Here is a 288,358-nt window from a genome sequence, read left to right as displayed (position 1 = left end):
CTTTTCTAAACTTGGTTATGACTAACTTCCCTGCAAATGTCTGCTGTTCTTCCTCTGCTCCAATCGGTTCATCTGATCATGTGCTTGTTAAAGTGGACATCTCTCTGACCATTCTCAGAGAGCCTCCTCAGCGTCGACGAGTCTGGAATTTCACTGAGGCCAACTGGCACGGTCTTCAAGCAGCCATCAATCATCTGGACTGGTCTTCCATCTCTACTGCCTCTGACATCAACTCATCCTGGGAATTCTTCCAAAGTAAATTGCTCTCTCTCATGCACAGATTTATCCCACCTCGTCTAAAGTTGTCATACCCTTCCTCCCGTCCATGGTACACGGAATCTTGTGGTGAGGCAGTTGCCCTGAAACAACTTGCCTTCGCCTCCTGGAAGGCAAATCCAATGGACTTTGGATTTGCAAAATCAAAAGGCAAATTCAAAATCTAATTTCCTTTCCCAAAGCCCAAAACAAGTGTGTGTCCACCCTCACGAGAGCCAGGGCACAATATCTCTCCACTCTCAAGACTGAACTATCAAACCTGTCTCCCTCTTCCAAATCCTGGTGGCGTCTGGTCAAATCTGTTTCTGGTGTTTGTTCCCCTTCCATACCCTCCCTTACCTCAAACGACTAATCATCTGACTCCACATGTGAAAAAGCTGAATGCCTCAACTCTGTGTTTGCCTCAAAATATTGTGTCCCAAACCCATCCCTCTCTGTACCCACCATACCCAGTCGTACCCTGCTGCTCCTGGACTCCGTGTCCATCTCTCCTGACAAGGTGGAAAAGTTTCTGTCAACCCTCGACTCTGATTCTGCAACTGGACCCGACGGCATCAGCCCACGGGTCCTAAAATCCTGCTCTGCTGCTCTATCTCACCCTCTCTGTTCTCTTCACCCTCTATTTTGCTCAAGGTCATCTGCCATCAGCTTGAAAATCAGCCAACATCACCGCTTTGCACAAAAAAGGTGCAAAAACAGATCCTTGCAACTACCGACCAATCAGCCTTCTCCCAATTATCAGCAAAGTCATGGAATCCATCATTGCTTCGGATATCAAATCTTTCCTCTTCTCCAATGGCTTGATCTCTGATCATCAATTTGGTTTCAGACCAGGTCACTCTACTCTGGACATGCTGCTTCTGCTGTCTCAACAATGGATGGAGGTCCTCAATGCCAAACAGGAAATTAGAGCTGTCTCCCTTGACAAATCACGTGCCTTCGATACGGTCTGGCACCCCGCTCTGCTCACCAAACTCTCCTCCTTTGGTATCCATGGAAATCTCCATGCATGGCTGGCGGACTTCCTCTCTAGTCGTCGTCAACGTGTGGCCCTGAATGGGTTTCTCTCATCTCCTCTTCCTGTTCAGGCTGGAGTTCCCCAAGGCAGTGTTCTGGGCCCCGCGCTTTTTCTGGTCTTCATCAATGATCTCTCTGACTCTCTCGAAAATCCTCTCTATCTCTTTGCTGATGACTCCACTCTCTGCCGCTCCATTCCTCTTCCCTCAGATCGGCAGTCTGCTGCCTCCTCACTCTCTGAAGACCTGGACAAAATCACAGACTGGTCAAACAAGTGGAACATGTCTTTCAATCCTGACAAATCTCACACTCTTACTATGTCTCTCCGAAAAGATCGACTGGACAACCCTCCCATCTACTTTCTCAACAATCCTCTCCAAGAAGTTCTGTCGCTCAAGATTTTGGGTCTCACTATCTGCCATGATCTTTCTTGGGAAAACCACATTTCCAAGCTGGCCTCCAAAGCCAGTCGCCGACTGGGCATCCTCCGTCGTGCGAAGTCCTTCCTCGGCACACCTGAGCTCCTCACCACATACAAGGCTTTCATCCGCAGCTCAATGGAATACTGTTCTCCCCTATGGGCCGGTGCTCCTGCCTCACACCTAGCTCGGCTTCACGCTGTTGAAACCAAAGCTTTCAGAATTATTGGAATCTCACGCGATGAAGCTATCTCTGAGGGCCTTTCACTCACGCACCGCAGGCAGGTAGGTGGTCTTTCTGTCTTCTACCGACTCCTCTCCGGCCTTGCACCCCCAGCTCTCTCTGTGCTCTGTCCCCCAAATATTCCTACAGGTCGCACAAGATCTGCCAGCAACCCTCTGATGGTTAAACTGCCGAAATCTCGGCTCTCTGCTCACCTTCACTCTTTCATTCCTCTTTTCTCCCGCCTCTGGAACAAACTCCCTCACTCCCTTCAATCCCACTCCTCCCTCCAGGTCTTTAAAACAGCTGTTCACCACCATCTCTTATCTTCCCCCATCCAAAACCTTGATCTTTTCTACCCCCGCTAATTCACCCCAGATCCACCTTGTTTGAAATTCCAACTTCTTTCCTGGAAGTCCTGGCAGTGTCCATATGTTTTATACCTCTCCCACCGCCCCCTTCCCATGCCCCCCCCCCCCCAAAGCCCTCGCCCTCTCTCAGATCTCTCGATGTCTCCATGTCTCTCGGTCCCTGCTCTCAAATGTTGTGTTTGTGTCGTTCCCCCTCTCTCCCCATCTTGTCTACCGCTCCCGATGTTATATGTTTTATGTGTCGGTTTGTCTTTCTGTGTGATTAATGTTCGCTCTTTCACGAGCCTCGATCTTGTATACAAAAAAAAAAAAAAAAAAAAAAAAAAAAGTGGAACATGTCTTTCAATCCTGACAAATCTCACACTCTTACTATGTCTCTCCGAAAAGACCGACTGGACAACCCTCCCATCCACTTTCTGAACAATCCTCTCCAAGAAGTTCTGTCACTCAAGCTTTTGGGTCTTACTATCTGCCATGATCTTTCCTGGGAAAACCACATTTCAAATCTGGCCTCCAAAGCCAGTCGCCGACTGGGCATCCTCCGTCGTGCGAAGTCCTTTCTTGGCACACCTGAGCTCCTCACCACATACAAGGCTTTCATCCGCAGCTCAATGGAATACTGTTCTCCCCTCTGGGCCGGTGCTCCTGCGTCACACCTAGCTCGGCTTCACGCTGTTGAAACCAAAGCTTTCAGAATCATTGGAATCTCCCGGGATGAAGCTAACTCCGAGGGCCTCTCACTTACTCACCGCAGGCAGGTTGGTGGTCTTTCTGTCTTCTTCTGACTCCTCTCCGGCCTTGTTCCCCCAGCTCCCTCTGGGCTCTGCCCCCAAATATTCCTGCAAGTCGCACAAGATCCGCCTGCAACCCTCTTATGGTTAAACTGCCAAAACCAAGACTCTCTGCTCACCTTCACTCCTCTTTTCTCCCACCTCTGGAACAAACTCCCTCACTCTCTTCAATCCCACTCCTCCCTCCAGGTGTTCAAGACAGCTATTCACCACCATCTCTTATCTTCCCCCATCCAAAACCTTGATCTTTTCCAGCCCCGCTAATTTCACCCCAGATCCACTTTTTTGAAATACCAACTTTTTTCCTGGAAGTCCTTGTGGTATCCTTGTGTTTTATACTTCTCACACCCCACCCCCTTCCAATGCCTCCTCCCCCAAGCCCTCTCCCTCCCACAGATCTCCCGATGTCCCTGCCCTCAAATGTTGCGTTTGTGTGCTTACCCTTCTCTTCCCCATATTGCCTCTCGCTCCCCTTATTATATCGCTCCCCTATAATATACTTTGTGTGTCTGTTTTGATTTTTTTATGTGATGAATTTTCGCTCTTTCACGAGCCTCGATCCTGCATATTAAAAAAAGAAGTAAAAAAAGGACATTCCACAGCGATATTTCCTCTTACTTACACGTCACGTGCAATGTCACCACAACACTTGTTCTTCTTGTCGTGTGTGGTAAACTTTGGCCTAGGTTGAAAAATATTTTAAAGTCAGTTTATTGTACATTTGTCACGGTAGATATATCCAAAAACAAGTTTAAAAAGTCAAGAGGAGGAAAAGAAAATTATTTACTTCAGACGCTTCAAACAACTGATTTTCTTTGTCTTCGTTGATAAAGACTTCTCCATCTTTGGTTCCCTGCAAAAGAACAGAACTCTTAATCCACAACTGAGGACAAATGTGCTAAAGCGGATATCATATCCATTCTCCATTTCAACAAATGACAGAATAATGTCCCCTCCAGTAAACATCACATAAAATAAAACAATATCGGGCAAAGGTGCAAAAAAGAATAACAAAGAAAACCCATTATTTTGGTCGAGATTTTGGTCGATGTCCACCATTATTTTGGTGGACAAATGAATGTGCTCTCGATGTTTGTTCATCCGTCAGCTGACACATCATTCCCTGATGATGCTCCTGTACGTACTCCGCACTCTCGCACCACTCCTTCCTCCCTCTGGCAAGTGATCATAAGTAAACGAGAGAGTTCAAAGAAAACCTTCTTCCCCGCAGTCTTGAGAAAAACAACATACGAAACGTCTTTTCAAATCTTTGCCTTTCCGAGCACGATCTGTATTTCCTTCAAGCCGGGATTTTGTCCAAATCTCAATTTCCTCAAAGCTAAGAACATGAGCTCATAAAATTTGATTGGTCGAGATGGGGTAATATTTTGTCCAAGTCCTGCTCATGCTAAACTGGAGCGTTTTTGAAACTGAAGGTGAAAAAGGCGATTTGTGTTCTGCAGTGTTCAAATATTTAATTTAATTAAAATAAAAGTTTTAAAGGCTCGAGAAACTAATTTTTTTTCAGAAGTTTACCGCCATTGATATTTTTACACCACCTTATTTAACACGTTTAATTCGTTATTTGTGCCTGGTGTTTGTGTTTTTTATGACGTCACTAAAACAAGAAGTTTCATGTTTGGAATGATTTTCAATTTCATTCTCCCGTCAGGCAGACGGACAAACAATTACCTTACTCCTGTGAGCGCTCGGGACGACATTCCGTACCAATTTCAGAGTCAAACTACTGTTAGTTCTCATGAGTCAAACCCGTAGTTCTCATCCGTTTTAAATGCTGAATGACAAGTGAGGAAGCAGCACGTTCCATTTATTAAAATCTGCGGTGCGACTCGGCCGGGGTTTGATCCACCGACGTCTCCACACACGCAGCGGACGCTCTCACCAAAACACCACCGAGTTCGCTTTTCCCCCATTGAGATTACGGGGGTTCTGATGAGGGATTAAAAAATCGGATTCTTCGATGGATTGCAGGGTTTGGAAACAGTTTTGTGGTTTGTGGTCCATTCGCTTAAAGCACGTTTCGTGCCGAAAATACAACACAACTCCCAATGACTCTTTACGTCGTCATTCTAAACCATTAATAAATAATTAACGACACGAACGAGGTGAGGACGTGCTTTTCCTGAGGTGATTTCGTACATTGACGATTAACATACAATACTCGACATGAAAAGATAAAATTCACTAAATGTTGCGAATACCCGTGTTTGATACCTTCGTTGCGATTTCTTCTTGAAAAGCCGCTTCTTGGGAAATAAAAATCGCTTTTGAAGAAAATTCCAATTGAAAAATCCGTGAGGTCACGAAGACACATCCACACCTCGCAAGAATCTTCATATAAATGATAGACGGGTCAATATACAACCAGAACAGCCGTACCCCAAAAAAATTGCAAATTTTAGTTTTATTGCATTTCCTTATATTTTAAGACTTACTTAGGAACATATCAAAAGTTGGACAGAAATGGACCATGGGAAAGTAAAATTTTCAAATGACCCTGGGTTTCAAGAACAAGTGGCAGAACTGGAGCGACTGTACATTTCCCTGGAGACTGTCGAAAGTGACACTATAGAGTCTGTGTTGCAATCAGAGTGCATTCATTTCATTGACAATAGATTGAATCAGGAAAGGAATAAACTTGCAAAGGACTCGAAAACCAGTGCACTTTGGATCAACTACCAGCGTATGTTGGGAATTGCAAGGGCACTTGTGGCAGCTGATCGGACGGGGTCCTGGGAGATGCATCTCCAAGCCATATCAGCTTGCTTGCCGATATTTGCAGCTGCTGGCCATCCCAATTACCTGAAGTCAGCTCGACTCTATCTCGAGAAGATGCTTGCGTTAGAGGATGACAACCCTGAGGTTCATCAGAAGTTCCAATCTGGTTATCATGTAATCCGGCACAGTGACCAATACTGGGCTGGCCTAGGCTCTGATCTTGTGATAGAACAGACATTAATGCGCTCACTGAAAAGCCAAGGGGGGCTGACTCGAGGAAGTGGGATGTCAGAGCACCAGAGAGCAGTTTGGACTCTGTCTTCAACCATATCGTCCTCCTACAACCTTGCTATGCAAGAACTGACCTCGAGTAGCTACTCAACAAGTGAACAACATAAGGAGTTGACAACATCCAGGGTGAGTCGAGATGAAGCTGATCGTGGCAAAGTTGCCGAAAAACTGGACAGCTTCACACCATTTTCTGATGACAAGTCATTGCGCAATATCATCACAGGGGTTACTGCAAATGAGGATGTCAATGTTCATGACCTATTCAAAGTAGGTAGTGACATTGTCAAGAAGATGGATGATCACCCAGCTTACTCCTATTCACACAAAAGGAGTTCTAAAGCCAAGACACTTGCATTCAGCAGGGCAGTCAAAGTTGCTGAGGACCGCACAATAGATCCAGCGTTACTATTCCAGAGGTTCTTAGTGGTGTCACAGACGGGAGAACTCCAGATAGGTGAAGTGATGAAATATGAACTCTGCCCATACCCAATGTCTCTTTTTGAGGCAAAAAACATCCTGCGCCAGCCAGATAAACCACAGTTGGCGGAGGCAATAAGGAATTATGCTACAACCAAATCTGACAATGCTGTCAACCAGACAGTTCCAGGAACAGCTCACTATGTTCTTGACGGGGGATCACTTATTCACCGCTTAAAGTGGACAGAGGGATTCACCTACAGTTCCATTGCAGATGAATATGCCTCATTTACAGTACGACACTATGGCAAAGCTACTGTTGTGTTTGATGGTTATGAGGCTGGGCCAAGCACAAAGGACTGTTCTCATCAACGTCGGAATAGAAACAAGAATGCCACCAAGGTTAACATTACGGAGTCAACAAAATTTGTTGGGAAAAAGGAGGACTTTCTGTCGAATGAGTCAAACAAGCAGGCAATGATACTGTTGATTATAGAGGTGTTGCACAAGGAAGGCTGTGAGGTGATCCAAGCAGAGGGAGATGCTGATGTTGAGATTGCAAAAGCGGCCGTCGCAAATGCGGCTTCCAGATCTACAACCCTCATTGGAGAAGATACAGATCTCCTTCTCCTCCTGCTCTTCTATATGGTGGAGACAAACTGCATTGAACTCTATTTCCGTTCTGACAAGGCAAAATCAAATGTCTACAATATCAAAGTCCTTCAGCAGATACTTGGAAATGCAGCCTGCAGAGATATATTGTTCCTTCATGCATTAACTGGCTGTGACGCAACGTCTCGTGTCTTTGGGATTGGAAAGAAGTCAGGGTTTCAAAGAATCATCAAGAAAGAAAAGGAACTGATAGACAGCTCAAAGGTGTTCTGTAAACCACAGCAGAGTCAGGATGTTATTGAAACTGCAGGCTGCAGAGCAATGGTGGCATTGTTTAAAGCAAATCAGAACGACTCATTGGCATCGATCAGATACAACATTCTCTGCAAAAAGGTTGCAAGGGCTAAGGCATTTGTCACTCCTGAAAGACTGCCACCCACATCCGCTGCCTGCAAGTTTCATTCTCTGCGGACCTATTACCAGGTAATGGAATGGATGGGCCTTTGTTGTGGAATGGAGCCAACGGAGTGGGGATGGAAGGTAGAAGGAGGAAAACTTGTTCCAGTGATGACAGACAAAAGCCCTGCTCCAGACATTCTACTTCAGATGATTCACTGCAACTGTTCAGGGGGGTGCAAAACACTAAGGTGTTCATGTAGGAAGCATGGATTAGAGTGCACCAGTGCATGTGGACATTGCCAGGACAGCAACTGTGACAATATGAGTGTTGAACCAGACATAGAGGAGGAGGAGGAGGACGATGAAACTGGAATCTAAGACTAGAAGGCATATGGTACTTCCACATGTGTCAAAATTGTCCAATTTTTTATATGTTGCTTTCCATGTCATAGACTGGCAGAAACAATCAAAGAACATATATTTGTGCAAATATTTACTTTAAATTGCGAATGGTCTCAGGATTAGCACTGCATAAACTACCAGCAACGATCATAATACAAATATTGGTGCAAAATTAACTTTAAATTGTTAGTGGTCTGATGATTATCAGTCAATTTTTTTACGTTTTATCTGCCGGCAGCCATCTTGTTTTCTGACGTCACTGAGGGACTTTCCCATGCGTCAAAATTGTCCAACTTTTAATATGTTGTCTTCCACTTCATAAACTACTAGAAATAAGCATAAAACAAAAATTTGCAATTTTTTTGGGGTCAGGCAGTATATTGACCCGTCTTTGTCCACCGTTACCGTTAGTCCGTTACCACGTGATACATTTGTGACGTCATCCACGTTCCTCCTTAAATAATGAGGAGTTTAACGTTAACCGCGATCAGATTGGTGGATTCTAAGTCTTCATCGTTATTTATTAATTTTGAAACAAATTAATCGTTACGGTATATATTTATTTTGGGGAACAGTTGCTTTCGGGTGGTTTGGGACACCGGAAGTGTGTTGAACCTATTTCTATTTTATTTTTAAACATTATAATCGTAATGTCAATTTTAAAATCCTTTCTTGAATTAATACATTGTAACTGTTTTAATATGAGATGTTATTTTCATTTGACCTCGTCAACCTCGTCAAACTCGCACGAACACCCCCGATAATCTGCATGTGACGTCACTGTTTTGATTGGTATTACGTACTGCGTAGTGACGTCTGGGGGCGAGGCTTCCGTGGTTGCTGGCGGCTCGTCATGGTGGCGGTGTGGTATGTGAGAGCTTGGTATCGTCATTAATAAACAGCTTGATTGAAGTGTTTTTTCAACATGGCGAAGTTCCCGACAATGGACTGGTCCAGCTCGGAGCTGGCGGAAGCGGTGGAAGAGGAAGAGGCCGACCCGCCAGGGGTGGAAGAGGCCGTCACGTCAGCAGAAGCAAGCAAGCAACTGAAGGCGATGATAGTTACGAAAGTGACGCCGACACATATGAACACACCAAGCCGTTTCACGTGATCAGGATATCCGCATTGTGTATGAAGGAGACGAGGGATGAAGTGCACACATTGTTGTGCCCCGTCGCACCGCGGAGCGAAAGGGGGACTATGGTTTTCCCCTCCGTGCGGACGTGCGTGCGTGCGTGCGTAAGCGAAGGACAGAATTCTAATTTGGTGTGTGGGTGCAACTAGGCATAAGGCAGAACGCTATTGAAAATTGGGTCGCCACGTCAAAATCCAAGATGGCCGCCACCATACGTATGTCTGAACCTTGTGAGCGAAATATCTTGAAAAATAAACGAACTACTAACTTCTAATCTGGTGTGTGGGTGTACCTACGCATAAGGGAGAACGCTATTGAAAATTGGGTCGCCACGGTAAAATCTAAGATGGCCGCCTTGCGTCTTCCATTTGGCAACTCACATCACTTCAACGACGGGGGACCGAGGCGTAACGCTTGTTGAACATTGTATGCCCTGACATGAAAAATGTAATTACTGCTCAGTATGATTAGCTAAAACACAGAATCATTCCAATGTCTGCCATTTCAATCAACGGATTGTCTCTGCACCAACATTACAAGGGCTGATTTCTGATGGTCGTTATTCACCATCACAATACCACCCACCCGGGTTTGAGCTCAGAGTTGTCCTCCTCGGCAGCCAAGGCTAACGCGTTGCACCAACCCAGAGAAAGCCTGGTTTTAAGGCTCCAGGCATCCGCCTTTCACACCTCCACATTTACTATTTATACACAAAGAATTAAGTTAAGCACCCCTACACAAAGAATTAAGTTAAGCACCCCCTAATATATATTCTTTGTGTATATGTATACATTGGCATATATTCTAAGGTATGTGAGATCAAATAATGATTGGTATGACATTAGCAATTATCCATTGATGAAATGCAGATGAGTGCACGCATCTGTGACGCCCATCGCTCGTGCAGCACGTGTTATCATCCACGTGGTCGTGATTTTCTGTAAATGCACTATCATCACGGGTTATTGCAAGTCACGCCTGAGCTCGTGTGGGGGTTACATGGTCATTTTCTCGTAATGGTGGCTCGTAGACGGTTGTCGGACGGAGAAAGATGGCGGATAATAGGCATGATCGAGTCCGGAATGTCCAGAAAAGCTGTAGCTCGAACGTTTGGTTACCACCATTCGGTGATCAGTCGGTTGGTGCAGAAACACCAGGAAACGGATGCAGTGAAGGACCGCTCAAGGTCTGGAAGACCTCGCGTGACAACAGTCCGCCAAGATAGAGCGCTTTTGAGACTGGTGCGACGATATCCCTTCGCCTCGAGCCATTTCCTGAAGGACAACTGGCTGCCCAACAGAAGGCTATGTCACCGTACCGTGAGGAACCGCCTGAAATCGGCCGGTTTAAGGTCAAGACGAGTGATCAAGCGTCCAAGGCTACTCGAACGACATCAGAGGGAGCGTTTGGCATGGTGCCTAGCGCGACGTGGATGGAACATCCGGTCTTGGAGGCGAGTTCATTGGTCGGATGAAAGCCGGTTCTTGCTGTACGTGACAGATGGGCGTGTTCGGGTGTGGCGCCACAAAAACACCGCATATGCACCTAAAAACATTCAACCAACGGTACCCTTTGGTGGTGGCTCGATTATGGTCTGGGGATGCTTCTCCCATGACTGTAAATTGGACCTGATAACTGTGCGAGGTAACCTCAACAGAGAGCGATATGCCGAGGAAATCCTGAATACCACCGTAATCCCGCACTTCGATGACCACACCCTCGCCAGCAGACCCATCTTCATGGATGACAACGCCAGGCCTCACCGTGCGAGACGCGTCCGAGCCTTGCTGGAGCAAGGTGCTGTGACAACCATCCCCTGGCCTGCGTACAGTCCTGACCTGAACCCCCTCGAGCACGTTTGGGACATGTTGGGACGACAAATTGCGAAGATGGTCCCTCCAATAGCCAATCTGGATGAATTGGAACGTGCATTACATCGGGAATGGAACAACCTGCCACAGCAACGCATACGACGGCTTACAGGGTCTATGAGACGTAGGGTTGAGTCAGTGATCCGATCACGTGGGTCCTACACACGTTATTGACGCAAAGATCGCTAGAGGTCTTCTCAGAACAATGACTGTACGTTAGAAAACATAAACGTCATCCACACTGTCCATGATGGACCTATAGCTCCATACTTAAATTGAGGTGAAAATATGCCTAAAATTCCCAAAAAATTTCACCTTAAATTATTCAGAATAAAATATTGAAAACGGCATGATTGTTATGTTTTTATGTGACCATAATATCACTTCTCCAGAAAATATAGCAATATCATGGGTATATTACACTGTTTTGACGACAACAAACTTGTAATGTGCGAGGTTGTAAAAAAACGGGGGGGGGTGCTTAACTTAATTCTTTGTGTATAGTTAAAAGTAGGGGTTGGCACGAGATGCCATGCGGTAGGAGTTTGATTAGGAGAATCAGAGACGCAGACCATTGGGGATATTTCATGGATGATGAGTTACTCAGTTCTCCACCACCATCCCGGCCATTCATAACCCTTTGACCTCCTAATATCCTTGTCCACGACTATTTTTGTCCCCTGTCACACCGCAGAGCGAAAGGGGGACTGTGGTTTTCCCCTCCGTCCGTGTGTGCGTCCGTGCGTGCGTACGTTCACTGCAATATCTTTATAAAAGTAAGTGAAGGACCGAATTCTAATTTGGTGTGTGGGTGCAGCTAGGCATATGGAAGAACCCTATTGAAAATTAAGTCGCCACGTCAAAATCCAAGATGGCCGCCACCATATATATGTCTGAACCTTGTGAGCGAAATATCTTGAAAAAGTCTGTCCGTGCGTGCGTGCGTGCGTAAGCAAAGGACCGAATTCTAATTTGGTGTGTGGGTGCAACTAGGCATATGGAAGAACCCTTTTGAAAATGAGGTCGCCATGTCAAAATACAAGATGGCTGCCGCCATGTATGTCTGAACCTTGTGAGTAGAATATCTTTAAAAATAAATGAACTACTACCTTCTAATCTGGTGTGTGGGTGTATCAAGGCATAAGGAAGAACGCTATTGAAAATTGGGTCGCCACCAAAATCCAAGATGGCCGCCACCATATATATGTCTGAACCTTGTGAGTGGAATATCTTGAAAAACTAGAATCCGGGCACTCGGTAGAGCGCATACCTTCGCCGCAGCTACTGTTCTGTACTTGGCATGGGAGTGTATGCGATGTGAAACTTTATGTGAAATGCGATCGATTTTTAAAAATCAGAATTTGAGCAAATCTGTTTCATTCGTCTGTTAATATGCCTCCCCGATTGACAAATCTGCAATTTGAATTTCATTTGAGGTTGAAATGATTGCGGGAGATCGCGTTATAGTGATGACGTCTTGGATGGACATCCTCTTCTTCAGTCGCTCATAACTTTGAGTGAAATACGATCGAGTTAAAAATAGTCAGAATTTGAGCAAATCTGTTTCATTCGTTTGTTAATATGCCTCATCTCTTGACAAATCTGCAATTATAATTTTTTTTGAGGTTTAAATGATCGCGGGAGATCGCGTTATAGTGATGACGTCCTGGATGGACATCTTCTTCTTCAGTCGCTCATAACTTTGAGTGAAATACGATCGAGTTAAAAATAGTCAGAATTTGAGCAAATCTGTTTCCCAAAATCTAATCAAATGTGTCCCGTATAATAACCAATCATCCCACCAAATTTCATGCAATTCGGTTGAATACTTTTTGAGTTATGCGATTAACATACACACACACAGACATACAAATAAATACACAGCGATCAAAACATAACCTTCCGCTTTTGCGAAGGTAATAAGCGAAGTACAAACTTCTAATGTGGTGTGTGGGTGTATCTAGGCATAAGGAAGAACGCTATTGCAAATTGGGTTGCCACGTCAAAATCCCAGATGGCCGCCTTGCGTCTTTCACTTTGTCAACTCACATCACTTCACCGACGGGGGACCGAGGCGTAACGCTTGGTATTTTTAAAATACTACTATTTACGCATATATTGTTATGTACATATATTTTAATGCCAAAAACTTTTTTCACTAAACTATGACAATATGTATACCAAAGGGCTAACCTCTGCAGATCACTTTGCTTCTAATTCAATCCTCAATGATCATGTAAATCCTCTTCCTGATTATCCATATTGTACAGACTGATATTCCAGTTCCCTTTATCATTAATAAGAAGGTTGCCATAATTATTCATACCCTAGATGCCTCAAAAGCGACTGGTCCTGATGGAATCCCTGTTATTGTATTGAAGATGTGCTGTCCTGAACTGTCATCAATTCTTGCCAAGCTCTTCAACCTGTGCTTGTCTGTGTCGGTGCTTCCTTTATCCTGGAAAGTGGCTTCTGTTGTCCCTGTTTTCATGGGTGCCGGTGAGCATTCTGAGCCAAGTAACTATCGCCCATCAGCTTGCTTCCTTTTAGAAGTAAGGTATTTGAATGACTCATCAATCAACACTTCTCAGCCACTTGGAGGACGATGAACTTCTCGTTGACAGTATATAGATTTTGCCATTTTCGCTCTAATGGTTGGTGTCCTTCATTACTTGTCATTTCAAGAGGGCATTGGATCTCAACAAGGGTGAAGCTCCATTCGTTGTTTTTGATATCTTGAAGGCCTTTTACATGGTGTGGCACAAGGGTCTGCGACACAAACGTCAGTCATATGGTGTATGCATTCAATCATTTCGGCTCTCCTCACAAATCGCGAGATGAAAGTGGTACTTGAGGATCAAATATCTCAATCGTCTCCTATGGCAAGCACAGGTATTTTCTGCCTGATGCTGTCTTGTACAAGACAGCTATACATCCCCTCATGGAATACTGTTGCCACCACCCCAGCCTGCCACGTACCCTTACTTGATAGTCTACAGAAACACTTAGTTAACTTGGTTGGTGTGAAGGGTTCAAATCTTAAAGCACTCTCTCACGGTAGGTCAGCCACTCTTGAGTTGTTCAACAGATATTTCATATAAAATGCCCCGTCGGCCTTTCTAACTTGGTTCCTTCTGTACGAGTGTTTGAACGCAGGACTCTGCTTGCCATCTCTGCGCATCCATACACTGTATCTGATCCAAAGTATCGAATGAAGTGTGATGCAAAGTTGTTTTTTTTCCCCCTCATGCTCTCATATTTTGGAATTCACTTCCTGTAACGTGATTCCCATCATCCGATGGTGTACTCAGCTTTAAGAGAAATATAAATTCCTGCTCTCTTCACCTTTCAAGTTTCATCCTATTTCACCACACTTTTGAAGTTGAACTGACTTTATTGTCCCCCGTCGCACCGCGGAGCGAAAGGGGGACTATGGTTTTCCGGTCCGTCTGTCCGTGCATGCGGGCGGGCAGGCGTCCGTGCTTGTGTACGTGCGTGCGTGCATGCATAAGCGAAGGACCGAATTCTAATTTGGTGTGTGGGTGCAACCCACGTCAAAATCCAAGATGGCCGCCGCCATATATGTCTGACGCCATGTATGTCTGAACCTTGTGAGCGAAATATCTTGAAAAATAAACGAACTACTAACTTCTAATCTGGTGTGTGGGTGTATCTATGCAAAAGGAATAACGCTATTGAAAATTGGGTCGCCACGTCAAAATCCAAGATGGCCGCCGCCATGTATGTCTGAACCTTGTGAGCAGAATATCTTGAAAAATAAGCGAAGTACCAACTTCTAATCTGGTGTGTGGGTGTATCTTGGCATATGGAACAACGCTATTGAAAATTGGGTCGCCGCATCAAAATCCAAGATGGCTGCCTTGCGTCTTCCACTTTGTCAACTCACATCACTTCACCGACGGGGGACCTTGGCGTAATTTAATTTTATTATTTGTCTTGGATTTCAAGATGGCCACCCACATTAGTGAGATTTGGCATTGCTATCATGTCTTTTGTGAATGTGTTTTGGTACTTATATGGTTGTGTCTTGGACATGTTTTATTCCTCTGCTTTTCCTCGTTTTACTTTATTACTTCTCTCCTCTTTTATTTTATTAATTTATTTTTATTAATCTTTTATTTTATTTATCTATTCTCCCACCTTTGGTGGTGGGGGGTTATGTTGTCATCCCTGTCTGTCTGTTTCTCTGTGAACAGGATATCTCAAAAAGTTGTGGATGAGTTAGGTGACAAGAACAAGCCGATTCAATTTTGGTTCATGTCCGGATCCAGATCTGACCAATCAGTGGGATACAAAACGTAAACTATTCAGTCTGGCGGCGGTATATGCTCTCTACCGAGTGCCATTCTAGTTCTACTTGTTTTGCTTTAACTTTATCTAACTTTCCTGCAGCCCCTTCCCTCGAGTGGCTTCCTGCCATGTTTGGGGCAATTTGCATAAATAAATAAAAAATAAATCCCTGAACCCGCATAATCCATTAGTTGATGTTGCAACCACTTTTATATTAAAGATGACAAATGCAGATTTTAAATATATTTTCTCAATGCAAAATCCATTTTACATGGATTGATATGATATTCCATCTTACAATTACCAAATGTCTGTCCGTTCGCAGGTACTGCAAAAACGGCTGAACCGATCGCAACTAAATTTTGGGTGGGTTATCCTGGGACCCCTGGGAGTAAAATAGGCTATGTTGTTTTTCCAATATTTCCAAGTTTTCCAATTTTTCCAAACACGATGGAATAACATTGTTGCGGATTCGGGGGTCGGTGCTCCCCTTATCAAGGGGGGGTTAATCCCCTTGTCTTTAAAGCTGGCCGTCCCCCCAATCCTGGAAATTATGACGTTCCTCCCGGTCAGAATTAGCTAGGGTGATTGGTCAATGACGTCCCAAATACCTACGTACTAACCCCGACCGCGAGCAGGGAAATAACCCCCGCCCGAACCACGGATAAGATGGAAATTGCCGAGCGGTTTAGCAACCCGCGATTCGAGCTATTAACAAGGACTAACCCGATTATAGCGATTATGATCGTGCCACAGGTACTCAATTGAGAGAAAGGACGGATGCGATCGGATGGAGGGGAAACCAGAGTAAAGAAAGAACAAGTGAATTTATTAATTATGTACAACCAAACCCGAAGAGGAAACGAAACGGAAGAATGTACAGGGAGAAGAAGAAGAAGCAGGACACAGGGCAGGCTTAACTACACAGTCTTACTTATCACGACCCCAGGACAAACAGACAGACTCACACGGAATGGTAGTGGTAGGAGGAGAAGGTCCAAGCAGATGGTTCCAGGTTCCGGGTCTGCGGCGAAGAATGTCAGGCAGCTAGCGCGTATCGTTGGCGCGCAACCGGACCTTATATATGGCGGGGGGGGGAGTCCTTCGCAAGTCCGTATGCGCAGTTCCTATGAATTCATATGAATTAGGAGTTCCCCAGCGCGACTCGTTCCAACGCAGCTCTGTCAGTGCCCTCTCTCTTGGCACGGCTCTCCCACTCAATCTGCTCGTGAACTCCTTACTCAGCTTCTCTCCCTCCTCTCTTCTTGGTGTTCTCTCAACAGCAACGGTCCCCTGCGCAGTCGTTAAAGCAGTCCTCGCGCTTGCGCCTATATAACGCGCTCCAATATCACTCCGCACTCCGCCAGACCACGCCCGTCGGTCAGATTACATCAGCCCTGGTTGGCTGGTGGGGGCTTACCGGCCATACCCTGATGGTGAGTTGACGTGGCCACACCTCGTTCTTGGCGCTCCGCCCCCTTCTTCTCCAAGCTTGACCGCGTGCGTAATGGTGTTTGGAGCGAACGCTGAGGCGGCTGCGGCTGGCAGAGGCGCGTAATACTATTTAGAGAGAGAGGCTGGCAAAATGAACGGAATTGGGCCTATCTTATTTAATTAATGCAACGCAGATAGAACTATTGGGAACACAGCCTTATCTGAAACACATATTAAGGAAATAACTGAAAGTCCTATGGTGTCCTATGTGTTGCCTATGGACTAGCTATGGGTGCGACCTTATTAAATGATGGTGTGGCGGACACAAAAGCCCACTGGCGTGGTGACATCATTCCGCGCACCAAGTGGGCGAGGGCCACGCCCGAGGGGTAGGCGTGGCCTGAGGATATACATGGGGCGCGCAGCCCAGAGCGGGCTAGTGTTACAGTGAGCTCCTGAAATAAAGACGCTTATAAGTTACCGCTTGTCCGCTTCCTCCTTGCTCGCAAGCAGCGCGCGTAACGCCGCGCTTTAATGGGATATTTACAAGAGTTATTATTTACAAGTATTTACAAGTGAGGGGTTCTAAAACCGCAACAATATTTACCGATATGAACAGTGACGTGGCTTTTATTGAAATTCTACAAATACTGTTTAGATTTTGATGAGAATTATGAACCTGCCGCGAATGCGGAAGTGGACAGATGACAGCAATGCGTGGGATTGATAATATCCCAATACAACCGTCATTCAATCGTGATATTAAATCGTTAAACGTTAATCGTGTCAATCGTTTTGTTAAAGTATCAATTGATGATTGGAATTGAGTGAATACAATTACGATTTTGAATTCGTAATTGTGTAAACCCAACCATACGGAACTTCACATCAGGATTTAAATATTTGTTTATGTCACGAATGTTTTTAAAAGTTTATTTTTTTATATTAATGTGATTTAATTTGTGATTGGAGTTGTGCTGTTTGGAATGAAAAAAGAGATATCGAGTTCAAGTGAATGACGGAATGCCATGACGTGTTCTACTTTCTAAACGTGAAATTCGCGGATCGCCAAATGCAGATTCGCCATTGACTGGGTGTGGAACACACGTTCCCGTATGTTTGCGAATGGGTACGTTTTTCATGGAAGTCCTTCACGAACTTGCTGGCCATGTCTGACGTGCGACTGAAGGTGCTACAGGAATGTGGAATTTATTTGTTTCATGCTTTAGCATTCGCCGTTTCTGCGTTGTCTGTTTGCTTCTGGCCTCCCAGCCGTGCTTAGCACGGGTACCTCACGAGTTAGGATAATTTGATGTGTGACGACATGATGTTTATTGATGTTTATTAATAAGCACAATCATTTTTCCCCTACCTCACTTGAATATTGATACCATATATATGAAATAAAGTATATCAAAGCAAAAGAGATGATCCAGGCAAATGGACAATATATTTCTTGCCAGTGATCGATCTGACGTGCCTACATTAAAGAGCTGTGCGTAACCTGGCTGGCAAATATGGTTTCACACCTATCATCACATTTGATCAGCCTTGGTGGTGGAAGGCAATTGTGGTTAGCGAACCAGAAATCCGTGATCTAAAGTTGATTGTGCTTTGTTTTGGTTGGCTGTGCAGCCAAATGGGGTTCTTGGGTTGCATTGGCCACTTTATTGGCAGCATCTGTTTTAGTGCTGCAGAATGGTGGAAGAATTGTGCACTTTTGGTGAAAAGCATGAAACTTTGCACAGTTATAGAGTTTTACATACTGAACAATATTGGATATGGGACCAACTGATTTTTTTTTTTCAAGATGGCCACAATTTTCAAAATGGCCTCCTCCATGGATGAAAATTACCGATACAACCATATAAATGAATATATATCCTACTAGTACCCTACTGCAAAGCCGCAATGAGCCGGCGAAGCCAAAGCCTCTTGCCACTATTTTACCCATCACTATGGCATCAGTAGGTTAGGTAGTTGGTAGTAGGTCTGTGTAGTAGGTACCATACCGAGTTCAAAATGACACCATTTGCATTCTGGATGAGATTAAAATTTATAAAATTTCCTTCTTGATTAATTCGGTGAATTCCGTCTCAACTTCGGATATTTCCGGCCGTGAAAAACCATCCCCAACGGCCGCGAGATTTCTAAAAAATAATTCTTCATCAATTTTAGAATATTTGACGCCGTTTTCAGCCTCCAAAACGCGGTAATAAGCATTTTTAAAATAATTTTTCAAATGCTCGAATCTCATTGGTTCCGGTGTTTGGTGACGATTTTCGTTGAAGATAACCAGGGCCCGGGGAACGAGGTTGGTCTTAAAGTATTTTAATTACAAATTAGAGGTGCATAAGATTGTGAATCAAAAAAAGACGGGTGAAACAAACTCCTATTGAACTTTTTCTCAATTTTTTATGCATACTTCTGCATCCGCAAGATGGCGGCCTCCATGGAGTGATTTGGTTTTTGAAATATTTTTTCAAATGCTCGAATCTCTTTGGTTCCGGTGTTTGGTGACGATTTTCGTTGAAGATAACCAGAGCCCATGCGGGCCCGGCGAACGAGGTTGGTCTTAAAGTATTTTAATTACAAATTAGAGGTGCATAAGATTGTGAATCAAAAAAAGACGGGTGAAACAAACTCCTATTGAACTTTTTCTCAATTTTTTATGCATACTTCCGCATACGCAAGATGGCGGCCTCCATGGAGCGATTTGGTGCGACAAAGCTTCGAAATTCTCAAAGGATTCAAGAAAATCTGGCTTTTCAACATAATGATTGGTTTGAAAATTGACTAGAAATGTAAAATGTCACCAACTTTTACCTTCCGGTTCACATGTTCTTCATTTCTTAGCCAAGATGGCTTCCAAATTCAAAATGGCTGCCACATGATGAAATTGTGACAAACATATGAAACTGTATTATGGTAATTGTATCATGCATCACAGTTAAAGTTCTTAAAGTTATTATGTGTATTATCTCATGCATTCATCCATTCATTCATCCTTCATTTTCTTCTTTCAGATCAATATCTCCATACCACAGTGCATGGCACCCTTCGTAGTATTAGACTGTAGCTAATAGTTGTAAAAGCAGTGGTGGTGGTGTAGTAATCAAAATACTAACAATGGCTGAATCTTCCAGGTGGTTCGACCCCAGACAACGTCCAGAAACTCCGACATCTGAATCATCGGCGCCGATAGATTGGACAAAATGCATTTTGTGTCAAGAGACAGCAAAAGAGCCACTGTGATGCCCAGCCGATTCCAACAGGACTGATATTGACATTGATACACTTCATACGCAAGATGACTTGCAAGTAATTTTTGAATCTTGCAAGTAATTTGCTAATATTTGAATATCTTGCAAGGATAATCTTGCAAGTAATTTGCGAAGTAGTGTCGACAGTTCGCAACATACAAAAGCTTGGAAAGGAGCAGTATACCAGCTTTGTTAAGGATCGCCTGGGCGAAAGATCTATGTCTCTGTGCAGCCCATGAATAGAAAGAAACTGCCATTGTTCAGCTGCCCTCGGTCTACATTGAAGTCCAATGATCAGCAGTAGATTACATCGCTGAAGAAAACTTGTGCCCTCTTCTCACAGTTGTATGTGTCATGTCAAGTCCGTGATGGAGACATTGAGGAGTTCTTTCGGCAGGAAAATCAATGTTATCCACCATCGTTGTCCAAATTTGGACAGTTGCGTTCAGGGACAAAGGCTGACCTAGTCAAGTGCTTTGAATAAACTTACCCTACTCCACCGGAACAGGTTCCTGAGGTTGATGTCATTCTCCTAGATGGCGCCGCTATCATTAACATGTTGAAACCAGGACCTGCCAAAACCTTCGATGAACACTCCAAGTGCATTTTCCTTCCCTATATTCAGTCCCAGCTTATGAAAGCCAGCAGAGTTGACATTGTCTGGGATCAATATATTCCAAATAGTCTCAAAGCAATGACGAGGAAGAAGCGTGGAAAAGGTACACGAAGACGTGTGCAACCAAATGTCAAGATCCCAGGAAACTGGGAAAGCTTCCTCAAAGTCAGTGAAAACAAGAAAGAACTCTTTGCATTCTTAGCGCAACAATCGGTGGCAATCCAAACTGAAAAGAAGGTCATCTCTACGTTTGGCAAATCGATATTGCTGAATTCACCAAGAGAAGACATCAGTCGCCTTTCTCCATGTACACACGAAGAAGCAGACACAAGACTACTACCCCATGCAGCAGATGCTGCTGGCAATGGATACCAGAAAGTCATGTTGCGTACTGTGGACACTGACGTTCTTGTCTTGGCTATAGCATTGTTCAACCAAACGAACCTGAGTGAAATATGGGTAATGTTTGGCACAGGAATGAATTGCAAACTTATACCAGCACACACCATTGCTCATACCCTAGGTCCAGAGAAATCTTTGTCTCTGCTTATGTTCTATACCTTCACCGGTTGTGATCAGATGTCATTCTTTCTGAACCGAGGAAAGAAAACAGCATGGAACACAATGAAGGTTTTCACAGATGTCACAGAAGCCTTTGCGACTCTTGGTATAGTACCTCCTTCAGAAAGGACATTGAAAGAACAAATGCATACAATTGAACGGTTTGTTGTCATCATGTATGACCGGACAAGATGCTGTAACAGTGTTGACGATGCCTGTAGAGAGTTATTCACTCAAAAGGGGAGATCCATCGAGTTCATTCCACCTACTTCAGCTGCACTGTGTCAACACGCAAAGCGGGCAGCATACCAGGCAGGGCATTGCTGGGGGCAGGCATTACTGCGAGATCCAGAGTTACCAGATCCCACTGAGTGGGGATGGTTCAAAGGGGCCTCACAGTTGTGGGAACCTCTGGACAACCCTGCCTGAAGCATCCAAATCTTGCAAAGAACTTCTTAAGTGTGGCTGCAAGGTGGAAAGAGGATGCCTGCGCCGGTGCAAGTGTGTTAATGCAGGGATGGCATGTACAACATACTGCAAGTGTCACGGAGACTGTGAGCGTCATTAACGTGATTAAGCAATATTAAGCCTCAAAGAGTGCCTAGATGTAGATTGCTGTTTCTATATATAACTAACAATATACTGCTAAAAATCATTGCTGAATCCTGTTGCTACGTGATGACTTAGATCTGTAATAACAAGGCAAATGCGTGTCCACCATATTGATAGATGAGTTTCTCATGAAAAGCAAATCGTAGTAAAGCCCATACCTACATGTGTTAGTAATAAAAGAATGAAAATTTGAAGAAAACCTGATTTCATTAAGGATACATCAGCTTTTACAGGTATCAACTCAAGCTTTAGGCTTTTAGGTACTAACATGGCGGCCATTTTGGATTTCTGCGCCATTTTGAATATTGTTGCATTGTTGAAATATGCAAACATCAGTATATAAACTAACTATGCAATTTCACGGTTTAAAAGCATGAAAAGTATGAAATTGGCACATTTTAATATTATAAACAAGTAAGAAAGTAGTATTTTTTACTCAGTGGCGGCCATTTTGAATTTGGTGGCCATCTTGGAAAGAAACTGAATTGGCCCCATATCCAGAAATGTTCAGCACATCAAAAGCTACATCTGTGCCAATTTTCATACTTTTCACCCAGAATGCACAATTGGTCTGGTATATTGCACCATTCTGCAGCACTATTTTGGAGGAAGTGCTTCAGGTAAAACATGCTGAAAATACAGTGCAAATCATGCTCAATGGCGAGGTGATTTCCAGATGAATCTGTGGTCACTTTCTTGTTGATGCATCCCTCAACAAATTGACAATATATCTGGCTGGGGAGCAGTTAATACTGATGAGGAACAGACTGTATCTGACAGTCTTGAAAAATTATGCCTGCTGAAATTTGGTGGAAACTAATGTGTCGTTGTAGCATCCGATGTTGATGCATTGATAGATGAGTCATCATGTGTTGAGCTGTCACCTGTTCTTGGATATACAGTGCATTCAGAAAGTATTCAGACCCCTTCACTTTTTTCACATTTTGTGACGTTGCAGCCTTATGCTGAAATGGTTTAAATTCATTTTTTCCGTCATCAACCTACACTCAATACCCCATAATGACAAAGAGAAAACAGGATTTTAGAAAGTTTTGCAAATTCATTAAAAAGAAAAAACTGAAATATCACATTGACATAAGGATTCAGACCCTCAACTTAGTACTTAGTTGAAGCACCTTTGGCAGCGGTTACAGCCTCGAGTCTTCTTGGGTATGACGCGACAAGCTTTGCACACCTGGATTTGGGGATTTTCTGCCATTCTTCTCTGCAGATCCTCTCAAGCCCTGTCAGGTTGGATGGGGACTGTTGGTGGACAGCCATTTTCAGGTCTCTCCAGAGATGTTCGATTGGGTTCAAGTCAGTGCTCTGGCTGGGCCACTCAAGGACTTTCACAGAGTTGTCCCTAAGCCACTCCTGCGTTGTCTTGGCTGTGTGCTTAGGGTCATTGTCCTGTTGGAAGGTGAACCTTCGGCCCAGTCTGAGGTCCTGGGCGCTCTGTTTCAGGTTTTCATTAAGGATATCTCTATTTTGCTCCTTTGTTGGGCAGGTGATGAGCAGTGCCTGGTTTCCTCCAGACATGACGCTTAGAATTGAGGCCAAACAGTTCAATCTTGGTTTCATCAGACCACAGAATCTTGTTTCTCACAGTCTGAGAGTCCTTCAGGTACTTTTTTGCAAACTCCAAGCAGGCTTTCATGTGTCTTTCAACGAGGAGAGGCTTCCATCTGGCCACTCTGCCATAAAGCCCAGATCGGTGGAGTGTTGCAGTGATGGTTGTCCTTCTGGAAGTTTCTCCCATCTCCACACAGGATCTCTGGAGCTCAGCCAGAGTGACCATGCGGTTCTAGATCACCTCTCTTACCAAGGCCCTTCTCCCCTGATTGCTCAGTTTGGCCGGGCGGCCAGCTCGAGGAAGAGTCCTGGTTGTTCCAAACTTCTTCCATTTAAAAATTATGGAGGCCGCTGTGCTCTTGGGAACCTTCAATGCAGTAGATTTTTTTTTGTAGGCTTCCCCAGATCTGTGCCTCCACACAATCCTGTCTCTGAGCTCTGCAGGCAGTTCCTTCGACCTCATGACTTGGTTTTTGCTCTGATATACATTGTCAGCTGTGATACCTTACACACAAACATGTAACATGGTAACAAACATGATACACACAAACAGGTGTGTGTCTTTCCAAATCATGTCCAATCAATTGAATTTACCACAGGTGAACTCCAATCAACGTGTAGAAACATCTCAAAGATGATCAAGAGAAATGGGAGGCACCTGAACTAAATTTCAAGTATCATAGCAAAGGGTATGAATACTTAGGTCAATGTGATATTTCAGTTTTTTCTTTTTAATAAATTCGCAAAACTTTCTAAAATCCTGTTTTCTCTTTGTCATTATGGGGTATTGAGTGGAGATTGATGAGGGAAAAAGTGAATTTAAACGATTTCAGCATAAGGCTGCAACATAACAAAATGTGAAAAAAGTGAAGGGGTCTGAATACTTTCTGAATGCACGGTAAATGCTTCACATGAGACCACGATAAATGGAGGAAGAATTAATGCATAATTCTTCCACAAGGCGAAGGACATTCGGAGATAAAAGTGTATATTACATTAATTAATTATATGGACATTATTACACAACATAACCAAAAGTATGCGGACACCCCTTCTAATTAGTGGATTCAGCTGTTTCAGCCACAACCATTGCCAACAGCTATATCATGCAACAATCAAGCACACAACCATGCAATCTCCATCGACTAACATTGTCAGTGGAATTGGCTGAACTGAGGAGCTCAGTGACTTTCAACATGGCACCGTCATGGGATGCCACCTTTTCAACCAGTCAGTTTGTCAAATTTCTGCCCTGCCAGAGCTGCCCTGGTTAACTGTATGTGCTGTTATTGTGAATTGGAAATGTCCAGAAGCAACAACAGCTCTGCCGCGAAGTGGTCGGCCACACAAGCTCACAGAACGGGACCGCCGAGTGCTGAAGAACGTAGCACGTAAAAATCGTCTGTCCTCAGTTGCAACACCCACTACCGAGTTCCAAACTACCTCTGGAAGCAACGTCAGCACAACAACTGTTCATCGGGAGCTTCATGGAATGGGTTTCCATGGCCGAGCAAGCAGCACACAAGTCTAAGATAACCATACGCAATGCCAAGCATCGGCTGGAGTGGAGTAAAGCTCGCCACCATTGGACTCTGGAACAGTGGAAACGCGTTCTCTGGAGTGATGAATCGCGCTTCACCATCTGGCAGTCCAACAGACTAATCTGGGTTTTGCGGATCCAGGAGAACCCTACCTGCCTGAATGCATAGTGCCAACTTTATAAAAAACACCCTTCCTCACTCTCCCTGCACTGCCCTCTCACCACCTCACCCCCAGGAGTACCTCTGGCTACGGCTTCCCCTCCGCTCCCACCTTTTGTTCATATTTATTCTGCACCGTCCACCAAACAGTGATGACTCCATTTACATCTCGCTGTCTGACAACATGGACCAACTTCTATCCACTCATCCCAACTCTCTCTTCCTCATATGTGGCGACTTCAACTGTCATCATGCCAGCTGGCTGGGTGTGGAGACCTCTCTCATCAGCCATGGCACCTCAGCAAAGGACTGCTGTGACTCATTGGGACTGACATAATCTGTCAATTACCTGACCCGGATCTCAGTCAACGGTACATCATCTTTTCTAAACTTGGTTATGACTAACTTCCCTGCAAATGTCTGCTGTTCTTCCTCTGCTCCAATCGGTTCATCTGATCATGTGCTTGTTAAAGTGGACATCTCTCTGACCATTCTCAGAGAGCCTCCTCAGCGTCGACGAGTCTGGAATTTCACTGAGGCCAACTGGCACGGTCTTCAAGCAGCCATCAATCATCTGGACTGGTCTTCCATCTCTACTGCCTCTGACATCAACTCATCCTGGGAATTCTTCCAAAGTAAATTGCTCTCTCTCATGCACAGATTTATCCCACCTCGTCTAAAGTTGTCATACCCTTCCTCCCGTCCATGGTACACGGAATCTTGTGGTGAGGCAGTTGCCCTGAAACAACTTGCCTTCGCCTCCTGGAAGGCAAATCCAATGGACTTTGGATTTGCAAAATCAAAAGGCAAATTCAAAATCTAATTTCCTTTCCCAAAGCCCAAAACAAGTGTGTGTCCACCCTCACGAGAGCCAGGGCACAATATCTCTCCACTCTCAAGACTGAACTATCAAACCTGTCTCCCTCTTCCAAATCCTGGTGGCGTCTGGTCAAATCTGTTTCTGGTGTTTGTTCCCCTTCCATACCCTCCCTTACCTCAAACGACTAATCATCTGACTCCACATGTGAAAAAGCTGAATGCCTCAACTCTGTGTTTGCCTCAAAATCTTGTGTCCCAAACCCATCCCTCTCTGTACCCACCATACCCAGTCGTACCCTGCTGCTCCTGGACTCCGTGTCCATCTCTCCTGACAAGGTGGAAAAGTTTCTGTCAACCCTCGACTCTGATTCTGCAACTGGACCCGACGGCATCAGCCCACGGGTCCTAAAATCCTGCTCTGCTGCTCTATCTCACCCTCTCTGTTCTCTTCACCCTCTATTTTGCTCAAGGTCATCTGCCATCAGCTTGAAAATCAGCCAACATCACCGCTTTGCACAAAAAAGGTGCAAAAACAGATCCTTGCAACTACCGACCAATCAGCCTTCTCCCAATTATCAGCAAAGTCATGGAATCCATCATTGCTTCGGACATCAAATCTTTCCTCTTCTCCAATGGCTTGATCTCTGATCATCAATTTGGTTTCAGACCAGGTCACTCTACTCTGGACATGCTGCTTCTGCTGTCTCAACAATGGATGGAGGTCCTCAATGCCAAACAGGAAATTAGAGCTGTCTCCCTTGACAAATCACGTGCCTTCGATACGGTCTGGCACCCCGCTCTGCTCACCAAACTCTCCTCCTTTGGTATCCATGGAAATCTCCACGCATGGCTGGCGGACTTCCTCTCTAGTCGTCGTCAACGTGTGGCCCTGAATGGGTTTCTCTCATCTCCTCTTCCTGTTCAGGCTGGAGTTCCCCAAGGCAGTGTTCTGGGCCCCGTGCTTTTTCTGGTCTTCATCAATGATCTCTCTGACTCTCTCGAAAATCCTCTCTATCTCTTTGCTGATGACTCCACTCTCTGCCGCTCCATTCCTCTTCCCTCAGATCGGCAGTCTGCTGCCTCCTCACTCTCTGAAGACCTGGACAAAATCACAGACTGGTCAAACAAGTGGAACATGTCTTTCAATCCTGACAAATCTCACACTCTTACTATGTCTCTCCGAAAAGATCGACTGGACAACCCTCCCATCTACTTTCTCAACAATCCTCTCCAAGAAGTTCTGTCGCTCAAGATTTTGGGTCTCACTATCTGCCATGATCTTTCTTGGGAAAACCACATTTCCAAGCTGGCCTCCAAAGCCAGTCGCCGACTGGGCATCCTCCGTCGTGCGAAGTCCTTCCTCGGCACACCTGAGCTCCTCACCACATACAAGGCTTTCATCCGCAGCTCAATGGAATACTGTTCTCCCCTATGGGCCGGTGCTCCTGCCTCACACCTAGCTCGGCTTCACGCTGTTGAAACCAAAGCTTTCAGAATTATTGGAATCTCACGCGATGAAGCTATCTCTGAGGGCCTTTCACTCATGCACCGCAGGCAGGTAGGTGGTCTTTCTGTCTTCTACCGACTCCTCTCCGGCCTTGCACCCCCAGCTCTCTCTGTGCTCTGTCCCCCAAATATTCCTACAGGTCGCACAAGATCTGCCAGCAACCCTCTGATGGTTAAACTGCCGAAATCTCGGCTCTCTGCTCACCTTCACTCTTTCATTCCTCTTTTCTCCCGCCTCTGGAACAAACTCCCTCACTCCCTTCAATCCCACTCCTCCCTCCAGGTCTTTAAAACAGCTGTTCACCACCATCTCTTATCTTCCCCCATCCAAAACCTTGATCTTTTCTACCCCCGCTAATTCACCCCAGATCCACCTTGTTTGAAATTCCAACTTCTTTCCTGGAAGTCCTGGCAGTGTCCATATGTTTTATACCTCTCCCACCGCCCCCTTCCCATGCCCCCCCCCCCCCCAAAGCCCTCGCCCTCTCTCAGATCTCTCGATGTCTCCATGTCTCTCGGTCCCTGCTCTCAAATGTTGTGTTTGTGTCCTTCCCCCTCTCTCCCCATCTTGTCTACCGCTCCCGATGTTATATGTTTTATGTGTCGGTTTGTCTTTCTGTGTGATTAATGTTCGCTCTTTCACGAGCCTCGATCTTGTATACAAAAAAAAAAAAAAAAAAAAAAAAAAAAGTGGAACATGTCTTTCAATCCTGACAAATCTCACACTCTTACTATGTCTCTCCGAAAAGACCGACTGGACAACCCTCCCATCCACTTTCTGAACAATCCTCTCCAAGAAGTTCTGTCACTCAAGCTTTTGGGTCTTACTATCTGCCATGATCTTTCCTGGGAAAACCACATTTCAAATCTGGCCTCCAAAGCCAGTCGCCGACTGGGCATCCTCCGTCGTGCGAAGTCATTTCTTGGCACACCTGAGCTCCTCACCACATACAAGGCTTTCATCCGCAGCTCAATGGAATACTGTTCTCCCCTCTGGGCCGGTGCTCCTGCGTCACACCTAGCTCGGCTTCACGCTGTTGAAACCAAAGCTTTCAGAATCATTGGAATCTCCCGGGATGAAGCTAACTCCGAGGGCCTCTCACTTACTCACCGCAGGCAGGTTGGTGGTCTTTCTGTCTTCTTCTGACTCCTCTCCGGCCTTGTTCCCCCAGCTCTCTCTGGGCTCTGCCCCCAAATATTCCTGCAAGCCACACAAGATCCGCCTGCAACCCTCTTATGGTTAAACTGCCAAAACCAAGACTCTCTGCTCACCTTCACTCCTCTTTTCTCCCACCTCTGGAACAAACTCCCTCACTCTCTTCAATCCCACTCCTCCCTCAAGGTGTTCAAGACAGCTATTCACCACCATCTCTTATCTTCCCCCATCCAAAACCTTGATCTTTTCCAGCCCCGCTAATTTCACCCCAGATCCACTTTTTTGAAATACCAACTTTTTTCCTGGAAGTCCTTGTGGTATCCTTGTGTTTTATACTTCTCACACCCCACCCCCTTCCAATGCCTCCTCCCCCAAGCCCTCTCCCTCCCACAGATCTCCCGATGTCCCTGCCCTCAAATGTTGCGTTTGTGTGCTTACCCTTCTCTTCCCCATATTGTCTCCTGCTCCCCTTATTATATCGCTCCCCTATAATATACTTTGTGTGTCTGTTTCGATTTTTTTATGTGATGAATTTTCGCTCTTTCACGAGCCTCGATCCTGCATATTAAAAAAAGAAGTAAAAAAAGGACATTCCACAGCGATATTTCCTCTTACTTACACGTCACGTGCAATGTCACCACAACACTTGTTCTTCTTGTCGTGTGTGGTAAACTTTGGCCTAGGTTGAAAAATATTTTAAAGTCAGTTTATTGTACATTTGTCACGGTAGATATATCCAAAAACAAGTTTAAAAAGTCAAGAGGAGGAAAAGAAAATTATTTACTTCAGACGCTTCCAACAACTGATTTTCTTTGTCTTCGTTGATAAAGACTTCTCCATCTTTGGTTCCCTGCAAAAGAACAGAACTCTTAATCCACAACTGAGGACAAATGTGCTAAAGCGGATATCATATCCATTCTCCATTTCAACAAATGACAGAATAATGTCCCCTCCAGTAAACATCACATAAAATAAAACAATATCGGGCAAAGGTGCAAAAAAGAATAACAAAGAAAACCCATTATTTTGGTCGAGATTTTGGTCGATGTCCACCATTATTTTGGTGGACAAATGAATGTGCTCTCGATGTTTGTTCATCCGTCAGCTGACACATCATTCCCTGATGATGCTCCTGTACGTACTCCGCACTCTCGCAGCACTCCTTCCTCCCTCTGGCAAGTGATCATAAGTAAACGAGAGAGTTCAAAGAAAACCTTCTTCCCCGCAGTCTTGAGAAAAACAACATACGAAACGTCTTTTCAAATCTTTGCCTTTCCGAGCACGATCTGTATTTCCTTCAAGCCGGGATTTTGTCCAAATCTCAATTTCCTCAAAGTTGAGAACATGAGCTCATCAAATTTGATTGGTCGAGATGGGGTAATATTTTGTCCAAGTCCTGCTCATGCTAAACTGGAGCGTTTTTGAAACTGAAGGTGAAAAAGGCGATTTGTGTTCTGCAGTGTTCAAATATTTAATTTAATTAAAATAAAAGTTTTAAAGGCTCGAGAAACTAATTTTTTTTCAGAAGTTTACCGCCATTGATATTTTTACACCACCTTATTTAACACGTTTAATTCGTTATTTGTGCCTGGTGTTTGTGTTTTTTATGACGTCACTAAAACAAGAAGTTTCATGTTTGGAATGATTTTCAATTTCATTCTCCCGTCAGGCAGACGGACAAACAATTACCTTACTCCTGTGAGCGCTCGGGACGACATTCCGTACCAATTTCAGAGTCAAACTACTGTTAGTTCTCATGAGTCAAACCCGTAGTTCTCATCCGTTTTAAATGCTGAATGACAAGTGAGGAAGCAGCACGTTCCATTTATTAAAATCTGCGGTGCGACTCGGCCGGGGTTTGATCCACCGACGTCTCCACACACGCAGCGGACGCTCTCACCAAAACACCACCGAGTTCGCTTTTCCCCCATTGAGATTACGGGGGTTCTGATGAGGGATTAAAAAATCGGATTCTTCGATGGATTGCAGGGTTTGGAAACAGTTTTGTGGTTTGTGGTCCATTCGCTTAAAGCACGTTTCGTGCCGAAAATACAACACAACTCCCAATGACTCTTTACGTCGTCATTCTAAACCATTAATAAATAATTAACGACACGAACGAGGTGAGGACGTGCTTTTCCTGAGGTGATTTCGTACATTGACCATTAACATACAATACTCGACATGAAAAGATAAAATTCACTAAATGTTGCGAATACCCGTGTTTGATACCTTCGTTGCGATTTCTTCTTGAAAAGCCGCTTCTTGGGAAATAAAAATCGCTTTTGAAGAAAATTTCAATTGAAAAATCCATGAGGTGACGAAGACACATCCACACCTCGCAAGAATCTTCATATAAATGAGTCCACCGTTACCACGTGATACATTTGTGACGTCATCCACGTTCCTCCTTAAATAATGAGGAGTTTAACCGCGATCAGATTGGTGGATTCTAAGTCTTCATCGTTATTTATTAATTTTGAAACAAATTAATCGTTACGGTATATATTTATTTTGGGGAACAGTTGCTTTCGGGTGGTTTGGGACACCGGAAGTGTGTTGAACCTATTTCTATTTTATTTTTAAACATTATAATAGTAATGTCAATTTTAAAATCCTTTCTTGAATTAATACATTAAAGCGCGGCGTTACGCGCGCTGCTTGTGAGCAAGGAGGAAGCGGACAAGCGGTAACATATAAACGTCTTTATTGTAAGAGCACACTGTAACACTGAACTGCTCCGGGCTGGTCGCCCGGTGTATATCATGAGGCCACGCCTACCCCTCGGGCGTGGCCACCGCCCACTTGGTGCGTGGAATGATGTCACCACGCCAGTGGGCTTTTGTGTCCGCCACACGCGCCCCCCCAGAATTCCCGCGCACCTGGAGGGCCAGTTTGCGGGGCAGACGAATGACCCGGCCGAAGCGCCCCCTGGCGATCGGCGGCGTCCGGGGTGCAGGGATGCCAGGTGGGATGCCCCTGGCTGCCCCTGGGATGGGTGCAGGACCGGGGGGCGGCGTGGCGGCGGGGCTGGGCGGTGCCGGGGGTCCGCCCGCAGGAGGGCGGCCCCGACGTGGGGGGTCGGGCCACTGGCGGTGGATGGTCCACATCGAGGTGGGCCGGCTTGAGGCGGTCTACCGAAACGCGGTCAGGAGTACCGCCGATGTCCAGGGTGAAGTGCTTCGCCCCGGTCTCCAGCACGCGGAAAGGCCCGTCGTACGGGGGCCGCAGTGGTGTCCGATGGGCATCGTGGCGGACGAAGACGTACTCCGCCGTGCGAAGCTCCGGGGCGACGTGCGTCGGTGGGTGCCCGTGGCATGCCGTTGGCACCGGGGCGAACCTCTGGGCGGTCTCTTGCAGAGCGGAGCGCTGCTGTGCCGGACCATGGTGCCGTGGAGTCAGGGAGGAACTCGCCCGGCACCCGCAGCGGTTGCCCGAAGACCAACTCCGCCGCGGATGCGCGCAGGTCCTCCTTGGGCGCCGTCCGGAGGCCCAGCAGGACCCAGGGGAGCCTGTCGACCCAGCCGCCGTCGCGGAGGGTGGCCCGGAGCGCGGCCTTCAATGAGCGGTGAAATCGCTCACACAGGCCGTTAGCCTGGGGGTGGTAGGCCGTGGTTCGGTGCAGCCGGACCCCAAGCCCCTGCGCAACCGCCCGCCAGAGCTCCGAGGTGAACTGGGGGCCGCGGTCGGATGAGATGTCTGAGGGGGCACCGAACCGGGCGACCCAGGTGGCGATGAAAGCCTGCGCGACATCGGCCGCCGTTGTCGACGCCAAGGGCACGGCCTCCGGCCACCGGGTGGTGCGGTCCACCATGGTGAGGACGTAGGTGAAACCCCGCGAGGGGGGCAGAGGTCCCACCAGGTCCACGTGGACGTGGTCAAACCGGCGTTCCGGCACCGTGAACGGGGCCAACGGGGCCTGGGTGTGCCGGTGCACCTTGGCGCGCTGGCACGCGAGGCACGTCCTGGCCCAGCCGCGGACGGCCTTCCGGAGGCCATGCCAGACGAACTTGTCGGCGATCAGCCTTTGGGAAGCCCTCGCGCCCGGGTGGGACAGGCCGTGGATGGCGTCAAACACCTGGCGCTGCCAGCCCGCGGGCACGATGGGGCGAGGACGCCCGAGGGAGACGTCGCACAAGAGGGCCGCGCCCGCGCCGTCGAACGGCACCTCGGTGACGCGGATGCCCGTGACGGCGGTCCGCAAGGCCTGGACGTCGGGGTCAGCGGCCTGGTCCGCTGCCATCCGGGCATAGTCGATGCCGAGGTGGACTGCGTGGGCGACGGCCCGGGAAAGGCAATCCGCCACCGGGTTGTCCTTCCCCGCGATGTGCTGGATGTCCGTCGTGTACTCGGACACGGCCGAGAGGTGACGCTGCTGCCGGGCCGACCATGGCTCGGTGACCTTGCCCATCGCGAAGATCAGCGGCTTGTGGTCGACGAAGGCAGTGAACGCATGGCCCTCGAGCAGATGGCGGAAGTGCCTGACCGCCAAGTGAAGTCCGAGCAACTCGCGGTCGAAGGTACTGTAACGGCGTTCGGGCGGGCGAAGCTGCGGGCTAAAGAACGCCAGCGGTTGCCAAGCTCCACGCACCCATTGCTCGTGCACCGCGCCCACCGCGTAGTCCGAGGCATCGGTGGTGAGGGCGATCGGTGCATCGGGCGCCGGGTGCGCGAGCATGGTGGCGTTAGCCAAGGCGAGCTTCGCGCCCGTGAACGCCGTGTCCATCTGCTCGGTCCAGGTAACGTCGCCTTTGCCCGGCTTACCTCGGAGAGCTTCGTGCAGGGGGCGCAGGAGCTGGGCGATACGGGGCAGGAACCGATGGTAAAAGTTCACCATGCCCAGGAACTCCTGCAGCCCTCTGATCGTGCGGGGGCGCGGAAACCCCTTCACCGCCTCCACCTTGGCCGGCAGGGGGACGGCTCTGTGCCTGGTGACACGGTGCCCCAGAAAATCGATTGTGGCGGCGCCGAACCGGCACTTTGCGGGGTTCACAATGAGGCCATGCTGGCCCAGGCGTTCGAAGAGCGTGCGGAGGTGGCGTAGGTGCTCTTCGCGGGACGCGCTGGCGACGAGGATATCGTCCAGGTAGACGTAGACAAAATCCAAGTCGCGCAGGACGCTGTCCATCAGTCGCTGGAACGCCTGAGCCGCATTCTTCAGACCGAAGGGCATGCGCAGGAACTCGAAGAGTCCGAATGGCGTGATGACCGCCGTCTTCGGGACGTCCTCCGGCCTGACGGGGACCTGATGGTAGCCGCGTATGAGGTCCACCTTCGAGAAGAAGGACCTGCCCGCCAAACGGGCGGAAAAGTCCTGAATGTGGGGGACGGGGTAGCGGTCGGGAGTCGTGGCGTCATTGAGACGGCGATAGTCCCCGCACGGTCGCCATCCCCCGCCGGGCTTCGGCACGATGTGCAGCGGTGACGCCCAAGCGCTCTCTGAGCGCCGAACGATGCCGAGTCGCTCCAGGGTAGCGAACCCCGCTTTTGCCACCGCCAGCTTCGTCGGCTTGAGGCGGCGTGCCCGGGCGTAGACCGGTGGCCCGACGGTGGGGATGTGATGGGCCACCCCATGCTTGACGGCCCCTGCCGAGAAGGTGGGCCGCGTGAGGGCCGGGAAGCCGGCGAGGAGGCGGGTGAATGCGTCCGCTGCCGGAAGCGTACAGACCAACGTGGCCGGAACCGAATCGTTCGGCAAGCCGCTTGGCAAGCCGCTCGTTGAGCTGGGCAACGCACAAGCGAGCGAGCTGAACGTCTCGGCCTGGACAAGCCGTCTGCGCTTGACGTCGACCAGGAGCCCATTAGCGCACAGGAAGTCCGCGCCAAGCAGTGCCATGGGCACGTCGGCGGTGACGAACGTCCATCGGAAAACCTGCCCTCCAAACCGCAGAGAGAGGCAGCGTTTTCCGTACGTACGGATGGGCGTCCCGTTCGCGGCAAGCAGCGCGGGGCCCCCACCCGCGGCGTGCTTGTCTGACGTGCCGGCGGGAATGACACTCACCTGCGCTCCCGTGTCGCACAGGTAACGGCGCCCGGAGAAGGTGTCCGTTATGAACAGCAGGCTGCTCGAACGGCCGGCGCTCATCGCCACTATTGAGCGCCGGCCCGGGCGTTTCCCGACCCGTTGAAGGAGCACGGCGGATGACACCGCCGAGCTTCGTGGCCGAACTTGGCGTGGAACCAGCACGAGGTGGTGGAGCTGGAGGAGCGCGGCTGGCTCCGCCAGGCCGGTGGAGTTGGCGGGTTTCCCCGCGGTGGCGGTTTTCGCCACGGCGGTGGGCGGGGCGTGGCGGCGTTCACGAGGTGCGTATCAGCATGCTGCTGAACATCAGCATGCTGTAGAAGCTGATGCTGTGGAACATGCTGCTGAACATCAGCGTCGAGGGCCGTGACGGCCACGCCGACGCTCGCCCGCGTGTCCGAAGCGGCGAAGTACCTGTCCGCCTCGGCTGCCAATGCTCGGGGTTCCGTTAGCTCGGTCCCGGCCAACGCGAGGCGAACCTGCGCTGGAAGTTGGCGCCGGAAAAGCGCCCGGAATAGCGAACCGGGGGCTTCGTCGCCCAACAGTGACAGCATATGGTCCATTCGGACCGACGGGCGCGTCTCACCGAGCTCGGGGAGATCCAGGAGGCGGTCGGCCCATGCGTCGTCCGTGAGGCCGAACGTGGCTAGGAGTCACCGCTTGAGTGCCTCGTACTTGTGGCCGTCCGGTGGGTGGCGAAGGACGGACACAACTCGAGCGGCCGTGCCGGGCCCGAGGGAGGCGACGACATGGCAGTAGCGCAGGTCGTCGTTGGTGAGGCGCCGAAGCTGAAATTGGGCTTCGGCTTGAACGAACCAGACTTCGGCCTGGGCCTCCCAAAATTCGGGAAGTTTAATCGCCATTGCCTTGTCGTTGGCCATTGCAATGGCGTCGTGTTCGGAAGGATCGCTACGACAGATCCAACGTCGAGGGTCACCAGTAAAGCGCGGCGTTACGCGCGCTGCTTGTGAGCAAGGAGGAAGCGGACAAGCGGTAACATATAAACGTCTTTATTGTAAGAGCACACTGTAACACTGAACTGCTCCGGGCTGGTCGCCCGGTGTATATCATGAGGCCACGCCTACCCCTCGGGCGTGGCCACCGCCCACTTGGTGCGTGGAATGATGTCACCACGCCAGTGGGCTTTTGTGTCCGCCACAACATTGTAATTGTTTTAATATGAGATGTTATTTTCATTTGACCTCGTCAACCTCGTCAAACTCGCACGAACACCCCCGATAATCTGCATGTGACGTCACTGTTTTGATTGGTATTACGTACTGCGTAGTGACGTCTGGGGGCGTGACTTCCGTGGTTGCTGGCGGCTCGTCATGGTGGCGGTGTGGTCTGTGAGAGCTTGGTATCGTCATTAATAAACACCTTGATTGAAGTGTTTTTTCAACATGGCGAAGTTCCCGACAATGGACTGGTCCAGCTCGGAGCTGGCGGAAGAGGTGGAAGAGGAAGAGGCCGACCAGCCAGTGGTGGAAGAGGCCGTCACGTCAGCAGAAGCAAGCAAGCAACTGAAGGCGATGATGATAGTGACGAAAGTGACGCCGACACATATGAACACACCAAGCCGTTTCAAGTGATCAGGATATCCGCATTGTGTATGAAGGAGACGAGGGATGAAGTGCACACATTGTTGTGCCCCGTCGCACCGCGGAGCGAAAGGGGGACTGCAGCGGTTCCCACTGAATGTACACAATCGCCTTGCACCTGCCAGGACGCGGCCAGGGCGCGATCGCCATGCCGGGCTCGTCCGGACGGGCCCAGACGCGCCTCTCCTGGGCATGCCCGGACTCGCTGTTCCCGGGCACGCCCGAACCTCCCGGGCACGCCCGGTCTCGTCTTTCCCGGGCATGCCCGCTCTCGCCTTTCCAGGGCTCGCCCAGAGCGCCCGGGCACGCCCAGCCTCGACTTGCCAGGCCGCGTCCAGGACGCCCGGGCGGGCATGTCCAGACTCGCCTTTCCAGGACTCGCCCTTGACACCCGGGCATGCCCGGTCTCGGTTTTCCCGGGCAAACGCCCCGGCATAAATGTGTATATATATTGCTGCCCGATAAACGGGCTTGTCAGAATACCTGAGCTGTTTTGTTTCAATGAAGCAACTCGGACGAATTCCGTCTTTGGTCGCGTCAATTCTTTTGACTCGCGTTGGAGCGCAGCTCCTTCAGGACTATGGTTTTCCCCTCCGTGCGAACGTGCGTGCGTGCGTAAGCGAAGGACCGAATTCTAATTTGGTGTGTGGGTGCAACTAGGCAAATGGAAGAACCCTATTGAAAATTTGGTCGCCACGTCAAAATCCAAGATGGCCGCCGCCATGTATGTTTGAACCTTTTGAGCGGCATATCTTGAAAAATAAGCGATGTACCAACTACTTCTAATCTGGTGTGTGGGTGTATCCAGGCATAAGGAAGAACGCTATTGAAAATTGGGTCGCCACGTCAAAATCCAAGATGGCCGCCACCATATATATGTCTGAACCTTGTGAGCGAAATATCTTGAAAAATAAACGAACTACTAACTTCTAATCTGGTGTGTGGGTGTATCTACGCATAAGGAAGAACGCTATTAAAAATTGGGTCGGCACGTCAAAATCCAAGATGGCCGCCGCCATGTATGTCTGAACCTTGTGAGCGGAATATCATGAAAAATAAGCAAAGTACCACCTTCTTATCTGGTGTGTGGGTGTATCCACGCATAAGGAAGAACGCTATTGAAAATTGGGTCGCCACGGTAAAATCTAAGATGGCCGCCTTGTGTCTTCCACTTGGCAACTCACATCACTTCAACGACGGGGGACCGAGGCGTAACGCTTGTTGAACATTGTATGCCCTGACATGAAAAATGTAATTACTGCTCAGTATGATTAGCTAAAACACAGAATCATTCCAATGTCTGCCATTTCAATCAACGGATTGTCTCTGCACCAACATTACAAGGGCTGATTTCTGATGGTCGTTATTCACCATCACAATACCACCCACCCGGGTTTGAGCTCAGAGTTGTCCTCCTAGGCAGCCAAGGCTAACGCGTTGCACCAACCCAGAGAAAGCCTGGTTTTAAGGCTCCAGGCATCCGCCTTTCACACCTCCACATTTACTATTTAGTTAAAAGTAGGGGTTGGCACGAGGTGCCATGCGGTTGGAGTTTGATTAGGAGAATCAGAGACGCAGACCATAGGGGATATTTCATGGATGAGGAGTTACTCAGTTCTCCACCACCATCCCGGCCATTCATAACCCTTTGACCTCCTAATATCCTTGTCCACGACAATTTTTGTCCCCCGTCACACCGCGGAGCGAAAGGGGGACTGTGGTTTTCCCCTCCGTCCGTGTGTGCGTCCGTGCGTGCGTGCGTACGTTCACTGCAATATCTTTCTAAAAGTAAGCGAAGGACCGAATTCTAATTTGGTGTGTGGGTGCAGCTAGGCATATGGAAGAACCCTATTGAAAATTAAGTCGCCACGTCAAAATCCAAGATGGCCGCCCCCATGTATGTCTGAACCTCGTGAGCGGAATATCTTGAAAAATAGATGAACTACTAACTTCTAATCTGGTGTGTGGGTTTATCTAGGCATAAGGAAGAACGCTATTGAAAATTGGGTCTCCACGTCAAAATCCAAGATGGCCGCCACCATATATATGTCTGAACCTTGTGAGCGAAATATCTTGAAAAAGTCTGTCCGTGCGTGCGTGCGTGCGTAAGCAAAGGACCGAATTCTAATTTGGTGTGTGGGTGCAACTAGGCATATGGAAGAACCCTATTGAAAATGAGGTCGCCACGTCAAAATACAAGATGGCTGCCGCCATGTATGTCTGAACCTTGTGAGTAGAATATCTTAAAAAATAAATGAACTACTAACTTCTAATCTGGTGTGTGGGTGTATCAAGGCATAAGGAAGAACGCTATTGAAAATTGGGTTGCCACCAAAATCCAAGATGGCCGCCACCATATATATGTCTGAACCTTGTGAGCAGAATATCTTGAAAAATAAGCGAAGTACCAACTTCTAATGTGGTGTGTGGGTGTATCTAGGCATAAGGAAGAACGCTATTGCAAATTGGGTTGCCACGTCAAAATCCCAGATGGCCGCCTTGCGTCTTCCACTTTGTCAACTCACATCACTTCACCGACGGGGGACCGAGGCGTAACGCTTGGTATTTTTCAAATACTACTATTTACGCATATATTTATGTACATATATTTTATGTACATATACATATATGTACGCATATTATGTACATATATTTTAATGCCAAAAACTTTTTTCACTAAACGATGACAATATGTATACCAAAGGGCTAACCTCTGCAGATCACTTTGCTTCTAATTCAATCCTCAATACAACAACATGCATTTTAAGGCCATTCTCCCTGCTAGAGCGGGGGTTAGCCTTGCGGTCCCCATGACAATCTTCTCCATTTTGCCCTATTTTCTGCATCTCTCCTTGTTAACCCCCTTGCCCGCATTTCTTCTTCCACCATCTTTAGCCAAGTCTTTCTCGGTCTTCCCCGTCCTCTACTTCCTTCTACATCAATTTCCATCACTCTTCTCAACCAGTCACTTTCATCCTTCCTCAACACATGACCAAACCATCTCAGCCTGTTCCTCTTCACAGCATCAATCACAGGCAATATTCCCATCATCTTTCGCAATTCATCATTTGTCTTCCTCTCTCTCAACGATACTCCGCACATCCATCGAACCATTCGCATTTCCACCCTTTCCAGCCTTCGTTGCTGCTCTACGTTCATTACCCATGTCTCGCTCCCATAAATCATAACACTTCTCACACATGCAGCATACACCTTTCCCTTCAGCTTCAGCGACACTCTCCTCCTCATCAGCACGCCACTCAGTTCCCGAAACTTCTTCCATGCACATCTCACTCGAGCAACCGTTGCCGAGTCTGATCCACCTTCTCCATTCAGCATGTCTCCGAGGTAGCAAAATGTTTTCACACCTTCCAGCTTCACGCCGTCTCCAAGATCCAACTCAACATTTCCTCCATCTGCAGCTCCCTCTGTGCACACCTTACATTTGAATGTAGCTGCCACATTGGTAAATGACCCTCTCAGACCACTACATTTTTGATGAACCCACTCAGCGCACATTGTACATTGAATGGAGTTCACTCCGACACCCTTCCTGCACAAGGCACACGGCCACTTCCCAGTTCTTTCCACCTCACCACATGCTTTACCACTTGCCATCACCTTCGTCTTTCCGATATTCACCTTCAGACCTTTTGTCTCCATATATTCCTTCCACTTGTTCATCTTTTCCTTCAGTCCATCCATACTTTCCGCAATCAACACCAGATCATCTGCATACAACAACTCCCACGGTAAACCCTCCTTTACGTTCTGAGCCAGCACCTCCATCACAGCTACAAATAGTAGTGGACTTAGTACCGACCCCTGATGCACTCCCACCTTCACCTCAAACTCACCACTGTTCCCGTCCTTCGTCCTTACAGCTGTGCGCGCTCTTTTGTACATTGCCATCACTACTCTGATCAACCATTCCTCCACTCCTAACTTCCTCAATGCCCATGTCAATACTTTGCGTGGAACCCTATCGAATGCTTTCTCCAGATCAACAAACCCAAAAAACAACTTCTTCCTCTTCTCCATGTACTTCTCCTGCAACTGCCTCACAATGAAAAGCGCATCTGTCGTTCCTCTTCCTGGCATAAATCCAAACTGCATTTCGTCGATCTTCACTTTCTTCCTTATCCTCCTCTCCAACACCCTTTCCAATACCTTCATTCCATGCTCCAATAACTTTATCGCTCGGTACGAGCCACACTCCAGAGGGTCACCTTTCCCCTTGTATAGAGTGTTACGTGGTCCCCTCGGTGAATACCTGGTCTCGGTGACCCCCGGACCGTGAGAGGAACTTCGCCAGAAAGCTGTATTAAATATGCGCTTTCGCCACGCAATCCATATGAATTTCACCCCAGGAGACAACTGACGTTCAAGGATATATTTCAATGGGAATGACCATACAATTGCAATGACACAACCACGGAGATTTTCCCCGAGCAATCAACCATATACAACCATCAACAATTCCCAATTCACCAGCACTTTCCTATGAGTAAGATGGCCATCTTATATACGTGTGTCCCGGTGAGTACTCACGACACCCTTTTGGTCTCGGTCCCGCACAATGTCTCTGGGCCCCTCCTGACCAAGATGATGGTCGCCGTCACCGCCCTCGGGCGGTAGAACGAATCCCGGGTGGACGTGTTTCCACCGGGCAGGTATCGTACCAGGCACCGTGGCTGCAGCCCCTCGTGGCCACGCGAAGCGGATACGGTAAAGCCAGCCAAACCCCACGCCGCTTGCAAGGCGCGTTAGGCCCCAACGTGCGACCCGCACGCGTCTGTTTGGACGGTGCCGCGAACGAGGCCAGACGCGGGGTCGATGCACGGCCCCACGTCAACTTGCCGTCTCCACCGGGCAGGTACACGTCCCGGTGATTCCTCTCGCCAGACAGGCTTCGGATCGGAACGCCGCTTTTCCACGCAGCGCAAGGTCGATCCCACCTTTTGTCGGAGCGGGGCGAGCAAGAAGAAGAATCATCCTTTTTTCCTCGTGTCTTTTTCTCTTCCGTTTCCGGTCACTTCCGTTTCCGGCCACTCCCTCAGAAGGGCTCCTGACCCTCCAACCACAACAACTACACAACAACTTAATATACTACACACGGATAAGCAAAGACCTGAATGGTAATTCACATACATTCACATAAATATGTAACACTCCCCCCCTTCAAGAAAGAAAGTTTGAACCCAGCGAAAACTTTCTTTGCCGGCCAATTTGGGGAAACAAACCAGATAACTCAACCCCCCCCCCCCCCCCCCCCAGATTAACTCAATCTGGACAAAGCGTCCGCCACGACATTGTCCCGGCCCCGTACATGTTCAATTTCCAAGTTGAACCCCTGCAAAGCCAAACTCCATCTCATCAACCTCTGATTTTTATTTTTCATTCTTTGAATGAAGGTTAAGGGGTTGTGATCCGTAAAGACCTTTATGGGAAAGGACGTGATTCCTAAATACACCTCATAATGTTGAAGCCCTAGCAGGAGAGCCAGGGTCTCTTTCTCCACGGTGGCATAATTTGCCTGATGTTTATTGAACTTTTTGGAGTAGTAGCACACGGGGTGGTCCACCCCATCCTCATCTTCCTGTAACAAGACCGCTCCAGCCCCCACATCGCTTGCATCTACGGCCAACTTGAAAGGTGCCTGAAAGTCCGGAGCGGTTAGGACCGGAGAGCTCATTAGTATCGCTTTGACATGGGCAAAGGCCGCCTGACATTTGCCATCCCAAACGAATGGGGTCTCCTTTCTCAACAAACTCGTTAAAGGGGCTACCACATCCGAAAAATTCTTACAGAACCGCCGGTACCACCCCGCCATACCTAAGAATCTCATCAGCTCTTTCTTCCCCTTTGGGACTTGGAAGCGATCGATAGCTTCTACCTTGGCGGTCACTGGTTGTACTTGACCCTGCCCTACTACATGGCCGAGGAACACTACCTGTGCTCTTACAAATTCACTCTTGGCTAAGTTGATGGTCAGACCTGCCTCGGACATCGTCTGAAAAAATGCATGGATTTGCTTAATATGGTCTTCCATGGTCATGGTGTGGATGATTACATCATCCAGATATGCCTCCACCCCCTCCAGGTCTGCAATGAGCCTATTAATCAGTCGTTGAAATGTCGCCGGCCCGTTCTTAAACCCAAAAGGGAGGACCTTGTACTGATATAACCCATTCGGAGTGACCAAAGCTGAGATTTCTTTGGCTCTATCGGTAAGAGGGATCTGCCAATACCCTTTCAGCAAGTCAAATTTGGTAACAAATTTAGCTGGGCCTATTCGATCAATACAGTCGTCAATCCTCGGGAGCGGATAGGAGTCGGTCTTGGTCACTGCATTCACCCGTTTTAAATCCGTACAACACCGGAAGCTGCCATCGGGTTTCGGAACCAACACACATGGGGAGCTCCATTCACTGTTGCTTGGTTCGATGATGTCATTGTCCAACATATATTGCATCTCCTTCCGAAGGTACTCCATCTTCACCGGGTTCATCCAATAGGGGTGTTGTTTCACTGGAGTGGCCTCCCCCACCTCGATATCATGATATACTAAATCCATACGACCAGGTACATCTGTGAACAAATGTTTAAATTCGAACATTAGGCTGGACAGTTGTCCTTGCTGTTCCCTTGTTAAATGACCTAACTTCTCATCCAAATGATTCAACACTTCGGTGTTCGTCAATTTGGGACAGGCCTGGTCATCCAAGTTATCAAACTTCACACCGGCGTTTCCGTCCATTGTCACCGGTACGACCGGTGAGACAGGAACTACGTCTTCCACCGGTTCCCTCTCATGATATTTCTTCAGTCGGTTGACATGACACAACTGTCGCTTTTTTCGTCGGTCGGGAGTGGTCACCACGTAGTCTGTCTCATTCACCCTCTCCTCCACTGCATAAGGACCGAAATATCTAGCCTGGAGGGGCTGACCTGGAACGGGCAGCAATACTAACACCCGGTCCTGAGGACTGAAATTCCTTATCTGCGAGGTCTTGTCATGTCTCTCCTTCATTTTCCCCTGGGCCCTTCTCAAGTTCCGTCGTGCCACCTCACACGCCTTTGCCAATCGGTTTTTTACTGTGGCCACATACTCCCTCATCGGTGTCCGGGACTCCTGTAGTAACCACTGTTCTTTCACCAATTTCAACGGTCCCCGCACTGCGTGTCCAAACACCAGTTCAAACGGGCTGAATCCCAAGGAATCCTGCACGGACTCCCTCGCCGCAAACAACAATAGGGGTATCCCTTCATCCCAATCCTTGGCACATTCAAAACAATACGTTCGGATCATATTCTTTAAAGTCTGGTGAAACCTTTCCAGGGCCCCTTGGCTCTCAGGATGGTAGGCGCTGGATCTTACTTGTTCCACCCCCAACAGGTGTACCACTTGCTGGAACAGTGTGGACATGAAATTGGTCCCCTGATCCGATTGAATGATCCTAGGTAGGCCAACCCAAGTGAAAAATTTAATCAAGGCCTTTGCAATAACTGCCGCCGTTATTTTCCTCAGAGGCACTGCCTCGGGGAACCTGGTGGACGCACACATGATGGTCAGTAAGTATTGATGTCCAGCTTTGGTTTTGGGTAAAGGGCCCACACAGTCCACAATGACTCGGCTGAATGGCTCTTCAAAAGCTGGAATTGGCTTTAACGGGGCGGGGGGGATTTTTTGATTCGGCTTTCCCACCAGCTGACAAGAATGGCAGGACTTGCAGAACTCCGCCACATCCCGTCGCAGTCCCGGCCAGAAAAAATGTACCAATATCCTGTCACAGGTCTTGTTCACTCCCAGGTGCCCGGCCCAAGGGGTCTCATGTGCCAAACTCAAGATCTCCTTCCGGTACAGCGGTGGCACCACAATCTGATAGTGAACTTTCCACTCATCGTCTGCGGGTACCTCCGGGGGCCTCCATTTCCTCATTAGGGTTTCCCCCTTCATGAAATACCCCACAGGTATCTTCGTAGCCTCTTCTTCCGTAACGGCTTTCTCAATTAACCTCTGGATCTCCGAGTCTTCGTGTTGTTCTTCCACTAGTCTCCTTCGGACCAGCGCGGTTTGCTCCACTTCGTTCTCCGCGGTCTCCGACGGACACTCCACGTCCCCTTGCGTTCCAGACGCTACCCTTTCTCGAAATTCCTGGGAATCCCTCCCCTGGTTATTTCCCTTTTTCGAGTTGTCTTCCCGTACCTCTAAGGGTTCCAACTCCCCCTCTCTTTCTTCCTCCTTCTCTTCCGCGTGCTTTCTACCCATAGCCCGAGTCACTGCACAGGATGGAAAGATACCCGGAATCTCCATCTCTAACCGAGTGGTGTTATTTTCCTTACTGGGCTTGTCCACCATTATTGGATTACCCGAAACTCGCCCCCCGGCCAAATCATTCCCGATAATAAAAGAGATTCCCTCCACAGGAAGGGTGGCTTGTAAGCCTACGGTGACCGGCCCGGATACCAACTCAGAACTCAACTGGATGACATGAAGCGGAGCTTTAACATAGCCCCCGACCCCCTGTAAAAGCACACTAACCCCAGTTGCCGTCTTCTCCGACAATGGCAAAATGCCCTCCAGCATCAACGATTGGTGTGCTCCTGTGTCCCTCAATACCCTAACTGGCTTCTGGTTACTCGGGTCGCCATCCAGCGACACGAACCCCTCTGAAATGAAATGTTTGTAGCCCTCCTGAACAAGGTTCTCCCGGGACGCCGTACCTTTGACAGGGGAATCTTCCCCCAGCTCTGCTCTCCAAGAATGATTTCTCACACTTGCCAGTGCATTCGGAGTCGCACTAGACTGATTCCGTTCCGGGTTCTCCCTTTTTCGGAGGTAACATTGGGACATCAAGTGTCCAGTTTTATGGCAAAAAGCACAAGTAGGCCCGGGGGAGAACCTCGGGGTCGGCCTTGAGCCCCCCGAAAAATAAGTTTGTCTTGGGCCCGTAGCCCTCGGATTTCTAACCGTTGGGGTATCATAGTTGTCCCCATAATCATCTCGAGGCCGCCGCCATGTAAGGTCGTTCTCCGCACCGGGTGTTCCATAACTCCCCTGCTGAAGTCTAGGCGAGGAGTTAGGTTTGTGGACCCCTATTCGGTGGGTTAAGGCATAATCATCTGCCATGGTGGCTGCGTCCCACAACTTCGGTACTTTCTTTTCCTGCAGGTACACTTTGATGTCCTCGTGGACACACTGCTGGAATTCCTCCACCAGGATCAAGTCCCGCAATGTTTCGAAGTCTTTCCCGACTCCTTTTGACTCACACCACCGATCAAACATGTTTTCTTTCACTCTGGCAAACTCCACATGGGTCTCACTCTCCCTCTTCCTGGCATTCCTGAATTTTTGCCTGTAAGCTTCCGGAACCAACTCATAGGCTTTGAGGATGTGCTTCTTCAGTACCTCATAATCTGCACATTGGTCCATTGGTAGCGCCGAATAAATTTCCTGAGCTTTCCCCACCAGCACACTTTGCACGAGTATGGTCCATGCCTCCTCCGGCCAGTTTAATTGTCGAGCCACTTTCTCAAAGTGTGGAAAAAATTTCGCGACTTCTTTTTCACTGAACGGTGGAACCAGCCTCACATGTCTGCCCACATCCCAGGTTTTCTGGTTAGGTGTCGACCCCGTCAGCAAGGGTGGTGCCTCTCCCCGTTCTCTCATTAACTCCAGCTCCTTGAATTTGATTTCTTGCTGAAGCTCCATGTCACGTTCCTTTAATTCCCTTTCCGCTTTTCTCTCCTCTGCTTCGAGGTCCCTTGCAGCTCTCCTTTCCTCTGCTTGTTCCTTTTCTCTTCTTTCCTGGAGTTCTCTTTCCACTCTCCTTTCCTCGGTTCTTTCTTGTGCTGTTTTCTCTTCCAACCTTTCCTGGAGTTCTCGTTCCACTCTCCTTTCCTCTGCTTTTTTGTCCTCTAACCTTTCCTGGAGTTCTCGTTCCACTCTCCTTTCCTCTGCTTGTTTCTCTTCTCTCCTCGCTTCTGCTTTCCTTTCCTCTTCTTTTAACCTTTCCTGGAGTTCTCGTTCCACTCTCCTTTCCTCCGCTTGTTTCTCTTCCCTCCTCTCTTCTGCTTTCCTTTCTTCTTCTGCTCTTTCCTTTTCTGCTTTCCTTTCTTCTTCTGCTCTTTCCTTTTCTGCTTTCCTTTCTTCTTCTTTAATCCGTTCCTGGCTCCGTAATTGCAACTCCAGTTTCCGGAGCTCAACGTCTTCTGGTTCTTCGGGTAGCCACTCCCAGGCTAACTCGTCCCATGTTCCTAATCCCACCATAGATTGTATCACTGTGACCTGCAACTCTGCCTTCCTCAAATTAGTTCGGACCTCCAAGTTAAAATGTTTGGCCAATTTCAAGAGGTCCGCCTTTAGCAACGCTCGGAACTGTGCCTCACTCAGGGTTACCCCAAAGTTCTGTGCCACAAACGCCATGGTGCCTATCGTTAACACCTGTTAACCTTCACCCAAGACTTTACCCCAATTTCTCAAAAAAAAAATTACCAATTAATAATTAATTAATAATTTTTAAGTAATAAAAAATTATTATTTTATTATTTTATACAATTTTAAATCCCGGACGAGCCCCCAATTCTGTTACGTGGTCCCCTCGGTGAATACCTGGTCTCGGTGACCCCCGGACCGTGAGAGGAACTTCGCCAGAAAGCTGTATTAAATATGCGCTTTCGCCACGCAATCCATATGAATTTCACCCCAGGAGACAACTGACGTTCAAGGATATATTTCAATGGGAATGACCATACAATTGCAATGACACAACCACGGAGATTTTCCCCGAGCAATCAACCATATACAACCATCAACAATTCCCAATTCACCAGCACTTTCCTATGAGTAAGATGGCCATCTTATATACGTGTGTCCCGGTGAGTACTCACGACACCCTTTTGGTCTCGGTCCCGCACAATGTCTCTGGGCCCCTCCTGACCAAGATGATGGTCGCCGTCACCGCCCTCGGGCGGTAGAACGAATCCCGGGTGGACGTGTTTCCACCGGGCAGGTATCGTACCAGGCACCGTGGCTGCAGCCCCTCGTGGCCACGCGAAGCGGATACGGTAAAGCCAGCCAAACCCCACGCCGCTTGCAAGGCGCGTTAGGCCCCAACGTGCGACCCGCACGCGTCTGTTTGGACGGTGCCGCGAACGAGGCCAGACGCGGGGTCGATGCACGGCCCCACGTCAACTTGCCGTCTCCACCGGGCAGGTACACGTCCCGGTGATTCCTCTCGCCAGACAGGCTTCGGATCGGAACGCCGCTTTTCCACGCAGCGCAAGGTCGATCCCACCTTTTGTCGGAGCGGGGCGAGCAAGAAGAAGAATCGTCCTTTTTTCCTCGTGTCTTTTTCTCTTCCGTTTCCGGTCACTTCCGTTTCCGGCCACTCCCTCAGAAGGGCTCCTGACCCTCCAACCACAACAACTACACAACAACTTAATATACTACACACGGATAAGCAAAGACCTGAATGGTAATTCACATACATTCACATAAATATGTAACAAGAGGGACGAGGGTACTCAGTTCCGAATCCACTGGAATGCGGCCTTCTTTCACCACCAGATTACAGATCTCTGTCATTCTCTTCACACCCCAACTTCCTGCTGCCTTCAACATATCTCCCACAACTCCCGTCGGCCCTCCCGCTTTTCCACTCTTCATTGCTGTTATCGCTTCCTCAACTTCCTTCTCAGTTATCTTCTCTGCCGGTCCTAAAACTGGGTTACTCTCTATGTTGCCATCCCATTCATTCTCTGTATTCAACAGCATTTCCATATATCTTTTCCATCTTCCTTTAATTCCATCTGGGTCGACAACGATTTGTCCCACTTCATCCTTCAAGCAACTCACCCCCATCACATCACACCTCTCTTTCGCTATGTGCTTTGCAATCCTGAATACTGCTTTCTTACCCTCTTCTGAATCCAAGCGTTCTCTGAACATTTTCCTACATGCCTCCTGCGCCTTTGCTACCTCTTTCTTTGCAGCCTTCCTGGCTGCCTTATAACTTTCATGCTCTGCTGTTTCTGCTCCCGTACCCTTCGCCTTCTGCCACTCCTTGAACTTCTTCCTCTTCTCGTCAATCCTCTTTCCAACTTCATCATCCCACCACCATGTTTCCGAGTGCCTCGGTGGTCCTTTTGTCCATCCACATACCTCACCAACGGCTCCCAACAGACTAGCTTTCATTGACATCCAACCACATTCAAGCTCAACCACATCATCCTCTACCCTACTCAGCCTCTCTTTTAATGCCTCCCTTACTGTCACCTCTTTCAACCTCCACACCTTCATTCTTGGTTGGTACTTCACCCGCCGAGCTCTCCTCGCACCTTTCATTTTTATGTCGCAGACAACCAAGTGGTGCTGTGAAACAGCCTCCTCCCCCGGGATCACCTTTGTGTCCCGGAGGTGCCCCCTACCTCGCCTACGCACCATCAGGTAGTCAACGGTTGTCGTCGACCCACCTGACGTGTATGTAACAAGCTTATTATCCTCTTTCTGGAACTGAGTATTACAAATCAACAAATCAGCTCCATCAGCAAACTCCAAAATCCTTTCACCTTCTCCATTTCTCACACCATATCCGTAACCCCCATGAACTCCCTCAAAACCATCCATACTCCTTCCCACATGTCCATTCAGGTCTCCTCCCACCACAACAACTTCTTCATCTTTCACGTTTTCCATCAGCTTCTCTATCGCACACCAGAACTTGTCCTTCTCTTCATCGCTTCGACCAACCTGCGGAGCATATCCCGAGATGACGTTCACCAAGAGCTTTCCAATCATCATTTTCACCATCATCAACCTATCACTCACTCTAGTCACACTCACCACACTGTCTACAAACTCCTCAGAAAACAGGACACCAACACCATTCACGCCCTCCGGGCACCCTTGCCACACAAACTTGTATTTCTGTCCCTGCCTACCCTTCACCATTCTCATACCACTTCCCTTCCATCTCGTCTCTTGCACACAACATATGTCCACTCTTCTTCTGACCAATACTTCCATCACTTCTCCTGATCTCCCTGTCATTGTCCCTACATTCCATCTCCCAAACCTCAGAAACCGATCTCCACTTCGGGCTGCACCCTGCCAATATGTAGTTGTAATTGTCATGGTTCTCTTTTTGAGGCAATGTTTTTTATGGCCGGATGCCCTTCCTGACGCCAACCCTCTTAGTCGTCTCTTATGACACGCAGGGATACGGTGTACCTATTTTGACCAGGGTACACACTGGGAAACGTTTAAAACATGGAAATTCTGGGGGGGGGGGGGGGGGGTGGCGTCGTCAGCATCACGGCTGCAGTTTAAACATATTCCAACAATATCCAAACAGAACCATGAAAACCATGAAAAACAATCTGGGAAAAGTCTCCAAGTGAGAACGTGGATTTGAGAAGGAAGGAGCAGAGGTGGGAGAGAAACGAGATACAGGGGGCGGGGCACAAGCCGAGACGAGGAGGAGAGCGAACAAACGTGTCCGGGAGGGGAGAAAGAATCAATATAGAATTCTTTGTCTAGGGAGGTGAGGTGAGGGGGAGAAAATAAAATAAAAGAAACAAGCAATGCAGCGGAGGAAATAACCCAAACCGACAAAACACCGACGGGGGAGGGAAGCCCCAAATTACCAGGCCGCGCACAAGGTACGACTCAGAAAACGATTAACTACACACAAGTTTGTACGAATTACAAACCAATACCAACCAGAAACACACAATAACACGTACACAGCAAAATAACCAGTGGAAATTTGACAAAGACAAGAATGGGAAAACACTTAAACTTCGATGCCGTGGAGAGCTCGAAGTACGCTTCACTCGCCTGAGGAACCGGAAATCAAAAAAAATCCTCAATGATCATGGAAATCCTCTTCCTGATTATCCATATTGTACAGACTGATATTCCAGTTCCCTTTATCATTAATAAGAAGGTTGCCATAATTATTCATACCCTAGATGCCTCAAAAGCGACTGGTCCTGATGGAATCCCTGTTATTGTATTGAAGATGTGCTGTCCTGAACTGTCATCGATTCTTGCCAAGCTCTTCAACCTGTGCTTGTCTGTGTCGGTGCTTCCTTTATCCTGGAAAGTGGCTTCTGTTGTCCCTGTTTTCATGGGTGCCGGTGAGCATTCTGAGCCAAGTAACTATCGCCCATCAGCTTGCTTCCTTTAAGAAGTAAGGTATTTGAATGACTCATCAATCAACACTTCTCAGCCACTTGGAGGACGATGAACTTCTCGTTGACGGTATATAGATTTTGCCATTTTCGCTCTAATGGTTGGTGTCCTTCATTACTTGTCATTTCAAGAGGGCATTGGATCTCAACAAGGGTGAAGCTCCATTCGTTGTTTTTGATATCTTAAAGTCCTTTTACAAGGTGTGGCACAAGGCTCTGCGACACAAACGTCAGTCATATGGTGTACGCATTCAATCATTTCGGCTCTCCTCACAAATCGCGAGATGAAAGTGGTACTTGAGGATCAAATATCTCAATCGTCTCCTATGGCAAGCACAGGTATTTTCTGCCTGATGCTGTCTTGCACTCGTGCAAGACAGCTATACATCCCCTCATGGAATACTGTTGCCACCGCCCCAGCCTGCTACGTACCCTTACTTGATAGTCTACAGAAACACTTAGTTGACTTGGTTGGTGTGAAGGGTTCAAATCTTAAAGCACTCTCTCACGGTAGGTCAGCCACTCTTGAGTTGTTCAACAGATATTTCATATAAAATGCCCCGTCGGCCTTTCTAACTTGGTTCCTTCTGTACGAGTGTTTGAAAGCAAGACTCTGCTTGCCATCTCTGCGCATCCATACACTGTATCTGATCCAAAGTATCGAATGAAGTGTGATGCAAAGTTGTTTTTTTTCCCCCTCATGCTCTCATATTTTGGAATTCACTTCCTGTAACGTGATTCCCATCATCCGATGGTGTACTCAGCTTTAAGAGAAATATAAATTCCTGCTCTCTTCACCTTTCAAGTTTCATCCTATTTCACCACACTTTTGAAGTTGAACTGACTTTATTGTCCCCCGTCGCACCGCGGAGCGAAAGGGGGACTATGGTTTTCCGGTCCGTCTGTCCGTGCATGCGGGCGGGCAGGCGTCCGTGCTTGTGTACGTGCGTGCGTGCATGCATAAGCGAAGGGCCGAATTCTAATTTGGTGTGTGGGTGCAACCCACGTCAAAATCCAAGATGGCCGCCGCCATATATGTCTGACGCCATGTATGTCTGAACCTTGTGAGCGAAATATCTTGAAAAATAAACGAACTACTAACTTCTAATCTGGTGTGTGGGTGTATCTACGCATAAGGAATAACGCTATTGAAAATTGGGTCGCCACGTCAAAATCCAAGATGGCCGCCGCCATGTATGTCTGAACCTTGTGAGCAGAATATCTTGAAAAATAAGCGAAGTACCAACTTCTAATCTGGTGTGTGGGTGTACCTTGGCATAAGGAAGAAAGCTATTGCAAATTGGGTCGCCGCGTCAAAATCCAAGATGGCCGCCTTGCGTCTTCCACTTTGTCAACTCACATCACTTCACCGACGGGAGACCAAGGCGTAATTTAATTTTATTATTTGTCTTGGATTTCAAGATGGCCACCCACCTTAGTGAGATTAGGCATTGCTATCATCTCTTTTGTGAATGTGTTTTGGTACTTATATGGTTGTGTCTTGGACATGTTTTATTCCTCTGCTTTTCCTCTTTTTACTTTATTACTTCTCTCCTCTTTTATTTTATTAATTTATTTTTATTAATCTTTTATTTTATTTATCTCTTCTCCCACCTTTGGTGGTGGGGGGTTATGTTGTCATCCCTGTCTGTCTGTTTCTCTGTGAACAGGATATCTCAAAAAGTTGTGGATGAGTTAGGTGACAAGAACAAGCCGATTCAATTTTGGTTCATGTCCGGATCCAGATCTGACCAATCAGTGGGATACAAAACGTAAACTCTTCAGTCTGGCGGAGGTATATGCTCTCTACCGAGTGCAATTCTAGTTCTACTTGTTTTGCTTTAACTTTATCTAACTTTCCTGTAGCCCCTTCCCTCGAGTGGCTTCCTGCCATGTTTGGGGCAATTTGCATAAATAAATAAAAATTAAATCCCTGAACCCGCATAATCCATTAGTTGATGTTGCAACCACTTTTATATTAAAGACGACAAATGCAGATTTTTAATATATTTTCTCAATGCAAAATCCATTTTACATGGATTGATATGATATTCCATCTTACAATTACCAAATGTCTGTCCGTTCGCAGGTACCGCAAAAACGGCTGAACCGATCGCAACTAAATTTTGGGTGGGTTATCCTGGGACCCCTGGGAGTAAAATAGGCTATATTGTTTTTCCAATATTTCCAAGTTTTCCAATTTTTCCAAACACGATGGAATAATATTGTTGCGGATTCGGGGGTCGGTGCTCCCCTTATCAAGGGGGGGTTAATCCCCTTGTCTTTAAAGCTGGCCGTCCCCCAATCCTGTAAATTATGACGCTCCTCCCGGTCGGAATTAGCTCGGGTGATTGGTCAATGACGTCCCAAATACCTACGTACTAACCCCGACCGCGAGCAGGGAAATAACTCCCGCCCGAACCACGGACAAGATGGAAATTGCCGAGCAGTTTAGCAACCCGCGATTCGAGCTATTAACAAGGACTAACCCGATTATAGCGATTCTGATCGTGCCACAGGTACTCAATTGAGAGAAAGGACGGATGCAATCGGATGGAGAGGAAACCAGAGTAAAGAAAGAACAAGTGAATTTATTAATTATGTACAACCAAACCCGAAGAGGAAACGAAACGGAAGAATGTACAGGGAGAAGAAGAAGAAGCAGGACACAGGGCAGGCTTAACTACACAGTCTTACTTATCACGACCCCAGGACAAACAGACAGACTCACACGGAATGGTAGTGGTAGGAGGAGAAGGTCCAAGCAGATGGTTCCAGGTTCCGGGTCCGCGGCGAAGAATGGCAGGCAGCTATCGCGTATCGTTGGCACGCGACCGGACCTTATATATGGCGGGGGGGGGGGGGGGAGTCCTTCGCAAGTCCGTATGCGCAGTTCCTATGAATTCATATGAATTAGGAGTTCCCCAGCGCGACTCGTTCCAACGCAGCTCTGTCCGTGCCCTCTCTCTTGACGCGGCTCTCCCACTCAATCTGCTCGTGAACTCCTTACTCAGCTTCTCTCCCTCCTCTCTTCTTGGTGTTCTCTCAACAGCAACGGTCCCCTGCGCAGTCGTTAAAGCAGTCCTCGCGCTTGCACTTATATAACGCGCTCCAATATCACTCCGCGCTCCGCCAGGCCACGCCCGTCGGTCAGATTACATCAGCCCTGGTTGGCTGGTGGGGGCTTACCGGCCATACCCTGATGGTGAGTTGACGTGGCCACACCTCGTTCTTGGTGCTCCGCCCCCTTCTTCTCCAAGCTTGACCGCATGCGTAATGGCGTTTGGAGCGAACGCTGAGGCGGCTGCGGCTGGCAGAGGCGCGTAATACTATTTAGAGAGAGAGGCTGGCAAAATGAACGGATTGGGGCCTATCTTATTTAATTAATGCAACGCAGATGCAACTATTGGGAACACAGCCTTATCTGAAACACATATTAAGGAAATAACTGAAAATCCTATGGTGTCCTACGTGTTGCCTATGGACTAGCTATGGGTGCGACCTTATTAAATGATGGGATATTTACAAGAGTTATTATTTACAAGTATTTACAAGTGAGGGGTTCTAAAATCGCAACAATATTTACCGATATGAACAGTGACGTGGCTTTTATTGAAATTCTACAAATACTGTTTAGATTTTGATGAGAATTATGAACCTGCCGCGAATGCGGAAGTGGACAGATGACAGCAATGCGTGGGATTGATAATATCCCAATACAACCGTCATTCAATCGTGATGTTAAATCGTTAAACGTTAATCGTGTCAATCGTTTTGTTAAAGTATCAATTGATGATTGGAATTGAGTGAATACAATTACGATTTTGAATTCGTAATTGTGTAAGCCCAACCGTACGGAACTTCACATCAGGATTTAAATATTTGTTTATGTCACGAATGTTTTTAAAAGTTTATTTTTTTATATTAATGTGATTTACAATCTTGGCGTCATCTTTGACCAAACCCTCTCCTTCGACAAATACACTAAACAGATCACAAGAACAGCCTTCTTTCACCTGAAAAATATCGCCCGTCTCCGCTCATCCCTCTCCTCCACGGCTGCAGAAACCCTCATCCACGCCTCCATCACCTCCCGTCTGGACTACTGCAATAGCCTCCTCTATGGTTCACCCTCAACAATCACCAATAAACTCCAATACATTCAGAACTCCGCTGCCCGTCTACTCACCCATTCCCGGACCCGTGACCACATCACCCCCGTCCTTTACAAGCTTCACTGGTTCCCCATCTCCCAGAGAATCCAGTACAAAATCCTCCTCTTGACCTACAAAGCCCTCCATAACCTGGCCCCATCCTACCTGGCTGACCTCCTCTCCAGACACACTCCCACCCGCAACCTCCGCTCTGCTGGTACCAACCTCCTGACCCCCCCCCCCCCCAATCCGGACCAAATTCAGATCCTGGGGGGACAGGGCCTTCTCCATCGCTGCTCCCACCCTCTGGAACTCACTACCTCACACCATCAGAGACTCCTCCTCACTCACCACATTCAAAACATCACTCAAGACCCACCTGTTCAGCGCTGCATTCAACATTCAACCCACAGCATTTAACCCCTGACTATCACTTCTCCTTCTCCCTCCTTTTGCTTTAAATATTTCCCTATTGATTCTTGTCTTTTTGCAATTGTTGTTTTCATGTTTTGTTATGCATTATGTTTTGCACTCTGTCAAAGCGCCTTTGGGCTTCATGAAAAGCGCTATACAAAATAAATGAATTATTATTATTATTATTTAATTTGTGATTGGAGTTGTGCTGTTTGGAATGAAAAAAGAGATATCGAGTTCAAGTGAATGACGGAATGCCATGACGGGTTCTACTTTCTAAACGTGAAATTCGCGGATCGCCAAATGCAGATTCGCCATTGACTGGGTGTGGAACAAACGTTCCCGTATGTTTGCGAATGGGTACGTTTTTCATGGAAGTCCTTCACGAACTTGCTGTCCATGTCTGACGTGCGACTGAAGGTGCTACAGGAATGTGGAATTTATTTGTTTCATATAGCATTCGCCGTTTCTGCGTTGTCTGTTTGCTTCTGGCCTCCCAGCCGTGCTTAGCACGGGTACCTCACGAGTTAGGATAATTTGATGTGTGACGACATGATGTTTATTGATGTTTATTAATAAGCACAATCATTTTTCCCCTACCTCACTTGAATATTGATACCATATATATGAAATAAAGTATATCAAAGCAAAAGAGATGATCCAGGCAAATGGACAATATATTTCTTGCCAGTGATCGATCTGACGTGCCTACATTAAAGAGCTGTGCGTAACCTGGCTGGCAAATATGGTTTCACACCTATCATGACATTTGATCAGCCTTGGTGGTGGAAGGCAATTGTGGTTAGCGAACCAGAAATCCGTGATCTAAAGTTGATTGTGCTTCGTTTTGGTTGGCTGTGTAGCCAAATGGGGTTCTTGGGTTGCATTGGCCACTTGATTGGCAGCATCTGTTTTAGTGCTGCAGAATGGTGGAAGAATTGTGCACTTTTGGTGAAAAGCATGAAACTTTGCACAGTTATAGAGTTTTACATACTGAACAATATTGGATATGGGGCCAACTGATTTTTTTTTTTTCAAGATGGCCACAATTTTCAAAATGGCCTCCATGGATGAAAATTACCGATACAACCATATAAATGAATATATATCCTACTAGTACCCTACTGCAAAGCCGCAATGAGCCGGCGAAGCCAAAGCCTCTTGCCACTATTTTACCCATCACTATGGCATCAGTAGGTTAGGTAGTTGGTAGTAGGTAGGTGTAGTAGGTACCATACCGAGTTCAAAATGACACCATTTGCATTCTGGATGAGATTAAAATTTATAAAATTTCCTTCTTGATTAATTCGGTGAATTCCGTCTCAACTTCAGATATTTCCGGCCGTGAAAAACTATCCCCAACGGCCGCGAGATTTCTAAAAAATAATTCTTCATCAATTTTAGAATATTTGACGCCGTTTTCAGCCTCCAAAACGCGGTAATAAGCTTTTTGAAAATATTTTTTCAAATGCTCGAATCTCATTGGTTCCGGTGTTTGGTGACGATTTTCGTTGAAGATAACCAGGGCCCGGGGAACGAGGTTGGTCTTAAAGTATTTTAATTACAAATTAGAGGTGCATAAGATTGTGAATCAAAAAAAGAGGGGTGAAACAAACTCCTATTGAACTTTTTCTCAATTTTTTATGCATACTTCTGCATCCGCAAGATGGCGGCCTCCATGGAGCGATTTGGTTTTTGAAATATTTTTTCAAATGCTCGAATCTCTTTGGTTCCGGTGTTTGGTGACGATTTTCGTTGAAGATAACCAGAGCCCATGCGGGCCCGGCGAACGAGGTTGGTCTTAAAGTATTTTAATTACAAATTAGAGGTGCATAAGATTGTGAATCAAAAAAAGACGGGTGAAACAAACTCCTATTGAACTTTTTCTCAATTTTTTATGCATACTTCCGCATACGCAAGATGGCGGCCTCCATGGAGCGATTTGGTGCGACAAAGCTTCGAAATTCTCAAAGGATTCAAGAAAATCTGGCTTTTCAACATAATGATTGGTTTGAAAATTGACTAGAAATGTAAAATGTCCCCAACTTTTACCTTCCGGTTCACATGTTCTTCATTTCTGAGCCAAGATGGCTTCCAAATTCAAAATGGCTGCCGCATGATGAAATTGTGACAAACATATTGTTGCGAATATGGAATTTGGCCTCCATATCCGCTTGTAAATATTCCCCTATTTTCTCCAATACTCCCCAACTTTCCCCAATCCCCCATTCCCTAGTCCCATTGCATGTAAATAACAATCAGTAGAGCCGACCTTCCCCTTATTCCCCCATTAAATGTCGTGCCCAGGTCCACCGCACCACACGTAGCCAACTTTCGGACATCTTCCTAGTTATTCTTAATCTATGTCAGTTAAGGCCTCGTTTCCATTAATTATGACTCTTCGTTGCACCAGAATGTGATTATATGGCATCAGTAGTGAGTTTAGGACCTTTCCCATACCTCCTCCCATCTTCTTCCCCAAACAACAACAATAACAACACCTACAACAACAATTACAACTACAACTACGACTACAACAACAGAGGGGCGGGGAGTGTGCGTCCTCACACCGGCTCGGTTACCCGCCATGACCATACGCTCCACGGCGTTACCCCGAAGGGGCTGGCTGTCAGCTCCTCGTCAGGGGCGGAGCCAGTAACCCCCCCGCACGCACCCAATGAGAAGCAACGTGCCGATTCCACGAGGCGGGGCTAACGAGCCGAGGGCGTGTCACTCCCCGCCGGATATACGCGGCCCCGCGCCGGATGTGACGTGAGATGCGCCCCCAGCCTGGAGAGAGAAGTCGCCACCCCTCGAGCGCTGCAATACCTCCACCGCATCTCTTAAACTGGACCGTACGTGATCCTGCCCTGAGCCCAGGTGCACCTGGAGCGATCGCTACCCGCTTTCGTTGCAATCAAACCCCCGTGTGAGTGAGCCTTGTCCCGTTTATTTGTCGTCTGTTGGGGTTAATATAAGTGTGTTTAAGTGCCCACCTTCCTATGTTTCCCTCTTGTCCCTGTAATCTAAACCTTCCGCATTATTGTAATAACAACCTTTGAGAACCGTATCCCTGGTGTCGTGTCGTATTAATTCCAGCCGTGTGTCTTCTTTTTCCTTCATTGGTCTAGCATAGCGCGATTCGTCAACGTTCGGGCACAATCGGGTAACTTGTGCAGACGTGGTCATACCATAAAACCGCTCGGTAAATAACATCCAAGCCACGTCTGTAACAATTGGTGTCGAGGAGTGGAATTCGAACCCGGGACTAAATTAGTTAGGCCCAAATTTTGGGAGGGAAAATCGAGCCGGAGCGCGTACGGCGCTCGACCGAATCGATTCGGAGCGCGTTTCCCGCGCGAAATTATAACGGCGAAATTTGAATTTGTCTTACGAAAATAAAAAATAAAAACCGAATTTTGAAAGTCGCGCTATGGCGGATCAAGACAGCTGGGGTCCGGTAAAGGAGAGTGAGGTAGGGTCGATCCAGGACCAAAATGAGGGACAGGAGGAGAGCGAAGCAGTGAGGGCGGCAGGTTCGCAAAATAGCGCCGTCACGCACGAAGAAGCGGGCGCGCAAAATGGCGCCTCGCTGATCACCGCGCCCGCGACCGTGGCAGCGCCCCTGGTGGATCCGAACCTTTTTATGTTGCAAATGAGGGCCCTTATGGAACGAATGGGAGACCAAATTGTGGGAATGAGGGCTCAGGGTGAGCGATTAGAGGGCCAAATGGGGGTAATGGGGAACCGGATGGATGCTCAGGGTGAGCGATTGGAGGGCCAAATGAGGGGTACCGGTGAGGGATTAGAAAAGAAATTTGAGGGGTTAGACAACGGGATAAAAGAAGTAAAGAATGGGTTAACGGGGGTAGAAAACAGAATGGCCGCTCAAGAGAATCAGATAGAGGGAGTGAAACATGGGTTAACGGGGGTAGAAAACAGAATGGCCGCTCAAGAGAATCAGATAGAGGGAGTGAAACATGGGTTAACGGGGGTAGAAAACAGAATGGCCGCTCAAGAGAATCAAATAGAGGGAGTGAAAAATGGGTTAGAGGGGTTAGAAAACAGTATGGAAGGCAAATTGAGGGACATGAGGGACCAAGCGGAAAGGGAAGTTAAACAAATGGAGCAGCAGATAGAGGGGGTCAGAATAGGGGTAGAAACCAAACTGGATGCTCACAGGGAGGAAATGGAGCAGATGAGGGTGGCATCTGGGCAGGAGATGCAAGTGATGGGAGAGGAGATCAGAAGAGGAGTGAGTGAGGAGGTCGGAGGAGTGCGCGAGGAGGTGAGGCACTGTAAGGAGCGCATGGAGAAAGAGGTGAGAAAGGGGACTGTAAAATTGCAAGGTGGTATAGAGGAGTTGACGCTGGGAGTAGAACAACTGACAGTGGGACAAAAGGAGTTGGGGGACCAGGTAAAGAAGAACACAGCGGTAATAGAGGGTTTAAAATCGACACAGAAGGAGATGAAAAAGGACGTAGGGGTAATTAAAAAAGAGTGCCAGACGGTACATGAGGACCTGACGAGGAAAATGGACAAGGTGGTAGAGGTAATGGAGGTTAAAGAGCGGGAGGTGCGGGAGCACATAGAAAAAAATAAAGTGGAGTTAGAGGAAGAACTTAAAGGGGCGCACGAAGAGATGAAGGAGATGAAGCAAAAATTAGAAGAAGTGGAAGAAGGGGTGAGCGAAATTAAGAAGCGACGGAGAGAGGATAAGAAAGAGATAAAGGAGGAAGTAAAAGAATTGGTCCAAAGTCTGTGTTCGGATCGTGATGATGTGCTCATTAACCGGATGAGGGATTCGCAGGTGATGGAGGAGAAGCGAAGAGAAAGAGGACCCGGTGTAAGTGGTGACCAATATGGTCGTGCGTATGATGCGCCAGGTGATTTAATAAGCTTGGGGGTCGAGATAGACCCGGATGTTCGTGAGAGGCCAAGAGTGAGGTGTATGGCTGGTCCGGAGGGTATGGAACGAGAGGTGCGAGGTGTGGGTGAGCAAGGTTGTGGTGGTATGGAATGGGTAGCGGGTTGCGGAGGTGTGACCCATGCATCGACACCAACAGGGGTAGTTGTTGGAGGGACCGGGGAGGCACGAGAGCCCCTTGGGGGTAATGTACTGTGGGGGCCCGGCCGGTTCGGCCCCGCGCTGACCCCGCAAGGGGCGACGCACGGGGTCCGGCCGGCGGGCAACGACTCGCATACGAGGTGGTCCCACAAGGTCCCACTCGCGCCGTATGACGGCAAGAGTGATCTACGCGCGTACCTGGCGCAGTTCGACTGTGTGTGTAAGGGTAACGGTTGGGGTGAGGACGAAGGTGGAGTACACCTGGTGGCCGCATTGCGCGGCGCGGCGGCGGAGGTGCTGACGGCATTACCAGCGGGTGCTCTCACCCTGCCAGCCCTCCGCGACGCCCTAATTAATCGATTTGGAATAGAACAGCAGAGCGAGCTTGTTAAAGCTCAGCTCGCGCTGCGAAAGCGCAAGCCCCAGGAAGCCATCGGGGAACTTGCCCACGACATTCGCCGCGCAGTGGGGATCGCACATGCTAGCATGGCAGCGGATTCCCGGGAAAGCCTGGCGCTGGACCATTTTATCCAGGCCCTCCCGGATATTGAGCTCCGGCAACAGCTCGCCATGTGGCGCCCGCAGACTCTGAGCCAGGCGGCTGACGCTGCGGCCCGTTGGGAAGCAGCGAGGCCCCTGGCCCGGGGGGGCGAGCGTCTCGCAATGGCGGTCCGCCAGATGGGACCCCCGATGGAGGGCGGACCCCTTAGGGGGCCCGCCCCCGACGTGGGTCCTGACCTGGCGGGCATGGTCCGGAGGCTGGTGGACCAGCGCCTGGCAGGACCTGGACCATGGCAGGCGGCCCCGGAGGTGGCCCGCGGTGGACCACGAGCGGGTAATCCAATTCGGACCTACAGGGGGGGGAATTTGGAATTCCGGAGGCAAGCACCTTACCAGGTGAGGTGCTATACCTGCAACCGCCTGGGTCACCTGGCGCGGCACTGTCGAAACGCGCGCCGGGATGATCCCCGGCAGTTGAGGTCCTCAACTCCGCCCAGGGGGGAGCGGGTTAGCCGACCCCAGACACCCCCCCGCCAGACCCCGGGAAACTAGAAGGTGTCGGGCACGTAGGGCGGTGTTCGGCAGCAGAGGATGGAGGAGAGCCCTCATTGACGCGACAGGTCATTTATTGTGGCCAAATTGGAACCGGTAGCCTGACAATTAGATGCAAAATTGCCGGCGTGGGGGTAGACGCCGTAGTGGACACAGGAGCTAGCGCCACGATCATCAGCCCTGTGGTCCTTGATTCGAGTGCAGGTGGCTGGGATAAGATCCAGCGCCTGCAAAATTATAGTTTGCAGCTTGCTACCGGGGTAACGGCCCCGATCATAGGGCGTGGTTCTGTGACCCTCAAGTTAGGGTCGGTAAGGAGGGAGATAGATGTTTGGGTGGCGGAGGTGTGCGACCCATGTTTAATAGGGTTGGACCTGTTGACTGCCAGCGGTTGTAAAATCGACTTGTGCCGGGGGATCCTGCAAGTGGGAGTAGAAGAGCTGCCGTTAGGGGGAGTGAGCACGGCCGAGAGAGCGGAGCTGGAGGCTTCCGAGGCCGTGACCATCCCCCCAAGGGCCGAGGCGATAGTGCCGGCCCAATGGGCAGCTCGCCCAACATGGCAGGAGTCCTGCGGCCTGGTCGAACCGGTGGCAGCGCAGTCCATACCGGGTTTAATCGTGGGCCGCACCCTTGTAAAAACGAACGGACCGGTAGTGGCCGTCCGAGTAATAAATATGAGTACAGAACCACGCACTATAGTAAGGGGCACGAGGGTAGCTGGCTGCACCCCCGTTGAGGAAGTCGCGACAGTGAGGGGCGAGAACGTCCAGCCGAGCCGACCCCGGGGGGAGCCTTCAATGACAAGTAGGAATTGGCCCGATCCCATTTGCGAGATGGTAAATCGTAGCAGCGTAGAGTTGGGAGGTACCCAGAGGGAGGCCTTACACAAACTGGTTGGGTCCCATTTGGACCTCTTCTCCTTGTCCACCGAGGATATTGGACGTACGGGCCTGGTGAAACATCAGATCCACACCGGTGAGGCCCGGCCTATTCGTCAGGCCGCCCGACGGCTCCCTTGGAGCAAGAGGGCGGAAGCTGACGAGCAGGTTGCAAAAATGCTCGACGCAGGTGTGATCGAGCCCTCGGGAAGTCCTTGGATGTCACCTGTTGTGCTGGTCAAAAAGAAGGATGGGACCACGCGGTTCTGCGTGGACTATCGCCAGCTAAACAACGTGACACTCAAGGACTCATATCCCCTGCCAAGGATTGATGACACCCTCGATGCCGTTGCGGGCTCAAATTGGTTCACAACTTTGGACCTCAAGAGTGGGTATTGGCAGGTGGAGATGGATAGGGCAGGGAAGGAGAAAACGGCATTTTCCACAGGTAAGGGACTGTATCAGTTTACTGTGATGCCGTTTGGTTTGTGTAACGCCCCCGCCACCTTTGAGAGATTGATGGAGCATGTACTAGGCGGCATGCCATGGCAATCATGCCTGGTGTACCTGGATGACGTCCTGGTACATGCCCAAACGTTCCCCCAGGCACTAGCTAATTTGGACCAGGTGTTCGGGTGCCTCAGACAGGCAGGGTTGAAGCTGAACCCGAGTAAGTGCACTTTGTTTGCAAGAGAGGTGGCCTATCTAGGTCACGTGATTGGCCGCGAGGGGGTAAAAACAGACCCAGACAAAATTAAAGCGGTAGAGGAGTGGCCCGCACCACGTACCATCAAAGAGGTGCGGGGATTTTTGGGACTCTGCTCCTACTACCGGCGCTTTGTGGCGAAATTTGCGGAGTTGGCCCGTCCCCTCCACCGGCTTACGGAGAAGGGGACGCGATTTAATTGGACACGGGAGTGCCACGAGGCCTTCCAAAAATTGAAGGGGTGTCTAACATCCGCACCCCTTCTAGCTTACCCCACTAGTGACGGGACATTTACCCTGGACACGGATGCGAGCCAGGAAGGATTGGGCGCAGTTTTGTCTCAGACACAGGAGGGCGTGGAGAGAGTGATTGGTTATTATAGTCGGGCCTTAAGTAGGCCCGAGAGAAATTATTGCGTCACTCGCAAAGAGTTATTGGCTATGCTGGCTGCCATGAACCATTTCCACCCGTACTTGTACGGGCGGAAATTTTTGGTTAGAACTGACCATTCCTCCCTGCAATGGCTCCTTCGGTTCAAGGAACCGGAGGGCCAAATTGCAAGGTGGTTGGAAAAGTTGCAGCAGTACGATTTTGATGTGGCCCATAGGGCCGGGAAGGCCCATGGTAATGCGGACGCACTCTCTCGGCGTCCTTGTCTGGGGGAAAACTGTAAATTTTGTGCGAGACACGAGGAGAGGGAGCAATTGGGCGATTCCGCCCCGATTCTCGTCGTCCGGGCAACCCGGGTGAGAGGGCCAATTTTGCCACTAACCGCGGACGAGGAATTTGGAGAGTTGGCTTGGAGCACGGCCCAGCAGGAGGATCCTGTTCTGGGGCCGGTGTTCCAATGGGTCAAATTGGGGCAAAGACCAAAGGGGGAAGAGGTCACCCCCCTCGGGGCACAAACAAAGGCATATTGGGCTCAGTGGCAGACCCTGGAATTGAAAGGCAACATCTTGTATCGCAAGTGGGTGGAGGTTCCCTCTGATCGAACTTCCTGGCTGGTGATAGTCCCTGACAAATTCAAGAACGTCATATTGCAACAGGTGCATGGTACCCGCTCCGGCGGCCATTTGGGCAGGACAAAGACAATATCTCGGGTCCGCCGGAGGTTCTATTGGGTGAATATGGGGCGCGACATACAGGACTGGTGTCGGAGATGCGACGCCTGTTCTGCCAAAAAGGGACCAGCACGGAGGATGAGGGCCCCCCTTCAATTACATCAGGTGGGGGCCCCCCTTGAGCGGGTGGCTATGGATATTCTAGGACCGCTGCCCCGCACCCGCCAAGGTAATAAGTATATCCTCGTTGTAATGGACTATTTCACCAAGTGGCCGGAGGCCTACGCCCTCCCCAACCAAGAAGCAGGGGTGGTAGCGCAGGCCTTCGTGGAAGGATTTGTGTGCCGGCATGGGATTCCACAGGAGTTGCACACCGACCAGGGACGAAATTTTGAGAGCAAATTGCTAAAAGATGTGTGCAGTCTCCTGTCAATTCGGAAAACCAGAACAACGCCTTTAAGACCTCAATCTGACGGGATGGTGGAAAGATTCAATCGAACTCTAATCCAACAACTGGCACTGTTCACCACCACCCGTCAGGATGACTGGGACGAACATCTCCCTTATTTGCTCATGGCCTACCGAACCAGCCAGCACGGGGCCACCGCATGCAGTCCAGCGTTGCTTATGTATGGGCGGGAGTTACGGGCTCCCGCCGACTTGCTATGCGGTCCCGTGCCAGACACAGTGGTTAACCCGCCGAGGGAGGGGTACGCACGTCACCTAGAGGAAGGCATGGAGCTAGTCCATGCCTTCGCCCGCCGCCAACTCCATCTGGCGGGGGAAAAGATGAAGCGCAGGTACGACGACCGGAGCCAGGGGAGTCAATACGCTCCGGGGATGAAGATTTGGTTCTTTAATCCCCGGAGGCGGAAGGGAAGGTGCCCAAAACTCACCTCCCCCTGGCAAGGCCCAGGAGTCGTCCTGTCGCAAATCTGTGACGTGGTCTTTAAGATCAAAATGGGGCCACGAGCCCTCCCTCGGATCGTCCACGCCGACCGGATAAGACCTTACACCGGCGAGCAGGCGCCCCCGTGGATTGCCTCGGCTTTAGATGCCGAGGCGGGACCCAGTACCTCTGAATAAGGGGGGGCTTATTAGTGCCAGAGGACTGGGGGATTGAGGAGCGATAGGCCCGGTGGGAGAGGGTGGCATCCCTGCCACCCTTCCCATGGTGGGGGGCAAAGGAGCAATAGCTTATGGGGTGTATGGCAGTGAAAACTAGCCCGGGTGGGTTAGGATATTGTGTGTAGGGATCTAGAAGATGACATTAGGTAACGTTAAGTTTAGTTAGTGACTGATACCTGTAGTGGGGACGCAGGTAGATTAGTATGGATGCTAATGACGTGGGAGCGCAATAGTTTAAAGGGACGACTGGGAAGCGCAAGTTTCAGAAGGGAGTAGTTAGCTGAGATGATGCTGTGTGTGTGAGAATTGAACAGGTGTGATTGCACAGGTGTGCAACTGGACAGGTGTGTGGAGCAGTGTATGAGTAGTGAGTGTGTGGATCAGCGCAAATGCGCTTGGGGAGAGAAGGGTGCAGGTGGCACCAGGTGTGAGAACACAGGTGTGCAGGTACAGGTGTGTGGAGAGAGTTGGAGTGAGTGGTACGGAGTGGTGTGCATGGTGCGAAGGTGTGGATGGGGGAAGAGTGGACCCCTTTCACGAGTACCCGGGGCGGGTAGTGTAAGTGTTAGGTAGAGGGTACAGGTAAATTGTGGTTGGATATTGGCACTTGTGGTGCGGTTGCAGAATGGTGTTGTGAATGGGTGCATTAGTGTTGTGGAAATGGCTGGACGTGTAGCCTGTTAGTGTGTGTAGTTGGTTGGGCACTCCACCACTGTGAGGATGTCGGCCAGGTGAGGCCGCAGGTGGGCTCTGGGAGCCGGTAGTTGTGAGTGGGTGCCTGAGGATCCCGGGTGTGGATCGGGCAGCCCAGTGCCAGAGAGGGCACGGAGTGGGGAGAGAGCCAGAGGGCCTTCCCCAGGTAGTTAGGTTAGGGTAAGGAGCAGGTAAGCTCGGAGGCAACTGCAGTGGTGGAGGTGTGCAGGTGGGTAGACCCACTGGGAGAGGTACACGCCGCAGCCCAGAAATTGTGCGAGGGCACCGGGAGATGAATCGGGGGAGTGAGACCCCAAATTGAAGAGCACCACAGTTTGGCCAATGGGAATTGGTTTTTAGAACCCATAGTGTAAGAGGGCCAATGGTTTGGCCGGAGAAAGACCCCGGGTAGTGTAAAGTTGTTAAAGTCATTTAGGAGATAGTTAGGATTGATGAACCTGTCGCACCATACGCAGCCACTTACCTGTGGTGATGATGATGACTCCACACCTGTGTTTTCTTTGTTTTGTGCAGGAAATGAGATTGCTGTGAGGATTTGTGAGACGCATCACGACGTGGATGAGACATTGGGGTGATTCCATCTCTCCCTCCTTAGGAGGGACTGATGATGAATTGGTGATGGCAAATTTTGATGTGCAGTTGGAGATGGCAAATTTTGATGAGAGTTGAAAATGGCAAATTTGATTGGTTAGGAGGGAGAGAAGACGAATTTGGTTTATGGGAGGAACGGGGAAGACAGTAGGGATGTTTGTCGATTTGTAAAGTAGATGTTTATGGGTAGTGTTGTGTTTTGTGGATGCAGTAAGGGGTAAGGGAGGGGCCATGTAGGTTACCTGGTGGGGGGGGGCGTACGATAGGAACGTACCTGTCTCACCTGGTTCCCATGTGCCCCCAGTGTGCATCACCTTACATTGCGTGCACTTTTGCGCCCTTACCACCTTACTCACTTGTTTCTTCTTTTGTCTCCCACCTCCGAGGATCTGGCTTTGGGGTAGAGAGAGAGGAAAGAGAGGTGCTGGCTGCGCAGTTGTGGGCCTGCACTTTCGCTGTTGCTGCCGGGATCGATACACCATATGGACCGCAATGTTTGTGGCCACCCACAATGGACCGCAGTTCGTTTGCGGCCAAGCACCACCCGGGGATGGACCTATGGGTCAACGTGGCACCTATGCCATACAGGTGAACCACTTTTAGTTGCCACCAAGTGCGCCACACGAAGAGCAAGAGACACCTGCAGGGTTAGGGGTTGTCGCATTTATTTTTAATCATTGAACAATGGTGACTGCACCGATTGGTGGTGGGGTGGTGCTTTTGATGCCGGGAAGGGTGCTCTGCACGTTATTAAAGGCCGTCGGCCACAGAGCACTCGTGGGTTGGTGTATCGATGTTGGCAAGCGCGCTCTCTCTCTATGCATAACATCTGCATGTGTCCCTCCAAAAACAGGTCCTGGATCGTAGTGTAAATAGCAGCGTAGTCTTGTAAATAATGCTCCCTACCGGCTGTATGTTTAGTTTGAGAATTATTTCCGGATTCGGTTATCCTGTGGGTGTGTTTCTGTGAGGAGAAGGGTGCAACGTCGCAGGGGGACATATTTACTCATTTGTGAATATCTGTAAAACTGTCGCACTCAGGGTAGAGTTAATAGTAGAGGGAACTACATTGCGTGCCACACTAAAGTAGGTAAAAATTTATCGGGTCGGGACGCCCCGAGGGTAGAGAAGGGTGCAATGTTGCGAATATGGAATTTGGCCTCCATATCCGCTTGTAAATATTCCCCTATTTTCTCCAATACTCCCCAACTTTCCCCAATCCCCCATTCCCTAGTCCCATTGCATGTAAATAACAATCAGTAGAGCCGACCTTCCCCTTATTCCCCCATTAAATGTCGTGCCCAGGTCCACCGCACCACACGTAGCCAACTTTCGGACATCTTCCTAGTTATTCTTAATCTATGTCAGTTAAGGCCTCGTTTCCATTAATTATGACTCTTCGTTGCACCAGAATGTGATTATATGGCATCAGTAGTGAGTTTAGGACCTTTCCCATACCTCCTCCCATCTTCTTCCCCAAACAACAACAATAACAACACCTACAACAACAATTACAACTACAACTACGACTACAACAACAGAGGGGCGGGGAGTGTGCGTCCTCACACCGGCTCGGTTACCCGCCATGACCATACGCTCCACGGCGTTACCCCGAAGGGGCTGGCTGTCAGCTCCTCGTCAGGGGCGGAGCCAGTAACCCCCCCGCACGCACCCAATGAGAAGCAACGTGCCGATTCCACGAGGCGGGGCTAACGAGCCGAGGGCGTGTCACTCCCCGCCGGATATACGCGGCCCCGCGCCGGATGTGACGTGAGATGCGCCCCCAGCCTGGAGAGAGAAGTCGCCACCCCTCGAGCGCTGCAATACCTCCACCGCATCTCTTAAACTGGACCGTACGTGATCCTGCCCTGAGCCCAGGTGCACCTGGAGCGATCGCTACCCGCTTTCGTTGCAATCAAACCCCCGTGTGAGTGAGCCTTGTCCCGTTTATTTGTCGTCTGTTGGGGTTAATATAAGTGTGTTTAAGTGCCCACCTTCCTATGTTTCCCTCTTGTCCCTGTAATCTAAACCTTCCGCATTATTGTAATAACAACCTTTGAGAACCGTATCCCTGGTGTCGTGTCGTATTAATTCCAGCCGTGTGTCTTCTTTTTCCTTCATTGGTCTAGCATAGCGCGATTCGTCAACGTTCGGGCACAATCGGGTAACTTGTGCAGACGTGGTCATACCATAAAACCGCTCGGTAAATAACATCCAAGCCACGTCTGTAACAATATGAAACTGTATTATGGTAATTGTATCATGCATCACAGTTAAAGTTCTTAAAGTTATTCTGTGTATTATCTCATGCATTCATCCATTCATTCATCCTTCATTTTCTTCTTTCAGATCAATATCTCCATACCACAGTGCATGGCACCCTTCGTAGTATTAGACTGTAGCTAATAGTTGTAAAAGCAGTGGTGGTGGTGTAGTAATCAAAATACTAACAATGGCTGAATCTTCCAAGTGGTTCGACCCCAGACAACGTCCAGAAACTCCGACAACATCTGAATCATCGGCGCCGATAGATTGGACAAAATGCATTTTGTGTCAAGAGACAGCAAAAGAGCCACTGTGATGCCCAGCCGATTCTAACAGGACTGATATTGACATTGATACACTTCATGATAATCTTCCAAGTAATTTGCTAATATTTGAATATCTTGCAAGGATAATCTTGCAAGTAATTTGCGAAGTAGTGTCGACAGTTCGCAACATACAAAAGCTTGGAAAGGAGCAGTATACCAGCTTTGTTAAGGATCGCCTGGGCGAAAGATCTATGTCTCTGTGCAGCCCATGAATAGAAAGAAACTGCCATTGTTCAGCTGCCCTCGGTCTACATTGAAGTCCAATGATCAGCAGTAGATTACATCGCTGAAGAAAACTTGTGCCCTCTTCTCACAGTTGTATGTGTCATGTCAAGTCCGTGATGGAGACATTGAGGAGTTCTTTCGGCAGGAAAATCAATGTTATCCACCATCGTTGTCCAAATTTGGACAGTTGCGTTCAGGGACAAAGGCTGACCGAGTCAAGTGCTTTGAATAAACTTACCCTACTCCACCGGAACAGGTTCCTGAGGTTGATGTCATTCTCCTAGATGGCGCCGCTATCATTAACATGTTGAAACCAGGACCTGCCAAAACCTTCGATGAACACTCCAAGTGCATTTTCCTTCCCTATATTCAGTCCCAGCTTATGAAAGCCAGCAGAGTTGACATTGTCTGGGATCAATATATTCCAAATAGTCTCAAAGCAATGACGAGGAAGAAGCGTGGAAAAGGTACACGAAGACGTGTGCAACCAAATGTCAAGATCCCAGGAAACTGGGAAAGCTTCCTCAAAGTCAGTGAAAACAAGAAAGAACTCTTTGCATTCTTCGCGCAACAATCGGTGGCAATCCAAACTGAAAAGAAGGTCATCTCTACGTTTGGCAAATCGATATTGCTGAATTCACCAAGAGAAGACATCAGTCGCCTTTCTCCATGTACACACGAAGAAGCAGACACAAGACTACTACCCCATGCAGCAGATGCTGCTGGCAATGGATACCAGAAAGTCATGTTGCGTACTGTGGACACTGACGTTCTTGTCTTGGCTATAGCATTGTTCAACCAAACGAACCTGAGTGAAATATGGGTAATGTTTGGCACAGGAATGAATTGCAAACTTATACCAGCACACACCATTGCTCATACCCTAGGTCCAGAGAAATCTTTGTCTCTGCTAATGTTCTATACCTTCACCGGTTGTGATCAGATGTCATTCTTTCTGAACCGAGGAAAGAAAACAGCATGGAACACAATGAAGGTTTTCACAGATGTCACAGAAGCCTTTGCAACTCTTGGTATAGTACCTCCTTCAGAAAGGACATTGAAAGAACAAATGCATACAATTGAACGGTTTGTTGTCATCATGTATGACCGGACAAGCTGCTGTAACAGTGTTGACGATTCCTGTAGAGAGTTATTCACTCAAAAGGGGAGATCCATCGAGTTCATTCCACCTACTTCAGCTGCACTGTGTCAACACGCAAAGCGGGCAGCATACCAGGCAGGGCATTGCTGGGGGCAGGCATTACTGCGAGATCCAGATTTACCAGATCCCACTGAGTGGGGATGGTTCAAAGGGGCCTCACAGCTGTGGGAACCTCTGGACAACCCTGCCTGAAGCATCCAAATCTTGCAGAAGAACTTCTTAAGTGTGGCTGCAAGGTGGAAAGAGGATGCCTGCGCCAGTGCAAGTGTGTTAATGCAGGGATGGCATGTACAACATACTGCAAGTGTCACGGAGACTGTGAGCGTCAGTAACGTGATTAAGCAATATTAAGCCTCATATAGTGCCTAGATGTAGATTGCTGTTTCTATATATAACTAACAATATACTGCTAAAAATCATTGCTGAATCCTGTTGCTACGCGATGACTTAGATCTGTAATAACAAGGCAAATGCGTGTCCACCATATTGATAGATGAGTTTCTCATGAAAAGCAAATTGTAGTAAAGCCCATACCTACATGTGTTAGTAATAAAAGAATGAAAATTTGAAGAAAACCTGATTTCATTAAGGATACATCAGCTTTTACAGGTATCAACTCAAGCTTTAGGCTTTTAGGTACTAACATGGCGTCCATTTTGGATTTCTGCGCCATTTTGAATATTGTTGCATTGTTGAAATATGCAAACATCAGTATATAAACTAACTATGTAATTTCACGGTTAAAAAGCATGAAAAATATGAAATTGGCACATTTTAATATTATAAACAAGTAAGAAAGTAGTATTTTTTACTCAGTGGCGGCCATTTTGAATTTGGTGGCCATCTTGGAAAGAAACTGAATTGGCCCCATATCCAGAAATGTTCAGCACATCAAAAGCTACATCTGTGCCAATTTTCATACTTTTCACCCAGAATGCACAATTGGTCTGGTATATTGCACCATTCTGCAGCACTATTTTGGAGAAAGTGCTTCAGGAAAAACATGCTGAAAATACAGTGCAAATCATGCTCAATGGCGAGGTGATTTCCAGATGAATCTGTGGTCACTTTCTTGTTGATGCATCCCTCAACGAATTGACAATATATCTGGCTGGGGAGCAGTTAATACTGATGAGGAACAGACTGTATCTGACAGTCTTGAAAAATTATTCCTGCTGAAATTTGGTGGAAACGAATGTGTCGTTGTAGCATCCGATGTTGATGCATTGATAGATGAGTCATCATGTGTTGAGCTGTCACCTGTTCTTGGATATACAGTGCATTCAGAAAGTATTCAGACCCCTTCACTTTTTTCACATTTTGTGACGTTGCAGCCTTATGCTGAAATGGTTTAAATTCATTTTTTCCGTCATCAACCTACACTCAATACCCCATAATGACAAAGAGAAAACAGGATTTTAGAAAGTGTTGCAAATTCATTAAAAAGAAAAAACTGAAATATCACATTGACATAAGGATTCAGACCCTCAACTTAGTACTTATTTGAAGCACCTTTGGCAGCGATTACAGCCTCGAGTCTTCTTGGGTATGACGCGACAAGCTTTGCACACCTGGATTTGGGGATTTTCTGCCATTCTTCTCTGCAGATCCTCTCAAGCTCTGTCAGGTTGGATGGGGACTGTTGGTGGACAGCCATTTTCAGGTCTCTCCAGAGATGTTCGATTGGGTTCAAGTCAGTGCTCTGGCTGGGCCACTCAAGGACCTTCACAGAGTTGTCCCTAAGCCACTCCTGCGTTGTCTTGGCTGTGTGCTTAGGGTCATTGTCCTGTTGGAAGGTGAACCTTCGGCCCAGTCTGAGGTCCTGGGCGCTCTGTTTCAGGTTTTCATTAAGGATATCTCTATTTTGCTCCTTTGTTGGGCAGGTGATGAGCAGTGCCTGGTTTCCTCCAGACATGACGCTTAGAATTGAGGCCAAACAGTTCAATCTTGGTTTCATCAGACCACAGAATCTTGTTTCTCACAGTCTGAGAGTCCTTCAGGTACTTTTTTGCAAACTCCAAGCAGGCTTTTATGTGTCTTTCAATGAGGAGAGGCTTCCATCTGGCCACTCTGCCATATAGCCCAGACCGGTGGAGTGTTGCAGTGATGGTTGTCCTTCTGGAAGTTTCTCCCATCTCCACACAGGATCTCTGGAGCTCAGCCAGAGTGACCATCGGGTTCTAGATCACCTCTCTTACCAAGGCCCTTCTCCCCCGATTGCTCAGTTTGGCCGGGCGGCCAGCTCGAGGAAGAGTCCTGGTTGTTCCAAACTTCTTCCATTTAAAAATTATGGAGGCCGCTGTGCTCTTGGGAACCTTCAATGCAGTAGATTTTTTTTTGTAGGCTTCCCCAGATCTGTGCCTCCACACAATCCTGTCTCTGAGCTCTGCAGGCAGTTCCTTCGACCTCATGACTTGGTTTTTGCTCTGATATACATTGTCAGCTGTGATACCTTACACACAAACATGTAACATGGTAACAAACATGATACACACAAACAGGTGTGTGTCTTTCCAAATCATGTCCAATCAATTGAATTTACCACAGGTGAACTCCAATCAACGTGTAGAAACATCTCAAAGATGATCAAGAGAAATGGGAGGCACCTGAGCTAAATTTCAAGTATCATAGCAAAGGGTATGAATACTTAGGTCAATGTGATATTTCAGTTTTTTCTTTTTAATAAATTCGCAAAACTTTCTAAAATCCTGTTTTCTCTTTGTCATTATGGGGTATTGAGTGGAGATTGATGAGGGAAAAAGTGAATTTAAACGATTTCAGCATAAGGCTGCAACATAACAAAATGTGAAAAAAGTGAAGGGGTCTGAATACTTTCTGAATGCACGGTAAATGCTTCACATGAGACCACGATAAATGGAGGAAGAATTAATGCATAATTCTTCCACAAGGCCAAGGACATTCGGAGATAAAAGTGTATATTACATTAATTAATTATATGGACATTATTACACAACATAACCAAAAGTATGCGGACACCCCTTCTAATTAGTGGATTCAGCTGTTTCAGCCACAACCATTGCCGACAGCTATATATAATCAAGCACACAACCATGCAATCTCCATCGACTAACATTGTCAGTGGAATTGGCTGAACTGAGGAGCTCAGTGACTTTCAACATGGCACCGTCATGGGATGCCACCTTTTCAACCAGTCAGTTTGTCAAATTTCTGCCCTGCCAGAGCTGCCCTGGTTAACTGTATGTGCTGTTATTGTGAATTGGAAATGTCCAGAAGCAACAACAGCTCTGCCGCGAAGTGGTCGGCCACACAAGCTCACAGAACGGGACCGCCGAGTGCTGAAGAACGTAGCACGTAAAAATCGTCTGTCCTCAGTTGCAACACCCACTACCGAGTTCCAAACTACCTCTGGAAGCAACGTCAGCACAACAACTGTTCATCGGGAGCTTCATGAAATGGGTTTCCATGGCCGAGCAAGCAGCACACAAGTCTAAGATAACCATACGCAATGCCAAGCATCGGCTGGAGTGGAGTAAAGCTCGCCACCATTGAACTCTGGAACAGTGGAAACGCGTTCTCTGGAGTGATGAATCGCGCTTCACCATCTGGCAGTCCAACAGACTAATCTGGGTTTTGCGGATCCAGGAGAACCCTACCTGCCTGAATGCATAGTGCCAACTTTATCAAAAACACCCTTCCTCACTCTCCCTGCACTGCCCTCTCACCACCTCACCCCCAGGAGTACCTCTGGCTACGGCTTCCCCTCCGCTCCCACCTTTTGTTCATATTTGTTCTGCACCGTCCACCAAACAGTGATGACTCCATTTACATCTCGCTGTCTGACAACATGGACCAACTTCTATCCACTCATCCCAACTCTCTCTTCCTCACATGTGGCGACTTCAACTGTCATCATGCCAGCTGGCTGGGTGTGGAGACCTCTCTCATCAGCCATGGCACCTCAGCAAAGGACTGCTGTGACTCATTGGGACTGACATAATCTGTCAATTACCTGACCCGGATCTCAGTCAACGGTACATCATCTTTTCTAGACTGGGTTATGACTAACTTCCCTGCAAATGTCTGCTGTTCTTCCTCTGCTCCAATCGGTTCATCTGATCATGTGCTTGTTAAAGTGGACATCTCTCTGACCATTCTCAGAGAGCCTCCTCAGCGTCGACGAGTCTGGAATTTCACTGAGGCCAACTGGCACGGTCTTCAAGCAGCCATCAATCATCTGGACTGGTCTTCCATCTCTACTGCCTCTGACATCAACTCATCCTGGGAATTCTTCCAAAGTAAATTGCTCTCTCTCATGCACAGATTTATCCCACCTTGTCTAAAGTTGTCATACCCTTCCTCCCGTCCATGGTACACGGAATCTTGTGGTGAGGCAGTTGCCCTGAAACAACTTGCCTTCGCCTCCTGGAAGGCAAATCCAATGGACTTTGGATTTGCAAAATCAAAAGGCAAATTCAAAATCTAATTTCCTTTCCCAAAGCCCAAAACAAGTGTGTGTCCACCCTCACGAGAGCCAGGGCACAATATCTCTCCACTCTCAAGACTGAACTATCAAACCTGTCTCCCTCTTCCAAATCCTGGTGGTGTCTGGTCAAATCTGTTTCTGGTGTTTGTTCCCCTTCCATACCCTCCCTTACCTCAAACGACTAATCATCTGACTCCACATGTGAAAAAGCTGAATGCCTCAACTCTGTGTTTGCCTCAAAATCTTGTGTCCCAAACCCATCCCTCTCTGTACCCACCGTACCCAGTCGTACCCAGCTGCTCCTGGACTCTGCGTCCATCTCTCCTGACAAGGTGGAGAGGTTTCTGTCAATCCTCGACTGTGATTCTGCAACTGGATCAGACGGCATCAGCCCATGAGTCCTAAAATCCTGCTCTGCCACTCTTTCACTCCCCCTCTCTGTTCTCTTCACCCTCTATTTTGCTCAAGGTCATCTGCCATCAGCTTGAAAATCAGCCAACATCACCGCTTTGCACAAAAAAGGTGCAAAAACAGATCCTTGCAACTACCGACCAATCAGCCTTCTCCCAATTATCAGCAAAGTCATGGAATCCATCATTGCTTTGGATATCAAATCTTTCCTCTTCTCCAATGGCTTGATCTCTGATCATCAATTTGTTTTCAGACCAGGTCACTCTACTCTGGACATGCTGCTTCTGCTGTCTCAACAATGGATGGAGGTCCTCAATGCCAAACAGGAAATTAGAGCTGTCTCCCTTGACAAATCACGTGCCTTCAATACGGTCTGGCACCCCGCTCTGCTCACCAAACTCTCCTCCTATGGTATCTATGGAAATCTCCACGCATGGCTTGCGGACATCCTCTCTCTAATCGCAGTCAACGTGTGGCCCTGAATGGGTTTCTCTCATCTCCTCTTCCTGTTCAGGCTGGAGTTCCCCAAGGCAGTGTTCTGGGCCCCGTGCTTTTTCTGGTCTTCATCAATGATCTCTCTGACTCTCTCGAAAATCCTCTCTATCTCTTTGCTGATGACTCCACTCTCTGCCGCTCCATTCCTCTTCCCTCAGATCGGCAGTCTGCTGCCTCCTCACTCTCTGAAGACCTGGACAAAATCACAGACTGGTCAAACAAGTGGAACATGTCTTTCAATCCTGACAAATCTCACACTCTTACTATGTCTCTCCGAAAAGATCGACTGGACAACCCTCCCATCTACTTTCTCAACAATCCTCTCCAAGAAGTTCTGTCGCTCAAGATTTTGGGTCTCACTATCTGCCATGATCTTTCTTGGGAAAACCACATTTCCAAGCTGGCCTCCAAAGCCAGTCGCCGACTGGGCATCCTCCGTCGTGCGAAGTCCTTCCTCGGCACACCTGAGCTCCTCACCACATACAAGGCTTTCATCCGCAGCTCAATGGAATACTGTTCTCCCCTATGGGCCGGTGCTCCTGCCTCACACCTAGCTCGGCTTCACGCTGTTGAAACCAAAGCTTTCAGAATTATTGGAATCTCCCGCGATGAAGCTATCTCTGAGGGCCTTTCACTCACTCACCGCAGGCAGGTAGGTGGTCTTTCTGTCTTCTACCGACTCCTCTCCGGCCTTGCACCCCCAGCTCTCTCTGTGCTCTGTCCCCCAAATATTCCTACAGGTCGCACAAGATCTGCCAGCAACCCTCTGATGGTTAAACTGCCGAAATCTCGGCTCTCTGCTCACCTTCACTCTTTCATTCCTCTTTTCTCCCGCCTCTGGAACAAACTCCCTCACTCCCTTCAATCCCACTCCTCCCTCCAGGTCTTTAAAACAGCTGTTCACCACCATCTCTTATCTTCCCCCATCCAAAACCTTGATCTTTTCTACCCCCGCTAATTCACCCCAGATCCACCTTGTTTGAAATTCCAACTTCTTTCCTGGAAGTCCTGGCAGTGTCCATATGTTTTATACCTCTCCCACCGCCCCCTTCCCACGCCCCCCCCCCCCCCCAAGCCCTCGCCCTCTCTCAGATCTCTCGATGTCTCCATGTCTCTCGGTCACTGCTCTCAAATGTTGTGTTTGTGTCCTTCCCCCTCTCTCCCCATCTTGTCTACCGCTCCCTATGTTATATGTTTTATGTGTCGGTTTGTCTTTCTGTGTGATTAATGTTCGCTCTTTCACGAGCCTCGACCTTGTATACAAAAAAAAAAAAAAAAAAAAAAAAAAAAAACCTCTCTTCAATCCCACTCCTCCCTCCAGGTGTTCAAGACAGCTATTCACCACCATCTCTTATCTTCCCCCATCCAAAACCTTGATCTTTTCCAGCCCCGCTAATTTCACCCCAGATCCACTTTTTTGAAATACCAACTTTTTTCCTGGAAGTCCTTGTGGTATCCTTGTGTTTTATACTTCTCACACGCCACCCCCTTCCAATGCCTCCTCCCCCAAGCCCTCTCCCTCCCACAGATCTCCCGATGTCCCTGCCCTCAAATGTTGCGTTTGTGTGCTTACCCTTCTCTTCCCCATATTGTCTCCCGCTCCCCTTATTATATCGCTCCCCTATAATATACTTTGTGTGTCTGTTTTAATTTTTTTATGTGATGAATTTTCGCTCTTTCACGAGCCTCGATCCTGCATATTAAAAAAAGAAGTAAAAAAAGGACATTCCACAGCGATATTTCCTCTTACTTACACGTCACGTGCAATGTCACCACAACACTTGTTCTTCTTGTCGTGTGTGGTAAACTTTGGCCTAGGTTGAAAAATATTTTAAAGTCAGTTTATTGTACATTTGTCACGGTAGATATATCCAAAAACAAGTTAAAAAAGTCAAGAGGAGGAAAAGAAAATTATTTACTTCAGACGCTTCAAACAACTGATTTTCTTTGTCTTCGTTGATAAAGACTTCTCCATCTTTGGTTCCCTGCAAAAGAACAGAACTCTTAATCCACAACTGAGGACAAATGTGCTAAAGCGGATATCATATCCATTCTCCATTTCAACAAATGACAGAATAATGTCCCCTCCAGTAAACATCACATAAAATAAAACAATATCGGGCAAAGGTGCAAAAAAGAATAACAAAGAAAACCCATTATTTTGGTCGAGATTTTGGTCGATGTCCACCATTATTTTGGTGGACAAATGAATGTGCTCTCGATGTTTGTTCATCCGTCAGCTGACACATCATTCCCTGATGATGCTCCTGTACGTACTCCGCACTCTCGCACCACTCCTTCCTCCCTCTGTCAAGTGATCATAAGTAAACGAGAGAGTTCAAAGAAAACCTTCTTCCCCGCAGTCTTGAGAAAAACAACATACGAAACGTCTTTTCAAATCTTTGCCTTTCCGAGCACGATCTGTATTTCCTTCAAGCCGGGATTTTGTCCAAATCTCAATTTCCCCACAGCTAAGAACATGAGCTCATCAAATTTGATTGGTCGAGATGGGGTAATATTTTGTCCAAGTCCTGCTCATGCTAAACTGGAGCGTTTTTGAAACTGAAGGTGAAAAAGGCGATTTGTGTTCTGCAGTGTTCAAATATTTAATTTAATTAAAATAAAAGTTTTAAAGGCTCGAGAAACTTTTTTTTTTTCAGAAGTTTACCGCCATTGATATTTTTACACCACCTTATTTAACACGTTTAATTCGTTATTTGTGCCTGGTGTTTGTGTTTTTTATGACGTCACTAAAACAAGAAGTTTCATGTTTGGAATGATTTTCAATTTCATTCTCCCGTCAGGCAGACGGACAAACAATTACCTTACTCCTGTGAGCGCTCGGGACGACATTCCGTACCAATTTCAGAGTCAAACTACTGTTAGTTCTCATGAGTCAAACCCGTAGTTCTCATCCTTTTTAAATGCTGAATGACAAGTGAGGAAGCAGCACGTTCCATTTATTAAAATCTGCGGTGCGACTCGGCCGGGGTTTGATCCATCGACGTCTCCACACACGCAGCGGACGCTCTCACCAAAACACCACCGAGTTCGCTTTTCCCCCATTGAGATTACGGGGGTTCTGATGAGGGATTAAAAAATCGGATTCTTCGATGGATTGCAGGGTTTGGAAACAGTTTTGTGGTTTGTGGTCCATTCGCTTAAAGCACGTTTCGTGCCGAAAATACAACACAACTCCCAATGACTCTTTACGTCGTCATTCTAAACCATTAATAAATAATTAACGACACGAACGAGGTGAGGACGTGCTTTTCCTGAGGTGATTTCGTACATTGACGATTAACATACAATACTCGACATGAAAAGATAAAATTCACTAAATGTTGCGAATACCCGTGTTTGATACCTTCGTTGCGATTTCTTCTTGAAAAGCCGCTTCTTGGGAAATAAAAATCGCTTTTGAAGAAAATTTCAATTGAAAAATCCGTGAGGTCACGAAGACACATCCACACCTCGCAAGAATCTTCATATAAATGAGTCCACCGTTACCACGTGATACATTTGTGACGTCATCCACGTTCCTCCTTAAATAATGAGGAGTTTAACCGCGATCAGATTGGTGGATTCTAAGTCTTCATCGTTATTTATTAATTTTGAAACAAATTAATCGTTACGGTATATATTTATTTTGGGGAACAGTTGCTTTCGGGTGGTTTGGGACACTGGAAGTGTGTTGAACCTATTTCTATTTTATTTTTAAACATTATAATCGTAATGTCAATTTTAAAATCCTTTCTTGAATTAATACATTGTAACTGTTTTAATATGAGATGTTAGTTTCATTTGACCTCGTCAACCTCGTCAAACTCGTCAAACTCGCACGAACACCCCCGATAATCTGCATGTGACGTCACTGTTTTGATTGGTATTACGTACTGCGTAGTGACGTCTGGGGGCGTGGCTTCCGTGGTTGCTGGCGGCTCGTCATGGTGGCGGTGTGGTTTGTGAGAGCTTGGTATCGTCATTAATAAACAACTTCATTGAAGTGTTTTTTCAACATGGCGAAGTTCCCGACAATGGACTGGTCCAGCTCGGAGCTGGCGGAAGAGGTGGAAGAGGAAGAGGCCGTCACGCCAGGGGTGGAAGAGGCCGTCACGTCAGCAGAAGCAAGCAAGCAACTGAAGGCGATGATAGTTACGAAAGTGACGCCGACACATATGAACACACCAAGCCGTTTCACGTGATCAGGATATCCGCATTGTGTATGAAGGAGACGAGGGATGAAGTGCACACATTGTTGTGCCCCATCGCACCGCGGAGCGAAAGGGGGACTATGGTTTTCCCCTCCGTGCGGACGTGCGTGCGTGCGTAAGCGAAGGACAGAATTCTAATTTGGTGTGTGGGTGCAACTAGGCATAAGGCAGAACGCTATTGAAAATTGGGTCGCCACGTCAAAATCCAAGATGGCCGCCACCATATATATGTCTGAACCTTGTGAGCTAAATATCTTGAAAAATAAACGAACTACTAACTTCTAATCTGGTGTGTGGGTGTACCTACGCATAAGGGAGAACGCTATTGAAAATTGGGTCGCCACGGTAAAAGCTAAGATGGCCGCCTTGCGTCTTCCACTTGGCAACTCACATCACTTCAACGACGGGGGACCTAGGCGTAACGCTTGTTGAACATTGTATGCCCTGACATGAAAAATGTAATTACTGCTCAGTATGATTAGCTAAAACACAGAATCATTCCAATGTCTGCCATTTCAATCAACGGATTGTCTCTGCACCAACATTACAAGGGCTGATTTCTGATGGTCGTTATTCACCATCACAATACCACCCACCCGGGTTTGAGCTCAGAGTTGTCCTCCTCGGCAGCCAAGGCTAACGCGTTGCACCAACCCAGAGAAAGCCTGGTTTTAAGGCTCCAGGCATCCGCCTTTCACACCTCCACATTTACTATTTAGTTAAAAGTAGGGGTTGGCACGAGATGCCATGCGGTTGGAGTTTGATTAGGAGAATCAGAGACGCAGACCATAGGGGATATTTCATGGATGAGGAGTTACTCAGTTCTCCACCACCATCCCGGCCATTCATAACCCTTTGACCTCCTAATATCCTTGTCCACGACTATTTTTGTCCCCCGTCACACCGCATAGCGAAAGGGGGACTGTGGTTTTCCCCTCCGTCCGTGTGTGCGTCCGTGCGTGCGTGCGTACGTTCACTGCAATATCTTTATAAAAGTAAGTGAAGGACCGAATTCTAATTTGGTGTGTGGGTGCAGCTAGGCATATGGAAGAACCCTATTGAAAATTAAGTCGCCACGTCAAAATCCAAGATGGCCGCCACCATATATATGTCTGAACCTTGTGAGCGAAATATCGTGAAAAAGTCTGTCCGTGCGTGCGTGCGTGCGTAAGCAAAGGACCGAATTCTAATTTGGTGTGTGGGTGCAACTAGGCATATGGAAGAACCCTATTGAAAATGAGGTCGCCACGTCAAAATACAAGATGGCTGCCGCCATGTATGTCTGAACCTTGTGAGTAGAATATCTTAAAAAATAAATGAACTACTAACTTCTAATCTGGTGTGTGGGTGTATCAAGGCATAAGGAAGAACGCTATTGAAAATTGGGTCGCCACCAAAATCCAAGATGGCCGCCACCATATATATATGTCTGAACCTTGTGAGTGGAATATCTTGAAAAATAAGCGAAGTACCAACTTCTAATGTGGTGTGTGGGTGTATCTAGGCATAAGGAAGAACGCTATTGCAAATTGGGTTGCCACGTCAAAATCCCAGATGGCCGCCTTGCGTCTTTCACTTTGTCAACTCACATCACTTCACCGACGGGGGACCGAGGCGTAACGCTTGGTATTTTTAAAATACTACTATTTACGCATATATTGTTATGTACATATATTTTAATGCCAAAAACTTTTTTCACTAAACTATGACAATATGTATACCAAAGGGCTAACCTCTGCAGATCACTTTGCTTCTAATTCAATCCTCAATGATCATGTAAATCCTCTTCCTGATTATCCATATTGTACAGACTGATATTCCAGTTCCCTTTATCATTAATAAGAAGGTTGCCATAATTATTCATACCCTAGATGCCTTAAAAGCGACTGGTCCTGATGGAATCCCTGTTATTGTATTGAAGATGTGCTGTCCTGAACTGTCATCGATTCTTGCCAAGCTCTTCAACCTGTGCTTGTCTGTGTCGGTGCTTCCTTTATCCTGGAAAGTGGCTTCTGTTGTCCCTGTTTTCATGGGTGCCGGTGAGCATTCTGAGCCAAGTAACTATCGCCCATCAGCTTGCTTCCTTTAAGAAGTAAGGTATTTGAATGACTCATCAATCAACACTTCTCAGCCACTTGGAGGACGATGAACTTCTCGTTGACGGTATATAGATTTTGCCATTTTCGCTCTAATGGTTGGTGTCCTTCATTACTTGTCATTTCAAGAGGGCATTGGATCTCAACAAGGGTGAAGCTCCATTCGTTGTTTTTGATATCTTGAAGGCCTTTTACATGGTGTGGCACAAGGGTCTGCGACACAAACGTCAGTCATATGGTGTATGCATTCAATCATTTCGGCTCTCCTCACAAATCGCGAGATGAAAGTGGTACTTGAGGATCAAATATCTCAATCGTCTCCCATGGCAAGCACAGGTATTTTCTGCCTGATGCTGTCTTGTACTCGTACAAGACAGCTATACATCCCCTCATGGAATACTGTTGCCACCGCCCCAGCCTGCCACGTACCCTTACTTGATAGTCTACAGAAACACTTAGTTAACTTGGTTGGTGTGAAGGGTTCAAATCTTAAAGCACTCTCTCACGGTAGGTCAGCCACTCTTGAGTTGTTCAACAGATATTTCATATAAAATGCCCCGTCGGCCTTTCTAACTTGGTTCCTTCTGTACGAGTGTTTGAACGCAGGACTCTGCTTGCCATCTCTGCGCATCCATACACTGTATCTGATCCAAAGTATCGAATGAAGTGTGATGCAAAGTTGTTTTTTTCCCCCCTCATGCTCTCATATTTTGGAATTCACTTCCTGTAATGTGATTCCCATCATCCGATGGTGTACTCAGCTTTAAGAGAAATATAAATTCCTGCTCTCTTCACCTTTCAAGTTTCATCCTATTTCACCACACTTTTGAAGTTGAACTGACTTTATTGTCCCCTGTCGCACCGCGGAGCGAAAGGGGGACTATGGTTTTCCGGTCCGTCTGTCCGTGGGTGCGGGCGGGCAGGCGTCCGTGCTTGTGTATGTGCGTGCGTGCATGCATAAGCGAAGGACCGAATTCTAATTTGGTGTGTGGGTGCAACCCACGTCAAAATCCAAGATGGCCGCCGCCATATATGTCTGACGCCATGTATGTCTGAACCTTGTGAGCGAAATATCTTGAAAAATAAACGAACTACTAACTTCTAATCTGGTGTGTGGGTGTATCTATGCAAAAGGAATAACGCTATTGAAAATTGGGTCGCCACGTCAAAATCCAAGATGGCCGCCGCCATGTATGTCTGAACCTTGTGAGCAGAATATCTTGAAAAATAAGCGAAGTATCAACTTCTAATCTGGTGTGTGGGTGTATCTTGGCATAAGGAAGAACGCTATTGAAAATTGGGTCGCCGCGTCAAAATCCAAGATGGCCGCCTTGCGTCTTCCACTTTGTCAACTCACATCACTTCACCGACGGGAGACCAAGGCGTAATTTAATTTTATTATTTGTCTTGGATTTCAAGATGGCCACCCACATTAGTGAGATTTGGCATTGCTATCATCTCTTTTGTGAATGTGTTTTGGTACTTATGTGGTTGTGTCTTGGACATGTTTTATTCCACTACTTTTCCTCTTTTTACTTTATTACTTCTCTCCTCTTTTATTTTATTAATTTATTTTTATTAATCTTTTATTTTATTTATCTATTCTCCCACCTTTGGTGGTGGGGGGTTATGTTGTCATCCCTGTCTGTCTGTTTCTCTGTGAACAGGATATCTCAAAAAGTTGTGGATGAGTTAGGTGACAAGAACAAGCCGATTCAATTTTGGTTCATGTCCGGATCCAGATCTGACCAATCAGTGGGATACAAAACGTAAACTATTCAGTCTGGCGGAGGTATATGCTCTCTACCGAGTGCCATTCTAGTTCTACTTGTTTTGCTTTAACTTTATCTCACTTTCCTGCAGCCCCTTCCCTCGAGTGGCTTCCTGCCATGTTTGGGGCAATTTGCATAAATAAATAAAAATTAAATCCCTGACCCCGCATAATCCATTAGTTGATGTTGCAACCACTTTTATATTAAAGACGACAAATGCAGATTTTAAATATATTTTCTCAATGCAAAATCCATTTTACATGGATTGATATGATATTCCATCTTACAATTACTAAATGTCTGTCCGTTCGCAGGTACCGCAAAAACGGCTGAACCGATCGCAACTAAATTTTGGGTGGGTTATCCTGGGACCCCTGGGAGTAAAATAGGCTCTGTTGTTTTTCCAATATTTCCAAGTTTTCCAATTTTTCCAAACACGATGGAATAACATTGTTGCGGATTCGGGGGTCGGTGCTCCCCTTATCAAGGGGGGGTTAATCCCCTTGTCTTTAAAGCTGGCCGTCCCCCAATCCTGGAAATTATGACGCTCCTCCCGGTCGGAATTAGCTAGGGTGATTGGTCAATGACGTCCCAAATACCTACGTACTAACCCCGACCGCGAGCAGGGAAATAACTCCCGCCCGAACCACGGATAAGATGGAAATTGCCAAGCGGTTTAGCAACCCGCGATTCGAGCTATTAACAAGGACTAACCCGATTATAGCGATTCTGATCGTGCCACAGGTACTCAATTGAGAGAAAGGACGGATGCGATCGGATGGAGAGGAAACCAGAGTAAAGAAAGAACAAGTGAATTTATTAATTATGTACAACCAAACCCGAAGAGGAAACGAAACGGAAGAATGTACAGGGAGAAGAAGAAGAAGCAGGACACAGGGCAGGCTTAACTACACAGTCTTACTTATCACGACCCCAGGACAAACAGACAGACTCACACGGAATGGTAGTGGTAGGAGGAGAAGGTCCAAGCAGATGGTTCCAGGTTCCGGGTCCGCGGCGAAGAATGTCAGGCAGCTAGCGCGTATCGTTGGCGCGCGACCGGACCTTATATATGGCGGGGGGCGAGGGGGGGAGAGTCCTTCGCAAGTCCGTATGCGCAGTTCCTATGAATTCATATGAATTAGGAGTTCCCCAGCGCGACTCGTTCCAACGCAGCTCTGTCAGTGCCCTCTCTCTTGGCGCGGCTCTCCCACTCAATCTGCTTGTGAACTCCTTACTCAGCTTCTCTCCCTCCTCTCTTCTTGGTGTTCTCTCAACAGCAACGGTCCCCTGCGCAGTCGTGAAAGCAGTCCTCGCGCTTGCGCTTATATAACGCGCTCCAATATCACTCCGCGCTCCGCCAGGCCACGCCCGTCGGTCAGATTACATCAGCCCTAGTTGGCTGGTGGGGGCTTACCGGCCATACCCTGATGGTGAGTTGACGTGGCCACACCTCGTTCTTGGCGCTCCGCCCCCTTCTTCTCCAAGCTTGACCGCATGCGTAATGGCGTTTGGAGCGAACGCTGAGGCGGCTGCGGCTGGCAGAGGCGCGTAATACTATTTAGAGAGAGAGGCTGGCAAAATGAACGGAATGGGGCCTATCTTATTTAATTAATGCAACGCAGATAGAACTATTGGGAACACAGCCTTATCTGAAACACATATTAAGGAAATAACTGAAAGTCCTATGGTGTCCTACGTGTTGCCTATGGACTAGCTATGGGTGCGACCTTATTAAATGATGGTGTGGCGGACACAAAAGCCCACTGGCGTGGTGACATCATTCCGCGCACCAAGTGGGCGAGGACCACGCCCGAGGGGTAGGCGTGGCCTGAGGATATACACGGGGCGCGCAGCCCAGAGCGGGCTAGTGTTACAGTGAGCTCCTGAAATAAAGACGCTTATAAGTTACCACTTGTCCGCTTCCTCCTTGCTCGCAAGCAGCGCGCGTAACGCCGCGCTTTACTGGTGACCCCCTTGACGTTGGATCTGCCGGAGCGATCCTTCCACATGCGACGCCATTGCCATGGCCAACTTCATCAAACTTCCCGAATTTTGGGAGGCTCAGGCCGAAGTCTGGTTCGTCCAGGCCGAAGCCCAATTTCAGCTTCGGCGCCTCACCGGCGATGACACGCGCTATTGCCACGTCGTCGCCTCCCTCGGGCCCGGCACGGCCGCTCGAGTTGTGTCCGTCCTTCGCCACCCACCGGAGGGCCACAAGTACGAGGCACTCAAGCGGCTACTCCTAGCCACGTTCGGCCTCACGGACGACGCACGGGCCGACCGCCTCCTGGATCTCCCCGAGCTCGGTGACACGCGCCCGTCGGTCCGAATGGACCATATGCTGTCACTGTTGGGCGACGAAGCCCCCGGTTCTCTATTCCGTGCGCTTTTCCGTCGCCAACTTCCAGCGCAGGTTCGCCTCGCGTTGGCCGGGACCGGGCTAACGGAACCCCGAGCATTGGCAGCCGAGGCGGACAAGTACTTCGCCGCTTCGGACACGCGGGCGAGAGTCGGCGTGGCCGTCACGGCCGTCGTGGCTGTTGCTGCTGATGCTGCTGATGCTGCTGATCCACAGCATCAGCTTATACAGCATACGCAGCATGCTGATACGCACCTCGTGACCGCCGCCACGGCGAAAACCGCCACCGCGGGGAAACCCGCCAACTCCACCGGCCTGGCGGAGCCAGCCACGCTCCTCCAGCTCCACCCCCTGGTGCTGGTTCCACGCCAAGTTCGGCCACGAAGCTCGGCAGTGTCATCCGCCATGCTCCTTCAACAGGTCGGGAAACGCCCGGGCCGGCGCTCAATAGTGGCGATGAGCGCCGGCCGTTCGAGCAGCCTGCTGTTCATAACGGACACCTTCTCCGGGTGCCGTTACCTGTGCGACACGGGAGTGCAGGTGAGTGTCGTTCCCGCCGGCACGTCAGACAAGCATGCCGCGGGTGGGGGCCCCGCGCTGCTTGCCGCAAACGGGACGCCCATCCGTACGTACGGAAAACGCTGCCTCTCTCTGCAGTTCGGAGGGCAGGTTTTCCGATGGACGTTCGTCACCGCCGACGTGCCCATGGCACTGCTTGGCGCGGACTTCCTGTGCGCTAATGGGCTCCTGGTCGACGTCAAGCGCAGACGTCTTGTCCAGGCCGAGACGTTCTGCTCGCTCGCTTGTGCGTTGCCCAGCTCGTCGAGCAGCTCAACGAGCGGCTTGCCAAGCGGCTTGCCGAACGGTTCGGTTCCGGCCACGTTGGTCTGTACGCTTCCGGCAACGGACGCATTCACCCGCCTCCTCGCCGGCTTCCCGGCCCTCACGCGGCCCACCTTCTCGGCGGGGGCCGTCAAGCACGGGGTGGCCCATCACATCCCCACCGTCGGGCCACCGGTCTACGCCCGGGCACGCCGCCTCGAGCCGACGAAGCTGGCGGTGGCAAAAGCGGCGTTCGCTACCCTGGAGCGACTCGGCATCGTTCGGCGCTCAGAGAGCGCTTGGGCGTCGCCGCTACACATCGTGCCGAAGCCCGGCGGGGGATGGCGACCGTGCGGGGACTATCGCCGTCTCAATGACGCCACGACTCCCGACCGCTACCCCGTCCCCCACATTCAGGACTTTTCCGCCCGTTTCGCGGGCATGTCCTTCTTCTCGAAGGTGGACCTCATATGCGGCTACCATCAGGTCCCCGTCAGGCCGGAGGACGTCCCGAAGACGGCGGTCATCACGCCATTCGGACTCTTCGAGTTCCTGCGCATGCCCTTCGGTCTGAAGAATGCGGCTCAGGCGTTCCAGCGACTGATGGACAGCGTCCTGCGCGACTTGGATTTTGTCTACGTCTACCTGGACGATATCCTCGTCGCCAGTGCGTCCCGCGAAGAGCACCTACGCCACCTCTGCACGCTCTTCGAACGCCTGGGCCAGCATGGCCTGATTGTGAACCCCGCAAAGTGCCGGTTCAGCGCCGTCATAATCGATTTTCTGGGGCACCGTGTCACCAGGCACGGAGCCGTCCCCCTGCCGGCCAAGGTGGAGGCGGTGAAGGGGTTTCCGCGCCCCCGCACGATCAGAGGGCTGCAGGAGTTCCTGGGCATGTTGAACTTTTACCATCGGTTCCTGCCCCGTATCGCCCAGCTCCTGTGCCCCCTGCACGAAGCTCTCCGAGGTAAGCCGGGCAAAGGCGACGTTACCTGGACCGAGCAGATGGACACGGCGTTCACGGGCGTGAAGCTCGCCTTGGCTAACGCCACCATGCTCACGCACCCGGCGCCCGATGCACCGATCGCCCTCACCACCGATGCCTCGGATTACGCGGTGGGCGCGGTGCACGAGCAATGGGTGCGTGGAGCTTGGCAACCGCTGGCGTTCTTTAGCCGGCAGCTTTGCCCACCCGAACGCCGTTACAGTACCTTCAACCGCGAGTTGCTCGGGCTTCACTTGGCGGTCAGGCACTTCCGCCATCTGCTCGAGGGCCGTGCGTTCACGGCCTTCGTCGACCACAAGCCGCTGATCTTCGCGATGGGCAAGGTCACCGAGCCGTGGTCGGCCAGGCAGCAGCGTCACCTCTCGGTACACGACGGACATCCAGCACGTCGCGGGGAAGGACAACCCGGTGGCGGATTGCCTTTCCCGGGCCGTCGCCCACGCAGTCCACCTCGGCATTGACTATGCCCGGATGGCAGCGGACCAGGCCGCTGACCCCGACGTCCAGGCCTTGCGGACCGCCGTCATGGGCCTCCGCGTCACTGAGGTGCCGTTCGACGGCGCGGGCGCGGCCCTCTTGTGCGACGTCTCCCTCGGGCGTCCTCGCCCCATCGTGCCCGCGGGCTGGCAGCGCCAGGTGTTTGACGCCATCCACGGCCTGTCCCACCCGGGCGCGAGGGCCTCCCAAAGGCTGATCGCCGACAAGTTCGTCTGGCATGGCCTCCGGAAGGCCGTCCGCGGCTGGGCCAGGACGTGCCTCGCGTGCCAGCGCGGCAAGGTGCACCGGCACACCCAGGCCCCGTTGGCCCCGGTCACGGTGCCGGAATGCCGGTTTGACCACGTCCACGTGGACCTGGTGGGACCTCTGCCCCCCTCGCGGGGTTTCACCCACGTCCTCACCATGGTGGACCGCACCACCCGGTGGCCGGAGGCCGTGCCCTTGGCGTCGACAACGGCGGCCGATGTCGCGCAGGCTTTCATCGCCACCTGGGTCGCCCGGATCGGCGCCCCCTCAGACATCTCGTCCGACTGCGGCCCCCAGTTTACCTCGGAGCTCTGGGGGGCGGTCGCGCAGGGGCTCGGGGTCCGGCTGCACCGAACCACGGCCTACCACCCACAGGCTAACGGCCTGTGTGAGCGATTTCACCGCTCATTGAAGGCCGCGCTCCGGGCCACCCTCCGTGACGGTGGCTGGGTCGACAGGCTCCCCTGGGTCCTGCTGGGCCTCCGGACGGCGCCCAAGGAGGACCTGCGCGCATCCGTGGCGGAGTTGGTCTTCGGGCAACCGCTGCGGGTGCCGGGCGAGTTCCTCCCCGACTCCACGGCACCATGGTCCGCGGCACAGCAGCACTCCGCTCTGCAAGAGACCGCCCAGAGGTTCGCCCCGGTGCCAACGGCATGCCACGGGCACCCACCGACGCACGTCGCCCCGGAGCTTCGCACGGCGGAGTACGTCTTCGTCCGCCATGATGCCCACCGGACACCACTGCAGCCCCCGTATGACGGGCATTTCCGCGTGCTGGAGACCGGGTCGAAGCACTTCACCCTGGACATCGGCGGTACTCCCGACCGCGTTTCGGTAGACCGCCTCAAGCCGGCCCACCTCGACGTGGACCATCCACCGCCAGTGGCCCGACCCCCACGTCGGGGCCGCCCCCCTGCGGGCGGACCCCCGGCACCGCCCAGCCCCGCCGCCACGCCGACACCCGGCCCTGCACCCATCCCAGGGGCAGCCAGGGGCATCCCACCTGGTATCCCTGCACCCCGGACGCCGCCGATCGCCAGGGGGCGCTTCGGCCGGGTCATTCGTCTGCCCCGCAAACTGGCCCTCCAGGTGCGCGGGAATTCTGGGGGGGCACGTGTGGCGGACACAAAAGCCCACTGGCGTGGTGACATCATTCCGCGCACCAAGTGGGCGAGGGCCACGCCCGAGGGGTAGGCCTGAGGATATACACGGGGCGCGCAGCCCAGAGCGGGCTAGTGTTACAGTGAGCTCCTGAAATAAAGACGCTTATAAGTTACCGCTTGTCCGCTTCCTCCTTGCTCGCAAGCAGCGCGCGTAACGCCGCGCTTTAATGGGATATTTACAAGAGTTATTATTTACAAGTATTTACAAGTGAGGGGTTCTAAAACCGCAACAATATTTACCGATATGAACAGTGACGTGGCTTTTATTGAAATTCTACAAATACTGTTTAGATTTTGATGAGAATTATGAACCTGCCGCGAATGCGGAAGTGGACAGATGACAGCAATGCGTGGGATTGATAATATCCCAATACAACCGTCATTCAATCGTGATATTAAATCGTTAAACGTTAATCGTGTCAATCGTTTTGTTAAAGTATCAATTGATGATTGGAATTGAGTGAATACAATTACGATTTTGAATTCGTAATTGTGTAAACCCAACCGTACGGAACTTCACATCAGGATTTAAATATTTGTTTATGTCACGAATGTTTTTAAAAGTTAATTTTTTTATATTAATGTGATTTAATTTGTGATTGGAGTTGTGCTGTTTGGAATGAAAAAAGAGATATCGAGTTCAAGTGAATGACGGAATGCCATGACGTGTTCTACTTTCTAAACGTGAAATTCGCGGATCGCCAAATGCAGATTCGCCATTGACTGGGTGTGGAACAAACGTTCCCGTATGTTTGCGAATGGGTACGTTTTTCATGGAAGTCCTTCACGAACTTGCTGTCCATGTCTGACGTGCGACTGAAGGTGCTACAGGAATGTGGAATTTATTTGTTTCATGCTTTAGCATTCGCCGTTTCTGTGTTGTCTGTTTGCTTCTGGCCTCCCAGCCGTGCTTAGCACGGGTACCTCACGAGTTAGGATAATTTGATGTGTGACGACATTGTAGCGGTTACCGCTGGATGCACACAATCGCCAGAACACGGCCAGACGCGCCTCTCCCGGGCATGCCCGGACTCACTGTTCCCGGGCACGCCCGAACCTCCCGGGCACGACCGGTCTCGTCTTTCCCGGGCATGCCCGCTCTCGCCTTTCCAGGGCTCGCCCAGAGCGTCCGGGCATGCCCGCTATCGCCTTTTCAGGGCTCGCCCAGAGCGTCCGGGCATGCCCGCTATCGCGTTTCCAGGGCTCGGCCAGAGCGCCCGGGCACGCCCAGCCTCGACTTGCCAGGCCGCAGCCAAACACGCCCGGGCAGGTCCAGACTCGCCTTTCCAAGGCTCGCCCTTGACACCCGGGCATGCCCGGTATAGCTTTTGCCGGGCAAACTTCCCGACATAAATGTGTATATATATTGCTGCCCGATAAATGGGCTTGTGAGAATACCTGAGCTGTTTTGTTTCAATAAAGCAACTCGGACGAATTCCGTCTTTGGTCGTGTCAATTCTTTCGACTCGCGTTGGAGCGCAGTTCCTTCATTGGTGACCTACCGACATGGATAGGGCAGTGACGCTTAAACTGCCGTCCTTCTGGGAGGCTCACGCGGCTGTTTGGTTCGCTCAGGCGGACTCGCAGTTCGCCCTGCGAGGCATCACCGCAGACGACACCCGCTTCCACCATGTTGTGGCGGCGCTCGGTTCCGCCACCGCGGCCCGCGCCTTGAGCCTCCTCGAGCACCCGCCGGCTGCTGACAAATACGACGTGCTGAAGACACTCCTCCTCGACGCTTTCGCCCTCTCACCGGCAGCACGCGCACGGCGCCTGCTCGCTCTGCCCGAGCTCGGCGACACGCGCCCGTCCGAGCGCATGGACTATATGCTCTCGTTGCTCGGTGAGCACTCTCCGGATTTTCTGTTCCGTGAGCTGTTCCTTCGCCAGCTGCCTCACCCGGTACGCCTCACCCTGGCTGGCACGTTGATCACGGCTTCCCGCGCCCTCGCCAGGGAAGCCGATAAGATCTCCTCGGCGGGCCAGCACATCGGCGCGGTTACCTGGAGCCCGCCGCCGTCCAAGGCGACGCCCACGACACCCGAGCGCCCTGCGCGGTTGGAGGCCGAACTGCCGGTGCAACTGGCGGCCGCCACGCCGCACCGCCCGCTTCCGACACGACGGCCGGGGCCTCCACCTGACCGGGCGTGGTGTTATTACCACGCCAGGTTCGGACACAAGGCTCGGACGTGCCGGCCCCCATGCACTTTCGGCAGGTCGGGAAACGGCCGGGCCGGCGTTCATTCCCAGCCATGAGCGCCGGCCACTCGGGCAACTTGCTGTTTATTCGGGACAAAGCGTCTGGGCGACGTTTCCTGTGTGACACCGGCGCCCAACTGAGCGTCATACCCGCCTCCGAGCAGGACAGGCGGGACGCCGTTTGCGGCCCCTCTTTGGTCGCTGCTAATGGCTCGGCCATACGCACTTTTGGCCCACGCGTCGTCACCTTCTGCTTCGGCAGCCAGCGTTTTCAATGGACTTTTGTGACCGCCTGCTTTGCTGGGCGCCGACTTCCTCTGCGCGCACGGGCTGCTGGTCGACGTCAAACGTCGTCGCCTTGTCAACGCCGAGACCTTCAGCTCCCTGGCGTGCACGATGAGCAGCTCCGCGCCGACCGAAGTGGCGTGCGCCCTCCCGGCAGCGAACGAGTTCGCTCGCCTGCTCGCGGAATTCCCGGCCCTCACGCGGCCGACGTTTTCGGCCGTCGCGGTGCGGCACGGGATCGAGCACCACATACCCACTACGGGCCCGCCGGTCTACGCCAGGGCCCGCCGCCTCGACCCGGCCAAGCTCGCCGTGGCGAAGGCCGAGTTCGACGCGTTGGAGCACCTCGGCATCGTGCGGCGCTCCGATAGCGCGTGGGCCTCGCCACTGCACATCGTGCCAAAGCCGGGGGGTGGATGGCACCCGTGTGGCGACTACCGCCGTCTCAACGACGCTACCACCCCCGACAGGTACCCGATCCCGCATATTCAGGACTTTTCCGCCCGTTTGGCGGGACGGGTCATCTTTTCGAAAATTGACCTGATACATGGCTACCACCAGGTACCTGTCCGGGCGGCCGACGTCCCGAAGACGGCTGTCATCACGCCGTTCGGCCTGTTCGAATTTTTGCGGATGCCGTTTGGCCTCAAGAACGCGGCCCAGGCGTTCCAGCGCTTGATGGACGGCGTGCTGCGCGACCTGCCGTTTCTTTTCGTCTATCTGGACGATATCCTCGTCGCCAGCACGTCCCGCGCCGAGCACCTCCTCCACCTCCGAAGACTGTTCGGTCGCCTCAGCGAGCACGGCTTAATTGTCAACCCGGTCAAATGCCACTTCGGCGCGACGACCGTTGACTTTTTGGGCCACCGCATCACCAAGACCGGGGCCGTGCCGCTGCCGACCAAGGTCGAGGCCATCACCACGTTCCCGCGTCCCCGTTCCATCAAGGCCCTCCAAGAGTTCCTCGGCATGGTGAATTTTTATCACCGATTCGTGCCCCGCGCTGCTCAGCTCATGCGGCCCCTTTACGAGGCCCTCCGGGGCAAGCCGGCCAAGCATGACATTGTTTGGTCCGCGGCCATGGACGCGGCCTTCGCCAGCGCCAAACGGGCCCTCGCCGACGCAACGCTGCTGGCTCACCCGGTGCTCAACGCGCCCATCGCCCTCACTACGGACGCCTCCAACTACGCGGTGGGCGCCGTCCATGAGCAATGGGTGGACGGGGTTTGGCAGCCACTCGCTTTTTTCAGCCGGCAACTCCGGCCGAACGAGTTAAACTACAGCACGTTCGACCGCGAGCTGCTCAGGCTATTCCTGGCCGTTCGCCATTTCCGACACCTCCTGGAGGGCCGCCCGTTCACGGCTTTCGTCGACCACAAGCCGTTGGTCTACGCAATGGCTAAGGTCACGGAGCCGTGGTCGGCCCGCCAGCAGCGCCACCTCTCCGCCGTGTCGGAGTTCACCACGGACATCCGGCACGTCGCCGGCAAAGACAACGCCGTGGCCGACTGTCTTTCTCGGGCCAGCGCGAACGCGGTCCACCTCGGCGTGGACTTCGCGCTCATGGCGGCCGACCAGACCACCGACGCCTCGGTGCAGGCACTCCGTGCGGCGGACACGGGCCTCCGCCTGGCCGACATTCCCTTCGCGGGCACCGTCCTGCTCTGCGACGTCTCCCAGGGCCAGCCTCGCCCCATCGTGCCCGTTTCCTGGCAGCGCCGCATCTTCGCCTCCATCCACGGCCTTTCTCACCCGGGCCGGAAAGCTTCTCAGAAGCTGGTGTCGGCGCGTTTCATCTGGCACGGCCTTCGACGAAACATCCGCGACTGGGCCAATGCCTGCACGGCCTGCCAGCGGGTCAAGGTCCACCGCCACACCCAGGCCCCGCTGGCACCTTTCGCCGTGCCTGAACGGCGTTTCGACCACGTCCACGTGGACCTGGTGGGTCCCCTGCCCCCCTTGCGGGGGTTCACCCACCTGCTCACCATGGTGGACAGGACCACCAGGTGGCCGGAGGCCGTGCCCCTCGCCTCCACCACCACCGCCGACGTGGCGCAGGCGTTCATCGCCACCTGGGTCGCGCGCTTCGGCGCACCAGCGGACATCTCGTCCGACCGCGGCCCACAGTTCACGTCTGAGCTTTGGGGCGCGGTCGCCCGTTCGTTGGGGGTCACGCTGCACCGCACCACGGCCTACCACCCCCAAGCCAACGGGTTGTGCGAGCGGTTTCACTGCTCCATGAAGGCCGCACTCACGGCCGGCCTTCAGGACGACGGTTGGGCCGACCGGCTGCCGTGGGTCCTTTTGGGCCTTCGCACGGCCCCCAAGGAAGACCTCCAGGCGTCCGCCGCCGAGCTCGTCTACGGCCAGCCGCTCCGCGTCCCGGGCGAATTCGTGCCCGACGCTACCAGTCCCTGGTCCGCCGCTCGCCAGCGCTCGGACCTCCAGGAGGCCGCCCGACGATTTGCCCCCGTGCCGACGTCCCGCCACGGTGGCCCCCAGTCCTACGTCCCCCCGGCGCTTCGCACAGCGGAGTACATCTTTGTGCGTCATGACGCGCACCGGGGGCCACTCCGGCCGCCGTACGACGGGCCCTTCCGGGTCCTGCGACAGGGCGACAAGTCTTTCATCGTCGACTTCGGCGGCCGGCCGGACCGGATTTCTGTGGACCGCCTCAAACCGGCGCACATGGACGTCGAACGACCACCACGGTTGTCCCTTCCTCCGCGGCGAGGCCGCCCCCCGTCCACAGTTCCCCCCGCTCGACCACCCACCACCACGTCGGAACCCTCCCCACGACCCTCCAGGGGTCGCTTCGGCCGGGTCATCCGGACCCCCCTTAAATTGACCCTGCCGGTGCAGGTCGATTCTGGAGGGGCGTGTGTAGCGGTTACCGCTGGATGCACACAATCGCCTTGCACCGGCCAGAACACGGCCAGACGCGTCTTTCCCGGGCATGCCCGCTCTCGCCTTTCCAGGGCTCGCCCAGAGCGTCCGGGCATGCCCGCTATCGCCTTTTCAGGGCTCGCCCAGAGCGTCCGGGCATGCCCGCTATCGCCTTTCCAGGGCTCGCCCAGAGCGTCCGGGCATGCCCGCTATCGCCTTTCCAGGGCTCGTCCAGAGCGCCCGGGCATGCCCAGCCTCGACTTGCCAGGCCGCAGCCAAACACGCCCGGGCAGGTCCAGACTCGCCTTTCCAAGGCTCGCCCTTGACACCCGGGCATGCCCGGTATAGCTTTTGCCGGGCAAACTTCCCGACATAAATGTGTATATATATTGCTGCCCGATAAACGGGCTTGTGAGAATACCTGAGCTGTTTTGTTTCAATAAAGCAACTCGGACGAATTCCGTCTTTGGTCGCGTCAATTCTTTCGACTCGCGTTGGAGCGCAGTTCCTTCAACATGATGTTTATTGATGTTTATTAATAAGCACAATCATTTTTCCCCTACCTCACTTGAATATTGATACCATATATATGAAATAAAGTATATCAAAGCAAAAGAGATGATCCAGGCAAATGGACAATATATTTCTTGCCAGTGATCGATCTGACGTACCTACATTAAAGAGCTGTGCGTAACCTGGCTGGCAAATATGGTTTCACACCTATCATCACATTTGATCAGCCTTGGTGGTGGAAGGCAATTGTGGTTAACGAACCAGAAATCCGTGATCTAAAGTTGATTGTGCTTTGTTTTGGTTGGCTGTGCAGCCAAATGGGGTTCTTGGGTTGCATTGGCCACTTTATTGGCAGCATCTGTTTTAGTGCTGCAGAATGGTGGAAGAATTGTGCACTTTTGGTGAAAAGCATGAAACTTTGCACAGTTATAGAGTTTTACATACTGAACAATATTGGATATGGGGCCAACTGATTTTTTTTTTTCAAGATGGCCACAATTTTCAAAATGGCCTCCTCCATGGATGAAAATTACCGATACAACCATATAAATGAATATATATCCTACTAGTACCCTACTGCAAAGCCGCAATGAGCCGACGAAGCCAAAGCCTCTTGCCACTATTTTACCCATCACTATGGCATCAGTAGGTTAGGTAGTTGGTAGTAGGTCTGTGTAGTAGGTACAATACCGAGTTCAAAATGACACCATTTGCATTCTGGATGAGATTAAAATTTATAAAATTTCCTTCTTGATTAATTCGGTGAATTCCGTCTCAACTTCGGATATTTCCGGCCGTGAAAAACCATCCCCAACGGCCGCGAGATTACTAAAAAATAATTCTTCATCAATTTTAGAATATTTGACGCCGTTTTCAGCCTCAAAAACGCGGTAATAAGCATTTTTAAAATATTTTTTCAAATGCTCGAATCTCATTGGTTCCAGTGTTTGGTGACGATTTTCGTTGAAGATAACCAGGACCCGGGGAACGAGGTTGGTCTCAAAGTATTTTAATTACAAATTAGAGGTGCATAAGATTGTGAATCAAAAAAAGACGGGTGAAACAAACTCCTATTGAACTTTTTCTCAATTTTTTATGCATACTTCCGCATACGCAAGATGGCGGCCTCCATGGAGCGATTTGGTGCGACAAAGCTTCGAAATTCTCAAAGGATTCAAGAAAATCTGGCTTTTCAACATAATGATTGGTTTGAAAATTGACTAGAAATGTAAAATGTCACCAACTTTTACCTTCCGGTTCACATGTTCTTCATTTCTTAGCCAAGATGGCTTCCAAATTCAAAATGGCTGCCACATGATGAAATTGTGACAAACATATGAAACTGTATTATGGTAATTGTATCATGCATCACAGTTAAAGTTCTTAAAGTTATTATGTGTATTATCTCATGCATTCATCCATTCATTCATCCTTCATTTTCTTCTTTCAGATCAATATCTCCATACCACAGTGCATGGCACCCTTCGTAGTATTAGACTGTAGCTAATAGTTGTAAAAGCAGTGGTGGTGGTGTAGTAATCAAAATACTAACAATGGCTGAATCTTCCAGGTGGTTCGACCCCAGACAACGTCCAGAAACTCCGACATCTGAATCATCGGCGCCGATAGATTGGACAAAATGCATTTTGTGTCAAGAGACAGCAAAAGAGCCACTGTGATGCCCAGCCGATTCTAACAGGTCTGATATTGACATTGATACACTTCATACGCAAGATGGCTTGCAAGTAATTTTTGAATCTTGCAAGTAATTTGCTAATATTTGAATATCTTGCAAGGATAATCTTGCAAGTAATTTGCGAAGTAGTGTCGACAGTTCGCAACATACAAAAGCTTGGAAAGGAGCAGTATACCAGCTTTGTTAAGGATCGCCTGGGCGAAAGATCTATGTCTCTGTGCGGCCCATGAATAGAAAGAAACTGCCATTGTTCAGCTGCCCTCGGTCGACATTGAAGTCCAATGATCAGCAATAGATTACATCGCTGAAGAAAACTTGTGCCCTCTTCTCACAGTTGTATGTGTCATGTCAAGTCCGTGATGGAGACATTGAGGAGTTCTTTCAGCAGGAAAATCAATGTTATCCACCATCGTTGTCCAAATTTGGACAGTTGCGTTCAGGGACAAAGGCTGACCTAGTCAAGTGCTTTGAATAAACTTACCCTACTCCACCGGAACAGGTTCCTGAGGTTGATGTCATTCTCCTAGCTGGCGCCGCTATCATTAACATGTTGAAACCAGGACCTGCCAAAGCCTTCGATGAACACTCCAAGTGCATTTTCCTTCCCTATATTCAGTCCCAGCTTATGAAAGCCAGCAGAGTTGACATTGTCTGGGCTCAATATATTCCAAATAGTCTCAAAGCAATGACGAGGAAGAAGCGTGGAAAAGGTACACGAAGACGTGTGCAACCAAATGTCAAGATCCCAGGAAACTGGGAAAGCTTCCTCAAAGTCAGTGAAAACAAGAAAGAACTCTTTGCATTCTTCGCGCAACAATCGGTGGCAATCCAAACTGAAAAGAAGGTCATCTCTACGTTTGGCAAATCGATATTGCTGAATTCACCAAGAGAAGACATCAGTCGCCTTTCTCCATGTACACACGAAGAAGCAGACACAAGACTACTACCCCATGCAGCAGATGCTGCTGGCAATGGATACCAGAAAGTCATGTTGCGTACTGTGGACACTGACGTTCTTGTCTTGGCTATAGCATTGTTCAACCAAACGAACCTGAGTGAAATATGGGTAATGTTTGGCACAGGAATGAATTGCAAACTTATACCAGCACACACCATTGCTCATACCCTAGGTCCAGAGAAATCTTTGTCTCTGCTAATGTTCTATACCTTCACCGGTTGTGATCAGATGTCATTCTTTCTGAACCGAGGAAAGAAAACAGCATGGAACACAATGAAGGTTTTCACAGATGTCACAGAAGCCTTTGCAACTCTTGGTATAGTACCTCCTTCAGAAAGGACATTGAAAGAACAAATGCATACAATTGAACGGTTTGTTGTCATCATGTATGACCGGACAAGCTGCTGTAACAGTGTTGACGATTCCTGTAGAGAGTTATTCACTCAAAAGGGGAGATCCATCGAGTTCATTCCACCTACTTCAGCTGCACTGTGTCAACACGCAAAGCGGGCAGCATACCAGGCAGGGCATTGCTGGGGGCAGGCATTACTGCGAGATCCAGAGTTACCAGATCCCACTGAGTGGGGATGGTTCAAAGGGGCCTCACAGCTGTGGGAACCTCTGGACAACCCTGCCTGAAGCATCCAAATCTTGCAAAGAACTTCTTAAGTGTGGCTGCAAGGTGGAAAGAGGATGCCTGCGCCGGTGCAAGTGTGTTAATGCAGGGATGGCATGTACAACATACTGCAAGTGTCACGGAGACTGTGAGCGTCATTAACGTGATTAAGCAATATTAAGCCTCAAAGAGTGCCTAGATGTAGATTGCTGTTTCTATATATAACTAACAATATACTGCTAAAAATCATTGCTGAATCCTGTTGCTACGCGATGACTTAGATCTGTAATAACAAGGCAAATGCGTGTCCACCATATTGATAGATGAGTTTCTCATGAAAAGCAAATCGTAGTAAAGCCCATACCTCCATGTGTTAGTAATAAAAGAATGAGAATTTGAAGAAAACCTGATTTCATTAAGGATACATCAGCTTTTACAGGTATCAACTCAAGCTTTAGGCTTTTAGGTACTAACATGGCGGCCATTTTGGATTTCTGCGCCATTTTGAATATTGTTGCATTGTTGAAATATGCAAACATCAGTATATAAACTAACTATGCAATTTCACGGTTAAAAAGCATGAAAAATATGAAATTGGCACATTTTAATATTATAAACAAGTAAGAAAGTAGTATTTTTTACTCAGTGGCAGCCATTTTGAATTTGGTGGCCATCTTGGAAAGAAACTGAATTGGCCCCATATCCAGAAATGTTCAGCACATCAAAAGCTACATCTGTGCCAATTTTCATACTTTTCACCCAGAATGCACAATGGGTCTGGGATATTGCACCATTCTGCAGCACTATTTTGGAGGAAGTGCTTCAGGTAAAACATGCTGAAAATACAGTGCAAATCATGCTCAATGGCGAGGTGATTTCCAGATGAATCTGTGGTCACTTTCTTGTTGATGCATCCCTCAACAAATTGACAATATATCTGGCTGGGGAGCAGTTAATACTGATGAGGAACAGACTGTATCTGACAGTCTTGAAAAATTATGCCTGCTGAAATTTGGTGGAAACGAATGTGTCGTTGTAGCATCCGATGTTGATGCATTGATAGATGAGTCATCATGTGTTGAGCTGTCACTTGTTCTTGGAAATACAGTGCATTCAGAAAGTATTCAGACCCCTTCACTTTTTTCACATTTTGTTACGTTGCAGCCTTATGCTGAAATGGTTCAAATTCATTTTTTCCGTCATCAACCTACACTCAATACCCCATAATGACAAAGAGAAAACAGGCTTTTAGAAAGTTTTGCAAATTCATTAAAAAGAAAAACTGAAATATCACATTGACATAAGGATTCAGACCCTCAACTTAGTACTTAGTTGAAGCACCTTTGGCAGCGATTACAGCCTCGAGTCTTCTTGGGTATGACGCGACAAGCTTTGCACACCTGGATTTGGGGATTTTCTGCCATTCTTCTCTGCAGATCCTCTCAAGCTCTGTCAGGTTGGATGGGGACTGTTGGTGGACAGCCATTTTCAGGTCTCTCCAGAGATGTTCGATTGGGTTCAAGTCAGTGCTCTGGCTGGGCCACTCAAGGACCTTCACAGAGTTGTCCCTAAGCCACTCCTGCGTTGTCTTGGCTGTGTGCTTAGGGTCATTGTCCTGTTGGAAGGTGAACCTTCGGCCCAGTCTGAGGTCCTGGGCGCTCTGTTTCAGGTTTTCATTAAGGATATCTCTATTTTGCTCCTTTGTTGGGCAGGTGATGAGCGGTGCCTGGTTTCCTCCAGACATGACGCTTAGAATTGAGGCCAAACAGTTCAATCTTGGTTTCATCAGACCACAGAATCTTGTTTCTCACAGTCTGAGAGTCCTTCAGGTGCTTTTTTGCAAACTCCGAGCGGGCTTTCATGTGTCTTTCACTGAGGAGAGGCTTCCGTCTGGCCACTCTGCCATAAAGCCCAGATCGGTGGAGTGTTGCAGTGATGGTTGTCCTTCTGGAAGTTTCTCCCATCTCCACACAGGATCTCTGGAGCTCAGCCAGAGTGACCATCGGGTTCTAGATCACCTCTCTTACCAAGGCCCTTCTCCCCCGATTGCTCAGTTTGGCCGGGCGGCCAGCTCGAGGAAGAGTCCTGGTTGTTCCAAACTTCTTCCATTTAAAAATTATGGAGGCCGCTGTGCTCTTGGGAACCTTCAATGCAGCAGAATCTTTTTTTGTAGGCTTCCCCAGATCTGTGCCTCCACACAATCCTGTCTCTGAGCTCTGCAGGCAGTTCCTTCGACCTCATGACTTGGTTTTTGCTCTGATATACATTGTCAGCTGTGATACCTTACATAGACAGGTGTGTGTCTTTCCAAATCATGTCAAATCAATTGAATTTACCACAGGTGAACTCCAATCAAGGTGTAGAAACATCTCAAAGATGATCAAGAGAAATGGGAGGCACCTGAGCTAAATTTCAAGTATCATAGCAAAGGGTATGAATACTTATGTCAATGTGATATTTCAGTTTTTTCTTTTTAATAAATTCGCAAAACTTTCTAAAATCCTGTTTTCTCTTTGTCATTATGGGGTATTGAGTGGAGATTGATGAGGGAAAAAGTGAATTTAAACGATTTCAGCATAAGGCTGCAACATAACAAAATGTGAAAAAAGTGAAGGGGTCTGAATACTTTCTGAATGCACGGTAAATGCTTCACATGAGGCCACGATAAATGGAGGAAGAATTAATGCATAATTCTTCCACAAGGCCAAGGACATTCAGAGATAAAAGTGTATATTACATTAATTAATTATATGGACATTATTACACAACATAACCAAAAGTATGCGAACACCCCTTCTAATTAGTGGATTCAGCTGTTTCAGCCACAACCATTGCCGACAGCTATATATAATCAAGCACACAACCATGCAATCTCCATCGACTAACTGTCAGTGGAATTGGCTGAACTGAGGAGCTCAGTGACTTTCAACATGGCACCGTCATGGGATGCCACCTTTTCAACCAGTCAGTTTGTCAAATTTCTGCCCTGCCAGAGCTGCCCTGGTTAACTGTAAGTGCTGTTATTGTGAATTGGAAATGTCCAGAAGCAACAACAGCTCTGCCGCGAAGTGGTCGGCCACACAAGCTCACAGAACGGGACCGCTGAGTGCTGAAGAACGTAGCACGTAAAAACCGTCTGTCCTCAGTTGCAACACCCACTACCGAGTTCCAAACTACCTCTGGAAACAACGTCAGCACAACAACTGTTCATCGGGAGCTTCATGAAATGGGTTTCCATGGCCGAGCAAGCAGCACACAAGTCTAAGATAACCATACGCAATGCCAAGCATCGGCTGGAGTGGAGTAAAGCTCGCCACCATTGGACTCTGGAACAGTGGAAACGCGTTCTCTGGAGTGATGAATTGCGCTTCACCATCTGGCAGTCCAACAGACTAATCTGCGTTTTGCGGATCCAGGAGAACCCTACCTGCCTGAATGCATAGTGCCAACTTTATCAAAAACACCCTTCTTCACTCTCCCTGCACTGCCCTCTCACCACCTCACCCCCAGGAGTACCTCTGGCTACGGCTTCCCCTCCGCTCCCACCTTTTGTTCATATTTGTTCTGCACCGTCCACCAAACAGTGATGACTCCATTTACATCTCGCTGTCTGACAACATGGACCAACTTCTATCCACTCATCCCAACTCTCTCTTCCTCATATATGGCGACTTCAACTGTCATCATGCCAGCTGGCGGGGTGTGGAGACCTCTCTCATCAGCCATGGCACCTCAGCAAAGGACTGCTGTGACTCATTGGGACTGACATAATCTGTCAATTACCTGACCCGGATCTCAGTCAACGGTACATCATCTTTTCTAGACTTGGTTATGACTAACTTCCCTGCAAATGTCTGCTGTTCTTCCTCTGCTCCAATCGGTTCATCTGATCATGTGCTTGTTAAAGTGGACATCTCTCTGACCATTCTCAGAGAGCCTCCTCAGCGTCGGCGAGTCTGGAATTTCACTGCGGCCAACTGGCACGGTCTTCAAGCAGCCATCAATCATCTGGACTGGTCTTCCACCTCTACTGCCTCTGACATCAACTCATCCTGGGAATTCTTCCAAAGTAAATTGCTCTCTCTCATGCACAGATTTATCCCACCTCGTCTAAAGTTGTCATACCCTTCCTCCCGTCCATGGTACACGGAATCTTGTGGTGAGGCAGTTGCCCTGAAACAACTTGCCTTCGCCTCCTGGAAGGCAAATCCAATGGATTTTGGATTTGCAAAATCAAAAGGCAATTTCAAAATCTAATTTCCTTTCCCAAAGCCCAAAACAAGTGTGTGTCCACCCTCAGGAGAGCCAGGACACAATATCTCTCCACTCTCAAGACTGAACTATCAAACCTGTCTCCCTCTTCCAAATCCTGGTGGCATCTGGTCAAATCTGTTTCTGGTGTTTGTTCCCCTTCCATCCCCTCCCTTACCTCAAACGACTAATCATCTGACTCCACATGTGAAAAAGCTGAATGCCTCAACTCTGTGTTTGCCTCAAAATCTTGTGTCCCAAACCCATCCCTCTCTGTACCCACTGTACCCAGTCGTACCCAGCTGCTCCTGGACTCTACGTCCATCTCTCCTGACAAGGTGGAGAGGTTTCTGTCAATCCTCGACTGTGATTCTTCAACTGGATCAGACGGCATCAGCCCATGAGTCCTAAAATCCTGCTCTGCCACTCTTTCACTCCCCCTCTCTGTTCTCCTCACCCTCTATTTTGCTCAAGGTCTTCTGCCATCAGCTTGAAAATCAGCCAACATCACCGCATTGCACAAAAAAGGTGCAAAAACAGATCCTTGCAACTACCGACCAATCAGCCTTCTCCCAATTATCAGCAAAGTCATGGAATCCATCATTGCTTTGGATATCAAATCTTTCCTCTTCTCCAATGGCTTGATCTCTGATCATCAATTTGGTTTCAGACCAGGTCACGCTACTCTGGACATGCTGCTTCTGCTGTCTCAACAATGGATGGAGGTCCTCAATGCCAAACAGGAAATTAGAGCTGTCTCCCTTGACAAATCATGTGCCTTCGATACGGTCTGGCACCCCGCTCTGCTCACCAAACTCTCCTCCTATGGTATCCATGGAAATCTCCACGCATGGCTTGCGGACATCCTCTCTCTAATCGCAGTCAACGTGTGGCCCTGAATGTGTTTCTCTCATCTCCCCTTCGTGTTCAGGCTGGAGTTCCCCAAGGCAGTGTTCTGGGCCCTGTGCTTTTTCTGGTCTTCATCAATGATCTGTCTGCCTCTCTTGAAAATCCTCTCTATCTCTTCGCTGATGACTCCACTCTCTGCCGCTCCAGTCCTCATCCCTCAGATCAGCAGTCTGCAGCCTCCTCACTCTCTGCAGACCTGGACAAAATCATAGACTGGTCAAACAAGTGGAACATGTCTTTCAATCCTGACAAATCTCACACTCTTACTATGTCTCTCCGAAAAGACCGACTGGACAACCCTCCCATCCACTTTCTGAACAATCCTCTCCAAGAAGTTCTGTCACTCAAGCTTTTGGGTCTTACTATCTGCCATGATCTTTCCTGGGAAAACCACATTTCAAATCTGGCCTCCAAAGCCAGTCGCCGACTGGGCATCCTCCGTCGTGCGAAGTCCTTTCTTGGCACACCTGAGCTCCTCACCACATACAAGGCTTTCATCCGCAGCTCAATGGAATACTGTTCTCCCCTCTGGGCCGGTGCTCCTGCGTCACACCTAGCTCGGCTTCACGCTGTTGAAACCAAAGCTTTCAGAATCATTGGAATCTCCCGGGATGAAGCTAACTCCGAGGGCCTCTCACTTACTCACCGCAGGCAGGTTGGTGGTCTTTCTGTCTTCTTCTGACTCCTCTCCGGCCTTGTTCCCCCAGCTCCCTCTGGGCTCTGCCCCCAAATATTCCTGCAAGTCGCACAAGATCCGCCTGCAACCCTCTTATGGTTAAACTGCCAAAACCAAGACTCTCTGCTCACCTTCACTCCTCTTTTCTCCCACCTCTGGAACAAACTCCCTCACTCTCTTCAATCCCACTCCTCCCTCCAGGTGTTCAAGACAGATATTCACCACCATCTCTTATCTTCCCCCATCCAAAACCTTGATCTTTTCCAGCCCCGCTAATTTCACCCCAGATCCACTTTTTTGAAATACCAACTTTTTTCCTGGAAGTCCTTGTGGTATCCTTGTGTTTTATACTTCTCACACCCCACCCCCTTCCAATGCCTCCTCCCCCAAGCCCTCTCCCTCCCACAGATCTCCCGATGTCCCTGCCCTCAAATGTTGCGTTTGTGTGCTTACCCTTCTCTTCCCCATATTGCCTCTCGCTCCCCTTATTATATCGCTCCCCTATAATATACTTTGTGTGTCTGTTTTGATTTTTTTATGTGATGAATTTTCGCTCTTTCACGAGCCTCGATCCTGCATATTAAAAAAAGAAGTAAACAAGTACACATACATTCAAAGTACACCGCCCCATGCCAAATAATTAAATATGCTGCAGCGCGGCATTGCCGGGGCGCCTCCGGCGCCCGGCAATGCCGCAGTGCAGCTCATTGAGGCTGCATTGGGAGGGAGAGGTGTACACTAATTGATTGATTAATTGTATAATTAAAATCAATAAAAGATTATCACAAAATATTTTCATAATCAATTGGCTAATCGCATAACTAAACCAGTAGTGCTTCATCCAAAGATGTATCTTTTAGAAATTTAATTAAATAAGTCATTTATAAAAAATTAAATAATTAATTGATTACTCAATAAATAATTAATCGATTAATCAATAAATACTTAATAGATGAAATGATTAATCAATAAATAAAAAATATCCTTGATAGCCACATCACTTGGTCACTCATGTCCAAATATTAGCTTCCCAGCTCAAAAGGTGCCTGAGATATTGGCCAAATGAGAAAGAAAATAAATAAATGATTAATAATGAAAATAAATAAATAATAATCATAAAAAAATTAAATTATTAACCAATTTGGTGAGAGAACACATAAACTACCACTATTTCATCAGAATCTGTAACTTAAAAAAAAAATTTTTTTGTCATTAATCGAATAATTAAATAATTAATCGATTAATTGATTAATTAATAAATCAAAAATATCCTTTGCAGCCAAATCACCTGGTCATTGGCATGTCCAAATATCAGCTTCCTAACTCAAAAGGTGCCTGAGTTAATAATGGTCAGAAGAGAAATGAAATTTAATTAATTAAATAAGTACTTAATTAAACGCTAATAATTAAATAACTCCTCAATTAATTGATTATTCAAAAAACAAAAAATACCGTATTTGACAAAGGACTTGCTCACTACTGTGCCGAAATTTCAGCTTCCTAGCTCAAAGGATGGCTGAGATATCGCCCGGACAAACAAACAAGAAAACAAACAAACAAGAAAGAAACCAGAGTGAAAACTGAGTACTCTCTTTCAGCGTGCGTCACTGCCGAGCCCCCTTTGGTGCCCGTCAATGACGATTTGCAATGCCTGGAGATGGCATAGGAAAGGAGCGGTGTACAAAAAAGGACATTCCACAGCGATATTTCCTCTTACTTACACGTCACGTGCAATGTCACCACAACACTTGTTCTTCTTGTCGTGTGTGGTAAACTTTGGCCTAGGTTGAAAAATATTTTAAAGTCAGTTTATTGTACATTTGTCACGGTAGATATATCCAAAAACAAGTTTAAAAAGTCAAGAGGAGGAAAAGAAAATTATTTACTTCAGACGCTTCAAACAACTGATTTTCTTTGTCTTCGTTGATAAAGACTTCTCCATCTTTGGTTCCCTGCAAAAGAACAGAACTCTTAATCCACAACTGAGGACAAATGTGCTAAAGCGGATATCATATCCATTCTCCATTTCAACAAATGACAGAATAATGTCCCCTCCAGTAAACATCACATAAAATAAAACAATATCGGGCAAAGGTGCAAAAAAGAATAACAAAGAAAACCCATTATTTTGGTCGAGATTTTGGTCGATGTCCACCATTATTTTGGTGGACAAATGAATGTGCTCTCGATGTTTGTTCATCCGTCAGCTGACACATCATTCCCTGATGATGCTCCTGTACGTACTCCGCACTCTCGCACCACTCCTTCCTCCCTCTGTCAAGTGATCATAAGTAAACGAGAGAGTTCAAAGAAAACCTTCTTCCCCGCAGTCTTGAGAAAAACAACATACGAAACGTCTTTTCAAATCTTTGCCTTTCCGAGCACGATCTGTATTTCCTTCAAGCCGGGATTTTGTCCAAATCTCAATTTCCCCACAGCTAAGAACATGAGCTCATCAAATTTGATTGGTCGAGATGGGGTAATATTTTGTCCAAGTCCTGCTCATGCTAAACTGGAGCGTTTTTGAAACTGAAGGTGAAAAAGGCGATTTGTGTTCTGCAGTGTTCAAATATTTAATTTAATTAAAATAAAAGTTTTAAAGGCTCGAGAAACTTTTTTTTTTTCAGAAGTTTACCGCCATTGATATTTTTACACCACCTTATTTAACACGTTTAATTCGTTATTTGTGCCTGGTGTTTGTGTTTTTTATGACGTCACTAAAACAAGAAGTTTCATGTTTGGAATGATTTTCAATTTCATTCTCCCGTCAGGCAGACGGACAAACAATTACCTTACTCCTGTGAGCGCTCGGGACGACATTCCGTACCAATTTCAGAGTCAAACTACTGTTAGTTCTCATGAGTCAAACCCGTAGTTCTCATCCTTTTTAAATGCTGAATGACAAGTGAGGAAGCAGCACGTTCCATTTATTAAAATCTGCGGTGCGACTCGGCCGGGGTTTGATCCATCGACGTCTCCACACACGCAGCGGACGCTCTCACCAAAACACCACCGAGTTCGCTTTTCCCCCATTGAGATTACGGGGGTTCTGATGAGGGATTAAAAAATCGGATTCTTCGATGGATTGCAGGGTTTGGAAACAGTTTTGTGGTTTGTGGTCCATTCGCTTAAAGCACGTTTCGTGCCGAAAATACAACACAACTCCCAATGACTCTTTACGTCGTCATTCTAAACCATTAATAAATAATTAACGACACGAACGAGGTGAGGACGTGCTTTTCCTGAGGTGATTTCGTACATTGACGATTAACATACAATACTCGACATGAAAAGATAAAATTCACTAAATGTTGCGAATACCCGTGTTTGATACCTTCGTTGCGATTTCTTCTTGAAAAGCCGCTTCTTGGGAAATAAAAATCGCTTTTGAAGAAAATTTCAATTGAAAAATCCGTGAGGTCACGAAGACACATCCACACCTCGCAAGAATCTTCATATAAATGAGTCCACCGTTACCACGTGATACATTTGTGACGTCATCCACGTTCCTCCTTAAATAATGAGGAGTTTAACCGCGATCAGATTGGTGGATTCTAAGTCTTCATCGTTATTTATTAATTTTGAAACAAATTAATCGTTACGGTATATATTTATTTTGGGGAACAGTTGCTTTCGGGTGGTTTGGGACACTGGAAGTGTGTTGAACCTATTTCTATTTTATTTTTAAACATTATAATCGTAATGTCAATTTTAAAATCCTTTCTTGAATTAATACATTGTAACTGTTTTAATATGAGATGTTAGTTTCATTTGACCTCGTCAACCTCGTCAAACTCGTCAAACTCGCACGAACACCCCCGATAATCTGCATGTGACGTCACTGTTTTGATTGGTATTACGTACTGCGTAGTGACGTCTGGGGGCGTGGCTTCCGTGGTTGCTGGCGGCTCGTCATGGTGGCGGTGTGGTTTGTGAGAGCTTGGTATCGTCATTAATAAACAACTTCATTGAAGTGTTTTTTCAACATGGCGAAGTTCCCGACAATGGACTGGTCCAGCTCGGAGCTGGCGGAAGAGGTGGAAGAGGAAGAGGCCGTCACGCCAGGGGTGGAAGAGGCCGTCACGTCAGCAGAAGCAAGCAAGCAACTGAAGGCGATGATAGTTACGAAAGTGACGCCGACACATATGAACACACCAAGCCGTTTCACGTGATCAGGATATCCGCATTGTGTATGAAGGAGACGAGGGATGAAGTGCACACATTGTTGTGCCCCATCGCACCGCGGAGCGAAAGGGGGACTATGGTTTTCCCCTCCGTACGGACGTGCGTGCGTGCGTGCGTGAGCGAAGGACAGAATTCTAATTTGGTGTGTGGGTGCAACTAGGCATAAGGCAGAACGCTATTGAAAATTGGGTCGCCACGTCAAAATCCAAGATGGCCGCCACCATATATATGTCTGAACCTTGTGAGCTAAATATCTTGAAAAATAAACGAACTACTAACTTCTAATCTGGTGTGTGGGTGTACCTACGCATAAGGGAGAACGCTATTGAAAATTGGGTCGCCACGGTAAAAGCTAAGATGGCCGCCTTGCGTCTTCCACTTGGCAACTCACATCACTTCAACGACGGGGGACCTAGGCGTAACGCTTGTTGAACATTGTATGCCCTGACATGAAAAATGTAATTACTGCTCAGTATGATTAGCTAAAACACAGAATCATTCCAATGTCTGCCATTTCAATCAACGGATTGTCTCTGCACCAACATTACAAGGGCTGATTTCTGATGGTCGTTATTCACCATCACAATACCACCCACCCGGGTTTGAGCTCAGAGTTGTCCTCCTCGGCAGCCAAGGCTAACGCGTTGCACCAACCCAGAGAAAGCCTGGTTTTAAGGCTCCAGGCATCCGCCTTTCACACCTCCACATTTACTATTTAGTTAAAAGTAGGGGTTGGCACGAGATGCCATGCGGTTGGAGTTTGATTAGGAGAATCAGAGACGCAGACCATAGGGGATATTTCATGGATGAGGAGTTACTCAGTTCTCCACCACCATCCCGGCCATTCATAACCCTTTGACCTCCTAATATCCTTGTCCACGACTATTTTTGTCCCCCGTCACACCGCATAGCGAAAGGGGGACTGTGGTTTTCCCCTCCGTCCGTGTGTGCGTCCGTGCGTGCGTGCGTACGTTCACTGCAATATCTTTATAAAAGTAAGTGAAGGACCGAATTCTAATTTGGTGTGTGGGTGCAGCTAGGCATATGGAAGAACCCTATTGAAAATTAAGTCGCCACGTCAAAATCCAAGATGGCCGCCACCATATATATGTCTGAACCTTGTGAGCGAAATATCGTGAAAAAGTCTGTCCGTGCGTGCGTGCGTGCGTAAGCAAAGGACCGAATTCTAATTTGGTGTGTGGGTGCAACTAGGCATATGGAAGAACCCTATTGAAAATGAGGTCGCCACGTCAAAATACAAGATGGCTGCCGCCATGTATGTCTGAACCTTGTGAGTAGAATATCTTAAAAAATAAATGAACTACTAACTTCTAATCTGGTGTGTGGGTGTATCAAGGCATAAGGAAGAACGCTATTGAAAATTGGGTCGCCACCAAAATCCAAGATGGCCGCCACCATATATATATGTCTGAACCTTGTGAGTGGAATATCTTGAAAAATAAGCGAAGTACCAACTTCTAATGTGGTGTGTGGGTGTATCTAGGCATAAGGAAGAACGCTATTGCAAATTGGGTTGCCACGTCAAAATCCCAGATGGCCGCCTTGCGTCTTTCACTTTGTCAACTCACATCACTTCACCGACGGGGGACCGAGGCGTAACGCTTGGTATTTTTAAAATACTACTATTTACGCATATATTGTTATGTACATATATTTTAATGCCAAAAACTTTTTTCACTAAACTATGACAATATGTATACCAAAGGGCTAACCTCTGCAGATCACTTTGCTTCTAATTCAATCCTCAATGATCATGTAAATCCTCTTCCTGATTATCCATATTGTACAGACTGATATTCCAGTTCCCTTTATCATTAATAAGAAGGTTGCCATAATTATTCATACCCTAGATGCCTCAAAAGCGACTGGTCCTGATGGAATCCCTGTTATTGTATTGAAGATGTGCTGTCCTGAACTGTCATCGATTCTTGCCAAGCTCTTCAACCTGTGCTTGTCTGTGTCGGTGCTTCCTTTATCCTGGAAAGTGGCTTCTGTTGTCCCTGTTTTCATGGGTGCCGGTGAGCATTCTGAGCCAAGTAACTATCGCCCATCAGCTTGCTTCCTTTAAGAAGTAAGGTATTTGAATGACTCATCAATCAACACTTCTCAGCCACTTGGAGGACGATGAACTTCTCGTTGACGGTATATAGATTTTGCCATTTTCGCTCTAATGGTTGGTGTCCTTCATTACTTGTCATTTCAAGAGGGCATTGGATCTCAACAAGGGTGAAGCTCCATTCGTTGTTTTTGATATCTTGAAGGCCTTTTACATGGTGTGGCACAAGGGTCTGCGACACAAACGTCAGTCATATGGTGTATGCATTCAATCATTTCGGCTCTCCTCACAAATCGCGAGATGAAAGTGGTACTTGAGGATCAAATATCTCAATCGTCTCCCATGGCAAGCACAGGTATTTTCTGCCTGATGCTGTCTTGTACTCGTACAAGACAGCTATACATCCCCTCATGGAATACTGTTGCCACCGCCCCAGCCTGCCACGTACCCTTACTTGATAGTCTACAGAAACACTTAGTTAACTTGGTTGGTGTGAAGGGTTCAAATCTTAAAGCACTCTCTCACGGTAGGTCAGCCACTCTTGAGTTGTTCAACAGATATTTCATATAAAATGCCCCGTCGGCCTTTCTAACTTGGTTCCTTCTGTACGAGTGTTTGAACGCAGGACTCTGCTTGCCATCTCTGCGCATCCATACACTGTATCTGATCCAAAGTATCGAATGAAGTGTGATGCAAAGTTGTTTTTTTCCCCCCTCATGCTCTCATATTTTGGAATTCACTTCCTGTAATGTGATTCCCATCATCCGATGGTGTACTCAGCTTTAAGAGAAATATAAATTCCTGCTCTCTTCACCTTTCAAGTTTCATCCTATTTCACCACACTTTTGAAGTTGAACTGACTTTATTGTCCCCTGTCGCACCGCGGAGCGAAAGGGGGACTATGGTTTTCCGGTCCGTCTGTCCGTGGGTGCGGGCGGGCAGGCGTCCGTGCTTGTGTATGTGCGTGCGTGCATGCATAAGCGAAGGACCGAATTCTAATTTGGTGTGTGGGTGCAACCCACGTCAAAATCCAAGATGGCCGCCGCCATATATGTCTGACGCCATGTATGTCTGAACCTTGTGAGCGAAATATCTTGAAAAATAAACGAACTACTAACTTCTAATCTGGTGTGTGGGTGTATCTATGCAAAAGGAATAACGCTATTGAAAATTGGGTCGCCACGTCAAAATCCAAGATGGCCGCCGCCATGTATGTCTGAACCTTGTGAGCAGAATATCTTGAAAAATAAGCGAAGTATCAACTTCTAATCTGGTGTGTGGGTGTATCTTGGCATAAGGAAGAACGCTATTGAAAATTGGGTCGCCGCGTCAAAATCCAAGATGGCCGCCTTGCGTCTTCCACTTTGTCAACTCACATCACTTCACCGACGGGAGACCAAGGCGTAATTTAATTTTATTATTTGTCTTGGATTTCAAGATGGCCACCCACATTAGTGAGATTTGGCATTGCTATCATCTCTTTTGTGAATGTGTTTTGGTACTTATGTGGTTGTGTCTTGGACATGTTTTATTCCACTACTTTTCCTCTTTTTACTTTATTACTTCTCTCCTCTTTTATTTTATTAATTTATTTTTATTAATCTTTTATTTTATTTATCTATTCTCCCACCTTTGGTGGTGGGGGGTTATGTTGTCATCCCTGTCTGTCTGTTTCTCTGTGAACAGGATATCTCAAAAAGTTGTGGATGAGTTAGGTGACAAGAACAAGCCGATTCAATTTTGGTTCATGTCCGGATCCAGATCTGACCAATCAGTGGGATACAAAACGTAAACTATTCAGTCTGGCGGAGGTATATGCTCTCTACCGAGTGCCATTCTAGTTCTACTTGTTTTGCTTTAACTTTATCTCACTTTCCTGCAGCCCCTTCCCTCGAGTGGCTTCCTGCCATGTTTGGGGCAATTTGCATAAATAAATAAAAATTAAATCCCTGACCCCGCATAATCCATTAGTTGATGTTGCAACCACTTTTATATTAAAGACGACAAATGCAGATTTTAAATATATTTTCTCAATGCAAAATCCATTTTACATGGATTGATATGATATTCCATCTTACAATTACTAAATGTCTGTCCGTTCGCAGGTACCGCAAAAACGGCTGAACCGATCGCAACTAAATTTTGGGTGGGTTATCCTGGGACCCCTGGGAGTAAAATAGGCTCTGTTGTTTTTCCAATATTTCCAAGTTTTCCAATTTTTCCAAACACGATGGAATAACATTGTTGCGGATTCGGGGGTCGGTGCTCCCCTTATCAAGGGGGGGTTAATCCCCTTGTCTTTAAAGCTGGCCGTCCCCCAATCCTGGAAATTATGACGCTCCTCCCGGTCGGAATTAGCTAGGGTGATTGGTCAATGACGTCCCAAATACCTACGTACTAACCCCGACCGCGAGCAGGGAAATAACTCCCACCCGAACCACGGATAAGATGGAAATTGCCAAGCGGTTTAGCAACCCGCGATTCGAGCTATTAACAAGGACTAACCCGATTATAGCGATTCTGATCGTGCCACAGGTACTCAATTGAGAGAAAGGACGGATGCGATCGGATGGAGAGGAAACCAGAGTAAAGAAAGAACAAGTGAATTTATTAATTACTAGGGCATGCCCGTACTATATATATATATCTAAAATTATATCCCCCCCCTCTATTTACATGAAATGGTTTGGTCCAAAGCGAACGGCTTGCGAGTGGTGACAATCCCCCCCCTCTATTTACATGCAATGGTTCGGTCCAAAGCGAACGGCTTCCGGAGTTTGGTAAAGAAATCGCCATCGCGTACACAAACGCGCAGGAAAGCGAATGAATCGCAAATTCGTTTTTATTAGTTGTAAAACATAGTTTAACGCCAACATAGGGCATTGGCCGTACGTGGGTGCCCGTTCCGTGGCCAAAAAAAAAAAAAAACGCTACCCGTACGCTCTACCCCGCCCGTACGCCCGTAAACAAAAAAACCAACGCTCTTCGCTTCCGCCCTTCGCTCTGACTGAATTGGGAGAAATAATGCGCATAAGAAATCGAATTACGTACCGTAATGGCGGTCAGCTCGTAACGCGCTCAGCTCCGCTCGTCTCACATCGGCCACGCCTACGCAACAGAGCGTTCTGTGATTGGCTGCCGGAAGATAAGTCGTCACTGTCCGGAAGTTCGCAAATCGCAGTTAGGATGAATCGTTTTAATTTAATCGCAGTTTGAATTCGTTTTAAAACATAGTTTAACGGCAACATAGTTTTCCAACGTGAAATAAATGAATACGCTGTCAAATGTGCCGTCCGAGGCAGAGTCTGATCGCCACGTTCGGCACACGTGATAGCTCGCTGCTCTCTGATTGGTTGAAGCGTTTTTTGGACATAGCTCGGTAGGTACTTGTCCGATTAATTACAAACCTTGAAAAGGCACATCCTCGGGTCCCCAGCAATATACCTGGCAAGTTTCAAGTATATCGGACCCGTGGTTGTCGAGAAACAGCGGTCACAGACAAACACACAGACACACAGACACACAGACACACAGACACACAGACATACACACAGAGATTGCTGGAATTATAGATAGATGTACAACCAAACCCGAAGAGGAAACGAAACGGAAGAATGTACAGGGAGAAGGAGAAGAAGCAGGACACAGGGCAGGCTTAACTACACAGTCTTACTTATCACGACCCCAGGACAAACAGACAGACTCACACGGAATGGTAGTGGTAGGAGGAGAAGGTCCAAGCAGATGGTTCCAGGTTCCGGGTCCGCGGCGAAGAATGTCAGGCAGCTAGCGCGTATCGTTGGCGCGCGACCGGACCTTATATATGGCGGGGGGCGAGGGGGGGAGAGTCCTTCGCAAGTCCGTATGCGCAGTTCCTATGAATTCATATGAATTAGGAGTTCCCCAGCGCGACTCGTTCCAACGCAGCTCTGTCAGTGCCCTCTCTCTTGGCGCGGCTCTCCCACTCAATCTGCTTGTGAACTCCTTACTCAGCTTCTCTCCCTCCTCTCTTCTTGGTGTTCTCTCAACAGCAACGGTCCCCTGCGCAGTCGTGAAAGCAGTCCTCGCGCTTGCGCTTATATAACGCGCTCCAATATCACTCCGCGCTCCGCCAGGCCACGCCCGTCGGTCAGATTACATCAGCCCTAGTTGGCTGGTGGGGGCTTACCGGCCATACCCTGATGGTGAGTTGACGTGGCCACACCTCGTTCTTGGCGCTCCGCCCCCTTCTTCTCCAAGCTTGACCGCATGCGTAATGGCGTTTGGAGCGAACGCTGAGGCGGCTGCGGCTGGCAGAGGCGCGTAATACTATTTAGAGAGAGAGGCTGGCAAAATGAACGGAATGGGGCCTATCTTATTTAATTAATGCAAGGCAGATAGAACTATTGGGAACACAGCCTTATCTGAAACACATATTAAGGAAATAACTGAAAGTCCTATGGTGTCCTACGTGTTGCCTATGGACTAGCTATGGGTGCGACCTTATTAAATGATGGTGTGGCGGACACAAAAGCCCACTGGCGTGGTGACATCATTCCGCGCACCAAGTGGGCGAGGACCACGCCCGAGGGGTAGGCGTGGCCTGAGGATATACACGGGGCGCGCAGCCCAGAGCGGGCTAGTGTTACAGTGAGCTCCTGAAATAAAGACGCTTATAAGTTACCACTTGTCCGCTTCCTCCTTGCTCGCAAGCAGCGCGCGTAACGCCGCGCTTTACTGGTGACCCCCTTGACGTTGGATCTGCCGGAGCGATCCTTCCACATGCGACGCCATTGCCATGGCCAACTTCATCAAACTTCCCGAATTTTGGGAGGCTCAGGCCGAAGTCTGGTTCGTCCAGGCCGAAGCCCAATTTCAGCTTCGGCGCCTCACCGGCGATGACACGCGCTATTGCCACGTCGTCGCCTCCCTCGGGCCCGGCACGGCCGCTCGAGTTGTGTCCGTCCTTCGCCACCCACCGGAGGGCCACAAGTACGAGGCACTCAAGCGGCTACTCCTAGCCACGTTCGGCCTCACGGACGACGCACGGGCCGACCGCCTCCTGGATCTCCCCGAGCTCGGTGACACGCGCCCGTCGGTCCGAATGGACCATATGCTGTCACTGTTGGGCGACGAAGCCCCCGGTTCTCTATTCCGTGCGCTTTTCCGTCGCCAACTTCCAGCGCAGGTTCGCCTCGCGTTGGCCGGGACCGGGCTAACGGAACCCCGAGCATTGGCAGCCGAGGCGGACAAGTACTTCGCCGCTTCGGACACGCGGGCGAGAGTCGGCGTGGCCGTCACGGCCGTCGTGGCTGTTGCTGCTGATGCTGCTGATGCTGCTGATCCACAGCATCAGCTTATACAGCATACGCAGCATGCTGATACGCACCTCGTGACCGCCGCCACGGCGAAAACCGCCACCGCGGGGAAACCCGCCAACTCCACCGGCCTGGCGGAGCCAGCCACGCTCCTCCAGCTCCACCCCCTGGTGCTGGTTCCACGCCAAGTTCGGCCACGAAGCTCGGCAGTGTCATCCGCCATGCTCCTTCAACAGGTCGGGAAACGCCCGGGCCGGCGCTCAATAGTGGCGATGAGCGCCGGCCGTTCGAGCAGCCTGCTGTTCATAACGGACACCTTCTCCGGGTGCCGTTACCTGTGCGACACGGGAGTGCAGGTGAGTGTCGTTCCCGCCGGCACGTCAGACAAGCATGCCGCGGGTGGGGGCCCCGCGCTGCTTGCCGCAAACGGGACGCCCATCCGTACGTACGGAAAACGCTGCCTCTCTCTGCAGTTCGGAGGGCAGGTTTTCCGATGGACGTTCGTCACCGCCGACGTGCCCATGGCACTGCTTGGCGCGGACTTCCTGTGCGCTAATGGGCTCCTGGTCGACGTCAAGCGCAGACGTCTTGTCCAGGCCGAGACGTTCTGCTCGCTCGCTTGTGCGTTGCCCAGCTCGTCGAGCAGCTCAACGAGCGGCTTGCCAAGCGGCTTGCCGAACGGTTCGGTTCCGGCCACGTTGGTCTGTACGCTTCCGGCAACGGACGCATTCACCCGCCTCCTCGCCGGCTTCCCGGCCCTCACGCGGCCCACCTTCTCGGCGGGGGCCGTCAAGCACGGGGTGGCCCATCACATCCCCACCGTCGGGCCACCGGTCTACGCCCGGGCACGCCGCCTCGAGCCGACGAAGCTGGCGGTGGCAAAAGCGGCGTTCGCTACCCTGGAGCGACTCGGCATCGTTCGGCGCTCAGAGAGCGCTTGGGCGTCGCCGCTACACATCGTGCCGAAGCCCGGCGGGGGATGGCGACCGTGCGGGGACTATCGCCGTCTCAATGACGCCACGACTCCCGACCGCTACCCCGTCCCCCACATTCAGGACTTTTCCGCCTGTTTCGCGGGCATGTCCTTCTTCTCGAAGGTGGACCTCATATGCGGCTACCATCAGGTCCCCGTCAGGCCGGAGGACGTCCCGAAGACGGCGGTCATCACGCCATTCGGACTCTTCGAGTTCCTGCGCATGCCCTTCGGTCTGAAGAATGCGGCTCAGGCGTTCCAGCGACTGATGGACAGCGTCCTGCGCGACTTGGATTTTGTCTACGTCTACCTGGACGATATCCTCGTCGCCAGTGCGTCCCGCGAAGAGCACCTACGCCACCTCTGCACGCTCTTCGAACGCCTGGGCCAGCATGGCCTGATTGTGAACCCCGCAAAGTGCCGGTTCAGCGCCGTCATAATCGATTTTCTGGGGCACCGTGTCACCAGGCACGGAGCCGTCCCCCTGCCGGCCAAGGTGGAGGCGGTGAAGGGGTTTCCGCGCCCCCGCACGATCAGAGGGCTGCAGGAGTTCCTGGGCATGTTGAACTTTTACCATCGGTTCCTGCCCCGTATCGCCCAGCTCCTGTGCCCCCTGCACGAAGCTCTCCGAGGTAAGCCGGGCAAAGGCGACGTTACCTGGACCGAGCAGATGGACACGGCGTTCACGGGCGTGAAGCTCGCCTTGGCTAACGCCACCATGCTCACGCACCCGGCGCCCGATGCACCGATCGCCCTCACCACCGATGCCTCGGATTACGCGGTGGGCGCGGTGCACGAGCAATGGGTGCGTGGAGCTTGGCAACCGCTGGCGTTCTTTAGCCGGCAGCTTTGCCCACCCGAACGCCGTTACAGTACCTTCAACCGCGAGTTGCTCGGGCTTCACTTGGCGGTCAGGCACTTCCGCCATCTGCTCGAGGGCCGTGCGTTCACGGCCTTCGTCGACCACAAGCCGCTGATCTTCGCGATGGGCAAGGTCACCGAGCCGTGGTCGGCCAGGCAGCAGCGTCACCTCTCGGTACACGACGGACATCCAGCACGTCGCGGGGAAGGACAACCCGGTGGCGGATTGCCTTTCCCGGGCCGTCGCCCACGCAGTCCACCTCGGCATTGACTATGCCCGGATGGCAGCGGACCAGGCCGCTGACCCCGACGTCCAGGCCTTGCGGACCGCCGTCATGGGCCTCCGCGTCACTGAGGTGCCGTTCGACGGCGCGGGCGCGGCCCTCTTGTGCGACGTCTCCCTCGGGCGTCCTCGCCCCATCGTGCCCGCGGGCTGGCAGCGCCAGGTGTTTGACGCCATCCACGGCCTGTCCCACCCGGGCGCGAGGGCCTCCCAAAGGCTGATCGCCGACAAGTTCGTCTGGCATGGCCTCCGGAAGGCCGTCCGCGGCTGGGCCAGGACGTGCCTCGCGTGCCAGCGCGGCAAGGTGCACCGGCACACCCAGGCCCCGTTGGCCCCGGTCACGGTGCCGGAATGCCGGTTTGACCACGTCCACGTGGACCTGGTGGGACCTCTGCCCCCCTCGCGGGGTTTCACCCACGTCCTCACCATGGTGGACCGCACCACCCGGTGGCCGGAGGCCATGCCCTTGGCGTCGACAACGGCGGCCGATGTCGCGCAGGCTTTCATCGCCACCTGGGTCGCCCGGATCGGCGCCCCCTCAGACATCTCGTCCGACTGCGGCCCCCAGTTTACCTCGGAGCTCTGGGGGGCGGTCGCGCAGGGGCTCGGGGTCCGGCTGAACCGAACCACGGCCTACCACCCACAGGCTAACGGCCTGTGTGAGCGATTTCACCGCTCATTGAAGGCCGCGCTCCGGGCCACCCTCCGTGACGGTGGCTGGGTCGACAGGCTCCCCTGGGTCCTGCTGGGCCTCCGGACGGCGCCCAAGGAGGACCTGCGCGCATCCGTGGCGGAGTTGGTCTTCGGGCAACCGCTGCGGGTGCCGGGCGAGTTCCTCCCCGACTCCACGGCACCATGGTCCGCGGCACAGCAGCACTCCGCTCTGCAAGAGACCGCCCAGAGGTTCGCCCCGGTGCCAACGGCATGCCACAGGCACCCACCGACGCACGTCGCCCCGGAGCTTCGCACGGCGGAGTACGTCTTCGTCCGCCATGATGCCCACCGGACACCACTGCAGCCCCCGTATGACGGGCATTTCCGCGTGCTGGAGACCGGGTCGAAGCACTTCACCCTGGACATTGGCGGTACTCCCGACCGCGTTTCGGTAGACCGCCTCAAGCCGGCCCACCTCGACGTGGACCATCCACCGCCAGTGGCCCGACCCCCACGTCGGGGCCGCCCCCCTGCGGGCGGACCCCCGGCACCGCCCAGCCCCGCCGCCACGCCGACACCCGGCCCTGCACCCATCCCAGGGGCAGCCAGGGGCATCCCACCTGGTATCCCTGCACCCCGGACGCCGCCGATCGCCAGGGGGCGCTTCGGCCGGGTCATTCGTCTGCCCCGCAAACTGGCCCTCCAGGTGCGCGGGAATTCTGGGGGGGCACGTGTGGCGGACACAAAAGCCCACTGGCGTGGTGACATCATTCCGCGCACCAAGTGGGCGAGGGCCACGCCCGAGGGGTAGGCCTGAGGATATACACGGGGCGCGCAGCCCAGAGCGGGCTAGTGTTACAGTGAGCTCCTGAAATAAAGACGCTTATAAGTTACCGCTTGTCCGCTTCCTCCTTGCTCGCAAGCAGCGCGCGTAACGCCGCGCTTTAATGGGATATTTACAAGAGTTATTATTTACAAGTATTTACAAGTGAGGGGTTCTAAAACCGCAACAATATTTACCGATATGAACAGTGACGTGGCTTTTATTGAAATTCTACAAATACTGTTTAGATTTTGATGAGAATTATGAACCTGCCGCGAATGCGGAAGTGGACAGATGACAGCAATGCGTGGGATTGATAATATCCCAATACAACCGTCATTCAATCGTGATATTAAATCGTTAAACGTTAATCGTGTCAATCGTTTTGTTAAAGTATCAATTGATGATTGGAATTGAGTGAATACAATTACGATTTTGAATTCGTAATTGTGTAAACCCAACCGTACGGAACTTCACATCAGGATTTAAATATTTGTTTATGTCACGAATGTTTTTAAAAGTTAATTTTTTTATATTAATGTGATTTAATTTGTGATTGGAGTTGTGCTGTTTGGAATGAAAAAAGAGATATCGAGTTCAAGTGAATGACGGAATGCCATGACGTGTTCTACTTTCTAAACGTGAAATTCGCGGATCGCCAAATGCAGATTCGCCATTGACTGGGTGTGGAACAAACGTTCCCGTATGTTTGCGAATGGGTACGTTTTTCATGGAAGTCCTTCACGAACTTGCTGTCCATGTCTGACGTGCGACTGAAGGTGCTACAGGAATGTGGAATTTATTTGTTTCATGCTTTAGCATTCGCCGTTTCTGTGTTGTCTGTTTGCTTCTGGCCTCCCAGCCGTGCTTAGCACGGGTACCTCACGAGTTAGGATAATTTGATGTGTGACGACATTGTAGCGGTTACCGCTGGATGCACACAATCGCCAGAACACGGCCAGACGCGCCTCTCCCGGGCATGCCCGGACTCACTGTTCCCGGGCACGCCCGAACCTCCCGGGCACGACCGGTCTCGTCTTTCCCGGGCATGCCCGCTCTCGCCTTTCCAGGGCTCGCCCAGAGCGTCCGGGCATGCCCGCTATCGCCTTTTCAGGGCTCGCCCAGAGCGTCCGGGCATGCCCGCTATCGCGTTTCCAGGGCTCGGCCAGAGCGCCCGGGCACGCCCAGCCTCGACTTGCCAGGCCGCAGCCAAACACGCCCGGGCAGGTCCAGACTCGCCTTTCCAAGGCTCGCCCTTGACACCCGGGCATGCCCGGTATAGCTTTTGCCGGGCAAACTTCCCGACATAAATGTGTATATATATTGCTGCCCGATAAATGGGCTTGTGAGAATACCTGAGCTGTTTTGTTTCAATAAAGCAACTCGGACGAATTCCGTCTTTGGTCGTGTCAATTCTTTCGACTCGCGTTGGAGCGCAGTTCCTTCATTGGTGACCTACCGACATGGATAGGGCAGTGACGCTTAAACTGCCGTCCTTCTGGGAGGCTCACGCGGCTGTTTGGTTCGCTCAGGCGGACTCGCAGTTCGCCCTGCGAGGCATCACCGCAGACGACACCCGCTTCCACCATGTTGTGGCGGCGCTCGGTTCCGCCACCGCGGCCCGCGCCTTGAGCCTCCTCGAGCACCCGCCGGCTGCTGACAAATACGACGTGCTGAAGACACTCCTCCTCGACGCTTTCGCCCTCTCACCGGCAGCACGCGCACGGCGCCTGCTCGCTCTGCCCGAGCTCGGCGACACGCGCCCGTCCGAGCGCATGGACTATATGCTCTCGTTGCTCGGTGAGCACTCTCCGGATTTTCTGTTCCGTGAGCTGTTCCTTCACCAGCTGCCTCACCCGGTACGCCTCACCCTGGCTGGCACGTTGATCACGGCTTCCCGCGCCCTCGCCAGGGAAGCCGATAAGATCTCCTCGGCGGGCCAGCACATCGGCGCGGTTACCTGGAGCCCGCCGCCGTCCAAGGCGACGCCCACGACACCCGAGCGCCCTGCGCGGTTGGAGGCCGAACTGCCGGTGCAACTGGCGGCCGCCACGCCGCACCGCCCGCTTCCGACACGACGGCCGGGGCCTCCACCTGACCGGGCGTGGTGTTATTACCACGCCAGGTTCGGACACAAGGCTCGGACGTGCCGGCCCCCATGCACTTTCGGCAGGTCGGGAAACGGCCGGGCCGGCGTTCATTCCCAGCCATGAGCGCCGGCCACTCGGGCAACTTGCTGTTTATTCGGGACAAAGCGTCTGGGCGACGTTTCCTGTGTGACACCGGCGCCCAACTGAGCGTCATACCCGCCTCCGAGCAGGACAGGCGGGACGCCGTTTGCGGCCCCTCTTTGGTCGCTGCTAATGGCTCGGCCATACGCACTTTTGGCCCACGCGTCGTCACCTTCTGCTTCGGCAGCCAGCGTTTTCAATGGACTTTTGTGACCGCCTGCTTTGCTGGGCGCCGACTTCCTCTGCGCGCACGGGCTGCTGGTCGACGTCAAACGTCGTCGCCTTGTCAACGCCGAGACCTTCAGCTCCCTGGCGTGCACGATGAGCAGCTCCGCGCCGACCGAAGTGGCGTGCGCCCTCCCGGCAGCGAACGAGTTCGCTCGCCTGCTCGCGGAATTCCCGGCCCTCACGCGGCCGACGTTTTCGGCCGTCGCGGTGCGGCACGGGATCGAGCACCACATACCCACTACGGGCCCGCCGGTCTACGCCAGGGCCCGCCGCCTCGACCCGGCCAAGCTCGCCGTGGCGAAGGCCGAGTTCGACGCGTTGGAGCACCTCGGCATCGTGCGGCGCTCCGATAGCGCGTGGGCCTCGCCACTGCACATCGTGCCAAAGCCGGGGGGTGGATGGCACCCGTGTGGCGACTACCGCCGTCTCAACGACGCTACCACCCCCGACAGGTACCCGATCCCGCATATTCAGGACTTTTCCGCCCGTTTGGCGGGACGGGTCATCTTTTCGAAAATTGACCTGATACATGGCTACCACCAGGTACCTGTCCGGGCGGCCGACGTCCCGAAGACGGCTGTCATCACGCCGTTCGGCCTGTTCGAATTTTTGCGGATGCCGTTTGGCCTCAAGAACGCGGCCCAGGCGTTCCAGCGCTTGATGGACGGCGTGCTGCGCGACCTGCCGTTTCTTTTCGTCTATCTGGACGATATCCTCGTCGCCAGCACGTCCCGCGCCGAGCACCTCCTCCACCTCCGAAGACTGTTCGGTCGCCTCAGCGAGCACGGCTTAATTGTCAACCCGGTCAAATGCCACTTCGGCGCGACGACCGTTGACTTTTTGGGCCACCGCATCACCAAGACCGGGGCCGTGCCGCTGCCGACCAAGGTCGAGGCCATCACCATGTTCCCGCGTCCCCGTTCCATCAAGGCCCTCCAAGAGTTCCTCGGCATGGTGAATTTTTATCACCGATTCGTGCCCCGCGCTGCTCAGCTCATGCGGCCCCTTTACGAGGCCCTCCGGGGCAAGCCGGCCAAGCATGACATTGTTTGGTCCGCGGCCATGGACGCGGCCTTCGCCAGCGCCAAACGGGCCCTCGCCGACGCAACGCTGCTGGCTCACCCGGTGCTCAACGCGCCCATCGCCCTCACTACGGACGCCTCCAACTACGCGGTGGGCGCCGTCCATGAGCAATGGGTGGACGGGGTTTGGCAGCCACTCGCTTTTTTCAGCCGGCAACTCCGGCCGAACGAGTTAAACTACAGCACGTTCGACCGCGAGCTGCTCAGGCTATTCCTGGCCGTTCGCCATTTCCGACACCTCCTGGAGGGCCGCCCGTTCACGGCTTTCGTCGACCACAAGCCGTTGGTCTACGCAATGGCTAAGGTCACGGAGCCGTGGTCGACCCGCCAGCAGCGCCACCTCTCCGCCGTGTCGGAGTTCACCACGGACATCCGGCACGTCGCCGGCAAAGACAACGCCGTGGCCGACTGTCTTTCTCGGGCCAGCGCGAACGCGGTCCACCTCGGCGTGGACTTCGCGCTCATGGCGGCCGACCAGACCACCGACGCCTCGGTGCAGGCACTCCGTGCGGCGGACACGGGCCTCCGCCTGGCCGACATTCCCTTCGCGGGCACCGTCCTGCTCTGCGACGTCTCCCAGGGCCAGCCTCGCCCCATCGTGCCCGTTTCCTGGCAGCGCCGCATCTTCGCCTCCATCCACGGCCTTTCTCACCCGGGCCGGAAAGCTTCTCAGAAGCTGGTGTCGGCGCGTTTCATCTGGCACGGCCTTCGACGAAACATCCGCGACTGGGCCAATGCCTGCACGGCCTGCCAGCGGGTCAAGGTCCACCGCCACACCCAGGCCCCGCTGGCACCTTTCGCCGTGCCTGAACGGCGTTTCGACCACGTCCACGTGGACCTGGTGGGTCCCCTGCCCCCCTTGCGGGGGTTCACCCACCTGCTCACCATGGTGGACAGGACCACCAGGTGGCCGGAGGCCGTGCCCCTCGCCTCCACCACCACCGCCGACGTGGCGCAGGCGTTCATCGCCACCTGGGTCGCGCGCTTCGGCGCACCAGCGGACATCTCGTCCGACCGCGGCCCACAGTTCACGTCTGAGCTTTGGGGCGCGGTCGCCCGTTCGTTGGGGGTCACGCTGCACCGCACCACGGCCTACCACCCCCAAGCCAACGGGTTGTGCGAGCGGTTTCACTGCTCCATGAAGGCCGCACTCACGGCCGGCCTTCAGGACGACGGTTGGGCCGACCGGCTGCCGTGGGTCCTTTTGGGCCTTCGCACGGCCCCCAAGGAAGACCTCCAGGCGTCCGCCGCCGAGCTCGTCTACGGCCAGCCGCTCCGCGTCCCGGGCGAATTCGTGCCCGACGCTACCAGTCCCTGGTCCGCCGCTCGCCAGCGCTCGGACCTCCAGGAGGCCGCCCGACGATTTGCCCCCGTGCCGACGTCCCGCCACGGTGGCCCCCAGTCCTACGTCCCCCCGGCGCTTCGCACAGCGGAGTACATCTTTGTGCGTCATGACGCGCACCGGGGGCCACTCCGGCCGCCGTACGACGGGCCCTTCCGGGTCCTGCGACAGGGCGACAAGTCTTTCATCGTCGACTTCGGCGGCCGGCCGGACCGGATTTCTGTGGACCGCCTCAAACCGGCGCACATGGACGTCGAACGACCACCACGGTTGTCCCTTCCTCCGCGGCGAGGCCGCCCCCCGTCCACAGTTCCCCCCGCTCGACCACCCACCACCACGTCGGAACCCTCCCCACGACCCTCCAGGGGTCGCTTCGGCCGGGTCATCCGGACCCCCCTTAAATTGACCCTGCCGGTGCAGGTCGATTCTGGAGGGGCGTGTGTAGCGGTTACCGCTGGATGCACACAATCGCCTTGCACCGGCCAGAACACGGCCAGACGCGTCTTTCCCGGGCATGCCCGCTCTCGCCTTTCCAGGGCTCGCCCAGAGCGTCCGGGCATGCCCGCTATCGCCTTTTCAGGGCTCGCCCAGAGCGTCCGGGCATGCCCGCTATCGCCTTTCCAGGGCTCGCCCAGAGCGTCCGGGCATGCCCGCTATCGCCTTTCCAGGGCTCGTCCAGAGCGCCCGGGCATGCCCAGCCTCGACTTGCCAGGCCGCAGCCAAACACGCCCGGGCAGGTCCAGACTCGCCTTTCCAAGGCTCGCCCTTGACACCCGGGCATGCCCGGTATAGCTTTTGCCGGGCAAACTTCCCGACATAAATGTGTATATATATTGCTGCCCGATAAACGGGCTTGTGAGAATACCTGAGCTGTTTTGTTTCAATAAAGCAACTCGGACGAATTCCGTCTTTGGTCGCGTCAATTCTTTCGACTCGCGTTGGAGCGCAGTTCCTTCAACATGATGTTTATTGATGTTTATTAATAAGCACAATCATTTTTCCCCTACCTCACTTGAATATTGATACCATATATATGAAATAAAGTATATCAAAGCAAAAGAGATGATCCAGGCAAATGGACAATATATTTCTTGCCAGTGATCGATCTGACGTACCTACATTAAAGAGCTGTGCGTAACCTGGCTGGCAAATATGGTTTCACACCTATCATCACATTTGATCAGCCTTGGTGGTGGAAGGCAATTGTGGTTAACGAACCAGAAATCCGTGATCTAAAGTTGATTGTGCTTTGTTTTGGTTGGCTGTGCAGCCAAATGGGGTTCTTGGGTTGCATTGGCCACTTTATTGGCAGCATCTGTTTTAGTGCTGCAGAATGGTGGAAGAATTGTGCACTTTTGGTGAAAAGCATGAAACTTTGCACAGTTATAGAGTTTTACATACTGAACAATATTGGATATGGGGCCAACTGATTTTTTTTTTTCAAGATGGCCACAATTTTCAAAATGGCCTCCTCCATGGATGAAAATTACCGATACAACCATATAAATGAATATATATCCTACTAGTACCCTACTGCAAAGCCGCAATGAGCCGACGAAGCCAAAGCCTCTTGCCACTATTTTACCCATCACTATGGCATCAGTAGGTTAGGTAGTTGGTAGTAGGTCTGTGTAGTAGGTACAATACCGAGTTCAAAATGACACCATTTGCATTCTGGATGAGATTAAAATTTATAAAATTTCCTTCTTGATTAATTCGGTGAATTCCGTCTCAACTTCGGATATTTCCGGCCGTGAAAAACCATCCCCAACAGCCGCGAGATTACTAAAAAATAATTCTTCATCAATTTTAGAATATTTGACGCCGTTTTCAGCCTCAAAAACGCGGTAATAAGCATTTTTAAAATATTTTTTCAAATGCTCGAATCTCATTGGTTCCAGTGTTTGGTGACGATTTTCGTTGAAGATAACCAGGACCCGGGGAACGAGGTTGGTCTCAAAGTATTTTAATTACAAATTAGAGGTGCATAAGATTGTGAATCAAAAAAAGACGGGTGAAACAAACTCCTATTGAACTTTTTCTCAATTTTTTATGCATACTTCCGCATACGCAAGATGGCGGCCTCCATGGAGCGATTTGGTGCGACAAAGCTTCGAAATTCTCAAAGGATTCAAGAAAATCTGGCTTTTCAACATAATGATTGGTTTGAAAATTGACTAGAAATGTAAAATGTCACCAACTTTTACCTTCCGGTTCACATGTTCTTCATTTCTTAGCCAAGATGGCTTCCAAATTCAAAATGGCTGCCACATGATGAAATTGTGACAAACATATGAAACTGTATTATGGTAATTGTATCATGCATCACAGTTAAAGTTCTTAAAGTTATTATGTGTATTATCTCATGCATTCATCCATTCATTCATCCTTCATTTTCTTCTTTCAGATCAATATCTCCATACCACAGTGCATGGCACCCTTCGTAGTATTAGACTGTAGCTAATAGTTGTAAAAGCAGTGGTGGTGGTGTAGTAATCAAAATACTAACAATGGCTGAATCTTCCAGGTGGTTCGACCCCAGACAACGTCCAGAAACTCCGACATCTGAATCATCGGCGCCGATAGATTGGACAAAATGCATTTTGTGTCAAGAGACAGCAAAAGAGCCACTGTGATGCCCAGCCGATTCTAACAGGTCTGATATTGACATTGATACACTTCATACGCAAGATGGCTTGCAAGTAATTTTTGAATCTTGCAAGTAATTTGCTAATATTTGAATATCTTGCAAGGATAATCTTGCAAGTAATTTGCGAAGTAGTGTCGACAGTTCGCAACATACAAAAGCTTGGAAAGGAGCAGTATACCAGCTTTGTTAAGGATCGCCTGGGCGAAAGATCTATGTCTCTGTGCGGCCCATGAATAGAAAGAAACTGCCATTGTTCAGCTGCCCTCGGTCGACATTGAAGTCCAATGATCAGCAATAGATTACATCGCTGAAGAAAACTTGTGCCGTCTTCTCACAGTTGCATGTGTCATGTCAAGTCCGTGATGGAGACATTGAGGAGTTCTTTCAGCAGGAAAATCAATGTTATCCACCATCGTTGTCCAAATTTGGACAGTTGCGTTCAGGGACAAAGGCTGACCTAGTCAAGTGCTTTGAATAAACTTACCCTACTCCACCGGAACAGGTTCCTGAGGTTGATGTCATTCTCCTAGCTGGCGCCGCTATCATTAACATGTTGAAACCAGGACCTGCCAAAGCCTTCGATGAACACTCCAAGTGCATTTTCCTTCCCTATATTCAGTCCCAGCTTATGAAAGCCAGCAGAGTTGACATTGTCTGGGCTCAATATATTCCAAATAGTCTCAAAGCAATGACGAGGAAGAAGCGTGGAAAAGGTACACGAAGACGTGTGCAACCAAATGTCAAGATCCCAGGAAACTGGGAAAGCTTCCTCAAAGTCAGTGAAAACAAGAAAGAACTCTTTGCATTCTTCGCGCAACAATCGGTGGCAATCCAAACTGAAAAGAAGGTCATCTCTACGTTTGGCAAATCGATATTGCTGAATTCACCAAGAGAAGACATCAGTCGCCTTTCTCCATGTACACACGAAGAAGCAGACACAAGACTACTACCCCATGCAGCAGATGCTGCTGGCAATGGATACCAGAAAGTCATGTTGCGTACTGTGGACACTGACGTTCTTGTCTTGGCTATAGCATTGTTCAACCAAACGAACCTGAGTGAAATATGGGTAATGTTTGGCACAGGAATGAATTGCAAACTTATACCAGCACACACCATTGCTCATACCCTAGGTCCAGAGAAATCTTTGTCTCTGCTAATGTTCTATACCTTCACCGGTTGTGATCAGATGTCATTCTTTCTGAACCGAGGAAAGAAAACAGCATGGAACACAATGAAGGTTTTCACAGATGTCACAGAAGCCTTTGCAACTCTTGGTATAGTACCTCCTTCAGAAAGGACATTGAAAGAACAAATGCATACAATTGAACGGTTTGTTGTCATCATGTATGACCGGACAAGCTGCTGTAACAGTGTTGACGATTCCTGTAGAGAGTTATTCACTCAAAAGGGGAGATCCATCGAGTTCATTCCACCTACTTCAGCTGCACTGTGTCAACACGCAAAGCGGGCAGCATACCAGGCAGGGCATTGCTGGGGGCAGGCATTACTGCGAGATCCAGAGTTACCAGATCCCACTGAGTGGGGATGGTTCAAAGGGGCCTCACAGCTGTGGGAACCTCTGGACAACCCTGCCTGAAGCATCCAAATCTTGCAAAGAACTTCTTAAGTGTGGCTGCAAGGTGGAAAGAGGATGCCTGCGCCGGTGCAAGTGTGTTAATGCAGGGATGGCATGTACAACATACTGCAAGTGTCACGGAGACTGTGAGCGTCATTAACGTGATTAAGCAATATTAAGCCTCAAAGAGTGCCTAGATGTAGATTGCTGTTTCTATATATAACTAACAATATACTGCTAAAAATCATTGCTGAATCCTGTTGCTACGCGATGACTTAGATCTGTAATAACAAGGCAAATGCGTGTCCACCATATTGATAGATGAGTTTCTCATGAAAAGCAAATCGTAGTAAAGCCCATACCTCCATGTGTTAGTAATAAAAGAATGAGAATTTGAAGAAAACCTGATTTCATTAAGGATACATCAGCTTTTACAGGTATCAACTCAAGCTTTAGGCTTTTAGGTACTAACATGGCGGCCATTTTGGATTTCTGCGCCATTTTGAATATTGTTGCATTGTTGAAATATGCAAACATCAGTATATAAACTAACTATGCAATTTCACGGTTAAAAAGCATGAAAAATATGAAATTGGCACATTTTAATATTATAAACAAGTAAGAAAGTAGTATTTTTTACTCAGTGGCAGCCATTTTGAATTTGGTGGCCATCTTGGAAAGAAACTGAATTGGCCCCATATCCAGAAATGTTCAGCACATCAAAAGCTACATCTGTGCCAATTTTCATACTTTTCACCCAGAATGCACAATGGGTCTGGGATATTGCACCATTCTGCAGCACTATTTTGGAGGAAGTGCTTCAGGTAAAACATGCTGAAAATACAGTGCAAATCATGCTCAATGGCGAGGTGATTTCCAGATGAATCTGTGGTCACTTTCTTGTTGATGCATCCCTCAACAAATTGACAATATATCTGGCTGGGGAGCAGTTAATACTGATGAGGAACAGACTGTATCTGACAGTCTTGAAAAATTATGCCTGCTGAAATTTGGTGGAAACGAATGTGTCGTTGTAGCATCCGATGTTGATGCATTGATAGATGAGTCATCATGTGTTGAGCTGTCACTTGTTCTTGGAAATACAGTGCATTCAGAAAGTATTCAGACCCCTTCACTTTTTTCACATTTTGTTACGTTGCAGCCTTATGCTGAAATGGTTCAAATTCATTTTTTCCGTCATCAACCTACACTCAATACCCCATAATGACAAAGAGAAAACAGGCTTTTAGAAAGTTTTGCAAATTCATTAAAAAGAAAAACTGAAATATCACATTGACATAAGGATTCAGACCCTCAACTTAGTACTTAGTTGAAGCACCTTTGGCAGCGATTACAGCCTCGAGTCTTCTTGGGTATGACGCGACAAGCTTTGCACACCTGGATTTGGGGATTTTCTGCCATTCTTCTCTGCAGATCCTCTCAAGCTCTGTCAGGTTGGATGGGGACTGTTGGTGGACAGCCATTTTCAGGTCTCTCCAGAGATGTTCGATTGGGTTCAAGTCAGTGCTCTGGCTGGGCCACTCAAGGACCTTCACAGAGTTGTCCCTAAGCCACTCCTGCGTTGTCTTGGCTGTGTGCTTAGGGTCATTGTCCTGTTGGAAGGTGAACCTTCGGCCCAGTCTGAGGTCCTGGGCGCTCTGTTTCAGGTTTTCATTAAGGATATCTCTATTTTGCTCCTTTGTTGGGCAGGTGATGAGCGGTGCCTGGTTTCCTCCAGACATGACGCTTAGAATTGAGGCCAAACAGTTCAATCTTGGTTTCATCAGACCACAGAATCTTGTTTCTCACAGTCTGAGAGTCCTTCAGGTGCTTTTTTGCAAACTCCGAGCGGGCTTTCATGTGTCTTTCACTGAGGAGAGGCTTCCGTCTGGCCACTCTGCCATAAAGCCCAGATCGGTGGAGTGTTGCAGTGATGGTTGTCCTTCTGGAAGTTTCTCCCATCTCCACACAGGATCTCTGGAGCTCAGCCAGAGTGACCATCGGGTTCTAGATCACCTCTCTTACCAAGGCCCTTCTCCCCCGATTGCTCAGTTTGGCCGGGCGGCCAGCTCGAGGAAGAGTCCTGGTTGTTCCAAACTTCTTCCATTTAAAAATTATGGAGGCCGCTGTGCTCTTGGGAACCTTCAATGCAGCAGAATCTTTTTTTGTAGGCTTCCCCAGATCTGTGCCTCCACACAATCCTGTCTCTGAGCTCTGCAGGCAGTTCCTTCGACCTCATGACTTGGTTTTTGCTCTGATATACATTGTCAGCTGTGATACCTTACATAGACAGGTGTGTGTCTTTCCAAATCATGTCAAATCAATTGAATTTACCACAGGTGAACTCCAATCAAGGTGTAGAAACATCTCAAAGATGATCAAGAGAAATGGGAGGCACCTGAGCTAAATTTCAAGTATCATAGCAAAGGGTATGAATACTTATGTCAATGTGATATTTCAGTTTTTTCTTTTTAATAAATTCGCAAAACTTTCTAAAATCCTGTTTTCTCTTTGTCATTATGGGGTATTGAGTGGAGATTGATGAGGGAAAAAGTGAATTTAAACGATTTCAGCATAAGGCTGCAACATAACAAAATGTGAAAAAAGTGAAGGGGTCTGAATACTTTCTGAATGCACGGTAAATGCTTCACATGAGGCCACGATAAATGGAGGAAGAATTAATGCATAATTCTTCCACAAGGCCAAGGACATTCAGAGATAAAAGTGTATATTACATTAATTAATTATATGGACATTATTACACAACATAACCAAAAGTATGCGAACACCCCTTCTAATTAGTGGATTCAGCTGTTTCAGCCACAACCATTGCCGACAGCTATATATAATCAAGCACACAACCATGCAATCTCCATCGACTAACTGTCAGTGGAATTGGCTGAACTGAGGAGCTCAGTGACTTTCAACATGGCACCGTCATGGGATGCCACCTTTTCAACCAGTCAGTTTGTCAAATTTCTGCCCTGCCAGAGCTGCCCTGGTTAACTGTAAGTGCTGTTATTGTGAATTGGAAATGTCCAGAAGCAACAACAGCTCTGCCGCGAAGTGGTCGGCCACACAAGCTCACAGAACGGGACCGCTGAGTGCTGAAGAACGTAGCACGTAAAAACCGTCTGTCCTCAGTTGCAACACCCACTACCGAGTTCCAAACTACCTCTGGAAACAACGTCAGCACAACAACTGTTCATCGGGAGCTTCATGAAATGGGTTTCCATGGCCGAGCAAGCAGCACACAAGTCTAAGATAACCATACGCAATGCCAAGCATCGGCTGGAGTGGAGTAAAGCTCGCCACCATTGGACTCTGGAACAGTGGAAACGCGTTCTCTGGAGTGATGAATTGCGCTTCACCATCTGGCAGTCCAACAGACTAATCTGCGTTTTGCGGATCCAGGAGAACCCTACCTGCCTGAATGCATAGTGCCAACTTTATCAAAAACACCCTTCTTCACTCTCCCTGCACTGCCCTCTCACCACCTCACCCCCAGGAGTACCTCTGGCTACGGCTTCCCCTCCGCTCCCACCTTTTGTTCATATTTGTTCTGCACCGTCCACCAAACAGTGATGACTCCATTTACATCTCGCTGTCTGACAACATGGACCAACTTCTATCCACTCATCCCAACTCTCTCTTCCTCATATATGGCGACTTCAACTGTCATCATGCCAGCTGGCGGGGTGTGGAGACCTCTCTCATCAGCCATGGCACCTCAGCAAAGGACTGCTGTGACTCATTGGGACTGACATAATCTGTCAATTACCTGACCCGGATCTCAGTCAACGGTACATCATCTTTTCTAGACTTGGTTATGACTAACTTCCCTGCAAATGTCTGCTGTTCTTCCTCTGCTCCAATCGGTTCATCTGATCATGTGCTTGTTAAAGTGGACATCTCTCTGACCATTCTCAGAGAGCCTCCTCAGCGTCGACGAGTCTGGAATTTCACTGCGGCCAACTGGCACGGTCTTCAAGCAGCCATCAATCATCTGGACTGGTCTTCCACCTCTACTGCCTCTGACATCAACTCATCCTGGGAATTCTTCCAAAGTAAATTGCTCTCTCTCATGCACAGATTTATCCCACCTCGTCTAAAGTTGTCATACCCTTCCTCCCGTCCATGGTACACGGAATCTTGTGGTGAGGCAGTTGCCCTGAAACAACTTGCCTTCGCCTCCTGGAAGGCAAATCCAATGGATTTTGGATTTGCAAAATCAAAAGGCAATTTCAAAATCTAATTTCCTTTCCCAAAGCCCAAAACAAGTGTGTGTCCACCCTCAGGAGAGCCAGGACACAATATCTCTCCACTCTCAAGACTGAACTATCAAACCTGTCTCCCTCTTCCAAATCCTGGTGGCATCTGGTCAAATCTGTTTCTGGTGTTTGTTCCCCTTCCATCCCCTCCCTTACCTCAAACGACTAATCATCTGACTCCACATGTGAAAAAGCTGAATGCCTCAACTCTGTGTTTGCCTCAAAATCTTGTGTCCCAAACCCATCCCTCTCTGTACCCACCGTACCCAGTCGTACCCAGCTGCTCCTGGACTCTACGTCCATCTCTCCTGACAAGGTGGAGAGGTTTCTGTCAATCCTCGACTGTGATTCTTCAACTGGATCAGACGGCATCAGCCCATGAGTCCTAAAATCCTGCTCTGCCACTCTTTCACTCCCCCTCTCTGTTCTCCTCACCCTCTATTTTGCTCAAGGTCTTCTGCCATCAGCTTGAAAATCAGCCAACATCACCGCATTGCACAAAAAAGGTGCAAAAACAGATCCTTGCAACTACCGACCAATCAGCCTTCTCCCAATTATCAGCAAAGTCATGGAATCCATCATTGCTTTGGATATCAAATCTTTCCTCTTCTCCAATGGCTTGATCTCTGATCATCAATTTGGTTTCAGACCAGGTCACGCTACTCTGGACATGCTGCTTCTGCTGTCTCAACAATGGATGGAGGTCCTCAATGCCAAACAGGAAATTAGAGCTGTCTCCCTTGACAAATCACGTGCCTTCGATACGGTCTGGCACCCCGCTCTGCTCACCAAACTCTCCTCCTATGGTATCCATGGAAATCTCCACGCATGGCTTGCGGACATCCTCTCTCTAATCGCAGTCAACGTGTGGCCCTGAATGTGTTTCTCTCATCTCCCCTTCGTGTTCAGGCTGGAGTTCCCCAAGGCAGTGTTCTGGGCCCTGTGCTTTTTCTGGTCTTCATCAATGATCTGTCTGCCTCTCTTGAAAATCCTCTCTATCTCTTCGCTGATGACTCCACTCTCTGCCGCTCCAGTCCTCATCCCTCAGATCAGCAGTCTGCAGCCTCCTCACTCTCTGCAGACCTGGACAAAATCATAGACTGGTCAAACAAGTGGAACATGTCTTTCAATCCTGACAAATCTCACACTCTTACTATGTCTCTCCGAAAAGACCGACTGGACAACCCTCCCATCCACTTTCTGAACAATCCTCTCCAAGAAGTTCTGTCACTCAAGCTTTTGGGTCTTACTATCTGCCATGATCTTTCCTGGGAAAACCACATTTCAAATCTGGCCTCCAAAGCCAGTCGCCGACTGGGCATCCTCCGTCGTGCGAAGTCCTTTCTTGGCACACCTGAGCTCCTCACCACATACAAGGCTTTCATCCGCAGCTCAATGGAATACTGTTCTCCCCTCTGGGCCGGTGCTCCTGCGTCACACCTAGCTCGGCTTCACGCTGTTGAAACCAAAGCTTTCAGAATCATTGGAATCTCCCGGGATGAAGCTAACTCCGAGGGCCTCTCACTTACTCACCGCAGGCAGGTTGGTGGTCTTTCTGTCTTCTTCTGACTCCTCTCCGGCCTTGTTCCCCCAGCTCCCTCTGGGCTCTGCCCCCAAATATTCCTGCAAGTCGCACAAGATCCGCCTGCAACCCTCTTATGGTTAAACTGCCAAAACCAAGACTCTCTGCTCACCTTCACTCCTCTTTTCTCCCACCTCTGGAACAAACTCCCTCACTCTCTTCAATCCCACTCCTCCCTCCAGGTGTTCAAGACAGATATTCACCACCATCTCTTATCTTCCCCCATCCAAAACCTTGATCTTTTCCAGCCCCGCTAATTTCACCCCAGATCCACTTTTTTGAAATACCAACTTTTTTCCTGGAAGTCCTTGTGGTATCCTTGTGTTTTATACTTCTCACACCCCACCCCCTTCCAATGCCTCCTCCCCCAAGCCCTCTCCCTCCCACAGATCTCCCGATGTCCCTGCCCTCAAATGTTGCGTTTGTGTGCTTACCCTTCTCTTCCCCATATTGCCTCTCGCTCCCCTTATTATATCGCTCCCCTATAATATACTTTGTGTGTCTGTTTTGATTTTTTTATGTGATGAATTTTCGCTCTTTCACGAGCCTCGATCCTGCATATTAAAAAAAGAAGTAAAAAAAGGACATTCCACAGCGATATTTCCTCTTACTTACACGTCACGTGCAATGTCACCACAACACTTGTTCTTCTTGTCGTGTGTGGTAAACTTTGGCCTAGGTTGAAAAATATTTTAAAGTCAGTTTATTGTACATTTGTCACGGTAGATATATCCAAAAACAAGTTTAAAAAGTCAAGAGGAGGAAAAGAAAATTATTTACTTCAGACGCTTCAAACAACTGATTTTCTTTGTCTTCGTTGATAAAGACTTCTCCATCTTTGGTTCCCTGCAAAAGAACAGAACTCTTAATCCACAACTGAGGACAAATGTGCTAAAGCGGATATCATATCCATTCTCCATTTCAACAAATGACAGAATAATGTCCCCTCCAGTAAACATCACATAAAATAAAACAATATCGGGCAAAGGTGCAAAAAAGAATAACAAAGAAAACCCATTATTTTGGTCGAGATTTTGGTCGATGTCCACCATTATTTTGGTGGACAAATTAATGTGCTCTCGATGTTTGTTCATCCGTCAGCTGACCCATCATTCCCTGATGATGCTCCTGTACGTACTCCGCACTCTCGCACCACTCCTTCCTCCCTCTGGCAAGTGATCATAAGTAAACGAGAGAGTTCAAAGAAAACCTTCTTCCCCGCAGTCTTGAGAAAAACAACATACGAAACGTCTTTTCAAATCTTTGCCTTTCCGAGCACGATCTGTATTTCCTTCAAGCCGGGATTTTGTCCAAATCTCAATTTCCTCAAAGTTGAGAACATGAGCTCATCAAATTTGATTGGTCGAGATGGGGTAATATTTTGTCCAAGTCCTGCTCATGCTAAACTGGAGCGTTTTTGAAACTGAAGGTGAAAAAGGCGATTTGTGTTCTGCAGTGTTCAAATATTTAATTTAATTAAAATAAAAGTTTTAAAGGCTCGAGAAACGATTTTTTTTTCAGAAGTTTACCGCCATTGATATTTTTACACCACCTTATTTAACACGTTTAATTCGTTATTTGTGCCTGGTGTTTGTGTTTTTTATGACGTCACTAAAACAAGAAGTTTCATGTTTGGAATGATTTTCAATTTCATTCTCCCGTCAGGCAGACGGACAAACAATTACCTTACTCCTGTGAGCGCTCGGGACGACATTCCGTACCAATTTCAGAGTCAAACTACTGTTAGTTCTCACGAGTCAAACCCGTAGTTCTCATCCTTTTTAAATGCTGAATGACAAGTGAGGAAGCAGCACGTTCCATTTATTAAAATCTGCGGTGCGACTCGGCCGGGGTTTGATCCATCGACGTCTCCACACACGCAGCGGACGCTCTCACCAAAACACCACCGAGTTCGCTTTTCCCCCATTGAGATTACGGGGGTTCTGATGAGGGATTAAAAAATCGGATTCTTCGATGGATTGCAGGGTTTGGAAACAGTTTTGTGGTTTGTGGTCCATTCGCTTAAAGCACGTTTCGTGCCGAAAATACAACACAACTCCCAATGACTCTTTACGTCGTCATTCTAAACCATTAATAAATAATTAACGACACGAACGAGGTGAGGACGTGCTTTTCCTGAGGTGATTTCGTACATTGACCATTAACATACAATACTCGACATGAAAAGATAAAATTCACTAAATGTTGCGAATACCCGTGTTTGATACCTTCGTTGCGATTTCTTCTTGAAAAGCCGCTTCTTGGGAAATAAAAATCGCTTTTGAAGAAAATTTCAATTGAAAAATCCGTGAGGTCACGAAGACACATCCACACCTCGCAAGAATCTTCATATAAATGAGTCCACCGTTACCACGTGATACATTTGTGACGTCATACACCTTCCTCCTTAAATAATGAGGAGTTTAACCACGATCAGATTGGTGGATTCTAAGTCTTCATCGTTATTTATTAATTTTGAAACAAATTAATCGTTACGGTATATATTTATTTTGGGGAACAGTTGCTTTCGGGTGGTTTGGGACACCGGAAGTGTGTTGAACCTATTTCTATTTTATTTTTAAACATTATAAAAATAATGTCAATTTTAAAATCCTTTCTTGAATTAATACATTGTAACTGTTTTAATATGAGATGTTATTTTCATTTGACCTCGTCAACCTCGTCAAACTCGCACGAACACCCCCGATAATCTGCATGTGACGTCACTGTTTTGATTGGTATTACGTACTGCGTAGTGACGTCTGAGGGCGTGGCTTCCGTGGTTGCTGGCGGCTCGGCATGGTGGCGGTGTGGTCTGTGAGAACTTGGTATCGTCATTAATAAACAACTTGATTGAAGTGTTTTTTCAACATGGCGAAGTTCCCGACAATGGACTGGTCCAGCTCGGAGCTGGCGGAAGAGGTGGAAGACGAAGAGGCCGTCCCGCCAGGGGTGGAAGAGGCCGTCACGCCAGCAGAAGCAAGCAAGCAACTGAAGGCGATGATGATAGTTACGAAAGTGACGCCGACACATATGAACACACCAAGCCGTTTCACGTGATCAGGATATCCGCATTGTGTATGAAGGAGACGAGGGATGAAGTGCACACATTGTTGTGCCCCATCGCACCGCGGAGCGAAAGGGGGACTATGGTTTTCCCCTCCGTGCGGACGTGCGTGCGTGCGTAAGCTAAGGACCGAATTCTAATTTGGTGTGTGGGTGCAACTAGGCAAATGGAAGAACCCTATTGAAAATTTGGTCGCCACGTCAAAATCCAAGATGGCCGCCGCCATGTATGTTTGAACCTTTTGAGCGGCATATCTTGAAAAATAAGCGATGTACCAACTACTTCTGCACCCGGTGGTAAGGCTGTCAGAACCTCCGCCGCCGTGCCGCGCAGTGCCCCTACGAGGTGTACTCCACCTTCGTCCGGATTCCAACCGTTTCCCCTACACACATGTTCGAACTGCGCCAGGTACGCCCTCAGACCACTCTTGCCGTCATACGGCGCGAGTGGAACCTTATGGCCGCCTGAAGGTCGGACCCCATGTGTCGCTCCCTGTAGAATTAATGCGGGGCCGAACCGTTCGGGCCCCCACAGTACACTATTTCCGGGGGGCTCGCGTGCGTCCCCCGTCCCTCTAAAGACTACCCCTGTCGGTGTCGATGCTTGGGTCGCCTCGTCGCAACCCGCTACCCACTCCATTCTCGCACACCCCGGCTCACCAACACCTCTCACACTCCCCATGGTCGGACATCCCTGCGCACACTCTCTCTCCACACACTTCGGACCAGTCGCACACCTTACCATTGGCCTCTCACGAACGCCCGGGTCTAAACCAACCCCCAAGCTCGCTGAACCTCCCCTCACACCATATACATTTCCGATCATATCGCCACTCACCTCGGCGCTTCTTCCTCTTCGCTCCTCCCCCGACACCTGCAAACTCTATTTGGTTAGCAAGTACGTCATCAGTCATCACGATATGAGCACAGACCTTGTACCAATTCCATCACCTCCTCCTTTATTTCATTCTTAGTCTCCCTTAGTCTCTTTTTCATTTCACTCACCCCCTCTTCTACCTCCTCCAACTTTTGTTTCACCCCCTCTATGTCCCGGTACGCCCCCACAATTTCTTCTTCTAAGGCCACCTTGGTCGTCTCTATATGCTTCCTAACTTCTCGTTCTCTCGCCCCCAACGTCTCTACCACCTCGTCCAACCTCTTTGTCAGCCCCTTGTGTACCATCTGACATTCCTTCTTTGTTGCAATTAATTCCTTCTTTATTTCCCTTTGTGCTGCTTTCAGCCCCCCTATCACGTCCGTGTTCTTACTTACTTGCTCCCCTAACTCCTTTTGTCCCACTGTCTGCTTCTCTACTTCCCGCGACAACTCCTCTATACCCCCCTGTAACCTAGCCGTACTCTTTCTCACCTCCTTCTCCACACGCTCCTCACCCCGCTTTACCTCGTTGCGTACCCCCGCGACCTCTTCGCTCATCCCGCGCCTTATATCCTCCCCCATCTCTCCCATTTCTCTCTTAGATGCCGCCCTCATTTGTTCCAACTCATTCTTTTGGGCGTCCATTTTGCCTTCCAGCCCGTTCTTTACCTCCTCTATCTGATCCCCCATTTGTTTGATTTCCCGGGCGGATTGATCCCCCATTTCCCTCAATTGGCCCCCCATCTTGTCGTCTAACCCCGCTAACCCGTCCTTCACTCCTTCCATTTGGTTCTCCTGGGTGGCCATCCTATTTTCCAACCCCGTTAACCCGTCCTTCATTTCCTTCATTTGGCTACCCACGTCCTCAAATTGGCCCCCTAATTTGCTTTCTAACCCCCCCAATTTGCTTTCTAACCCCCCAATTTGACTTCCCAATTGCTCCCCCATTCTATTTTCCAATTTATTTAACCCATCTTTCATTTGGTTACTTTGCGCATCCATCTCAATTTTCAATCCCCCAATTTGGTTTCCCATATCATTTCTCAATCCCTCAATTTGGTTTCCCACTTGCTCCCCCATTCTGTTTTCTAACCCTTTTTTTCCCCGAGTGGACTTATCACTTTGGGTGTCCAACTTTGCCATCATTTGGATCATAAAGACTCGCATGTGCTCTGGCATCTCGGGCTCGGCTGCCGTGGCTATGTGCGAGGCGCCGCCATTTTGTCCGCCTGCAACCCCTACTGCTGCATCCTCTCCAATTGCATCCTCCATCTCCTCCAATTGTCCCACTTCTTCCCAGGGGTCCTGGGTTAACTCTAACCCCTCTTCATCTACCCCCACCGGCATTCCATCGCCTTGGTTATCCATGGCACGATTTAATTTGGTTTTCTAATAAAATTTCAGCTGCTCGTAATTTTAACCAAATTTGTCCAAAAGATAAAAAATTTGGTTTGGGTCCAAATCCCACTCCCAGACACCAATTGTTGCAGATCTCCGATGTCGGCTCTCCCCTTATCAAGGGGGGGGGGGGGGGTTAATCCCCTTGTCCTTTATCTGGCCGACGCGAGTCCTGGAAGTTATAACGTCCTTCCCGACGCGGCGTTAGGTAGGGTTTGTTAGGCCTAGGGATTCGCTACTACCGAAGTACTAACGCCGACCGGAAACGAGGGAATAACTCCCGCTCGAATCACGGATATGGATGGAATATGCCGAGCGGATAGCAATCCGCGATCCGAGCTGTTAACAGGTGACTAGACCCGATTATAGTGGTTCCGATCGTGCCACGTTTACCCAATGGAGAAAAGACTGATGCGATCGGATAAGAGGAAATCAGGAAACTAGGAAGAACAGAGCAATTTATTAACAAATGTACAAGAAGAAGAGGAAACGAAAGGAATGTACAAAAAAGAAAGAGGAAGGAGAAGTACACAGGGCAGTCTTAATTACAGTCTTAACTTATTCCCTGGACAAACGGGCCCGTCTAACATACAGACACTCACACGGGGATTGCAGATGGTCGGGTGGAAGGTCACCAGCGCGTCCAGGCTCCAGTCCGGCTGCGGTCCAGCCGATGAAAAACCCGGCAGGCAGCTCGTATTGTAACTTAGCGCGAACGGACAAATAGAATGACGGGGGGAAGGCTGGTGTACTGGCGTACGTAATATTCGCACGACTCGCGCCAAGCGCTTCCTCCCAAATGTCCTGCTTTGAAATACCAATGCCAGCGAGCCCTCTTTGCACAGTCCTTTCAACCACGATCAGTTCTTTGTCACGCTGCAAATGGTGCCAGTCCTGTTCAACCACGATCAAGCGCATATACTCTCGAGTCCTTGGTAATCACGACAGTCCTTCGCAAGAGTCCTTTTAGCAAGCGCGCTTCCTTATAGTCCTCCCTAACGAGCGCTCTTCTCATCAGTCCTTCCGAAGGGCTTTGTATAGTCAAGCTTTTACACACTCACCTTGCTTTTATAAGTCAAGCCAGCGATTGCTCTGGAAGCCCCAACCACGCCCTGTCAGGCGATGTCACTCCAGCCCTGGTTGGCTGGTTATTGCTTACCGGCCCCGCCCTGACGGCTGGGTGACGTGGCCACACCTTCTCCCTGGTGCTCCGCCCCCTTTCCGGGCTTCACCTCGTGGCTTATGGCGGTGTTGAGCGAGCTCACGGGCAGCGAAGGCTGCTGCTGCTGGCCAAGGAGCGTACCAAATTGGGAGGGGCCATGGGGCACAGACTGGGGAGCACGCTTAATGGCGTCGCTTGGAGGGACGCTGCAAAATGAACGAAAGGCCCTACTCTTATTTGATCTACGCAACACAGATTGAACTATTGGAAAATGGCCTTATCTAACACATACTAAGAAATAACTGATGTCCTATGGTGACCTACGTGTTGCTTGTGGCCTATCTGTGGGGTGCTACCTTTAACCTTTAATGATGTCATATTTACAAGCAAGTGTGGGTTCTCAAAATTGCAACAATATATATATATATATATATATATATATATATATATATATATATATATATATATATATATATATATATATGTATATATATATATATATATATATATATATATATACATACATACATATATATATATATATATATATATATATATATATATGTATACAGTATATACATATATATATATACATATATATATATATATATATATATATATATATATATATATATATATATATATATATTGTTACGGTTCACGGTTAAGGATGTTATGTTTGCCGAGCGGAGGCCCCACGACCTAACAGTTTCCCCGATTCACCCAAACGTTGGCCCGATCGCGCCACAGCCACTCAATGTGGAAAACTCTAAAGCGACCGAATGTAAAGAGGAAGAAGAAGAAGACGTACGGAGGAATAACAGGTTTTATTAATTATTTTCACAAGCCAAAGCAAAGAGAGCAGTTGGTTATATACAGAAAATGGAAGGAGCAGGCACACAGTGAAATCTTTAGCTTACCTATACAAGCTTAATTAATGAACCCCAGGACAACGTCAAAGACAGACGGACGATCACACTTACACGGGGAAATGCAGGCAGGAAGGAATGGCTTGGAGATGGGTGGCTTTTAGAGGCAAGGAAGGTTCAGTGGGTACTGGGCACGGTCGGGCCAGAAGGCACCGCCGTCAAGAAGCCGAGCTTTGGTCCCAAACTGCGCGGGCGAAGTTCCTCTCTCTGTACTGCTGCCTCGTGCGCTCCTTGCGTTGCCCTGGTCCGCTTTTCCTGCAGCGCGGCACGTTTCACGGCGGATCGGTCACACCTGCTCGTCTCCAGCGCAACTCCTGGGCCCATCTCCGTAAAAGCTCATCTCGTATCTGCTTGGGAGCGTCCCACGGCGGGTTATATAGGCCCCGCCCTTCACCCTTTTCGAACCTTCCCCAAACGTTCTCTCTCCGCCCTCTCAAACCAAACCCCTTGTTCTGGGTTGGATGAGCGGGGCCGACTTACTCCTCCCCTCTATGACGAGGTGGAGACCCGCCTTTCTTCTTCGGCGTTACCTCGTGCGTAATGGAGTCAAATGCAGCAAAGTGGACGGCAGATGAAAATGCAGTAAAGTGCCTAAAGAGGCAATTTCAGCAAAGTGGCGAACCTGGCACTTGGAAGCTGCCATGGGGCGTCAGAGGGCCTACTCTTATTTAATTCGGTGCAATGAAGAGTCAAACTAGTGGGAAACACATCCTTCGCCTACACAGAGAATAAGGGACTAACTATTTAAAAGGATATATTGTGTCCTGTGTGTAGGTTTATGGAATTAACTAAGAGGACGAGCTGCGACCATTCTTTACATTACGAGGGTCAGTTACACACAACAAAACCATACTTTTCACATTCGTTACACTTTCTCAAAATTGTTACACTTCTCAAATCCGTTACACTGCACCCTCCTTTCTTCAGGCCTGTCCTCGGGCCTACAAAACTTTAACTTAGTGTGACACGTAGGTGTAATTCCCTCTACAATTAACCTGACCCTGAGTGTGACAATTTTAAAACACAAATAAATATGTCCCCCTGCTGCATTGCACCCTGCCTAACAGATTTGCGCCCACAGGATAACCGAATTACGGAATTGTTTTCAAGCTATACATTTACGGTGGGGAGCATTATTTACAGTGATGTTCTTTCTTATTTACAACGCAACCCAGGACCTGTGTTTTTTTTTTCTTTTCTTTTTAGGGAAACAAAGAGAAGGAAATTCCTGTTGGGAGGGAGGAGACAGCATGCATTGCATCGATGCACCAGTACCAATAACACCAAAGCACCCAAAAGCACCCAAACGCACCAACCAGTGCACAGTCATTACTGTTTGCAATAAACACACAAAAAAAACTACTGGTGGTGGTCTTCTTCTTCTCTGCTGGGCCGATGTTCTTCCCAATGTCTTCTTGCTTCATGCAGCCTACTTGGACATATAAAAAGCACAAACCGTGTCCATTTTTTATTTAGGGCCACAGGGGCCAACTAAGGGTGGTCCACCTGTTTGGCATAGGTGCCACCTTACCGAGGTCCGCAAGCAAGATTCCCTGGCCACTATGGCCGGTCTCCAACAGAGGTGCCCTGCCCCAGAACCTGGGGTCCATCAAGTGGTACTTGGCCGCAGAACAGCGGTCCATAAAGTGGTACATCAATGCAATGCATGCTGGTTGAGAGGGTCCTGGCACACAAGACGACCTCCGCACGCTCCCCTCAACACCCAGTGGCGCACAGTCCTCAGGTGGAGACAAAAGGGGGGGAAACAGATGAGCGAGGGTTAAGGTCACAAGGGTACACATCAATAAGGCAATGCAGGGCGAAATGCGTACGGAGAGCGAAGTGAGAAAGCTCGTCCCTACCGTACGTCACCCCCCCTGTCACCTACACTACCCTTGCCCTCACCCCATATTTACAAAATCTACACCTTTACAAATCCGTCGCTACCGTCACATCTTCCCCATATTTCCCCTAACAAATTCGTCTCCACAATCCCTCTATCCAAAATTTGCCATCACCCAATTCATCATCAATCCTCATAAGGAGGAAGAGATGGAACATCAAGGCACAATGTCACACCCACGTCATGATGCGTCTCACATTCCAACATTTGCATCAATAAAAATAATAAAAACCACCTGGCATGGTGTGGAGTAGCTGTCACCTCAGGTGAGTGGATGCAGATGGTGCAAGGAGATTTTCATCCTAACTACTTTCTAAATGACATTAACATGCTTTACACTACCCGGGGTCTTTCCCTGCCAATCCATTGGCCAACTTACACTATGGGTTCTAAAAACCAATTCCCATTGACCAAACTGTGGTGCTTCTCCATTTTGGGGTCTCACTCCCCCGATTCATCTCCCGGTGCCCTTGCACAATTTCTGGGCTGAGACGTGTAGCTCTCCCAGCAGGGCTACCCACCTGCACACCTCCACCACTGTAGTTGCCACCCGAGCTTACCTAGCTCCTCAACCTAACCTATCTACTGGGGAAGGCCCCTCCTGGCTCTGTCACCCCTCGGTGCCCTCTGGCACTGGGCTACCCGGGTCCGTCCTCCGGATCCTCGGGCCCCATCCACAACTACCGGCTCCCAGAGCCCACCTGCGGCCTCACCTGGCCGACATCCTCACAGTGGTGGAGTGCCCAAACCAACTACACACACTAACAGGCTACACGCCCAGCCATTTCCACAACACTAATGCACCCATCCAAATACCATTCTTCCACCACGCACCACAGATGCCAATATCCAACCACAATTTACCTATACCCTCTACCTAACACTTACACTACCCTCCCCGGGTATTCGTGATGGGGGTCCATCCTTCCCCCACTCACACCTTCGCACCATCCACTCCACTCCATAGTTTCCACCATACTCACTCCACGACCATCCATTCCAATACTCCATATACTCCACACTACCATTTATTCCACATTCCATGTATTCCACACAACCATTTATTCCATACACCTGTTGGTGCACACCTGTGCACTCACACCTGGTGCCACCTGCACCCTCCTTCCTTCCTGGACCATTTGGTCAACACCACACGCAATCACCACTACTCCCTCATACACTGCTCCATCCACCTGTTCAGTTGCACACCTGTGCAATCACACCTGTTCCTTACACACTTTTCACAATACACTTCCAATCCTCAAACACACGGCATCATCTGAACTACCTGTTGCCCTGCTAACTTAGTGCTCCCCGTCTTCCCTTTAAACTAAGCACATACCACGTCATTATCATCCACACTAATCTACCTGCGTCCCCACTACAGGTATCATTGTCACTACCTAATCTTAACGTCACCTAAGGTCGTTCTTTTCTAGATCCCTACACACGATATATCCTAACCCTCCCGGGCTAGTTTTCACTGCCAAACCCCATAAATCTAGTGCTCCTTTGCCCCCGCTGTGAGGGATGGTGGATTGGCCATCCCATCACATGGGGCATCTCTTACTATAAATTTTGCTCGTCCAATTTCCACACATCAAAAATTTTCCAATTACCGCCAATTCTACTCACTATTCTAAATTTCGTATCAAATCACTATCACTATCACCATCACCACAGTCCACTCACTGGTGCCTCTCGGTGCGCCAATTCACGTCTACAGCCCGGCTTCATAAAGCCGAGCAATGAATGCGGGTTGTTTGGTGCCGGCGGCTGAATGCGTCCGGCACTCGGTGCAGGGAAGGACGCTTACCCGGGCCGAGATCCCACGCACCACCTCGGCACGGAGCCATCCAATGGCCCGATCTCGACCTGCCGGAACGTCTCAACAAAAAGGGGTCGCCATGACGACCCTTCCTATCGGGCTGCCCGTTCCGCCTAGCGGAGCATGGACGCGGCCGTTCCAAGCGCGGCCCAGCGTGGATCACGTACGGCGGTCCTTTCGAACCCGCCGTGGTTCGGATCCCCGCTGGTCCTCGCGGCACGCGAAACCCGGCACGCACCGAGGGCCCGATTCGGCTATAAGTCGCTCTAACCGCTAACCCGGTTACCGTCGATGCCTCACCTGCATGCTCACACGCATACGCTACCCCTTTTACCCTCACTGAGCTCGGTGCTCCAACGCCGCCCGTACACCCCGCATACTTCGTTATTGCACTCGTTCTTTCGCTCACAGACTTGGTCACACACCTGACCACCTCACACCTTTGCACACACTCGTTGTTCGCACACCTCACCAACACACCTCTTCGCGCCCCCTCCTCGGTCACCTCCTCTGTGACAATCACAGGTGTGCTCTCACTCGCACACCCAACCACGTGCCTCACTACTAATTCCAGCGTGCATTCCCATACACGCTCTACCAATACCATTCCAGGTGTGCTTCCTGCCATTCCAGGTGTACATCCTCTCTCACCTGTCACAACCAACTCATGCTCCGTGTCACTCTCACTACTTTCACCACCACTCTTGACAGCGCACTTACCCTTACTCTCGACAGCGCACTCTTTCCTCACGCATCTGTCCGTTACACACCTTTCTCGCGCACCCTCTTGCGCACACTCTCCCGTTACATCCTCTGTAACACTCACCACAGGCATGCATTCTCCCTTACTCTCGACCGCGCACTCTTTCCTCATGCACCCGTCCGTTACACACCTTTCTCGCGCATCCTCTTGCGCACACTCTCTCGTTACTTCCTCCGTAACACTCCCCACTCCGCGCTTCCATGTGCCCCCTCGCACACGCGCAACAACCAACTCACTCTCGACGGCACACTCTCTCCTCGGCGCGCACTTTTTCCTCACACACCCCAGAGTCGGACATTCTCGCACACCTCCTCTTTCGCACACCAGACCTGTCGCACACTTCACCAACGGCCTCTCACGAACACCCGGATCCAAATCAACCCCCAAGCCGACTGAAGCTTTCCTCACATCATATGCATTTCCGAATATATCGCCACTCACCTTGGCACCTCGTCTCCGCACCTCCTTCACCACCTGCAAACTCTTTATTTGGTTAGTGAGCACATCATCACGATTCGAGCACAGACCTTGTACCAATTCCATTACCTCCTCCTTTATTTCCTTTTTAGTTTCTGTCCGTCTCTTCTTAATTTCACTCACCTCTTCTTCCACTTCCTCTAATTTTTGCTTCACCTCTTTTATTTCCCGGTGCATCTCCTCAAGTTCGTCCTCTAAGGCTATTTTGACCGTCTCTATGTGCGTCCTCACCTCTCGGTCCTTTGTCTCCATTACTTCTGTCACCTCGTCCAACCTCGTTGTCAGTCCCTCACGTACCATCTGACATTGCCTCTGTGTCGCTATCAAGTCATTTTTAATGTCGTTTTGTGTCGCTTTTAACCCTCCTAGTACCGCAGTGTTCCTTTGAACCTGCTCCGTTAGTTCTTTTTGTCCCTCCGTCAGCTGTTCCACCTCCTCCGTCAGGTCCTCTATTCCCCCTTGTAACCTCGCCGTATTATTCCTCACCTCTTTCTCCATATGCTTTTCACCTCGCTTTACCTCCTCGCGTACCCCCGAGACCTCCTCACTTAGACCTCGTCGTATCTCCTCCTTCATCTCCTCCCTCTCTTTTGTAGATGCCACCCTCATCTGTCCCAATTCATCCCTCTGAGCATCCAATTTGGTTTCTACCCCGATTTTTACCTCCTCTATCTGCTCTCCCATTTGTTTAATTTCTCGGGCGGATTGCTCCCCTATCTCCCGCAATTTGTCTTCCATCCTATCTTCTAACCCCATTCACCCATTTTTCACCCCCTCTATCTGATTCTCTTGGGCAGCCATTCTATTTTCCACCCCCGTTAACCCATGTTTCACCCCCTCTATCCCATTGTCTAATCCCTCAAATTTGTCTAACCCCTCAAATTTCTTGTCTAACCCCTCAAATTTCTTGTCTAAACCCTCAAATTTAGCTTCTAGCCGTTCCCCCATTTCTCCAATTTTTCCCCCCATTTCTCCCATTTTGCCCCCCATTTCTCCCATTTTGCCCCCCATTTCGCCCCCCCAATCGCTCACTATCAGCCCTCGCTTCGTCCCTCATTGCCCCCATTCGCTCACTCTGAGCATCCATCCGGTTCTCCAGTTGTCCCATAAGGGCCCCCATCATTCTGTTTTCCATTTTTTCACTATTAGCCCTCGCTTCGTCCCTCATTTTGTCCATAAAGGCCCCCATTTGCAGGGAAAAAAGGTTCGAATCCACCAGCGGCGCTGCTACGGTCGCGGGCGCCGCTATATTTGGTGCCGCTACACCCACGTGCGTGAGGACGCCATTTTGTGCGCCTGATACCTCCTCAACCACCTCCTCCATATACATTTCCCCGGGGTCCTGGGTCGATTCTACCCTGTCTATCTCTCCCACCAGCATCCCGTCGCCTTGACCAGCCATGGCGCGATTTCAAAATTCGGGTTTTGTAAAACAAAAGCAATTTCGGTACTTTGTAATTTTGAGCGCGTTAAACGCTTCAGGTCCGAATCCGACACTTCTGACACCAATTGTTACGGCAATTGTACAATTGTGTCCAAAATTTGGGCTAAATGAATTTAGTCCCAGGTCCGAATCCGACACTCCTGACACCAATTGTTACGGTTCGCGGTTAAGGATGTTATGTTTGCCGAGCGGAGGCCCCGTGACCTAACAGTTTCCCCGATTCACCCAAACGTTGGCCCGATCGCGCCACAGCCACTCAATGTGGAAAACTCTAAAGCGACCGAATGTAAAGAGGAAGAAGAAGAAGACGTACGGAGGAATAACAGGTTTTATTAATTATTTTCACAAGCCAAAGCAAAGAGAGCAGTTGGTTATATACAGAAAATGGAAGGATCAGGCACACAGTGAAATCTTTAGCTTACCTATACAAGCTTAATTAATGAACCCCAGGACAACGTCAAAGACAGACGGACGATCACACTTACACGGGGAAATGCAGGCAGGAAGGAATGGCTTGGAGATGGGTGGCTTTTAGAGGCAAGGAAGGTTCAGTGGGTACTGGGCACGGTCGGGCCAGAAGGCACCGCCGTCAAGAAGCCGAGCTTTGGTCCCAAACTGCGCGGGCGAAGTTCCTCTCTCTGTACTGCTGCCTCGTGCGCTCCTTGCGTTGCCCTGGTCCGCTTTTCCTGCAGCGCGGCACGTTTCACGGCGGATCGGTCACACCTGCTCGTCTCCAGCGCAACTCCTGGGCCCATCTCCGTAAAAGCTCATCTCGTATCTGCTTGGGAGCGTCCCACGGCGGGTTATATAGGCCCCGCCCTTCACCCTTTTCGAACCTTCCCCAAACGTTCTCTCTCCGCCCTCTCAAGCCAAACCCCTTGTTCTGGGTTGGATGAGCGGGGCCGACTTACTCCTCCCCTCTATGACGAGGTGGAGACCCGCCTTTCTTCTTCGGCGTTACCTCGTGCGTAATGGAGTCAAATGCAGCAAAGTGGACGGCAGATGAAAATGCAGTAAAGTGCCTAAAGAGGCAATTTCAGCAAAGTGGCGAACCTGGCACTTGGAAGCTGCCATGGGGCGTCAGAGGGCCTACTCTTATTTAATTCGGTGCAATGAAGAGTCAAACTAGTGGGAAACACATCCTTCGCCTACACAGAGAATAAGGGACTAACTATTTAAAAGGATATATTGTGTCCTGTGTGTAGGTTTATGGAATTAACTAAGAGGACGAGCTGCGACCATTCTTTACATTACGAGGGTCAGTTACACACAACAAAACCATACTTTTCACATTCGTTACACTTTCTCAAAATTGTTACACTTCTCAAATCCGTTACACTGCACCCTCCTTTCTTCAGGCCTGTCCTCGGGCCTACAAAACTTTAACTTAGTGTGACACGTAGGTGTAATTCCCTCTACAATTAACCTGACCCTGAGTGTGACAATTTTAAAACACAAATAAATATGTCCCCCTGCTGCATTGCACCCTGCCTAACAGATTTGCGCCCACAGGATAACCGAATTACGGAATTGTTTTCAAGCTATACATTTACGGTGGGGAGCATTATTTACAGTGATGTTCTTTCTTATTTACAACGCAACCCAGGACCTGTGTTTTTTTTTTCTTTTCTTTTTAGGGAAACAAAGAGAAGGAAATTCCTGTTGGGAGGGAGGAGACAGCATGCATTGCATCGATGCACCAGTACCAATAACACCAAAGCACCCAAAAGCACCCAAACGCACCAACCAGTGCACAGTCATTACTGTTTGCAATAAACACACAAAAAAAACTACTGGTGGTGGTCTTCTTCTTCTCTGCTGGGCCGATGTTCTTCCCAATGTCTTCTTGCTTCATGCAGCCTACTTGGACATATAAAAAGCACAAACCGTGTCCATTTTTTATTTAGGGCCACAGGGGCCAACTAAGGGTGGTCCACCTGTTTGGCATAGGTGCCACCTTACCGAGGTCCGCAAGCAAGATTCCCTGGCCACTATGGCCGGTCTCCAACAGAGGTGCCCTGCCCCAGAACCTGGGGTCCATCAAGTGGTACTTGGCCGCAGAACAGCGGTCCATAAAGTGGTACATCAATGCAATGCATGCTGGTTGAGAGGGTCCTGGCACACAAGACGACCTCCGCACGCTCCCCTCAACACCCAGTGGCGCACAGTCCTCAGGTGGGAGACAAAAGGGGGGGAAACAGATGAGCGAGGGTTAAGGTCACAAGGGTACACATCAATAAGGCAATGCAGGGCGAAATGCGTACGGAGAGCGAAGTGAGAAAGCTCGTCCCTACCGTACGTCACCCCCCCTGTCACCTACACTACCCTTGCTCTCACCCCATATTTACAAAATCTACACCTTTACAAATCCGTCGCTACCGTCACATCTTCCCCATATTTCCCCTAACAAATTCGTCTCCACAATCCCTCTATCCAAAATTTGCCATCACCCAATTCATCATCAATCCTCATAAGGAGGAAGAGATGGAACACCAAGGCACAATGTCACACCCACGTCATGATGCGTCTCACATTCCAACATTTGCATCAATAAAAATAATAAAAACCACCTGGCATGGTGTGGAGTAGCTGTCACCTCAGGTGAGTGGATGCAGATGGTGCAAGGAGATTTTCATCCTAACTACTTTCTAAATGACATTAACATGCTTTACACTACCCGGGGTCTTTCCCTGCCAATCCATTGGCCAACTTACACTATGGGTTCTAAAAACCAATTCCCATTGACCAAACTGTGGTGCTTCTCCATTTTGGGGTCTCACTCCCCCGATTCATCTCCCGGTGCCCTTGCACAATTTCTGGGCTGAGACGTGTAGCTCTCCCAGCAGGGCTACCCACCTGCACACCTCCACCACTGTAGTTGCCACCCGAGCTTACCTAGCTCCTCAACCTAACCTATCTACTGGGGAAGGCCCCTCCTGGCTCTGTCACCCCTCGGTGCCCTCTGGCACTGGGCTACCCGGGTCCGTCCTCCGGATCCTCGGGCCCCATCCACAACTACCGGCTCCCAGAGCCCACCTGCGGCCTCACCTGGCCGACATCCTCACAGTGGTGGAGTGCCCAAACCAACTACACACACTAACAGGCTACACGCCCAGCCATTTCCACAACACTAATGCACCCATCCAAATACCATTCTTCCACCACGCACCACAGATGCCAATATCCAACCACAATTTACCTATACCCTCTACCTAACACTTACACTACCCTCCCCGGGTATTCGTGATGGGGGTCCATCCTTCCCCCACTCACACCTTCGCACCATCCACTCCACTCCATAGTTTCCACCATACTCACTCCACGACCATCCATTCCAATACTCCATATACTCCACACTACCATTTATTCCACATTCCATGTATTCCACACAACCATTTATTCCATACACCTGTTGGTGCACACCTGTGCACTCACACCTGGTGCCACCTGCACCCTCCTTCCTTCCTGGACCATTTGGTCAACACCACACGCAATTACCACTACTCCCTCATACACTGCTCCATCCACCTGTTCAGTTGCACACCTGTGCAATCACACCTGTTCCTTACACACTTTTCACAATACACTTCCAATCCTCAAACACACGGCATCATCTGAACTACCTGTTGCCCTGCTAACTTAGTGCTCCCCGTCTTCCCTTTAAACTAAGCACATACCACGTCATTATCATCCACACTAATCTACCTGCGTCCCCACTACAGGTATCATTGTCACTACCTAATCTTAACGTCACCTAAGGTCGTTCTTTTCTAGATCCCTACACACGATATATCCTAACCCTCCCGGGCTAGTTTTCACTGCCAAACCCCATAAATCTAGTGCTCCTTTGCCCCCGCTGTGAGGGATGGTGGATTGGCCATCCCATCACATGGGGCATCTCTTACTATAAATTTTGCTCGTCCAATTTCCACACATCAAAAATTTTCCAATTACCGCCAAATCTACTCACTATTCTAAATTTCGTATCAAATCACTATCACTATCACCATCACCACAGTCCACTCACTGGTGCCTCTCGGTGCGCCAATTCACGTCTACAGCCCGGCTTCGTAAAGCCGAGCAATGAATGCGGGTTGTTTGGTGCCGGCGGCTGAATGCGTCCGGCACTCGGTGCAGGGAAGGACGCTTACCCGGGCCGAGATCCCACGCACCACCTCGGCACGGAGCCATCCAATGGCCCGATCTCGACCTGCCGGAACGTCTCAACAAAAAGGGGTCGCCATGACGACCCTTCCTATCGGGCTGCCCGTTCCGCCTAGCGGAGCATGGACGCGGCCGTTCCAAGCGCGGCCCAGCGTGGATCACGTACGGCGGTCCTTTCGAACCCGCCGTGGTTCGGATCCCCGCTGGTCCTCGCGGCACGCGAAACCCGGCACGCACCGAGGGCCCGATTCGGCTATAAGTCACTCTAACCGCTAACCCGGTTACCGTCGATGCCTCACCTGCATGCTCACACGCATACGCTACCCCTTTTACCCTCACTGAGCTCGGTGCTCCAACGCCGCCCGTACATCCCGCATACTTCGTTATTGCACTCGTTCTTTCGCTCACAGACTTGGTCACACACCTGACCACCTCACACCTTTGCACACACTCGTTGTTCGCACACCTCACCAACACACCTCTTCGCGCCCCCTCCTCGGTCACCTCCTCTGTGACAATCACAGGTGTGCTCTCACTCGCACACCCAACCACGTGCCTCACTACTAATTCCAGCGTGCATTCCCATACACGCTCTACCAATACCATTCCAGGTGTGCTTCCTTCCATTCCAGGTGTACATCCTCTCTCACCTGTCACAACCAACTCACGCTCCGTGTCACTCTCACTACTTTCACCACCACTCTTGACAGCGCACTCACCCTTACTCTCGACAGCGCACTCTTTCCTCACGCATCTGTCCGTTACACACCTTTCTCGCGCACCCTCTTGCGCACACTCTCCCGTTACATCCTCTGTAACACTCACCACAGGCATGCATTCTCCCTTACTCTCGACCGCGCACTCTTTCCTCATGCACCCGTCCGTTACACACCTTTCTCGCGCATCCTCTTGCGCACACTCTCTCGTTACTTCCTCCGTAACACTCCCCACTCCGCGCTTCCATGTGCCCCCTCGCACACGCGCAACAACCAACTCACTCTCGACGGCACACTCTCTCCTCGGCGCGCACTTTTTCCTCACACACCCCAGAGTCGGACATTCTCGCACACCTCCTCTTTCGCACACCAGACCTGTCGCACACTTCACCAACGGCCTCTCACGAACACCCGGATCCAAATCAACCCCCAAGCCGACTGAAGCTTTCCTCACATCATATGCATTTCCGAATATATCGCCACTCACCTTGGCACCTCGTCTCCGCACCTCCTTCACCACCTGCAAACTCTTTATTTGGTTAGTGAGCACATCATCACGATTCGAGCACAGACCTTGTACCAATTCCATTACCTCCTCCTTTATTTCCTTTTTAGTTTCTGTCCGTCTCTTCTTAATTTCACTCACCTCTTCTTCCACTTCCTCTAATTTTTGCTTCACCTCTTTTATTTCCCGGTGCATCTCCTCAAGTTCGTCCTCTAAGGCTATTTTGACCGTCTCTATGTGCGTCCTCACCTCTCGGTCCTTTGTCTCCATTACTTCTGTCACCTCGTCCAACCTCGTTGTCAGTCCCTCACGTACCATCTGACATTGCCTCTGTGTCGCTATCAAGTCATTTTTAATGTCGTTTTGTGTCGCTTTTAACCCTCCTAGTACCGCAGTGTTCCTTTGAACCTGCTCCGTTAGTTCTTTTTGTCCCTCCGTCAGCTGTTCCACCTCCTCCGTCAGGTCCTCTATTCCCCCTTGTAACCTCGCCGTATTATTCCTCACCTCTTTCTCCATATGCTTTTCACCTCGCTTTACCTCCTCGCGTACCCCCGAGACCTCCTCACTTACACCTCGTCGTATCTCCTCCTTCATCTCCTCCCTCTCTTTTGTAGATGCCACCCTCATCTGTCCCAATTCATCCCTCTGAGCATCCAATTTGGTTTCTACCCCGATTTTTACCTCCTCTATCTGCTCTCCCATTTGTTTAATTTCTCGGGCGGATTGCTCCCCTATCTCCCGCAATTTGTCTTCCATCCTATCTTCTAACCCCATTCACCCATTTTTCACCCCCTCTATCTGATTCTCCTGGGCAGCCATTCTATTTTCCACCCCCGTTAACCCATGTTTCACCCCCTCTATCCCATTGTCTAATCCCTCAAATTTGTCTAACCCCTCAAATTTCTTGTCTAACCCCTCAAATTTCTTGTCTAAACCCTCAAATTTAGCTTCTAGCCGTTCCCCCATTTCTCCAATTTTTCCCCCCATTTCTCCCATTTTGCCCCCCATTTCTCCCATTTTGCCCCCCATTTCACCCCCCAATCGCTCACTATCAGCCCTCGCTTCGTCCCTCATTGCCCCCATTCGCTCACTCTGAGCATCCATCCGGTTCTCCAGTTGTCCCATAAGGGCCCCCATCATTCTGTTTTCCATTTTTTCACTATTAGCCCTCGCTTCGTCCCTCATTTTGTCCATAAAGGCCCCCATTTGCAGGGAAAAAAGGTTCGAATCCACCAGCGGCGCTGCTACGGTCGCGGGCGCCGCTATATTTGGTGCCGCTACACCCACGTGCGCGAGGACGCCATTTTGTGCGCCTGATACCTCCTCAACCACCTCCTCCATATACATTTCCCCGGGGTCCTGGGTCGATTCTACCCTGTCTATCTCTCCCACCAGCATCCCGTCACCTTGACCAGCCATGGCGCGATTTCAAAATTCGGGTTTTGTAAAACAAAAGCAATTTCGGTACTTTGTAATTTTGAGCGCGTTAAACGCTTCAGGTCCGAATCCGACACTTCTGACACCAATTGTTACGGCAATTGTACAATTGTGTCCAAAATTTGGGCTAAATGAATTTAGTCCCAGGTCCGAATCCGACACTCCTGACACCAATTGTTACGGTTCGCGGTTAAGGATGTTATGTTTGCCGAGCGGAGGCCCCGTGACCTAACAGTTTCCCCGATTCACCCAAACGTTGGCCCGATCGCGCCACAGCCACTCAATGTGGAAAACTCTAAAGCGACCGAATGTAAAGAGGAAGAAGAAGAAGACGTACGGAGGAATAACAGGTTTTATTAATTATTTTCACAAGCCAAAGCAAAGAGAGCAGTTGGTTATATACAGAAAATGGAAGGAGCAGGCACACAGTGAAATCTTTAGCTTACCTATACAAGCTTAATTAATGAACCCCAGGACAACGTCAAAGACAGACGGACGATCACACTTACACGGGGAAATGCAGGCAGGAAGGAATGGCTTGGAGATGGGTGGCTTTTAGAGGCAAGGAAGGTTCAGTGGGTACTGGGCACGGTCGGGCCAGAAGGCACCGCCGTCAAGAAGCCGAGCTTTGGTCCCAAACTGCGCGGGCGAAGTTCCTCTCTCTGTACTGCTGCCTCGTGCGCTCCTTGCGTTGCCCTGGTCCGCTTTTCCTGCAGCGCGGCACGTTTCACGGCGGATCGGTCACACCTGCTCGTCTCCAGCGCAACTCCTGGGCCCATCTCCGTAAAAGCTCATCTCGTATCTGCTTGGGAGCGTCCCACGGCGGGTTATATAGGCCCCGCCCTTCACCCTTTTCGAACCTTCCCCAAACGTTCTCTCTCCGCCCTCTCAAGCCAAACCCCTTGTTCTGGGTTGGATGAGCGGGGCCGACTTACTCCTCCCCTCTATGACGAGGTGGAGACCCGCCTTTCTTCTTCGGCGTTACCTCGTGCGTAATGGAGTCAAATGCAGCAAAGTGGACGGCAGATGAAAATGCAGTAAAGTGCCTAAAGAGGCAATTTCAGCAAAGTGGCGAACCTGGCACTTGGAAGCTGCCATGGGGCGTCAGAGGGCCTACTCTTATTTAATTCGGTGCAATGAAGAGTCAAACTAGTGGGAAACACATCCTTCGCCTACACAGAGAATAAGGGACTAACTATTTAAAAGGATATATTGTGTCCTGTGTGTAGGTTTATGGAATTAACTAAGAGGACGAGCTGCGACCATTCTTTACATTACGAGGGTCAGTTACACACAACAAAACCATACTTTTCACATTCGTTACACTTTCTCAAAATTGTTACACTTCTCAAATCCGTTACACTGCACCCTCCTTTCTTCAGGCCTGTCCTCGGGCCTACAAAACTTTAACTTAGTGTGACACGTAGGTGTAATTCCCTCTACAATTAACCTGACCCTGAGTGTGACAATTTTAAAACACAAATAAATATGTCCCCCTGCTGCATTGCACCCTGCCTAACAGATTTGCGCCCACAGGATAACCGAATTACGGAATTGTTTTCAAGCTATACATTTACGGTGGGGAGCATTATTTACAGTGATGTTCTTTCTTATTTACAACGCAACCCAGGACCTGTGTTTTTTTTTTCTTTTCTTTTTAGGGAAACAAAGAGAAGGAAATTCCTGTTGGGAGGGAGGAGACAGCATGCATTGCATCGATGCACCAGTACCAATAACACCAAAGCACCCAAAAGCACCCAAACGCACCAACCAGTGCACAGTCATTACTGTTTGCAATAAACACACAAAAAAAACTACTGGTGGTGGTCTTCTTCTTCTCTGCTGGGCCGATGTTCTTCCCAATGTCTTCTTGCTTCATGCAGCCTACTTGGACATATAAAAAGCACAAACCGTGTCCATTTTTTATTTAGGGCCACAGGGGCCAACTAAGGGTGGTCCACCTGTTTGGCATAGGTGCCACCTTACCGAGGTCCGCAAGCAAGATTCCCTGGCCACTATGGCCGGTCTCCAACAGAGGTGCCCTGCCCCAGAACCTGGGGTCCATCAAGTGGTACTTGGCCGCAGAACAGCGGTCCATAAAGTGGTACATCAATGCAATGCATGCTGGTTGAGAGGGTCCTGGCACACAAGACGACCTCCGCACGCTCCCCTCAACACCCAGTGGCGCACAGTCCTCAGGTGGGAGACAAAAGGGGGGGAAACAGATGAGCGAGGGTTAAGGTCACAAGGGTACACATCAATAAGGCAATGCAGGGCGAAATGCGTACGGAGAGCGAAGTGAGAAAGCTCGTCCCTACCGTACGTCACCCCCCCTGTCACCTACACTACCCTTGCCCTCACCCCATATTTACAAAATCTACACCTTTACAAATCCGTCGCTACCGTCACATCTTCCCCATATTTCCCCTAACAAATTCGTCTCCACAATCCCTCTATCCAAAATTTGCCATCACCCAATTCATCATCAATCCTCATAAGGAGGAAGAGATGGAACACCAAGGCACAATGTCACACCCACGTCATGATGCGTCTCACATTCCAACATTTGCATCAATAAAAATAATAAAAACCACCTGGCATGGTGTGGAGTAGCTGTCACCTCAGGTGAGTGGATGCAGATGGTGCAAGGAGATTTTCATCCTAACTACTTTCTAAATGACATTAACATGCTTTACACTACCCGGGGTCTTTCCCTGCCAATCCATTGGCCAACTTACACTATGGGTTCTAAAAACCAATTCCCATTGACCAAACTGTGGTGCTTCTCCATTTTGGGGTCTCACTCCCCCGATTCATCTCCCGGTGCCCTTGCACAATTTCTGGGCTGAGACGTGTAGCTCTCCCAGCAGGGCTACCCACCTGCACACCTCCACCACTGTAGTTGCCACCCGAGCTTACAAAGCTCCTCAACCTAACCTATCTACTGGGGAAGGCCCCTCCTGGCTCTGTCACCCCTCGGTGCCCTCTGGCACTGGGCTACCCGGGTCCGTCCTCCGGATCCTCGGGCCCCATCCACAACTACCGGCTCCCAGAGCCCACCTGCGGCCTCACCTGGCCGACATCCTCACAGTGGTGGAGTGCCCAAACCAACTACACACACTAACAGGCTACACGCCCAGCCATTTCCACAACACTAATGCACCCATCCAAATACCATTCTTCCACCACGCACCACAGATGCCAATATCCAACCACAATTTACCTATACCCTCTACCTAACACTTACACTACCCTCCCCGGGTATTCGTGATGGGGGTCCATCCTTCCCCCACTCACACCTTCGCACCATCCACTCCACTCCATAGTTTCCACCATACTCACTCCACGACCATCCATTCCAATACTCCATATACTCCACACTACCATTTATTCCACATTCCATGTATTCCACACAACCATTTATTCCATACACCTGTTGGTGCACACCTGTGCACTCACACCTGGTGCCACCTGCACCCTCCTTCCTTCCTGGACCATTTGGTCAACACCACACGCAATCACCACTACTCCCTCATACACTGCTCCATCCACCTGTTCAGTTGCACACCTGTGCAATCACACCTGTTCCTTACACACTTTTCACAATACACTTCCAATCCTCAAACACACGGCATCATCTGAACTACCTGTTGCCCTGCTAACTTAGTGCTCCCCGTCTTCCCTTTAAACTAAGCACATACCACGTCATTATCATCCACACTAATCTACCTGCGTCCCCACTACAGGTATCATTGTCACTACCTAATCTTAACGTCACCTAAGGTCGTTCTTTTCTAGATCCCTACACACGATATATCCTAACCCTCCCGGGCTAGTTTTCACTGCCAAACCCCATAAATCTAGTGCTCCTTTGCCCCCGCTGTGAGGGATGGTGGATTGGCCATCCCATCACATGGGGCATCTCTTACTATAAATTTTGCTCGTCCAATTTCCACACATCAAAAATTTTCCAATTACCGCCAATTCTACTCACTATTCTAAATTTCGTATCAAATCACTATCACTATCACCATCACCACAGTCCACTCACTGGTGCCTCTCGGTGCGCCAATTCACGTCTACAGCCCGGCTTCGTAAAGCCGAGCAATGAATGCGGGTTGTTTGGTGCCGGCGGCTGAATGCGTCCGGCACTCGGTGCAGGGAAGGACGCTTACCCGGGCCGAGATCCCACGCACCACCTCGGCACGGAGCCATCCAATGGCCCGATCTCGACCTGCCGGAACGTCTCAACAAAAAGGGGTCGCCATGACGACCCTTCCTATCGGGCTGCCCGTTCCGCCTAGCGGAGCATGGACGCGGCCGTTCCAAGCGCGGCCCAGCGTGGATCACGTACGGCGGTCCTTTCGAACCCGCCGTGGTTCGGATCCCCGCTGGTCCTCGCGGCACGCGAAACCCGGCACGCACCGAGGGCCCGATTCGACTATAAGTCACTCTAACCGCTAACCCGGTTACCGTCGATGCCTCACCTGCATGCTCACACGCATACGCTACCCCTTTTACCCTCACTGAGCTCGGTGCTCCAACGCCGCCCGTACATCCCGCATACTTCGTTATTGCACTCGTTCTTTCGCTCACAGACTTGGTCACACACCTGACCACCTCACACCTTTGCACACACTCGTTGTTCGCACACCTCACCAACACACCTCTTCGCGCCCCCTCCTCGGTCACCTCCTCTGTGACAATCACAGGTGTGCTCTCACTCGCACACCCAACCACGTGCCTCACTACTAATTCCAGCGTGCATTCCCATACACGCTCTACCAATACCATTCCAGGTGTGCTTCCTTCCATTCCAGGTGTACATCCTCTCTCACCTGTCACAACCAACTCACGCTCCGTGTCACTCTCACTACTTTCACCACCACTCTTGACAGCGCACTCACCCTTACTCTCGACAGCGCACTCTTTCCTCACGCATCTGTCCGTTACACACCTTTCTCGCGCACCCTCTTGCGCACACTCTCCCGTTACATCCTCTGTAACACTCACCACAGGCATGCATTCTCCCTTACTCTCGACCGCGCACTCTTTCCTCATGCACCCGTCCGTTACACACCTTTCTCGCGCATCCTCTTGCGCACACTCTCTCGTTACTTCCTCCGTAACACTCCCCACTCCGCGCTTCCATGTGCCCCCTCGCACACGCGCAACAACCAACTCACTCTCGACGGCACACTCTCTCCTCGGCGCGCACTTTTTCCTCACACACCCCAGAGTCGGACATTCTCGCACACCTCCTCTTTCGCACACCAGACCTGTCGCACACTTCACCAACGGCCTCTCACGAACACCCGGATCCAAATCAACCCCCAAGCCGACTGAAGCTTTCCTCACATCATATGCATTTCCGAATATATCGCCACTCACCTTGGCACCTCGTCTCCGCACCTCCTTCACCACCTGCAAACTCTTTATTTGGTTAGTGAGCACATCATCACGATTCGAGCACAGACCTTGTACCAATTCCATTACCTCCTCCTTTATTTCCTTTTTAGTTTCTGTCCGTCTCTTCTTAATTTCACTCACCTCTTCTTCCACTTCCTCTAATTTTTGCTTCACCTCTTTTATTTCCCGGTGCATCTCCTCAAGTTCGTCCTCTAAGGCTATTTTGACCGTCTCTATGTGCGTCCTCACCTCTCGGTCCTTTGTCTCCATTACTTCTGTCACCTCGTCCAACCTCGTTGTCAGTCCCTCACGTACCATCTGACATTGCCTCTGTGTCGCTATCAAGTCATTTTTAATGTCGTTTTGTGTCGCTTTTAACCCTCCTAGTACCGCAGTGTTCCTTTGAACCTGCTCCGTTAGTTCTTTTTGTCCCTCCGTCAGCTGTTCCACCTCCTCCGTCAGGTCCTCTATTCCCCCTTGTAACCTCGCCGTATTATTCCTCACCTCTTTCTCCATATGCTTTTCACCTCGCTTTACCTCCTCGCGTACCCCCGAGACCTCCTCACTTACACCTCGTCGTATCTCCTCCTTCATCTCCTCCCTCTCTTTTGTAGATGCCACCCTCATCTGTCCCAATTCATCCCTCTGAGCATCCAATTTGGTTTCTACCCCGATTTTTACCTCCTCTATCTGCTCTCCCATTTGTTTAATTTCTCGGGCGGATTGCTCCCCTATCTCCCGCAATTTGTCTTCCATCCTATCTTCTAACCCCATTCACCCATTTTTCACCCCCTCTATCTGATTCTCCTGGGCAGCCATTCTATTTTCCACCCCCGTTAACCCATGTTTCACCCCCTCTATCCCATTGTCTAATCCCTCAAATTTGTCTAACCCCTCAAATTTCTTGTCTAACCCCTCAAATTTCTTGTCTAAACCCTCAAATTTAGCTTCTAGCCGTTCCCCCATTTCTCCAATTTTCCCCCCATTTCTCCCATTTTGCCCCCCATTTCTCCCATTTTGCCCCCCATTTCGCCCCCCAATCGCTCACTATCAGCCCTCGCTTCGTCCCTCATTGCCCCCATTCGCTCACTCTGAGCATCCATCCGGTTCTCCAGTTGTCCCATAAGGGCCCCCATCATTCTGTTTTCCATTTTTTCACTATTAGCCCTCGCTTCGTCCCTCATTTTGTCCATAAAGGCCCCCATTTGCAGGGAAAAAAGGTTCGAATCCACCAGCGGCGCTGCTACGGTCGCGGGCGCCGCTATATTTGGTGCCGCTACACCCACGTGCGCGAGGACGCCATTTTGTGCGCCTGATACCTCCTCAACCACCTCCTCCATATACATTTCCCCGGGGTCCTGGGTCGATTCTACCCCGTCTATCTCTCTCACCAGCATCCCGTCGCCTTGACCAGCCATGGCGCGATTTCAAAATTCGGGTTTTGTAAAACAAAAGCAATTTCGGTACTTTGTAATTTTGAGCGCGTTAAACGCTTCAGGTCCGAATCCGACACTTCTGACACCAATTGTTACGGCAATTGTACAATTGTGTCCAAAATTTGGGCTAAATGAATTTAGTCCCAGGTCCGAATCCGACACTCCTGACACCAATTGTTACGGTTCGCGGTTAAGGATGTTATGTTTGCCGAGCGGAGGCCCCGTGACCTAACAGTTTCCCCGATTCACCCAAACGTTGGCCCGATCGCGCCACAGCCACTCAATGTGGAAAACTCTAAAGCGACCGAATGTAAAGAGGAAGAAGAAGAAGACGTACGGAGGAATAACAGGTTTTATTAATTATTTTCACAAGCCAAAGCAAAGAGAGCAGTTGGTTATATACAGAAAATGGAAGGAGCAGGCACACAGTGAAATCTTTAACTTACCTATACAAGCTTAATTAATGAACCCCAGGACAACGTTAAAGACAGACGGACGATCACACTTACACGGGGAAATGCAGGCAGGAAGGAATGGCTTGGAGATGGGTGGCTTTTAGAGGCAAGGAAGGTTCAGCGGGTACTGGGCACGGTCGGGCCAGAAGGCACCGCCGTCAAGAAGCCGAGCTTTGGTCCCAAACTGCGCGGGCGAAGTTCCTCTCTCTGTACTGCTGCCTCGTGCGCTCCTTGCGTTGCCCCGGGCCACTTTTCCTGCAGCGCGGCACGTTCACGGCGGCTCGGTCACACCTGCTCGTCTCCAGCGCAACTCCTGGGCCCATCTCCGTAAAAGCTCATCTCGTATCTGCTTGGGAGCGTCCCGCGGCGGGTTATATAGGCCCCGCCCTTCACCCTTTTAGAACCTTCCCCAAACGTTCTCTCTCCGCCCTCTCAAGCCAAACCCCTTGTTCTGGGTTGGATGAGCGGGGCCGACTTCCTCCTCCCCTCTATGACGAGGTGGAGACCTGCCTTTCTTCTTCGGCGTTACCTCGTGCGTAATGGAGTCAAATGCAGCAAAGTGGACGGCAGATGAAAATGCAGTAAAGTGCCTAAAGAGGCAATTTCAGCAAAGTGGCGAACCTGGCACTTGGAAGCTGCCATGGGGCGTCAGAGGGCCTACTCTTATTTAATTCGGTGCAATGAAGAGTCAAACTAGTGGGAAACACATCCTTAGCCTACACAGAGAATAAGGGACTAACTATTTAAAAGGATATATCATGTCCTGTGTGTAGGTTTATGGAATTAACTAAGAGGATGAGCTGCGACCATTCTTTACATTACGAGGGTCAGTTACACACAACAAAACCATACTTTTCACATTCGTTACACTTTCTCAAATTGTTACACTTGTCAAATCCGTTGCACTTCTCAAATCCGTTACAATATATATATATATATATATATATATATATATATATATATATATATATATATATATATATATATATATATATATATGTATATATATATATATATATAATTATATATATATATATATATGTATATATATATATATATATATATATATATATATATATGTATATATATATGTATATATATATATACATATATATATATATATATATATATATATATATATATATATATATATATATATATATATATATATATTGCTACGGTTTTGAATTGCACATATTGATCATTAAAGATTAAAGGGTTGCCCCCATAGTTAGTCCACGTAGGCCCCCCGTTGTAGTATTAGTTATGTCATAGTATGTGTAAGTATAGGCCATTTCCCAGATTAGTTTCTGCGTTGTGTAAAGACGAGATTAGGTCCCCTTCATTTTGTGTCCACCCTCCAATTCCACCTCTATGGGCGTAATTGATCCCGCGCCCCATTTGGCTGCCCGCTCAGTTTATTACGCTTTGGCTGCTCTCAGCATTTGCTGCCCTTTGCTCGCTCACTAGTCGAGTAACACGAGGTAGGCCTGAGAAGGAGGAGCCCGGGGTTGGGGTGCGGGCGGCGTCAAGGCGGAGCGTCAGAGCGATGACGGTAGGAGCCACCAGCCAACCAGGGCTCTAGCGGCATGGCATGAGAGGGCGTGGAGAGGCGCGTCTGGTGAGTTCTAGAAGGTTCGCGGGCGTGCCTATATAAGTCACTGCACAAAGCCCTTGAACAGGACTTGAACGACTGGTGGAAAAGGACTTGAGGGGCGAGCACATTGTGAGCACTTGAGATAATTTACGAGCCGGACTTTGAAGGAGAACTTGACTCGCATCGCTCGCTTTGAGGCTTTGAACTGTACTTCGCATAAAACGTACGCGCCAGAGGAGAGGAAGAAGAGGCGTTGAGTACACGGCTGCAGCCAGACACGCCGGTGGCGAATAGCGCCTACTTCAGCCACGCGAGTAAACGTGGTAACAGCCTGCCAGTGATTAACCACCAGAGTCCGCTCCCTACCAAATCGCCCCGTAATAACCTTGTGCGTCCAAATGACACGCGGAGAGCTCCTGCCTTCTCTTCTTACCATCTGCACGGGACGAGCCGGAGACCGGTGGGAGCTGCACGGGGGCCATCCCTGGACGTGGTGAACATCATCCTGCAGCTGCAAGCCCCGTGTGAGTGTGTGTGTGTGAGACGGGCCCGTTTGTCCTGGGTATTAGTTAAGACTGTTTTAAGGCTGCACTGTGTCCCCTTTTTCTCTGAACCATTGTGAATAGTGTAAATAAATCTGTTTCTTCCTTTTTCCAATTCGACCGCTTTTGTGATTTATCCATTGACTAAGCGTGGCACGAATAAGTTCGCTAGAACCGGGTCACCATCTAAACGGCACGGATCGCATGTACGCACCGCTCGGCGTCTCAACACGCGTGGTTCGTGCGGGGCTTATTTCCTCGTTTCAGGGCAGCGCGAGTAATTAGGTAAGAGCGAACTCTAGTTTTAATGCCCTATTTTGCGCTGTCTGGGAAGGATGTCATAGGTCCCGGGTCCCACCAGGCCAGTCAAAGACAAGGGGACTAATCCCCCCTTGGTAAGGGGAGAAGGCCTGTGACGAGATCCGCAACGTGGCACGATACACGTGGCTCGTGTGAGGCTTGCTTCCCCGCTTCCGTGGCGGCGCAGGTATTTATGTATGAGCGAGACTTGGTCCTGAAACCATACCTTGCATTTGCCCGGAAGAGGCATTTCAAGTCTCGGTTAAGCTGGCCCAGAAAGAACAAGGGGCTTAATCCCCCCTTGGTAAGGGTAGGAAGGGGCGCGGAAAACCGTAACTATATATATATATATATATATATATATATATATATATATATATATATATATATATATATATATATATATATATATATATATATATATATATACTGTATATATATATATATATATATGTATATATATATATATATATATATATATATATATATATATTGTTGCGGAGATGAGGACTGTATATTTTTTGATTGTGTGCTGTATTATTATTATTATTGTTTATTCTGCGCCCCCCCTACCTCCGGAGCTGTGTAAAGGTGAAAGGGCATCCCATAATTAGTCCACAAGCATACACATCAGCCAAATAATAGAATACCCCTGTTGATAGTTATCTCTTATTCTGTGTTTTAGAGTAAGGCTGTGTCTCCCATTAATTAAAGTACTCCATTGCACCAGTGAAAGAGAATAGATCCCCTTTCCTTCCCATCCCCAAAATCTCCATTTCCTTTTACACCCCCTTCCGTCATTGCCGGGCCTCGATTGCCGAATTACCTCCCCTCCAATAACCGCCATTGAACCTGTGCTCTCGTCGGAGAAGAAAGGCCCGTCGTCATCAAGTGCGGAGCCAGAGGTCGCGCGACCAACCAGGGCCGAGGTGAGCACCCCGATGGGCGTGTCCAAAAAGGCGGCGGCTTAATCGCCGGAGGCGTTATAAAGGCGCGCACGCAGGAAAGCAAGTGAGTCGGTTGCCAGAGAGAGTTGGTTGCCAAGAGAGTCGTGAGGAGTCAGGCAGTGGAGTCGGTGGTCAGTTGGTTGTTGGTTGCGGTGAGGAGTCGGTGGTGGTGGTCAGTTGGTTGCGTTGGTTGCGGTGAGGAGTCGGTGGTAAAGAGTGAGTGGACCAAGAACGAGTGGAGGGTTTGGACCAGACGAGTCGGACAAGGCTGGCAAAGCACGCGACGTACACAGCAGCCAAAACAGCAGCGTGGGGCCTGGCCTGAACGGCGGCTGCTAAACGCGCCGGTTGTGCTGCGGGACCCCCTTGGACCTCCCTCTCCCTCCAGCCATCCACCTCCTGCCTTTCCACCCTTCTTGTGGACGTGAGTTTGTTCTGTTTGTTCTGTCCTGGGAATAAGTTAAGTCTGTAGATAAGCTAGTATTTGCACTGTGTCACCTGCGTCTTATGTGTTGTAAATAAACTTGATTGCTCCTTTTTGCTTATGTGTGTAAATAGTAAATAAATTCAGTAGTATTTGCAACCTTTTTGTCTTCTTCTTCTTCTTCACATCCGTGTCACTTTCGTCTTTTCCCTCATTGAGCAGCTGCGGTGCGATCCGGCCAACGTTTGGGTGGAATCGGGTGAGTCGGGGATCCTGTAACGGTCGCGGTAATACAACCGCTCGGTCAATATAACATCTGTCCGCGATCCGTAACAATTGGTGTCTGGAGTGAGATTCGGGGCCCGAACCAAATTTTTTTTAAAACATCTAGAAAAAATTTGGTCAAAATTTGGAGCGGACGAAATTTGTTTTGTTTTAAAGCAAAACCCGAATTTTGAAATCGCGCCATGGCTGGTCAAGGCGACGGGATGCCGGTGGGAGAGATAGACGGGGTAGAATCGACCCAGGACCTAGGGGAAATGTATGTGGATGAAAGGGAGGAGGAGAGCAATGAGGAGGCGGTTGAGGGGGTATCAGGCGCACAAAATGGCGTCCTCGCGCACGTGGGTGTAGCGGCACCAAATTTTGCCGCACCCGCGACCGCGGCAGCGCCGCCGTTGGATTCGGACCTTTTGTTGCTACAAATCGGGGCCCTTATGGACAAAATGAGGGACGAAGCAAGGGCTGATAGTGCGAAAATGGAAAGCAGAATGATGGGGGTAATGAGGGACGAAGCGAGGGGTACCGGTGAGGAGTTAGACAAGAAATTTGGGAAGTTCGACAATAATTTTGAGGAGTTAGACAAGAAATTTGGGAAGTTAGACAATAATTTTGAGGGGTTAGACAACGGGATAAAAGAGGTGAAACATGGGTTAACGGGGGTGGAAAATAGAATGGCTGCCCAGGAGAATCAGATAGAGGGGATGAAAAATGGGTTAATGGGGCTAGAAAATAGGATGGAGGACAAATTGCGGGAGATAGGGGAGCAATCCGCCAGAGAAATTAAACAAATGGGAGAGCAGATAGAGGAGGTAAAAATCGGGGTAGAAACCAAACTGGATGCTCAGAGGGATGAATTGGGACAGATGAGGGCGGCATCTACAAAAGAAAGGGAGGAGATGAAGGAGGAGATACGACGAGGTGTGGGTGAGGAGGTTTCGGGGCTACGCGAGGAGGTAAAGCGAGGTGAGAAGCGTATGGAGAAAGAAGTGAGGAATAATATGGCTAGGTTACAAGGGGGAATAGAAGATCTGACGGAGGAGGTGGAACAGCTGACGGAGGGACAAAAAGAACTAGTGGAGCAGGTTCAAAAGAACACTGCGGTACTAGAAGGGTTAAAGGCGACACAAAAAGAAATTAAAAACGAATTAATAGCGACACAGAGGCAATGTCAGATGGTACGTGAGGAACTGACAATGAGGGTGGACGAGGTGACAGAGATAATGGAGACGAAGGACCGAGAGGTGAGGATGCACATAGAGACGGTCACGGTAGCCTTAGAGGACGAACTTGAGGAGACGCACCGAGAAATAAAAGAGGTGAAGCGAAAATTAGAGGAAGTGGAAGAAGAGGTGAGTGAAATTAAGAAGGGACGGACAGAAACTAAAAGAGAAATCCAGGAGGAGGTGATGGAATATGTGCAAGGTCGGTGCTCAACTCATAATGTGATGCTCACTAACCAAATAAAGAGTTTGCAGGTGGCAAAGGAGGTGCGGAGACGAGGTACGGAGGTGAGTGGCAATGTATATGATGTGAGGAAAGCTTCAGTCGGCTTGGGGATTGGTTTGGATCCGGGTGTTCGTGAGAGGCCGTTGGTGAAGTGTGCGACAGGTCTGGTGTGCGAAAAAAGAGGTGTGCGAGAATGTCCGACCATGGGGTGTGTGAGGAAAAAGTGCACGCCAAGGAGTGAGTGTGCCGTCAAGAGTGAGTTGGTCGAAGCGCGTGTGCGAGGGGGTACATGGAAGCGCGGTGTGGTGAGTGTTACAGAGGAAGTAACGAGAGAGTGTACACCTGTGGTGAGTGTTACAGAGGATGTAACAAGAAAGTGTACGCCTGTGGTGAGTGTTACAGAGGGTGTAACGGGAGAGTGTGCGCAAGAGTGTGCGCGAGAAAGGTGTGTAACAGACAGGTGCATGAGGAAAGAGTGCGCTGTCGAGAGTAAGGGTGAGTGCGCGACTGAGAGTGGAGGTGAGAGTAGTGAGAGTGACACGGAGCGTGAGTTGGTTGTGGCAGGTGAGCGAGGATGTACACCTGGAATGGAAGGATGCACACCTGGAATGGTAGAGCGTGAGTGGGAATGCACGCTGGAATTGGTAGTGAGGCACGTGGTTGGGTGTGCGGGTGAGAGCACACCTGTGATTGTCACAAAGGAGGTGACCGAGAAAGGGGCGCGAAGAGGTGTGTTGGTGAGGTGTGCGAGCGACGAATGTATGCCAAGGTGTTCGGTGGTCAGGTGTGTGACCAAGTCGGTGAGCGGAATGAGTGTACCGAGGTGTGTAAGGAAAGGTACGAGGAGCATGGGAACAGCTGGAGATATGAGCAAGAAAGGGGTAGCGTATGCATGTAAGCATGCAGGTGAAGCATCAACGGTAACCGGGTTAGAGGTTAGAACGACTTATAGCCGAATCGGGCCCTCGGTGCGCGTCGGGCAGCTTCGCGTGCCGCGAGGACCAGCGGGGATCCGAACCACGGCGGTTTCGAAAGAACCGCCGTACACGATCCACGCTGTGCCTCGCTTGGAACGGCCGCGTCCGGGCTCCACTAGGCGGAGCGGGCAGCCCGATAGGAAGGGTCGTCATGGCGACCACTTGCTATTGAGACGTGCCGGCAGGTCGAGATCGGGACATTGGATGGCTCCGCGCCGAGGTGGTGCGTGGGATCTCGGCCCGGGTAAGCCCCCGTCCCTGCACCGAGTGCCGGACGCATCCAGCCGCCGGCACAAAAGAACCCGCGTTCATGGCTCGGCTGTACGAAGCCGAGCTTTGGAAGGGAATTGGCGCACCGAGAGGATGTAATAAGTAGACGGGTGATGAGGTTAGTGTTTTGGACCCAAAATTAGAAAAAGGCGAAATTTGATGATTGGTACGGGGATTGGCAGATGAAATGACAAATTTTTGATTTGTTGGATTTGGACGAGCGAAATTGATAGTAGGACCTCCCCGATGTGGAGGGATGGCAAATCCACCATCCCTCACGGGGGGGCAAATGCGCTATAGCTTATGGGGTGTATGGCAGTGAAAACTAGCCCGGGTGGGTTAGGATATTGATAGGGATCTAGCGAAGATGACATTAGGTAACGTTAAGGTTAGTTAGTGACAAGGATACCTGTAGTGGGGACGCAGGTAGTTTAGTGTGGATGATAATGACGTGGGAGCGCAATAGTTTAAAGGGACGACTGGGAAGCGCAGGTTTCAGAGGGGAGTAGTTAGCTGAGATGATGCCGTGTGTTTGAAGATTGAACAGGTGTGATTGAACAGGTGTGATTGCACAGGTGTGCAACTGAACAGGTGAATGGAGCAGTGTATGAGTGAGTGATGATGATTGTGTATTGTGATGACCAAATGGTCCAGGAAGAAAGGAGGGTGCAGGTGGCACCAGGTATGATTGCACAGGTGTGCAACGACAGGTGAATGGAGGACAGGGGTATGGAATAAATGGTATGGAGTATTGGAATGGATGGTCGTGGAGTGAGTATGGTGGAAATTGTGGAGTGGAGTGGATGGTGCGAAGGTGTGAATGGGGGAAGAGTGGACCCCCATCACGGATACCCGGGGCGGGTAGTGTAAGTGTTAGATAGAGGGTACAGGTAAATTGTGGTTGGATATTGGCATCTGTGGTGCGGGTGAAAGAATGGTCTTTGGATGGGTGCATTAGTGTTGTGGAAATGGCTGGGCGTGTAGCCTGTTAGTGTGTGTAGTTGGTTGGGCGCTCCACCACTGTGAGGATGTCGGCCAGGTGAGGCCGCAGGTGGGCTCTGGGAGCCGGTAGTTGTTGTGGATGGGGCCCGAGGATCCGGAGGACGGACCCGGGTAGCCCAGTGCCGGAGGGCACCAAGGGGTGACAGAGCCAGGAGAGGGCCTTCCCCAGTTAGTTAGGTTAGGGTGAGGAGCTAGGTAAGCTCGGGTGGCAACTGCAGTGGTGGAGGTGTGCAGGTGGGTAGACCTGCTGGGAGAGCTACACGTCGCAGCCCAGAAATTGTGCGAGGCACCGGGAGATGAATCGGGGGAGTGAGACCCCAAATTGAGAAGCACCACAGTTTGGTCAATGGGAATTGGTTTTTAGAACCCATAGTGTAAGTTGGCCAATGGATTGGCAGGGAGAGACCCCGGGTAGTGTAAAGTGTGTTAATGTCATTTAGAAAGTAGTTAGGATGAAGTCTCCTCGCACCATCTGCATCCACTCACCTGAGGTGACAGGTACTCCGCACCATGCCATGTTTAATTATTTTTACTGTGCAAATGTTTGGATTGTGAGACGCATCATGACGTGGGTGTGAAATTGTGCGTAGTTCCATCTCTGCCTCCTTATGAGGATTGATGATGAATTTGGTGATGGCAAATTTTGAAGTAGAGGGATTGTGGCGACGAATTTGGTATAGGGGAAATAAGGGGAAGACGTGACAGTAGTGACGAATTTGTAAATGTGTAGATTTTTGTACATATGGGGTAAGGGCAAGGGTAGGGTAGGTGACAGGGGGGTGACGTACGGTAGGGACGAGCTTTCTCACTTCGCCCTCCGTACGCATTTCGCCTTGCATTGCCTTATTGATGTGTACCCTTGTGACCGTACCCCTCGCTCAATTGTCTTTCCCCTTTTGTCTCCCACATGACCTGTGCGCCATTGGGTGCCAAGGGGAGCGTGCGTGGGTCGGCCATTGTGCGCCCGAAATTCCCAGAACCAGCTGTCTGCATCGATGCACAACATTATGGACCACATGTCTGTGGCCGAGCACCACTTATGGACCCCATGGGTTGGGGCATGGCCCCTCTGCTGGAACCGGCCGTGAGGGCCCGAAATCTTGCTGGCGGACCTTGGCCACAGGGCACCGATGCCCCACAGGTGAACCACACTAGTCGGCCCTGTGGGCCATAAATAAAATCAAATAAAAAGGACACATTGGGTGCATTTTTCAGTTCAAATAGGCCGCCAGTAAGAAAATGAAGGAAAAGACAACAACTGGAAGAAATAATAATAACCAGCAGAGGGAGCCGAAGAGCAAGAGATCACCTGCAGGGTTAGGGGTTGTTGATTTTATTTTTATTGAACATGCATTGAACACTTGAACAGTGATGACTGCACCGATTGGTGCTTGGGTGCTTGTATTGGTGCGTTTTTGGGTGCGTTCATGGTGCATTGATGCAGAGCAGACTGTCTCCCCCCCAGAAAGAACAATTACAGGTCCTGGGTTAGTCTTGTACATAAAAGCAGCGTCAAGTGTAAATAATGCTTCCCACCGTCAGTGTATAGTTTGAAGACCATTCCGCAATTCGGTTAACTGTGGGCGTAAGTCTGTTAGGCAGGGTGCAATGGAGCAGCGGGACACATTTATTTATGTTTTAAAAACTGTCGCACTCAGGGTCAGGTTAAAAGTAGAGGGAACTACACCTACGTGTCACACTAAAAATAAAAGTTGTAGGCCCGGGACGTGCCTAAGAGGAGGAGGGTGCAGTGTTGCGGAGATGAGGACTGTATATTTTTTGATTGTGTGCTGTATTATTATTATTATTGTTTATTCTGCGCCCCCCTACCTCCGGAGCTGTGTAAAGGTGAAAGGGCATCCCATAATTAGTCCACAAGCATAAACATCAGCCAAATAATAGAATACCCCTGTTGATAGTTATCTCTTATTCTGTGTTTTAGAGTAAGGCTGTGTCTCCCATTAATTAAAGTACTCCATTGCACCAGTGAAAGAGAATAGATCCCCTTTCCTTCCCATCCCCAAAATCTCCATTTCCTTTTACACCCCCTTCCGTCATTGCCGGGCCTCGATTGCCGAATTACCTCCCCTCCAATAACCGCCATTGAACCTGTGCTCTCGTCGGAGAAGAAAGGCGTGCCCGCCCGTCGTCATCAAGGGCGGAGCCAGAGGGTCGCGCGACCAACCAGGGCCGAGGTGAGCACCCCGATGGGCGTGTCCAAAAAGGCCGGCGGCTTAATCGCCGGAGGCGTTATAAAGGCGCGCACGCAGGAAGCAAGTGAGTCGGTTGCCAGAGAGAGTTGGTCGCCAAGAGAGTCGTGAGGAGTCAGGCAGTGGAGTCGGTGGTCAGTTGGTTGTGTTGGTTGCGGTGAGGAGTCGGTGGTGGTGGTCAGTTGGTTGCGTTGGTTGCGGTGAGGAGTCGGTGGTAAAGAGTGAGTGGACCAAGAACGAGTGGAGGGTTTGGACCAGACGAGTCGGACAAGGCCTGGCAAAGCACGCGACGTACACAGCAGCCAAAACAGCAGCGTGGGGCCTGGCCTGAACGGCGGCTGCTAAACGCGCCGGTTGTGCTGCGGGACCCCCTTGGACCTCCCTCTCCCTCCAGCCATCCACCTCCTGCCTTTCCACCCTTCTTGTGGACGTGAGTTTGTTCTGTTTGTTCTGTCCTGGGAATAAGTTAAGTCTGTAGATAAGCTAGTATTTGCACTGTGTCACCTGCGTCTTATGTGTTGTAAATAAACTTGATTGCTCCTTTTTGCTTATGTGTGTAAATAGTATATAAATTCAGTAGTATTTGCAACCTTTTTGTCTTCTTCTTCTTCTTCACATCCGTGTCGCTTTCGTCTTTTCCCTCATTGAGCAGCTGCGGTGCGATCCGGCCAACGTTTGGGTGGAATCGGGTGAGTCGGGGATCCTGTAACGGTCGCGGTAATACCAACCGCTCGGTCAATATAACATCTGTCCGCGATCCGTAACAATATATATATATATATATATATATATATATATATATATATATATATATATATATATATATATATATATATATATATATATATATATATATATATATATATATTGTTGCGGATCTCAAAACGTCGACCTTCCCCTTAAGAAGAAGAAGCAGATACACAGGGCAGCCTTATACAGTCTTATACTTATCCCTGGACACGGGCCCGTTCACACTCAGTCACACTCTCAGACTCACTCACACGGGGTTTGTAGATGGTCGGGTTGAGGGTCCACCGATGGCGTCCACAGCTCGCTCTGGTCCCCGACTCGTACCACGAAGCAGATGGTGATGGTAGACGGCAGGCAGGATCGCCGCGTGTCGGTGGCGCGGATCGGACAATTATACTGGGGGGGATCGGTAAGCTGGCGATTATACTGGCGTACGTAATAGTTGTACCGGCGCCTTATACGCGCTCCCGGTATAGCTCGGTACAATGCGCCACTCCCACAAGTCCTCTGCAAGGCGCTGCTCAGGCAATGCTTTCCCAATGATGTCACCAAAGGCAAGCCAAGTCCCAGTTCTTTGCCACTGCCGTATGCCCGCGAGTCCTTCTCATATATCGAGTGCCGTTCAGGTAAAACGCAATCGTGCAAGTCCTCCTCATAACTGAGGTGGGGGCCTCGCGCAATGGGTTTTATTGCCACGCCCAGCGAACCCTCTGGAACCTCTAGCCACACCCCGTCAGGCGATGTCGCCTCAGCCCTGATTGGGCTGAGGCGACATCGCCTCAGCGACATCGCCTCAGCATCGCCTCAGCGATCACAATCATCACAAATGCACAAAAACCATCTCATAAATAATGAATGATGCCTTGTGCTTGGCTGGCTGCTGGGCTGCGACGTCTTCCTGCTTCATGTTCTTCGGTATGCCATCGTCAAACTTAATGTCTTCTTGTCCTGACACACCAAAGGAATTTAATAAAAAGGCACAAACCATGTCCGCTTTGTATTTTGGCCAGCAGGGCCAGCTTAGGTGGTCCGACTGCATGGCATTGGGGCCACTTAGAAAACAGTGGTCCGCAGGGCAAGATAACGCTTGCAGCGACTGTCTGCCCAAGCAAAGGTGCCAGGCCACAGGACGTGTGGTCTATATGGTGTACCGGTGCAGGCAGCAGGGTGCAGCGCAAAGGTGTGGCCGCACCGCTCAGGACACCTGCACACTCCCCTCAACAAAAGGTAATGGGTCCATGGGTGGGGAGGAAAGACAAGCTGAGGATAGCGCAAGGGTACACGTCAAAACAAGGTAATGCGACATGAGGGGCGCGGGAGAGCGAGCGGAGAAAGCTTGTCCCTAGCCGTACGTGACCCCCCATGTCAACCTACTCTACCCTTGCCCTTCCCCGTATTTACAATTTACAAATTCCGTCTCTACCATCTCGTCTCCCATATCTCCCCCTAAACCAAATTCGTCCCCAATCCCTCCCAAGAAGGAAGGGATGGAATCACACACAATGTCTCACCCACGTCATGATGCGTCTTTCATTCCAAATAGTTCACAAAACCTGGTGTGGAGTCCTGTCACCTTGGTGAGTGGATGTGGATGGTGCGAAGAGATTTCATCTGAGCTATCCTTCTAATTCTAAGCTTCTAATCTAGCTTCTAATCGAAATCCAAATCATCATAGCTTCTAATCTAAGAACCTGGTGTTGGGCTAGCGGCTAGGGTGCCAGCTTCGGATCCTAGGATCCTGGATTCGAATCCTGGTCGATCGCTGAATTAACACCAGGGGGGTTGACTCAGCCTGTCATCCTTCTGAGGTCGGCAAATTGAGTACCAGTTCACTGGTAATTCCCTGTTTGGTGTAAAAGGCGACAAAAAGGGTTGGCGGCAGGAAGGGCATCCGGCCATAAAACATTGCTTCAAAAAGGGGACCAACAAAAACAACAACAACCACGGTGCCCGAAAAAGGCCAACCCCCGCTTTATGGGGAAAAATGGCCTCTAAAGGTGTTTTTTTTTGTTTTTGTTTGTTTTTATCCTTCCAATTGAAATTAACTCTTTACTCTACCCGGGGTCTTGCCCTGCCAATTGGCAACTTTAAACTATGCGGGTCTAAAAACCAATTCCCATTGACCATCCTGTGGTGCTCTTCCAATTTGGGGTCTCACTCCCCCAATTTTTCATACTGTGCCCTCGTACAATTTCGGGGCTGGGCCGTGTGGCTCTACCAGCAGGTCCTACTTACCTGCGCACCTCCGCCACTGAAGTCGCCACCCGAGCTTGCCTAGCTCCTCAACTACCCTAACCTGGGGAATGCCCTCCTGGCTCTCTCACCCCACTAATGCCCTCTCTGGCATTGGGCTACCCGGGTCCGCTCCTCGGATCCTCGGGCCCCGCTGAACACTATACTGACCCTAACTGGCTCCCAGAGCCTACCTGCGGCCTCACCTGGCCAACAGACTACCAGTGGCGGAGTGCCCCAATAACCATACTCACTAACAGGCTCACACGCCCAGCCATTCCACTTACTTATGCACCCCTCAAAGCAACAACTTGCTACTACTCGCACCACAGATGTCAATATCCAAACAATTTACCTACTCACTCTACCTAAATTTAAACTGCCCTCCCCGGGTATTCGTGAAGGGGTCCATCTTCCCCCATCCACTCCTACGCACCATGCACTCCACACCACTCATTCCACACTACTCACTCCACACCATTTATTCACTTGCACCCCATGCAAGGCAATCACTCAATACACTTACACACATCCTCAATACTCCATTCATACACTTTCACACACACACACACACACACACACACACACACACACACACACACACACACACACACATCATTCTCGACCATTGCCTCATTTGCTCACTCTCTCCACCAACCAAGATTCTCATTCTCAATTCCTCATTTGCGCCTAAAGCGCGTCCTCATACTCACACACAGCATCATATAACTATCTACTTCCCTCTACTACTAGTGTGTTCCCTGTCTTCTCTTATACTAAGCACATCCCTCGTCATTATCATCCACCTAATCTCTCTACGTCCCCTCTACTTGTATCAATGTCTCTACTTAATTCTTGGTCTCCTATGGTCATTTCTAGATCCCTAACAATTATCCTAGCCTGCCCTGGCTAGTTCACACTGCCAAACCCATACTCTACTGCTCCTTTGCCCCAATGAGGGATGGTAGATTTACCATCCCTCTACGCAGGGTAACATTCCCCAAAACTATTACTATGCCAGTCCTCTAAACTATGAGCCTCTCATGCGGGAATACATTTTCACAGCTCGGCTTCGAAAAGCCGAGCAATGCATGCGGATGGTCAGTCTCCTGTTGGTTGGGTCCGTCCGGCATTTTCGATTCTGGGGAGGAGGCATACTCGGACCGAGGTTCCAGGCGCCATCTCGGCGTGGAGCCTTTCGGTCTCCGCCACGATGACCCAACCTCCCCAGGTCGGAGCACCGCGCCCACCAGGGCGCAAAGGTCGGACCTCGCCTACCTCCCCTGGAATCGTGCCGTTTGCCCCTTGCGCCACGGCACGGCACCGACCATACAGGGCGGGGCCCGGCCCGAATCGTGCACGCTGCCGTGGCAACGATCCCCGCCGGCTCCCGCAGCACACAAAGCGCACCACGCCCCGAGAGCTCGCGTCAGCCTAAACGCTGCCCCGGTCTGCGTCGATGCCCGAGTCGCATTCTCACATCCACACGCGACCCTTTCTACGCTCACAAAACGTGGCGCTCCAGCGCTGCCCATACATCCCACACATTTCGTCACCGCACTCACTCGTGCATACCACCCAGGCGCACTCATTCTACTCGCACACTCTCTTACTACACATCCTCGCGCACACCCTGGCACACTCTCCTCCGTTACGTACTCCGTAACACTCACGGGTGTGCACTCTATTGCACACCCAATCACCCGCTCCGGTGTGCACTCCCGCACACGCTCTACAACATTTGCACTCTCTGTATCACACTCTGCACACATACACTGTGTTATACACTCTTCTTCACACTCTGTAACACACTCGCGCTCCGGCGCCGTTCGCACACGCGCGCCATTCACTTTCGTACAGCGCACCACGGACCTTCCACAAGCGCCCGGGTGACGTCGGGATCCCAAGCGCGCGAAAAATCCTTTCGCGCCAAACCTTTTCGCACCATATATACAACCCTACTTACCTTCGGGATCCTTTTCTCCTCACGCAGCTGCAAACTTTCATTGGGGTTAGGAAGCACGACATCACAATGTGGATACACAGACTTTGCGTGCATTCCATCTCTTTCTTCGATAATTTCCGTGTCCGCTTTTTATTTTGTCCAGCAGGGCCAGCTTCGGTGGTCCGACTGCATGGCATTGGGGCCACTTAGAAAACAGTGGTCCGCAGGGCAAGATAACGCTTGCAGCGACTGTCTGCCCAAGCAAAGGTGCCAGGCCACAGAACGTGTGGTCCATATGGTGTACCGGTGCAGGCAGCAGGCAGCAGGGTGCAGCGCAAAGGTGCGGCCGCACCACTCAGGACACCTGCACACTCCCCTCAACAAAAGGTAATGGGTACCTGCCGTCTCCTGAACCCCAATTTTAATTATAAATTCTTTTTCTTTATTAAGCTCGACGACCGCTGGTGCACATAAAATAAAATTTTCCAATTCGGCGGTCGTCGGCTTTTCTTTTCCCCGTGTCGGATTTCTACCCCGGTCCACTTAACTTCGCTTTGCTCCACCTCGCTTTCCACGCGCTTCTCAAATCGCGCTACCCCGTCGCATACCAATGCGACCTCCTCGCTCAACATGCGATCAATGTCTTTCCCCATCTCTTTCATTCGATTTCCCAATTGCTCTCCCTGAGCTTTCGTCTCGTCCTTTTGGGTGTCTAATTTGCCATTTATTTTATTTATTTCATTCATGAGCTGCGCCATGAGGGCCTGCATGTCTGCCCCCCCTCCCCCCACCCCTACTTGCGCAGCGGGCGCGGCCTTCGTCGCCATGTGCGAGGCGCCGCCATTTTCTTCCCCTGCTACCTCTGCTGCTGCACCCTCATCAATTGTATCCTCCATTTCTCCCAATTCTTCCCGGGGGTCCTGGGTTGACTCTAATTCCTCCTCTATCTCCTCATTTACCACCACCGGCATCCGACCGTCTTGGCTATCCATGGCACGATTTAATTTGGTTGTTTAATAAAATTTCGGCCGCTCGTAATTTTGAGTGCGTTAGGCGCACTTCGGGTCAAATCCCACTCCCCGACACCAATTGTTGCGGCCAATATGCAAAATTGGTGTCCAAAATTTGGTCTAAAAATTTTTTAGTCCCATGTTCGAAATCCCACTCCTGACACCAATTGTTGCAGATCTCAAAACGTCGGCCTTCCCCTTACCAAGGGGGGATGAATCCCCTTGTCTTTTTGCTGGCCGACGTGATCTGGGGCTATCACATTCCTTACGGTCGGTGTTAAATAGGGTTGTAAGCAGAATTAGTCTTATTACCTAATTACTAACACCGGCCGTGAAGCAAGGAAATAACACCACCCGAACCACGGTTTCAGTGGACACACTGAGCGAAAGCGAGCCGCGATTCGGGCCGTTAATGGGAACTAACCCGATTGGAGCGGTTCCTGATCGTGCCACGCTTAGCGCTTACCCAATGGAGAAATCACTAAGACGGTCGAATTGAGAGGAAAACAGGAAGAACAGGGAATTTATTACACACTTTGTACAAATAAGAAGAGGAAAAGAAGCAATGTACAGGGAAGAAGAAGAAGCACATACACAGGGCAGCCTTATACAGTCTTATACTTATCCCTGGACATGGGCCCGTTCACACTCAGTCACACTCTCAGACTCACTCACATGGGGTTTGTAGATGGTCGGGTTGAGGGTCCACCGATGGCGTCCACTGCTCGCTCCGGTCCCCGACTCGTACCCCGAAGCAGATGGTGGTGGAAGACAGCAGGCAGGGTCGCCACGTGTCGGTGGCGTGGATCGGATAATTATACTGGGGGGGATCGGTAAGCTGGCGATTATACTGGCGTACGTAATAGTTGTACCGGCGCCTTATACGCGCTCCCGGTATAGCTCGGTACAATGCGCCACTCCCACAAGTCCTCTGCAAGGCGCCGCTCCGGCAATGCTTTCCCAATGATGTCTCCAAAGCCAAGCCAAGTCCCAGTTCTTTGCCACTGCCGTATGCCCTCGAGTCCTTCTCATATATCGAGTGCCGTTCAGTCCTCTTGGTAAAACGCAATCGTGCAAGTCCTCCTCATAACTGAGGTGGGGGCCTCGCACAACGGGTTTTATTGCCACGCCCAGCGAACCCTCTGGAACCTCTAGCCACACCCCGTCAGGCGATGTCACCTCAGCCCTGATTGGTTGTTGGGGTCTTACCTTCTCCGCCATTGATGGCTGCCTGACGTGGCCAAACACCCACCATTGCGCTCCGCCCCCTTTTCTGGCCTTACCTCGTTGCATTTGGCTGGTTTGAGCGAGCAACTGGCAGCTAACGCTGCCGGCCCAACGCGTAACAAACTGCGAGCATCCTAATGCGAGGGGCAATGGGGTGCAGACTGGATGGGCGCAATGGGGCATGGGGTGCAGACTGGATAGTGTGCAATGGAGTCGATTGGAGGGAGGCCTGCAGAATGAACGGGGCCTACTCTTATTTGTTTTACACAACGCAGATGATAACTATTGGAAATGGCCTTATCTCACATATACTAAGAAATAACTAACGTTCTAAGGTGACCTACGTGTTGCATGTGGCCGAACTATGGGGTGCAACCGTTAACCTTTAATGATGTTACCTGTGTGGGTTCTCAAAACCGCAACAATCTATATTATAATAGCCGTAGATGATTCTGTCTGTCTGTCTGTCTGTCTATCTGTTGGGTGTCTGTCCGGGGTGTGGCTTACTCGGTTTGCAGAGTAGCTCCACCCATAGCTCCACCCATTCTGGGAGTGGCTATAAACAAATATCCACCATTTTATTAACTCGCATAGCTTTGAGTCCTGTTTTGTAGGCCCGTGGTGTCTTGCTCTCCCCCAGTTTTATTTCAAATCAAATTCGATAAATCATTTCATTTTTCACAGTCGCTAACATAGTTTTAGACTCGGTTGAAAAAAAACGGGAAGAAAATCCGATGAAAGTTGCCGTTTATAGAACGAAATGAATTCTCAAAGGCCTGTAACTTCAAGGCCATTGAGTCTCTCTCACGCCTTTATCTCCAATCTAACTCACCATATGATTTCATTTTTATCGATGGTTTTACTTTTAGACTCGGTGTCAGCAATAATTGAGAACAATCCACACGCGGGAAAATGCAGAGATATATTTTTTAAAATCGCGTCATGGTGTATCATACACCGCCCAACATGACACCGCCGGCAATGTGTCGATATATATTAAAAATTCGCTTTTGCTTTTCCGTTATGATATATTACTATTTCGTTTGATGATAGTCGTCACAAAAACGACAACAATGATGCCGACATATATTTCTTCGTTTTTATTTCATTCAACATATTAGCCGGAAGTAAAATATGTTTCAGGAAATTACCGAGAGATATTTCTTCGTTTTTTTATTAGTTATGTGCGCATACACTTTAAATAGGTTTATTTGAAATCTTTAATTTTCCACAATATAATTTACTTGCCATTTATCATTTGATGATTACGAGACAAATTCCTCTTGAGGATCGTGACAATTCATGCGTTGCGTGGAAACTTCCATTTCCAAAATGAATGAGACGATCGATGAAGAACGACTCGGTGTCACCAACGCGGGAAAATGCAGAGATATATTTTTTAAAATACACCATATCACCGCACAACACCGCCCAACAGCTAACAAGTATCATACACCGCCCAACAGCCAACGAGTATCATACACCGCCCAACATGACACAGACAGCAACATGTCGACATTATCGCTTTTTCTTTAAACCGAGTGAACCGAGCCGAACCGAATACACCGCGTGAATTCACCGAGCGAATTTCAGCCAATTCCACCTATTTCTTCGTTTTTATTTTATTCGTTACCAGCAGAAGTACCCAGCGTTGCCGGGCGGGGGAGGGGGGAAGGGCACGTACACTTTAAACATGTATATACATGTGGGATGTGGGATATATACATGTGGGACATGTGTACGTGTGTGTACGTGTGTACGTGTGTGTATGTGTGTGTGTGCGCGTGAATATGTGTGTGTGTGTATATATGTGTGTGTATGTGTATGTAGGCTAACCCCCGCTCTAGCAGGGAAAATGGCCTTAAAATGCATGTTGTTGTTGTATGTGTATATACATGTCTGTGTGTGTGTGTTTGTGTGTATATGTGTCTGTACGTGTGTGTGTGTGTGTCTGTGTGTGTGTGTGTGTGTGTGTGTGTGTGTGTGTGTGTGTGTGGAGATGTATATATGTGTATATATGTGTATATGTGGATACATATGTGTATACATATTTGCATATGTGCATATGTGTATATGTGTCTGTACGTGTGTGTATGTGTGTGTGTGTGTGTGCATGTGTGTCGATGTACGTGTGTGTGTATGTGTATATGTGTGTGGGTGTATATGTGTGTGTGTGTGTATATGTAAACATGGGCCGGTGTGTGTGTAAAGTGTGAGGAGGTATTGGAGAGGAAAATGCAGAGATATATTTTTTTAAATCGTGCCATGATGATAAACGAAAATACACCGCCTAAAATAACAGTCGACATATATTTAAAATTCGCCATACACATCCATGCGGGAATCCCACGGGCATGGATGTGTGTGACATTTCGACATATTGAGTTACATGCTGCGCCTGCACATTCAGTTATATAAGATGGTTACTGGCAATTGATCACATCCACAAATGATGTAATCCACACAATTTATGTACTTTACATAACGTTAATAGGAATACATGCCCGTGTAGATGGGAATGACATATAATTCACCGAAAACGTTGAAGCAACCGCATAATATTACGGTGATGTTTAACTCTGAGAATAGTTCTAAATTTAAAAAACTTTCTTCTGATATTTGTGATTTATTTCAAACAAACTGTATTTCCCAGCTACACGGGCATGTATTCCTATTAACGTTATGTAAAGTACATAAATTGTGTGGATTACATCATTTGTGGATGTGATCAATTACCAGTAACCATTTTATATAACTGAATGTGCAGGTGCAGCATCTAACTCAATATGTCGAAATGTCACACACGTCCATGCCCGTGGGATTCCCACGGGTGACCCCGCTAGTATATATATGTTTTACCATTGTCGTACGATAGCACTTTGTATGTTAAATCCCCCCATTTTAGGTAAGCATATGTATTGGAACAGATTAACTTAAAGTAAATTAAAGTGGTATAATAGTGTTGCGGTTTTGGAATAAAGGTTAATTCCCCCTCGTAGATAGATGCACCACAACATGAAGCCTCGTGATAGTTCAGTTATTTCTTAGTAAATGTAAGCGTAGTCCTTTCCTGTGTTTAGTTTTGCGTTGAGTAGGCCAGTGAGCTTAGGTGTTCTTTTGGGGCTTTGGTTTGGTTTTGGCACTGAAATGCCACGCGGCAGGCCTGAACAAGTCGACCGAGGCCGAAGTGAGGTGCGGCAGGAGGAGTGGTCAGTTAGCACGAGCCACCAATCAGGGCTCGAGGGGAGTGGCTAACCACGACGACCATAGGTGGGGTTTGGAACATTCGAGTGAGACTGGGGCGGGGCCATATAACTCTGCTCCGAGCCCCCGACCTCAGACGGCAGTTCCGAGGTCAGATGAGTCGCGCAGCCCATGAGTCGAGAAGCAGTTCGGGTCGAGACAGAGTTGAGTTGAGTAAGAGAAGTTCTCGGTCAGAGTCGTGTGCAAGTTACAGTTCCCTGTGAGACGATTTACAGTTCCCTGTGAGAGTGAGTTGGGTTGAGCTTGAGAACGTGAGTGGTACTGCAGGACGAACGAATTGAATTGCCGATTGTATATGAACTTTCCACGTGCCCTGCGCTCTGCGCTGTATTAATCGCGCGCTCGAGAGGATGACCCACGCCGGGCCACAGACGCGCGATTTCCTCCTGCCTGCCTTCGCCTGGATACGTGCCGTGAACATCGGAGAGCCACACCGGGCGAACTGTCTTGGGGCGACCAACGGCAAAGCGCGCTTGGCACGCGAACTTCTCTTCCTCCATCTCCCCGTGTGCGTGAGTGGGCCCTTCGTCTGGGTAATAAGTAAGACTGATTAAGCTCTGCTCTGTGTCCCCCTTTCCTTCATCATTATCATTGTAAATAATAAAATATCATGTTCTTCCTCTGATTTGACCGTCCTGTCCCTTCCATCCATTGGCTTCGCATGGTATGAATAAAACCGCTCGAATCCGGTCCCATAAAAACAAGCATTCTGAGTATTGCGCTGCAATACATGTCCCCTACTGGCAGTCTGTCGTCCGGAAAACTGTTGGGGAAATTACCAAGGGTTATTTATCCACAGGATCTGAATCTTTCCCAATCGATAATTACCTCAGGACGGGCTCACCTGTGATTCACACTCGGGACTTCGATTTATACACCTTGCAGACAGGTCAGCAGAAGCACGAGAAAAATTTTTTTTGATAAAGAACCTTTCGAGTCGCTAAATATCAGTAATTTATTATATTTTCCGGTTCACGATCAATGATCAATGTGCATATATATATATATATATATATATATATGTTGTTCGGCTTGGCTCCGCCCCTCCCGAAAGCGCGCGCTGTGTTGCGCTGTTGACGTTCGCGAGACGAGGCTGAGGGCGCGTGGTGCGGCTTGAGGAGAACTCCAGAATAAACAAGAGATATCCATTTAAAAAATATATATTTTCGTTTAATTAACGACATCTGCCAAACCACGCGTCCTATTGCAAATTCCAAAAGGAAATTTTAGTAGATTGACATGCTGAACAGATCTGTGAAGTTTCCCCTCAATTGGATCAAAAATGAGGGAGGAGCTCGGTTTTAAAGGTTCATGCTTAAAAACGTCACAACTCTGAAACCATGTGATGCATGACGTCATGCTCGCTGACTTTTTTGTTCATCATGGGTATGCGATTCTGCCTGCAAGGTTTGGCCTCGATCTGTTCAGCCGTTGCAGAGAAAAAGAGGTTTTTGTGTTTTCACGAAAAGAAATATGGCGGCCGAACCACGTGACCTGTGACGTCATAATTACCATTAAAATATTGTACAGGCCGAGTCCCTCATATGGTGAAAATTTGATCTCAATCGGTCCAATTATTGCAGAGAAAATCTTTTTTAAAGGAAATTAAAACTTAAAATGGCAATGAGTTAAGGATCATCAGAATTATCAGAATTCCCAAAGTTCAAAGTGCCATAACTTTGTCAAAAATGATTGAAACGTCGTGAAGTTCAAACTTGACCTGTAACTTATCATGAGGAAACCATGTGCCAAGTTTGAAATCATTAGCATTAAAAGTTTAGAAAAAAAGTCCGGAAAACTGTTCTTTGCGTGACGGACTGACGGACTGATGGACTGACGGACTGACGGACTGACGGACTGACGGACTGACTGACGGACTGACGGACGGAGGGACGGCGTGCAAACCTATAGTCCCCTCCGGTGTACACTGGTAGGGGACTAATAACAGCACGAGTCACGTGATATGCATACCGCTCGGGCATACTCAATTAAGCGTGGCTTGTGCGAGGCTCGATCCCCGCTTTCGTGGCAGCGTGGGTTAAAGGTACGTGCGAATTTGTCCCGATACCCTTTTTCACGTTTGCCCGGAAGTGGCGATTTGGCCTCGCGGACCCGAAGACCCAGGGGAAAAAAAGGTGTTCAATCCCCCCTTTGTAACGGGAACGGGCTTTGGGAGATCCGTAACAATTTGGTAGTCAGGAGTGGGATTTGAACCCTGAAAAAAAAAATTTGGACAAATTGGCCGCAGCAAATTGGTGTCTGGGAGTGTGACATAATTGGACCTAGAGTGCGCTTCACGCACTCGAAATTACGAGCGTACGAAATTTAGTATTAAAACCAAATTTATATTCGTACCATGGCTGGCCAAGGCGGTCAAGTGCCGGTGGGGGTAATGTAAGATGAAGTAGAAGAGGAATTAATGACCCAGGACCCACAGGAAGAGTTGATGGAAGAAGAGGGAATTGATGAGGGTGCGGTAGCTGGCGAAGAAAATGGCGGCGAGAGCCGAGCCCGCGATGCCAGGGTACATGCAATTACTCATGACGCAATTCATGGCAGAAATGAAAGAAATGAGGGACGAAACAAGGTGTAACAAGGGTGAATTGAAGGAAACATTGGATGCCCAAAAGGACGAAATTCGGGGAATAAATAATAACATGAATAAAATGAATGGGAAAATGGACACCCAAGGGGATAAAATGAAAGAAATGGGTGGTCACATGGAAAAATTGAGGGCAGAATCAAAGAGGGACATAAAAAAGATTGGGGAGGACATTGGACGCAGGTTGAGCGAGGAAGTCGCAGTGGTACGCGACGAGGTGACACGGTGTGAGGAACGCGTGGGGAGCGAGGTAGAGCAAAGGACAGCCAAGTTGACCGGGGCTCTGGGAGTCACGACACGAGGTGTAGAGGAGCCGGCGATCGTCGAATTGGACAAAGAAATTCTGGGGGCACCGGCGAGGGTTGAGTTGGAAAAGAAAATTTCATGAGCGCCGGCGATCGTCGAAGAAAAAGAAATAATTGGGGCTGAAGAGACGGGAGAAACAGAAAATAAATCGGGAGGTTATGGAGCATGAACAAAGTCTGTATTTGCACCGTGATGCCATGCTTGCTGACCAAATGGAAAGTTTGCAGGTTCTGGCGGAGAAGGAGGGCTCCGAGGTGAGAAATATTGGTGCGAATGTGTTTGGCGCGAACGGGTTTTCAGCGTGCTTGGGAGAAAGGCGAGACCCGGGCGTTCGCGATGGGCCCATTGTGCGGTGTACGAGTGAGGGTGGCACAATTTGTGAAGGGCCCATTGTGCGGTGCACGAGGGCGACTGGTACGGAGTGTGAGAGAGAGTCCGTACCCGAGTACGTGGAGCGCGAGTTGTTACGGAGTGTGTAACGGAAAAGTGTGTGCCAGAGTGTGCAGGAATAGAGTGTGTTACAGAGTGTGCGCAAGAATGCACACCGGCGTATGAGCGGGAGTGCGCACCTGTGGGTGTGGAAAAAGAGTGTGCGAGGGCCGAGTGCGTAGAAGAAAAGTGTGTACTGAAGTGTGTGAAAGGCGTGAGTGCGCCAAGGTGTGCAGGTACGAGTACAGAATACGAGAAAGAATGCACACCGGACTGTGTGCGGAAAGAGTGTGTAACGGAGTGTGTGGAAGGTGCGAGGGCACCTGGGTGTGCGAGTGTGGAGTGGGTCGCGAGTGGTGAGGATGCGGCTCAAGCATCGACACCGACCGGGGGGGTAGCGCCTCACGGGACGGGTAGCAGATGCGAGCCCCCGGTGAGTTGTGTGCAGCAGGGACCGGGGGGAATCCATGCTGCGTCGGTCTCACAAGGACCGGCGTGCACGATTCGTGCCTCCGGCCCCCGCACTGTATGGTTGGTGCCGTGCCGTGGCGGCAAAGGCAATCGGCGAGGTTCAAGGGGAGGTTGGAGTTTTCGGAGCCGCGCACCTTGTCGGGTGCGGTGCTCCGACCGTAGCCGGTTGGGTCATCGTGCGTGGGACCGCGAGGCCCCGCACAGGGATGGAGCCCTGCACCTCGGCCCATCCATACCTCCCCCCTTGGATCGAAAATGCCGGACGGACACCCCATACAGGCGACCAACCACCCGCATGGATCACTCGGCCCTTCGAGGCCGAGCCTTGACGACAACGTACATCCACTTGGAGAGGCTCAGAGTGTAGCGGACTGTGGAGAGTAGTGTACCCCCACTTGGGGGAATGGTAGTGTAACCATTCCTCCCACGAACAGGGCCCATGAGCATTAGTTTACGGGGATGGCAGTGACAGGCACATGGGGGTGCCAGCAATGGTTGCCTCCATGGGGCACCGAAGCTAGCCGAGGGAGGGCTAGGATAATGTTGGGGAACTAGAAGACAGTAGAGACAGAGATTTAAGTGGTGACACCTGTACTATAGAGGGGACGTAGGTAGCTTAGATGGATGATAAAGAAAAGGGAGTGCATAGTGTAAAGGGATGACAAGGAAGCACGAGTGTAAGGAAAGTAGTTAGATAGATGATGCTGTGTGAGTGAGGAATTGTGTTGAGAATAACCGGAGTTGTGTGTGAGAACAAAAGGTGTGTGGAAATAAGTGGTGTGCCAGACAAATGGTGTGCGAGATAAGTGGTGTGCAATAAAAGGTGTGGAATAAAAGGTGTGGAATGCATGGTGCGAAGGAGTGAATGGGGAGAGTGTAACCCATTCACGAAAGCCCGGAGTGGGTAGTGTAAAGCCAGGTAGAGGGCATAGGTAAATTGTATGGATATTGACACCTGTGGTGCAGGTCATAGCAAGTAGTGCTTTGGAGGGTGCATGAGTCAGTGACATGGCTGGTCATGTGGCTTAATTGGTGTGTATGGTTATTGGGGCACTCCACCACTGGTAGTTTGTCGGCCAGGTGAGGCCGCAGGTAGGCTCTGCGAGCCGGTTAGTTATAGTGAAGTTTGTGAGTGGGGCCCGAGGATCCAAGGGAAGGACCAGGGTTGCCCAATGCCAAGGTGGGCATCAGGGGGTAAGCACCAGGGAGGGCCTTCCCCAGTTAGGTAGTCGCGGGAGCAGGTAAGCTCGGGTGGCGGATTCAGTGGCGGAGGTGCGCAGGTAGGTAGACCTGCTGGTAGGGCCACACGACCCAGTCCCGAAATTGTGCGAGGTCACAGATAGAAAATTTGTGGGGGTGAGACCCAAATTCAGAGAGCACCACAGAGTGGGCAATGGGAATTCGGGTTCTTAGAACCACATCGTTTAAAGAGGCCGATTGGCAGGGTACGACCCCGGTTAGTGTTAGTTTAAATGAGTAATACTAGTAGAGTAGTTAGGATGAGAAATCCCTTCGCACCATCCACAGCCAATCACCGAGGAGGACGAGCTCCACACCAGGGCTCTGTAGATGTTTGAGTAGTGAGACGCATCACGACATAATGAGACATTGTGTTTGTTCCATCCCTTCCTTCCTGGGAGGGATTTGGAGACGAATTCGGAATTACAGGGGGGATATGGGAGACAAGACGTCGAGACGGATTGTAAATACAAGGGGGGCTAGGGTAGTGTAGCCAACGGTGGTGGGTACGGACGGCTCGGGACGAGCCTGCTCTGCTCGCTCTTCCACGTCGCTCGCGCCGCACCACCTTGTTTTCTATGTGCCATTGCGTCTTTTCCGCTTGCTTGTTGTGCCTTGTCTCTCCCCCCCGCCCTAGGACCATTTTGGAGGCCGAACTGTGCAGCACCATCGAACTGTGCAGCATCCCTTCTGCACATTGCTGCCCTGTCTTTGTTCCACCTGTGCAGCCGAACAGTACAGCACCTTGCTGCACCTTTGTTGCACCTGTGCAGCCGACTGGTGCAGCACTTAGCTGCCAAACCTTTTGCTGCACCCTTATCACACTAATGGACCACAAGCCTTGTGGCCTTGCACCTCTGCTGTGCAGCATTTTGCTGCAAAATCATCTTGCACTTTGGACCACTTGTTTGAGTGGTGGTGATGCCATGCAGTTGGACCACGTGAGAACGGCCCTGCTGACCAATGAAAAAAGAAAAAGAAAAAAGCATTTTTGTGCATTTTATTATTGTGTGCTAGGCATAAGAAAATGTGTAAGTTTAGATGGCCTTGAAGTTTCAAATGGCCTGTATGCCGGTCAGGGGGCCAGCCGGTTTGATAGACGCACACGGAAGAAGCAAGATGCAAGAAGCAAGCAGCAAGTGCCATTTATGAGTGTGTTTTTGCTGTGTTTTCTCTCCCCTCCAATTTTCTCTTCCAAAAAGAACAGGTCCTGGGTCATAGCATTGTAAATATACGTGCTTGTAAATATAAGGATGCTGCCCACCGGCTATGTGTTTAGTTTGATAATTCTGGAAATACTCGGGTAGTTGTGGGCGTGAAACTGTTAGGTAGCTGCTCAACGCAATAGGAGGGACATATTTAGTGTTAAAACTGTCGCACACATGGGTCAGAGTAAATGGTAGGGGGAACCACACCTTTGTGTCACATTTAAAAGTAAGGTTAATTTTGCACGTCCGGCTCTACCAGTCGTTCCATTGGTGGTTTCGACTAGAGACGAGTCTGACGAGAAAGGGGTGTAGTGTTGCGGTTTTGGAATAAAGGTTAATTCCCCCTCGTAGATATACGCACCACAACATGAAGCCTCGCGATAGTTCAGTTATTTCTTCGTAAATGTAAGCGTAGTCCTTTCCTGTGTTTAGTTTTGCATTGAGTAGGCCAGTGAGCTTCGGTGTTCTTTTGGCGCTTTGTTTTGGTTTTGGTGCTGAAATGCCACGCGGCAGGCCTGAACAAGTTGGCCGAGGCCGAAGGGAGGCGTGAGTCACGTGATATAAAAATAACATAGATCATAGTCATAAAAAATAAAATTCGATCAGTGCAAGTTTCAAACTTCAGTGCAAACTTCACCATAACTAACCGAGTCATAAAAATAACAGCACGAGTCACGTGATACGCATACCGCTCGGGCGTACTCAATTAAGCGTGGCTTGTGCGAGGCTTGATCCCCGCTTTCGTGGCAGCGTGGGTTAAAGGTACGTGCGAATTTGTCCCGATACCCTTTTTCACGTTTGCCCGGAAGTGGCGATTCGGCCTCGTGGACCCGAGGACCCAGGGGGAAAAAAAGGGGTTTAATCCCCCATTTGCAACGGGAACGGGCTTCGGGAGATCCGCAACAATAGTTAGTATTTGGGTGCATATCCCATACATGCAATAACTGCATCGAGCCTGTGGCCCATCTACATCACCAAACTCTTGGTCTGAAACCCTTTGAGATGCTTTTCCAAGCCTTAACTGCACCCATTTTCAGTTGTTTGTTTTCGGGGGTTTCTGACTCGTTTCTTCTTCAGCAAGTGAAATGCACGTTCCATTGGATTTAAATCAGGAGATTGACATGGCCAGTCTAAAAGCTTCCACTTTTTTCCCCTGATAAATTCCTTGATGGCATTGGCAGTGTGTTTTGGGTCATTGTCTTACTGCATGGTGAAGCACCACCCAATTAATTTAGAGGCATTTTGTTGTACATAGGCAGACAAAATGTTTCTGTACACTTCCAAATCCATTCTGCTGCTGCCAGCATCAGTTACATCATGAACTAGATGGAGGTCATGGAATACTTACCCTGATCTTGCATGAAGTAGATGGTTCTGTTTGTTGGGCCTGTAAAGCAAGTCATGATCAAGTACCCACGGATGAAGAAGATAAATGAAATATTCCCTTTATTTCCCCCCTCCTTGGAGTCTCCCAATTTGAATGCATGCCTCAAGGGGTAACATACGAGATCCTGCTGCCATTCTGTAGCTCATGGATACCTCGGTGGGGGATATGAACCTCCATTAAATTTGGATTTACTTGACCAATTGGTGGCATCACCTTGTCACAAGTACTACAAAGGGTCTGAGTCATTTGGTCAACTATGGGACAGCAGTTGTGAGTTCAATCCGGTTTAAACTGCAAATGATGCACAATTTTTGATACAGAGATATCATGTTTACAAGCAAATGATGTAATATCTGAAAGTAAAACTGATCAATATGCAATAGGGTGAGCAACATAGAGAAAAGCAAACAAGTGATAACTTGTACTTGGTAGTGGTATGCTGAATAACTACCTGCAGCGAGAAAACAATAGAAAGCAAAGCTTTGTTTCACTGAAAATGGAAGCGAAGTTTAAAATAATCTGGGATATTTTCATCACCTGGTCCGTATGTATTGACGTCTGGATGGAGTTGACCACCTACAATTTTGACTTGAATTGCAATTTACTCGACCTGCCAGAATTGCCAATGACTAGACTTGACTTGCGGAAGAAGCAATTAGTAGGCCAACTCACCAGTGTCGACGAAAGCATTCAAATTGCCTCAATAGTATATGGCAGTGTATTTTTGCGTGGAAAAAAATGAGCAGTGTTCTACAGCTTCAGCCTTTCTTAAATGAAGTTTTCCGACAAATCTTACTTTCCATTGGCACTGACCATATCATAAAGATTCATAGAAAATCAAAATTGGTGTTAATAAGGAAAGCGCATTGAATGCTTAAATGCTCAATGGCTCTATCTATCTCTCTCGAGGGGTATCACCTTTCCCCAAGTACTGCAAAGCGGAAATAGAGCCTCTCCTTGAACATTGGTCCCAGGGACAATTCCACTGTTCAAGACCGTCCCAACACCTGTATGTGGTGAGCCTGCTATGCTGAGTGGGTGTATCTAGGAGAAGAAAGCTGATTTATAAGCACAGGCCGTCCGCGCCCATAGTCTTGGCCAATAGGTGTCGCTATGAGATTGAACTCCAAATTCACATCGCTATCCCTGCAGATTTGTGGGTGAGCCGGCGTCATCTTGTCGTTTGGCAACAGTTCAAGTGGCTCAGTGGATGGGTAAGGGGAGGTTCAGATTTGGCTATCGGAATGTTGGTACTTTGAGGAAATGGTAGGGGGATTGTAGATGCTGTTATCAGAAGAACAGTGCAGGGTAGCTTGTTTGTAAGAGCCCAGATGGGCAGTAATGAGTGGAAAGAATCGAGGTTAGGGATTTAAGTTTGTCTGTGATACCAGAGACTGCAATCCAGGGCAGCAATAGTTCTGATGCAATGCAGTTGCAAAAGGAGCATGTGACATCATTCCAACCAAACACACTTAGACATTGCCCAACTGATCCAAGCTCACTGTTTCAATTCAGGGATAACTAGATGGTATTCATAGAATACTTACCCTGCGCAACTAGATGGTATTCATAGAATACCTACCCTGCGCAGTCAACTTGGTGCGAGGCAACTCTTCTGTTTTTGAAGGGTTTTTTTTTTCCAATGTGGCTGCCAGTCCATGTGAGCGATGACATAAATTTATATTCACTTATATAATTATTGCTTAGATCATGCTCAATCAATTTCAAACTGATCAGACTAAGCGTTGTCCCTGTCGAATTATGACGTCATAATTATGGCACCAATGACGTCATAATTATGGCACCAATGACGTCATCGTTAACAACACCTATTCCCCATATGGAGTTCTTTTCAATGATTTTTGTTTCATGTTTCAATTCATGTTTCATGTTTCATGTTCATGTTTCATGTTCATGTTTCAATTTTTCAATTGAATTTTTCAAAACATGTTTCAATGTTTCAATTTTTTCCATAGAGCAGTTTTGTAGATATAGAGGTGCAACGTTTTTCGGTTTTTCCAAAATGGCACCTGTACCACATGACCTATGACGTCATGATTATCATTGCAATGTTTTACAGGAGGAGGTGCTCCTATGGTGAAAATTTCGTGTCCATCAGACCAACAGTTGCTGAGAAAAGAAATTCATAATGATCGGATAAGTGCTGTACTCATCGAATTATGACGTCATAATGAAGGAACCGATGACATCATCATGAACATTTCTTATTCCCCATGGGGAGTAGTTGACAATGAGCCAGGTCTCAATTTTTTTTTCCCGTGGAGAGGTTTCAGAGATATAGAGGTGTGAAGTTTTTCCAAGATGGCACCTGTACCCCATGACCTATGATGTCATAATTATCATAAAAATATTCTACAGGAGGAGGAGTTTTTCCAAGATGGCGCTGGTACCCCGTGACCTATGACATCATAATTATCATTAAAAAGTTATACAGGAGGAGGCCCTCATATGGTGAAAATTTCGTGTCAATCGGACCAAGGATTGCAGAGAAAAAAAAATTCATACTGATGGAATCAGGCCTTGTTCTTGTCGAATTATAACGTCATCGGTACCTTAATTATGACATCATTAACACATCTTATTCCCCAAGGGGAGTACTTGACAATGAGCCAGGTCTCAATTTTTTCCATGGAGTGGTTTCAGAGATGTAAAGGTGCGAAGTTTTTCCAAGATGGCGCCTGTACCACGTGACCTGGTACCGGTGACGTCATAAATATTTTAGAAATTCTACAGGAGGAGCCACTCATATTCTGAAAATTTTGTATCCATCGGACTAACAGTTGCAGAGGATTTTTTTTTTTCATACTGATCAGATCAAGCGTTGTACATGTCAAATTACGACATCATAATGAAGGCTGAGAAACAATGAGCAATGAGCCAGGTGATGACATCATCATCACCATTTCTTATTCCCCATCGGGAGTACTTGACAATGAGCCATGTTTCAATTCTTTCCATTGAGTGGTTTGGGAGATATAGAGTAACGTTTTTCCAAGATGGCGTCCATACCACATGACCTATGACGTCATAATTATGAATAAAAAATTATCGGGCAGAGGCATTCATATGGTAACATTTCGTGTTAATAGGACCAACGGTTGCCGAGAAAATGAATTCTTAAAATGCAGACATGTATGCACGCGTACGCAACCGAATGCCGAACCATGCATGATTTTTGGTTCGCGAGCGCAGGGTAATGCACCACGAAAGCGTGGAATATCAATAAGTTGATAACATTAAGAACTAGATCGGTATTCATAGAATACTTACCCTGCGCAGTCAACTTGTTGCAAGCCAATTCTTCTGTTTTAGAACATTTTGTTTCTTTGATCCAATATAGCTGCCAGACCATGTGAGCGATGACATCATAAATTTATATTATCTTATATAATTGTTACATAGATCACGCCCAATACATTTCAAACTGATCAGACTAAGCGTTGTCCCTGTCGAATTATGACATCTTAATTATGGCACCAATGACGTCATTGTTAACAACACCTATTCCCCATATGGAGTTCTTTACAATGAGCCATGTTTCAATTTTTTCCATGCAGTGGTTTTGGGTATATAGAGGTGCAACATTTTCGGTTTTTCCAAGATGGCGCCTGTACTACATGACCCATGACGTCATGATTATTAAAATATTCCACATCAGGAGGCGCTCCTATGTTGAAAATTTTGTGTCCATCAGACCAACAGTTGCTGAGAAAAAAATTCACAATGATCTATATGTGTTGTATTTGTTGAACTATGACGTCATAACGAAGGCACCATGACATGATCATTAACATATCTTATTCCGCAAGGGGAGTACTTAACAATGAGCCATGTTTCAATTTTTTCCATGGAGCAGTTTTGGAGATATAGTGCAGCATTTTTTCCAAGATGGCGTCTGTACCACGTGACCTATGACGTTATAATTATCATTAAAAAATTCTACAGGAGGAGCCGCACATATTCTGAAAATGTTGTGTCCATCGGTCTAACAGCTGCAGAGGAATTTTTGTTTTATTCATACTCATCAGATCAAGTGTTGTATTTGTCGAATTATGACGTCATAATTAAGGCACTGATGACATCACCATTAGCATATCTTATTCCCCATGGTGAGTACTTGACAATGAGCCATGTTTCAATTTTTTACATTGAGCTGTTTGGGAGATATAGAGGTGTAACGTTTTTCCAAGATGGCGTCCGTACCACATGACCTGTGACGTCATAATAATCAATAAACATTCTACAAGAGGAGGCCCTCCTATGGTGAAGATTTCATGTCAATCGGACCAACAGTTGCCGAGAAAATGAATTTTTAAAACTACAGAAATACCCGTGCTACGCACGGGAGGGAGGCCAGAAGCAAACAGGCAATGCAGATACGGTGAATGCTAAAGCATGAAACCAATAAATTCCACATTCCTGTAGCACCTTCAGTCGCACGTCAGACATGGACAGCAGGTTCGTGAAGGACTTCCATGAAAAACGTACCCGTTCGCAAACAAACGGGTACGTTCACGTATAGAAACATCGATCGTGGGTCCGTGGCGAATCTGCACATGGCGATGGCAAAATATCAGAAATTGAAGGCTTTTTTATTTTAAACGATTCATATAAACATCCGTTGAATCACATCACACGCAAATCATCAAAATCTGAACAGTATCTTTAGAATTTCAATAAAAGCCACATCACTGTTCATATCGGTAAATATTGTTACGGTTTTTAGAACCTTCACTAGTAAATTTTAGTAAATGTTTCCCTTATAAATGTTCCCCTGTAAATATCCCCATCAATTGGTTTGTTAAAGATCGCACCCTAGTTAGTCCATGTACAACACGTAGCGAACCATAGGACCTCTCCATAGTTATTTCATTATTATGTGTTTCAGTTAAGGATCTGTTCCCAATAGTTGAATCTGCGTTGCATTAATCAAATAAGATAGGCCCCAGTACTTCGTTTGCCAGCAGCGTTCGCCGCCGTTGCACTGGGCTGTTTACTGGCACCACGCCGTGATAAGCCATGCGGTCTGAAGCCGAGGAAGAAGGGGGCGGGGCCACCAGAACAAGTTGTGGCACGTCGACGCATCAGCAGAGGTTGAGTCAGCAAGCCCTTACCGACCAACCAGCGCCGCGGTGAGCCAACCGGTAGGCGTGTCATCAGAGCCGGTGGCTTGATTCCATCACGAACAATAAAAGCGGCGGCGAGGGACTGCTTGAGGAGAGACGAGTGAGAAGGTACAGATGAGAAGGAGCTGGAGTGCGCTACGAACTGGCATCTCCCCCATCTTGTTCAAGAGAGAGAGCGTTGGCACGAGCCATTTATTACATAAGGAGCATCCCAGTCCCACCGCTATATGCAAACGTCCGCTCGCGGTCAATGATACGTGCTCGCTGCCTGCCAGGGTTTTCCCGCCACGACGCGTGTCGACTCCTGGAGCCGGACCTCGACACCTACCATCTGCCTGGGCCTTCTCATTCCTTCCAGTCATTCCTGCCTGCTATTCCCCTTTCGTGTAAGTCTGTTTGTTTGTCCTGGGGTATAATATAAGACTGTTTTAAGGTTTGCCCTGTGTCCTGCTTCTTCTTGTCCTGTATATTACTTTCGTTTCCTCTTCCTTTGGTTTTGGTGTACATAATTGATAAATGTCTGTTATTTCTTACCTTTGGTTTCTTCTTTCCCCCGATCGCTTTTGTCCTGTCTCCAATTGAGTACCTATGGCACGATTTGGCCAACGCGCAGAATCGGGTTAGTCAATTGCTAACGGCTCGAATCGCGGATTGCTAAACCGCTCGGCAAATACCATCTTGTCCGTGGTTCGAGCGGTACTTGTCTCCCTGCTTTGCGGAGGGATTGGTAAAGGTATTCGGGAGAACACCTGGATCAATAACCCTGACCAATCTCACCCCGCGGAGGTGTGTTACAAGTACCAGGACTAGAGACGGCCAGCTTAACAGGCCAAGGGGATTAACCCCCCCCCCCCCCTTGCTAAGGGGAGTGCCGTCTCTGAGATCCGTAACAATATTATTCCATCGTGTTTCAAATCGTGATTGATAATCGTGGTCACACCGATCGAGATTTAACGGATGTTTATATAAATCGTTTAAAAGAAAAAAAAGCCTTCAATTTCTGATATTTAGCCTTTTCACTTGGGCCTCCCAATTGAAGCCCCGCCCATAGGGCGGGTACCGTTGCTCGACGTAGGAAGACGTCACAATGAACGTCATGCGAACGCGAATGTTATGCGGGAGTCCAAACCTGAGAATGCTGGAGACTAAAGCTGAAATTGGGAAAACTAAATAGCCTATTTTACTCCTGGGGATCCCAGGATTATCCACCGAAAATATATTTGCGATCGGTTCAGAAGTTTTTACGGTACCTTCGAACGGACATTTGGTGAATTATCCTTTGTTTTCACTGACGTCACAGTTACCCATCTCGTATTGCACGGCGGCCATTTTGATACCCAAGCTAATCTGTCCGTGTGCGCTGATATTGATTTGTTGCGTTGGTTTATGGTGAATGCGGATCGCAAAAAGTCTGTTTTATAAAGTAATTTTGTTTGTTTTGTCACGTTCATGTGGAGTGTGGTGCCATCTAGTTTATATTACGTATTGTTGCCCAACAAACACAGAACATTCGGTTTAAGTTTGCCGTGGACCAGTGAACTGGTGAACACCTGGGCAGTTGGTCAACCTGCAACCAACTACCTGTAGAACAGACTTGGAGTGTACGTAAGGATACGGTAGATCCAGGCTTGAGTATGGCTAGCAGTGCGAGTGCCAACCTTGGCTACCAAGAGACGCTCCCCCCGGACGTTCTTGTTCGTTACAAAGAGAAGATTTCTGTCATTGGGTGTGACCCTTATGGTCTATCAAATGATCAATTTGAGAAGAATGTGAGCAAGTGGCCTCAGGTGACCCACATCGACGTGATCAACTACCTGTTGTTCAGCAAATCGGCCTATACCAAAGATGAGTTGAAGAAGTAGAAATCCCTCGAGGCATACAGGTTGTACCAAGATGGATGGGTGCGACAAATCCTACACAAAGAACTGAATGACGTCCACTTGATTCGATCCAAGGTATTAATATATTACAGAAACATGTATTTTTTAAAGCTGCTTGTGTTAATGTTATGGACCTGATTGATTAAGTGCCCTCCATTTGTTCAAAAACCACTGCAGTTTTAAGCTGTGCATGCATGTGTGCATACTTTGTAGACATGTGACGCACAGTGCGAAGTGAGTGCCGCCATGTGTGCTTTGTGCGTATGGCCATAAGTCATCACCTATATTTATCATGTAAGCAACGAATACATAGCACGTTCTTCACATGATAAAATCGAGATTCATTTTGACCGAGTTGATAAGAGTACATAACTTTAGAAAGTTTATTGGACAGTTTCAAATTCAATACTTTTATGTTCCAGGTTTCGCATTCCATGAAACATGTTCTTACTTACTGTTAACAAAATGCTCGGAGCAGACAGGTGTGCGATCCCACTGTGATTCTGTTTGGATGTCACTGCGATTGATGGCAGCCTTCCACAAACGCCGCCTCTCTTCACTTAAATTTCTTGTTTTCTCACCCTGATTCAGTAGAAGTTTGGGCGTTTTATAAAACTTAACTCCTGGCCTAACGCCTGGCCTGTTTGAACAACGAAATACGCCGCAAATTGGCATGACTGGTCGTGAACAAAAACTATTTAATGTGAATCCGCTGACGACGTTGTTCGAGAGGGTATCAAAATGGCCGAGGTGTCCCAGGGTGTCCCAGGGTGCCCTGCGCGTGTGCTCCGATGACGTCACAAGAAAACAAGCAATAGTAAGATGCAGACACGTACGGCACACAGCACACGGACACACAGCACACGGACGGTACACGTACTCAACTGAATGCTTAACCTCGCTTTTCGCTTCGCGAGCGCAGGGTAACTAGAACGGTACTCAGTGGAGAGCATACCTCCACTTGGTTGGCCATATCACTCAATGGTGAAGCATCCCTTTAAAAATTAAATAATTCTCATATCCGAATCCATAATCAGATCTTCATCGAATCCATTCTTCGTTGTCAAACACCCAATCTGTCCAACAAGTTTCGTCCAAACTCGTCCACAACTTTTTGAGATATCCTGCTATGTATCGTTTTTGGCTCCATTTCCCAATGGCGAAGAATCGCTTAAAAAATTCTAGTAGCTGGATCCGAATCCTGATCTTCACCAAAATCTAATCATTTCGTCCTCGTCACATACGCTACATCTCTGCGAAATTTCGTCCGAATCCGTCCACAACGTTTGGAGATATTTTGTTCACAAACGGACAAACAGACAGACAGACAGGGGTGAAAACATAACCTCCATACACCTTTGGTGGCAGAGGTAATGACTGATTTAAACCCTGCTTCAAGTTCAGATGCCACATAACCATGTTTTTGTCCATTATTTGTTAATGTCCCGATTCATGTTAAAGTATCTGCTGATGTCTACTAAACTCTGTGGTGAAATGATTCGACCATCCACTCCGAGTCTGGGAGATCGGTGGTTCGAACTCCGGTCAAGTCATACCAGATTTTTAAAATGGTACACGTGCTGCTTAATTTCTACACTCATCATTCAAAAAGAGTACCGACCAACAATGGGAAGGCAATGGCAAACCTTCCAGTATAACCCAAGCCAATAAAGTGCTTTGGCAGCACCAACGCTCCATAAAAGTACCTTACATCAAATGAACCACGTCTGTCTTGCATGCGATTGGTGTACAAGTTCCTGCATGGGTCGTGGTCTATGTTTAAAAGGTTACGGCCCAGAGCGTCCGGGCATGCCCAGCCTCGACTTGCCAGGCCGCGTCCAGGACGCCCGGGTATGTCCAGACTCGCCTTGTTGTTGTTAGACAACAGTTGGAAAGTTGGAATTTTTTTATCATTAGTTTTTTATTTTGTTTGTTTTTCTATACAGAGTCGAGGCTCATGAAGAGTCTACTTAAGTGTCTAATATACGTTTTAATTGGTTTTGTCGCTGACATCTTCTGATGGAATTGCAATGCAAATTTATGTAACGAATTCTTGAGGATCTGGTTCTCGGAAAGCTGGAAAGGGTGAATTATTTATTGCACAATGGTCGGGGCACAGTAGGAGGGACCTGGAAAAAGTTTTGCCTTAAATGGAAGAGGAGGAGGAGGAGCTCAGGAATGTGAAATGGTAATTATGGCTACGAGATAGGTGTGTGTTAACCTTTGCCAAGTAGGACCTGAGGCGGAAGGTTAGTTATAAAAGGCCATTACAACGGGAGTGCCTGGTACAGCAAGAGTGAGCACTTCTACCTTTCACATCGTTTACGGTGTTTACACCACCATCTGCGATCTTCCACAACAAAGAAACGGTATTTATTTCGTGACTTGATCTCCATGTCTTGCTCTGTACCTCGATTCCCTTTCGTCGTGTGAAACTGTGTGTTTAATAAGTTACGGTTTAAATTGTAGATAGAGTCAGTGTATAAATAATAATTGTGTTCGAAGCATTCGGTTACCTGTTCATGTTATCTCTTTATTCGGTGATGTTGAATTGATGCGAGGGAAATGCGAAGGTGAGTTTGTAAACTTTTCCTTTGAACACTATCACAGATTAACACTTAACAGGTATATTATATGGTGTTCGTAATGCTCGACAATTTAACCGATATTGTTATGAAAGTATACAAATGACAGAAAGAAAGGGAATGTAAAAAAAGAAAAGCAGTAAAGATAGACAGGATTTGATAGATCAAATAAATAATTATAACAGGAAAGATCAGGTAGGAGAAACTATACAGAGAAATTAATGAAGGACATGTAACAAGAAGCATACGTAGGATATAAAACAAATCAAATTATATGTACTTACATATCCTTATTATCAGTTCTCGTCACCCCTCAGCCCAAATTGGGCTAAGGGGTATTGTCGGCCGGGCATCCGTCAACTTTTGGTTTCCGTCAATTTCGAGCAACACGGCTTGTCCGATTAAATCCATTTTTGCAGTGTGTGTTGGGGTTGAGGCGAGGAAGGTTCATGGGCGCGCTGCGATTTTCAATATGGCCGCCACGGCAGCCATCTTGAAATTAGTTTCGGTCAATTTCAAGCAGAACTGCTTGTCCGATTAAATCCATTTTTGCAGTGTGTGTTGGGGTTGAGTAGAGGAAGGTTTCTTTCAAAAATGGGCATGCTGCGATTTTCAATATGGCCGCCACGGCAGCCATATTGAAATTGGTTTCCACCATGCATGGGCTGAGGGGTTACGCCCACTTTGTGGTGCTATTTATTTTTATATTGTATTCACTATATTTATTTACATTCACTGCATTTTTATATTGTATACTGGCATGAGTCGGCGCGCTCTGCACGCCTCACCACACGTCGTTTCAGAGGGGAAGGCATCTTTGACCATTTCGGTGTCTTTTCGGTCTTCAGGGTCTTTTGGGTCTCCAGGGTCTTTTGGATCCTCTGGGACTTGAAGGGTATTTTGGGTCTTTGAGGTGTTTTGGGTCTTCAGGGTCTTTTGGGTCTTTGGTGTTTTCAGAGGCTTTTGGGTCTTCGTGGTCTTTTGGTTCTTCTTGGTCTTTTTGGGTCTTCTGGGTGTTTTTGGGTCTTCAGGGTATTTTTGGTATTCGGAGTATTTTTGGGTCTTTGGGGTGTTTTTGGGTCTTTGGGGTCTTTTTTGTCTTCATGGTCTTTTGGGTCTTCTGGGTCGTTTGGGGTCTTTTTGGTCTTTGGTGTCTTTTGGGGCTTCAGGGTCTTTTTGGGCTTCGGGGTCTTTTAGGTCTTCGTGATGTTTTGGGTCTTCGGGGTGTTTTGGGTCTTCGGGGTCTTCGGGGTGTTTTGGATCTTCGGAGTGTTTTTTTTTTTTGGTGATATTTCAGTTTTTTCTTTTTAATACATTTGCAAAACTTTCTAAAATCCTGTTTTCTCTTTGTCATTATGGGGTATTGAGTGTAGATTGATGAGGGAAAAAACGAATTTAAACCATTTCAGCGTAAGGCTGCAACATAACAAAATGTGAAAAAAGTGAAGGGGTCTGAATACTTTCTGAATGCACTGTATGTAGCCTGTGGCTGCTTAGCTGCCTAATTTGCTGGGGGGTGCAGCTGTGCCTTTGATGCAGTGCCCCCTGTTACCAGAAATCTGGTACTCATTTTTCTGACCTCAGAAAGATGACAGGCTGAGTCAACACACCTGATAGGCTATACACCGCTCAAAGACGTGTGCGCATATCTCTGTGCTATCCTGCCAGCCCTTCACATGTGATATATGTACAAGATCTTCAACAAACCTTAGATTCTGATTGTTAGATTGTGTGGCATAATGGTTAGAGTGTTCGCTCTGAGTGTTGGAGGTTCGCGGTTTGAACTGCCAGCTGAGTCATACGCAAGACTTTTGAAATGGTACTTTCTGCTTGACTACTACCTTGCTTGATGCTCAGCATTTGAAAACAAGTAAACGAAAAAACATGTTTTAGGGCTACACACTTTTATTTATTTACCGCTTTACCGTTTTTGCAACAGAACGGCCCTAGAGTGACGTTTCAACACGATAACGCCAGACCACACGTTGCTCGAGTTGTACAGCAGTATCTTAATCAGAACAATGTTAATGTGTTACCCTGGCCCGCAATATCCCCTGATTTGTCACCCATTGAACACGTCTGGGATGAAATGGAGCGACGTTTACGACGTCATCTGAATCCTCCAAAAACGCTGCAGGAACTCCACCAAATCCTTCCTCGGATATGGAATGATCTTCCCAAGGACTTTCATCGACGTTTAGTGGCCTCAATGAGGCGGAGGTGCCAGGCCTGCATCAATGCACAAGGTGGACACACTCGCTACTGACCGTGTGAACTTGCTTGTGAACCCCCTCTTGTGTTGTGGCTCATTTGCATATGCCAGGTGCACTGTTCTCATGGACTGTTGATCGTTACCATACCTTGAAACATTTGTCTTTCCATGTAATAACATTTCATTCGCGGCAGTAAAAGTTTAACACTGATTCTGTTTGTTGTTTGTGTGTCACAATAACTTTTGCCTTTGAGTATATATATAGTCATGTGAAAACGTAAGTACACCCCATGTAAAGTTTTGACTTTTTCAACATATAGCTATTTGATCTTCATTTCAACAATATTGATAGATAAAGGTGATATAATATAACAAATATCATGAAACATTTACATTTTGTAGTCCATTGTATCATTTAAATAAACATAAATGCAAATTTCGCATGTGGAAAAAGTAAGTACACCCCATGAAATGTTTTTTTTTCTTTAACATATGTGGACATATCAATATTTGATCTTCATTTAAACAGTATCTATAGATAAAGGTGATCTAATTGAACAAAAAACAATGACAAATTGACTTTGCAATAATTTATTCAACAAAAAATTGTTGCACAGCATGCACAGCTCGTTTCAAATCCCCCACAACATCTCGATGGGATTTAGATCCGGGCTTTGACTTGGCCATTCCAGAACCCTCCATTTCTTTCTTTTCAGCCATTCCTTGGTGGATTATGGTATGTTTAGGGTCATTGTCATGTTGCAAGGTCCACCCTCGGTTGCGCTTCAAATTTCCAACAGATGGCCTCACATTATCCTCAAACACCCTCTGGTACAATGAAGAATTCATAGTGGATTCTATGATGGTGAGCTGCCTAGGCCCTGATTCAGCAAAGCTTCCCCAAACCATAATATTTCCACCACCATGCTTTACAGTTGGTATCAGGGTCCTGCGGTCAAATGCTCTCTTTGGTTTTCGCTAAACATGTCTTCTGGTACTGTGGCCAAATATCTCTACCTTTGACTCATCTGTCCAGAGCACATTGTTCCAGAAGGGCTGGTCTTTGCCGAGGTGTTCATTGGCAAACTTTAGTCTTGCCCTGATGTTCTTTCTGGACAGCAAAGGTTTCCTCCTGGCACACCTCCCATGTATATCAAATTTGTGCAGCATCTTTCTAATCGTAGACTCGTGCACTTTGACATCAGCAGTGGCAAGAGCTACCTGTAGGTCACGTGATGACATTCTGGGGTTCTTAGAGACTTCTTTCAGCATCTTGCGGTCTGCTCTCGGGCTGAACTTGCTGGGACGGCCTGTCCTGAACAAGTTGGCAGTTGTTTGGAATCTTCTCCACTTGTAGATGATCTTCCAGACAGTCGAATGATTGATTTCAAATTGTTTGGAGATCTTTTTAAATCCCTTCCCAGACTCGTAGGCATCTATAACCTTCTTTGTAAAGGCCTCAGAGAGCTCTTTTGATCCAGGCATGTTGACGCCGCACACTTCAACAATAAAGAGCAAACCAAACTAAATGTCTGAGGTTTAAATAAGACAGGTTCCTCCAAGATCCTCTCCAATGATGTTCTAATCATTTGCACCTGAGCTGGTGCACCTGATTCTAATTTTAGGTATTTGAAGTAGTGATAAATGTAGGGGTGTACTTACTTTTTCCACATGCGAAATTTGTATTTATGTTTATTTAAATTATACAATGGATGACAAAATGTAAATGTTTCATGATATTTGTTATATTATATCACCTTTATCTGTCAATATTGTTGAAATGAAGATCAAATAGCTGTATGTTGAAATATGTTGAGAAAGTCCAAACTTTACATGGGGTGTACTTACTTTTTCACGTGACTGTATATATATTACAGTAGCGTAGTGATGGGGGCGGAGGGGGCGACCGCACCAGGCGCGAAGTGGATGGGTGTGCCAAATTACACCCTAAAAAACCGTTTTCATGCTCCATTTGTTTGTATTGTATATAAATTATCATGCAACAAACTCATGAGATCACGAGAAGCAACATTCAGAACCACGTTTTACAGTTTAAGCTCCGTGCTACTTGTCAATGTGTCATGTGGATGTTTGCAAACTCTTTCATCCGGATTCACTTTTTTAGTAATTTCTATATCTATCACCTCGCACAGGTTTCCGTGAAGTTAACACCCTTTCCCTTTACTCGATTCAAAGTTGAGGTTGTACCATTACAAAAATGGGGGTGTTGTGGATTTATTTGTACAAAAGGCGGATGCGCATGCGTAAATAGGATAAATTATGGACTATGGTAATCCGATAATGGTTCGAATCCTGTAAAGGCCTGAGAAACATAATGTAAGACGCGAATCGGGCAATGGTTCGAATCCAGTAATGGACTGAATCGGTTAATCGTTCGAATGCAGTCATGGTTTGAATCCCGTAAAATAAAATCGAATCCGGTAAGCGTTTGAATCGGTTAATGGTTCGAATCCGGTAGACGTTTGATAAATGCTTGTCCTAAGAATGTGTCAAAAAAATGGCAATTTGGCGGCCATTTTGTTTATGCTAATTAGAAGGTCAAAAACTCAAAATTCAGCTTGGGAATCGGGTTAATCGAATTCATCATACCCTAATTATGTTAAAAAGTGAGGTTCCCAGCTTTTACCCAAAAATGCACCGAACATTCACATTTCTCAGAAATCCGTCTTGTCTATGAGCTCACCTTTGTCTGTTTGTTTTTTGAATAGGATATCTCCCAAAGTTGTGGACGGATTCGCAGGAAATTTGGTGGAGAGATTGGGTATGTGACAAAGTCGAAATGATTAGATTTTGGTGAAAACCCGATAATTTTAAAGTGTTCTTCACCATTGAGAGTTCGGGTCAAAAACGATATATAGGCGGATTTCTCAAAAAGGTCTTCTCATGTATATCTATCTATAATTCCAGTAATCTCTGTGTGTGTGTCTGTGTGTATGTCTGTGTGTCTGTGTGTATGTCTGTGTGTCTGTGTGTTTGTCTGTGACCGCTGTTTCTCGACAACCACGGGTCCGATATACTTGAAACTTGCCAGGTATATTGCTGGGGACCTGAGGATGTGCCTTTTCAAGGTTTCATATTAATCGGACAAGTAGTTACCGAGCTATGGCGATTTCTTTACCAAACTCCGCAAGCCGTTCGCTTTGGACCAAACCATTTCATGTAAATAGAGGGGGGGGGGGGGGGGATTGTCACCGTACTCGCAAGCCGTTCGCTTTGGACCAAACCATTTCATGTAAATAGAGGGGGGGGGGGGGGATTGTCACCGTACTCGCAAGCCATTCGCTTTGGACCAAACCATTTCATGTAAATAGAGGGGGGGGATTGTCACCGTACTCGCAAGCCGTTCGCTTTGGCTTTGCGAATGGACCAAACCATTTCATGTAAATAGAGGGGGTGGGGGGGGATATAATTTTAGATATATATATAGTACGGGCATGCCCTAGTATATATAATTATACATATATATACATGTATATTGTTACGGAACCGGAGTACGGCACTCCCCTTAGGGGGGGGAGGGGGTTAATCCCCCCTTCTATTTTCACTGGCCGTCTCCGCTCCTGACGCTACACAGCTACCTCCGGAAAGGCAGGTGCGCAGCCCCGTTCGTACCGCGGACAGATGTTAATTGCCGAGCGGTTTTAGCAACCGCGGCACGAACTATTAACAGAAACTAACCCGATCCTTGAACGTTGGCCAAAATCGCGCCACAGGTTTTCAATGGGAGAAAAGACAAAAATGACCGAATGTGAAGAAGAAGCAGAACAAAGGTAGGAAATACGAATATGATTTATTTGCTAATTACTATTTACACAATCAAAGAAACCAAGGAAGAAGGAAGAATAAGAAAATAATTACAGAAAGAGGGACGGACCAGAAGGACACAGTGCAACGCTAGCTTACCTATGGCAGTCTTACTTACAAACCCAGGAGAGAACAAACAAAGACAGACTCACACGAATGGGGAATTCTCAGGCAGGAATGGTGGGAAGGATGCGAAGGTGGGACCACAGGGCACCGCAAGCGGGTCCGCTCCGGGCGGGAAGAGAAGAGCCGGCAGTTCCTTGTATTCGGCTTTACACCGCACACCGGCAGGGTCACTCGCTGCCTCGTCAGGGCTTCACGCGGCTGGTTGAAACGGGGCTGGTTGAAGCGGCTCTCTGCAGAAATCTCTCTTGTGCAGAACTCAGCTGGGTCATGTATCTGCCATCCTTTTTCCACAAATAGCTTGCTGTCTCTCTCAAAAGGCTTGCGTGCGCGCTTTTATTGCGCCTGGGGCGATCAAGCCGCCGGCCTCCAGGACACGCCCATCGGTGAGCTCGCCTCGGCCCTGATTGGTCGTGAGGGCTCACCGATCCCGCCCCTAGAGGAGGCGTTGGCAAGGCCACGCCTTGTTCCTGGCGCTGGGCTGACTCCTCCCACCTTCTGCTCCGAGATGACCTCGTGCGTAATGGAGTCTTGCGGCGAAAAACACGGTCCCAAAGCAGCAGCGGCGAATGCAGAAAACCGCACGCATAAAACCGCCCAATGCAGTTGGCAATGGCTGACAAAAGGGGAATTGGAAGGGAATCTACCTTATTTGAATTCGGTGCAATGAAGTGTCAATTAATGGAAGACAAAGCCTTAAACTAACACACATAATAAGGAGATAACTACTGAACAGGGAGATCTATGATTTGCTACGTGATTGTATATGGAATAACTAAGGGGACGACCTTTGACCTTTATACACACTGGAGGGTGATATACACACAAAAAAAAACACAATTCTCATATCCACAACACTGCACCCTCCTCCTCTTAGGCACGTCTCGGGCCTATTAAACTTTTACCTTTAGTGTGGCACGTAGGTGTAGTTCCCTCTACATTTAACCTGACCCTGAGTGTGACAGTTTTAAAACACAAATAAGTATGTCCCTCTGCTGCATTGCACCCTATCTAACAGATTTACGCCCACAGCTAACCGAATTGCGGAATTGTCTTCAAACGACAACATGAACGATGGGGGAGCATTATTTACAGTTGATGCTACTTGTATTTACAAAACTAACCCAGGACCTGTGATTGTTCTTTTGGGGGGGGGGGGGGGGAGACAGCCTGCCCTGCATCGACGCACCATAAAGCACCAAAAGCACCAACCAGTGCACAGTCACCACAGTTCATAATAAAAATAAACAAACCCCCGGTGGTGTTCTTGCTCTTCGCTCCCTCTGCTGGCCAATGTTCTTCCAGGTGTTGTCATTTTCTTCATCTTCTTACTGGCGGCCTATTTGGACATAATAAAATGAAATGCACAAAACGTGTCCGTTTTTATTTATGGCCCACAGGGACCGACTATGGGTGGTTCACCTGTGTGGCATAGGTGCCCCGTGACCAAGGTCCGCCAGCAAGATCTCAGGCCATCATGGCCGGTTCCAGCAGAGGGGCCATGCCCCAACCCGTGGGGTCCATGAGTGGTGCTCAGCCACAGACATGTGGTCCATAAGTGGTGCATCGATGCAGGCAGCTGTGGTTGCGAGAGTTCGGGCACACAATGGCGGACTCCTGCACGCTCCCCTCGGTGCCCAGAGAGCAAAGTCCCCGGGTGGGAGACAGGGGGATAGAAGACAGGTGAGTTAGGGATAAGGCCACAAGGGTACACATCAAACAAGGCAATGCAAGATGAGGTGCGTACGGAGAGCGAAGTGAGAAAGCTCGTCCCTACCGGACGTCACCCCCCCCCCCCCTGTTACCCTACCCTTGCCCTTACCCCATATGTACAAAAAGCTACACATTTACAAATTCGTCACTACTGTCACGTCTTCCCCATATCTCTCCTATACCAAATTCGTCACCACAATCCCTCTGACCAAAATTTGCCATCACCAATTCATCATCAATCCTCATAAGGAGGGAGAGATGGAACAACAAAGCACAATGTCACACGCACGTCATGATGCATCTCACATTCCAAACATTTGCACAGAAAAATAACAAAAACAACCATGGCATGGTGTGGAGCACTGTTACCTCAGGTGAGTGGATGTAGATGGTGCGAGGAGATCTCATTCCTAACTACCTTCTAAATGACATTAACACACTTTACACTACCCGGGGTCTTTCCCTGCCAAACCATTGGCCAACTTACTCTATGGGTTCTAAAAACCAATTCCCATTGACCAAACTGTGGTGCTTCATCAATTTGGGGTCTCACTCCCCCGATTCAACCCCCTGTGCCTTGGCACAATTTCCAGGCTGAGTCGTGTGGCTCTCCCAGCAGGTCTACCCACCTGCACACCTCCACCACTGCAGTTGCCTCCGAGCTTACCTGCTCCTTACCCTAACCTATCTACTGGGGATGGCCCTCTGGTGCTCTCCGCACTCGGTGCCCTCTATGGCACTGGGCTACCCGGGTCCGTCCTCCGGATCCTCGGGCCCCATCCACAACTCTAACGGCTCCCAGAGCCCACCTGCGGCCTCACCTGGCCGACATCCTCACAGTGGTGGAGTGCCCATTCAACTACACATACTAACAGGCCACACACCCAGCCATTTCCACGTCACTAATGCACCCATTCAAACACCATTCTTCCACCACGCACCACAGATGCCAATATCCAACCACAAATTACCTATACCCTCTACCTAACACTTACACGACCCTCCCCGGGTATTCGTGATAGGGGTCCACTTTTCCCCCATTGACACCTTCGCACCATCCACTCCACTCCACAGTTTCCATCATACTCACTCCATACCATCCATTCCATACTCTATATATTCCATACCATTTATTCCATACAACCATGCTCATGCCATACCTGTATTTGCACACCTGTGCCATCTCACCTGGTGCCACCTGCACCCTCCTTCCTCCAGGACCATTTGCTCAACACAACACTCAATCACCATTACTCACTCATACACTGCTCAATACACTTCCGATCCTCAAACACTCGGCATCATCTGATCTAACTACTCCCCTCTGAAACCCGCGCTTCCCAGTCGCCCCTTTAAACTATTGCGCTCCCTCGTCATTATAATCCAACTACCCTCTCTATGTCCCCACTACCTGTCCAATGTCGCTATTTACCTTACCGTTACCTATGGTCATTTCTAGGTCCCTATACATTATCCTAACCCTCCCGGGCTAGTTTTCACTGCCAAACCCCATAAAACTATAGCTCCTTTGCCCCCGTTTGTGTGAGGGATGGTGGATTTGCCATCTCTCCACATCGGGCATCTTCCACTATAAATTTTGCTCTCAAATTCCAGTCAATCAAAATTTTCCAATCACAAATTCCCTATCTCTACCAACATGTCCATTAACTTGAGCCTCGGTGCGTCTTTACATCCTCAAAGCCCGGCTTCGTAAAGCCGAGCAATGAATTTGGGTGGTTTGGTCGCCTGCAGTTGGATCCGTCCGGCATTCACGATTCTGGGGAGGAGGCATGCTCGGGCCGAGGTTCCACGCATCATCGCGGCTCGGAACCTTGCGGTCTCCGGCCCGACGACCGAGGCTCGCCCGGTCGGAACCCCGTCCCCGCCAGGGGGCGAAGGTCCGACCCGGCTCCCTTCCGCCGGAATCGCGCCGATCGCTGCTCTGACACGGCTCCGACCATTCAGTGCGGGGCCCGACCCGAATTGTGCACGACGCTCCGTAGCGGGGCGAAGCAGCATCGATCCGCGCGAAGCTTCGCATCCAACAAAGCGCGATCCGCGCGAAGCTTCGCATCCAACAAAGTGCGCTGCGCAACGAGCGCCCGCATCGGCTATCCGTCACCCTAAATGCTACCCCGTTCAACGTCGATGCCTTACTCGCATGCTCACACGCATACGCGACCCTTTCCACACCCACCAAGCCCGGCGTTCCAACGCCGCCCGTACATTCCACACACTCCGTCCATTCCACCAACGCACTCCCTGTTACACACCACACCTCCCGCGCACCTTCTTGCGCACACTCATCGTTCGCACACTTCGTTCCACACCTCTCCGCCGTTACGTCCTCCATAACACTCACCATGGGCGTGCACTCTTGCATCCACCCACTAACGCGCTCCGATGTGCCCTCCCGCACACGCGCCACAACCAACTCAGGTGTGCTTCCTCGCACACTCATCCCAAGCATGCATCCTCGCACCCGCTCCACCACCAACTCACTCTCCGGGTCACTCTCACCCTCGCACGTACACTCCGTATCGCTCTCACTCCCTGTGTCACACCCCGTACACCCCGACGTGCATTCCCGCTCGCACTCGGTTTCACATTCGCGCTTTGTAACACGCTCATTCCCCGATGCACACTTTTTCTCCACAAGCACGCCATTTTTACTCACACGGGACCCTTCACCAACGCCCGGGTGCCATATTGACCCCAATCGCGCGATAATTCTCTTCGCGCCAAACATCCTCTTACAAAATCTCCCGGCACCACATACAGCCCGTCTCACCTTCGGGGTTCTTCTTCCTCCCTGCACCAACACCTGCAAATCTTTATAAGAATTAATGAGCACAGCATCGTGATGTGAGCATGGACTTTGAGCAATTTCCATTCCTTCCTCCAGTTGTTGCTCTTCTAAGTCCCCGGTCTCTCCAATTTCAATTCCCACTACTTCTTTTTCTTTGACGACCGCTGGCTTTATTAAAATTCCCTCTACCTCAGCGGTCGCCGGCTGCCCCATACCCCGGGTCGCGATTTCTACCCCGGTCCAGTTACCTGTGCTTTTCTCCACTTCGCCCAACCAGCACTCCTCGAGTCGCGTTACCTCCTCGTGCACCCGTGTGCCCCTCCCGCTCAACCTGCGGTCAACCTCCCTCTCGGCTTCCCTCACCTCATATGTGGCTTGCCCCCTCGCCAACCCCTCATTAATTTCTTTGGCTTGGCCAATTATTCCCCCCAGTTTGTCCCCTAATCTGCTTCCAAATCCCTTAAATTTGCTTCCGAGTCCCTCCAATTTGCTTCCGAGTCCCTCCAATTTATTTCCCATATTGTTTAACCCGTCTCTTAATTGCTCACTAGTACTCCTCGCTTCGTCCCTCATTGCCCCCCATTTGGCCCCCCAATCGCTCACCCTGAGCCCTCATTCTGTTTTCCAAACCTCCGATTTAGTTTCCCAATTGCTCACTATTCTTGGCCATAAGGGCCTCCATTTGCACCATAAAAAGGTTTAAATCCACCGGTGCTGCTACGGTCACGGGCGCGGCTAAATTTGGTGCCGCTGCAACCACGTGCGCGAGGGCGCCATTTTGTGCGCCTGAAACCCCCTCAACCACCTCACCATTTCTCTCATCCTCCATTTCTTCCCTGTAGTCCTGGGTTACCCCTAACCCCTCTTCTAATTCCCCCACCGGCATCCCGTCGCCTTGACCATCCATGGCACGATTTTTAAATTTAGGATGTTAAAAATAAAATATCGGGCCACTCGAAATTTTGAGCGCGCTGTTCGCGCTTCGGGTCCGAATCCCACTCCTGACACCAATTGTTACGGAACCGGAGTACGGCACTCCCCTTAGGGGGGGGGTTAATCCCCCCCTTCTATATTCACTGGCCATCTCCGCTCCTGACGCTACACAGCTACCTCCGGAAAGGCAGGTGCGCAGCCCCGTTCGTACCGCGGACAGATGTTAATTGCCGAGCGGTTTTAGCAACCGCGGCACGAACTATTAACAGAAACTAACCCGATCCTTGAACGTTGGCCAAAATCGCGCCACAGGTTTTCAATGGGGAAAAAGACAAAAACGACCGAATGTGAAGAAGAAGCAGAACAAAGGTAGGAAATACGAATATGATTTATTTGCTAATTACTATTTACACAATCAAAGAAACCAAGGAAGAAGGAAGAATAAGAAAATAATTACAGAAAGAGGGACGGACCAGAAGGACACAGTGCAACGCTAGCTTACCTATGGCAGTCTTACTTACAAACCCAGGACAGAACAAACAAAGACAGACTCACACGAATGGGGAATTCTCAGGCAGGAATGGCGGGAAGGATGCGAAGGTGGGACCACAGGGCACCGCAAGCGGGTCCGCTCCGGGCGGGAAGCGAAGAGCCGGCAGTTCCTTGTATTCAGCTTTACACCGCACACCGGCAGGGTCACTCGCTGCCTCGTCAGGGCTTCACGCGGCTGGTTGAAACGGGGCTGGTTGAAGCGGCTCTCTGCAGAAATCTCTCTTGTGCAGAACTCAGCTGGGTCACGTATCTGCCGTCCTTTTTCCACAAATAGCTTGCTGTCTCTCTCAAAAGGCTTGCGTGCGTGCTTTTATTGCGCCTGGGGCGATCAAGCCGCCGGCCTCCAGGACACGCCCATCGGTGAGCTCGCCTCGGCCCTGATTGGTCGCGAGGGCTCACCGATCCCGCCCCTAGAGGAGGCGTTGGCAAGGCCACGCCTTGTTCCTGGCGCTAGGCTGACTCCTCCCACCTTCTGCTCCGAGATGACCTCGTGCGTAATGGAGTCTTGCGGCGAAAAACACGGTCCCAAAGCAGCAGCGGCGAATGCAGAAAACCGCACGCAGAAAACCACCCAATGCAGTTGGCAATGGCTGACAAAAGGGGAATTGGAAGGGAATCTACCTTATTTGAATTCGGTGCAATGAAGTGTCAATTAATGGAAGACAAAGCCTTAAACTAACACACATAATAAGGAGATAACTACTGAACAGGGAGATCTATGATTTGCTACGTGATTGTATATGGAATAACTAAGGGGACGACCTTTGACCTTTATACACACTGGAGGGTGATATACACACAAAACAAAACACAATTCTCATATCCACAACAATATATATATATATATATTGTTGCGGTTTTGCGAAGCTCGTTCCCTTGTTCCCTTACCAAGGGGAGATTAAGCCCCCTGTTCTCCTTGGGTCTTCGAACCGCGAGACTGAGTCGCCACTTCCGGTCAGACGTGGGAAAGGGTCTCGGGACAATTTTCGCACGTACCTAAGTACCCACACCGCCGCGGAAGTGGGCATCGAGTCTCGCACGAACCACGCATAATTGAGTACACCCGAGCAGATGGCGTACCACGTGGTCCGTGCTGTTACCTTGCTATTGGAACCCGATCAGAGCGATATAATTCGTACCACGCTAAGTCAATGATGGAAGGGACGAAACGGTCGAATCAAAGGAAGAACAAGTTTAATTATTATTTACACAATATACACTGGTAGAAGAAGAAGAAGAGACACAGGGTAGTCTTAAGCAGTCGTAACTTATTCCCCAGACAATGGGCCCACTCACACATACAGGGAGATGAAGGAAGAAAGTTCATGCGCTGAACGCGCCGGCTTTGGTCGTCCAGGAACAGCTCACCCGGCGTGGCCCTCTGGCGGTCACAGCACGCGTCCCAGCAAAGGCAGGCAGGCAGGAAAATATGCGCACGTCTGTGGCCCGACACAGCTGTCTTTCACAGCGCGATTAATACAACTGCCGTGAAACTGAGCGCTCCGAACTCATAACTCGTAACTCAGCGCTTTCACTCTCGTAACTCAACGGAGGATCTGGGCTCATAACTCGTCTGCCTCCCTTCTCATAACTCAACTGGCTTGCCCTGCGCGCATCTCATAACTGAGGCGGGGGCTCTGGGCACAGGGTTATATCGTCCCGCCCTGGCCCGTATCGAATGTTCCCAACCCCGCCTTTTGCCGCAGAGGTAAGTCACTCCCCTCAAGCCCTGATTGGCGGCTCGTGCTTACCGGTCACTCCCACTCCTCTTGCCCCGCCTTCCTTCGCCTTGATCGACTTGTTCAGGCCTGCCTCATATTTCGTGCCAAAACCAAAAGCATGGAGGCATCGTAAAGGACCTAATTCTCATTATTCTACTCAATGCAAAACTACACACAGGAAAGGTCTATGCTTACATTTACTATGAAATAACTGAGCTTTAAACGAGGCTACATGTTGTAGTGTAAGTAAACTCGGAGGAGAAATTAGCCTTTGTTATAAAAACACAAAACCGCAACTACATATATATAAATATATATCTCTTTGGACCCCATAACTCTAATGGTGACGATGAAGCCATATGCGACACCAGCACTTGTCGCAAGGGTCGTTTGAGCAGCAGTGCCAGTGCCCATCCACCCTGTTGAGGAACCCATTCATTTGATTTGATGTACCATACTTTTTAAAGAGCTTTGGTGCTGCAGATGCAGTTTCTTGTCAGGGGTTATAATGGGTGGTTTGTATTGTCTTCCCATCGTTGTTTGTCCATGCTCTATCCTTTAAATGCTGAGTGTCAAACAAGGACGCAGTGCGTACCATTTTAAAAAAGTCTTTCGTATGACTCGACCGGAGTTTGAACCACCGACCTCACAGACTCAGAGTGGACTCTTTAACCAACTGGTTCCTAAAAAAAATTGTCCACGACCCAAAATTTGAAATTGCAGTTGTCATCTGCGAAAAACACAAAACCAACCACTTCCTAATGCAATGCCAGGTGCAGCATTGTTGGAAGATCCATGACTAGTTGTGAGTACTTTGAAGGTGTGTGAGTGGTTTTGTGGTTGTGGCTGCATTTGAATAATGTGAGTACCTCTATTTGCATAAATATGCAAAGGTCGCACGCTTTAATAATAATAATAATAAAGGAGTCTTATATAGCCCCATCAAGCAGAGTAAACGACCCTCATGGCGCTTTACATTATCATGCGAACGCACACACACCGCAAACACATACACAAACATACACACACAGAGACACACCTTCACTCTTGCCCTATTCCTCTCCCTCCCCATTCAAAACCCACAGATGTGTACTCCCCCTCCTCCTCCCCTCCCTCCCCCGCACATGTGCACAGACGTACTCTCGATCTCTGTCCCACCTCAAACCAAAGGGAAAACAGGACTTAGACTTTAAAAGACTTGTGAAACAGATAGGTTTTGAGGGAGGTTTTAAAGGCAGGAAGAGAGTCAACATGTCGAACAGAGGAAGGCAAGTCATTCCAGAGCAGAGGTGCAGCAAACGAAAAGGATTTCTCGCCAAACGACTGACCTTTCTCGCTTTCCTGATAATAAACACTGACTTCCTATTGACCTAGATTTGTGGGAAAAATTAAGTACAAAGCAGGGGTGAACAAAGCCTAAAACAATAGTTGGAAAATTGTTGGGACGTTTTATAAATGGATGAGGTGAGAAGGAACAATGCAGTTTGTTTCATCTCGTGTTGGTAGGTGAAACTTTGTTTCAACCACATTTGTTGTTTCCATGAAGTTTGTTTCGGCCCCTAAACTTGTTGCACATGACAGGGTCTTTCTTCCACTCTACAAGAACAGCAAGGTAAAATTGATCGTGGGCTCGTCGGGGAACAATTGGGTACAACGGCAGGGCAATAAACGAACAGGAAAGGAGGAGAGAGAGAAAAGGAGGAAACACTGAAACCACCGAGTCGGATAGTTACATAAGAACACACAAGAAACTTTGGTGCAGGAGGAAGCCATTTCCGCCTATCATGCCCAATATCATAACCCAATCACACAAGCCAACATCCCCAAACCCATTTATCTCCAATGCTTCCAGGTAATAACTAGAACGCCACTCAGTAGAGCGCATACTCAAGCCGTGGGTCAAGTTGGAATAGTACGATTTCACAAAAGTTTGAGGGAGTAGTTCAGTGACAACACAAGACAGACACTGCACAGATATATATATTTAGAATATATAGAAGATAATGTTTAAAAAAAACAAGGCAATTTCACTTACATTTTCGGATTCAGCGTTGAATTCTATATAAGTGAGTGTATTTTGAGGCATGTGTGACTTCAAATAAAATTGTAAGAAAGGAAAACGTTCGTTTCATTCCTTGGGGATACAACAACAACATGTAAAACTGGCCCAAACGTCAAAACAAAACTCGCTCATTTTAAGTCGTTCAAGCTAATGCGATCACTCATTCTTCTGGGAAGAATCCCGTGCACATGCTTGTCACACTTATAACTCACCTAAATCTTTATAAGTTCATCAAATACTGACACCGCGATTGACATTCGCTGAGGTAAATGTTGATATCTCTTCTGAGGTAAAAGGAAAAAAACAGTGTTAAAGCATTATACGTATCAAACGATACATTTTATGAAACGGGGAAACCTAATACACACTTTGGTGGTTTTAAAATGACAGAATATGTCTTTATTAGAGAAAAAAAAAGAGAACCTTGAAGACGACGCCGCTAACAAAATACACCGCTCTAACGCATAACCACGAGTTTAAACTACATTTACAACAAATATGAAAACTATTTTCATATCACAATGTTAAATATAGAATATATAGAAGATAGTTTAAAAAAATGAGCCCTATCTTCCAATGGTAAACAATCCTTCAAAAAATTACTGGAGCCGGAATAATATCCTGAGCTTTACTAAAAACTAATCAATTCTTCCTTATCCCAAGGGCAATCATCCCACCAACTTTCATCCAAATCCGTTCAGAACTTTTTCCAGATATCTTGTTCACAAACACACGAACACACACACGGACACGATCGAATGCATTACTCCCTAGCGGGAGTAATAATAATACTGTAATTGCATTTATATAGCGCATAACTTATCCACCCCTTTCATTGCCTCTACCTTTCCAGAGAGAACATTCCATGCATTAACCACTCTTTGACTGAAAGACCGCTGCCTTAAAGCTGTCCTAACTCTCATCTCTTTACCCTCAAGCCATGGCTCCTGGTCATAGCAATGTCCACTCTGAGGAAAAACTGCACTGCACCCATCTTGCGCACACCATTCATTATATTATACATCTCATTGAAATCCCCTCGTAACCACATCCTTTCCAATGTATAAAGCCCTGTCTCCTTCAAACGTTCCTCATAACTTATAATCCAGTCATTATATGAGAAAAATGGGATCAACCCACCACAAATTGCAAAATAATTTATTTTATCACCATGTCCCAGAAATGTCTCCAGAATAACATATAAAAAGTCCTAGTGAATCCAAGTAGTGGAAGAGTGCCTAATTTGCATAAATCCAAGATGGCTGCCACGATTTTAGAAATTCACCAAATTTGCCCAATTATCGCTTCTAATGAATCATTTTTCATTCTTGCAAGGCACTATGCTTCCTGCAGCCACACTGTCTGGTGCTGCATCCCATTTTACAATTACACCTAACCGCATCTAGGAGTTCTGCTGGGGCTGCGTCCTTATCTGTGAGGACTGGCAGGTACTTCCCATCTTGCTCATACCAGCCCCAGTCCACTGGTTTTAGGTGATATTCGTGTCCCATCCACTGTTGCACTAAGGGTGACGACTTGTTCTTTTTTCTTCAACGAATGCTGTGCAACACTTTTTCCAATCATATTTGTCAATATCTTGTTTCCAACTTCTTTGGCACTGTCAGCATTCACATTGGCATCAGCGGTGACACCAGTCACAATACTGGTCAGTGTTAGATTATCATTAAAAGGATTCCTGTCAGTCAGGTACTGTATGTGAGGAGATCCTGTGTGCCTGCCTCTGTCTTGCGTCTGACATATCTTTATGTTGCTCACTCGTCGAGTAGCTCACTGAAGTCAACATATGCATTGCCATGTTCATTCCTGAACAGGCAGTGGTCGACAGCAACCACACCAGACGCTGTGTCTCCGTCATTCCACGTCCAGTGTGAGTCCACCTGATGTTTTCATGCTCCGCATCAATATCTGTTCAATGACCAGGTCTGATGAGAGGCCTGCCCAATATCTATCAGATCTTCTTACGACATGCAGTCCATTTTGAAAATGTTGAAACACTTCTGGGTGTGTTTGCTGTAGGGAATCCATGGTATTTTTTTTTTTTTTTTTTGTATACAAGATCGAGGCTCGTGAAAGAGCTAACATTAATCACACAAAAAGTCAAACCAACACATAAAACACTAAATAAGGGGAACGGTAGACAAGATGGGGAGAGAGAGGGAAGCACACAAGTACAACATTTGAGAGCAGGGACATCGGGAGATCTGCGGGAGGGAGAGGGCTTGGGGGGAGGAGGCACGGGAAGGGGTGGGGGGGGGGGGGGGTTGAGGTATAAAACACATGGACACTGCTCGGACTTCCAGGAAAGAAGTTGGAATTTCAAAAAAGTGTATCTGGGGTGAATTAGCGGGGGTAGAAAAGATCAAGGTTTTGGATGGGGGAAGATAAGAGATGGTGGTTAACAGCTGTTTTAAAGACCTGGAGGAAGGAGTGGGATTGAAGGGAGTGATGGAGTTTGTTCCAGAGGCGGGAGAAAAGGGGATTGAAAGAGTGAAGGTGAGCAGAGAGTCTTGATTTTGGCAGTTTAACCATAAGAGGGTTGCAGGCAGATCTTGTGCAACCTGTATGAATATTTGGGGGACAGAGCACAGAGAGAGCTGGGGGAGCAACGCCGGAGAGGAGTCGGTAGAAGACAGAAAGACCACCAACCTGCCTGTGGTGAGTAAGTGAAAGGCCTCGGAGGTAGCTTCATCGCAGGAGATTCCAATGATTCTGAAAGCTTTGGTTTCAACAGCGTGAAGCCGAGCTAGGTGTGAGGCAGGAGCACCGGCCCAGAGGGGGGAACAGTATTCCATTGAGCTGTGGATTAAAGCCTTGTGTGTGGTGAGGAGCTCAGGTGTGCCAAGGAAGGACTTCGCATGATGGAGGATGCCCAGTCAGCGACTGGCTTTGAAGGCCAGCTTGGAAATGTGGTTTTCCCAAGGAAGATCATGGCAGATAGTGAGACCCAAAAGCTTGAGTGACAAAACTTCTTGGAGAGGATTGTTGAGAAAGTAGATGGGAGGGTTTTCCAATCGGTCTTTTCGGAGAGACATAAGAGTAAGAGTGTGAGATTTGTCAGGAATGAAAGACATGTTCCACTTGTTTGACCAGTCTGTGATTTTGTCCAGGTCTGCAGAGTGAGGAGGCTGCAGACTGCCGATCTGAGGGATGAGGAATGGAGTGGCAGAGAGTGGAGTCGTCAGCAAAGAGATAGAGAGGATTTTCCAGAGAGTCAGAGATTTCATTGATGAAGACCAGAAATAGCACAGGGCCCAGAACACTACCTTGGGGAACTCCAGCCAGAACAGGAAGTGGAGATGAGAGAAATCCATTCAGAGCCACACGTTGCCTACGACCAGAGAGGAAGTCCGCAAGCCATGAGTGGAGATTTCCATGGATACCATAGGAGGAGAGTTTGGTGAGAAGAGCTGGGTGCCAGACCGTATCGAAGGCACGTGATATGTCAAGGGAGACCACTCTAATTTCCTGTTTGGCATTGAGGACCTCCATCCATTGTGGAGACAGCAGAAGCAGCATGTACAGAGTAGAGTGACCTGGTCTGAAACCAAATTGATGATCAGAGATCAAGCCATTGGAGAAGAGGAAAGATTTGATATCCGAAGCAATGATGGATTCCATGACTTTGCTGATAATTGGGGGAAGGCTGATTGGTCTGTAGTTGCAAGGATCTGTTTTTGCACCTTTTTGTGTAAAGCGGTGATGTTGGCTGATTTCCAAGCTGATGGCAGATGACCTTGAGCAAAAGCAAGGGTGAAGAGAACAGAGAGAGGGAGTAAAAGAGCGGCAGAGCAGGATTTTAGGACCCATGGGCTGATGCCGTCAGGTCCAGTTGCAGAATCAGAGTCGTGGATTGACAGAAACTTCTCCACCTTGACAGGAGGAAAGGACACAGAGTCCAGGAGCAGTTGGGTTCGACTGGGTACGGTGGGAACAGAGAGAGATGGTTTTGGGACACAAGATTTTGAGGCAAACACAGAGTTGAGGCATTCAGCTTTGTCACGTGAGGTGTCAACTGTGTAGCCATTTGAGGTAAGGGACGGGATGGAGGGGGAAATGTGCAAATATGCAAATATATGCAAATATATGTAGATAAATGGACTTGGTGTAATTATTGTGACCTGCAGCAGCTAGATATATTGTGTTTTATTGTAGTAATGATCAAACATTAAACACACTTATATATTGAAAATAGTTTGATTTGAAGTAAAATCGGAACATTCAAAATATCATCTTGGATTTATGCAAATTGGACATTGTTCCACCAATTTAATTTTGGAGGACTTTTGATATGTTTTTCTGGAAGCTTGTCTGAGATGACTGGTTAAGAAATAAATTATTTTGCAATTTGTGGTGGGTCTATCCATATAATGACTGGAGTATTAGTCTAGCTAGTCTTGGAATCTATCTTGTAACCCTATGCTACATAAAGTGCCTTCAGAAAGTATTCACACCCCTTGACTTTTTTACACATTTTGTTGTTAAGTTACACACTTTTGTTGTCGGCCTGAAGTTAAAATGTTCATCACTGATCGACATGTAGTATCCCATAATGTCAACGTGGAATGTTTAGCCTCCGTTGGACTTAGTCCGAAACGGGGGCTTTATGGATTGAGTCTCGTCCATTTGCACGTGCGTCCGCGCGTCCGTGCATCCGTGAGTCATTGCGTTTGTCCACAACCATATCTCGAACATGTATGGACCAATTTTGTTTCTACTTGGCACAAAAGGCAATACATGATGACATACATGTGCACATCATTTTGTTTTTCGATGCAATAAAAGATCGCCGACTGGCGGCCATTTTAGTTGTGAAAAACCCAATGTTGAACACGTCCTCAACCATTTCTCGGATATGTATTTACCGATCTTGTTCGAACTGTGGAGACAGATAAAGAATGATGGGGTACATATGGACATCATTATGTTTCCAGATGAGATCCAAGATGGCCGACTGGCGGCCATTTTGTTGCTTAAACGTGTTCCCAACCATTTCTCAGACAGGCATGGGCCAATTTTGTTCAAAATTGACACAAAGACAATACATGAGAGTAAACATATGCAGAGCCTTTTTCTCAGGAGTGGCTTCCGTCTGGCCACTCTCCCATAAGGCCGAGATTTGTGAAGTGCTGCAGAGACTCATGTTGTCCTTCCGGCAGGTTCTTCCATCTCAGCCAAGGAACTCTGTAGTTCTTTCAGAGTGGTCATTGGATTCTTGGTCACCTCTGCTGACGAAGTCGACAGTCATCGTTTTAGTGTTGTCCATCCGGCTCTCCGGCAGTGATAGGTTTTTGTTACCCTGATAACTTAATTACGGCTGATGGGATCTAAGTCAAACTTGGTACAAGTATGTATAATGATGCAAAGATAAAATTATTGGATTATAAGGTGAAGAGGTCAAAGGTCAGAGGTCCCGTTAGGTAAAAATTCTGTTACTGCGCTAACTTGTTAACCAGTGAAGTTATTGGATTATAAGGTCAAGAGGTCAAAGGTCAGAGGTCCCGTTAGGTAAAATGTCTGTTACTGCGCTAACTTGATAATCAGTGGTGTTATTGAATTATAAGGTCAAGAGGTCAGAGGTCCCGTTAGGTAAAAAGTCTGTTACTGCACTAACTTGTTAACCGGTGATGTTATTGAATTATAAGGTCAAGAGGTCAAAGGTCAGAGGTCCCGTTAGGTAAAAATTCTGTTACTGCACTAACTTGTTAACCAGTGATGTTATTGAATTATAAGGTCAAGAGGTCAAAGGTCAGAGGTAAAAATTCTGTTTCTGCACTAACTTGTTAACCAGTGATGGGATTTTGACCAAGCTTGGTAGAAGTATGTATAATGATGTAATAATGATTATGTGTGCAATAATAATAAAAGAAATAATGTGGGAAAAAGCATATCAGTCGATATCAAATTATGTCTAGTTTATAAATTATGTAGCTATTAATTTTTTATTACTATTTAATTATTACTTAATTTGACACCTATATTTATATGCTGATAAATATAGGTGTTATAGAAAATATCTTTTTCTTCTTTTTCTAGGTATAAACTGTTAGAAAGAAATGAAAACAGATGCACTGAAGTGTGAATGTTTTGTGGAATTGAATCAGGAAGAGGAAAACGGAATTGAATTTAAGAATACTGTATAAGGCAATGATGATTGTAAAACTAATAAGGATTAGTATCCTCATTGAGGAAGTTTGGAATATGTAATTAAATAAAATGTTTTCAGAGTGAACCTCTTAAATCAGGTTTTGTGACATTTATGGAATCTCTCAACTACAGTTTGTTGTTGAGAAAGTCCATAAATCACCAAAATGGTGAGAACTGCAGAGTGGAGAACACAATTTAAGGATTACCACCTCAACATTTTTGCCAAAAAATATAAAGGATAACTCGAAAACATCTGAAAATGCAAAGCCCGTCCACATCAGCTTTATATTCAGACGTCTTCTTGTTCTTCTTCTGTATGCTAAACATGACGAAAACAGCTAAGATAAATACAAAATGGAAATTGACGATATCATGCAACCTTGACCTTTGACCTTTTGATCTAAAAAAAACACCCCGGCTTCTAGCTTTTGATTGGTGAACGAATTCAGTGACCGAATTTGCAAATTCTTAAAATGTCAGGTCGTTGCGGATGAAAATTGCCGATTTTATGCGATGTTGCCTTTGACCTTTTGACAACATTATTAATTTCTCTTCTCCATTTTTTAATAACAAAACTTTGTTGAAAATAAAACTCAAGTGGTGAAAATGTTATGGCCAGGAGAGACACACAGACACACATACAGAAAGACATGCAGACAGACAGATACACAAAGGTGATTGTAAAATTCCATCTCCCACTGCGTGGGATATGCGCTAGCTTGAACGACACTCGGTAGAGAGCATACCTCCGCCAGGTTGAACAGTTTACGTTTTGTATCCCACTGATAGACTGGATCTGGTAGACCTGACCTGAAGCAATATCTAATCGGCTTGTTCTTGTCACTGAACCAACTCATCCACCAGGTTTTGTCATAAGTCGTCCACAACCTTTTGATTCAGATCTGGGTTCAGATCTTCACCAGAATCAAACCAATTCGTCCTTGTCACACACCCAACCTGTCTACCAAGTTTCATCCGAATCCGTCCATAACCTTTCAAGATATCGTGTTGTATATCGGTTTTAGCCAGCCCGGTGTTGGCCTAGTGGCTAGGGTGCCATCTTGGGAAACTGGGTTTGAATCCCGGTCGATCGCTGAATTAACGCCAGGGGGGTTGACTCAGCCTGTCATCCTTCCGAGGTCGGCAAATTGAGTACCAGCTCACTGGTAATTCCCTGTGTGCCGCAAGAAGCGACTAACAGGGGTGGTGGCAGGAAGGGCATCCGGCCATAAAACATTGCTTCAAAAAGGGGACCCTGGTGCCTGAAAAAAGGCCAATCCCTGCTCTGCAGGGAAAAATGGCCTCCAAAGGTGGTATATCGGTTTCAGCCCTATCATTCAATGTTGGAGAATCATTTTAAAATATTCTCACATCCGGATTCAGATCTTCACCAACATCTTATCATTTCATCCTTGTCACACATCCAACGTGTCCACCAAATTTCGTCCGAATCCGTCCACAGCTTTTTCAGAAATCCTGCTCAGAGACAACCAAACACACAAGAGTGAAATAACCTCCGTCCACCTTCAGTGGAGAAACTAATAAAGTCTGCAATTTCACCACAAAGTAGTTTTCATCAATGTCTACCACAAGCCGCATGTGTTCAGATCTTGAATGCCCCCCTGGAAAGACAGAACAACACAGGCCTGCAAATTCCACTGGTAATTCCACATGCGAAATTTGCATTTATGTTTATTTAAATTATACAATGGACTACAAAATGTAAATGTTTCATGATATTTGTTATGTTATATCACCTTTATCTATCAATATTGTTGAATGAAGATCAAATAGCTGTGTGTTGAAATATGTTGAAATAGTCAAAACTTTACATGGGGTGTACTTACTTTTTCACGTGACTGTAGATAAATGTGTGGAGTCTGATAGTGACTTATCAGAAATAACAAGGCTTCCTTTAATTCTTGCAAAACAAACTTTATCAGTGAGCATTACAAAACCAAAAGGAACTGAACCACAGTGTTTACCAGTAGATTCGACGATAAAGAATTAAGCACTTCTTGTTTTACAACTATGCTCAGAGATTCTAACAATCTGCTGCTATAACATCTCTCGTCTCCATCGGAGGTACGTTTTTATTTTTCGTATCATAAAAATTGATTGTCGTGCTTTTATCGAGAATGAAATTCCAATCACTGCAGTCGTAATTCTACCATGTGGTGTTATATTTGTCACAATACATGTGTTCAAAGATACACCTATTTATAACTATGTTGTTGAAATATACAGTCGTTTGTCTTTTTTCGACATTACTGTTTCTACAAAGAGAAAATACATTATTAGAAAAAATAATGATTTTTAAATGACCTGATCTATTTTATAAGGACCTTCTATGGATCTAAAAAATATCAAATAAGTCTTATTGAAGAAATAACCAAAACAAAAGTAGATACAACAAAATTAGGAAATTAATTTAATTACAAATAAATTCAAGGATGTAAAATAAACAAGACTGATAGTCTAACAATGGTGTCACGGGGCTTGTTTGATACTTTAGTTGAAGAAGATAGTATGACCTCGGTGGGGATAGCAGTTAGCAGTTAGAAAAGAATGTAAGTATTAAATTTTTTGGACGTCAGTCTTGGGCAGCTGGTTCGTGAATGACGGGTAAAAAAAAACGGCGAATGGCAAACGATGAACCATTAGAATCCGCATTCCTGTGCCACTTTCAGTCGAACTTCAGGCATTGACAGCAGGTTCTCCATATTTCCATTGTCCCCCATCGCACCGCGTAGCGAAAGGGGGACTATGGTTTTACCCTCGTCCGTGTGTCCGTCCGTGCGTGCGTGCGGGCGTGCGTACGTGCGTGCGTAAGCGAAGGACCGCATTCGAATTTGGTGTGTGGGTGCAACCCACGTCAAAATCCAAGATGGCCGCCGCCATGTATGTCTGATGCCATGTATGTCTGAACCTTGTGAGCGGAATATCTTGCCGTGCGTGCGTAAGCGAAGGACCGCATTCGAATGTGGTGTGTGGGTGCAACCCACGTCAAAATCTAGGATGGCCACCGCCATGTATGTCTGATGCCATGTATGTCTGAACCTTGTGAGCGGAATATCTTGAAAAATAAGCGAAGTACCAACTTCTAATCTGGTGTGTGGGTGTATCTAGGCATAAGGAAGAACGCTATTGAAAATTGGGTCGCCACGTCAAAATCCAAGATGGTCGCCGCCATATATGTCTGAACCTTGTGAGCGGAATATCATATCATAGCATGTTTTCTGCGTCTTCCACTTTGTCACCTCACATCACTTCCCCGACGGAGGACCTAGGCGTAACGCTTGTTTCAAACAGCATCATTCATCATTCCAATTACAAATTAATATTATGATATTAATATATCAAAATATAATGTTAAATCACGATTGTATTGAGATATCAAACCAGCAAACCATCATAATCTGTTCACTTCTGTATCCGGGAGCAAGGTCCACGTCGATCGCATTTCAAAATCATAATTGTATTGAGGTATTTCTGAAACCTCCTACCTACCTTAGGGCATCCACTGGGACCCCAAAACGTTCCACAGAAAGTTGTTATATTTTCGGTTAAGAAAATAGGCAACTGTAATGGTTACTAAATGCCTCCCCTGTCATGTGACCAGATTTTCAGCTCTGATTGATCGATGTTTGTGGGGACATGCGGACAGACAAACGCTGTTCTAGACGGCATTGCCCTACTGGCTACGCTGTACAAACAAAAATCGCACCCGTGTCTGAAGGAAGCGATTCAGTTTGGCATTTTTAATATGAAATAGGCAAAGCCTAGAAATTAACGAAACCCTTAAGAATTACCCTTTAGAACCCCCTATAATTACACTTAAAAACCCTTTAGAGTCACCCTTTAGAACTCTTTAGAAATACCTTTTAGAATTACTCTTTACAACCCTTTAGAATCCATTTGAATGACCCTTTATAACCGCTTAGAATTACTATTTAGCACCCTTTACAATTACCATTTAGAATTACCCTTTAGCACCCTTTAAAACTATTTCGAACCATTTATAATTACCCTTTATAATCCATTAGATTCCATTTGAATGACCCTTTATAACCGCTCAGAATTACCCTTTAGCACCCTTTAGAATTACCCTTTAGCACCCTTTAGAATTACCCTTTAGAATTACCCTTTACAATTACCATTTAGAATTACCCTTTAGCACCCTTTAAAACTATTTCGAACCATTTATAATTACCCTTTATAATCCATTAGATTCCATTTGAATGACCCTTTATAACTGCTCAGAATTACCCTTTAGCACCCTTTAGAATTACCCTTTAGCACCCTTTAGAATTATCCTTTAGAATTACCGTTTAGAATTACTTTTCCGAATTACCATTTAAAATTACCCTTTAGCACCCTTTAGAAACATTTAGAATACCCTTTAGCACCATATAGAGTGACCCTTTAGAATTTCCCTTCAGAATCACCCTTTATATTTAGCCCTATGAATTACCCTTTAGAATTCCCCTTTAGAATCATCCTTTAGATTTAGCCCTACGAATTACCCTTTAGAACTCCCCTTTAAAAGCCTTTAGAACCTTTTAGAATACCCTTTAGCACCCTACATAATGACCCTTTAGAATTTCCCTTTAGAATCACCCTTTAGATTTAGCCCTATGAAATACCCTTTAGAATTTCCCTTTAGAACCACCCTTTAGATTTAGCCCTACAAACTACCCTTTAGAATTTCCCTTTAGAATCACCCTTTAGATTTAGCCCTACGAATTACCTTTTAGAATTTCCCTTTAGAACCACCCTTTAGATTTAGCCCTACGAACTACCCTTTAGAATTTCCCTTTAGAATCACCCTTTAGATTTAGCCCTACGAATTACCCTTTAGAATTTCCCTTTAGAACCACCCTTTAGATTTAGCCCTACGAACTACCCTTTAGAATTTCCCTTTAGAACCACCCTTTAGATTTAGCCCTACGAACTACCCTTTCGAATTTCCCTTTAGAACCACCCTTTAGATTTAGCCCTACGAACTACCCTTTAGAATTTCCCTTTAGAATCACCCTTTAGATTTAGCCCTACGAACTACCCTTTAGAATTTCCCTTTAGAATCACCCTTTAGATTTAGCCCTACGAATTACCCATTAAAATTTCCCTTTAGATTTAGCCCTACGAACTACCCTTTAGAATTTCCCTTTAGAACCACCCTTTAGATTTAGCCCTACGAACTACCCTTTAGAATTTCCCTTTAGAACCACCCTTTAGATTTAGCCCTACGAACTACCCTTTAGAATTTCCCTTTAGAACCACCCTTTAGATTTAGCCCTACGAACTACCCTTTAGAATTTCCCTTTAGAACCACCCTTTAGATTTAGCCCTACGAACTACCCTTTAGAATTTCCCTTTAGAATCACCTTTTAGATTTAGCCCTACGAATTACCCTTTAGAATTTCCCTTTAGAACCACCCTTTAGATTTAATCCTACGAATTACCTTTAAAAGCCTTTAGAACCCTTTAGAATTACCCTTTGGAACCCATTAGAACCCTTTAGAATTACCATTTTCGTCCAAAAGTACCAAATGTTTTAGTCCAAAAGTACAAAAGTGAAGTACTTTTCATTGTACATTGTCCATATTATGATTATGAAATTAAAACATTTCATTAGGTACGATTCTTTGACACGTCTCTCCAGCAGACATTGATTCATAAGTGTAACGGCACTCGGTAGCGTGCAAACCTCCGCCAGGCTCACCAGTTTATGTTTTGTATCCAACTGATAGGCCAGATCTGGATTCTGACCTGAAACAAAATCTAATCGACTAGTTCTTCTCAACTAACCAACTAGTCCACCAAGTTTAGTCATAACTCGTCCATAACTTTTTAAAATATCATGTTATATATCGCTTTTCGCCCAATCTCTCAATGGTGAAGAATAACTTAGAAATTAAATAATTCTCGTATCCGAATCCACATTCAGATCTTCACCAAAATCGAATCGATTCGTCCTTTTCACACATCCAATCTGTCCACCAAGTTTCATCCAAATCCGTTCATAAATTTTTGAGATATCCTGCTATATATCGTTTTTCGCCCTATATATTATGATGCAAAGATGAATTGTTTCGATTTTGGCATCAAGAAGTCGAAGGTCAGAGGTCATGTCAGGTAGAAATGTGATACTTTAGAACAGCTGAAGGAATTTAAATCAAACTTGGTACAAGTATGTATAATGATGTAATAATGTGGGCGAGGCATATCGGTTGACGTCGAATGCTGTTCTAGTTCCATATCATTTCCAGCCTACAACTTGTATTGGTGAACCCTTGTGTATTTCCCAAGTTTTAACCAAAAGGTCCTTTAAGATGAAGGAATGTCAAAGGTTTATTGTTTACATAAAGTTCGAATCACAACTTTTCTGTTTTATATTTCAAAGTGAAAATGTTGCAAATAACACCGATTGCCTGATTGCGAAGATAAATTGCACAGTAAAACAAGAAAGAGCAATCAGAGACTGCAGACCCTCGCCAGGACGTGTTTTCAGTGGTTTTGAAGGCTTTTGTAATAAAACAAATATGGCGGCCGAACCACATGACCGATGACGTCATCTTTTTTGTCCCCCGTCGCACCGCGGAGCGAAAGGGGGACTATGGTTTTCCCCTCCGTCTATGTGTCTGTACGTGTGTGCGTGCGTAAGCAAAGGACCGAATTATAATTTGGTGTGTGGGTGCAACCCACTTCAAAATACAAGATGGCCGCCGCCATGTATGTCTGAACCTTGTGAGCGGAATATCTTGAAAAATAAACGAACGACTAACTTCTAATCTGGTGTGTGGGTGTATCGAGGCATAAGGGAGAACGCTATTGAAAATTGGGTCGCCACGATAAAATCCAAAATGGCCGCCACCATATATATGTCTGAACCTTGTGAGCGGAATATCTTGAAAAATAAGCGAAGTACCAACTTCTAATCAGGTGTGTGGGTGTATCTCGGCATAAGGGAGAACGCTATTGCAAATTGGGTCGCCACGTCAAAATCCAAGATGGCCGCCACCATATATATGTCTGAACCTTGTGAGCGGAATATCTTGAAAAATAAACGAACTACTAACTTCTAATCTGGTGTGTGGGTGTATCTACGCATAAGGGAGAATGCTATTGAAATTTGGGTCGCCACGTCAAAATCCAAGATGGCCGCCTTATGTCCTACACTTTGTCAACTCACATCACGTCACCGACGGGGGACCTAGGTGTAACGCTTGTTCTCCACCAATTTAACCCTAGATGTTGCTCAAGAAATTTCATCTTGATCGAATGAAGTTTTGTACTTGTCGAATTATGACGTCATAAAGGAGTTTCTTCATGATGAAAAGAGACTTTTTTTGCATGTGGATATATGAACTTGTCAAGAGGTGGCAGGATAGCCTTGAGGTATATGAGTATATATGTGCATTCGTCTCTGAACTGTCTCGTCTGGGTTCGAATCTGGACGCAGCTATAAACGAACATCCTGGTGGTTCACATGCAGGGCCAAGCATCAATGTGTGCTGTCCCTCGGAAAGCCTGAGGACCAGCTTGCCAGCACAGGTTGTTGGTGGATGTTTAAAGATCCCATGGTGTCTTTCGCCAAGGGTAGACCAGTTATTGCCAGCACCCTAATCAAATTACAAACTCTTGCCCAAAATCATCTTCATTCAAAACCTCAGGCCTAGGATAGAAAGACTTAAGCCAAAAACATACCCTGGCCATCTCTATAGGATATCAGTAGTTGTAATATTGTAGTAGTAGTAGTAGTAGTGGTGGTGGTGGTCGTTGTGTTGGTGGTATCTGGAAAATGTTGAATTTTTGTGTTGCAGGTTTGAAAAATCGATATGGATAAGTCTTTGGTCTTCTATGGCATTATTTTGCTTGGTCTTTACTTTGGCACAGGTGAGTTGTCGCATCACCCATGCACGTTAAGTCTTCTAAGCTCCATTTGTAATTCAAAATTTTACTTGGACCAAGGTTAACAAAAGAAAGTTATACTGTTCTACTAATAAACCTACTTTTAAAGAAGTCAGTTTTGAAATATCTCAATGTTAATTGTTTATTAAAGACCCAATACATATTTTATGACTGTCTTGAACACTGCCTCGTTGCTTTATTTGTGCTTCGAAAAAACCCCCATTCAATCTGGCAACACCCCGTGATTCAATCGAATTTGCAATTCGAATCCACAAATATTTGGAGTTTTTCGATTTTTTTTGTTGCCTTTAGATACAGAGGCAAAGTCTTGGTGACATTTTCTGTGACCACTTACTGGATGTCACAACTAACCGCACAGAACATTCGAAGCCAATGATCCGACTCTTCTACCTACCTGGGCATTCTGTTGCCCAGATGACAGTCGCGGAATCTTGGTTTCATCTTGTTTGCACTTGTTTGCAAACAAGTGCCATCAGGGGCGGCGAGAGGTTTTTGTTTGCCAAAACCTCGCCCGGTTTTTTTTGCCAAAACCTCGCCCGGTTTTGCCCGGGCTGGCTCTCGACGCTCCTGTGTGCAATTTCTTTCCACCGTGCCATTACAGATTCCCAAATCTCCACCATTATGCTGCCACGACCCGAATCTCACTCCAACATTGCACTATAGACACCCACATCTCCACCATGACACAACAGAGACCCAGAACTGCGAGGGACAAAGAGAAGGGTTTTCAATCTTGGTACATTTGCACCAAATGCAATCATTGAGCATTTTTCTTTTCTTTTAAAATTAACTTCGTTTTTCCTTTTTTCTTCTTCTTCAATTTTCTCTGTCATGCTGAGTTTTGTTTAATTTTCCTCCCATTGAGTTGTCTTTCCTCATCTTTGGTATTGGAGAACTAGGGAGTAGTGTGTCTCAGACCTGTCTCAAGATTCTTTAGAGATAAAGTTGATTTGTCGATGAAGTTGATTTAAGGAAAGTGTATTCTTTTCTCAAGTTATGTCTGAAAAGCTTCCGGACTATGCAATTTTTTTCATCATTTGTCATAAATGCAATAGGTAAACACAACACGTTTTGAGTATTTTCTGTGCCATTCATTTGAATTTGGTTGAAATATTTGTAAATTTTTCACATAATTATATATTATTTTATTTCAGTGACAGCGTTGCGGTGTTATCATCAAGAAGAGAATGTGCCGGAACCGAAAGGCTGCAGCGATAAGAAAACACTCTGTGCATCCATACAAGATGGCAAAGGTAAAGAAGATTATTGCATGCTACATACAGTAAAGGGCTAGTTACATATTACATATGCATTGGTGGAGGCTTGGTGGGTGGTCGACTAAATTTAATTTAATTTCTCTATAACTGACTTGATAATTGTCTCAATGCTGTTGGAAGCTATGTCGGACAACAACTACGCTGAGGGCTTCATCCCATGCCCTGCTATGCAGATGCTGCCTGAGGGATTCCCAACTTGCTTTTTTGTAATTCTATAATCGCCGTTTATATGGTTTCTCCAAGAATGGTGGCTTTTTGAAGATAATATCCATTGAGCTATGGCCAGATGTTCCAGTGTTGGCCTTCACGCTTGTGGTGTAATAAGCAACAGAGTTAACAATGACCAAGTCCAGTAGAATATCACCACAGGTAGACTCTTTCACCAGTTGGTCCAAGCCATGCGTCAGGCGAAGGCTGTAGCAGGCAATTCCAGTTCTATCAGTTGGGGACTTGCGATCTAACCACTCCTGATAATGTATATTGAAATCACTTGGAATCATCACAAAATCTGAACCAGTGGTTTGGGTGCCAGAATCCAGATTATCAGACAAGTAATCAATGACAACCATGAGTTCCCAACAAGGAGACAGGGCGATACACAGTGTCGATCAGTAGGCACCCTGCATGTGTTTTCACAGTGCACCAGATGACTTCCAGTTCAGGATGTTCCAGGCTCTGATGATGTTGAATCTGAAGCACATTGCAAAACCAAATAGTAATTCCATTCCAACCTTCACTGCGATCTCATCTTATAGGTGGCTCCTGATATCCACTGAGCGACACATAACTCAGTAGGATTCAGCAGTGATTCAGGAGCGACAATAATGTCAGCTTTACCTCACTTGGCTTTATGAGCAAGCACTCCAATATTTGTCCAAGGACCTCTAACACTAGCAAGTATCAGTATCGGCAAGCAGCGCAGTCGAAACACTCTCTTAATATTGTTAGTAGTCATTAAGGTACAAAAGTGGTTGTGGAGGATTTGGACTGCAGTGTCAACCACCAGATGAGGAAGTTGCCTTCCACGGCTTCAGAGACGCCGTGTACCCACCATCTTCCCCACGAGTGTAATTTTGTGATTGCCATTGGCATTTGCCATTTTGTGATTGACATTTTGATGGCATTTGCTTCACCAGAGGTTCCACAACCCCTCTGGCTCCCTGATTCACTACAAACCAGTCCAACCTGTTGGGTGTTTTTTAGGAGATACCATCTCCTTTGTGGATGGCCCTAGGCTCCTGAAGGGAGTTCATCCACCCGTTGTCACATGTTGTTTTTAGTCCTGGCAGGGTGTCACAGTCACCTTCCCCATAGGCACAAGTCACCTTCCCCATAGGCAAGCCATTGAAGGGAGTCGGTTTAGTCGTAGACATGTTACCAGTGGCAATCCCAAAAGACTGACCTGACTCGATGCTGAGCACCAAGCAATGAAGCAGCTTGTACTATTTTTAAAGTCTTCGGTGTGACTCGAGTTTGAACCGCCCACCTCATGAGTGTCCATCCATTAGTTAAGGTCGCAGTCGTGGCATATCTAGACTTGCCTCAAAGTCATTTCTGTACCATTCCAAGGTTCGATGAGATACTCTATGACTATATGAGAGAAGCCAATGAAGAAAAGCGTTTCACTGTGTTGTCTGATCTGAGCATATGTACTCGTAGTGCATTCCTGCTGGCTCCATCATTTATTGGGGCGTGGCTATGCCGCTGATGTGATGCCCTTTGTTGGTTAGGGCAGGAATTTGATCAGGATGCCGGCAACAATTGTCTACTTTTTGTGAAAAGACACAATTGGATTTTTAGTAGTTAATAGAAAGAAGAATGACAGTACGATAAGAGTATGTGAATTGACACCCTTATCAAAAATCTGATTGATGTTTCCTGCATTATTGACGTTATTGTTTTTGCTCTTATATATTCAAGTGAGAAATAGAAGATTATGTTGTTTAAGGCTGGAGAAGTGCAAGTGTCGTAGGACATGTGCTAGATAATTTTGGATGACGTATAATTATGAATAGGAATTTTGGATGACATTATGAATAGGAATGGAAGAGGTCACCCAGCAAGGGCACATCATGAGGAGGAGATGAAATGAAGCCATCTCTGTATTGCATCTTAAGCAAACATGAAGCTAGTACTGAATATGGATCAATTTGCCATTCCTATAAGATATCACTGAAAGCGAAATGACTTGTGATGTTTATTCTCATCTCTTCAATGGTTTTCTCACACCAATGCACAGGAAAGATGAGGAAGGGCTGCGCGACTGTGGCTGAATGTGCAGATCAGGAAAATGCCACTACTTTTCAGGGTGTGACTGGTGTTATAAAATGCTGCAAGGTAGATCTTTGCAACTCTGGCCGTTCTGTGACTGACGGCCATTTTAACGTCGTCATCGCCGCTTCTGCATTTCTTTCCCTCCTCCTGGCCTCCCTTTAAGCCCAGGCTCCTGGTGGCTTCTGCCTGATGTTGATTTAAATTACAGGTCTTAAAAGGTAACATGCAACTGGTTCTTAAAATTGCTAAACAGCCTGTGATAGATAACAAGTGGTTTCTGCTTGCAAGGGAAATTTGGAGAATTTGTAGATTTTGTAGACAAAAAATGATTAATTGTATCTGCAACACAGGGTAGAATCAAACATATTTTCTGCAGGTTTTGGAAATGAAACCAGGATTTTGTTGTTTTATCACCGGTAACTTACTTTAGGTGGTGTTTTGGGCAAAGCATTTGGAATCAGCAGCTTTAAAGTTATTGAACATTGTTTAGCAGCGTATTTTATGCGATGAGATTTTTTTTTCAATTGCTTAATAAAGCCTACGCATTTGCAGATGTAATAAAGAAACAGAACGACACGAATTAAGTTGAATAAAACCCACACCATTCTTTCATTTTGTAGACAAATTTGAGGCTCTTAGAAGAGCTAGAACAAAGACAGACCAGAACATAACAGAACAAGAAAACATAGGGAGGGAGAGCAGGGAGAAACGCAATAACCTGGAAAGGAATGGGCAGACTAATGAAGGTAGAAAAGATCACGAGTATGGATGGAGGATGACCGAAGGTGTTAGTGAACAGCAATCTTGAAACCCTGAAAGGAAGAAATATCCTTCAAATAAAAAATTCAAAATTATCACTTTTTACCCTCCAAAAGACATTTACAGAATTGAGAATGATTTTAACCCTAAATACTTTTGCGAAACACAAATTATTTTGCGAAATGTTTTGTTTTTGTTTCTTTTTGTTAATACTGGCTAATTGTACTCTCATATTTGCAACTTTTGATTTGTCTTTTTTCAGTTTGAATGATACTTTCCATTTAACAGTTGAAATTGTTTTTGCTGATTTTGTGTGGTGCTTGAAAGTAATAATAAAAACTTACAACTACTTTTTCGAAATTGTGAATCTTTTCTTCTGATATGTACTTCAAAATGTTTCTAGCTTGAAAAAACAGGTTATATAAGAATACAAGTTGCCATACAGAACAGAACTATATGTATATATAGATTCACATGTATATATAGATATATATGTATGTATATGTAAATACATATATATATATATATATATATATATATATGTATGTATATATATGTATGTATATGTAAATATATATATATATATATATGTAAATATGTAAAAAAATATGTAAATATAATAAATATGTATATGTAAATATATATATATATATATATATATATATATATATATATATATATATATATATATATATATGTATACACATACCAGCAGAAGTACCCGGCGTTGCCGGGTGGGGGAGGGGGAGAGGGGCAGGGGAAGGGTGGAAGGGGAGGGGAGGGGGAGGAAGGGGAAGGAGGAGGAGGGGCAGGGGGAGGGGTGGAGGGGGGAAGAGGAGGGGAAGGGAGGGGGAAGAGGAGGGGAAGGGGAGGGGGCAGGGGGAGGGGTGGGGGAATGGGGGGGAGGGGTGGAAAGGGAGGGGAGAGGGAAGGGAGGGGGGAAGGGGAAGGAGGGGAAGGGGAGGGAAGGGGTGGAGGGGAGGGGGGAAGAGGAGGGAAGGGGAGGGGCAGGGGGGAATAAGGGGAAGGGGGCGGAGGGGGGAAGGAGGGGGGAGGGGAGGAAGGAGGGTGGTCTGGCGGCGAGGATGGAACATCACGTGATCGCTCTGAGCGAATCAGCGAGCTGCTCTGGCACAGGCTGAGATTCAGTGTATAATGTTCCTCGCTGAAATGCGCTAAGTTAAATATGAATAGAAAATATGGATCTCGTCATTGGAGGTCATTTTTAGGTAGGCCATGTCCTTCGCAGGCCCAATGGTCATGTCTACGCCAAATATCAAGTATGTGAGCCTCTCCGTTTAGGAGTCTATAGGTAACATACACACACACACACACACACACACACACACACACACACACACACACACTATAAGTACACAGAAAAAGTAAGTACACCCTTGGCTCTAATAGGTAGTATTGCCCCCTTTGGCAGAAACAACCTCAAGTAGGCGTTTCTTATAACTGTCTACCAGTCTCTGACATCGACTGGGAGAAATTTTTGCCCACTCCTCCATGCAGAATTCTTTCAGCTGTGCGATGTTTGAGGGGTTTCTTGCATGCACAGCTCGTTTCAAATCCCCCCACAACATCTCGATGGGATTTACATCCGGGCTTTGACTTGGCCATTCCAGAACCCTCCATTTCTTTCTTTTCAGCCATTCCTTGGTGGATTTACTGGTATGTTTAGGGTCATTGTCATGTTGCAAGGTCCACCTTCGGTTGAGTTTCAACTTTCCGACATATGCCCTCACATTATCCTCAAGCACCCTCTGGTACAATGAAGAATTCATAGTGGATTCTATGATGGTGAGCTGCCCAGGCCCTGATGCAGCAAAGCTGCCCCAAACCATAATATTTCCACCACCATGCTTCACAGTTGGTATCAGGTTCTTGTGGTCAAATGCTGTTTTTGGTTTTCGCCAAACATGTCTTCTGGTACTGTGGTCAAATACCTCTACCTTTGACTCATCTGTCTGGAGCACGTTGTTCCAGAAGTGCTGGTCTTTGCCGAGGTGTTCATTGGCAAACTTTAGTCTTGCCCTGATGTTCTTTCTGGACAGCAAAGGATTCCTCCTGGCACACCTCCCATGTAGATCAAATTTGTGCAGCCTCTTTCTAATGGTAGACTCGTGCACTTTGACATCAGCAGTGGCAAGAGCTACCTGTCGGTTCCGTGATGACATTCTGGGGTTCTTAGAGACTTCTTTCAGCATCTTGCGGTCTGCTCTCGGGCTGAACTTGCTGGGGCGGCCTGGCCTGAACAAGTTGGCAGTTGTTTGGAATCTTCTCCACTTGTAGATGATCTTCCGGACAGTCGAAGGATTGATTTCAAATTGTTTGGAGATCTTTTTGAATCCCTTCCCAGACTCGTAGGCATCTATAACCTTCTTTCTGAATGCTTCAGAGAGCTCTTTTGATCTAGGCATGGTGACGCCGCACACTTCAACAACAAAGAGCAAACCAAACTAAATGCCTGATGTTTAAATAAGACAGGTTCCTCCAAGATCCTCTCCAACGATGTTCTAATCATTTGCACCTGAGCTGGTGCACCTGATTCTCATTTTAGGTATTTGAAGTAGTGATAAATGTCAGGGTGTACTTACTTTTTCCACATGCGAAATTTGCATTTATGTTTATTTAAATTATACAATGGACTACAAAATGTAAATGTTTCATGATATTTGTTGTATTATATCACCTTTATCTATCAATATTGTTGAAATGAAGATCAAATAGCTGTATGCTGAAATATGTTGAAAAGGTCAAAACTTTACATGTTTTGTAAAGTTTTGTTTTTTGTAAAGTTTTTTGTAAAGTACATACTTTTTCACGTGACTGTATGTATTTTTATATATTTATTTATGTATATATATATATATTTATATATATATTTAATTTTAAAGCAAAATATATAGTACTTTGGTGGAATTTGTTTGGAAAGCCATTAACTAGACCTACTGACCGCTGTATGTTCCTAGTTTCAGAATGTTTCAATGTATAGCCCTTGAGATATGAGCGCCAATACATTTTGGGCGGACGGACAGACGGACAGACACCAACGTTATTTCGAGGGTTTTCTAAATAAAACTCAAGAATGCAGAAAGACGTTGCTAAAATTTGGAACATATTACCCCAACGTACAAAGCATTTACTTCTGAAATGTGCAGCCGATTTCGTCCAGTAGAAGCCGAGAAATGCATTTTCAGCCCCCATGTTAAAGCTGCATACAGAGAAACGATCCCTTATATAAAGGGAGGGGAGTTTTGCGCCTTCCTTTGATATATGTATGTATCGATATATTTGTGTAAATAAATCGTTGTTAAAAATCTACATTTTCTGAGTTTGGTAGAGTGGACTTGGTGCTTGATCTTTTAAGGTGGAGATATCAGTTCTACTGTATGGTATATGGGAATTATTAAGCCCGACACCCATTTGCTATGCTACTTTGGTGGGCATTTAAGGGCAAGTCAGCTCAGAAGTTTAGAAGATCTCACACTAATGACAGACATATGAACATGAAAAAATTATTTAACATGACGAAATGAAAAGGATTCATTTACATGAAAAAAAACCCACAAATGCCAATGGACTCGATGGAGGTGGCGCCGTTATGGATTGCCGTGAATAGACATTGTTGATTGACGTCCAATGGATAGACGTGTTCTGCTTAGTGTTAGCTATTTAATCAGTGCAACCAACAGCTGATACGTGATGATGGAATGTGGGTAAAGCCCAGGAAAGAAGAGCCAAAACGTCCTTCACTTGTGCAATGTTTTCCCTGTACTGTGAAATTTGGTGTTTCCCAACACATCACACGAACTATTTAAATTATTATGAAATAAAGACTATTAAAACTGCGGATTAAAAAATTTCTGCTATCAGTACATTGGAAGGGCCAAATCGCATGCCCATGCTGGGAAGTGTATAATACAGATGCCAGCATATTTCCCCTTATGGAGCAATTACAGTCTGAGTTTAAAGTGCAGCTGCAATTGCTTTAATTGTGAGCTGTAAATGAGGAAGTATGATTCAAAAAGAACTGGGTGGTTCTCATAACGTTTTAAGCCTGTGGCAATAATATCCCTTTTTATGGATGAAATTATTGAATTTAGCAAAATAACAGAATGGGGTCAGAGAAGACAGATTACAATCTTTGTGAACATAGTAGAAAGATGGCCTCTTGCGTGTTCTACCACAGTAGTTTTTCCAACCACATTTTCTTGCTCACTTCCTTATGGTACAAGCATGTGCTGTAGAAGCAAATAACAATCCTCTACAAAGGACTTGTTTCAAATGCAGAATGGTGATAAATATCCACGACTGCTGATATTGATAACTCGTGTTGGGACCAATTAACCCCATCATTTGTCTCTTACTCTGGCAAAATGACGGACTAGTCTCGCTTTGCGTCGGCAGACAAGTAGAACGATGGGTGAAATTAGCAGGGCGTTCATTGAAGTATGCTAACCACTTCAATCTCAGGGCCCAAAAGTAGTATAAAAGACACAGACATGTCCAATAGCTTCAGCCAATAAATCAATTTGAGTGGCATACCTTCAACGGCACTCTGCAGAGCGCATAACTCCGCCAGGCTGAACTGTTTACGCTTTGTGTCCACTGATAGGCCAGATATGGATTCGGACCTGAACCAAAATCGAATCGACTTGTTTTTGTCACCTACCCAACTCATCTACCAAGTTTTGTAATAATCCGTCCACGACTTTTTAAAATATCGTGCCATATATAATTCTTGGCCCCATCTTGCAATGGTGAAGAATCACTTAGAAATTTTAAAAATTCTCGGATACGAATCTTACCAAAATCTAATCATTTCGTCCTCGTCACACACCCAACCTGTTCACCAAGTTTCGTACAAATCCGTCCATAACTTTTTGAGATATCCGGCTTACAAAAAGACCGACAGACAAACACGGATGAAAACATAATCTCGATCCGCATTTGGTGGTGGAGATAGTGATACGATGAACTGGAAGTTACCTCTTTTTTTTTTCTTTTTTTTGTATACAAGATCGAGGCTTGTGTAAGAGCTAACATTAATCACAAAAAAACAAACGAACACATAAAACATAAAATAAAGGGAGCAGGAGACAATATTGGGAGAGAGAGGGAACCACACAAGTACAACAGAAGGAAAAAGGGACATTGAGAGATCTGTGGGAGGGAGAGGGCTTGGGGGGAGGAGGCATGGGAAGGGGGTGGTGGGAGAGCTATAAAACACATGGACACTGCTACGACTTCCAGGAAAAAAGTTGGTATTTCAAAAAAGTGGATCTGGGGTGAATTAATGGGGGTAGAAAAGATCAAGGTTTTGGATGAGGGAAGATAAGAGGTGGTGGTGAACAGCTGTTTTAAAGACCTGGAGGGAGGAGTGGGATTGAAGAGAGTGAGGGAGTTTGTTTCAGAGGCGGGAGAAAAGAGGAATGAAAGAGTGAAGGTGAGCAGAGAGTCTTGATTTTGGCAGTTTAACCATACGAGGGTTGCTGGCAGATCTTGTGCGACCTGCAGGAATATTTGGGGGACAGAGCACAGAGCTGGGGGTGCTAGGCCAGAGAGGAGTCGGTAGAAGACAGAAAGACCACCAACCTGCCTGCGGTGAGTGAGCAAAAGGCCCTCGGAGTTAGCTTCATCGCAGGAGATTCCAATGATTCTGAAAGCTTTGGTTTCAACAGCGTGAAGCCGAGCTAGGTGTGAGGCAGGAGCACCAACCCAGAGGGGAGAGCAGTATTCCATTGAGCTGCGGGTGAAAGCCTTGTATGTGGTGAGGAGCTCAGGTGTGCCAAGGAAGGACTTCGCATGATGGAGGATGCCCAGTCGGTGACTGACTTTGGAGGCCAGCTTGGAATGCAGTTTTCCCAGGAAAGACCTTGGCAGATAGTGAGACCCAAAAGCTTGAGTGAAGGACTTATTGGAGAGGATTGTTGAGAAAGTAGATGGGAGGATTGTTCAGTCGGTGTTTTCGGAGAGACATAGTAAGATTGTGAGATTTGTCAGGATTGAAAGACATGTTCCACTTGTTTGACCAGTCTGTGATTTTGTCCAGGTCTGCAGAGAGTGAGAAGGCAGCAGACTGCCGATCTGAGGGATGAGGAATGGAGCGACAGAGAGTGGAGTAATCAGCAAAGAGATAGAGAAGATTTTCCAGAGAGTCGGAGAGATCATTGATGAAGACCAGAAAAAGCACAGGGCCCGGAACACTGCCTTGGGGAACTCCAGCCTGAACAGGAAGGGGAGATGAGAGAAATCCATTCAGGGCCACACGTTGGTTGAGTACGACCAGAGAGGAAGTCCGCAAGCCAAGAGTGGAGATTTCCATGGATACCAAAGGAGGAGAGTTTGGTGAGCAGAGCGGGGTGCCAGACCATATCGAAGGCACGTGATATGTTAAGGGAGACAGCTCTGATTTCCTGTTTGGCATTGAGGACCTCTATCCATTGTTGAGACAGCAAAAGCAGCATGTCCAGAGTAGGGTGACATGGTCTGAAACCAAATTGATGATCAGAGATCAAGCCATTGGAGAAGAGGAAGGATTTGATATCTGAAGCAATGATGGATTCCATGACTTTGCTGATAAATTGGGAGAAGGCTGAATGGTCTGTAGTTGCAAGCGTCTGTTTGAGCATCTTTTTTGTGTAAAGCGGTGATGTTGGCTGATTTCCAAGCTGATGGCAGATGACCTTGAACAAAAGAGAGGGTGAAGACAACAGAGAGAGGGTGAGATAGAGCAGCAGAGCAGGATTTTAGGACCTGTGGGCTGATGCCATCTGCTCCAGTTGCAGAATCAGAGTCGAGATTTGACAAAAACTTCTCCACCTTGTCAGGAGAGAAGGACACAGAGTCCATGAGCAGCTGGGTTCGACTGGGTAAGGTGGGTGCAGAAAGAGATGGGTTCGGGACACAAGATTTTGAGGCAAACACAGAGTTGAGGCATTCAGCTTTTTCACGTGCGGAGTCAGCTGTGTAGCCGTTTGAGGTAAGGGAGAGGATGGAGGGGGAACAAACACCAGAAACAGATTTGACCAGACACCACCAGGATTTGGAGGAGGGAGACAGGTTTGAGAGTTCAATCTTGAGAGTATAGAGATATTGCTTCCTGGCTCTCCTGAGGGTAGACACACAATTGTTCTGAGATTTGTGAAAGGAACTGAGATTCCCTTCAGTTGGATTAGCGTTCCATGAGGTGAAGGCAAGTTGTTTCATGGCAACTGCCTCACCACAAGCTTCAGTGTACCATGGAAGGGTGGAATTTCTGAATCATCGAGCAAGCATCCAGTTCAATGAGTAAATTTAGCAGTAGCATATATGATGGTGGTTAAAGGTTCACCTGCCATTCCTTTCCAGAAAGGATGGAAGAGTTGAATGAAAACATACTGTTACGTGCTCCTCCCCAACCCCCTGGTCACGGTGTACCTCCGAGCCCTGAGAGGAGTCACGGCAGAAAAATGTGTTATTCTGTATGTCAAAGATCAATGGTGAAGCCACACCAATTGTTACCAACAAACAAATATTGTATTAAGATCACACAAGAATAACAGCACAACAATAATATTAATCAAAAGTACAATCAATATATATCCTATGATGGTACCATCAGGTTCTTGCAATATAACTCACTGTGCTCCAAGTGAGCGAAAAGAAGAAGATTCCCATTGTCTCTATTCCCGGCTTCAAGCCAAAGTTGGTTCCGGCTTCAAGCCAAAGTCGATCCCGGCTTCAAGCCAAAGTCGATCCGCTCCAGCGATCGTCAGAACAATATCCAATCGAGACCAGAATCCCGTTGGGTTGACCGTTACAGTCACGCGGCCAAAGCTGCGCAAAGGCGCCCTCAAGGCGACTGGGAAATCCAAAGGCGCCCTCCAGGCGACTGGGAAATCACACCCTCGGGTATGGACGTTTCACGGCTCCAAGTCGGCGAATCGCCGATTTAACTTCAAAATCCACGTTATGCACACCCACACCAGATAAACGTCTGAATGCAGTGAAAACGGCTGAAGCGAAGCAAAGAACTTGAGCGATGCGCAAAGTGCGCGAGTCAAAATGGCCGACGGCCCGTTCTCGAGGCGTAACGGCCCGACGATGATTCCCCTCGGAATCCACCGCCAAAAACCTGACACGCAGGTTGATCTGTCACAGCGATAACAACTCTGTCGCAAGAATCCCTTTCCCGGGAAACCCGAAGTTTGCTCGTGACCTCCGTTCATCAACGTTTGCTCCAGAACTCGAAGCAGCTCGCCTTTCTTGTCGAACTCACTCGCCCCGCCTTCTTTTTCTCCTCTTCCTCTTCTTCGTCGTCCGGTTCCGGTTTCATTTAAAACATTAACTTTTTTACCTTTTGAAAATAGCAATATCTATTTCCCTTAAACGACAACAATAATAGTATATAAAATGAATGAATGATCGTTTTAAGGCCATTTTCCCCGCTAGAGCGGGGGTTAGCCTTGCGGGCCCCATGACAATCATGGTTCCCTGTTTTGAGGCAATGTTTTTTTTATGGCCGGATGCCCTTCCTGACGCCAACCCTTGGTCACGCTCTTACGATGCGCAGGGATACGGTGTACCTATTCTAAGCCGGGGTACACACCGGGATCATTCATCCCAGCAAGCTGGTACTCAATTTGCCGACCTCAGAAGGATGACAGGCTGAGTCAACCCCCCTGGTGTTAATTCAGCGATCGACCGGGATTCGAACCCAGGATCCTAGGATCCCAAGCCGGCACCCTAACCGCTAAGCCAACACCAGACAACAATAATAGTATATGGAATCAAAAATGTCTACAGTGGATGAAAACCACAACAACGGAAGTGACGAATCCATAACAATACCAGTAATGTGGAGTTAATGAAACATACCCTATTTCTCAAGGTATTCCTCAAATTCAATTATGACTACACTGGTCCCATTGGTCTGGTCTCACTTTAATTCCAGCAGTTTCTAAGAATCATTAGGGTGGGTTCACAGCAGTTTCAGGGCATCAGTTTTCACATACTCATTACTTTGAAACTTGATGCCATCCAGATGCTTCTTGAATGGCCTAAACAAATATGAATAACACAGTGCCATATCTGGACTATAGGGAGGATGGTTAATTACTGCCTATCCCAACAATTTCTGATTAAGTACCAGTTAGTGTGGAAAACCCTTCACCCTCAAACACTTTTGTGTCTTTCCCACCGACACTGACAGTGGCACTTGGCATGCTTCAGATGCTCTCACAACTCGAAAATGTGTACAATCTACCATCCTTAGGGCACTCCTTCCTGTATCAATTAGTCTGTACTGTCACTGTTGTGTGACTGTACTGTCACACTCACAGAACTCTCCTCCTTGTACATCCTGTGGCACCTTGTGTGTCGTGAATGCCATCAGTGCTCCCTCGCCAGTATCTACAGGTTGTTGTCTTCAGACAGCTTTGGCTACTGACGGTCATCTCACCCTCGACTTGCTCTTTTCAGCTCCCTTCTCGTATTCTCCCACTACCCTCAAACCCACCCACGATGCAGTCAGGTGAACCATAAAAAACTATTTGCCTATTTCTCAAGGCCTCTAACACTAGCAAGTATCAGTATCGGCAAGCAGCGCAGTCGAAACACTCTCTTAATATTGTTAGTAGTCATTAAGGTACAAAAGTGGTTGTGGAAGAATTGGACTGCAGTGTCAACCACCAGATGAGGAACTTGCCTTCCACGGCTTCAGAGACGCCGTGTACCCACCATCTTCCCCACGAGTGTAATTTTGTGATTGCCATTGGCATTTGCCATTTTGTGATTGACATTTTGATGGCATTTGCTTCATCAAAGGTTCCACAACCCCTCTGGCTCCCTGATTCACGGCAAACCAGTCCAACCTGTTGGGTGTTTTTTAGGAGATGCCATCTCCTTTATGGATGGCCCTAGGCTCCTGAAGGGAGTTCATCCACCCGTTGTCACATGTTGTTTTTAGTCCTGGCAGGGTGTCACAGTCACCTTCCCCATAGGCACAGTCACCTTCCCCATAGGCACAGTCACCTTCCCCATAGGCAAGCCATTGAAGGGAGTCGGTTTAGTCGTAGACATGTTACCAGTGGCAATCCCAAAAGACTGACCTGACTCGATGCTGAGCACCAAGCAATGAAGCAGCTTGTACTATTTTTAAAGTCTTCGGTGTGACTCGAGTTTGAACCGCCCACCTCATGAGTGTCCATCCATTAGTTAAGGTCGCAGTCGTGGCATATCTAGACTTGCCTCAAAGTCATTTCTGTACCATTCCAAGGTTCGATGAGATACTCTATGACTATATGAGAGAAGCCAATGAAGAAAAGCGTTTCACTGTGTTGTCTGATCTGAGCATATGTACTCGTAGTGCATTCCTGCTGGCTCCATCATTTATTGGGGCGTGGCTATGCCGCTGATGTGATGCCCTTTGTTGGTTAGGGCAGGAATTTGATCAGGATGCCGGCAACAATTGTCTACTTTTTGTGAAAAGACACAATTGGATTTTAGTAGTTAATAGAAAGAAGAATGACAGTACGATAAGAGTATGTGAATTGACACCCTTATCAAAAATCTGATTGATGTTTCCTGCATTATTGACGTTATTGTTTTTGCTCTTATATATTCAAGTGAGAAATAGAAGATTATGTTGTTTAAGGCTGGAGAAGTGCAAGTGTCGTAGGACATGTGCTAGATAATTTTGGATGACGTATAATTATGAATAGGAATTTTGGATGACATTATGAATAGGAATGGAAGAGGTCACCCAGCAAGGGCACATCATGAGGAGGAGATGAAATGAAGCCATCTCTGGATTGCATCTTAAGCAAACATGAAGCTAGTACTGAATATGGATCAATTTGCCATTCCTATAAGATATCACTGAAAGCGAAATGACTTGTGATGTTTATTCTCATCTCTTCAATGGTTTTCTCACACCAATGCACAGGAAAGATGAGGAAGGGCTGCGCGACTGTGGCTGAATGTGCAGATCAGCAAAATGCCACTACTTTTCAGGGTGTGACTGGTGTTATAAAATGCTGCAAGTTAGATCTTTGCAACTCTGGCCGTTCTGTGACTGACGGCCATTTTAACGTCGTCATCGCCGCTTCTGCATTTCTTTCCCTCCTCCTGGCCTCCCTTTAAGCCCAGGCTCCTGGTGGCTTCTGCCTGATGTTGATTTAAATTACAGGTCTTAAAAGGTAACATGCAACTGGTTCTTAAAATTGCTAAACAGCCTGTGATAGATAACAAGTGGTTTCTGCTTGCAAGGGAAATTTGTAGAATTTGTAGATTTTGTAGACAAAAATCATTAATTGTATCTGCAACACAGGGTAGAATCAAACATATTTTCTGCAGGTTTTGGAAATGAAACCAGGATTTTGTTGTTTTATCACCGGTAACTTACTTTAGGTGGTGTTTTGGGCAAAGCATTTGGAATCAGCAGCTTTAAAGTTATTGAACATTGTTTAGCAGCGTATTTTATGCGATGAGATTTTTTTTTCAATTGCTTAATAAAGCCTACGCATTTGCAGATGTAATAAAGAAACAGAACGACACGAATTAAGTTGAATAAAACCCACACCATTCTTTCATTTTGTAGACAAATTTGAGGCTCTTAGAAGAGCTAGAACAAAGACAGACCAGAACATAACAGAACAAGAAAACATAGGGAGGGAGAGCAGGGAGAAACGCAATAACCTGGAAAGGAATGGGCAGACTAATGAAGGTAGAAAAGATCACGAGTATGGATGGAGGATGACCGAAGGTGTTAGTGAACAGCCATCTTGAAACCCTGAAAGGAAGAAATATCCTTCAAATAAAAAATTCAAAATTATCACTTTTTCCCCTCCAAAAGATATTTACAGAATTGAGAATGATTTTAACCCTAAATACTGTTATGGACACGGCTCAAGATGTTGCTTGACCGAGCGGAATGGCCGCCGTGTTCGCACAGTTTACCCGATTACCCCCAACTCACCCGATTCCACTCGAACGTTGGCCAAATCGCGCTACGCTAAATCAATGATGGAAAGGACACAACGACTGGGATGGATGAAACGACGCAAGGGGTACAGTTCTCAAGACCTCCGGAGGAGGATATAATTAGTGGTGGAGAAAAGGGGTAGATTACAAGGTAGAGTGAGGTAAAAGACACAGAAGAGATAGGCACTTAGATACAATCTTATCTATCACAGACAGACCACAGACAAACGGTAAACAAGGCTGACTTACACAGGGATTGATGGCAGGGAAGGACAGGTCGGTTGATAGCACAAGGTGCACCTTGGCTCAGGGACAGGATAAAGCACGGTCCAGTCCAGAGATGCGGGGAGGTGTCACAGCGCTCGGAGGTGGCGTCCTTCTCTCTCCAAGCTCAGCGCGCATCTGACGTCACCTCCCTCTTCCTGCGCATGCTCAGCGGGGAGTGACACGCCCTCGGCTCGTTGGCTCCGCCCCAGATGGGATCGGTCCGCCGCTTCTATTGGGTGCGGGGGTTACCGGGCTCCGCCCTTGACGAGGAGCTGACAGCGAGCCCCTACTTGGTAACCCCGTCGAGCACATGTTCGATGGAGGCTCGTTGGAAAGGCTTGGTGCCCTCCCAACACCCCCTACCAACCAAGCCGGAGTGAGGACGCGCACTCCCCGCGCCGCCGCCGTTGTTGTTGTTGTTGTTGTTGTTGTTGCTGAACCGTGAGGAAGAGCTGCGGGGAGGTATTGGGAGGTCCTAAACTTCCTAACGGTGCCATACAATCATATTCTGGTGCAACGAAGAGTCAGAATTAATGGAAACGAATCCTTAACTGACATAGACTAAGAATAACTAGCAAGATGTCCTATAGTTGTCTACGTGAGATGCGGTGGACCTGGATGCGACATTTAATGGGGGAAATAGCGGGAGGTCGGGTCTACAGAGTGTTGTTTACAGAAAATGGGACTAGGGAATGGGGGATTGGGGATAGTTGGGAAGTATGGAGGAAATAGGGGAATATTTACAAGCGGATATGGATGGATGCCAATCCCATATCCGCAACATTGCACCCTTCTCTACCTCGGGGCGTCCCGACCCGATAAATTTTTACCTACGTTAGTGTGGCACTCAGATGTAGTTCCCTCTACTATTAACTCAACCCTGAGTGCGACAGTTTTACAGATGTTCACAAATGAGTAAATATGTCCCCCTGCGACGTTGCACCCTTCTCCTAACAGAAACACACCCACAGGATAACCGAATCGCGGAAAGCATTCTCAAACTAAACATACAGCCGGTAGGGAGCATTATTTAAACAAGACTGATATTTACACTACGATCCAGGACCTGTTCTTTGAGGAACACATGCAGATGTTATGCATAGAGAGAGCACGCATGCCAGCATCGATACACCAACCCACGAGTGCCCTGTGACCCTACGGCCTTTAATAATGTGCAGAGCACCCCGTCCAAGCACCAAAAGCACCACCCCATTATGCACAGTCAGCACCATCCGGTGCACCAATAAAGTGTTCATAAAAATGCACAATTAAGTGTCCATGGTCACCGGTGGTGTCGCAGCCGGCCGATGTTCTGCCGCTGGTCTTGCCTTCATGGAGTGCACTTGGCCTTCTGGCTTCTTTAGGAATAAAGAAAGGCGCCAACCGCGTCCATTTCTAAATTGTGGCCGTCAGGGGGGCCAACTAAAAGTGGTTCACCTGTATGGCATAGGTGCCACGTTGACCCAGAGGTCCATCCACGGGTGGTGCTTGCCCGCAAAAGAACTGCGGTCCATGGTGGGCGGCCACAAAAATTGCGGTCCATATGGTGTATCGATCCAGGCAGCAAGCAGCGGAAGTACAGGCCCACAACTGCGGAGCCAGCACCTCTCTCTCCTCTCTCTCTGCCCCAAAGCCAGATCCTCGGAGGTGGGAGACAAAAGAAGACAAGTGAGTAAGGTGGTAAGGGCGCAAAAGTGCACGCAATTCAAGGTAATGCACACTGGGGGCACATGGGAACCAGGTGAGACAGGTACGTTCCTACCGTACGCCCCCCCCCCCACCAGGTAACCTACATTGCCCCTCCCTTACCCCTTACTGTATCCACAAAACACAACACTACCCATAAACATCTACTTTACACATCAACAAACGTCCCTACTGTCTTCCCCGTTCCTCCCATAAACCAAATTCGTCTTCTCTCCCTCCTAACCAATCAAATTTGCCATTTCCAACTCTCATCAAAATTTGCCATCACCAATTCATCATCAGTCCCTCCTAAGGAGGGAGAGATGGAATCACCCCAATGTCTCATCCACGTCGTGATGCGTCTCACAAATCCACACAGCAATTCTCCTTTCCTGCAACACAGAACAAAGGAACACAGGTGTGGAGTCATCATCATCACCTCAGGTAAGTGGCTGCGTATGGTGCGACAGGTTCATCAATCCTAACTATTTCCTAAATGACTTTAATAACTTTACATTACCCGGGGTCTTTCCCTGCCAATCCATTGGCCAACTTACACTATGGGTTCTAAAAACCAATTCCCATTGCCCAAACTGTGGTGCTTCTCAATTTGGGGTCTCACTCCCCCGATTCATCTCCCGGTGCCCTTGCACAATTTCTGGGCTGTGACGTGTAGCTCTCCCAGCAGGTCTACCCACCTGCACACCTCCACCACTGTAGTTGCCACCCGAGCTTACTTGCTCCTTACCTAACCTATCTAATTTGGGAAGGCCCCTCCTGGCTCTGTCACCCCACTCGGTGCCCTCTGGCACTGGGCTACCCGGGTCCGTCCTCCGGATCCTCGGGCCCCATCCACAACTACCGGCTCCCAGAGCCCACCTGCGGCCTCACCTGGCCGACATCCTCACAGTGGTGGAGTGCCCAAACCAACTACACACACTAACAGGCTACACGCCCAGCCATTTCCACAACACTAATGCACCCATCCAAATACCATTCTTCCACCCGCACCACAGATGCCAATATCCAACCACAATTTACCTATACCCTCTACCTAACACTTACACTACCCGCCCCGGGTACTCGTGAAAAGGGGTCCACTCTTCCCCCATCCACACCTTCGCACCATGCACACCACTCCGTACCACTTACTCCAACTCTCTCCACACCACTCATTCCAATACTCCATGTATTCCACACACCTGTACTTGCACACCTGTGCTCTCATACTTGGTGCCGCCTGCACCCTTCTCTCCCCCAAGCGCATTCGCGCTGATCCACAACACTCACTACTCATACACTGCTCCACACACCTGTCCAGTTCTCACACAGCATCATCTCATCTAACTACTCCCCTCTGAAACTTGCGCTTCCCAGTCGTCCCTTTAAACTAATGCGCTCCCTCGTCATTATCATCCACTCTAATCTACCTGCGTCCCCCCTACAGGTATCAGTCACTATCTAAACCTTAACGTTACCTAATGTCATCTTCGCAGATCCCTACACACAATATCCTAACCCACCCGGGATAGTTTCCACTGCCATACACCCCCTAATCTAGTGCATTTGCCCCACAGTTTGTGAGGGATGACAGAGTTGCCATCCCACCACATCGGGCATCTCCCACTACCAATTTTGCACATCAAATTTCAACAAATCAAAAATTTGCCAATCACTACCCATCCTCTGCCAATCATTACTGCCAATCCTTTGCCAATCATCAAATTTTGTTTTTTTCTAATTTTGGGTCCAAAACACTAACCTCATCACCCGTCGACTTATTAGATCCTCTCGGTGCGCAAATTCACGTCAACAGCCCGGCTTCGTACAGCCAAGCCATGAATGCGGGTTGTTTGGTGCCAGCGGCTGGATACGTCCCGCATTCGGTGCAGGGAAGGAGGTTTACCCGGGCCGAGATCCCACGCACCATCTCGGCACGGAGCCATCCCATGGCCCGATCTCGACCTGCCGGAATGCCTCAACAAAAAGTGGTCGCCATGACGACCCTTCCTATCGGGCTGCCCGCTCCGCCTAGTGGAGCACGGACGCGGCCGTTCAAAGCGAGGCCCAGCGTGGATCGCGTACGGCGGTCCTTTCGAACCCGCCGTGGCTCGGATCCCCGCTGGTTCTCGCGGCACGCGAAGCCCGGCACGCACCGAGGGCCCGATTCGGCTATAAGTCGCTCTAACCGCTAACCCGGTTACCGTCGATGCCTCACCTGCATGCTTACACGCATATGCTACCCCTTTCTTGCTCATACCTCCAGCTGTTCCCATGCTCCTCGTACCTTCCCTTACACACCTCGGTACACTCATTCCGCTCACAGACTTGGTCACACACCTGACCACCGAACACTTTGGCACACATTCGTTGTTCGCACACCTCACCAACACACCTCTTCGCGCCCCTTCCTCGGTCACCTCCTCTGTGACAATCACAGGTGTGCTTTCACTCGCACACCCAACCACGTGCCTCACGACCAACTCAAGTGTGCATTCCCACACACGCTCTACCATTCCAGGTGTGCATCCTTCCATTCCAGGTGTACATCCTCGCTCACCTGTCACAACTAACTCACGCTCCATGTCACTCTCACTACTCTCACCTCCACTCTCGGTCGCGCACTCACCCTTACTCTCGACAGCGCACTCTTTCCTCATGCACCTGTCCGTTACACACCTTTCTCACGCACACTCTCCCGTTACACCCTCTGTAACACTCACCACAGGTGTGCATTCTTCCTTACTTTCGACAGCGCACTCTTTCCTCATGCACCCCAGAGTCGGACTTTCTCGCACACCTCCTTTTTCGCACACCAGACCTGTCGCACACTTCACCAACGGCCTCTCACGAACACCCGGGTCCATCTCGACCCCCAAGCTTATTAAATCACCTGGCGCATCATACGCACGACCATATTGGTCACCACTTACACCGGGTCCTCTTTCTCTTCGCTTCTCCTCCATCACCTGCGAATCCCTCATCCGGTTAATGAGCACATCATCACGATCCGAACACAGACTTTGGACCAATTCTTTTACTTCCTCCTTTATCTCTTTCTTATCCTCTCTCCGTCGCTTCTTAATTTCGCTCACCCCTTCTTCCACTTCTTCTAATTTCTGCTTCACCTCCTTCATCTCCTCGTGCGCCCCCTTAAGTTCTTCCTCTAACTCCACCTTATTTTTTTCTATGTGCTCCCGCACCTCCCGCTCTTTAACCTCCATCACCTCTACCACCTTGTTCATTTTCCTCGTCAGGTCCTCATGTACCGTCTGACACTCTTTTTTAATTACCCCTACGTCCTTTTTCATCTCCTTCTGTGTCGATTTTAAACCCTCTATTACCGCTGTGTTCTTCTTTACCTGGTCCCCCAACTCCTTTTGTCCCACTGTCAGTTGTTCTACTCCCAGCGTCAACTCCTCTATACCACCTTGCAATTTTACAGTCCCCTTTCTCACCTCCTTCTCCATGCGCTCCTTACAGTGCCTCACCTCCTCGCGCACTCCTCCGACCTCCTCACTCACACCTCTTCTGATCTCCTCTCCCATCACTTGCATCTCCTGCCCAGATGCCACCCTCATCTGCTCCATTTCCTCCCTGTGAGCATCCAATTTAGTTTCTACCCCCATTCTGACCCCCTCTATCTGCTGCCCCATTTTTTTAACTTCCCTTTCCGCTTGGTCCCTCATGTCCCTCAATTTGCCTTCCATACTGTTTTCTAACCCCTCTAACCCCTTTTTCATCCCTTCCATTTGATTATCTTGAGCGGCCATTCTGTTTTCTACCCCCGTTAACCCATTCTTTACCTCTTTTATCCCATTGTCTAACCCCTCACCGGTACAGCTCGCTTCGTCCCTCATTACCCCCAATTGCTCACTCTGAGCCCTCGCTTCGTCCCTCATTACCCCCATTTGGCCCTCCAATCGCTCACCCAATCGCTCACTATCAGCCCTCATCTCGTCCTTCTGCAGGTTGAGGGACGCCTGCATTTGTACCATAAATTGCTCCATGAGGGCCTGCATTTGGGCCATCCCTCCCACTTGTGCAGCGGGTGCGGCCGCCGTAGCCATGTGCGAGGCGCCATTTTGCGCGCCCGCAACCTCGTGCGCGAGGACGCCATTTTGCGAACCTGCCGCCCTCACTGCTTCGCTCTCCTCTTGTCCCTCCATTTGGTCCTGGATCGACCCTGCCTCACTCTCCTCTACCGGAACCCAGCCGTCTTGATCTGCTATAGCGCGACTTTCAAAATTCGGGTTTTTATTTTAAAACAAAACAAATTTCACCGTTAATAATTTCGAGCGCGTGAAACGTGCTTCGGGTCCAATCTCACTTCCTGACACCAATTGTTACGGACACGGCTCAAGATGTTGCTTGACCGAGCGGAATGGCCGCCGTGTTCGCACAGTTTACCCGATTACCCCCAACTCACCCGATTCCACTCGAACGTTGGCCAAATCGCGCTACGCTAAATCAATGATGGAAAGGACACAACGACTGGGATAGATGAAACGACGCAAGGGGTACAGTTCTCAAGACCTCCAGAGGAGGATATAATTAGTGGTGGAGAAAAGGGGTAGATTACAAGGTAGAGTGAGGTAAAAGACACAGAAGAGATAGGCACTTAGATACAATCTTATCTATCCCAGACAGACCACAGACAGACCACAGACAAACGGAACAAGGCTGACTTACACAGGGATTGATGGCAGGGAAGGACAGGTCGGTTGATAGCACAAGGTGCACCTTGGCTCAGGGACAGGATAAAGCACGGTCCAGTCCAGAGATGCGGGGAGGTGTCACAGCGCTCGGAGGTGGCGTCCTTCTCTCTCCAAGCTCAGCGCGCATCTGACGTCACCTCCCTCTTCCTGCGCATGCTCAGCGGGGAGTGACACGCCCTCGGCTCGTTGGCTCCGCCCCAGATGGGATCGGTCCGCCGCTTCTATTGGGTGCGGGGGTTACCGGGCTCCGCCCTTGACGAGGAGCTGACAGCGAGCCCCTACTTGGTAACCCCGTCGAGCACATGTTCGATGGCGGCTCGTTGGAAAGGCCTGGTGCCCTCCCAACACCCCCTACCAACCAAGCCGGAGTGAGGACGCGCACTCCCCGCGCCGCCGCCGTTGTTGTTGTTGTTGTTGTTGCTGAACCGTGAGGAAGAGCTGCGGGGAGGTATTGGGAGGTCCTAAACTTCCTAACGGTGCCAGACAATCACATTCTGGTGCAACGAAGAGTCAGAATTAATGGAAACGAATCCTTAACTGACATAGACTAAGAATAACTAGCAAGATGTCCTATAGTTGTCTACGTGAGATGCGGTGGACCTGGATGCGACATTTAATGGGGGAAATAGGGGGAGGTCGGGTCTACAGAGTGTTGTTTACAGAAAATGGGACTAGGGAATGGGGGATTGGGGATAGTTGGGAAGTATGGAGGAAATAGGGGAATATTTACAAGCGGATATGGATGGATGCCAATCCCATATCCGCAACAATACTTTTGCGAAACACAAAATATTTTGCGAAATGTTTTGTTTTTGTTTCTTTTTGTTAATACTGGCTAATTGTACTCTCATATTTGCAACTTTTGATTTGTCTTTTTTCAGTTTGAATGATACTTTCCATTTAACAGTTGAAATTGTTTTTGCTGATTTTGTGTGGTGCTCGAAAGTAATAATAAAAACTTACAACTACTTTTTCGAAATTGTGAATCTTTTCTTCTGATATGTACTTCAAAATGTTTGTCGCTTAAAAAAACAGGTTATATAAGAATACAAGTTGCCATACAGAACAGAACTATATGTATATATAGATTCACATGTATATATAGATATATATGTATGTATATGTAAATACATATATATATATATATATATATATATATATATATATATATATATATATATATGTATATATATGTATGTATATGTAAATATATATATATATATATATATGTAAATATGTAAAAAAATATGTAAATATAATAAATATGTATATGTAAATACATATATATATATATATATATATATATATTGTTACTGTCGCGGTTAAGATGTTATTTTTGACCGAGCGGTGGTGTATTACCGCGACCTAACAGTTCCCCCGATTCTTCCCCAACTCACCCGATTCACCCCAAACTTTGGCCGTATCGCACCGCAGCTGCCCAATCTGGAAAACTCTAAAACGACCGAATGCAAAGAGGAAAAGGAATAAGACGAGAAGACGGACAGAAGAGTAATGGGATTTATTATTTACACATATAATCAAGAAGGAGCAGTCACGATTATGTACAGGGACACGAGACGCAGGTGACACAGTGAATTCCTTATACAAGCTTAATTACCTACCCAGGACAGAACAAACAAAGACGACTCACACGGGGAATTGCAGAGTGGATTGGCTGGAAGGAGGTGTGTGGCTGGAGGGGGAGGACGGCACGGAGCTGGCTGGAGCTTGATCCCGCACGGGACGTCGGGCTGGACCTCGACGGCCGCTGATGCCACCGATCCTGTCATGTGCGCGGGATCACGGGTCGGATCACGGGTCGGATCACGGGTCGGATCACGGGTCGGATCACGGTCAGAGCCGACGCGCTCGTGGGGGGTCTGGCGTGACGGGTTCTCTCCTCTCTCTTTTGTTTGTCCAACCACTCTTTCTCCAACGCAACCACTCAACGCAATCACTGAACGCAACCACTGAACGCAACCACTGAACGCAACCACTGACCACCCCTGACGACCAACTCAGGTCTTGTCATGGACCTCTCTACGCGCTCTTGCTCTGACGACCCAGCTCTTTCCTTTGTACTCGTCTCTCCTCTGTAAAAGCTCATCTGCCTTGGACCTCCTCTCGTCTCAACGGCTTGGGCTCCCTTTCGTCTGCCGGTAAAAGCTCCTCTGCCTTGGACACGCCCTGCCTGCGGGTTATATAGGCCCCACCCCTCAACCTTCGCGAACCTCCTCGATGTTTCTCTCCACACCCTCTCCAAGTCCAACCCCTTGTTCGTGGTTGGTTGAGTGGGGCTGACTCACTCCTCCCCTCTATGACGAGGTGGGGACCCGCCTTTCTTCCCCAACCCTGCCTCGTGGTCAATGGCGGATGAAGGGAAAACCGCCCAACATGCAGTTGGCAATGCGAATTGCAATTGACGAAAAGGGGGGAATGGAAGTGTTGGGAGTGGGAATGAAGGGAATCTATCTCTTTCACTGGTGCAATGGAGTATTTCAATTAATGGGAGACACAGCCTTACCCTAAAACACAGAATAAGATATAACTATTAAACAGGGGTATTCTATGATTGGCTGTGGTGTGGATGCTTTATGGACTAATTATGGGATGCCCCTTTGACCTTTACACAGCTCCGGAGGCAGGAGGCGCAGAATAACAATAATAATAATAATAAAGCACACAATCAAAAAAATATATACAGTCCTCATATCCGCAACAATATATATATGTATACACATACCAGCAGAAGTACCCGGCATTGCCGGGTGGGGGAGGGGGAGAGGGGCAGGGGAAGGGTGGAAGGGGAGGGGAGGGGGAGGAAGGGGAAGGAGTAGGAGGGGCAGGGGGAGGGGTGGAGAGGGGAAGAGGAGGGGAAGGGAGGGGGAAGAGGAGGGGAAGGGGAGGGGGCGGGAGGGAGGGGTGGGGGAATGGGGGGGAGGGGTGGAAAGGGAGGGGAGAGGGAAGGGAGGGGGGAAGGGGAAGGAGGGGAAGGGGAGGGAAGGGGTGGAGGGGAGGGGGGAATAGGAGTAGGAGGGGAAGGGAGGAGGGAAGGGGAGGGGCAGGGGGGAATGAGGGGAAGGGGGCGGAGGGGGGAAGGAGGGGGGAGGGGAGGAAGGAGGGTGGTCTGGCGGCGAGGATGGAACATCACGTGATCGCTCTGAGCGAATCAGCGAGCTGCTCTGGCACAGGCTGAGATTCAGTGTATAATGTTCCTCGCTGAAATGCGCTAAGTTAAATATGAATAGAAAATATGGATCTCGTCATTGGAGGTCATTTTTAGGTAGGCCATGTCCTTCGCAGGCCCAATGGTCATGTCTATGCCAAATATCAAGTATGTGAGCCTCTCCGTTTAGGAGTCTATAGGTAACATACACACACACACACACACACACACACACACACACACACACACACACACACACACACACACACACACACACACACACACACACACACTATAAGTACACAGAAAAAGTAAGTACACCCTTGGCTCTAATAGGTAGTATTGCCCCCTTTGGCAGAAACAACCTCAAGTAGGCGTTTCTTATAACTGTCTACCAGTCTCTGACATCGACTGGGAGAAATTTTTGCCCACTCCTCCATGCAGAATTCTTTCAGCTGTGCGATGTTTGAGGGGTTTCTTGCATGCACAGCTCGTTTCAAATCCCCCCACAACATCTCGATGGGATTTATATCCGGGCTTTGACTTGGCCATTCCAGAACCCTCCATTGCTTTCTTTTCAGCCATTCCTTGGTGGATTTACTGGTATGTTTAGGGTCGTTGTCATGTTGCAAGGTCCACCTTTGGTTGAGCTTCAGCTTTTCTGACAGATGGCCTCACATTATCCTCAAGCACCCTCTGGTACAATGAAGAATTCATAGTGGATTCTATGATGGTGAGCTGCCCAGGCCCTGATGCAGCAAAGCTGCCCCAAACCATAATATTTCCACCACCATGCTTTACAGTTGGTATCAGGTTCTTGTGGTCAAATGCTGTCTTTGGTTTTCGCCAAACATGTCTTCTGGTACTGTGGCCAAATAGCTCTACCTTTGACTCATCTGTCCAGAGCACATTGTTCCAGAAGTGCTGGTCTTTGCCGAGGTGTTCATTGGCAAACTTTAGTCTTGCCCTGATGTTCTTTCTGGACAGCAAAGGATTCCTCCTGGCACACCTCCCATGTAGATCAAATTTGTGCAGCCTCTTTCTAATGGTAGACTCGTGCACTTTGACATCAGCAGTGGCAAGAGCTACCTGTCGGTTCCGTGATGACATTCTGGGGTTCTTAGAGACTTCTTTCAGCATCTTGCGGTCTGCTCTCGGGCTGAACTTGCTGGGGCGGCCTGGCCTGAACAAGTTGGCAGTTGTTTGGAATCTTCTCCACTTGTAGATGATCTTCCGGACAGTCGAAGGATTGATTTCAAATTGTTTGGAGATTTTTTTTTTTGGAATCCCTTCCCAGACTCGTAGGCATCTATAACCTTCTTTCTGAATGCTTCAGAGAGCTCTTTTGATCTAGGCATGGTGACGCCGCACACTTCAACAACAAAGAGCAAACCAAACTAAATGCCTGATGTTTAAATAAGACAGGTTCCTCCAAGATCCTCTCCAACGATGTTCTAATCATTTGCACCTGAGCTGGTGCACCTGATTCTCATTTTAGGTATTTGAAGTAGTGATAAATGTCAGGGTGTACTTACTTTTTCCACATGCGAAATTTGCATTTATGTTTATTTAAATTATACAATGGACTACAAAATGTAAATGTTTCATGATATTTGTTGTATTATATCACCTTTATCTATCAATATTGTTGAAATGAAGATCAAATAGCTGTATGTTGAAATATGTTGAAAAGGTCAAAACTTTACATGTTTTGTAAAGTTTTGTTTTTTGTAAAGTTTTTTGTAAAGTACATACTTTTTCACGTGACTGTATGTATTTTTATATATTTATTTATGTATATATATATATATTTATATATATATTTAATTTTAAAGCAAAATATATAGTACTTTGGTGGAATTTGTTTGGAAAGCCATTAACTAGACCTACTGACCGCTGTATGTTCCTAGTTTCAGAATGTTTCAATGTATAGCCCTTGAGATATGAGCGCCAACACATTTTGGGCGGACGGACAGACGGACAGACACCAACGTTATTTCGAGGGTTTTCTAAATAAAACTCAAGAATGCAGAAAGACGTTGCTAAAATTTGGAACATATTACCCCAACGTACAAAGCATTTACTTCTGAAATGTGCAGCCGATTTCGTCCAGTAGAAGCCGAGAAATGCATTTTCAGCCCCCATGTTAAAGCTGCATACAGAGAAACGATCCCTTATATAAAGGGAGGGGAGCTTTGCGCCTTCCTTTGATATATGTATGTATCGATATATTTGTGTAAATAAATCGTTGTTAAAAATCTACATTTTCTGAGTTTGGTAGAGTGGACTTGGTGCTTGATCTTTTAAGGTGGAGATATCAGTTCTACTGTATGGTATATGGGAATTATTAAGCCTGACACCCATTTGCTATGCTACTTTGGTGGGCATTTAAGGGCAAGTCAGCTCAGAAGTTTAGAAGATCTCACACTAATGACAGACATATGAACATGAAAAAATTATTTAACATGACGAAATGAAAAGGATTTATTTACATGAAAAAAAACCCACAAATGCCAATGGACTCGATGGAGGTGGCGCCGTTATGGATTGCCGTGAATAGACATTGTTGATTGACGTCCAATGGATAGACGTGTTCTGCTTAGTGTTAGCTAGAGTCCCTGTATAAAGAGAGTTGCGCCATGCGCTGACCCGAGATTTCTGGTCACGTGATTTCGTGGCGCCATTTTGTGTCTAACTTCACCGTGCGTGAACGTCAGCTTGGTACGGGAATGTTGTTTATTGCCAAACAAAATGACTGGTTGTTCTGCTTTTGGTTGTTCAAACCAATCTGGGAAATATAAGATGTATAGATTTCCAAGTGATAAAGTCAGAAGACAAATTTGGGAAGCGAAAGTCAGACGAAAGAGCTGGAAAGCGATCGACTCCTCGAGACTCTGCCAGGTAGGCCCACGCCGCTTGATGATCGATGTTCAAAAGCAATTCTATCTGCTCGGTTTTTTTTGGTTGCCTGTCCGTTGAAAACCCTTTTAAAGGGAAGTGATTTGTGTTTGTTTATAATCTTCAAGGAGCTGACCAAAAATGCATTTCCGTGGGAAGAACCCTGCTCAATTTTTTTCGGGTAGTCCTAGCGGACCGCATATTGTCATTGATTGATGAAATGTACAGTACAGTGACATTGCCTGGTCTGCGGTTGGGTAGTCTGCGGGCAATGTCACTGTACTTTTTCAGAGGGAATTAATTTTGATTTTATAGGGGTGGGAAACCCATGGTCCGTTTTGTTTTCAGTTGTCTGTCCGTCCATTCAAAACTTATTCCGAGGCAAGTTATTTTTTTGGTTTAAAATCTTTAGCCTAATCGGCAATCATAAAAGCAATTTTAGGGGGAGACCTGCTCAATTTTTTTGCGGGTTGTGCAGCCATCCATACGTCCAAAATTTGACGAGTTATTGTTTGCTTTGTACAGTGCTCATGCGTCTTGTGGCATATTAAGTGTTAATTAAGTCGCCAGCTATGAAACATATTTATCGATCAGGCAATATCCATCAGAGTTCTGGGCAAGGGTGTAGTAATAAATTAACGTTTCAATCTTACTAGATGCCGATGACGTTTTCCTTATGTCAGAGACAGAAGCTGACTTGCAGCTTGTTAAATCATTACAATGGAAATTGAATATAAATGTCGATAAAACTAAAGTTGTACACTATAGAAATATGGCAATACCACGTACAGAATTTGTTTTAAGTGTGTTAGACTATATGTCGGCTGGAAGTCCTACACCGGAATTGCTCTCGGCACCCTTTAAAAAATATTGGATATGCCCACACTCCTTTCTAAAAGTTATTAAAATTCAGAGAACGACAGCATTGGTTTGTCTTACTTATAATGTTAGCTCTTATATGCAGTGTTGGCTTGTAATATGCATTGCCATACCACTTTTAATATCACCACACAGCTCTTTTTCACGGCAATAGCTGAGTTTTTGACAAAACAAATATCACCTGTATGTAATAATAAGACTAAATATGTGTAGTAAATTTTTTTTTAGCAGGTTTAGAATATATCACCCCATATCGCGAATGTACATGTATATCTAATCCGACACACTTAGACACAAAATGGCGTCCAAATTTGAGTTGACACAACTCTCTATATACAGGGACTCTAGTGTTAGCTATTTAATCAGTGCAACCAACAGCTGATACGTGATGATGGAATGTGGGTAAAGCCCAGGAAAGAAGAGCCAAAACGTCCTTCACTTGTGCAATGTTTTCCCTGTACTGTGAAATTTGGTGTTTCCCAACACATCACACGAACTATTTAAATTATTATGAAATAAAGACTATTAAAACTGCGGATTAAAAAATTTCTGCTATCAGTACATTGGAAGGGCCAAATCGCATGCCCATGCTGGGAAGTGTATAATACAGATGCCAGCATATTTCCCCTTATGGAGCAATTACAGTCTGAGTTTAAAGTGCAGCTGCAATTGCTTTAATTGTGAGCTGTAAATGAGGAAGTATGATTCAAAAAGAACTGGGTGGTTCTCATAACGTTTTAAGCCTGTGGCAATAATATCCCTTTTTATGGATGAAATTATTGAATTTAGCAAAATAACAGAATGGGGTCAGAGAAGACAGATTACAATCTTTGTGAACATAGTAGAAAGATGGCCTCTTGCGTGTTCTACCACAGTAGTTTTTCCAACCACATTTTCTTGCTCACTTCCTTATGGTACAAGCATGTGCTGTAGAAGCAAATAACAATCCTCTACAAAGGACTTGTTTCAAATGCAGAATGGTGATAAATATCCACGACTGCTGATATTGATAACTCGTGTTGGGACCAATTAACCCCATCATTTGTCTCTTACTCTGGCAAAATGACGGACTAGTCTCGCTTTGCGTCGGCAGACAAGTAGAACGATGGGTGAAATTAGCAGGGCGTTCATTGAAGTATGCTAACCACTTCAATCTCAGGGCCCAAAAGTAGTATAAAAGACACAGACATGTCCAATAGCTTCAGCCAATAAATCAATTTGAGTGGCATACCTTCAACGGCACTCTGCAGAGCGCATAACTCCGCCAGGCTGAACTGTTTACGCTTTGTGTCCACTGATAGGCCAGATATGGATTCGGACCTGAACCAAAATCGAATCGACTTGTTTTTGTCACCTACCCAACTCATCTACCAAGTTTTGTAATAATCCGTCCACGACTTTTTAAAATATCGTGCCATATATAATTCTTGGCCCCATCTTGCAATGGTGAAGAATCACTTAGAAATTTTAAAAATTCTCGGATACGAATCTTACCAAAATCTAATCATTTCGTCCTCGTCACACACCCAACCTGTTCACCAAGTTTCGTACAAATCCGTCCATAACTTTTTGAGATATCCGGCTTACAAAAAGACCGACAGACAAACACGGATGAAAACATAATCTCGATCCGCATTTGGTGGTGGAGATAGTGATACGATGAACTGGAAGTTACCTCTTTTTTTTTTCTTTTTTTTGTATACAAGATCGAGGCTTGTGTAAGAGCTAACATTAATCACAAAAAAACAAACGAACACATAAAACATAAAATAAAGGGAGCAGGAGACAATATTGGGAGAGAGAGGGAAGCACACAAGTACAACAGAAGGAAAAAGGGACATTGAGAGATCTGTGGGAGGGAGAGGGCTTGGGGGGAGGAGGCATGGGAAGGGGGTGGTGGGAGAGCTATAAAACACATGGACACTGCTACGACTTCCAGGAAAAAAGTTGGTATTTCAAAAAAGTGGATCTGGGGTGAATTAATGGGGGTAGAAAAGATCAAGGTTTTGGATGAGGGAAGATAAGAGGTGGTGGTGAACAGCTGTTTTAAAGACCTGGAGGGAGGAGTGGGATTGAAGAGAGTGAGGGAGTTTGTTTCAGAGGCGGGAGAAAAGAGGAATGAAAGAGTGAAGGTGAGCAGAGAGTCTTGATTTTGGCAGTTTAACCATACGAGGGTTGCTGGCAGATCTTGTGCGACCTGCAGGAATATTTGGGGGACAGAGCACAGAGCTGGGGGTGCTAGGCCAGAGAGGAGTCGGTAGAAGACAGAAAGACCACCAACCTGCCTGCGGTGAGTGAGCAAAAGGCCCTCGGAGTTAGCTTCATCGCAGGAGATTCCAATGATTCTGAAAGCTTTGGTTTCAACAGCGTGAAGCCGAGCTAGGTGTGAGGCAGGAGCACCAGCCCAGAGGGGAGAGCAGTATTCCATTGAGCTGCGGGTGAAAGCCTTGTATGTGGAGAGGAGCTCAGGTGTGCCAAGGAAGGACTTCGCATGATGGAGGATGCCCAGTCGGTGACTGACTTTGGAGGCCAGCTTGGAATGCAGTTTTCCCAGGAAAGACCTTGGCAGATAGTGAGACCCAAAAGCTTGAGTGAAGGACTTATTGGAGAGGATTGTTGAGAAAGTAGATGGGAGGATTGTTCAGTCGGTGTTTTCGGAGAGACATGGTAAGATTGTGAGATTTGTCAGGATTGAAAGACATGTTCCACTTGTTTGACCAGTCTGTGATTTTGTTCAGGTCTGCCGAGAGTGAGAAGGCTGCAGACTGCCGATCTGAGGGATGAGGAATGGAGCGACAGAGAGTGGAGTAATCAGCAAAGAGATAGAGAAGATTTTCCAGAGAGTCGGAGAGATCATTGATGAAGACCAGAAAAAGCACAGGGCCCGGAACACTGCCTTGGGGAACTCCAGCCTGAACAGGAAGGGGAGATGAGAGAAATCCATTCAGGGCCACACGTTGGTTGCGTACGACCAGAGAGGAAGTCCGCAAGCCAAGAGTGGAGATTTCCATGGATACCAAAGGAGGAGAGTTTGGTGAGCAGAGCGGGGTGCCAGACCATATCGAAGGCACGTGATATGTTAAGGGAGACAGCTCTGATTTCCTGTTTGGCATTGAGGACCTCTATCCATTGTTGAGACAGCAAAAGCAGCATGTCCAGAGTAGAGTGACATGGTCTGAAACCAAATTGATGATCAGAGATCAAGCCATTGGAGAAGAGGAAGGATTTGATATCTGAAGCAATGATGGATTCCATGACTTTGCTGATAAATTGGGAGAAGGCTGAATGGTCTGTAGTTGCAAGCGTCTGTTTGAGCATCTTTTTGTGTAAAGCGGTGATGTTGGCTGATTTCCAAGCTGATGGCAGATGACCTTGAACAAAAGAGAGGGTGAAGACAACAGAGAGAGGGTGAGATAGAGCGGCAGAGCAGGATTTTAGGACCTGTGGGCTGATGCCATCTGCTCCAGTTGCAGAATCAGAGTCGAGATTTGACAAAAACTTCTCCACCTTGTCAGGAGAGAAGGACACAGAGTCCATGAGCAGCTGGGTTCGACTGGGTAAGGTGGGTGCAGAAAGAGATGGGTTCGGGACACAAGATTTTGAGGCAAACACAGAGTTGAGGCATTCAGCTTTTTCACGTGCGGAGTCGGCTGTGTAGCCGTTTGAGGTAAGGGAGAGGATGGAGGGGGAACAAACACCAGAAACAGATTTGACCAGACACCACCAGGATTTGGAGGAGGGAGACAGGTTTGAGAGTTCAATCTTGAGAGTATAGAGATATTGCTTCCTGGCTCTCCTGAGGGTAGACACACAATTGTTCTGAGATTTGTGAAAGGAACTGAGATTCCCTTCAGTTGGATTAGCGTTCCATGAGGTGAAGGCAAGTTGTTTCATGGCAACTGCCTCACCACAAGCTTCAGTGTACCATGGAAGGGCGGAATTTCTGAATCATCGAGCAAGCATCCAGTTCAATGAGTAAATTTAGCAGTAGCATATATGATGGTGGTTAAAGGTTCACCTGCCATTCCTTTCCAGAAAGGATGGAAGAGTTGAATGAAAACATACTGTTACGTGCTCCTCCCCAACCCCCTGGTCACGGTGTACCTCCGAGCCCTGAGAGGAGTCACGGCAGAAAAATGTGTTATTCTGTATGTCAAAGATCAATGGTGAAGCCACACCAATTGTTACCAACAAACAAATATTGTATTAAGATCACACAAGAATAACAGTACAACAATAATATTAATCAAAAGTACAATCAATATATATCCTATGATGGTACCATCAGGTTCTTGCAATATAACTCACTGTGCTCCAAGTGAGCGAAAAGAAGAAGATTCCCATTGTCTCTATTCCCGGCTTCAAGCCAAAGTTGATTCCGGCTTCAAGCCAAAGTCGATCCCGGCTTCAAGCCAAAGTCGATCCGCTCCAGCGATCGTCAGAACGATGTCCAATCGAGACCAGAATCCCGTTGGGTTGACCGTTACAGTCACGCGGCCAAAGCTGCGCAAAGGCGCCCTCAAGGCGACTGGGAAATCCAAAGGCGCCCTCCAGGCGACTGGGAAATCACACCCTCGGGTATGGACGTTTCACGGCTCCAAGTCGGCGAACCGCCGATTTAACTTCAAAATCCACGTTATGCACACCCACACCAGATAAACGTCTGAATGCAGTGAAAACGGGTGAAGCGAAGCAAAGAACTTGAGCGATGCGCAAAGTGCGCGAGTCAAAATGGCCGACGGCCCGTTCTCGAGGCGTAACGGCCCGACGATGATTCCCCTCGGAATCCACCGCCAAAAACCTGACACGCAGGTTGATCTGTCACAGCGATAACAACTCTGTCGCAAGAATCCCTTTCCCGGGAAACCCGAAGTTTGCTAGTGACCTCCGTTCATCAACGTTTGCTCCAGAACTCGAAGCAGCTCGCCTTTCTTGTCGAACTCACTCGCTCCGCCTTCTTTTTCTCCTCTTCCTCTTCTTCGTCGTCCGGTTCCGGTTTCATTTAAAACATTAACTTTTTTACCTTTTGAAAATAGCAATATCTATTTCCCTTAAACGACAACAATAATAGTATATAAAATGAATGAATGATCGTTTTAAGGCCATTTTCCCCCTAGAGCGGGGGTTAGCCTTGCGGGCCCCATGACAATCATGGTTCCCTGTTTTGAGGCAATGTTTTTTTTTATGGCCGGATGCCCTTCCTGACGCCAACCCTTGGTCACGCTCTTACGATGCGCAGGGATACGGTGTACCTATTCTAAACCGGGGTACACACCGGGATCATTCATCCCAGCAAGCTGGTACTCAATTTGCCGACCTCAGAAGGATGACAGGCTGAGTCAACCCCCCTGGTGTTAATTCAGCGATCGACCGGGATTCGAACCCAGGATCCTAGGATCCCAAGCTGGCACCCTAACCGCTAAGCCAACACCAGACAACAATAATAGTATATGGAATCAAAAATGTCTACAGTGGATGAAAACCACAACAACGGAAGTGACGAATCCATAACAATACCAGTAATGTGGAGTTAATGAAACACCCTATTTCTCAAGGTATTCCTCAATTCAATTATGACTACACTGGTCCCATTGGTCTGGTCTCACTTTAATTCCAGCAGTTTCTAAGAATCATTAGGGTGGGTTCACAGCAGTTTCAGGGCATCAGTTTTCACATACTCATTACTTTGAAACTTGATGCCATCCAGATGCTTCTTGAATGGCCTAAACAAATATGAATAACACAGTGCCATATCTGGACTATAGGGAGGATGGTTAATTACTGCCTATCCCAACAATTTCTGATTAAGTACCAGTTAGTGTGGAAAACCCTTCACCCTCAAACACTTTTGTGTCTTTCCCACCGACACTGACAGTGGCACTTGGCATGCTTCAGATGCTCTCACAACTCGAAAATGTGTACAATCTACCATCCTTAGGGCACTCCTTCCTGTATCAATTAGTCTGTACTGTCACTGTTGTGTGACTGTACTGTCACACTCACAGAACTCTCCTCCTTGTACATCCTGTGGCACCTTGTGTGTCGTGAATGCCATCAGTGCTCCCTCGCCAGTATCTACAGGTTGTTGTCTTCAGACAGCTTTGGCTACTGACGGTCATCTCACCCTCGACTTGCTCTTTTCAGCTCCCTTCTCGTATTCTCCCACTACCCTCAAACCCACCCACGATGCAGTCAGGTGAACCATAAAAAACTATTTGCCACCTGAGATACATACCCCCATTGGACGCAAAAAAACAGCCCATTCACACTGGCAATTCCAATATACCAGTGTTCTGGTAAGACAAATTTATCCAACACTGAACATTTTAAAATTAAAATATGAGTTCGCTTCCAAGGATCTTAAATACAGGAGGAGGCTATTTGGCCCAGCAAGCCTGCAAAATGGTTGCCATCCTCTGATTGTTTGTCCGTGCAGTATAGTGTCCGACTCTGCCAAAGTTCAAACCGCCAACGTCCAAGACAAAGCTGTCGCTCTAACAATTCTAACCATTTATGGGTAGAAAAAAAATTCTAAGAATATGATTTTTTTTGCGCTTCAATTGTAAACTAAGCAGTAAGATAGAGTAGACTCAATTACAGGATTTTCCATGAATCCTGTTACTTAAATATTCCTTAAATAAAGTTCAAACTTGTCTACTTCGAAAAATGTTAACTTTCATTATTAATAGTAGTTACCTTCAAGGAAGTCAAAAACTAATTTCCTGTTGTGGCAAACTTTTTTTATTTATTTAAGTTTTCTTGGTCGGATTTTGTTTTTTTAAACCAACATTTTCTTCGCTTTACTTCAAAATTATGCTTTGGTGGTGAAATGTGGTTAAGACAGTTGGATTAGAATTATAGGGTCCTGAGTTCAAACCACAGCCATGCCAAAATAACACCAGACAAGTCGACTCAGCCAATCATCCTTTTGAGATCCGCAAAATGAGTACCAGCTTGTTTGGGATAAGAGATCAAAAACAGTTGATATGGCATTGCAGTGACATGCCTCCTTACTCAAGTGACAGACTTCGGAGAGTGAAAGAGAGGACTTTGGGTCGCTTCGGACGTCTGTTGATACCTTACCTTAGTCTAAGTCTTTCACACTTTTTTGGTCTTTTGGACCTATATCCATCCGAAACCGGGTTGATGGTCGACTGAATGTGGCAGATAATTTGCTCAGGGTGCCAGCGATAACTCATCAACTCTTAACAAATGATACCTTAGGATCTTTAACGTCCACCAGCTAACGCTAGTACACGGAAATGGCAGCTTCACTCCCATCCCAGCGATGGTGCATATTTAATGCAAATCCATGCCTGCAAAGCACCAATCCAACAGCAGCACTATTAGACCACTTAAACAAGCAGTGAGACTTACTCTAAATCGTATTACCCCAAATGCTCCGGAAAATCTCCCGCAGAACATGGCACAAACTTATTCTCTGTAATGACAATGGTGGAGCATAAACAGTTCCACTGGACACTTAAGGCTTGTGACATATGCTGTAAAATATGTAATAAAGTAAAAGAGTACTGCAAATGTATGTGGAATAACTTGAAGAACCCTTCATTGTTGTCATCCAAGATGATGAAAGGCAATGTCACAATTTTTACAAGGGGTGACAAGACATTTTGGTCACCCTGTAGCTCCGCTCGGCTGAACAGTCTCCGGTTTGTATTCCACTGATCGGTCAGATCTGCATCCGGACCTGAACCAAAACCTAATCAGCTTATTATTGTCACCAATCCAACTCATCCACAAAGTTTTGTCATAATCCGTCCACAACTTTTTGAAATATGATATATATCGTTTTTAGCCCTATCGTTTGTGGAGTCAATAGTAAAGAATCACATAAAAAATTCCATCTTGTATCCAGATCCAAATCTTCACCAAAATCGAAACAATTCTTCCTTGTCCACCAAGTTTCGGGCGAATCTGTCCATAACCTTTTGAGATACAGTATCATGTTGACAGACAGACAAAAACAAAACAAGACAAAACAGACTGTCTCTCCCCCACTCTCCTCTCTACCTGTCCTTGTCTATGTTTTTAAAACGTTTTTTTTTTTTTTTTGTATACAGGATCGAGGCTCGTGAAAGAGCTAACATTTATCAAACAAACAAATCAAACAAACAAGCAAACAAAGTATATAAAAAGGGGAGCCAGGTTATGTAAATTTAATTTCGTTTTAATTTTTTTTTTGCTTTCACTATTCAGTTGTTACGTTTATTTGATATCTGATGGACCACACTCGTCACAGAGTGTCGGTGCCACCAAAGCAGCTTCCTGAGCAATGGTTATACTGGGTGGTTTGCCATTGCCTTCCCAGTACTAGTTCGGGCAGGAATTTGAAATTTGTTCAGGTCACCATATGGATCTTTAATGTACACCAACTAATGTCGGAAGACGGTACGCCCAGTTTAACGTCCATCAGAGAGAAGACAAATATAGATGATTCACCCAGTCTGTGAAACACCGGGGTGATAGGTTATATAGCTGGGTCGGAATTCAAACCCAGGCTATACAGCTTATAGTAGGGGAGCCAAGGCCTGAATCTAGAAGTGGGGTAGTCATGGAAGAACATACTTTTGTCTTTGGTGTTTTTTGGTAGAATGGACCATGGTGCACATGTCGAGGGTGGCCTGCTTGGGCAACTCTCTTGCGAAAGTGCTGATCTGGCTGAATTTATCATCTGTTGACATGGCAAATTTCGGCCCTAAAATTAGGGGTAGGGGAAATGTAAATGGCTATTTCACCATGTTGCAATTGTTGTATTCTAACATTTTAGGTATCATCATAAAGGTATTAGGCTGGGCTACAAATTGGTATCAGAAAATTTTCATTGGGGTCACTGAGTACAGTTTTAGGGGTCAAAAGGTCACGCTCGGAAGGGTCAGGTGAAAATCTAGGGGTCGGGGGTATAAATGACCCCATTGTACCCAAACCAATAAAAATAAATAAATTCCACTCACCAAATTTAAGAGTACTATATAACAAAGTTTTTAATAATCAAGCCATGTTTGATGGGAATACAAGTTTTGGGAATTAACCCCTTAGTGTCTATGAGCAAAATCGAAAAATGGCAAAAATATGATTTTTTAAAGTAGAAGTGATTCCACGCTACTTGCATGATCAACTCATGTGTATAATGTAATATATTATAAATTGTATTGATAAGGCATATAACCTGACCATTTAAACCAATTTAACCATTTGCTTGCCAATATTAACCCCTTCTGGGTGTTTCACTTAAACCATGTTAGCCCTGTTCATTCGTTTACAAACTGGTACTTTCAACTCGAAACCAAACATACCATGGGTATGCATTCACTTTTCTTGTTAGATTAGGCCTTAAAATATTCACAAGGTTTGATAATGAATCTCTCATGTACATTTAATGAGGGTAAGTGGGGATAAATGTACCATATCCATACAGTATCATTCCTCTAATGATAAATTACTACTTGTAGTAAAATAGGGTGTGTCAATACAAGGCTTGTGAACTTTCTGTTGGTATTTTTGTTAGGATGATGAGGCTGATTTATGAATGAAGAATCATGAGTGAGACGTTTATGTTCATAGAACATCTTCATTTTTTTCCTCCATTAGTGTGCACATCAGTGGATCCCCGCTGCAGTTACACGCCATGGTGCATGAAACTTTGGCTTTTCTACAAGGGCAATGTGGCCCACATTTATCTTTGCGACATTTGCATTTAGTTTTCAGCAAACCTGGTTTTGACGGTTTTGTCATCAAAGTAGCCAGCAGGTATCCTTTCTTGGTATTCCGGCAAAAGTCGGTGGGATCGGGCAACGTTCGACTTGCCATTGTAGCACGTTTCCAAATTAATATTTGGTACAGAGCCCTCAGGATGCGAAGCTGAAAAGCATCGCTTGTGGGAGGCAATGATCGGATGTCAGATCTCTTTGTTTGAAAAAGATGACACCGTAGCTCATCCATAGAACCAGAGAAGTCCTTTTTCCCATACAGTGCATAGACATATTTATGCGCGGACTCTGCAATGGCTTCTGACATTTCAATACCCTCTTCAGGAATTCCATATGGTGCAACTGGCTCAAGGAGCTTTCCACAATCCAATGCCACTTTCAATGCACGTTTTTTTTCCACAATGGAAAAAGTAGCTGACTGTATCACAGCCAGTGAGAGCATATGCTGACAGTAAGGATGAGCTGGTCATATCTGTGTATTGGCTTGCCAAAAACTTGGAAAAAACATGACATGGGATGAAGATGTTCTCCTTTTGCATCCAGAGCTCGTCTAAACCATCGACCCTTGAAACGTGGTAGATAGCCACCATAATGACATCCGTGTCAGTGGCTGATTATGACTGCTCTCTTGCACCCTTGTTCCTTTGCCGAGTATGCAATGTGAGCAAAGATACGCGTATCGGCCTCCTCATGTTCATCACATGCCAAGCTTTCAAGTTCTGATGTACCATTTTTGGTCAACTTCAAGGCAGGTCCACCGTTCATGCCTCCCAGTATCAAGGTGCATCCATTTGGTATTTTCTGGTGATTTGTTAGCCATGTCTTGGACCGATACGCTTGGAGATGTTCCTTGTTTTCTTGATGGGAGACAAAACCCTTCCATAGTGGGAGCCCTAATTTGTCATGAGGGATGAAAGTTTTCGTCTTCTGGACCATTTTCTCCCTATGCATTCTCTCTTCCAGCTTCAAGCTTCTCTGAGGGCTGACATCATAGCGATCGCCAACAACATGGACAATGTTGCAATCCTTTGGTCTAAGGCGCAAGATCTTTTCAAGATATTTTGCAGAAAGCTCCTCAAATGTAGTGCTCCCAAGTTCCTAATAGCGCTGAATAAAGGCCATGAGGTCAATAAAAAAGCCCGTATTTGATTCAGTATGTATAATGGGCAGTTCCTCTATTTCCTTCCACTGGGGACCCATCGTAGTCAGTTTATGCTGACCCTTTTTATCCCTCTCCTTGCCACAGATGAAACATACCATGGTAAATTCTGCCTTTGAAGTTGAAGATCTGGTGACAAGAGGCAAAGTTTTCTCAACAATATCATCCTCAGTTGTTTTGGAACGTTTCTTTTGATCAACAGATTTCTTGTTCGTATACATATTGCGACATCTTCGGTGATATTTTGGTTGTTTATCAAAAAATGCATCTCTGCAAATGATGTCATCTTGGAGACGACTACCAGTGTCATCATGGCGGTGTGTCACAGCGTATAAGAGAGTATCATACCCGTTGTTAGTCACCTGCTGCAGGGTATCATGGGTGGTTTTCTGACATATTATGCAGCAAGTAAAGTCCGTTTTGAGAAGAGACGGACTCTTGCGTTTCCTTCCAAACTGTAGCTCGGTGAGTTCTGCCATGGGTAGACTTTGGATGTTGTAACTTGAAGCTGAAAGGCAAAGTGCAAGGCGTCAAATTTTCAGTGAAATCCAACCATGCCAATGGAAATAAAATAAAATGCCGCCAGCCCTGCAAATCGGGAGCTGTACTACTCAGCCATAAAATGAAAATGGCAACAAGATGGCAGCTGTGGTGTGGCCATATTGGATGAAGAGTCGTGCTGGAAATCAAAAGGAAGCTTCCTCTATCCATGCGCAACACACAACTAAGAAATTGGATGAACTGACAGACATTTTTTAGTTCATGGGCGGAAACCAAATCCAAGATGGCAGCTCTGGCAGCCATATTGGATATGGGATTTGGCCTGAAACGAAAAGGAAGCTTCCTGTACCCACCCCCAACACATCAGTAAGAAATGGGATCAATCGGCCAAGGCATTCTTTAGTTAGTGGGCGGAAACCAAATTCAAGATGGCGGCTCTGGCAGCCATATTGGATATGGGGTCGGGCTGGAAATCGAAAGGAAGCATCCTCTACTCTGCCCCAACACACCACCGAGAAATGGGATAATGATCATGCCGGTAGAATTAGCCTGCATTCTCTCAGAAGGGGGACTGAATAACTGTGTCCTTATGGGCTTCCGTAGATTCCATAAAAATGTACACATGTTACAAAATGTACAAGCCCAGCCTAAAGTACTCAAGAGTACAGCCAAAAAATCTAATCACTGCAAACTAATTACCTGTTAATGAGGCATAATACTTCTTTTATGATTATGTAACACGAGGTGTCTATCATATTTCACGATTATAGGATGTGATGGATTAAATTTTAATTTCCAGATAGATTTTCTGGCTCTTTCAAGCATGACAAATGAGAGGTCAATTGCACCTCCAATTAATGACACACTGAAGAGCTCTTTGTTTTTAAGGTATGGTGTCTCATTAGGGACTCTCCTTTGAATGAGTTCGCATTGGGCTTAAACACTTACCTTTAGCCGATTGTCTCTTGCTTTAGCTGGCACTCCCATCACACAAATTGAAGATAATGATGTTTATTTACATAAAAATGAACAAGTAGGATCAACAACTAACATCAAAGAGCTATAGTTACTGAACATCTTCTGTAAATTTTCAATAAAATTGTAACAGATGGAAAATGGTAAAACGACACGAAGGGTTAATGTGAAAGACACACAAGGGTTAATATAGGCAAGCAAAGGGTTAAATTGGTTTAAATGGTCAGGATATGTACTTTATCAATATAATTTATAATATACTCATGTTTTAATTATGCAGTTAGTGCAAAATCACTTTCATTATAATCTATATATATAAAACACAGTTTGTGTGTGTGTGTGTGTGTGTGTGTGTGTGTGTGTGTGTGTGTGTGTGTGTAATGTTACCGATAGACTCCTAAACGGAGAGGCTCACGTACTTGATATTTGGCACAAACATGGCCATTGAGCCTGGGAAGAACATGGCCGACCTAAAAATTTATTTCATAATATTTTTTTTACCATATTTTTACCTCAGCGCATTTCAGCGAGGAATATTATGCACGGAATCTGACCGGTCGCAGAGTAGCGCGCTGATTCGCTCAGAGCGATCACGTGATGTTCCTTGCCGCCATTAACTCAGTTACGCGTTCGCACGTATTTCAGAGCGAAAAGCGAATGCGTTTTTTCACATTTCAGCGAGGAACATTGCCATTCACACCACATAGGTTTTTTTTTTCTTTCATCTTTAGATCCATATTTTTTGCCATAACGTAGCGCATTATGGCTCTCTCGAGCTCGAGTTAGCCAATCACCTGGGAGCATGAGGCCACGTTGGCCACGCCCACGACACGACACGACGCAGAGTTGCAATCGATCGCTCAGAGCGATCACGTGATGTTCCTGCCGCGCGATTGCCTTTTTTCACATTTGAGCGAGGAACATTGCCATTCACACCACATAGGTTTTTTTTTCTTTCATCTTTAGATCCTTTTTTTTTTTCAGCGAGGAATATTATACACGGAATCTGAATCGGTGGCAGAGCAGCGCGCTGAATCGACGATTCGCGTGCCCTCCCCCCTCACCCTCTCCTCCCCTCCCCCCTCACCCTCCCCTCCCCTCCCTCCCCTCTCCCCCTCCCCCTCCCCCCCACCCCACTCCCCTCCCCCTCCCCTACTCCCCCTCCCCCCCTCTCCTCCCCTCCCCCCCGTTACCCTCCACTCCTCTTCCCCCTCCCCTCCCCCGCCGGCAATGCCCGGTACTTCTGCTAGTAACCTATATTTTCGCCATTTTTCGATTTTGCTCAAAGACATTAAGGGGTTAATTCTCAAAACCTGTATTCCCATCAAACATCGCTTGATTATTTATTAAAAACCTGGTTGTATAGTAATCTTAAATTTGTGCGAGTGGCATTCATTTATTGTTATTGGTTTGGGTATAGTGGGGTCATTTATACCCCCGACCCCTAGATTTTCACCTGACCCTTCTGAGCGTGACCTTTTGACCCCTAAAACTGTACTCAGTGACCCCAATGAAAATTTTCTGATGCCAATTTTTAGCCCAGCCTAATACCTTTATGATGATACCTAAAATGTTACAATACAACAAATGCAACATGGTGAAATAGCCATTTACATTTCCCCTACCCCTAATTTTAGGGCTGATATTTGCCATGTCAACAGATGATAAATTCAGCCGGATCAGCACTTTCGCAAGAGAGTTGCCCAAGCAGGCCACCCTAGACATGTACACCAAGGCCCATTCTACCAAAAAACACCAAAGACAAAAGTATGTTCTTCCATGACTACCTCAACGCTTTTTAAGCACATTACTGCTCTCTGGCTCCCCCACTATTAGAGGCGAGTGTGCGTACCTCAAGGTCATCCTGTCAGCCGAGGTCGTATCTTAACAATGCACTGTTAATAATCACACTGGATTCCATGTTGTATGCACTACTACAAGTTAAAAATGTATAATAAAAGTAGAATCCGCGTCCAAAAATATCACGACCAATGCCCTTGGACGGTGTAAAATAAAATCATACATACAATAATTACCTTTAAAAGAGTTTTAAAAAATGCATTTTGGAATCATTTTACCTCACGTCTTGCAGAACCTATTATTTAATTATTTAACTTCAAGTTTTTTGTAAAATTCTCTGATTTCACTGTAACTTTTGACATAATTATTTTGGCCATGAATTCCGATGGGGAAATATGGAATCAGATTTCGAATATCAGTTTTTAATAAGTCTATACTATACATTATTCAATCTTGCCAGGAGCCAATCACATTGCACCTAGCCTCACACAGCCAATCAGCGTAACAGGAAACGGACGAACGGACAACCATCTATATTAAAATGTAGGGCTCCAAACTATGAGGAACGCCGTGACGTCACCACCACGTCTGTCCGCCCTGACTGAGGTTCCAGAAGGGCCATCCCAGAGGGACATGATAAAGATGTTAATTCAGTTACCGTCACTTATGACTGAAAACCTTTCGGTTATATATCAGGCATTATGCGACTCTATACCGTGAGTGGGGAACCGCCAGTAAGGCACATGAAAAAGTAAGTACACCCCATGTAAAGTTTTGACTTTTTCAACATATTTCAACATACAGCTATTTGATCTTCATTTCAACAATATTTATAGATAAAGGTGATATAATATAACAAACTAGTGGGGTCACCCATGGGAATCCCACGGGTATGGACGTGTGTGACATTTGGACATCTTGATTTAGATGCTGCACATTAAATTTTACAAAATGGTTAAAATGGTGTAATGAACACAATTTATTTATTTCACATAATATGTGACCCCTCACTCCTCTCCACCCTCATGCCTCTCCAATGCCACTCCTCCTCACACTCCTCTCCAATACCTCCTCACACTCCTCTCCAATACCTCCTCACACTCCTCTCCAATACCTCCTCACACTCCTCTCCAATACCTCCTCACACTCCTCTCCAATACCTCCTCACACACCTCTCCAATACCTCCTCACACACCTCTCCAATACCCCCCTCACACTCCTCTCCAATACCTCCTCACACTCCTCTCCAATACCTCCGCACACTCCTCTCCAATACCTCCTCAAACTCCTCTCCAATACCTCCTCAAACTCCTCTCCAATACCTCCTCACACTCCTCTCCAATACGTCCTCACACTCCTCTCCAATACGTCCTCACACCCCTCTCCAACACCTCCTCACACTCCTCTCCAACCCCTCACATGCCTCGCCAACCCTTCACACTCCTCGCCAACCCCTCACACTCCTCTCCAACCCCTCACACTCCTCTCCAACCCCTCACACTCCTCTCCAAGCCCTCACACTCCTCTCAACCATTCACAGTCCTCTCCAATCCCTCACACTCCTTCCAATCCCTCACACTCCTCTCAAATCTGTCACACGCCTCTTCAATTCCTCATACTCCCCTCCAATTGAACCTCACTTGCCTCTCCAATCGTGCCTCATTCTCCTCTCCAATCGCTCCTCACTCTCCTCTCAAATCGCTCCTCACTCTCCTCTCCAATCGCTCCTCACTCTCCTCTCCAATCGCTCCTCACTCTCCAACCCCTCGCTCCTCTCCAACCCCTCGCTCCTCTCCAACCCCTGGCTCCTCTCCAACACCTCCTCACACTCCTCTCCAATCCCTCACACTCCTCTCCAATCCCTCACACTCCTCTCCAATCCCTCACACTCCTCTCCAATCCCTCACACTCCTCTCCAATCCCTCACACTCCTCTCCAATCCCTCACACTCCTCTCCAACCCCTCACACTCCTCTCCAACCCCTCACACTCCTCTCCAACCCCTCACACTCCTCTCCAACCCCTCACACTCCTCTCCAACCCCTCAGACTCCTCTCCAACCCCTCAGACTCCTCTCCAACCCCTCAGACTCCTCTCCAACTCCTCACACTCCTCTCCAACCCCTCACACTCCTCTCAAATCCCTCACACTCCTCTCAAATCCCTCACACTCCTCTCAAATCCCTTACACTCCTCTCAAATCCCTCACACTCCTCTCCAATACCTCCTCACACTCCTCTCCAATACCTCCTCACACTCCTCTCCAATACCTCCTCACACTCCTCTCCAATACCTCCTCACACTCCTCGCCGCTCCAATCGGCCCTCGCTCTCCGCTCCAATCGGCCCTCGCTCTCCACTCCAATCGGCCCTCGCTCTCCGCTCCAATCGGCCCTCACTCTCCAACTCCTTGCTCCTCACTCTCCAACCCCTAGCTCCTCGCTCTCCAACCCCTAGCTCCTCGCTCTCCAACCCCTCGCTCCTCGCTCTCCAACCCCTCGCTCCTCAACCCCTCGCTCCTCGCTCTCCAACCCCTCGCGCCTCGCTCTCCAACCCCGCGCGCCTCGCTCTCCAACCCCTCGCTCCTCACTCTCCAACCCCTAGCTCCTCGCTCTCCAACCCCTATCTCCTTGCTCTCCAACCCCACGCTCCTCGCTCTCCCACCCCTCGCTCTCCAACTCCTCGCTCCTCACTCTCCAGCCCATCGCTCCTCACTCTCCAACCCCTAGCACCTCGCTCTCCAACCCCTCGCTCCTCTCCAACCCTCCTCATCGTTGTTGCAGCAGCATCCTGTGCGGTTCTCCCGTCTCGTGCGGTCTCTGTGCGGTTCTTGCTACATCCTGTTCAAGTCTGCATTGACGTTCGTCGACGGACTCTTTCGCCCGTCTCATTCGTTTTCTTGCTACATCCTGGTCAAGTCTGCGTTCTTCATCGACCGTCGCATTCATTTTGGAAATGGAAGTTTCCACGCAACGCATGAATTGGCACGATCCTCAAGAGGAAGTGTCTCGTAATCATCAAATGACAAATGGCAAGTAAATTACATTGTGAAAATTAAAGATTTCAAATAAACCTATTTAAAGTGTATGCGCACGTGACTAATAAAAAAAAAACGAAGAAATATCTCTCGGTAATTTCCTGAAACATATTTTACTTCCGGATAATAATGTTGAATGAAATAAGAAAGAACGAAGATATTTATGTCGTTTTTGTGCCGACTGTCATAAAACGTAAAAGTAATATATCTTAACCGAAAAGAAAAAGCGAATTTAATACATGTTGACATTTTCCCTGACTGTTATTTTAGGCGGTGTATTTTCGTTTATCATCGCGGCGCGATTTTTATAAATATATCTTGGCAATTTCCCGTGTGTGCGTGAATGTTCTCAATTATTTCTGACACCGAGTCTAAAACCATCGATAAAAATTAAATCAGATGGTGAATTCGAGATAAAATCGTGAGGGTGACTCAATGAATGGGCTTTAGTTTACAGGCCTTTGAGAATTCATTTTGTTCTATAAACGGAAACTTTCATGGGATTCTCTTCCCGTTTTTTTTCCGAGTCGAACACTATGTTAGCGACTGTTAAAAATGAAATGATATATCGAATTAGAATTGAAATAAACCTGTGTGAGAGAGAAAGACAGCATGGACCTAACTAAACAGGCCTCAAAGCCATTCGAGGTAATAAAATGGTGGATATTTGTTTACATGAAGCCTCTCCAAGAATGAGTGGAGCTATGGGTGGAGCTACTCTCTAAACGGAGTAAGCCACACCCCCGGACAGACGGATCACCTATGCCTATTATAATATAGACTAGTGGGGTCACCCGTGGGAATCCCACGGGCATGGATGTGTGTGACATTTGGACATCTTGATTTAGATGCTGCACATTAAATTTTACAAAATGGTTACTGGCAATTCATCAGATCCAGAAATGGTGTAATGAACACAATTTATATATTTCACATAATATGTGCCCCCTCACTCCTCTCCAACTGACACTCTCCTCTCTCACGCCTCTGCAATCCCACTCCTCCTCACACTCCCCTCCAATACCTCCTCACACTCCTCTCCAATACTTCCTCACACTCCTCTCCAATACTTCCTCACACTCCTCTCCAATACTTCCTCACACTCCTCTCCAATACTTCCTCACACTCCTCTCCAATACTTCCTCACACTCCTCTCCAGTCCCTCACACTCCCCTCAAATCCCTCACACTGCTCTCCAATCGCTCCTCACTCTCACACACACCGGAGAGTGGGTGACACACACACATGGAAACTCATGCGAAAACAATTTTTTTTCAATTAAATTAAATTAAAGATTTCATGATTTAAAAATAAATAAATAAAGATTTCACGATTGTCGTTCCTGCAGCTGTGAAACGCATTTTCTTTGGGTGGTGTATAATCGCTCCGAACGAAACAGGCATTACCTCGTTCTAGTTGTTCTGAATGTAATTCATGATCGAAGACGTGTTGATTAAGTCTTAAAATGCACATCCAATCATCCAGACATACAGAGCATACAGAAGCCGATCGTCGGCCTATGGAGCCCATGACTCTTCTTCATTTTAAAACTTTAATGTATCGATAACTTTTCGCTTTACAAAGTAAAAATAGATTAAAACCAAACGTTATTAATAAATATTATATTCCATAGTTAGTTTATATTATTATGTAAATTTTTGAAGTACTGTATTGTTTAATTCCATGGTTGGAAAAGAGTTGACTCGCTTAAAACAAACTCTGTATGTACACCTCAGGGATATGGAAAAATATAATTACACTTCGATTGGATCCCGAACTTCAGTATTCAGTCGCTGTATTTTTACTAAGTGATAATTTAAATAATGAAGTCCTGGGAACGTTCTCTCCTCTCTCCTTCCCTGCCCCTCACTCCTTCCTTCCCCGACCCCCGTGCCGACGTAACGGTCGACACATTCAAAACGGCTGTTGGAATACATGTCGCCGATTTTTTCAACTTTAGCTGAAACTGAGACTTGAACCATCCCAGCGACTGTGATGGTGAATTAGTCGAGATAAAGCCGTGAGGGAGACTCAATGAATGGGCTTGATGTTACAGGCGTTTGAGAATTCATTTCGTTCTATAATATAAACGGAAACTTTCATCGGGTTTTCTTCCCGTTTTTTTCCAACCGAGTCTAAAACTATGTTAGCGACTGTGAAAAATGAAATGATATATCGAATTTTTAATATATATCGACACGTTGCCGTCGGTGTCATGTTGGGCGGTGTATGATACACCATGACGCGATTTTTAAAAATATATCTCTGCATTTTCCCGCGTGCGTGGAATGTTCTCAATTATTGCTGACACCGAGTTTAAAACCATCGATAAAAATGAAATCATATGGTGAGTTAGATTGGAGATAAAGGCGTGAGAGAGACTCAATGGCCTTGAAGTTACAGGCGTTTGAGAATTCATTTCGTTCTATAAAGGGCAACTTTCATCGGATTTTCTTCCCGTTTTTTTTCAACCAAGTCTAAAACTATGTTAGCGACTGTGAAAAATGAAATGATATATCGAATTTGATTTGAAATAAAACTGGGAGAGAGAGCAAGACACCACGGGCCTACATAACAGGCCTCAAAGCTATGCGAGTTAATAAAATGGTGGATATTTGTTTATAATTATATGAAGCCACTCCCAGAATGGGTGGAGCTACTCTGCAAACCGAGTAAGCCACACCCCGGACAGACACCCAACAGATAGACAGACAGACAGACAGAATCATCTACGGCTATTATAATATAGATATCATGAAACATTTACATTTTGTAGTCCATTGTATAATTTAAATAAACATAAATGCAAATTTCGCATGTGGAAAAAGTAAGTACACCCCGAGATTTATCACTACTTCAAATACATAAAATTAGAATCAGGTGCACCAGCACAGGTGCAAATGATTAGAACATCGTTAGAGAGGATCTTGGAGGAACCTGTCTTATTTAAACCTCAGACATTTAGTTTGGTTTGCTCTTTGTTGTTGAAGTGCGCGGCGTCACCATGCCTAGATCAAAAGAGCTCTCTGAGGCCTTCAGAAAGAAGGTTATAGATGCCTACGAGTCTGGGAAGGGATTTAAAAAGATCTCCAAACAATTTGAAATCAATCATTCGACTGTCCGGAAGATTCATCTACAAGTGGAGAAGATTCCAAACAACTGCCATATTGTTCAGACCAGGCCGCCCCAGCAAGTTCAGCCCGAGAGCAGACCGCAAGATGCTGAAAGACGTCGCTAAGAACCCCAGAATGTTATCACGGGACCTACAGGTAGCTCTTGCCACTGTTGATGTCAAAGTGCACGAGTCTACCATTAGAAAGAGGCTGCACAAATTTGATCTACATGGGAGGTGTGCCAGGAGGAATCCTTTGCTGTGCAGAAAGAACATCAGGGCAAGACTAAAGTTTGCCAATGAACACCGAGGCAAAGACCAGCACTTCTGGAACAACGTGCTCCAGACAGATGAGTCAAAGGTAGAGGTATTTGACCACAGTACCAGAAGACATGTTTGGCGAAAACCAAAAACAGCATTTGACCACAAGAACCTGATACCAACTGTAAAGCATGGTGGTGGAAATATTATGGTTTGGGGCAGCTTTGCTGCATCAGGGCCTGGGCAGCTCACCATCATAGAATCCACTATGAATTCTTCATTGTACCAGAGGGTGCTTGAGGATAATGTGAGGGCATATGTTGGAAAGTTGAAACTCAACCGAAGGTGGACCTTGCAACATGACAATGACCCTAAACATACCAGTAAATCCACCAAGGAATGGCTGAAAAGAAAGAAATGGAGGGTTCTGGAATGGCCAAGTCAAAGCCCAGATCTAAATCCCATGGAGATGTTGTGGGGGGATTTGAAACGAGCTGTGCATGCAAGAAACCCCTCAAACATCGCACAGCTGAAATAATTCTGCATGCAGGAGTGGGAAAAATTTCTCCCAGTCAATGTCAGAGACTGGTAGACAGTTATAAGAAACGCCTACTTGCGGTTGTTTCTGCCAAAGGGGGCAAAACCACCTATTGGAGCCAAGGGTGTACTTACTTTTTCCACATGCGAAATTTGCATTTATGTTTATTTAAATTATACAATGGACTACAAAATGTAAATGTTTCATGACATTTGTTATATTATATCACATTTATCGATCAATATTGTTGAAATGAGGATCAAATAGCTGTATGTTGAAATATGTTGAAAAAGTCAAAACTTTACATGGGGTGTACTTACTTTTTCACGTGACTGTATGCAGTGCATTCAGAAAGTATTCAGACCCCTTCACTTTTGTACACAGCACCTTTCCTATGCCATCTCCAGGCGTTGCATAACGTCATTGCCGGGCACTGAAGGGGGCTCGGCAATGACGCACACTGAAAGGGAGTACTCAGTTTTCACTCTGGTCGTTTGTTTGTTTGTTTTCTTGTTTTCTTGGTTGTTTTCTTGTTTGTTTGTCCGGGCGGTATCTCAGCCATCCTTTGAGCTAGGAAGCTGAAATTTCGGCACAATAATGAGCATGTCCTTTGTCAAAAACAATATTTTTTGTTTTTTGATTAATCAATTAATTGATGAGTTATTTAATTATTAGCGATTAATTAAGTACTTATTGCACACCTCTCCCTCCCAATGCAGTCTCTATGAGCTGCACTGTAGTGCAGCTCGTAGGATATTTATGCCGCACTGTAGGATATTTAATTATTTGGCATGGGGGCGTTGTACTTTGAATGTATCTGTACTTGTACATTTCCTCTCTTCTGGCCATTATCTCAGGCACCTTTTGAGTTAGGAAGCTGATATTTGGACATGCCAATGACCAGGTGATTTGGCTTCAAAGGCTATTTTTGATTTATTAATTCATCAATTAATCAATTAATCGATTAATTATTTAATTATTCGATTAATGATTAAAATGTTTTGTTTTTTTAGACTACAGATTCTGATGAAATGGTGGTGGTTTAATGTTTATGTGTTCTGAGCTTCAGAGATCCTGTGTGGAGATAGGAGAAACTTCCAGAAGGACAACCATCACTGCAAAACCCCACCGATCTGGGCTTTATGGCAGAGTGGCCAGACGGAAGCCTCTCCTCAGTGAAAGACACATGAAAGCCGGCCTGGAGTTTGCAAAAAAGCACCTAAAGGACTCTCAGACTGTGAGAAACAAGATTCTGTGGTCTGATGAAACCAAGTGTTACGGATTCGGCCCTAATGATTGTTGTTATGATTATTGTTGTTGGTTCGAAGTATTCTGGTGATTGTGGTTGAAGGGAAAGGGTTATTATAGTTCAAAGATTTAAAAGCGCTCCTGGTAAAATGTGGCCGGAAATCCGGATCGTGACCGGAAGAGGTGGAGCGAGGAAGAAGAGGCGGTAGGAGATCGTGAAGCGACGTGGTTGTTTTAGCTCCGGACCGAGCGGTCGACGTACAGTGCGAGTGAACTTTGCATCCTTGAAGGGAAGTTCGGGAGATAAGAGATATTGCCAGAGTGCGTGGAGCCTGTGTCGTCGGGTATCCTCATTGAGGTTCCAGAGGATCCTGGCCTCAAAGCCCGGGTTCGAGTGAAAGCCGTCCGCCATCTTCGCCACGCGAGCAACCTGCAGTGAACAGGGTTTGGTCGTGTCGGCTGGGCATTATTCCCCGGTGGTTTGCTGGGGACAGCTGTGCCAGAAAGGGCACTTGAGAATTATATGGAGGCTCACGGATTGAACCGCAAACGTGTACGTCGGAGCGCGTCTTTGTGAGGTACCTTTCCACCGCTGTATTGCTGGGTGCTGAACAACGTGACCTCGGGGTCGTCTCGATCGCCTACGCCTCAATTGACTTTGATCGGGCCTTGACTCCCCGATCGCGGGAGCGCACAGAGACATTGGGACTTCGCCTTGGAGGGGTGCAGAGACATTGGGGAGGTGCCGTGAGTTTGGGGTTAAGGGGCTTGATAAGGTTACCACCGTAAGATTTGATAGTAGGGGTGATTGCCCCCATTGTTGTATGGCTCTTTTTGTGTGATTTCTTATATACTAGGGCATGCCCGTACTATATATATGCCCGTACTATATATCTATCTAAAATTATATCCCCCCCCTCTATTTACATGAAATGGTTTGGTCCATTCGCAACGCCAAAGCGAACGGCGAACGGCTTGCGAGTACAGTGACAATCCCCCCCCTCTATTTACATGAAATGGTTTCGTCCATTCGCAACGACCACAGAACCCCCCCCCCCCCCCTCTATTTACATGGAATGGTTTGGTCCATTCGCAACGCCGGCACACGCGATCGTTCGCTGCTCTCTGATTGGTTGAATCGTTTTTTGTACATAGCTCGGTAAGTAATTGTCCGATTAATATGAAACCTTGAAAAGGCACATCCTCGGGTCCCCAGCAATATACCTGGCAAGTTAAAAGTATATCGGACCCGTGGTTGTCGAGAAACAGCGGTCACAGACAGACAAACGTACAAACGTACAAACGTACAGACAGAGATTACTGGAATTATAGATAGATTATTGTTTGTTCATAACCTGGTGTGGTTGCATTATTGATTTGACTGTTTCATTTGCTGGTTACATTGAGGGTTTCATTATTTGCTTGATTTCAACCAAGGATAACACATCTTTCTGCCGGGGACCCTCTCGGGGTTCGGAGGTCCACCGAGACCATAGGTAAGGGGAGGACCCCGTAACACAAGATTGAACTGTTTGGATTCTGTCTGGCCACTCTGCCATAAAGCCCAGATCGGTGGAGTGTTGCAGTGATGGGTGTCCTTCTGGAAGTTTCTCCCATCTCCACACAGGATCTCTGGAGCTCAGCCAGAGTGACCATCAGGTTGTTGGTCACCTCTATTACCAAGGCCCTTCTCCCCCGATTGCTCAGTTTGGCCGGGCGGCCAGCTCTAGGAAGAGGCCTGGTTGTCCCAAAGTTCTTCCATTTAAGAATTGTGGAGGCCACTGTGCTCTTGGGAAACTTCAATGCAGCAGAGATTTTTTTGAGGGCTTCCCCAGATCTATGCCTCCACACAATCCTGTCTCTGAGCTCTGCAGGCATTTCTTTCGACCTCATGGCTTGGTTTTTGCTCTGATATGCATTGTCAGCTGTGAAACCTTATATAGACAGGTGTGTGCCTTTCCAAATCATGTCCAATCAATTGAATTTACTACAGGTGGACTCCAATCAAGGTGTAGAAACATCTCAAAGATGATCAAGAGAAATGGGAGGCACCTGAGCTAAATTTCAAGTGTCATAGCAAAAGGTCTGAATACTTATGTCAATGTGATATTTCAGTTTTTTCTTTTTAATAAATTTGCAAATCTTTCTAAAATGCTGTTTTCTCTTTGTCATTATGGGGTATTGAGTGTAGATTGATGAGGGAAAAAATGAATTTAAACGATTTCAGCATAAGGCTGAAACATAACAAAATGTGAAAAAAGTGAAGGGGTCTGAATACTTTCTGAATGCACTGTATACTATTACATCTTATTATAATAGAGCAAACTTATATGGTTATGTATGTTTATGTGCAACCAAAACGTCTTCTTCTTCTTAAATAAAATTAACACCCAAAACACAGTCCGTGAACGTTTAGACTTCTGAGACCCCTCAGACCTTTGACGACCCTTTAAGTCCCCCAATACCCTGAAGACCCAAAATACCCTTAAAGACCCAAAATACCCTTAAAGACCCTAAAGACCCAAAAGACCCTGAAGACCCAAAACACCCAAAAGACCCCAAAAACCCAAGAGACACTGAACACCCAAAACACCCAAAATACTCTTAAACGCCCAGAGGATCCAAAAGACCCCAAAGACCCCAAAGCACAAAAATACACCAAAGACCCCAAAGACCCAAAACACCCCAAAGACCCAAAATCCCCTTAAAGCCCCAAAGGATCCAATAGACACTGAAGACCCAAAACATCCCAAAGACCCAGAGATCCAAAACACCGCAAAGACCCAAAATACTCTTAACGGCCCAGAGGATCCAAAAGATCCCGAGGACCCAAAATACCCTGAATACCCCAAACTCTCAAAGTTCTGTCGCTCAAGCTTTTGGGTCTCACTATCTGCCATGATCTTTCTTGGGAAAACCACATTTCCAAGCTGGCCTCCAAAGCCAGTCGCCGACTGGGCATCCTCCGTCGTGCGAAGTCCATCCTCGGCACACCTGAGCTCCTCACCACATACAAGGCTTTCATCCGCAGCTCAATGGAATACTGTTCTCCCCTATGGGCTGGTGCTCCTGCCTCGCACCTGGCTCGGCTTCACGCTGTTGAATCCAAAGCTTTCAAAATCATTGGAATCTCCCGCGATGAAGCTATCTCTGAGGGCCTTTCACTCACTCACCGCAGGCAGGTAGGTGGTCTTTCTGTCTTCTACCGACTCCTCTCCGGCCTTGCTCCCCCAGCTCTCTCTGTGCTCTGTCCCCCAAATATTCCTACAGGTCGCACAAGATCTGCCAGCAACCCTCTGATGGTTAAACTGCCGAAATCTCGGCTCTCTGCTCACCTTCACTCTTTCATTCCTCTTTTCTCCCGCCTGTGGAACAAACTCCCACACTCCCTTCAATCCCTCTCCTCACTCCAGGTCTTTAAAACAGCTGTTCACCACCATCTCTTATCTTCCCCCATCCATAACCTTGATCTTTTCTACCCCCACTAATTCACCCCAGATCCACCTTGTTTGAAATTCCAACTTCTTTCCTGGAAATCCTGGCAGTGTCCATATGTTTATACCTCTCCCACCCCCCCCCCCCTTCACATGCCTCCCCCCCAAAGCCCTCTCCCTCCCACAGATCTCTCGATGTCTCCATGTCTCTCGGTCCCTGCTCTCAAATGTTGTGTTTGTGTCCTTCCCCCTCTCTCCCCATCTTGTCTACCGCTCCCGATGTTATTTGTTTTATGTGTCTGTTTGTCTTTCTGTGTGATTAATGTTCGCTCTTTCACGAGCCTCGATCTTGTATACAAAAAAAAACCAAAAAAAAAAACCCACATACCCAAAAGACCCCGAAGACTGGGCTGGTGCTCCTGCCTCACACCTAGCTCGTCTTCACGCTGTTGAAAACAAAGCGTTCAGAATCATTGGAATCTGCCGCGATGAAGCTAACTCCAAGGGCCTTTCACTTACTCACCGCAGGCAGGTTGGTGGTCTATCTGTCTTCTACCGACTCCTCTCTGGCCTTGCCCCCCCAGCCCTCTCTGGGCTCTGTCCCCCAAATATTCCTACAGGTCGCACAAGATCTGCCTGCAACCCTCTTATGGTTAAACTGCCAAAATCAAGACTCTCTGCTCACCTTCACTCCTTCATTCCTCTTTTCTCCCGCCTCTGGAACAAACTCCCTCACTCCCTTCAATCCCACTGCTCCCTCCAGGTCATTAAAACAGCTGTTCACCACCATCTCTTATCCAAAACCTTGATCTTTTCTACCCCCACTAATTTCACCCCAAATCCACTTTTTTGAAATACCAACTTCTTTCCTGGAAGTCCTTGCAGTATCCTTGTGTTTATACTTCTCCCTCCACCTCCCCCCTTCCCACGCTGCCTCCCCGCAAGCCCTCTCCCTCCCACACATTCCCGATGTCCCTGCTCTCAAATGTTGTGTTTGTGTGCTTCCCCTTCTCTCCCCATCTTGTCTACCGCTCCCCTTTTTATATACTTTGTTTGTTTGTCTGTTTGATTTGTTTGTGTGATAAATGTTAGCTCTTTCACGAGCCTCGATTCTGTATACAAAAACAAACAAACAACAAAAAAAAAAACACCCCAAAGACCCAAACACCCTTAAAGGCCCAGAGGATCCAATAAACTCTGAAGACCCAAAAACACCATGAAGACCCAAAACACCATGAAGATCCAAAATACCCTGAAGACCCGAAATACACCGAAATGGTCAAATATGCTTATCCCTCTGAAACGACGTGTCGTATCGTCACGCTAGTATAATCAATAGCCAAAACCGATCGTTTTAAAAACAACCCGAAGGGTTAATTTCACAGCATTTACCAGCTTAGCAGCCACAACAAAGATAACCACAATCTGCAATGCAAGCCACGCCTCATTTCCTTCAATTTCACCATCCCACATCCCGTTTCCTTTTCCCCCCATGCTTCTGTTGTTCCTCTTCCCTTCGTTTGGCGAACAAGGAAGGCTGCGAGTAGGAGTGGCCTCACTGGTTGAGGGCGCGGCTGTTGCGTTGATGTAATGCCCTCTGCTGGTTCGGGCAGGAATTTGTCATTTGTTCAGGATGCCGGCGATAGCTCGCCGACTCTTGACGAAGAACACCATGGGATCTTTAACATCCACCAACGAATTCTAGGAGACGGGACGCCCGGTTTAACGTCCATCCGAAGGACGGCACCCACATTGATGAATCACCTAGACTGTGAAACACCAGAATGGCAGTTTATAGCTGGGTCGGGATTCGAACTTAGGTTAGACAGCTTAGGGGTGAGTGTATCTAGGCCATCCTGCCAGCCCATTCATTCCTTCATGCTGAAACGTTATGTAGCACTCGCTGTGTGATTTCACACCATAAGTGGACCACTCTTCCCCTGCAGATCAAGACACACAGGAAGGAGGTTTACGAACACGAGCTGACTTTCTAAGGGCCAGTAGATGGCTACCTTCATTTAATTGCACCTGTCTGGTGTAGACTTCTGAATTGAGGGTGCAGGATCAAGACAGGGTTTAGGTACATTGGTGCCTGGTGGTACATGTCATAATGTACCCAAACAAGCTTACATTAAGAAGCATAACAGGTTCAAGAACAGTTTACGTTTTGTATCCACTGATAGGCCAGATCTGGATTCGGACCTGAACCAGGATAGTATTAATCGGCTTGTTCTTGT

General features: G+C 47.8%; 2 long non-coding RNA genes across 3 annotated transcripts; both read left to right on the top strand.

Annotated features, from left to right (window-relative positions):
• The first annotated feature begins 115,667 nt into the window (after positions 1–115,667).
• Positions 115,668–246,370, top strand: LOC144892600 (uncharacterized). 2 transcript variants are annotated; one of them, XR_013623800.1, is made up of 2 exons: positions 115,668–115,941; positions 245,681–246,370. It is a non-coding gene; the product is annotated as an uncharacterized LOC144892600 (long non-coding RNA). The 2 variants fall into 2 exon arrangements; XR_013623799.1 differs by lacking the exon at positions 115,668–115,941 and adding an exon at positions 242,111–244,267.
• LOC137429743 (uncharacterized) lies at positions 199,168–235,093 on the top strand. The gene is made up of 4 exons (XR_010984935.2): positions 199,168–200,168; positions 230,326–230,398; positions 231,589–231,687; positions 233,951–235,093. It is a non-coding gene; the product is annotated as an uncharacterized LOC137429743 (long non-coding RNA).
• Positions 246,371–288,358: the final 41,988 nt, after the last annotated feature.

Source organism: Myxine glutinosa, chromosome 6 (genome assembly GCF_964187855.1).
Source record: "Myxine glutinosa chromosome 6, kmMyxGlut1.1, whole genome shotgun sequence".
In the NCBI taxonomy this organism is placed as follows: domain Eukaryota; kingdom Metazoa; phylum Chordata; class Myxini; order Myxiniformes; family Myxinidae; genus Myxine; species Myxine glutinosa.
This window is presented reverse-complemented; position numbering and strand designations above follow the sequence as displayed.